The 288358-nt window shown below is 41.9% G+C and overlaps 2 protein-coding genes, 2 long non-coding RNA genes, 2 pseudogenes and 10 gene segments (V, D, J or C); 13 read left to right on the forward strand and 3 right to left on the reverse strand.

Moving 5' to 3' along the window:
• The first annotated feature begins 8608 nt into the window (after positions 1–8608).
• On the forward strand, positions 8609–24125 carry LOC127543505 (immunoglobulin lambda variable 4-69-like). The segment is given in 2 exon segments: positions 8609–8702; positions 23574–24125. Coding segments are annotated over 2 exon segments (579 nt in total).
• Positions 14642–15165, forward strand: LOC127544401 (immunoglobulin lambda variable 4-69-like). The segment is given in 2 exon segments: positions 14642–14722; positions 14843–15165. Coding segments are annotated over 2 exon segments (369 nt in total).
• A 96-nt stretch (positions 24126–24221) lies between the features above and the next one.
• Positions 24222–27495, forward strand: LOC127548900 (immunoglobulin lambda variable 4-69-like). The segment is given in 2 exon segments: positions 24222–24279; positions 27173–27495. Coding segments are annotated over 2 exon segments (381 nt in total).
• A 7106-nt stretch (positions 27496–34601) lies between these two features.
• LOC127544096 (immunoglobulin lambda variable 4-69-like) lies at positions 34602–35208 on the forward strand. The segment is given in 2 exon segments: positions 34602–34702; positions 34811–35208. Coding segments are annotated over 2 exon segments (429 nt in total).
• A 3172-nt stretch (positions 35209–38380) lies between these two features.
• On the forward strand, positions 38381–157303 carry LOC127548908 (uncharacterized). The gene is made up of 2 exons (XM_051976584.1): positions 38381–39113; positions 156921–157303. The coding sequence occupies exons 1-2, from the start codon at positions 38780–38782 to the stop codon at positions 157301–157303; spliced, it is 717 nt and encodes a 238-aa protein (XP_051832544.1). The 5' UTR covers positions 38381–38779.
• On the forward strand, positions 52092–131012 carry LOC127543939 (immunoglobulin lambda variable 4-69-like). The segment is given in 3 exon segments: positions 52092–52230; positions 64503–64796; positions 129648–131012. Coding segments are annotated over 3 exon segments (435 nt in total).
• On the reverse strand, positions 68409–74503 carry LOC127546056 (uncharacterized). The gene is made up of 2 exons (XR_007949968.1): positions 73583–74503; positions 68409–70625 (listed from the first exon to the last, which is right to left on the reverse strand). It is a non-coding gene; the product is annotated as an uncharacterized LOC127546056 (long non-coding RNA).
• On the reverse strand, positions 95336–98197 carry LOC127551479 (zinc finger protein 260-like; annotated as a pseudogene).
• LOC127559865 (zinc finger protein OZF-like) lies at positions 123907–202109 on the reverse strand. The gene is made up of 3 exons (XM_051994366.1): positions 202035–202109; positions 125114–127125; positions 123907–125029 (listed from the first exon to the last, which is right to left on the reverse strand). Exons 2-3 carry the CDS (start codon positions 125568–125570, stop codon positions 124284–124286), a joined length of 1203 nt encoding a protein of 400 aa, XP_051850326.1. The 5' UTR covers positions 125571–127125; positions 202035–202109; the 3' UTR covers positions 123907–124283.
• On the forward strand, positions 136674–137374 carry LOC127544176 (immunoglobulin lambda variable 4-60-like). The segment is given in 2 exon segments: positions 136674–136821; positions 136939–137374. Coding segments are annotated over 2 exon segments (429 nt in total).
• On the forward strand, positions 141204–142439 carry LOC127544254 (immunoglobulin lambda variable 4-69-like). The segment is given in 2 exon segments: positions 141204–141653; positions 141775–142439. Coding segments are annotated over 2 exon segments (429 nt in total).
• On the forward strand, positions 160748–161927 carry LOC127542503 (immunoglobulin lambda variable 4-69-like). The segment is given in 2 exon segments: positions 160748–161152; positions 161274–161927. Coding segments are annotated over 2 exon segments (621 nt in total).
• Positions 202110–202398: 289 nt separating the features above from the next.
• Positions 202399–204327, forward strand: LOC127546304 (uncharacterized). Its single transcript, XR_007950028.1, has 2 exons — positions 202399–202490; positions 203811–204327. It is a non-coding gene; the product is annotated as an uncharacterized LOC127546304 (long non-coding RNA).
• An 11306-nt stretch (positions 204328–215633) lies between these two features.
• On the forward strand, positions 215634–216266 carry LOC127543797 (immunoglobulin lambda variable 4-60-like). The segment is given in 2 exon segments: positions 215634–215832; positions 215954–216266. Coding segments are annotated over 2 exon segments (468 nt in total).
• A 7941-nt stretch (positions 216267–224207) lies between these two features.
• Positions 224208–224735, forward strand: LOC127548916 (immunoglobulin lambda variable 4-3-like). The segment is given in 2 exon segments: positions 224208–224296; positions 224417–224735. Coding segments are annotated over 2 exon segments (408 nt in total).
• Positions 224736–284007: 59272 nt separating this feature from the next.
• The window catches only part of LOC127539238 (zinc finger protein 135-like), a 5319-nt pseudogene continuing 968 nt past the window's right edge, over positions 284008–288358 (forward strand).

Below are 288358 nucleotides of genomic sequence, written 5' to 3' on the forward strand. Positions count from 1 at the left end.
CCTCCTCCTGCTCACCTGCTGCTCAGGTCAGGGCTTCCCTGCTTGTCCTGCTCCCTCCCCCCTGTCCCGGGGTCTCCTGTGAGGGTCTCCCAGCACCTCCCCCCTCCCTCCTGTGCTGGGACATTAATGTCTGTCTGTGTTTCCAGGTTCCTTCTCCCAGTCTGTGGTGACTCAGGCTCCCTCCATGTCTGTGTCCCTGGGAGCCACGGCCAGACTCTCCTGCACCCTGGACAGTCAGCACAGAGGGTACACTATTCATTGGCACCAACAGAGCCCGGGAAAGGCCCCTCGGTACCTCATGTATGTCACCAGCAGTGGAAATGCAGGCAAGGGCGAGGGGGTCCCCGACCGCTTCTCGGGCTCCAGCTCTGGGGCCGATCGCTACTTGTCCATCAGCAACATCCAGCCTGAGGACGAGGCCGATTACTACTGTCAGACAGATAGTAGTGGTGCTTACCACAGTGCTACATTCAGTGAGGAAGTGGGACAAAAACCTCTCCTGTCAGACCCGACATGGCCCAGACTGCTGACACAGCCCAAGCTGCCAGGAGACCAGAGGGTCTCTCTTTCTCTGTTTCTTCCTCTTTCATATTTTTTCTTTCTTCCTCTTTCTGCTTCTGCCTCTATGTCTATGCAGACATATTCTGCCTCTCTCTCTCTCTCTCTCTCTCTCTCTCTCTCTCTCTCTCTCTCTCTCTCTCTCTCTCTCTCTCTTTCTTTTTCTCTCTCTCTCTCTCTGCCAATGAATTGGGCTTGCAACTAAAAAAGCTAGAAAAAAGAACAAATTACAAAGCCCTAATTAAATATCAAATCTGAAATTCTGAAAAAAGTGGAGATTAAGAAAATTGAAAGTAAGAAAACTATTGAATTAAAAAAATAAAACTAAGAGTTGGTTTTATGAGAAAATCCCCAACAAAACAGATAAACCTTTAGTTAATTTGATTAGAAAAAGCAAAGAAGAAAATCAAATTGTTAGTCTCAAAAATGAAAAGGGAGAACTATCCAGCAACAAAGAGGAAATTCGAGCAATAATTAGGAGTTACTTTGCACAACTATATGTCAGTAAATATGATAACCTAAGTGAAATGGGGGAATACCTATAAAATATATCGCCAGGTTGCCCATATAGAGAAGAGGAAACAAATTACTTAAATAGTCCTATTTTAGAAAAAGAAATAGAACAAGCTATTAATCAACTCCCTAAGAAAAAATCCCCAAGCCCAGATGGAATAACACGTGAATTCTATTAAACATTTAAAGAACAATTAACTCCAATATTTTACAAATTGTTTGAAAAAATATGGAATGAAGGACCCCTATCCTATTCCTTTTATAACACATATAGTGCTGATACCTAAACCAGGTAGGATGAAAACAGAAAGAAAATTATACACCAATCTCCCTAATGAGCATTGATGCGAAAATCTTTTTTTTTTTTTTTTGTGAATGCAAAAATCTTAAATAAAATATTAGCAAAGACATTATAGAAAGTCATATCCAAGATAATACATGATAACTAAGGAGGATTTATACCAGGAATGCAGGGCTGGTTCAATATTGGGAAAACAATTAGCATAATTGACTATATCAATAACCAAATAACAAAAAACATATGATCATCTCAATAGATGCAGAAAAAGCATTTGATAAAATCCAACTTCTATTCCTATTAAAAACACTAGTGAGTATAGAAATAAATAATTTTCCTTAAAATAATCAGTATCATTTATTTAAAACCATCAGCAAACATCATATGTAATGGGCACAAACTATTACCATTCCCAATAAAATCAGTGGTGACACAATATTGCCCACTATCACCATTACTATTCAATATTGTGTTAGAAATGTTACCTTTAGTGATGAGAAGAAAAAGAGATGAAAGGAATTAGGCTATGAGGAAATCAAATGATCACTCTTTGCAGATGGTATGATGGTATACTTGGAGAACCCTAGAGAATCAACTAAAAAATCATTAGAAATAATCCATAACTTTAGCAAAGTGGCAGGATATAAAATGAATCCATATAAATCATCAGCATTTTTATATATTATCAACAAAGTCAATGGGTAATTGAAAAATTACCCTGTCAATAAAAATGATACAATAATAAAAAGAGAGATAAAGAGAGAGAGGAGACGGAGAGAGGGAGAGAAAGAGAGGGAAAGAGAAAGAGAGAGAGAGAGAGAGAGATAGAGAGAGAGAGAGAGAAATGCAGAGACAGAGAGAGAGAAATGCAGAGACAGAGACAGAGACAGAGAAAGAGAAACAGACAGACAGAGAGAAAGACAGAGACACAAACACAGAGAACAGAGACTGGGGCTATGACTCAATAAGTATAGGGAATTTCATAGTGAGGAAATCCCTACCAATATAGCTGGGTACTTTCTTTTGGCCTCTTAATTTTACAGGTTTGCCTGAAACACAGAGATTAAGTAACTTACTCAGATCAAACAGCCATTATATGTCACTTAAACTCAGGCCTTTCCAGCTCTGGAATCACAAAAAAAAGGTGGGGGGACCACAATCTACTTCAGTAGGGGCCAGAACTCTGAAACAAGGATTCTTACAAGGTGTTAAGTCAGTGGAATTTATATTTTCTTGTCAAAAAGCACTGGAATGCTTTGTCATTGCCTGCTCTGGACTCCTCATTTTACAGGTGAGGGAACTGGGTCAAATTGTGTTAAATGGCTTGCCCAGCATCACGGAGATAGTAAATGTGTGAAGCCAAATTTGAATTCACATCTTCCAGAATCTGGATCCAGAACTGTCAACTGTGCACCTTCCTGCCTGAAGAATCTGGTAATACCCTCAAGAAATCAATGGACAAAACAGCATTATTAAGTATTCCTTGTGGCAGCACCACACTAAGAACTGGGAATGTAAATGGAAAATGAACACAGCCCTTGATCTCAAGGAGCTCCAATTCTCCTAGATTTCGGGGGGGGGGGGGTCAAATGGAAAAGTCCTGTGGTCCTTGTGAAGTGTGTTGGGGTCCCTTTAAGAAACTGTATTTCTTATTGATCTGTGATTCCCTTCAGATTCCCAGCCCCTGCAGGCTGAGGCATATCCTCCCCAGACAAGTTGTCTTTCCGGGAGGCCAGAGCCTTTGATTCAGTTACAAATCCTGGTCAAAAAGCATCCCTTTGAATTCCAATAGGAGATCCAGGCTCTCCCAGCCCCCACTGGGTCTGAAGCAACTTGGGCTCTCCCAGCCCCCCACTGGGTCTGGTCTGCTCCGATTGTCCCAGTCCCCACCAAGACACTCAATATAATAAGCTTCCATCAACTAAAGTCTTTGCAAATGGACCCTGGCAGCTCCGTTTGCTGCCAGGACCTTCTGTCCATCGAGAACTGCATTCTCAATGCAAAACTCCATTTCCCCTAGATCTGCCACCATAGAAGTCAGTCTCTGCTTACACTGATTTCTATCTAACAATAAACTTTCATTTGTAACTAATATTTGGGAGTGAGTGAATTCTTTCGCTTCTAAAACTTGCGGCCGATTTAAAGGGGATTCTTAACACCTCTCTTATGGCCGCTAACCTCGAGACCACCAGGAATCTAGTCCACTCAAACAGCATCACTTAGGGTACAGCAGCAAAGCAGGTGATCCCGCCTCTTATTTAACCACCTTTATTCATATAAAATTACATCACTTTGTGGTGGGAAAAAATTTGGAGAGCTGAAGTCTATGGGTGAAAGAACCTTTTTTATTGGGTCTTCCAAAATTGTGACTACAGGACTGCAGGCGCCCTTGCCAATCTGTAACTCGGCAAACACCTTATCAGCCTCCCCTCCAGACTTTCTGAAGCCACACTGGCTCTTGGATAGATAACCATCTTTCACGTGAAAGATCAGCCTATTAAGGAGGTATCAGGCAAGAATCTTGACAGTAATTACTGAGAGAGATGCCTCTGTGATTGCCATAGGACAAGAGATTTCTTTTTCTTTGAAAGAGATGGCAAATGGAGGCTTCCCTGAACTCCTGGAGGAGAATCTCCTCTTGCTAGATAACCCAAAATGCTTCAGTCAGCTTTTGTATGAGTAGTGCACCCCATGCCACAACACTCAGCAGGAACAGAGTCAGCACCAGGTGCTGTGCCCCAAGAGGGCCCCAATGGCATTCAAAATGTCTTCTTGAATAGGAAGATAGTCTAGAGAGGGATAAATTTCAACATGTGTACAATGTCAAGCACTTCCGGAGCGCTTCATAATGGTGTAATGACAACCCTATGTTTGGTTCATTTCTTTAGGATCATGTTCTTATCACTAATCAATATTTTTTTTTGAGGCAGCTAGCTGGCAGAGTGGATACAGTGCCTGGTCACTACAAAAAGGGCTGCTTCAGATATTTTGCACAACTGGGTCCTTTCCCTTTTTTTAATGATCTTTTTGGTATATAAACCTGGGAGAAACACTGAGAAATCAAAGGGTGTGCACAGTTTGTATACCTTTGGGCATAGTTCCATCTTGTTCTCCAGAGTAGTTGGACAAATTCACCATTCCACCAACAATGTATTACTGTCCATATTTTCCCATATGCCTTTCAACATTCATCATTATCGTTTCTTGTCATCTTAGCCGATCTGAGAGTTGTGTGCTGGTACCTCAGTGTTGTCTGAATTTGCATTTCTCTGATCAATAGTGATTTGGAGCATTTTTTCCTAACTGGGAATGGTTTTAATTTCTTCATCTGAAATCCTATCTTTTGACCATTTATAGGATGGCTTCTATTCTTATAAATTTGAGTCAATTCTTTATATGACTGGAGCGCATGTGACTGGAGAGTAATGAAGAGAAGACCTGGGAGAAACCTTTGTCTGAAAATGACCCAAGCTTTTCAATGCTTTGCTGCTGTACCCTAAGTGATGCTGTTTGAGTGGTCTAGATTCCTGGTGGTCTCGAGGTTAGTGGCTATAAGAGAGTTGCTAAAAATCCCCTTTAAATCGGCCGCAAGTTTTAGAAGAGAAAGAATTCACTGACTCCCGAATATTAATTGCAAAATGAAAGTTTATTGTTAGATAGAAATCAGTTAAAGCAGCGACTGACTACTATGGTGGCAGATCTAGGGGAAATGGAGTTTTGCACTGAGAATGCAGTTCTCTATGGACAGAAAGTCCTGGCAGCAAACAGAGCTGCCAGGGTCCATTTACATTGTTATTCCTACACACCCCAAGGTTGTCCTCCCCTGTACCAATCCATCCCTCTGTCCTATGCATAGATACCCCCTTGTGGGACTAGTGAGCAGCAAGCAGGGATCTCTGGCTATTGGACCCCTGAGGTTTGATTGAAAAAGGGTGACCTGAGGTTCTACAGCCACTAGGAAGTGCTGTGGGACTGGCTCTAGACAGGCAAAGGAGGCAGGAGGAAACTGGAAGTCTGGAGGGGGAGAGAGGGCATGACCCAGCTGACTGTGGCTGCTCTGACCCCCTGGGATCACTCATGGGAGACATCTGAGCTCCGCTGAGGGCAAGATCTTCCAGTGCCCCATCCCTTCCCCCTGAAAGACATGCCTTCTCCATGGGCCAGGATTTAGGACCCTGGGTGTAGTTAAAGCAACCCAGATTTGCATCTAGCCCTCACCCACCTTCCCCAGCCCCATTACAGGCTCACAGGGAGAGGATAAGCGGGGCCTGGTAGAGCTCGGACCCAGCTGGTTCTCTCTGGGGAGCAGAGCTCTCGGGGTCCCCTGCACCATAGCCTGGCCTCTTGTCTGCCTCCTCCTGCTCACCTGCTGCTCAGGTCAGGGCTGACCCTGCTTGTCCTGCTCCTTCCTCCCTGTCCTGGTTTTTCCTGTGAGGGTCTCCAAGCACCTTCTCCTTCTCTCCTGTGCTGGGACATTAATGTCTGTCTCTGTTTCCAGGTTCCTTCCCCAAGCCGTGCTGCTCATTCTCCCTCCATATCTATGTCCCTGGGAGCCACGCCAGACCCACCTGTACCCTCAGCAGTCAGCACAGCAGCTACTTTATTCATTGGTTCCAGCAGAGCCCAGGAAAGGCCCCCAGATTTGTCATGAGGGTGAAGAGTGATGGAAGTGTAGACAAGGGCAAGGGGATCCCCGACCACTTCTGGGGCTCCAGCTCTGGAGCCGATCACTACTTGTCCATCAGCAGCCTCCAGCCTGAGGATGAAGCCCAATACCACTGTGGAGTTTAACATAGTGTTACATTCAGTGAGGAAATGGGACAAAAACCTCCCCTTCCATCCCAGACCTGGCTCAGGCTTCTGACTCAGCCCAAGCTGCCAGGGGACCAGTGGGTTGGTCTCGGTCTCTCTCTCTCTCTCTCTCTCTCTCTCTCTCTCTCTCTCTCTCTCTCTCTCTCTCTCTCTCCAGGAGAAAACTGATACACCAGGTTTCGTGCATTTCAATTAGCATCAGTTCATGTAAGTCTCTCCAAGCCTCTGTATTCATCCTGCTGGTCATTTCTTATAGAACAATAATATTCCATAACATTCATAAGCCACAATTTACTCAGCCATTCTCCAATTGATGGGCATCCATTCATTTTCCAATTTCTGGCCACTATAAACAGGGCTGCCACAAACATTTTGGCACATACAGGTCCCTTTCCCTTCTTTAAAATCTCTTTGGGATATAAGCCTAATAGTAACACTGCTGGATCAAAGGATATGCACAGTTTGATAACTTTTTGAGTGTAGCTCCAAATTGCTCTCCAGAATGGTTGGATCCATTCACAACTCTACCAACAATGCATCAGTGTCCCACAGACCAAAGCCTTATACCTTACCCAGAGTTCCCCCCTATCTGTGGCCCTCTATAATTTTCAGTAGCAAAGAAGGCAAGGGAGGGAGGGATAAGATGGAACATGGAACTAGCAAGTTCACCCACTAAGAGAACCTTGACCGCTCTCCCAGTAGATCATGAGAACAATGGCCCAGGATTTTGAATTCCAAACTTTGTGAATATCATCTTCCAGCTTAAGATCCTTTGTCCCTCGCCTGGGATACAACCTTGGGGAGATGGAGCCTGGAAACTGCTCCTGCAGATACTGACTCATGATTGTTCAAGACCCAAAAGAAGAAGGTTCTTGTGCCAAAAGTTTTCAGCTCCAGGAAATGGCTCCACCACAAAGTTAAAGCACTTTCCAGGATAAATGCAATTAAAGGAGAAGCATCATTATTTGCGGCTGCAAACTCAGGGCTGTGGGACCCCTCCACCTCACCAACAGTTAAGACCCTCCAAGGTAAGAACAGGGGAGATCCTTGAGAACAAGGGGCTGTCTTAATTTTTCAGTTGGATTCCCAGCCCTTAGCATGGACTAAAACAGTAGGCACTTAATTCATGCTCTGTGTCCATTCATTCTTTGGCCATTACCAGATTCCTTACAAAGAACTGGGAAAGGGAAAGACTTCCTAGTCAGAATCTCTCTAAACATATCCCATTGTTTGCACTTATTCCCAAGTCTCTCTGGGGGCCCCGTCAGAACTCATGGAAGAGCTACATGGAGACAGGAACTCTGTGCTTGTGCTGATGATGTCATATCTTTGGGAAAACTCTGGCAGGACATGAGGGAAGATGCTGAAAGGGCCGGATGGGCCAGAAGGAAATAGGGGATGATCCTGAAGCCGGGCAGAGACTCTAGTACAGATGTGGGGCTCACACGTCCCAGTGACGGAGGATACAGGTCAGGGGAAGGGGCAAAAGGGCCCGGACTCGGCCGCATCCAAAGCCCCTCTGAGGTCTCAGGTCTGTTCTCCAACCTGGGGGTCACTGCTTATAATCTGCTAAAAGTGCTGGTGCTTTACCAGACCGCTAGGTGTCCTCAGGGGAGCACGTGTGACCTGAGAGTAATGAAGCAGAACCAAACTTTTGTCTGAAAATGACACAAGCTTTACAATGACTGTTACAATCTCACACACACTCACACACTCACACATACTCTCACACACACTCACACACACATACACTCACAAACACACACACTCACACACACACACTCACACACACACACACTCACACACACACACTCACAAACACACACACTCACACACACATACACTCACAAACACATACACTCACAAACACACACACTCACACACACACAAACACAGACACACACACACACACACACTCACACACAAACACACACACTCACACACACATACACTCACACACTCGCACACACGGCTCTCCCCCTGCCCCTCTCCCTCTCTTGTCCTGTGCACAGATTCCCACCTGGGGCCCGGGGAGTACGAGCAGGGTCAGCTCCTGGCTGTGGGCCCTGAGGTTTGCTTACAAGACGGGGATTCATGGCGGGCCTGGAGCCACTAGATGGAGCTGTGGGACTGACTCTGGGCAGGCAAAGGGGTAGGAGGGGGCTGGGGGTCTCAGGGGGGATGAGCCCAGCTGGCTGAGGCTGCTCTGACCCCCGGGATCCCTCACGAGCGACATCTCAGCTGGGCAAGGGCTTTCACTGCTCCATCCCCTCCCCCTGGGAGACGTGCCTTCCCCATGGGACCTGGGACCCCACATTTAGGGCCAGGGCTGCTTCAGAAGCCCCAGATTTGCATCCAGCCCCGCCCCCTCCCAGCCCCATCCCAGACTCCCAGGGAGAGGATAAGAGGGGCCTGGCAGAACCCGGACCCAGCTGGTTCTCTCTGGGGAGCAGAGCTCTCGGGGTCCCCTGCACCATGGCCTGGCCTCTCGTCTGCCTCCTCCTGCTCACCTGCTGCTCAGGTCAGGGCTGACCCTGCTTGTCCTGCTCCCTCCTCCCTGTCCCGGGGTCCCCTGTGAGGGTCTCCAAGCACCTTCGCCCTCCCTCCTATGCTGGGACATTAATGTCTGTCTGTGTTTCCAGGTTCCTTCTCCCAGCCTGTGCTGACTCAGGCTCCCTCCATGTCTGTGTCCCTGGGAGCCACGGCCAGACTCTCCTGCACCCTCAGCAGTCAGCACAGCAGCTACTCAATTCATTGGTACCAGCAGAGCCCGGGAAAGGCCCCTCGGTACCTCATGTATGTCAACAGCGATGGAAGTACAGGCAAGGGCGAGGGGGTCCCCGACCGCTTCTCGGGCTCCGGCTCTGGGGTCGATCGCTACTTGTCCATCAGCAACATCCAGCCTGAGGACGAGGCCGATTACTACTGTGGGGCAGGTGATGGTAGTGGTGCTTACCACAGTGCTACATTCAGTGAGGAAGTGGGACAAAAACCTCCCTGCCAGCCCCCACCTGGCCCAGGCTTCTGACACAGCCCAAGCTGCCAGGGGACCAGAAGGTCCCTCCTTCTCTCTGCTTCTTCCTCTTTCACATTTTTTTTCTTTCTTCCTCTTTCTGCCTCTGTCTCTATATCTATGGCTGATATTCTGCCTGTCTCTCTCTCTCTCTCTCTCTCTCTGTCTGTCTCTGTCTCTCTCTGTCTCTGCCAATGAATTGGGCTTGCAACTCAAAAAGCTAGAAAAAGAACAAATTAAAAAGCCCTAATTAAATACCAAATCAGAAATTCTGAAAAAAGAAGAGATTAAGAAAATTGAAAGTAAGAAAACTATTGAATTAATAAATAAAACTAAGAGTTTCTTTTATGGGGGAAAAACAAATCAGATAAACCTTTAGTTAATATGATTAGAAAAGTCAAAGAAAAAATCAAATTGTTAGTCTCAAAAATGAAAAGGGAGAATTATCCCCAAATGACTAGGAAATTAAAGCAATAATTAGGAGTTATTTTGCCCAAATATGTCAATAAACACGGAATCTACGTGAAATGGGGGAATACCTATAAAATATAGATTGCCCATATTAAGAGAAGAGAAAATAAATTACTTAAATAGTCCCATTATAGAAAAAGAAATAGAACAAGGTATTAATCAACTCCCTAAGAAAAAATCTCCAGGCCCAGATGGATTTACATGTGAATTTTACCAAACATTTAAAGAACAATTAATTCCAATGCTATATAAACTATTAAAAAAAAAACAGGGAAAGAAGGACTCCCATCAAATTCCTTTTATAACACATATATCTTGCTTATACCTAAAGCCGGTAGGATGAAAACAGAGAAAGAAAATTATAGACCAATCTCCCTAATGAATATTGATGCAAAAATCTTAAATGAAATATTAGCAAAGAGATCACAGAAAGTCATATCCAAGATAATACATGATAACCAAGGAGGATTGATACCAGGAATGCAGGGCTGGTTCAATATTGGGAAAACTATTAGCGTAATTGACTATATCAATAACCAAATAACAAAAACCATATGATCATCTCAATAGATGCAGAAAAAGCGTTTGAAAAAATCCAACTTCCCTTCATATTAAAAACACTAGTGAGTATAGGAATAAATAGAGTTTTCCTTAAAATAATCTGTATCATTTATTTAAAACCATTAGCAAACATCATATGTAATGAGCACAAACTATTACCATTCCCAATAAGATCAGGGGTGACACAACATTGCCCACTATCACATTACTATTCAATAGTGTATTAGAAATGTTAGCTTTGGTGATAAGAGAAGAAAAAGAGATTAAAGGAATTAGAGTAGGCTATGAGGAAATCAAATGATCACTCTTTGCAGATGATATGATGGTGTTCTTGGAGAACTCTAGATAATCAATTAAAAAATCACTAGAAATAATCCACAACTTTAGCAAAGTGGCAGGATACAAAATGAATCCACATAAATCATCAGCATTTTTATATGTTACCAACAAAGTCAATGAGTAATTGAAAAATTACCCATGCATATGTTCTGTCAATAATAAAAAGAAAGAGAGAGACAAAGAGAGAATGATAAAGAGAGAAAGAGAGGGAGGAGAGGGAGAGGGAGGAAGAGAAATGGAGAGAAAAGGAGAAAGAAAGAGAGAGAGAGAGAGAGAGAGAGAGAGAGAGAGAGAGAAGAGAGAGAGAGAGAGAGAGAGACCCAGAGACAGAGAAACAGACAGAGAGAGAGAAAGACAGAGCCAGATAGACAGACAAATAGAGAGAAAGACCGAGACACACATAGAGAGAACAGAGACTGGGCCAATGACTTAATAAGTATAGGGAATTTCCTGGTGAGGAAATCCCTACCAATATAGCTGGGTACTTTCTTTGGCCTCTTAATTTTAAAAGTTTGCCTGGAACACAGATTGAGTAACTTACTCAAGATCAAACAGCCATTATATGTCACTTAAATTCTCAGTGCAAAACTCCATTTCCCCTCCATCTGTCACTATAGAAGTCAGTCTCTAGTTAAACTGATTTCTATTTCTATTCAACAATAAACTTTCATTTTGCAACTAATATTCGGGAGTGAGTGAATTCTTTCACTTCTAAAACTTGCAGTCGATTTAAAGGGGATTCTTAACAACTTTCTCATAGCCGCTAACCTCAAGACCACCAGGAATCTAGACCACTCAAACAGCATCACTTAGGGTACAGCAGCAAAGCCCCCAGAGAACAATGGCTGTGACAAGAGCTTACCTCATAATAACAAGAACAACATTTATAAACATTTATATTTTAAGGCATGGTAGGCACTTCATAAATAATAAATTTTGATTCTCACCATAGCCTTGAAAAGTAGGTTTATAATCTTCATGTTACAAATGGGGAAACTGAAGCAAAACTAATATCTGAAAAGTGATTTGAACTAATGTCTTCCTAACTCTAGGTCCACTCAGGTGCTTCTCTGCTCTGATTTCTGGGGAAGCTCCAGGATGTATTCCCATTCCACTTTGCCTGTATCCTGTAATTCCTGTTCTGTCCTTTTTTTTTTTTTTTTTTTTTTCATCTTACACCCTCTCTCTCTTTAAGTACCACAAATGAATATCTTTTCCTGCTCAATAGCCAAAAATAGGTCTTGTATCCCCTCTCCTGGAATGAGTGAGAACTGCAGGTGACTGATCCTCTCTACTTGCCTCCCCTTAAGCCCATCATCCTTCCTGAAGATTGCTATAGCTTTAAGGTTATCCCATTTCTTCCTTATTTCATCCAATCCACCATCCCTGCCTGCAGCACACTGAGGAATACAATCCCCCACATTAGCTGTACTCAAACCTTGTTCACATAAAAAATGGGAAGTCTTCAGCCAAATCCTTGATAAAACTTTTCATCAGAATAAGTTCAAGAAATAAAGCTCATTCCCCAATTTATATCTAAAATGTGGATCAGCTCAGCTATCTGTATCTATGACTACTGTGAACCCTGAGATCCCTCGTGTGGGACAGCTCAACTGGACTGGGCCAAGCCATCTCAAGACCTCTCCCTCTCCCCACAAAAACACCTCCCCAGAAGCAGCCAGCAATATACCACACACACACACACACACACACACACACACACACACACACACACACACAAGAAATGAGAGGACCCTACAGGTTTCTGAATAGAAATGGAGAGGCTCATGATATTAACTTAGGATCTGGTACCGAACAGCTGGCTTCATAAGATTGTTTTTCTTAAGGAGTTCAAACTTCGAACAAGATAGATCAGGCAACGAAATGGCAGAGAAAGCAAATAGTAGCTATGGGGAGGGAAGCGGTACAGCACATAGAGGGCCAGCTCTGGAGTCCCAAAAATGAATTCGCCTGAATTCAAATCTGGCCTCAGGCCATTACTAGCTGGGTGATCCTGGAAGAGGAATGCTCTTAACTTCTGACCAGGCACTCTATCCACTCTGCCAGCTCGCTGCCTCAAACATAGGAGGCACTTAATATATGCTTGCTGATTTTACTGATTTGTGAGGAGTCACGGCTTCCGAATTGGAAGGACCTCATATAAAAGAAGCCTATTCGTGTCTAGTGGTAGTTATCTCTAGGGTGGGGGAAGATGGGAAGAACAAAAAGAAATTGCATGATAACTTTATTACATATTTTTAAAACATATCATATAATACCTAATAGATTGGTACCTTTCTATGCTAGATTATAAAAATGATTGTTTTATTCCCTAAAGTAAAAAAAAAAATCAAAATCACTAAAGTGGATCCATATAGCCGGCCAATATTCAAAATGTCCTTAATTACTTATTGCTCAACAAAAAGTTTTATCTTTGGATTTTTAAATGGCAAAGACACCTAAGAGAGAGATAAGATGTAGCATGGGCCTGACAAGACAGACCACTAAGACCACCTTGACTAGCCCTTTCTCTCTGATCATAAAGAGAAAGGTCCAGGATTTGGAGTCCTACACTTTGTGAATAGCAAAGCTTGTAACTTAGAATCCATTGTCCCACTACCGGGATGTAGCCTTGGGAAGATGCAGCCTGGCAACTGCTCCTGTAAATGCTGTACTCATGACAGTGCAATACCCCCCCTAAAAAGAAGGTGTTTGCCCCTAAAGTTTTCAGCTCAATGAAATGGTCCCCACCACAAAGTTACAACATTTTATCAGTAAAAGTGCAATTAAAAGAGCATCATGATAATTTCCAGTTCCAATCTCGGGACAATGGAATCTTTCCATGAGCCCTACAGCTGAGACCCTCCAGGACAGAACAAGGCAAATCCTTGAGAACAGGGCCTGTCTTGATTTTTCCTTAGGATTGCTGGCCCTTAGCATGGAGTTACCACAGTAGGCACTTGATTAATGCTCCGTGTCCATTCATTCCTTGTTTGTTGCCAGATTCCTATGGAAGAGCTGGGAAAGGGAAAGACTTCTTCAGCAGAATCTCTCTAAGTGGATTCCCTTTCTTGCACTTGTATCCCAGGTTTCTTTGAGGGTCCTCATCACCTTCCAGGACTGAGAGAATTGGGGACATGAACTCTGTGCTTGTGCTGATGACATCAAATATTTGGGAAAAATTTTGAAGAACATGAGGAAAGATGCTGATAGTGCTGGATGAGCCAGAAAAAAAAAACAGCCGATGACTTTCAGGGACCGATCCCTAGAGCTGGGCAGAGACTCTAGTACAGATGTGGAGCTCACATGTCACAGTGAGGGGGGATACAGGCCCGCAGGAGGCAGAAGGGTCCTGACTTGGATGTATTCAAAGGCCCTTTGAAATCTCAGGTCTGTCCTCCAATCTGGGGGTCACTGATTATAATCTTTTGAAATTGCTGGTGCTTTTACCCAACCACTAGATGTTCTCACGGGAGCACATGTGACTGGAGAGTAATGAAGAGAAGAGCTGGAAGCAAAACTTTGCCTGAAAATGACCTAAGCTTTTCAATGACTTACATTGTTATCCCCACACACTCCAAGGCTGTCCTTTACTGTACCAATCCATCCCTTTGTCCCATGCATAGACACCCCCTTGTGGGACTGGTGAGCAGCAAGCAGGGATCTCCTTCTGGCTGTTGGACCCCTGAGGTTTGGTTGAAAGGCTGGGGTGACATGAGGTTCTACAGCCACTGGGAAGTGCTGGGGGACTGGCTCTGGACAGGCAATGGAGGCAGGAGGAACCTGGGGATCTGGGTGGGGGAGAGGGCATGACCCAGCTGACTGTCTGTGGTTGCTCTGCCCCGCTGGGATCACTCATGAGAGACATCTGAGCTGGGCTGAGGGCAAGGACTTCCAGTGCCCCTTCCCTTCCCCCTGAAAGACATGCCTTCTCTCCATGGGCCCAGATTTAGAACCCAGGGTGTGGTGAAAGCAACCCAGATTTGCATCCAGCCCCCACCCTCCTCCCCAGCCCATCCCAGGCTCCCAGGGAGAGGATAAGAGGGGCCTGGCAGAACCCGGACCCAGCTGGTTCTCTCTGGGGAGCAGAGCTCTCGGGGTCCCCTGCACCATGGCCTGGTCGCTTGTCTGCCTCCTCCTGCTCACCTGCTGCTCAGGTCAGGGCTGACCCTGCTTGTCCTGCTCCCTCCCTCCTGTCGGGGGTCTCCTGTGAGGGTCTCCAAGCACCTTCGCCCTCCCTCCTATGCTGGGACATTAATGTCTGTCTGTGTTTCCAGGTTCTTTCTCCCAGCCTGTGCTGACTCAGGCTCCCTCCATGTCTGTGTCCCTGGGAGCCACGGCCAGACTCACCTGCACCCTCAGCAGTCAGCACAGCACCTACCCAATTCATTGGTACCAGCAGAGCCCAGGAAAGGCCCCCCGATCTGTCATGTATGTAAAGAGTGATGGAAGTGTAGGCAAGGGCGAGGGGATTCCCGACCACTTTTCGGGCTCCAGCTCTGGGGCTGATCGCTACTTGTCCATCAGCAGCCTCCAGCCTGAGGATGAAGCCCATTACTACTGTGCAACAGGTTATGGTAGTGGTAGTAGCTACAGCTAACACAGTGCTACATTTACTGAGGAAGTGGGACAAAAACCTCCCCTGCCAGCCCAAACCTGGCCCAGGCTGCTGACTCAGCCAAAGCTGCCAGGAGACCAGTGGGTCAGTGTCTCTGTCTCTCTGTCTCTCTGTCTCTCTGTCTCTCTCTCTCTCTCTCTCTCTCTCACTCTCTCTCACTCTCTAATACAGAATTTGTCATTCTAACCATAAATGTGAACGGGGTAAACTCCCCCATAAAGAGGAAGCAGTTAGCAGAATGGATTAAAAGCCAGAATCCTACAATATGTTGTTTACAGGAAACACACCTGAAGCAGGGAGATACATGCAGGTTAAAGGTAAAAGGTTGGAGCAAAATCTACTATGCTTCAGGTGAAGTCAAAAAAGCAGGGGTAGCCATCCTGATCTCAGATCAAGTTAAAGCAAAAATTGATCTAATTAAAAGAGATAAGGAAGGACACTATATCTTGCTAAAGGGTAGCATGGATAATGAAGCACTATCTATATTAAACATATATGCACCAAGTGGTGTAGCATCTAAATTCTTAAAAGAAAAATTAAGGGAGCTGCAAGAAGAAATAGACAGTAAAACTATAATAATGGGAGATCTTAACCTTGCACTCTCAGAATTTGATAAATCAAACCACAAAATAAATAAGAAAGAAGCCAAAGAGGTAAATAGAATACTAGAAAAGTTAGAGATGATAGATCTCTGGAGAAAATGTAATGGAGACAGAAAGGAATACACTTTCTTTTCAGCAGTTCATGGAACCTATACAAAAACTGAACATAGATTAGGACATAAAAACCTCAAACTCAAATGCAGTAAGGCAGAAATAGTAAATGCATCCTTTTCAGACCACGATGCAATGAAAATTACATTCAACAAAAAGCCAGGGGGAAGTAGACCAAAAAATAATTGGAAACTAAATAATCTCATACTAAAGAATGATTGGGTGAAACAGCAAATCATAGACATAATTAATAACTTCACCCAAGAAAACGATAATAATGAGACATCATACCAAAATGTATGGGATGCAGCCAAAGCGGTAATAAGGGGAAATTTCATATCTCTAGAGGCCTATTTGTATAAAATCGAGAAAGAGAAGGTCAATGAATTGGGCTTGCAACTAAAAATGCTAGAAAAGGAACAAATTAAAAACCCCCAGTCAAACACTAAACTTGAAATTCTAAAAATAAAAGGAGAGATCAATAAAATTGAAAGTAAAAAAACTATTGAATTAATTAATAAAACTAAGAGTTGGTTCTATGAAAAAACCAACAAAATAAACAAACCCTTAGTAAATCTGATTAAAAAAAGGAAAGAGGAAAATCAAATTGTTAGTCTTAAAAATGAAAAGGGAGAACTCACCACTAACGAAGAGGAAATTAGAGCAATAATTAGGAGCTACATTGCCCAACTTTATGCCAATAAATTCGACAACTTAAATGAAATAGAAAAATACCTCCAAAAATATAGCTTGCCCAAACTAACAGAGGAAGAAGTAAATATCCTAAACAGTCCCATCTCAGAAAAAGAAATAGAACAAACTATCAATCAGCTCCCTAAGAAAAAATCCCCAGGACCAGATGGATTTACATGTGAATTCTACCAAACATTTAAAGAACAATTAACTCCAATGCTAACTAAACTATTTGAAAAAATAGGGATTGAAGGAGTCCTACCAAACTCCTTTTATGACACAGACATGGTACTGATACCTAAACCAGGTAGGCTGAAAACAGAGAAAGAAAATTATAGACCAATCTCCCTAATGAATATTGATGCTAAAATCTTAAATAAAATATTAGCAAAAAGATTACAGAAAATCATCCCCAGGATAATACACTATGACCAAGTAGGATTTATACCAGGAATGCAGGGCTGGTTCAATATTAGGAAAACTATTAGCATAATTGACTATATCAATAACCAAACAAACAAAAACCATATGATCATCTCAATAGATGCGGAAAAAGCATTTGATAAAATCCAACATCCATTCCTAATAAAAACACTTGAGAGCATAGGAATAAATGGACTTTTCCTTAAAATAGTCAGGAGCATATATTTAAAACCATCAGTAAGCATCATATGCAATGGGGAAAAACTGGAACCTTTCCCAATAAGATCTGGAGTGAAGCAAGGTTGCCCACTATCACCATTATTATTTAATATCGTATTAGAAACACTAGCCTCGGCAATAAGAGTCGAGAAAGATATTAAAGGAATTAGAGTAGGCAATGAGGAAACCAAACTATCACTCTTTGCAGATGATATGATGGTATACCTAGAGAACCCCAGAGATTCTACTAAAAAGCTATTAGAAATAATTCATAATTTTAGCAAAGTAGCTGGCTACAAAATAAATCCCCATAAATCCTCAGCATTTTTATACATCCCAACAAAATCCAACAGCAAGAGATACAAAGAGAAATTCCATTCAGAATAACTGTTGATACCATAGAATATTTGGCAATCTATCTACCAAAGGAAAGTCAGGAATTATAGGAGCAAAATTATAAAAAAGTCTCCACACAAATAAAGTCAGACTTAAATAATTGGAAAAATATTAAGTGCTCTTAGATTGGCCGAGCGAACATAATAAAGATGACAATACTCCCTAAACTACTCTATTTATTTAGTGCTATACCAATCAGACTTCCAAGAAAATGTTTTAATGATCTAGAAAAAATAACAACAAAATTCATATGGAACAATAAAAAGTTGAGAATCTCAAGGGAATTAATGAAAAAAAAAATCAAATGAAGGTGGCCTAGCTGTACCTGATCTAAAATTATATTATAAAGCAGCAGTCACCAAAACCATTTGGTATTGGCTAAGAAATAGATTAGTGGATCAGTGGAAAAGGTTAGGTTCACAAGACAGAATAGTCAACTATAGCAATCTAGTGTTTGACAAACCCAAAGACCCTAACTTCTGGATAAGAATTCATTATTTGATAAAAACTGCTGGGATAACTGGAAATTAGTATGGCAGAAATTAGGCATGGACCCACACTTAACACCATATACCAAGATAAGATCAAAATGGGTCCATGACCTAGGCATAAAGAACGAGATTATAAATAAATTAGAGGAACATAGGATAGTTTATCTCTCAGACTTGTAGAGGAGAAAGAAATTTGTGACCAAAGATGAACTAGAGACCATTACTGATCACAAAATAGAAAATTTTGATTACATCAAATTAAAAAGCCTTTGTACAAATAAAACTAATGCAAACAAGATTAGAAGGGAAGTAACAAACTGGCAAAACATCTTCACAGTTAAAGGTTCTGATAAAGGCCTCATTTCCAAAATATATAGAGAACTGACTCAAATTTATAAGAAATCAAGCTATTCTCCAATTGATAAATGGTCAAAGGATATGAACAGACAATTTTCAGAGGATGAAATTGAAACTATTACCACTCATATGAAAGCGTGTTCCAAATCATTATTGATCAGAGAAATGCAAATTAAGACAACTCTGAGATACCACTACACACCTGTCAGATTGGCTAAGATGACAGGAAAAAATAATGATGAATGTTGGAGGGGATGCGGGAAAACTGGACACTGATGCATTGTTGGTGGAGTTGTGAACGAATCCAACCATTCTGGAGAGCAATCTGGAATTATGCCCAAAAAATTATCAAACTGTGCATACCCTTTGATCCAGCAGTGTTTCTATTGAGCTTATATCCCAAAGAAATACTAAAGAAGGGAAAGGGACCTGTATGTGCCAAAATGTTTGTAGCAGCCCTGTTTGTAGTGGCCAGAAACTGGAAAATGAATGGATGCCCATCAATTGGAGAATGGCTGGGTAAATTGTGGTATATGAATGTTATGGAATATTATTGTTCTGTAAGAAATGACAAGCAGGATGAATACAGAGAGGACTGGCGAGACTTGCATGAACTGATGCTAAGTGAAATGAGCAGAACCAGGAGATCATTATACACTTTGACAACGATATTCTATGAGGACATATTTTGATGGAAGTGGATTTCTTTGACAAAGAGACCTGAGTTTCAATTGATAAATGACGGACAAAAGCAGCTACACCCAAAGAAAGAACACTGGGGAACGAATGTGAACTATCTGATTTTTGTTTTTCTTCCCGGGTTATTTATACCTTCTGAATCCAATTCTCCCTATGCAACAAGAGAACTGTTCGGTTCTGCAAACATATATTGTATCTAGGATATACTGCAACATATCCAACATATAAAGGACTGTTTGCCATCTGGGGGAGGGGGTGGAGGGAGGGAGGGAAAAAAAATCGGAACAGAAACGAGTGTCAATATAAAGTAAAAAAAAAAAAAAAAGGAAGATGTCTCCTCCTGCTCAGTATTCCTAACTCTATATCAGTCACAGGTCAAATATTTCCCACTGACTTGTATGACAGATATATGGATCTACTATGTTTCTCATAATTGAATCCCGAGCCTTCTGAGGGCAGGAGCTTTTTGGAGAAGTTATGGGAACATAATATTATCAGAGATTATCCTAATACGTTACTTCAGATTCAGATTCACAATACCATGCAGAAAAAATAGCAGTATCTCTTATCTCCTACTTGGAAAGTTTCCCCAAGTTTTCCCATGGAAAAAGCCACACAGATTAAATGCCTAATGTCAAGGAAAAGGAGGGGGCCACTGGCACTGAGGCACCATGTCATCAGTTCAGCACTTTTTCTCCATTTTCTCTAAGTAAGAAAATTTGGGAAAGAAGTGCAAATAATGAGTTGTTGGTCACACATATTCTAAGAAGAGAACTTTACAAAAGCTAGCCTTCCTAGAAGGCACAACAACATTGGAGAAATAAAATTGGCACCTAACTTATAGGGTTAAATGGAGAATAAAATGAGATAATATTAATAAAGTTCTTTGTATACCCTAAATCTTTATATATAATTTGTTATTCTAAATATTTTTGCTGTGACGATGATCCCATTTTCAATTTTACTCATAAATTATTTAGTTGTTTCTCTGTCTCTCTCTGTCTCTTACTCTCTCTCCTTCTGTCTCTGTCTCTGTCTTTCTCTTTATCTGTCTTTCTCTTTCTAACTTCCTCCCTCTTTCTGTCTCTTTTTGTCTCTCACACAAAGAAACACACACACTCACAAAAACAAACACACCCCAACACACACACTTGCCTCCCTATGGAAAAATCTGTGCAACTTTGTGTTTCACATCCATCTGGGGGCTGGGTACAGGCTCTCAATTTTACATAGTAGATTTGTGGAAATATCAGCTCCAGTGGATTAGATTATCATCACCTCTGCACAAATGATTCTTAGATCTCTGCCTTCTCACCTTGCCCTTTTGAATCAAAATCTAATTTAAGATTCTCTTCCTGCTTCCAGTCAACTTTTAGACAAATTCTTAGTCTCTCCTCTCCTGACTAAAGCAAAAAGAAAAAAAAAATCATAATCACTATAGTGGACCAATATACCAGGCTAATATTCAAAACGTCCTTAATTACTTATTGCTCAAAAACATTATCTTTGAATTTTTAAATAGCAAAGACACCTAAGGGAGAGATCAGATATATCATGGGCCTAAAAACTCAAACCACAAAGACCATCTTGACTACTTCCTCTCCAATCATAAAGAAAACAGTCCAGGATTTTGAGTCCTAAACTTTATGACTAGCAAGGCTAGTTATTGTCCCACAACTGGGATACAAGTTTGTGGAGATGCAGGCTGGCGACTGCTCCTGTAGCCTGTATACCCCTCCCTCTGCAAGACCCCAAAAAGGAAGGTTGTTGCCTCCAAAGTTTTGAGATCCATGAAATGGTCCCCAACACAAAGTAACAACATGTTATCAGTTAAAGTGCAGTTAAAATAAATGCATCATTATTTGTTGCTGCAAGCCTAGGACTGCAGGACCTCTCCATTTGACCTACACTTGAGACCTTCCAGGGTGGAACAGGGGAGCTCCTTGAGAACAGCAGCTGTCTTTGTTTTTCCTTAGGGTTGCCAGCCCTTAGCCTGGAGCTACCACAGTTGGCACTTGATTAATGCTCTGTGTCCATTCATTCCTTGTCCATGACCAGATTCCTATGGAAGAGCTAGGAAAGGGAAAGGCTTCTTCAGCAGAATCTCTCTATGCGAATTCCCTGCTTGCACTTGTGTCCCAAATCTCCCCATCACCTTCTAGGAATGATGGAATTGGGAAAATCAAATCTATGGTTATACTGAAGGTATCATATCTTTGGGGAAAACTCTGGAAGAACATGAGGGAAGATGCTGAAAGGGCCGGATTGGCAAAAAGAAAACAGCCGAAGACTTTCAGGGGATGATCCTAAAGCCGGGGAGACTCTAGTATAGATGTGGGGCTCACACATCCCAGTGAGGGGGATACAGGCCCGGGGGAGGCAGAAGGGCCCGGACTCGGCCACATCCAAAGCCCTTTTGAGGTCTCAGGTCTGTTCTCCAACCCGGGGGTCACTGCTTATAATCTGTTAAAAGTGCTGATGCTTTACCCGACCACTAGGTGTCCTCACAGGAGCCCGTGTGACTGGAGATAATGGAGCAGAAGTTCTAGAAGCAAACCTCTATCTGAAAATGACCCAAGCTTTACAATGATTGTTACAAGCTCACTGTGACGCCCCCAGGCTATCCTTCCCTGCCCCTTCCCTCTCTTGTCCTGTGCACAGATGCCTCCTTGTGGGATTGGGGAGCAACACAAAAAGTTATCAAACTGTGCATCCCCTTTGATCCAGCAGTGTTACTACTGGGCTTATACCCCAAAGAGATCTTTTTGTTGTTGTTGTTGTTGTTGTTGTTCTTGTTGTTGTTCTTGTTCTTGTTCTTAGTTTTATTTTTTTTATAATAACTTTATATTGACAGAATCCATGCCAGGGTAATTTTTTACAGCATTATTCCTTGCACTCGTTTCTGTTCCGATTTTCCCCCACCCTCCCTCCACCCCCTCCCCTAGATGGCAAGCAGTCCTATACATGTTAGATATGTTGCAATATATCCTGGATACAATATATGTTTGCAGAACCGAACAGTTCTCTTGTTGCACAGGGAGAATTGGATTCAGAAGATAAAAATAACCCGGGAAGAAAAACAAAAATGCAAATAGTTTACATTCGTTTCCCAGTGTTCTTTCTTTGGGTGCAGTTGCTTCTATCCATCACTGATCAATTGAAACGGAGTTAGGTCTCTTTGTCAAAGAAATCCACTTCCATCAAAATATGTCCTCATACAATATCGTTGTCGAAGTGTATAATGATCTCCTGGTTCTGCTCATTTCAATTAGCATCAGTTCATGTAAGTCTCTCCAGGCCTTTCTGAAATCATCCTGTTGGTCATTTCTTACAGAACAATAATATTCCATAACATTCATATACCACAATTTACCCAACCATTCTCCAATTGATGGGCATCCATTCAATTTCCAGCTTCCAAAGAGATCTTAAAGAAGGGAAAGGGACCTGTATGTGCAAGAATGTTTGTGGCAGCCCTGTTTGTAGTGGCCAGAAACTGGAAGCTGAGTGGACGCCCATCAGCTGGAGAATGAATAAATCATGGTCTATGGACGTTATGGCTAGAGAGAGAGAGAGAGAGAGAGAGAGAGAGAGAGAGAGAGAAAGAGAGAGAGAGAGAGAGAGAGAGAGAGAGAGAGAGAGAGAGAGAGAGGAGAGAGAGAGAGAGAGAAGAGAGAGAGAGAGACAGAGAGAGACAGAGAGAGAGAGAGAGAGAGAGAGAGAGAGAGAGAGAGAGAGAGAGAGAGAGAGAGAGAGAGAGAGAGAGAGAGAGAGAGAGGAGCAACAAATAGTGGTCGCCTTCTGGTTGTGGGGCCACTGAAGTTTGTTATAAATCTGGAGTAATCTAGGGACCTGCAGCCACTAGGAGGCGCTGTGTGACTGTCTCTGGGCAGGCAAATGGGACAGGAGGAGGCTGGGGATCTTAAGGGGGATGAGCCCAGCTGCCTGTGTCTGTGGCTGCTCTGAGCCCCCCGGATCCCTCATGAGGGACATCTCAGCTGGGCTGGGCAAGGGCTTCCATCCCCTCCCCCGAGAGACATGCCTTCTCCTTGAGACCTGTGACCCCAGATTTAGAAGCCAGGGTGTAGTTAAAGAAAACCCAGATTTGCATCCAGCCCCCGCCCCCTCCCAGCCCCATCCCAGGCTCCCAGGGAGAGGATAAGAGGGGCCTGGCAGAGCCCGGACCCAGCTGGTTCTCTCTGGGGAGCAGAGCTCTCGGGGTCCCCTGCACCATGGCCTGGCCTCTCGTCTGCCTCCTCCTGCTCACCTGCTGCTCAGGTCAGGGCTGACCCTGCTTGTCCTGCTCCCTCCTCCCTGTCCCGGGGTCCTCTGTGAGGGTCTCCCAGCACTTCCCCCCTCCCTCCTGTGCTGGGACATTAATGTCTGTCTGTGTTTCCAGGTTCCTTCTCCCAGCTTGTGCTGACTCAGGCTCCCTCCATGTCTGTGTCCCTGGGAGCCACGGCCAGACTCTCCTGCACCCTCAGCAGTCAGCACAGCAACTACTATATTTATTGGTACCAGCAGAGCCCAGCAAAGGCCCCTCGGTACCTCATGTATGTGGACAGTGATGGAAGTGTGAGCAAGGGCGAGGGGGTCCCCGACCGCTTCTCGGGCTCCGGCTCTGGGGCCAATCGCTACTTGTCCATCAGCAACATCCAGCCTGAGGATGAGGCCCATTACTACTGTGGGGCAGATTGCTGTAGTAATTTTGAGTATTCACAGTGCTACATTCAGCGAGGAAGTGGGACAAAAACCCCTCTGCCAGCCCAGCCCCCGCCCCACAGCTGGTCTGGACTTTTGGCCCAGCCCCAGCTGCTAAAGGGCCCCAAGGTTGTGCTTCCTGTTTCTGTGTCCCTGTCTCAGAGCTCCATGTCCACGACTTGCCAAGAACACACTGAGATAAGTCCCAGAAATGCACCCTGTCTCCCATGAGCACTTTCCTCCTTTCCCAACCTCCTTTCCAGGACATGGACACCAGGGAAGGGGTTTCTTTGAGCCTTTGGCCCTTGGGATTTGTCTGAGGGAGGGGGAGAGGGGCCCTGCCATGATGAGACCCCGCAGCTGCGCCCTCTCAGATCTCCCCAAGAGCAGCTGGTTTGGCGAAGGTGACCCCTGGACACTTGCCAGGGCTCAGAGGCTGTGACCTTCAAGGGGAAGCAGAGAAGCTAGAGAGGAAGTGGGGGAACCGGGAAGGGGGGCCAGCTGCTAACAGGCCCCAGCCAAGAGCTGCTCACTTCTGTTAGCCAGCACCCTCACCTCCAATGGGCCGTGACCAGCATCTCCTGAGGTCAGCCTGAGTCCTCCAGACTGGCAACTCTGCCCCAGATCTTGCTAATTAGGGCAGATGTCACCCAGCTCTGCCAGTCAGGCAGAGACTAGAACACACACCCCTCTCATTTATACTGCCCTGGCCTTCTAGGCTCTTGGCTCAATCCAGTCAGTGACCAATAGATCAGGTCATATCCTGCCCAGCAACAGATTCTAGAACAATAATGTTCTTTCAGAGTACCATGAAACACCTACATGGAGGGAGAGAGGGAGAGAGGGAGAGACAGACAGACAGACAGGGAGAGAGGGAGGAGAGATGCTTCTGGAGCTGGTATCAGGAAGAATTGACTCGAAATCTGTCTTCAGACAATTATTGAATCGTTTGCAACTTGACAGGTCAATTAACCTTTCTCAGTCTCAATTTCCCCATTTATTAAAGAGGCGCGATAGCCTCTGCTTCCTAATGTTGTCTTGAGGATGAAATGAGAGAGTATTTGTAAAGTTCCTTACAAACCATAAAGCTCTCTTTTAATCTTACTGTTGTTATTATCAATATTATTGTAAACATGATGAGTACCAAGGACAGCACCTACATCCCACCACTTGCACCCACAGTGGGTTCCCCTAGCATCCAACTGCAATGTGGTGCTCCTGTGTTTGTCCTCACACCACAAACAATACATCCCCAGGGCCATTTAACAATAAGACAAAGGGCTTAAGTAGCTCAAAACTGAGCACTTACCAAGTGGCACATCAGGGAGACAATAAGGAAGAAACCCTCAAGAAGGCTCTCCCACCAATGTGCTGAGTCTCCACCAGGGGAGGGGATCCCATGGAGGGCCCAGTGGCCAAGACAGCCCATTCCTGAGGCTCTGCGGGGTCCCAGGGCTTTTCTCCTCCCATGGGCACTGGGCACAGTCAGCCAGTCACTAAGCATTCATTAAGCACCTACTATGTGTCAAGTACTGTGCTGAGCTTTGGGGGTATAAATACAGGGAAACAACAATTCCTACATTCAGAGAGCTTACAATCCAGCATGGAAACAAAATGTGAAAACTGTGCATACAGATAAGATCGGACAAAGTGGAGGCGATCAGGGCAGAGACGGCACCCTCAGTGTTGGGAAGGCTTCTTGCAAAGGGAGATTGTACCAGGGAACTGAAGGAAGTCAAGGAGGCAGCCATGGGGAGGCTGAGCCTTCCAGTCCTGGAGGACTTGAGCAGGGAGATGGAGAGTCTGGTGGAAGGAACAACCTCTCTGTGGGCAATCACTCCCTTAAACTCTCTAAGGAATACTTCTCTTCAGTTGGCCTTTTCCCTAAGTGACCTCCCTGGGCCTTCAATTCCATCATCTCCTTGCACCCACTGAGACCAGGCTCTCTCGCAGCCTCCCTGGCCTCCCTTTCCAGCCCTGGCTGCACTGTTCCTCTTACTCCTCCTGTGCTGGGGGAGATGGGATCGTCCCTGGTCCCACTGGCCCTGCCAGGCTCTCCCCTGCCACCCCCACAATCAGGAACCTCTCCTTTGGGTTCTTCAATTTCCCTTCGATCCATGTTCTGGCCACTCTTGTCTTCTGACAGTCTCCTTGATGAAAATTTTGATTCTGCAACTTGTTCAGTCCAGGAGTCCAGAATCTTGGACTGGCGTCAGACTCCAGTTTTCTTTCCTGCAAATGCCGGGGTCGATCCTGGGGGCCTGTGGGCTTCCTTCCAGCTCAGAGCCTGGGTGATGATCTGATCAGGGTTTGTGTCCCCTCTGTCACTATTAGCAAAGCCATTAATGGCCTCACCAGAAAGCAAAGACTCATTTCCCTGTGTGGGGGTAGGGAACCTTGTCAGACCCATAACAGTTAAGGTGGCCCAGGAGGCTCTGGGCCATTATCAGGCTGTGACCAGGAAGGGAAGGCTGGACTCTGGGGAGATTCTGGGGTCCAGGACATGTGAGTGCCTGCCAATGAGAGGCAAAAACTTCAGCTTCGGGAGCCCCTTCATGCTCCCTCTCTGCTGGCTGAGTTGGGGCGGGGAGCTCCAGGCTAGAGGAGGGGATCGAGGAGCAGCAGAGTCTGGGAGCCTGAAGCTGCAGCTCAAGGGCTGGCTCTGCCTTTGAGAGGGGGCGACAGAGCAGCCATCAAGGGCCTCCTCAGTCTCTGTGGCTCCTGAGGTTTGCTTCCAAGAATGGGTTAGAATAGAGATGTTGGGGGCACTAGTCCTGGGCAGGGAGAGAGGGGACCATGAGGAGCCGGGGTATCTCAGCTGGGGATCAGCTTAGGTGGCTGTGGCTACTCAGGCTTCCTGTGATCACTCCAAGGCAGCATCTCAGCTGGCATTGGCCAAAGTATCCCAACACTCCATATCCTCAACCCCACCGTGAAAGATAAACCCTCCTTATGGCCCTGTGACTCTAGCAAGGACTCAGGGTGTACTTAAGAAAACCCAGATTTACATGAAGACACCCCCCTCCCCAGCCCCATCCCAGGCTCCCAGGAAGAGGATAAGAGGGGCCTGGCAGAGACCGGACCCAGCTGGTTCTCTCTGGGGAGCAGAGCTCTCAGGGTCCCCTGCACCATGGCCTGGCCTCTCGTCTGCCTCCTCCTGCTCACCTGGTGCTCAGGTCAGGGCTGACCCTGCTTGTCCTGCTCCCTCCCCCCTGTCCCAGGGTCTCCTGTGAGGATCTCCAAGCATTTTCTCCCTCCCTCCTGTGCTGGGACATTAATGTCTGTCTGTATTTCCAGGTTCCTTCTCCCAGCTTGTGCTGACTCAGACTCCCTCCATGTCTGTGTCCCTGGGAGCCACGGCCAGACTCACCTGCACCCTCAGCAGTCAGCACAGCAACTACTATATTTATTGGTACCAGCAGAGCCCAGGAAAGGCCCCTCGGTACCTCATGTATGTTGGTACTGGTGGAGCTGGAGGCAAGGGCGAGGGGGTCACCGACCGCTTCTTGGGCTCCAGCTCTGGGGTCGATCGCTACTTGTCCATCACCAGCCTCCAGCCTGAGGACGAGGCCCATTACTACTGCAAGGCACCTTATAGTAGTGGTAATAACTATGGTTAAACAAGTGCTACATTCAGTGAGGAAGTGGGACTAAAAACTCCCCACCAGCCCTGACATGGCCCAGAGTCTGACAACAGCCCAGGCTGCCGGGGAAAAGAAAGTCTCTGTTTTCTCTCTGTTTCTTCTTCTCCCACACTTTTTCTTTCTTCCTCTTTCTGTCTCTGCCTCTATATTTACACCTGACACTCTGCCTCCCTTTCCCTCTCTTTCCCTCTCCCTCTCTCCCCTCCTCCCTCTGTCTGTCTGTCTCCTCTCTTTCTCTCTGTGTTTCTCTCCCTGTCTCTCTCTCTCTCTCTCTCTCTCTCTCTCTCTCTCTCTCTCTCTCTCTCTCTCTGTCTGTCTCTGTCTGTCACTTTCTCTCTCTCTCTCTCTCTCTCTCCCTCCCACCCCCCCCTCTTTCTTTCTCCACGGAGTTCTGTGACTCACCTGAGATGAGACCTAGATTACATGACAGAAACAGGTCTTGCACCCAGTTCTTCTGACCCAGAACCTGGATTTTACCCATGTCCCATTTTGACCTCCAGGGTTCAGGCTTTGACAAGTGGAGAGGAGATGAGAGGGAGCTGTTCCCTACAACAGCCGGGCCTGGCTTCTTGTTGGAATGAGAAATGAGGTTTGGTGAAGGGACCCCTTGGACAACAACCAGTGATCATGAGGCCTCAGCCACAGATTCCTTGTAGAGCAGCAAAGACCCCAGTGTTGAAGTGGGAACAGAGAGGACTCCAACTGCTGATGATCCTGTGTACAGCCTCCCTTTTCTCCTCTGGTGAGAAGGTGTTGCAGATCTAATTACCTAACACTTGCTCTGTGGCCACAGGCAGCTGCTTGGCCCTTGCTTCAAGGATGTTCCCCTTAAAGTGCATCTTTCACTCTGTTGTCAAGTACATTCAAGCCTGGATCTGACTTATCACCACCTTGTCTCTTGCATTCAGTCATCTCCTCACCTCACTGTTACTTTCTGGATACAATTTAGAGTCTTCTCTTAGGCTTTCAAATCTTTTATGGCCAAGCCTTGTAGATAGTGGGGAACCCTGAGTGAGTTATTAGACCTTTAGTACAGTAAAAAGAACCCTGCTAATAGCATCTGGTTTGGGTCCCTAAAATCCCTAAGGCTGTTTCAGCTCTCCTAAGAAATCTGGGGTATGACAACCTGTGTTGTACCTGAAGCAGAGTTATGCTGATGTGGCAAGGAAACATTTGCGCACAATAGCAAGTTGCTCATGTGCAATATCCTATAGTTATGTAAGTGTATTACATAAGCAAAGGGTTTTTAAGACTGGGATTTTTTTTTTAATAAATGGAATCCTGTTTGACCATCCTAATCATTCCTCATCCATGATCAATACTCATACTGGTACTGAAATCCTCCTGTGAGCAGGTCCGGACAATTGGTATCCACCAGTTGGTGGAAAGTTGGGCCAGTCATAATCTTAAGAACAAACTTTGAGAAAAATACAAGAGTGAGACAAAATATAAATACCTATTAAAAAACAGTGATCAGAGCTAAATTTAAAGCTTACATCAAAAAAAAAATAGAGAAAGAGGAGATCAATGAATTTCATATACAAGTTAAAAAGTCTCAAAAAAGAAGAAATTAAAAAACCCTAATTCAACACTAAATAGGAAATTTTAAAAACTAAAGGTGAGAAAAGATAAAGTGCAAAAGATCTTGTGTGTTTGTATACTTGGGCAAGGACTGAAGATTACAGTGACATAGAATCCTGGAGACTCATTTGCCCTGGAGAGTGAGCAAGAGGAGGCAAATCTTGGTGAGAAAATCACGTTAAAAATAGATCACAGTGATGATGATGCTTCCCAGAACTCTCAGAGAAGAAAGCCATGGGAACTTACCTCAGTAACCATGATTATAATAATAACAAAATTTATAAGCTTTTACATAGCATTCCTAGATTTGGTGGGCACAAAATAAGTAATAACTTCTTTGATTCTCACCACAGCCTTGTAAAATAGGTTTATAAGCTCCATGTTACAGATAAGGAACCAAAGGCACAAACAATAACTTAAAGGTCATTTGAAGACAGGTATTCCTAACTCCAGGTCCACCCAGGTGCCTCTCTGCTCTGACTTCTGGGAAAGTTCCATGATGTGCTCCCATTCCACTTTGTCTGCATCCCATAATTCCTGTTCTTTCTTTTTTCCTTCATCTCTCTCTCTCTCTCTCTCTCTCTCTCTCGCTCTCGCTCTCGCTCTCGCTCTCGCTCTCGCTCTCGCTCTCACTCTCGTTACCACAGTTGAGCTTCTTAATAGCTCAATAGCCTTGTGTCCCCTCTCTTAGAATCAATGAGAACTTTTGATAACTGACCCACTCTACTTGCCTCCTTTTAAGCACATCATCCTTCCTGAATATTGCCATGGATTTCAGGCTAACTCCATTTCTTCTTATTTCATCAAATCCACCACCCCTGCCTGAAGCACAGAGAGGAGTATAATCCCACCACATTAGCTGTACTCAAACCTCATGCACATAAAATAAAATGGGAAGTCTTAAGGCAAATCCTTGATGAAACTTTTAATCAGAATAAGCTCAAGAAAGAGAAATCTTTCTCCAATTCCCAGCTGGCACTGATTTCTCAATCCCTATTTTTTTGGTCTGGTATTTTGGTCTGGTATACTATAGTGATTTTGATTTTTCTTTTTTAATTTAGGGAATAAAACAAACACTTTTGTAATCTAGTATAAAAATGTGATAGTCTATTATGTAGAATATGCTATGTTTTAAAAATATATGATAAAGTTATCATGTAAATTTCTTTAAAATTAGTCATTTAGCTTGCTTGTGTTATTCTAACTGCATATTCCATACTATAAATTGCTTTTGCAAAGCAATTTTTTGTCCCTTGTTTTTAAAGTCACCTTTATTTAAACTTTAAGATTCACAATAAGCTAATGTCTAAATTACTTTGGACCAAATTTCCTAAAACTTATACATATATCCAACAGAGCTGACAAAATTTTAAAGGATAGCTCATAATTTTTACAATTTACCCAATACATTTTAGAAAGCATCATATTTCATCTAAGTAGTGGACACAAACATATGACCTCTTAATTAAGTTACCAGAACTTTGTTTTAATAATCTATTTTTGACATAAAATCAAATCAAACATAGATTTAAACTTTTAGTAGCAATACTATAATATTAATGCACACATATTTTTAAAACCTTATTCTCAAATGCATCAAATGAAAATAATTTGATCATATGCCATTTGAATTTATACAGTGTTTTAAGTCACCTTTTTAGAAGAAAACTCCACTTTCTTTCAAAAGCTCCATTCTCCTAGACTGCCTGAAATCTCTAAAATGGCAATAAACTATTGAGGCCTGAGAGGGAGACACAGGCCCCTGGGGAGCAAAATGGCTATGGCTCCTATCTCCCCTCCTAAATTTTGTACTCTTTCCTATGAATTGCTGTATTGGGAAGGGGAAAAGATTTTAAAGTGTAAAATAGATTTCCCGAGATTTCCTCAACCACATGGAGATAAACCACCCTCTTTTACAGAATCCAACATCCCCTGAGAATTTTGGAATTCTAGGGGTTTGGGACCATAGTGACCCATCTAGAGAGAAACTGAGGCCGACTCCAAAGCATAGAGTTTTTGAGAAGCCTACTGTTCTTTGGAGAGGCTGGACTGGACATGAGTCTATACAGAGTGGCCCTGCTCATTCCCAGTCCCCTCTAGAGAGAGATGCTTTCAAGCTTTGGTCTCTGCACAGAGTTTCACTGGCTGCTACAGAAACCACTCCAGTTCCCTTGCTGTTTCCTGGATTCATCAGTGACCTCACTTTGTGGTTCTGGGTTCTTTGGACAAACTGTGAATGGGGAAATCCCAAGATGAGCCCCTAGGCCATTAAAGTCTCTTCATGCTTGGACAGAGCCACCCAGAATTCATAATGTCTGGATCCTGGACAGAGCCCAGTTTGTAAGAAACAAAATAGCTTAACCAAGAACTCACTGACTGGCTGATGAATGCAGGAAAGATTTATTTTACATTGTTGCAAGAATGGGAGCCTCAGAGAGTAGACCCCTCAGCCCATGTTTCAGTTCATGTTTGATGACCTCTCTGAAGGCCTTTGGATTTCCCTCCTACATTGTAGCCATTTAAGAGGCTCTCTCTGAACATGAACTTAATTTCACTGTTACCATGGTGTTTCCCAGGCCCCTCCTCCTTCTTCTCACCAGTTTTCATGGGATTTATGTTGAACTGATGCTGGGCTAAGTTTCTTTCTTGCTGCTACTCTGTTCCTAATTGATGTGCTCTGGATGATGGCCCAGACAGATACAATGACTGCTTTCTCGATGGGATAAGTGTATCTCATGTAAGTTCACCTTCTGTAGGCTCACAGAAAACAGACATGGGAAAACCTCCATAAAGCCTCTAGCAAGAACCTTTCTCTATGGGCAAGATGGACAGCTGGGCTGTGCTGGAAAGTAGCTCAATTTTATGAATTCAATACTCCATAAATGGCCAGACCCAAAAAATAGGGATTAAGAAATCAGTGCCAGCTGGGGATTGGTGAAAGATTTCTGTTTCTTGAGCTTATTCTGATCAAAAGTTTCATCAAGGATTTGCCTTAAGACTTCCTGTTTTATTTTATGTGCATGAGGTTTGAGTACAGCGAAAGTGGTGGGATTATATTCCTCTCTGTGCTGCAGACAGGGATGGTGGGTTGATGAAATGAAAAGAAAGCCTGAAACAGTCCTGAAACCAAAGTAATACATTTTCAAGCAATCCTGAAGCCAATGACTATGTCCACATATTGAAGTTGCTCCCTCTCTAGCTGACCTTCCTATTTAAGAAGACATTTTGAATGCCATTAGGGCCCTTTTATGTGGCATATAACCTGATGCTGACTCTATTCCAGCTGAAGTTATAAGGCAGGAGGGCACTACTCATACAACAGCTGATTGAAACTTGTTGGATTATATATCTAGAGGAGATTATTCTCCAGCAGCTCAAGGAAGCTTCCATTTTCCAACTATATCAAAGAAAAGGAAATCATTTATCCTATGGCAATCACTGAGGAATCTCTCTCCTAGGCTGTTCTTTCACCTGAAAGATGGTCATCTGTCCAAGAGTCAGTGTGGCTTCAGAAAGACTGGAGGAAAGGTTCATGTGGTGTTTGATGAGATACAGACTGACAACTGCTCCTGCAGGACCTGCAGTCACAAGTCTGGAAGATCCAGGAAAACATATTCTTTTTTAAAAAATTTTTTATTATAGCTTTTTATTTACAAGATCTATGCATGAGTAATTTTTCAGCACTGACAATTGCGAAACCTTTTGTTCCAACTTTTCCCCTCCTTCCCCCTTCCCTCTCCCCCAGATGCCAGGTTGACCAATACATGTTAAATATGTTTAAAATATATGTTAAATCAAATATATATATACATATTTATACAATTATCTGGCTGTACAAAAAAAAATCAGATCAAAAGGAAGAAAAAGAAAAACCGAGAAAGAAAACAAAATGCAAGCAAATAACAGAGAATGCTCTGTTGTGTTCCACACTCAGTTCTCACAGTTCTCTCTCTGGGTGTAGATGGCTCTCTTCATCACTGCACAAGGGGAACTGGTCCGAAGCATCTCATTGTTGAGGAGAGCCACGTCCATCAGTATTGATCCTCATATATTATTGTTGCTGTGTACAATTATCTCCTGGTTCAGCTCATTTCACTCAGCATCAGTTCCTGTAGGTGTCCCTAAGGCCTCTGTGAAATCAGAATGACTTGATTTTCAAAATCTTACACTCTAATTCTGGAACAGTCAGCTTTAACCTTTGAACGAGGGAGTGAATGACTGCACCAGGAAGAACTTGCAAGTCTAAGCAAAAAGTCCTCAACATCGCAATCACAAGCTTTACCAGACCGCTAGATGTCCTCATGGGAGCAAGTAAGGAAGAGAATACCTGGAAGCAAACCTTTGTCTGAAAATGACCCAGGATTTACAGTGACTGTTACAATCTCTCTCTCTCTCTCTCTCTCTCTCTCACATACTCACACACACTCTCACACACTCACACATATACACACTCACACACTCACACTCACACATACACACACTCACACACACACACTCACACACACTCAAACACACACTCACACACACTCACACAAACACAGTCACACACACTTACACACACACACAGTCACACACACACAGTCACACACACACACACTCACACCCATACTCATACACACACTCACACACACTCACACATACACACACACACTCACACACACTCACACACACACAGTCACACACACTTACACGCACAGTCACACACACTCACACTCACACACACTCACACATACACAGTCACACACACTTACACACACTCACACACACACACACCCATACTCATACACATACTCACACAACACACTCACACACACTCACACCCATACTCATACACACACTCACACACACACACACACTCACACATACACAGTCACACACACTTACACACACACTCACACACACACTCACACATACACAGTCACACACAGTCACACACACATACACACACTCACACACACACTCACACATGCACACACACTCATACACACACTCACACACACTCATACACACACACACACACACACACACACACTCACACACACGGCTCTCCCCCTGCCCCTCTCCCTCCCTTGTCCTGTGCACAGATTCCCACCTGGGGCCCGGGGAGTACGAGCAGGGTCAGCTTCTGGCTGTGGGGGCCTGACGTTTGCTTACAAGACTGGGATTCATCGCGGGCCTGCAGCCACTAGATGGAGCTGTGGGACTGACTCTGGGCAGGCAAAAGGGGCAGGAGGTGCCTAGGGGTCTCAGGGGGGATGAGCCCAGCTGGCTGAGGCTGCTCTGACCCCCGGGATCCCTCATGGGTGACAGCTCAGCTGGGCTGGGCAAGGGCTTTCACTGCTCCATCCCCTCCCCCTGGGAGATGTGCCTTCCCCATGGGACCTGGGACCCCACATTTAGGGCCCAGGGCTGCTTCAGAAGGCCCAGATTTGCATGCAGGCCCCGCCCCCTCCCAGCCCCATCCCAGGCTCCCAGGGAGAGGATAAGAGGGGCCTGGCAGAGCCCGGACCAAGCTGGTTCTCTCTGGGGAGCAGAGCTCTCGGGGTCCCCTGCACCATGGCCTGGCCTCTTGTCTGCCTCCTCCTGCTCACCTGCTGCTCAGGTCAGGGCTGACCCTGCTTGTCCTGCTCCCTCCCCCCTATCCCGGGGTCTCCAAGTACCTTCCCCCTCCCCCCTGTGCTGGGACATTAATGTCTGTCTGTGTTTCCAGGTTCCTTCTCCCAGCCTGTGCTGACTCAGTCTCCCTCCATGTCTGTGTCCCTGGGAGCCACGGCCAAACTCTCCTGCACCCTCAGCAGTCAGCACAGCACTTATAGAATTGGTTGGCACCAGCAGATCCCAGGAAAGGCCCCTCGGTACCTCATGTATGTCACCAGCAGTGGAAGTACAGGCAAGGGCGAGGGGGTCCCCGACCGCTTCTCGGGCTCCGGCTCTGGGGCCAATCGATACTTGTCCATCAGCAACATCCAGCCTGAGGACGAGGCCGATTACTACTGTCAGACCTATGGTAGTGGTACTTACCACAGTGCTACATTCAGTGAGGAAGTAGGACAAAAACCTCCCTGCCAGCCCCGACCCGGCCCAGGTTTCTGACACAGCTCAAGCTGCCAGGGGACCAGAAGGTCCCTCCTTCTCTCTGCTTCTTCCTCTTTCACATTTTTTTTTTCTTTCTGCCTCTTTCTGCCTCTGTCTCTATATCTATGGCTGATATTCTGCCTGTCTCTCTGTCTCTGTCTCTCTCTCTGTCTCTCTCTCTCTCTCTGTCTCTCTCTCTCTCTCTCTCTCTCTCTCTCTCTCTCTCTCTTTCTCTCTCTTTCTCTCTCTCTCTCTGTGCCAATGAATTGGGCTTGCAATTAAAAAAGCTAGAAAAAGAACAAATTAAAAAGCCCTAATTAAATACCAAATCTGAAATTCTGAAAATAGAGGAGGAAAACTTTTGAATTAATTAATAAATAAAACTAAGAGTTGGTGTTATGAACAAAACAACAAAATAGATAATAGTTAATATTATATTTAGTTTATATGATCAGAAAAAGCAAAGAAGAAAATCAAATGGTTAGTCTCAAAAATGAAAAAGGAGAACTTTCCGCCTATGAAGAGGAAATTAGAGCAATAATTGGGAGTTATTTTACCCAAATATGTCAATAAACACGATAATCTAAGTGAAATGGGGGAATATCTATAAAATATAGATTGCTCATATTAAGAGAAGAGGAAATAAATTACTTAAATAGTCCCATTATAGAAAAAGAACTAGAACAAGCCAACTTCCTAAGAAAAAATCTCCAGGACCAGATGGATTTACATGTGAATCTACCAAACATTTAAAGAACAAATAATTCCAATGCTATATAAACTATTAAAAAAAAACAGGGAAAGAAGGACTCCTATCAAATTCCTTTTATAACACATATATAGTGCTGATACATTGTCTAAGAGACAGAGGTGGGACACAGTCATGGTTAAGAAGGCACAAAATCAGACACAGATTTGTACCTAGACCCCTCATCTCTCAGACACTATCACAGGGTTTCAGCGAAAGGATAAGAGGGGCCTAGAAAAGCTCAGTTCTCACTGTGTGCTCTTTGGAGAGCAGATTCTTGGGACTCCCTGCCCCACAACCTGGTCTCTCGTCTGCCTCCTACTATTCACTGCTGCTCAGATCAGGACTAGTCAGAAGAACCCTTTCTTTGCTTCTATTTTCCTTCCTTCCTCTGAGGATCTCAAAGCAGTTTCCAAAAGTCTTTTATATCAGAGTCTTTAATGACTTTCCTTTCTCTAGGTTCTCTCTTCCAGACTGTACTGACTCAGTCTCCTCAGTCTCTTAATCTCTTGAAACCACAGATGGTGAGTACACATATTGCAGTGTTGGTTGATACTACCAGGATCCAGGAAAGGACCTTCATTATATAATGACTAAAGGGATGGAAATGAAGTCATACAAGGGTGATAGGATCCTCATGACTTTTCTGGCTCTAGATACTGGGACAATGGATATTTATCCCTCTGCAACATCCAGCCTGAAGATGAAAATGATTCCTGCCTTTTTCTTCTCTGTCACAGCCCCCACCATGGCACAGGTTCTCCTCACCTTCTGAGTTGTTGAAAAAGAAGATGTCCTTTGGGCTCAAACAATCTGCAGATGACTGCAGGCATGAATTTAAAAGGTGTTTGTTTCTTGGAAGGGAAATTATAGCAAATCTAGACAGTGTACTAAAAAGCGGGGTCTTCACCTTGCAAAGAAAGCGCCGTATCATCAAAGCTATGGTTTTTCCAACACTAATGTATAACTTTGAGTATAAATGTCTCCCCCACATCTCTTTCATGCTCATAATTTCTGTCTGGGATCGGCTCTCTTTTATTTCTTCATGTCCTGCTTGAACACAGCTGTTTGCATATTGCCCCACTGACCTTATGGTATAAAATCTTTTAGATGGGGTTGTTTGTGTCTTTCTCCATGAATCTGGAATATATTTCTGTTATTCTTAAGTCACTTCCCCAGTCATGTCTGACTCACAGTGAACCCATTTGAAATTTCTTGATAAAGATATTGGAAGAGTTTGCTATTTCCTTCTCCAGCTCATTTTACAATGAGGAACAGGGACAAATAGGAGTAAATGACTTACCCACAAATCCTGTGTCCCAGGTCAGACTTGAAGTGGGGAAGATGAGACTTCCTAACCCCTGTCCCAGCATCCTGTCCATTGTACCACCTAGCTGCCTCAAACATAGTAGGTACTTAATACATGCTCGTTGATATGAGTTTTCTGGGAAGTCAGAGACTCAGAACTCGAAGGGACCCCATATATAAGGAAATGTATTTGTCTCTGGTAGTCATCTCCAGGATGGGGCAGGAAGGGAAGAAATAAAAGAAATTTACCTGCTAACTTTATTATATACTTAAAAAGATAGCAAATTGTATATACCAGATTGCCATCTTTTTATATTAGTTTACAGAAATGCTCCTTTTATTTCCTAAATGAACATAAAATACATTAAAAAAACAAAATCACTATAGTGGAACAAGATATCATGCCAATATTCCAATGTTCTTATTTATTTATTGCTCAAGAAAAAAAATTATCTTTGGATTTTTAAATAGCAAAGACGCCAAGGAAGTGATCAGATGCAGGATGGGCTTAGAGTCAAACCATTACGACCATGCTCATTGTCATGAGGACAATGGTCCAGGATTTTGAGTCCTGAACTTTATGAATAGGAAGGCTCCTGCTTAGGGTCCATTGTCCCACAACTGAGAAGCGAACCTGTGGAGATGCAGTCCAGCAACTGCTCCTGTAGCCTCTATACTTATTGTTTTGTAAAACTCCAAAAAGGAGGTTCCCATCACAAATTCATAGAATTTTACGAATATAAGTGCAGTGAAAGGAGAATCATCATTATTTGCCGCTGCAACCTCAGGACCACGGGACCTCTCCATCTCACCGACAGTTGAGGCCTTCAGGGTAGAACAGGGGAGCCCCTTGAGAACAGGGGATGTCTTACTTTTCCCTTGGGGTTGCCAGCCCTTAGCCTGGAGCTACCACAGTTGGCACTTGATTAACGCTCTGTGTCCCTTCATTCCTTGTCCAGGACCAGATTCCTATGGAAGAGCTGGGAAAGGGAAAGGCTCTTCAGCAGAATCTCTCTAAGTGGATCCCGTTACTTGCACTTAGGTCCCAAGTCTCCCTGAGGCCCCGTCACCTTCCGGGACTGAGGGAATTGGGGACATGAATTCTGTGCTTGTGCTGATGACGTCACATCTTTGGGAAAACTCTGGAAGAACATGAGGGAAGATGCGGAAAGGGCCGGATCGGCCAGAAGAAAACAGCCGACGACGTTCAGGGGACGATCCTAGAGCCGGGCAGAGATTCTAGTACAGACGCGGGGCTCACACGTCCCAGTGAGGGGGACACAGGCCCGGGGGGAGGGGGCGCAGAAGGGCCCTGACTCGGCTTTGAGTCTCAGGCTCTCCTCCCCTGCACCTCTCCATCCCTTGTCCTGGGAACAGACGCCCCCTTGTGGGACTGGTGAGCAACAAGCACATGGCTACTTCTGGCTCTGGGGCACCTGAGGTTTGCTTACCAGGCTGGGGTGACCTGGGGGCTCGCAGCCACTAGGGGGCGCTGTGAGACTGGCTCTGGGCAGGCAAAGGGGGCAGGAGGAGCCTGGGGATCTCGGGATGAGCCCCGCTGGCCGTGTCTGTGGCTGCTCTGACCCCCTGGGATCCCTTATGAGTTACAGCTCAGCTGGGCTCCATCCCCTCCCCCGAGAGACTCGCCTTCCCCGTGGGACCCAGGACCCCAGATTTAGAACCCAGGGTGTAGTTAAGAAGCCCCAGATTTGCATCCAGCCCCCGCCCCCTCCCAGCCCCATCCCGGGCTCCCAGGGAGAGGATAAGAGGGGCCTGGCAGAGCCCGGACCCAGCTGGTTCTCTCTGGGGAGCAGAGCTCTCGGGGTCCCCTGCACCATGGCCTGGCCTCTCGTCTGCCTCCTCCTGCTCACCTGCTGCTCAGGTCAGGGCTGACCCTGCTTGTCCTGCTCCCTCCTCCCTGTCCCGGGGTCCCCTGTGAGGGTCTCCCAGCACCTCCCCCCTCCCTCCTGTGCTGGGACATTAATGTCTGTCTGTGTTTCCAGGTTCCTTCTCCCAGCCTGTGCTGACTCAGGCTCCCTCCATGTCTGTGTCCCTGGGAGCCGCGGCCAGACTCTCCTGCACCCTGGACAGTCAGCACAGAGGGTACACTATTCATTGGCACCAACAGAGCCCGGGAAAGGCCCCTCGGTACCTCATGTATGTCACCAGCAGTGGAAATGCAGGCAAGGGCGAGGGGGTCCCCGACCGCTTCTCGGGCTCCAGCTCTGGGGCCGATCGCTACTTGTCCATCAGCAACATCCAGCCTGAGGACGAGGCCGATTACTACTGTCAGACAGATAGTAGTGGTGCTTACCACAGTGCTACATTCAGTGAGGAAGTGGGACAAAAACCTCTCCTGTCAGACCCGACATGGCCCAGGCTGCTGACACAGCCCAAGCTGCCAGGGGACCAGAGGGTCTCTCTTTCTCTCGGTTTCTTCCTCTTTCATATTTTTTCTTTCTTCCTCTTTCTGCTTCTGCCTCTATGTCCATGCAGACATATTCTGCCTCTCTCTCTCTCTCTCTCTCTCTCTCTCTCTCTCTCTCTCTTCTCTCTCTCTCTCTCTCTCTCTTCTTTTTCTCTCTCTCTCTCTCTCTGCCAATGAATTGGGCTTGCAACTAAAAAAGCTAGAAAAAAGAACAAATTACAAAGCCCTAATTAAATATCAAATCTGAAATTCTGAAAAAAGTGGAGATTAAGAAAATTGAAAGTAAGAAAACTATTGAATTAAAAAAATAAAACTAAGAGTTGGTTTTATGAGAAAATCCCCAACAAAACAGATAAACCTTTAGTTAATTTGATTAGAAAAAGCAAAGAAGAAAATCAAATTGTTAGTCTCAAAAATGAAAAGGGAGAACTATCCAGCAACAAAGAGGAAATTCGAGCAATAATTAGGAGTTACTTTGCACAACTATATGTCAGTAAATATGATAACCTAAGTGAAATGGGGGAATACCTATAAAATATATCTCCAGGTTGCCCATATAAAGAGAAGAGGAAACAAATTACTTAAATAGTCCTATTTTAGAAAAAGAAATAGAACAAGCTATTAATCAACTCCCTAAGAAAAAATCCCCAAGCCCAGATGGAATAACACGTGAATTCTATTAAACATTTAAAGAACAATTAACTCCAATATTTTACAAATTGTTTGAAAAAATAGGGTATGAAGGACCCCTATCGTATTCCTTTTATAACATATATAGTGCTGATACCTAAACCAGGTAGGATGAAAACAGAAAGAAAATTATACACCAATCTCCCTAATGAGCATTGATGCGAAAATCTTTTTTTTTTGTGAATGCAAAAATCTTAAATAAAATATTAGCAAAGACATTATAGAAAGTCATATCCAAGATAATACATGATAACCAGGGAGGATTGATACCAGGAATGCAGGGCTGGTTCAATATTGGGAAAACAATTAGCATAATTGACTATATCAATAACCAAATAACAAAAAACATATGATCATCTCAATAGATGCAGAAAAAGCATTTGATAAAATCCAACTTCTATTCCTATTAAAAACACTAGTGAGTATAGAAATAAATAATTTTCCTTAAAATAATCAGTATCATTTATTTAAAACCATCAGCAAACATCATATGTAATGGGCACAAACTATTACCATTCCCAATAAAATCAGTGGTGACACAATATTGCCCACTATCACCATTACTATTCAATATTGTATTAGAAATGTTACCTTTAGTGATGAGAAGAAAAAGAGATGAAAGGAATTAGGCTATGAGGAAATCAAATGATCACTCTTTACAGATGGTATGATGGTATACTTGGAGAACCCTAGAGAATCAAGTAAAAAATCATTAGAAATAATCCATAACTTTAGCAAAGTGGCAGGATATAAAATGAATCCATATAAATCATCAGCATTTTTATATATTATCAACAAAGTCAATGGGTAATTGAAAAATTACCCTGTCAATAAAAAGGATACAATAATAAAAAGAAAGAGAGAAATAAAGAGAGAGAGGAGAGGGAGAGATGGAGAGAAAGAGAGGGAAAGAGAAAGAGAGAGAGAGAGAGAGGGAGAGAGAGAGAGAGAAATATAGAGACAGAGACAGAGACATGGAGATAGAGAGACCCAGAGACAGAGAAAGAGAAACAGACAGACAGAGAGAAAGACAGAGACACAAACACAGAGAACAGAGACTGGGGCTATGACTTAATAAGTATAGGGAATTTCCTGGTGAGGAAATCTCTACCAATATAGCTGGGTACTTTCTTTTGGCCTCTTAATTTTACAGGTTTGCCTGAAACACAGAGATTAAGTAACTTACTCAGATCAAACAGCCATTATATGTCACTTAAACTCAGGCCTTTCCAGCTCTGGAATCAAAAAAAAAGGTGGGGGGAACCACAGTCTACTTCAGTAGGGGCCAGAACTCTGAAACAAGGATTCTTACAAGGTGTTAAGTCAGTGGAATTTATATTTTTTTGTCAAAAAGCACTGGAATGCTTTGTCATTGCCTGCTCTGGACTCCTCATTTTACAGGTGAGGGAACTGGGTCAAATTGTAGTTAAATGACTTGCCCAGCTTCACGGAGATAGTAAATGTGTGAAGCCAAATTTGAATTCACATCTTCCAGAATCTGGATCCAGAACTGCCAACTGTGCACCTTCCTGCCTGAAGAATCTGGTAATACCCTCAAGAAATGAATGGACAAAACAGCATTATTAAGTATTCCTTGTGGCAGCACCACAAGGTGCTAAATGTAAATGGAAAATGAACACAGCCCTTGATCTCAAGGAGCTCCAATTCGCCTAGATTTCAGGGGGGGGGGGGGGAGGGTCAAATGGAAAAGTCCTGTGGTCCTTGTGAAGTGTGTTGGGGTCCCTTTAAGAAACTGTATTTCTTATTGATCTGTGATTCCCTTCAGATTCCCAGCCCCTCCTGGCTGAGGCATATCCTCCCCAGACAAGTTGTCTTTCCCGGAGGCCAGAGCCTTTGATTCAGTTACAAATCCTGGTCAAAAAGCATCCCTTTGAATTCCAATAGGAGATCCAGGCTCTCCCAGCCCCACTGGGTCTGATCTGCTCCGATTGTCCCAGTCCCCACCAAGACACTCAATATAATAAGCTTCCATCAACTAAAGTCTTTGCACATGGGCCCTGGCAGCTCCGTTTGCTGCCAGGACCTTCTGTCCATCGAGAACTGCATTCTCAGTGCAAAACTCCATTTCCCCTAGATCTGCCACCATAGAAGTCAGTCTCTGCTTAAACTGGTTTCTATCTAACAATAAACTTTCATTTGCAACTAATATTCGGGAGTGAGTGAATTCTTTCGCTTCTAAAACCTGAGGCCGATTTAAACGGGGATTCTTAACACCTCTCTTATGGCCGCTAACCTCGAGACGACCAGGCATCTAGTCCACTCAAACAGCATCATTTAGGGTACAGCAGCAAAGCAGGTGATCCCGCCTCTTATTTAACCACCTTTATTCATATAAAATTACATCACTTTGTGGTGGGAAAAAATTTGGAGAACTGAAGTCTATGGGTCAAAGGACCTTTTTGCTGCGTCTTCCAAAATTGTGACTACAGGACTGCAGGCACCATTGCCAATCTGTAACTCGGCAAACACCTTATCGGCCTCCCCTCCAGACTTTCTGAAGCCACACTGGCTCTTGGATAGATAACCATCTTTCACGTGAAAGATCAGCCTATTAAGGAGATATCAGGCAAGAATCTTGACAGTAATTACTGAGAGAGATGCCTCTGTGATTGCCATAGGACAAGAGATTTCTTTTTCTTTGAAAGAGATGGCAAATGGAGGCTTCCCTGAACTCCTGGAGGAGAATCTCCTCTTGCTAGATAACCCAAAATGCTTCTGTCAGCTTTTGTATGAGTAGTGCACCCCATGCCACAACACTCAGCAGGAACAGAGTCAGCACCAGGTGCTGTGCCCCAAGAGGGCCCCAATGGCATCCAAAATGTCTTCTTGAATAGGAAGGTAGTCTAGAGAGGGATAAATTTCAACATGTGTACAATGTCAAGCACTTCAGGAGCGCTTCATAATGGTGTAATGACAACCCTATGTTTGGTTCATTTCTTTAGGATCATGTTCTTATCACTAATCAATATTTTTTTTTGAGGCAGCTGGCTGGCAGAGTGGATAGAGTGCCTGGTCACTACAAAAAGGGCTGCTTCAGATATTTTGCACAACTGGGTCCTTTCCCTTTTTTTAATGATCTTTTTGGTATATAAACCTGGGAGAAACACTGAGAAATCAAAGGGTGTGCACAGTTTGTATACCTTTGAGCATAGCTCCATCTTGTTCTCCAGAGTAGTTGGACAAATTCACCATTCCACCAACAATGTATTACATTCCATATTTTCCCATATGCCTTTCAACATTCATCATTATCGTTTCTTGTCATCTTAGCCGATCTGAGAGTTGTGTGCTGGTACCTCAGTGTTGTCTGAATTTGCATTTCTCTGATCAATAGTGATTTGGAGCATTTTTTCCTAACTGGGAATGGTTTTAATTTCTTCATCTGAAATCCTATCTTTTGACCATTTATAGGATGGCTTCTATTCTTATAAATTTGAGTCAATTCTTTATATGACTGGAGCGCATGTGACTGGAGAGTAATGAAGAGAAGACCTGGGAGAAACCTTTGTCTGAAAATGACCCAAGCTTTTCAATGCTTTGCTGCTGTACCCTAAGTGATGCTGTTTGAGTGGTCTAGATTCCTGGTGGTCTCGAGGTTAGTGGCTATAAGAGAGTTGCTAAAAATCCCCTTTAAATCGGCCGCAAGTTTTAGAAGTGAAAGAATTCACTCACTCCTGAATATTAATTGCAAAATGAAAGTTTATTGTTAGATAGAAATCAGTTAAAGCAGCGACTGACTTCTATGGTGGCAGATCTAGGGGAAATGGAGTTTTGCACTGAGAATGCAGTTCTCTATGGACAGAAGGTCCTGGCAGCAAACAGAGCTGCCAGGGTCCATTTACATTGTTATTCCTACACACCCCAAGGTTGTCCTCCCCTGTACCAATCCATCCCTCTGTCCTATGCATAGATACCCCCTTGTGGGACTAGTGAGCAGCAAGCAGGGATCTCTGGCTACTGGACCCCTGAGGTTTGATTGAAAGAGGGTGACCTGAGGTTCTACAGTCACTAGGAAGTGCTGTGGGACTGGCTCTAGGCAGGCAATAGAGACAGGAGGAAACTGGGGGTCTGGAGGGGGAGAAGGGGCATGACCCAGCTGACTGTCTGTGGCTGCTCTGACCCCCTGGGATCACTCATGGGAGACATCTGAGCTCTGCTGAGGGCAAGGTCTTCCAGTGCCCCATCCCTTCCCCCTGAAAGACATGCCTTCTCCATGGGCCAGGATTTAGGACCCTGGGTATAGTTAAAGCAACCCAGATTTGCATCTAGCCCTCACGCACCTTCCCCAGCCCCATTACAGGCTCACAGGGAGAGGATAAGCGGGCCCTGGTAGAGCTCGGACCCGGCTGATTATCTCTGGGGAGCAGAGCTCTCGGGGTCCCCTGCACCATGGCCTGGCCTCTTGTCTGCCTCCTCCTGCTCACCTGCTGCTCAGGTCAGAGCTGACCCTGCTTGTCCTGCTCCTTCCTCCCTGTCTTGGTTTTTCCTGTGAGGGTCTCCAAGCACCTTCTCCTTCTCTCCTATGCTGGGACATTAATGTCTGTCTCTGTTTCCAGGTTCCTTCCCCTAGCCGTGCTGCTCATTCTCCCTCCATATCTATGTCCCTGGGAGCCACGCCAGACCCACCTGCACCCTCAGCAGTCAGCACAGCAGCTACTTTATTCATTGGTTCCAGCAGAGCCCAGGAAAGGCACCCAGATTTGTCATGAGGGTGAAGAGTGATGGAAGTGTAGACAAGGGCAAGGGGATCCCTGACCACTTATGGGGCTCCAGCTCTGGGGCCGATCACTACTTGTCCATCAGCAGCCTCCAGCCTGAGGATGAAGCCCAATACCACTATGGAGTTTAACATAGTGTTACATTCAGTGAGGAAATGGGACAAAAACCTCCCCTTCCATCCCAGACCTGGCTCAGGCTTCTGACTCAGCCCAAGCTGCCAGGGGACCAGTGGGTTGGTCTCTCTCTCTCTCTCTCTTCTCTCTCTCTCTCTCTCTCTCTCTCTCTCTCTCTCTCTCTCTCTTCTCTCTCTCTCTCTCTCTCTCTCTCTCTCTCTCTCTCTCTCTCTCTCTCTCTCTCTCTCTCTCTCTCTCTCTTTCTCTCTCCAGGAGAAAACTGATACACCAGGTTTCGTGCATTTCAATTAGCATCAGTTCATGTAAGTCTCTCCAAGCCTCTCTGTATTCATCCTGCTGGTCATTTCTTACAGAACAATAATATTCCATAACATTCATAAGCCACAATTTACTCAGCCATTCTCCAATTGATGGGCATCCATTCATTTTCCAATTTCTGGCCACTACAAAGAGGGCTGCCACAAACATTTTGGCACATACAGGTCCCTTTCCCTTCTTTAAAATCTCTTTGGGATATAAGCCTAATAGTAACACTGCTGGATCAAAGGATATGCACAGTTTGATAACTTTTTGAGTGTAGTTCCAAATTGCTCTCCAGAATGGTTGGATCCATTCACAACTCTACCAACAATGCATCAGTGTCCCACAGACCAAAGCCTTACACCTTACCCAGAGTTCCCCCCCTATCTGTGGCCCTCTACAATTTTCAGTAGCAAAGAAGGGAAGGGAGGGAGGGATAAGATGGAACATGGGACTAGCAAGGTCACCCACTAAGAGAATTCTGACCACTCTCTCTCAGTAGATCATGAGAACAATGGCCCAGGATTTTGAATTCCAAACTTTGTGAATATCATCTTCCAACTTAAGATCCTTTGTCCCTTGCCTGGGATACAACCTTGGGGAGATGGAGCCTGGAAACTGCTCCTGCAGATACTGACTCATGATTGTTCAAGACCCAAAAGAAGAAGGTTCTTGTGCCAAAAGTTTTCAGCTCCAGGAAATGGCCCCGCCACAAAGTTCAAGCATTTTCCAGGTAAATGCAGTTAAAGGAGAAGCATCATTATTTGCAGCTGCAAACTCAGGGCTGTGGGACCCCTCCACCTCACCAACAGTTAAGACCCTCCAAGGTAAGAACAGGGGAGATCCTTGAGAACAAGGGGCTGTCTTAATTTTTCAGTTGGATTCCCAGCCCTTAGCATGGAATAAAACAATAGGCACTTAATTCATGCTCTGTGTCTATTCATTCCTTGGCCATTACCAGATTCCTTACAAAGAACTGGGAAAGGGAAAGACTTCCTAGTCAGAATCTCTCTAAACATATCTCATTGTTTGCACTTATGCCCAAGTCTCTCTGGGGGCCCCGTCAGAACTCATGGAAGAGCTACATGGAGACAGGAACTCTGTGCTTGTGCTGATGATGTCATATCTTTGGGAAAACTCTGGCAGGACATGAGGGAAGATGCTGAAAGGGCCGGATGGGCCAGAAGAAAATAGGGGACGGTTTTCAGGGGACGATCCTAGAGCCGGGCAGAGATTCTAGTACAGATGTGGGGCTCATACATCCCAGTAAGGGGGATACAGGCCGGGGGGGGGGGGCAAAAGGGCCCGGACTCGGCCGCATCCAAAGCCCCTCTGAGGTCTCAGGTCTGTTCTCCAACCTGGGGGTCACTGCTCATAATCTGCTAAAAGTGCTGGTGCTTTCCCAGACCGCTAGATGTCCTCAGGGGAGCACGTGTGACCTGAGAGTAATGAAGCAGAACCAAACTTTTGTCTGAAAATGACACAAGCTTTACAATGACTGTTATGATCTCACACATACACACATACACACTCACACACACATTCACACACTCACACACACACGCACACACACACATACACACACACGCACACACGGCTCTCCCCCTGCCCCTCTCCCTCCCCTGTCCTGTGCACAGATTCCCACCTGGGGCCCGGGGAGTACGAGCAGGGTCAGCTTCTGGCTGTGGGGCCCTGAGGTTTGCTTACAAAACGGGGATTCATTGTGGGCCTGCAGCCACTAGGTGACACTGTGGGACTGACTTAGGGCAGACAAAGGGGGCAGGAGGGGGCTGGGGATCTCAGGGGGGATGAGCCCAGCTGGCTGAGGCTGCTCTGACCCCCGGGATCACTCACGAGCGACATCTCAGCTGGGCTAGTGCAAGGGCTTCAAAAGCTGCATCCCCTCCCCCTGAAATACAGGCCTTCCCCACGGGACAAAAGATTTAGGGCCAGGGCTGCTTCAGAAGACCCAGATTTGCGTCCAGCCCCGCCCCCTCCCAGGCCCATCCCAGGCTCCCAGGGAGAAGATAAGAGGGGCCTGGCAGAGCCCAGACCCATCTGGTTCTCTCTGGGGAGCAGAGCTCTCGGGGACCCCTGCACCATGGCCTGGCCTCTCGTCTGCCTCCTCCTGCTCACCTGCTGCTCAGGTCAGGGCTGACCCTGCTTGTCCTGCTCCCTCCCCCCTGTCCCGGGATCCCCTGTGAGGGTCTCCCAGCACCTCCCCCCTCCCTCCTGTGCTGGGACGTTAATGTCTGTCTGTGTTTCCAGGTTCCTTCTCCCAGCCTGTGCTGACTCAGGCTCCCTCCATGTCTGTGTCCCTGGGAGCCACGGCCAGACTCTCCTGCACCCTGGACAGTCAGCACAGCTATTACAGAATTGGTTGGCACCAGCAGAGCCCGGGAAAGGCCCCTCGGTACCTCATGCTTGTCTACAGCGATGGAAGTGCAGGCAAGGGCGAGGGAGTCCCCGACCGCTTCTCGGGCTCCGGCTCTGGGGCCAATCGCTACTTGTCCATCAGCAACATCCAGCCTGAGGATGAGGCCGATTACTACTGTGAGACATATAGTAGTGGTGCTTACCACAGTGCTACATTCAGTGAGGAAGTGGGACAAAAACCTCCCTGCCAGCCCCGACCTGGCCCAGGATGCTGACTCAGCCCAAGCTGCCAGGGGACCAGAACGTCCCTCCTTCTCTCTGCCTTATTTTTTTCTTTCTTTCTCTTTCTGCCTCTGTCTCTATATCTATGGCTGATATTCTGCCGGTCTCTGTGTGTCTGTCTCTCTCTGTCTCTGTCTTTCTCTCTCTCTCTCTCTCTCTCTCTCTCTCTCTCTCTCTCTCTCTCTCTCTCTCTCTCTCTCTCTCTCTGCCAATGAATTGGGCTTGCAACTCAAAAAGCTAGAAAAAGAACAAATTAAAAGCCCTAATGAAATACCAAATCTGAAATTCTGAAAAAAGAGGAGGAAAACAATTGAATTAATTAATTAATAAAACTAAGAGTTTGTTTTATGAAAAAAAAAAAAACAAAACCTGTAGTTAATATGATCAGAAAAAGTAAAGAAGAAAATCAAATTGTTAGTCTCAAAAATGAAAAGGGAGACCTTTCCACCTATGAAGAGGAAATTAGAGCAATAATTAGGAGTTTTTTTACCCAAATATAATCAATAAACACGATTATCTAAGTGAAATGGGGGAATATCTATAAAATATAGATTGCCCATAGTAAGAGAAGAGGAAATAAATTACTTAAATAGTCCCATTATAGAAAAAGAACTAGAACAAGCCAACTTCCTAAGAAAAAATCTCCAGGACCAGATAGATTTACATGTGAATTCTACCAAACATTTAAAGAACAATTAATTCCAATGCTATATAAACTATTTTTTTAAAAAACAGGGAAAGAAGGACTCCTATCAAATTCCTTTTATAACACATATATAGTGCTGAGACACTGTCTAAGAGACATAGAGGTGGGACGCAGACATAGTTAAGAAAGCATAGATTTGCACCTAGACCCCTCACCTCCCAGACACTATCACAGGGTTTCAGGGAAAGGATAAGAGGGGCCTAGAAAAGCTCAGTCCTCACTGTGTGCTCTTTGGAGAACAGAGTTCTTGGGACTCCCTGCCCCACAACCTGGTCTCTCGTCTGCCTCCTACTACTCACTGCTGCTCAGGTCAGGACTAGTCAGAAGAACCCTGTCTTTGCTTCCATTTTCCTTCCTTTCTCTGAGGATCTCAAAGCAGCTTCCAAAAGTCTTTTATATCAGAGTCCTTAATGACTTTCCTTTCTCTAGGTTCTCTCTTCCAGACTGTACTGACTCAGTCTCCTCAGTCTCTTGATCTCTTGAAACCACAGCCGGTGAGTACACATATTGCAGTGTTGGTTGATACCAGCAGGATCCAGGAAAGGACCCTCATTATATAATGACAAAAGGGATGGAAATAAAGTCAGACAAGGGTGATAGGATCTTCATGACTTCTCTGGCTCTAGATACTGGGACAATGGATATTTATCCATCTGCAACATCCAGCCTGAAGATGAAGATGATTCCTGCCCTTTTTCTCCTCTGTCACAGCCCCGACCATGGCACAGGTTCTCCTCACCTTCTAAGTTGTTGAAAAAGAAGATGTCCTTTGGGCTCAAACAATCTGCAGGCGACTGCAACCATGAATTTAAAAGGTGTTTGTTTCTTGAAAGGGAAATTATAGCAAATCTAGACAGTGTACTAAAAAGCGGGGTCTTCACCTTGCAAAGAAAGCGCCATATCATCAAAGCTCTGCTTTTTCCAACACTAATGTATAACTTTGAGTGTAAATGTCTCCCCCAGATCTCTTTCATGCTCATGGTTTCTGTCTGGGATCGGCTCTATTTTATTTCTTTATGTCTTGCTTGAACACAGCTATTTGCATATTGCCCCACTGACCTTATGGTATGGAATCTTTTAGATGGGGCTGTTTGTGCTTTTCTCCATGAACCTGAAATATATTTTTGTTCTTCTTAAGTCACTTCCCCAGTCATGTCTGACTCACAGTGAACCCATTTGAAATTTCTTGATAAAGATATTGGAAGAGTTTATATTTCCTTCTTCAGCTCATTTTACAATGAGGAACAGGGACAAATAGGGGTAAATGACTTACCCACAAATCTTGTGTCCCAGATTTGAAGTCGGGAAGATGAGACTTCCTAACCCCTGTCCCAGCATCCTGTCCATTGTACCACCTAGCTGACTCAAACATAGTAGGTACTTAATACATGCTCTTTGGTATGAGTTTTTTGGGGAGTCAGAGACTCAGAACTTGAAGGAGCCCCATATATAAGGAAATGTATTTGTCTCTGGTAGTCATCTCCAGGACGGGGCAGGAAGGGAAGAAATAAAAGAAATTTACCTGCTAACTTTATTATATACTCAAAAGGTAGCAAATTGTATATAACAGATTGCCATCTTTTTATATTAGTTTACAGAAATGCTTCTTTTATTTCTGAAATGAAAATAAAATACATTAAAAAACCAAAATCACTATAGTAGACCAAGACATTATGCCAATATCCCAATGTTCTTATTTATTTATTACTTAAGAAAAAGTTTTATCTTTGGATTTTTAAATAGCAAAGACACCAAGGAAAAGATCAGATGCAGGATGGGCTTAGAGTCAAATCACTACATCCATGCTCATTGTCATGAGGACAATGGTCCAGGATTTTGAGTCTTGAACTTTATGAATAGGAAGGATCCTCCTTAGGGTCCATTGTCCCACAACTGAGAAGCAAACCTGTGGAGATGCAGTCCAGCAACTGCTCCTCTAGATGCCACATTTATTATTTTGTAAAACTCAAAAAAGGAGGTTCCCATCACAAATTCGTAGAATTTTACAAATATAAGTGCAGTGAAAGGAGAATCATCATTATTTGCAGCTGCAACCTCAGGACCACGGGACCTCTCCATCTCGCCTACAGTTGAAGCCTTCAAGGGACCTCCTTGAGAACAGCAGCTGTCTTTGTTTTTCCTTAGGGTTGCCAGCCCTTAGCCTGGAGCTACTACAGTTGGCACTTGATTAACGCTCTGTGTCCCTTCATTCCTTGTCCAGGACCAGATTCCTATGGGAGAGCTGGGAAAGGGAAAGGCTCTTCAGCAGAATCTCTCTAAGTGGATCCCGTTGCTTGCACTTAGGTCCCAAGTCTCCCTGAGGGCCCGTCACCTTCCGGGACTGAGGGAATTGGGGACATGAATTCTGTGCTTGTGCTGATGACGTCATATCTTTGGGAAAACTCTGGAAGAACATGAGGGAAGATGCGGAAAGGGCCGGATCGGCCAGAAGAAAACAGCCGACGACGTTCAGGGGACGATCCTAGAGCCGGGCAGAGACTCTAGTACAGATGCGGGGCTCACACGTCCCAGTGAGGGGGACACAGGCCCGGGGGGAGGCCCTGACTCGGCTGCATCCAAAGCCCCTTTGAGGTCCCTGGTCTGTTCTCCAACCTGGAGGTAACTGCTTATAATCTGCTAAAAGTGCTGGTGCTTTTACCCAACCACTAGATGTCCTCATGGGAGCACGTGTGAGTGGAGAGTAATGAAGCAGAAGAACTAGAAGCAAATGTTTGTCTGAAAATGACCCAACCTTTGCACTGACTGTTACAAGGTCTCACACACACACACCCCGAGGCTCTCCTCCCCTGCACCTCTCCATCCCTTGTCCTGGGAACAGACGCCCCCTTGTGGGACTGGTGAGCAACAAGCACATGGCTACTTCTGGCTCTGGGGCACCTGAGGTTTGCTTACCAGGCTGGGGTGACCTGGGGGCTCGCAGCCACTAGGGGGCGCTGTGAGACTGGCTCTGGACAGGCAATGGGGGCAGGAGGAGGCTGGGGATCTCAGGATGAGCCCCGCTGGCTGTGTCTGTGGCTGCTCTGACCCCCTGGGATCCCTTATGAGTTACAGCTCAGCTGGGCTCCATCCCCTCCCCCGAGAGACACGCCTTCCCCGTGGGATTCATGACCCCAGATTTAGAACCCAGAGTGTAGTTAAAGAAACCCAGATTTGCATCTAGCCCCGCCCCCTCCCAGCCCCATCCCAGGCTCCCAGGGAGAGGATAAGAGGGGCCTGGCAGAGCCCGGACCCAGCTGGTTCTCTCTGGGGAGCAGAGCTCTCGGGGTCCCCTGCACCATGGCCTGGCCTCTCGTCTGCCTCCTCCTGCTCACCTGCTGCTCAGGTCAGGGCTGACCCTGCTTGTCCTGCTCCCTCCTCCCTGTCCCGGGGTCCCCTGTGAGGGTCTCCCAGCACCTCCCCCCTCCCTCCTGTGCTGGGACATTAATGTCTGTCTGTGCTTCCAGATTCCTTCTCCCAGCCTGTGCTGACTCAGGCTCCCTCCATGTCTGTGTCCCTGGGAGCCGCGGCCAGACTCTCCTGCACCCTCAGCAGTCAGCACAGAGGGTACGCTATTGATTGGCACCAACAGAGCCCGGGAAAGGCCCCTCGGTACCTCATGTATGTCAGCAGCGATGGAGGTGTGAGCAAGAGCGAGGGGGTCCCCGACCACTTCTCGGGCTCCAGCTCTGGGGCCAATCGCTACTTGTCCATCAGCAACATACAGCCTGAGGATGAAGCTGATTACTACTGTGGGGCAGATTATGGGAGTGATGGTAACTATGGTTACCACAGTGCTACATTCAGTGAGGAAGTGGGACAAAAACCTCCTCTGCTAGTCCAGACCTGGCCAAGCTGTTGGCACAGCCCATGGTTCTCTCTTTTTTCTCTGCTTCTACCTCTCTCACACTTTTACTTTCTTTCTCTTTCTGACTTTATCTCTAAGTGCAAGCCTGATATTCTGCCTCTGCCACCTCTCCCTCAACTTCTCTCCCTTTCTTCCTTTCTGTCTCTTTCTGGCTCTCTATCTCTCTGTCTCTGTCTCTCTCTTTATCTGTCTCTGTCTCTCTCTGTCTCTCTCTGTGTGTCTGTCTGTCTGTCTGTCTGTCTGTCTCTCTCTCTCTCTCTCTCTCTCTTTCTCTCCCCCCCCCCAGGATGTTCTATGACTCAACTGAGAACATTACTAGAGTATGTGACAGAAACCAGGTTTGTACCCAGGACTTCTGACCCCAGAACCTGGATTTTACCCACATCCCATTATGACCCAGGGGAGAGATTTAGCTGAGCCTTCAGGTTTCAGGCTTTGACATGGAGAGAAATAGGAGGGAACCTCTGCCATGGTTTCCCCACAAAGCTTCTTCTTGGAAAGAGAAATGAGGTTTGGTGAAGGGGCCCCTGGGACAACAGCCAGTGGTCATGAGGCCTCGGCCACAGATACCTTGTAGAGCAGCAAAGACCCCAGCACAGAAGTGGGAACAGAGAGGACTCCAAGAGCTGCTGGTCCTGGGTCCAACCTCCCTTTTCTTGTCTGACAGCAATCAGGTGGAGCAGTTCTTGTCACCCAACACTTGGCTGTGGCCACAAGCAGCTGCCTGGCCCCTGCTTCAAGGCTGTTCCCATTAAAGCCCAGCCTCCACTCTGCTGTCAAATACATTCAGACCTGGATCTGACCTTATCACCACTCGGTTTCCTTTGTTCCCTCATATCCTCAGCCTCCCTGTTATTTCCTGATAAATGAGCTTTCTTGGGCTTTCAACACCTCTTTTGGCCAAATCCCTTCCCACATTCCTGAGGTTCTAGCTATTTAACCCTCCAATCACTACCTATTCCACGTTCCATCGACAATGAGTTCATGTTTCCCAGGCCACAGTCTGTCAACTCTGCCCATTGGCTTTGGCTGTGTTCCTTGCCTATCTATCTAACTCTGCTTATCCTCAGCTTCTTTCTTCTCTCCACTCTCAGGTCAGATCCCAACTTCCTCTGCAAAAAGTCTCTCCCAGCCCTCCTTAATCTTAGGGCTTTCCCTCTTTCCTCCAATTTGTCTCTTTTATGTGCTGTTTGGCTGTGGCTGTTTATATGTTGTCCCAACTCCACCTTAGCCTGTCTCGTATATCTGTAGAACTTGCAACACAGGTGATTAATAAATATTTGTTGACATTAATTAATTTTTGCAGGTTATGGAATCATATTGTGGAAGTTGACAGGACCTCAGACACAAGGAATCCCCATCCAGTGATCTTATGGATGAAGGAACTGAATCCCAGAGAGCCTGAATGAATTTCTGATTTGCACATCCTGAGAACATTTTCTTCCCTTAAAAAGGAGTTTAATTTTAAGAAGCTTCATAGACTGAGTCAGTCTTGTAAAAAGTGGTGTTTATTTGCTTATTTTATTCCATCCTTCCAAATCTGGTGCTAACCTGAGGCAGGAAAGTTAGACCTGTCATAACCATAAAAGCAAACTTTAAGAAAAGGACAAGAGTTACACAATCTAGCAATGCCTACAGGATCACCGCATTTTTCAGAGGAAAATGCAAATTTCCCAAAGTTTACATCAAAAAATAGAGAAAGAGCAAACCAATGAATTGAACTGCATTTTAAAAAGTCTAGAAAAAGAGGTGATTGAAATGCTCAATTCAACACTAAATAGGAAATCTTAAAAATTAAAGGTGAGAAAGGGGAAAGAATCAAAGGATATTTGTGTGCTTGGGCAAGGAATGAGGGCCACAGAGACACTGGATCCTAGAGGCCCATTTGTCCTGGACACTGAACCAGGCAAATCTAGGTGAGAAAACAATAGGAGGAATAGAAGGCAACAATGATGTGGCTTCCCAAAGAAGCCAGAGAAGAATGAAATGGACTGCTATGTACAGCAGGAACTTACCTCAGCATAATAACAAGAACAATATTCATCAGCATTGACCTTTTAAGGTTGGGTACTTTATAAATTAATTATATGTAATTAATAATGTTCTATATAATTACAATTATAATTAAGTAGAAATTATTACAAATTAAAGGCACTTTAGAAATAATAATTTCTTTTGATTCGCACCATCATCTTGTGAAGTCAGTGCTGCAATCTCCATGGTAGAGAGGAGTAGAGTGACACAAAACTATTATCTGAAGGTCCCATGAGTTGGACAGGAGTAAAAAAAAAACTACTAAGAAACAAAAGAAGCTCAGCTGCTGTCTGTATAAAGTTACCTACATCAGGATTCTGAGAAAGACAAAGTCTGTTCACTAGAATTTCCTGCCAGAATCCCAATGTGGGCTCCCCACCACCACCCGCCCCACCCACCTTCGCCTCCTCCCCCCTCTCCTGTACATGATACATTTGTATCTTCATACCTTGAGAAAGCAACAAAGAAACCAGGGAGATGGAAGCAACATTGTAGCAGACCCAATGTGGTGATTTTCTTCTTTAAAATAATAGGTTCAATTCTCCCTTTGCAGAGGGAGAACTGTTCGGTTCTGCAAATATGTATTGTATCTAGGATATACTGCAACATATTTAACATATATAGGACTGCTTGCCATCTTGGGGGGGGGGTGGAGGGAGGGAGGGGAAAAAACGAAACATAAGCGATTGCAAGGGATAATGTTGTATAAAAATTATCCTGGCATGGATTCTGTCAATACAAAGTTATTATTAAATAAAATAAAATTTAAAAATAAAATAAAATAATAGGTTCTCTCTGGGAGAAAGCAGGTTTCTCGGGGAGGTTTTCTGGAGGCAGCCTTAGTTGCAGTTGAAAGGAATAATCACTCCAAAATGCAGCCAGCTGATAAAATGCAAATGTTTATTTTCTCCTTCCAAAATAGCCTGGTTACTTTTTCTTAGTGGCCTATCTTTCTGCTTGGTTCTAAGAGCTCCCTCCGAATGTCTCCAAATCCAAAGGTTTGTCCTTCAGCCTCCAGCCAGCCAGGTGGAAGTTGTAATGAATCTTTCTTGCCTCCAAGAGAGGGCTTCTGGCTGAACTCACTTGACAGCTCCCCTCTCAATCTAAATTCAGCTGAACTCTCCTCACTGGGCTTCTGCTTTCTTCTTATATATCAGAGAGTGGGATTATGGGTTTTCTCCCATAGTGCTCTCTGGCCCTAAGAGCTTCAAGGGAGGTGTGAATTCGGATATCTCATACTAAACCCTGAAATCTCCCAAACGGGTGAACTCCACAAGCATTGTACCAATTAGTTCTACTTAGTACCTTGTTTCAGGTTCTGACCCAAAACATCTCCTTGTAAGATTAGATCAAGGATACTGAACCATGCTAAATTAGATAATTATTGTCTTTATGAACTCTAATGACTTAACAGTTTGTAAATATTCCAACACCCCAACACTGAGCAATCTCGGTTTAAAAACATTTTGAAGTAATAAAGCTTTATATGTGTCTCCATGTTTGTAGATCTTTCTGAACATCTGTTGTTCCCCCATAAATCTTGTCATTTGCCCTTTGACAATTATGACCCCAAAGACCCGAAAGCCCTCCCTCAAGTCTGAAACATCAGGCCAGAAGTCAACTAACGCCCAACAAGCGGGCAGAGGCCACAGACAACCCCAGCCTCTGCTTCCAACTCCTCTGCCACTAGTCACATGGCCATGTTTGTTCAGAGTCCTTTCCAAAGGGCTAGGTCTCCATTTGTGTCAAAAGAAATTCTGGCAATGAAGAGTCAAGTCCTTTCATGGAAGAGAACCTCACTCCTGGAAGCTTTGTGCAATCACTGGACCAGAAGTCAAGAAAGCCTGATCTCAAAACCAGCCCCGGGCAATTTCAAGCTGTATGACTCAGGCTAAGTAAAATAACCTTCCTTAGTATCCTCTCCCTAATCAATAAAGCAGGATTTTAGGGGGTCCATCCCTAATGTTCACAAGGACACAAATAGTCTGACTAGTGGTTTAATAGTACTTTTTTTGTCCATTCCTTCCTAGAGGCTATTATTGGTTCCTTCTGGCAGGAAGTTGCACAGTTGACAGTTCTGGGCCAAGATTTTGGAAGATGGAATTCAAATCAGGCTTCAGACATTGACTATTTGTGTGATGCTGGCAAAATCAATCAACTACTATTTGACTCAGTTTCCTCATGTGTTAAATGAGGACCCCGGAGAGGGAAATGACAAATCATGCCAATAAATTTGAGAAGAAAACCCCATAAAAACAGGATCCCAAAGTTGGACATAACTAGTACAACTTACACTAATATAGCTTAAGGAATGGTACAGCAAAAGAGAAAAGATCAATGGTAAAAATGGCAAAGGTAACGACTTCTTTCTCAGAATCTGTCCAACTGGATTCTTCTTATTTGCACACATGACCCCAGGACACTTATCTACCACATTCTAAAGAGCAATGGAGCAGTTCCTGGGAGATATGAACTCTGCAAATGTTGATGGAATCCTATTATTTGGGAAAACTGGGAAGAGCATGAGGAAAGCTGCTGAAAGCGGCAGATCAGCCAGGAGAAAATGATCTAGATTTTCAATGAGAAGTTTCTAGAGCTGAATAAGTCTAGCTCACATTCTTCTCTGATCCCCCTACTAGAACAGCTCAGTGAACCAATTCACACAATTATTTTTGATAAAGTGATAGTAACAGAGGTGATACCTTACATACAAAATTGAAATTATTTCATTATTTAGAGCATTTCCCCTCTATAACTGTATACAAAGGGGAGAATGATCTCCAACAGAAAATACTTTAAGCATTGTGTCCATGGAACTAATTTTGATTCTAAATGATGCACAGTTTATTAGAGTAGGGTGCGTGTAGTTCTGTAGCCAGCAGATGACACTGTGAGACTATATCTGTGCAGGAGTGGGTGCATGAGGAGCCTGGTAAGCTCAGAGGAGGATCAGCCCAGCTGGCTGTGTCTATGGCTGCTCTGACCCCTAAATCACTCTTGTGTGACATTTCAATTGGACCAGTTCAAGATATCTCAAGACCTCTCCCTACCACCAGACAGAAACAGCCCACAAGAAGCCTAGAGGTGGGACCCAAAAGGTGGTTAAGAAAGCACAGGATCAGACACAGATTTGCACCCAGACCTCTCACCTTCTCCCAGACACCATCACAGGGTTTCAGAGAAAGAATAGGAGGGACCTAAAAAAGCTCAGGCCTTGTTTTGTGCTCTTTGGAGAGCAGAGTTCTTGGGACTCCCTGCACCATAGCCTGGTCTCTTGTCTGCCTATTATTGTTCACAGTCTGCTCAGGTCAGAACTAGTCACGAGAGCCCTATTCTTTGCTGCTATCTTTCTCATGCTTCCTAGGTGGATCTCAGAGCGGTTTCCAGAAGTCTTTTATGTTTAGTGTCTTGAATAAGTTTCATTTTTCCAGCTTCCCCTTTCCAGATTGTGCTGACTCAGTTTCCCTTAGTCTCTGTATCTCTTGAATCCACGGTCAGATTCACCTGCACCATGAGCAGTGGGTACACATATTACACTCTCAGTTGGAATCAGAAGAGGACCCTCAGTATATCATGTCAAAAGTCATGGAAATCACGTCATGACTCCACTGGCTTTAAATAATAGAATTATTTGTCCATCTGACAAACCCAGCCCAAAGACATAGATGATTACTATCCCTTTTCTCCTCTGACACAGCTCCCAACATGGTACAGGTTCTTAGCACTGAACATTTAGACTATTGCAAGAGTCTTAAGTCACCTTCTGAGTTGTTGAAAAAGGTTGCTTTCTTTCGAATCAAACAATATGGAAATAATTGCAACCGTGAAATTAAAAGATGTTTGTTCCTTGGAAGGAGAGTTATGGCAAATCTGGACAATGTACTGCAAAGTAAGGACTTCATTTTGCCCACAAACAAGTTCTGTATCAACAAACCCCATCACCTTCCAGGCCTGAGGGAATTGGAGACAAGAACTCTGGGCTTGTGCTGATGACATCATAGCTTTAGGAAAACCCTGGAAGACCATGAGGAAAGATGCTGAAAGTGTTGGATCAGCCAGAAGAAAATAGGGGACGATCCCCAGAGCCGGGCAGAGACTCTACTACAGATGTGGGGCTCACATGTCATAGTGAGGGGGGATACAGGCCCGGAGGAGGCAGGAGGGCCCTGACTTGGCCACATCCAAAGCCCCTTTGAGGTCTCAGGTCTGTTTTCCAACCTGGGAGTTACTATTTATAATCTGTTAAAAAGTGCTGGTGCTTTTACCCAACCACTAGATGTCCTCATGGAAGCACATGTAACTAGAGAGTAATGGAGCAGAAGACCTAGAAGCAAGTCTTTGTCTGAAAATGACCCAACCTTTGCAATGACTATTACAAGGCCACCCCATATACCCCAAGGCTGTCCTTGCCTGCACCAATACATCCCTTTGGATTTTGCACAGATGCCTCCTTGTGGGACTGATGAGCAACAAGCAGGGTATCCTTCTGACTGTGGGGCTCCGAACTTTGCTCAGGTTGTGGTGACCTTGGGCCAGTAAGCACTGTGGGCGCTGTGGGACTGGCTCTGGGCAGGCAATGGGGACAGGAGGAACCTGGTGATCTCAAGGGGGGGGGGAGTGAGCCCCACTGGGTAACATCTCAGCTGGGCTGAGGCAAAGTCTTCCAAGGCCCCACCCCCTTCCCCTGAGAGACATGCCTTCCCCATGAGATCTGGGACCCCCAATTTAGGATTCAAGGCTTGGTTTAAAAAACTCAGATTTGCATCCAGCCCCAACCCAGCCAGCCCAGTCCCATCACAGACTCACAGGGAGAGGATAAGAGGGACCTGACATTCAAGACTCTGCTGGTTCTCTCTGGGGAGCAGAGCTTTTGGGGTCCCCCAGCAACATGGTCTGGCCTCTTGTCTGCCTCCTCTTGATCACCTTCAGCTCAGGTCAGGGCTGACCCTGCTTATCTGCTCCTTCCTCCTTGTCCTGGCTTCTCTACTGAGGATCTCCAAGCACCTTCTCCCTCTCTCCTATACTGGGACATTAATGTCTGTCTCTGTTTCTCCTTCTCCCAGCCTGTGCTGCTCATTCTCCCTCCATATCTATGTCCTTGGGAGCCATGGCCAGACCCACCTGCACCCTCAGCAGTCAGCACAGCAGCTACTTTATTCATTGGTTCCAGCAGAGCCCAGGAAAGGCCCCCAGATTTGTCATGAGGGTGAAGAGTGATGGAAGTGTAGACAAGGGCAAGGGGATCCCTGACCACTTCTCAGGCTCCAGCTCTGGGGCCGATCACTACTTGTCCAACAGCATCTCCAGCCTGAGGATGAAGCCCAATACCACTATGGAGTTTACCACAGTGTTACATTCAGTGAGGAAGTAGGACAAAAAACCTCCTCTTCCATCCCAGACCTGGCTCAGGCTTCTGACTCAGCCCAAGCTGCCAAGGGACCAGTGGGTTGCTCTCTCTCTCTCTCTCTCTCTCTCTCTCTCTCTCTCTCTCTCTTTCTCTGTTTCTTTCTGTGTGTCTCTCTGTCTCTGTCTGTCTGTGTCTGTCTGTCTGTCTCTCTTTGTCTCTGTCTCTCTCTCTTTCTCTCTCCAGGAGAAAACTGATACAGCAGTGTCGATAGAACAGTGACCCTTAGCAAGTGATAGAATTCAGGCCTTATCAGATATAGTACAGAGCAACTTGACCAAGGATACTTACAACCTTCTCTAAGTCCTTGGAATTCCCCAGTATTTGTTGTAAGAAAGAAATCTGGAAAATGGAGGATGTTGACTGATTTAAGAAAGGTAAATGAACAGATGGAAACTATGGGAACTCTTCAGCCTGGGCTTCCATCTCCGACGCAGTTGCCTAGAGAAAGGCCTCTTTGGGTTATAGACATAAAGGATTGTTTTTATTCTATCTGTCTGGATAAGGAGATATGAAAAGGTTTGCCTTTTCAGTGCCCAGCGTTATCTTAGCTGAGCCTTATAAAAGATATGAATGGACAGTTTTGCCACAGGGGATGAAAAACAGCCCTACTATGTGTCAAATGTATGTTGCTGCTGCTCTTACTCCAGTAAGAAAAGCATTTCCAAAAGTAATGTTATTACATTACATGGATGATATATTGGGATGTGCACCTGAGGAACAAATGTTAGAAGCATTTCTACAAAAGACCACAGAAACACTAAGGAACTACCAATTGCACATAGCTCCAGAAAAATTCAAAGACATACTCCTTTTCAATATTTAGGATATGAAGTATATCCTAAGGGTCTCACAGTACAAAAGCTTTCCTTAAGAACAGAGAAATTAAACACCTTAAATGACTTTCAGAAATTGATAGGAGCTATCCAGTGGATGCGTCCAGTGTTAGGCTTGACTACCTATCAATTGCAACCATTATGTGACATTTTAAGGGAAGACAGTGCTTTAAACTCACCACACCAGCTTATAAAAGAAGCTCAAAAGGCTTTGAGAGAAGTTGAAATGGCTTTATGCGGTGTGGTTGAAAGAGTCACTCAAAAACCCTTAGAAATAACAGTTTTTGCTACAAAGAAGGCACCGACAGCAGTCCTTCATCAAGCAGACAGTGTGATAGAGCGGGTGAACCTTCCAGTACAACTAGAACAAAGCCTTTTTTCTTTCATCTCTTACATTCTTTCATATATATATATATATATATATATATATATATATATATTATATATTATATATATATAGTTATTTTATTGACAAAACTGATGCATGGGTAATTTTTCAACATTGACCCTTGCAATCACTTCTGTTCCAAATTTCTCCCTCCTCCCCAGCTCCTCCCCTAGAAGGCAGATAGTCCTGTACATGTTAGACATGTTAAAATATATGTTAAATACAATATTTGTGTGTGTGTGTGTATATATATATATATACATATACATATATATATATACATATATATATATTAATACAGTTATCTTGTTGTACCAGAAAAATCAGATTTAGAAAGAAGGTAAAAATAACCTGAGGAAAAAACAAAAATGCAGTCCACACTCGTTTCCCAGTGTTCTTATGCTGACTGTAGCTGGTTCTGTTCATCACTGATCAATTAGAACTGATCTGGACCTCTCATTGCTGGAGATGGCCCCGTCTATCAGAATTGATCCTCATATAGTATTGTTGTTGAAGTGTATAAAGATCTCCTGGTTTTGTGTATTTCACTTAGCATCAGTTCACATAAGTCTCTCCAGGCCTGTCGTATTCATCCTGCTGGTCATTTCTTACCAAACAATAATATTCCATAACATCCATAAGCCACAATTTATTCAGTCATTCTCCAATTGATGGGCAACCACTCAGTTTCCAGTTTCTGGCCACTACAAAGCGGGCCGCCACAAACATTTTGGCACATACAGGTCCCTTTCCCTTCTTTAAAATCTCTTTGGAATATAAAGCCCAAAAGTAACACTGCTGGATCAAAGGGTATGCACAGTTTGATAACTTTTTGAATATAGTTCCAAATTGCTCTCCAGAATGGCTGGATCCATTCACAACTCTACTAACAATGCATCAGTGTCCCATAGACCAAAGCCTTACACCTTACCCAGAGTTCCCCCCCCTATCTGTGGCCCTCTATAATTTTCTAGCAAAGAAGGCAAGGGAGGGAGGAATAAGATGGAACATGGAACTAGCAAGTTCACCCACTAAGAAAACTTTGACCGCTGTCTCCCAGTAGATCATGAGAACAATGGCCCAGGATTTTGAATTCCAAACTTTGTGAATATCATCTTCCAACTTAAGATCCTTTGTCCCTCGCCTGGGATACAACCTTGGGGAGATGGAGCCTGGAAACTGCTCCTGCAGATACTGAACTCGTGATTGTTCAAGACCCAAAAGAAGAAGGTTCTTGCGCCAAAAGTTTTCAGCTCCAGGAAATGGCCCCACCACAAAGTTCAAGCATTTTCCAGGATAAATGCAATTAAAGGAGAAGCATCATTATTTGCAGCTGCAAACTCAGGGCTGTGGGACCCCTCCACCTCACCAACAGTTAAGACCCTCCAAGGTAAGAACAGGGGAGATCCTTGAGAACAAGGGGCTGTCTTAATTTTTCAGTTGGATTCCCAGCCCTTAGCATGGAATAAAACAGTAGGCACTTAATTCATGCTCTGTGTCCATTCATTCCTTGGCCATTACCCAATTCCTTACAAAGAACTGGGAAAGGGAAAGACTTCCTAGTCAGAATCTCTCTAAACATATCCCATTGTTTGCACTTATGCCCAAGTCTCTCTGGGGGCCCCGTCAGAACTCATGGAAGAGCTACAAGGAGACAGGAACTCTGTGCTTGTGCTGATGATGTCATATCTTTGGGAAAACTCTGGCAGGACATGAGGGAAGATGCTGAAAGGGCCGGATGGGCCAGAAGAAAATAGGGGACGGTTTTCAGGGGACGATCCTAGAGCCGGGCAGAGATTCTAGTACAGATGTGGGGCTCATACATCCCAATGAGGGGGATCCAGGCCCGGGGGGGGGGGAGGCAAAAGGGCCCGGACTTGGCCGCATCCAAAGCCCCTCTGAGGTCTCAGGTCTGTTCTCCAACCTGGGGGTCACTGCTTATAATCTGCTAAAAGTGCTGGTGCTTTACCAGACCGCTAGGTGTCCTCAGGGGAGCACGTGTGACCTGAGAGTAATGAAGCAGAAGTTCTAGAAGCAAACCTCTGTCTGAAAATGACCCAAGCTTTACAATGACTGTTACAATCTCTCTCACACTCACACACACACACACACTCACACACACTCACACACACTCACACACACTCACGTACATACTCACACTCATACACACACTCACATACATACTCACACTTACACATACACACACTCACACACACTCACATTCACACACACACACTCACATACATACTCACACACACACTCACACACACACTCACATACATACTCACACACACACACTCACACACACAGTGTCACACACACTCTCACTCACACACACACACACACTCACACACACTCACATACACACACACACTCACACACACACACACACACACACACACACACACACGGCTCTCCCCCTGCCCCTCTCCCTCCCTTGTCCTGTGCACAGATTCCCACCTGGGGCCCGGGGAGTACGAGCAGGGTCAGCTTCTGGCTGTGGGGCCCTGACGTTTGCTTACAAGACTGGGATTCATTGCGGGCCTGCAGCCACTAGATGGCGCTGTGGGACTGACTCTGGGCAGGCAAAGGGGGCAGGAGGAGCCTGGGGGTCTCAGGGGGGATGAGCCCAGCTGCCTGTGGCTGAGGCTGCTCTGACCCCCGGGATCCCTCATGGGTGACATGTCAGCTGGGCTGGGCAAGGGCTTCAAAAGCTGCATCCCCTCCCCCTGAAATACAGGCCTTCCCCACGGGACAAAAGATTTAGGGCCTAGGCTGCTTAAGAAGGCCCAGATTTGCATCCAGCCCCGCCCCCTCCCAGCCCCATCCCAGGCTCCCAGGGAGAGGATAAGAGGGGCCTGGCAGAGCCCGGACCCAGCTGGTTCTCTCTGGGGAGCAGAGCTCTTGGGGTCCCCTGCACCATGGCCTGGCCTCTCGTCTGCCTCCTCCTGCTCACCTGCTGCTCAGGTCAGGGCTGACCCTGCTTGTCCTGCTCCCTCCCCCCTGTCCCGGGGTCCCCTGTGAGGGTCTCTCAGCACCTCCCCCCTCCCCCCTGTGCTGGGACATTAATGTCTGTCTGTGTTTCCAGGTTCCTTCTCCCAGCCTGTGCTGACTCAGGCTCCCTCCATGTCTGTGTCCCTGGGAGCCACGGCCAGACTCTCCTGCACCCTCAGCAGTCAGCACAGCAACTACTATATTGCTTGGTACCAGCAGAGCCAGGGAAAGGCCCCTCGGTACCTCATGTATGTGGACAGTGATGGAAGTGCAGGCAAGGGCGAGGGGGTCCCCGACCGCTTCTCGGGCTCCAGCTCTGGGGCCAATCGCTACTTGTCCATCAGCAACATCCAGCCTGAGGATGAAGCCGATTACTACTGTGGGGCAGGTTCACACAGTGATACATTCAGTGAGGAAGTGGGACAAAAACCTCCCTGCCAGCCCCGACCTGGCCCAGGCTGCTGACACAGCGCAAGCTGCCAGGGTACCAGAAGGTCCCTCCTTCTCTCTGCCTTTTTTTTTTTTTCTTTCTTTCACAGTTTTTTCTTTCTTCCTCTTTCTGCTTCTGTCTCTATATATATGGCTGATATTCTGCCGGTCTCTCTTTCTCTGTCTCTGTCTCTGTCTCTGTCTCTGTCTCTCTCTGCCAAAAAATTGGGCTTGCAACTAAAAAAGCTAGAAAAAGAACAAATTAAGTACCAAATCTGAAATTCTGAAAAAAGAGGAGAAAAACTTTTGAATTAATTAATAAATAAAACTAAGAGTTGGTGTTATGAAAAAAAAAAACAAAATAGATAATAGTTAATATTATATTTAGTTTATATGATCAGAAAAAGCAAAGCAGAAAATCAAATTGTTAGTCTCAAAAATGAAAAGGGAGAACTTTTCACCTATGGAGAGGAAATTAGAGCAATAATTGGGAGTTATTTTACCTAAATATGTCAATAGACACGATAATCTAAGTGAAATGGGGGGATACCTATAAAATATAGATTGCTTATATTAAGAGAAGAGGAAATAAATTACTTAAATAATCCCATTATAGAAAAAGAAATAGAACAAAGTATTAATCAACTCTCTAAGAAAAAATCTCCAAGCCCAGAGGGATTTACATGTGAATTCTATCAAACATTTAAAGAACAATTAATTCCAATGCTATATAAATGATTAAAAAAAAAAAAAACAGGGAAAGAAGGACTTCTATCAAATTCCTTTTATAACACATATATAGTGCTGATACATTGTCTAAGAGACATAGAGGTGGGACGCAGGCATGGTTAAGAAAGCACAAAATCAAACAGATTTGCACCTAGACCCCTCACCTCCCTATCACACTATCACAGGGTTTCAGGGAAAGGATAAGAGGGGCCTAGAAAAGCTCAGTCCTCGTGGCATGCTCTTTGGAGAGCAGAGTTCTTAGGACTCCCTGCCCCATAACCTGGTCTCTTGTCTGTCTCCTACTGCTCACTGCTGTTCAGTTCAGGACTAGTCAGAAGAACCCTTTCTTTGCTTCCATTTTCCTTCCTTCCTCTGAGGATCTCAAAGCAGCTTCCAAAAGTCTTTTATATCAGGCTCTTTAATGACTTTCCTTTCTCTAGGTTCTCTCTTCCAGACTGTACTGACTCAGTCTCCTCAGTCTCTTAATCTCTTGAAACCACAGCCAGTGGGTACACATATTGCAGTGTTGGTTCCAGGAAAGGACCCTCATTATATAATGACAAAAGGGATGGAAATGAAGTCAGACAAGAGTGATAGGATCCTGGCCTGGCCTGCAGGACAAAGAGTGTGTAGGCCCTGAAAAAGAAGAGAAGGGGCAGGACAGGAGACGCGTAGAACAGAGACAAGACAGGCTTTCTGATCAAGTCTCGTTTTGTGGGCAAAAGTACAAGTATTTATGGTGGGGTGTAAGGGAGTGAGGGTCATGCAAACTCACTACAGAGGGGACCCTAGACAAAGGAATTGTTTCTTGCTGAAAGGCAAAGTGATCAGGGGCCTTTGATGACGTAGGAAGCTCCAGGAGGCATCTAGATGTCTGTTTATTCAAGGTTAGAGTAGTTTTAGGAATGTTGCTTTATCACCTGTAGATTAGTGCCGGTTCCCCACAGGATCCTCATGACTTCTCTGGCTCTAGATATTGGGACAATGGATATATATCCCTCTGCAACATCCAGCCTGAAGATGAAGATGATTCCTGCCCCTTTCTCCTCTGTCACAGCCCCGACCATGGCACAGGTTCTTATCACCTTCTGAGTTGTTGAAAAAGAAGATGTCCCTTGGTCTCAAACAATCTGCAGGCGACTGCAGCCAAGAATTTAAAAGGTGCTTGTTTCTTGGAAGGGAAATTATAGCAAATCTAGACAGTGTACTAAAAAGTGGGGTCTTCACCTTGCAAAGAAAGCGCCGTATCATCAAAGCTATGCTTTTTCCAACACTAATGTACAACTTTGAGTGTAAATGTCTCCCCCAGATCTCTTTCATGCTCATGGTTTCTGTCTGGGATCGGCTCTATTTTATTTCTTTATGTTCCGCTTGAACACAGCTATTTGCATATTGCCCCACTGACCTTAGGGTATGAAATCTTTTAGATGGGGCTGTTTGTGCTTTTCTCCATGAACCTGGAATATATTTTTGTTCTTCTTAAGTCACTTCCCCAGTCATGTCTGACTCACAGTGAACCCATTTGAAATTTCTTGATAAAGATATTGGAAGAGTTTGTATTTCCTTCTTCAGCTCATTTTACAATGAGGAACTGGGACAAATAGGGGTAAATGACTTACCCACAAATCTTGTGTCCCAGATTTGAAGTCGGGAAGATGAGACTTCCTAACCCCTGTCCCAGCATCCTGTCCATTGTACCACCTAGCTGCTTCAAACATAGTAGGTACTTAATACATGCTTGTTGATCTGAGTTTTCTGGTGAATCAGAGATTCAAAACTCAAAGGGACCCCATATATAAGGAAAGATATTGTCTCTGGTAGTCATCTCCAGGATGGGGCAAGAAAGGAAGAAATAAAAGAAATTTACCTGCTAACTTTATTATATACTTAAAGATAGTAAATTGTATATAATAGATTGGCATCTTTTTATATTAGTTTACAAAAATGCTTCTTTTATTTCTGAAATGAAAATAAAATACATTAAAAAACCAAAATCACTATAGTGGACCAAGATATCATGCCAATATTCCAATGTTCTTATTTATTTATTACTTAAGAAAAAGTTTTATCTTTGGATTTTTTTAAATAGCAAAGACACCAAGGAAAAGATCAGATGCAGGATGCGCTTAGAGTCAAATCACTACGAAGGTGCTCATTGTCATGAAGACAATGGTCTTGAGTCCTAAACTTAATGAATAGGAAGACTCCCAGCTTAGGGTCCATCACCCCACAACTGAGAAGCAAACCTGTGGGGATACAGTCCAGCAACTGCTCCTGTAGACGCCATAATTATTGTTTTGTAAAACTCCAAAAAGGAGGTTTGGATCACAAATTCATAGAATTTTATAAATATAAGTGCAGTTAAAGGAGAATCATCATTATTTGCAGCTGCAACCTCAGGACCACGGGACCTCTCCATCTCACCTCCAGTTGAGGCCTTCAAGGTAGAACAGGGGACCTCCTTGAGAACAGGGGATGTCTTTGTTTTACATTAGGGTTGCCAGCCCTTAGCCTGGAGCTACCACAGTTGGCACTTGATTAACGCTCTGTGTCCCTTCATTCCTTGTCCATGACCAGATTCCTATGGAAGACCTGGGAAAGGGAAAGGCTTCTTCAGCAGAATCTCTCTAAGTGGATCCCGTTACTTGCACTTAGGTCCCAAGTCTCCCTGAGGCCCCGTCACCTTCTGGGACTGAGGGAACTGGGGACATGAATTCTGTGCTTGTGCTGATGACGTCATATCTTTGGGAAAACTCTGGAAGAACATGAGGGAAGATGCTGAAAGGGCCTGTGAGGGATGTAGAAGACCCTTACCCAAAATGACTACTCAGAGATCCCTCAGTAGAAGGCAGAAAAGTTGTTTATTGAAAAACCTCCGGAGGATGAGCCGTCCCATCGCAAGATAAACTCGCGGTAGGAGGGCTAAAGAAGTAGTAAAGATACATAGCTTTTATACAAGAAATTACATCACAAGTAAGAGAGCATTGAAAGGGGAGGGGGAGGCATCTAATTGGTTGTTGCTACTTGGGGAGATTGGAATGGAAGGTTTCTGTTTCCCTGAAATCTCCTGATTTCTGGGAAACAAAGTCAGGCCTTCAGGCTTAATCAAGCAGACAGTGGTCCAGCTAATAGACTAAATATTGATAAATGTCATCAGTTCAGGTTAAGTAAATATGTTTCTAGCTGGCCAAGGCTCAAGTAGATATGAACCTGCACATATACAGGTCATAGGGGAGACACAGAAATAATAAAATACAGAAAAAGAATTCATACATCCCTGTAAGTTCTTCACCTTATCTATTCCCCACAGCTCCCCCCTTCTAACATGTAAATGATTTTTATCATATTTCTATGAAGAACTTACACACTTTTCAAAATCAGTTAATATATCTATACATTGTTTATCAAGTTCACAATCAAGATCATCCCTCTTTAATACATTCCAGTCTTTTCTCTGAAGAATTATCATTTTAATAGCATCTTCTGTATACAATATTTTGATAGGGACCACTGAACTATTCTGGTTACTAATGTAATTATACAGGATAGACATAGCAGCAACAGGATAATACCATTGATTGCAATAAGTTCATACCATAAAAATTGCTTCCATCAACTATCTTAGAAACAGTTATCACAGAACAGATTGGCATTTGGCAAACATAAAAATACAAAGATAAATAAAGATGACAATCTAGGGAAACTGAGGTACAACATTACACACTCTTCTTCTGAATATTTGAATTATTGAATTACCTTCCCTAGAAACCTGGGAGGTCTCAGCACCATAATTTTGACCAATCCAATGTGAGGCAAATAAGTCAAAATGAAACTCAAGGACAAGTCTCTTCCTGACAACCCCAGAGTTATCAGCAGTACAAAAGCCCTCATCTCAGCCAGAGAATCCAGTTTGAGATGGACAGTTCACTGTGTTAGGTGGTCTGCAGTTATTTGTGCACTTAACTCAGCTTCTGCTTATAAAGGGAGTAGCAGGGCTCGAGACAGTCATGCTGCCCATTCAGTGGGGCAACCCACTCCAGGGGAGAAGGGTGAGGCTTAGTGTAGCTCCACCTGTCCCCACCCAGGGGGACAGACAGGGCTGCTACTAGAATACAGATTTCTGAGCAGAGCTATCAGAGCATGCACAGTTAGAACATGAAGGCAGGCAAACTCCAAACTTTAGAACTTGATCTCAAAAGGGCAATGTTATAAAAATGCTGAGATACCAGTTAAGAAACTGGGGTTACAGGGCTGGAGACTGCCAGTCCCAAGATAAGTGTCTTTATCTTGGAGATTTCTTAAAAATAGAATAGTTCCCAAAACTGAGTCTGCCAGGGCAATTCCACAGAATGAGGGGTTTCAAAGCTAAAACATAGTAAAAACAAAAAGAATTGCTTAAGGACTTCCAATTTAATCTGAATGTATAGGGGATGGGGCAGAAGTACGTAAGGCAAAAGTGAAAGAAAACTAAGGGTTCCCACTCTTTTAGGTATTTTGAGAAAAATCCACCAGTTTCCCTAGTTCCCTATCTCTTCCTCTCCTTTTTTTTCCTCATGGAAAGGAATCATCCAAAAAAAAAAAAAAAAAAGTAAACAGTCAAATAACCATCAACATATAAATCCCAAGAGTGAATTAAAGTTCCTATACATAATAGTCTAGTACAGGAGGAGTTTCCTAAAATCAATCAAATCAAATCAAATACCTTAAACAATTACATATTCTGAAGTGAACATAGATATTATAAACATTTTATAGCTTCCTTAACAGCAATAGTTACCATTTTTAATAATTTCCATCCCAAATCTTAAACACACAGTAATGTTTGCATTTTTTTTCTAACTCTAGTAATAGAGTTGTAATTTTAACAATAATTCATCAACTACTTTCCCACTTCCCCCATATCAGTCCAAATTACATCAGGAGCACTGGCGATGGTCTCGATCTTAGCTGCTTCAGGCTGAGAAATGGGCGAAGGTGCTCAATCCATGCAGGGGTGTGGGTGTGGTGTCAATCTAAGCTTCAGATGGGCCGATCCATGTCTCAGAAGAGATTCAATAATCTGTAGTTTGACCAAAATCTAGAACAACAAAAAACTAAATCTAACAAAGTTAGAACAGTCTGGACCTGCAATAACATGTGGGGAGGCCAGTATAGATTGGCCAGCAATTCCTGTGTGAAGGAATAAGCGTGCTTCACAGGATAGGCAGACAACTATAGTTCCAATAAATAGCAGTTAGGTTTCACAGACCATTGTAAATTGTCCTCTTATTATTTAAAAAAAAAAACATTTTAAAAATAAAACACAAATATCCAGTAACAGACAGATGACCAGGCTAAATACTTATTTGCCTAAGTATTTAGGATATAATGATTACATATAACCAGATTGGAAACAGCAAGGTATGACATATTTGAATTACATTAACAGTTCTTATTAACTATTGTTCTGATCATAGAAATCAGTCACAGGAGGAAAAAATGCAAGAACGTAACTATAACATAATATAAGCAGTTAAAACTCAATCTTCAGCACACTGAAGATTGGAGCTTTAAAACTTCCAAATAGCATTAATTACAAGCCCAAAGAATTTCGTCTCCAAAGTTTCAAATAAATCTCAGTTATTTACCATGACCTTATATCAATAACAGTAAGAAATTTATCCCAGAAAATTCACACAATTCTTATATACCCAAGTAGATGTTGCATCTTGAATAAATTTAATATGCCAATCATTTTGCTTTTAAAATACCCAATATATAGAAAAATCCCAAATCACATATGGTTCACAACAAAAACATTTTCAAAAGGAAGAAAGCAAAAACTATTATCCTTGAAGTCCCATTTCAGATAATTGGCATCAATACAGTTAATTAAAACTTCCTATTTTCACATAAAAAGAATCTGAAAAGTTCTTGAAAACATCAATTAAACTTTTTGAAATAACCCTTTCAAACTATATACCACATTTCTGATCATATTCTTTAATATTCATAACCATTATGTATCTAAAGAAACAAATATTCAATCAATTGACATCTTGTAAGAGCAATTTGTCTCTTTAAATAACCTTTTGTTTTCTTCAGCCAAGGGAACCAAGCGGCTGCAGCTTTCTGCTGCTGCTCACTCGCTCTCCTCCCACAAAAACACATCCCTTCTCATAGCCATCTCTCTGTGACTACCCTTTCCAACCAGTTCCTTCTTTTTCCCACTGACGACTTCTTGAAATCATTTGTTTCTACTAATCAATCCTTCTTAAATTACCTTCATTCTCCTATCCCATCTCTCTGTCTCTCTCTCTTCCCAATGCTTACTTGCTCAAAATTTATTACATACTTTAAACACTCCTAAATCAAAAATCCTTCTGACTAGATGCTCTATTTAAACTATTAATTGCTTTTGTAAATCAATCTCTTTTCCCTTGTCTTTAAATCATCTTTTTTTTTAAACTTTAAACTTCAAGATTCACAATTAATTTTGAATCAAATTTCGTAAAACTTATAATATAGTTTACAAATTACTCAATACTTTTAAAAAGCAACATACCATTTAAGTAGGGAGATACAAACACAAGCCCCCCCTAAGGTAAGCTACTGGCATTTTGTTTAATAACCTATATTTCAATTTGAAGTCCAACCAAATAATAAAAAAAAAGAAAGGTTTTTCTCTTCAGTTGTAAAGGCCACAATATTCGAAAAATTCTTAAGATTTTATACTCAGAATAAATCTAACATGTATAAGGCAACAGTAAATTATTTCCCCCAATTTTAATTTTATTTCAATTTCAAAATTATAGTACCTCTTTAAAATATAGTAAATTCCCAAAACTCTTAATCAAATATTGCAAACAATTACCCAGTTTAGTCTTCTTAAACTTTCTTTTCTCTAATTCCATGAAGGCAAATTTACTAATAATGATTTCTCTTTCTTTTCCTGCAAATTTTTTTTCTTTAGAAGTATGCCTAGTTTTCCCACAGGTCCAACAGGTCAGAATGCCCCTGTGTTCAACTATTTACCTCTCTTACTCTATTTTTATTCCTCCCTTCCAATATCTGCAGTTTCTTATTTCCAATCTTAAATTTTCCAATCTTAACACACACACCAATTTAAAGTTATTTTACTTCAGTTTGTGAAATTTCCTAAAATTTACCTAGATACTTTATTCCCATGTCTTTTCTTTAGTAACCAGAAAAGAGTTAAGCACCAATCCTTGCTTTACCTTGAGAATTCTTTTCTCTGGCTGAGTCCTGATAACAGGCTCCTTGTTTACAGGAGCAATAGCCACTGTTCTTCTATTTTCTCAAAACTTTCCAAACTTTCAATCTATGTTTTTATTTTCCCCTTCTCTCCCCCTTCCTGCAAAGCCACTGCCAGAGACAGAGGGAGAGAGAGAAAAATGATTTTCTTTTCTTGAGAAGCCCAAAACTAGTTCCCAAATTCTAAGACCAATACATTCTGAGCCACTCTGAAAGAATTACTACTCTGAATGAATTCCAGTTCCCACAATTCAGCCTGATATTTTTCTAAGCCTGTAACACAGAGCTGAATTCTTATCTTTTATGAGCTTTCTAACTTTTAACACAGAACAAAGGCAATGCAAAGCAGACATACACACAGACATTCACAAAACTCTTTTCACCTTTTACATACAGATTTAAGTCTGATATACCCAAATAATCCTGGGATATACATCCTCCCAGTTTTCTTCCCTTGTATATCTGGAAGTTCATTCCAGTCTTGAATTTCCTAGCTAACGTCCTGATACAAATTTTCGGACTGCTTCTATACCACCCTGGACTTGATCCAGGTATTGGTGGAGGCCCTATGTTACCCTCACGCCCAGGTGGAGGCCCTATGTTACCCTCACGCCCCCACAGCCACCCGAGAGCTTCCTTAGGAAAAGTCCTTTATCGTTGGGGTTAACAGCAGTCCACACCAAAAATAAATTTAAGAGGGCTAATCCCTCAGGGTCTCCCTCGACCCAGCCAATAAACCCCCAGACTTCCCAAGAGCTTTACCTCGAGAACATATGTTTCTTTTCAGGCTGCAAATGCTGGCCATCAGGACTCTACTTCTTTCAATCTTCAATTCTGCATTCCACTGAGTATTCCTGCTTCGGGTTGTTGTCTAAAAGGGGAGGGAGGCTGCTCACCCAGAGCCAGAGACGATGGAGAAAACTACTCCATGGGCGCCTGTCCCTGTTCGGGGTGTACATAGCTGTCTCCCCCAAAGACCCCATCCCGGACGAGCCCCCATCTGTGAGGGATGTAGAAGACCCTTACCCAAAATGACTACTCAGAGATCCCTCAGTAGAAGGCAGAAAAGTTGTTTATTGAAAAACCTCCGGAGGATGAGCCGTCCCATCACAAGATAAGCTCACGGTAGGAGGGCTAAAGAAGTAGTAAAGATATATAGCTTTTATACAAGAAATTACATCACAAGTAAGAGAGCATTGAAAGGGGAGGGGGAGGCATCTAATTGGTTGTTGCTACTTGGGGAGATTGGAATGGAAGGTTTCTGTTTCCCTGAAATCTCCTGATTTCTGGGAAACAAAGTCAGGCCTTCAGGCTTAATCAAGCAGACAGTGGTCCAGCTAATAGACTAAATATTGATAAATGTCAAATACCAATAAATGTCATCAGTTCAGGTTAAGTAAATATGTTTCTAGTTGGCCAAGGTTCAAGTAGATATGAGCCTGCACATATACAGGTCATAGGGGAGACACAGAAATAATAAAATACAGAAAAAGAATTCATACATTCCTGTAAGTTCTTCACCTTATCTATTCCCCACAGGCCGGATCGGCCAGAAGAAAACAGCCGACGACATTCAGGGGACGATCCTAGAGCCAGGCAGAGACTAGTATAGATGCAGGGCTCACACGTCCCAGTGAGGGGGACACAGGCCCGGGGGGAGGGGAGGGGAGTTCTGACTTGGCTGCATCCCTCTGAGGTCTCAGGTTGTCCTCCCCTGCACCTCTCCATCCCTTGTCCTGGGAACAGACGCCCCCTTGTGGGACTGGTGAGCAACAAACACATGGCTACTTCTGGCTCTGGGACCTGAGGTTTACTTACCAGGCTGGGGTGACCTGGGGGCTCGCAGCCACTAGGGGGTGCTGTGTGACTGGCTCTGGGCAGTCAATGGGGGCAGGAGGAGGCTGGGGATCTCAGGATGAGCCCCGCTGACTGTGTCTGTGGCTGCTCTGACCCCCTGGGATTCCTTATGAGTTACAGCTCAGCTGGGCTCCATCCCCTCCCCCCGAGAGACTCGCCTTCCTCATGGGACCCAGGACCCCAGATTTAGAACCCAGAGTGTAGTTAAAGCAACCCAGATTTGCATCCACCCCCGCCCCCTCCCAGCCCTATCCCAGGCTCACAGGGAGAGGATAAGAGGGGCCTGGCAGAGCCCGGACCCAGCTGGTTCTCTCTGGGGAGCAGAGCTCTCGGGGTCCCCTGCACCATGGCCTGGCCTCTCGTCTGCCTCCTCCTGCTCACCTGCTGCTCAGGTCAGGGCTGACCCTGCTTGTCCTGCTCCCTCCCCCCTGTCCCAGGGTCCCATGTGAGGGTCTTCCAGCACCTTCCCCCTCCCTCCTGTGCTGGGACATTAATGTCTGTCTGTGTTTCCAAGTTCCTTCTCCCAGCCTGTGCTGACTCAGGCTCCCTCCATGTCTGTGTCCCTGGGAGCCACGGCCAGACTCTCCTGCACCCCCAGCAGTCAGCACAGCAATGATGGAATTGAATGGTACCAGCAGAGCCCAGGAGAGACCCCTCAGCACATCTTATATGTCGGCAACAGTAGAGCTGGAGGCAGGGGCGCCAGGTTCCCCAACCGCTTCTCTGGCTCCATCTGTGGGGCTGATTGTTACTTGTCCATCAGCAGCTCACATTTCAGTTGATGACTGACTCTCTCAGCTTGCCTGAGCCCATCATCCTTCCTGAATATTGCCATGGATTTGAGGCTATGCCCATTTCTTCTTATTTCATCCATTCTACCTTCCCTGCCTGCAGCACAGGGAGGAATACTATCTCATCACCTTAGCTGAAATCAAACCTCATGCACATAAAATGAAATGGGAAGTCTTCAGGCAAATCCTTGGTAACACTTTGATCAGAATAACCTGAAGAAATAAAGCAATTTTATCAATTCCCAGCTGACACTGATGTCTTAACCCTATTTTTGTGGTCTGATCATTTACCAAGTTTTGAGTTTATAAAACTGCTACTTTCCAGCACAGCCCAGCTGTTCATCTTGCCCATCAGGACAGGTTCTTGCTAGAGACTTAATGGTGGTTTCCCATGTCTGTTTTCTGTGAGGCTACAGAAAGTGAGCTTACATGTGACACACTTATCCCATCGAGAAAGCAGTTGTTGTGTCTATCTGGGCCATCATCCAGAGCACATCAATTAGGAACAGAGCAGCAGCAGGAAAGAAACTTAGCCCAGCATCAGTTCAACATAAACACCATGAAAACTGATGAGAAAGAGGAGGAGGAGGAGCCTAGGAAAAAACTATGGTAACAATGAAATTAAGTTCATGTTCAGAGAGAACCTCTTAAATGGCTACAATGTAGGAGGGAAATCCAAAGGCCCTCAAAAAGGACAAACATGAACTGAAACATGGGCAGAGGGGTCTATTCTCTGAGGCTCCCATTCTTGAAACAATGTGAAATAAATCTTTCCTGCATTCGTCAGCCAGTCAGTGAGTTCTTGGTTAGGATATTTTGTTTCTCACAAAGGGGGGTCCATCCAGGATCCAGACATCATGACTTTGGGGTGGCCCCGTCCAAGTAGGAGGAGACTTCAACAGCCTAGGGGCCAGGCTTAGGCTTTCCCCCCTCGTAGACAGTCCAAAGATCCCAGGACCACAAAGTGAGGTCACTGATGAATTCAGGAAACAGCAAGGGAAGTGGACTTGATCCTGCAGCAGCCATGGAAACTGTGCAGAGACCACAGCTTTCAAGGTTCTCTCCCTAGAGGGGACTGGGAATGAGCAGGGACGCTCTGTGTAGACTCATGTCCAGTACAGCCTCGCCAAAGACCAGTAGGCTTCTCAAAAATTCTATGCTTTGGAGTCAGCCTCAGTTTCTCTCTAGACGGGTCGCTATGGTCCTAAACCCCCAGAGTCCCAGAATTCTCAGGGGATGCTGGATTCTGTTAAAGGGTGTGATTTATCTCCATGTAGCTTGGAGAAATCCAGGAAAATTTGGTTTACACCTTAAAATCTTATCCCCTGGACCCACACTTAACACCATATACCAAGATAAGATCAAAATGGGTCCATGACCTAGGCATAAAGAACGAGATTATAAATAAATTAGAGGAACATAGGATAGTTTATCTCTCAGACTTGTGGAGGAGAAAGAAATTTGTGACCAAAGATGAACTAGAGACCATTACCGATCACAAAATAGAAAATTTTGATTATATCAAATTAAAAAGCCTTTGTACAAACAAAACTAATGCAAACAAGATTAGAAGGGAAGCAACAAACTGGGAAAACATCTTCACAGTTAAAGGTTCTGATAAAGGCCTCATTTCCAAAATATATAGAGAACTGACTCAAATTTATAAAAAATCAAGCCATTCTCCAATTGATAAATGGTCAAAGAATATGAACAGACAATTTTCAGAGGATGAAATTGAAACTATTACCACCCATATGAAAGTGTTCCAAATCATTATTGATCAGAAAAATGCAAATTAAGACAACTCTGAGATACCACTACACACCTGTCAGATTGGCTAAGATGACAGGAAAAAATAATGATGAATGTTGGAGGGGATGCGGGAAAACTGGGACACTGATGCATTATTGGTGGAGTTGTGAACGAATCCACCATTCTGGAGAGCAATCTGGAATTATGCCCAAAAAGTTACCAAATTGTGCATACCCTTTGATCTAGCAGTGTTTCTATTAGGCTTATAGCCCAAAGAAATACTAAAGAAGGGAAAGGGACCTGTATGTGCCAAAATGTTTGTGGCAGCCCTCTTTGTAGTGGCTAGAAACTGGAAAATGAATGGATGCCTATCAATTGGAGAATAGCTGGGTAAATTGTGGTATATGAATGTTATGGAATATTATTGTTCTGTAAGAAATGACCAGCAGGATGAATACAGAGAGGACTGGCGAGACTTACATGAACTGATGCTAAGTGAAATGAGCAGAACCAGGAGATCATTATACATTTCGACAACGATATTGTATGAGGATGTATTCTGATGGAAGTGGATTTCTTTGACAAAGACTCAGTTTCAATTGATAAATGATGGACAGAAGCAGCTACACCCAAAGAAAGAACACTGGGAAACAAATGTGAACTATTTGCATTTTTGTTTTTCTTTCTGAGTTGTTTTTACCTTCTGCATCCAATTCTCTCTGTGCAACAAGAGAACTGCTCAGTTCTGCAAACATATATTGTATCTAGGATATACTGCAACAAATCTAACATATATAGGACTGCTTGCCATCTAGGGGAGGGGGTGGAGGGAGGGAGGGGAAAAATTGGAACAGAAATGAGTGCAAGGGATAATGTTGTAAAAAAATTACCCTGGCATGGATTCTGTCAATATAAAGTTATTATAAAATAAAATAAAATATTAAAAAAAATTAAAATCTTATCCCCTTCCAAATACAGCAGTTTATAGGAAAGTGTACAAAATTTAGGAGGGAGATAGGAGACAGAACCGTTTTGCTCCCCAGGGGCCTGTGGCTCCATCTCAGGCCTCAATTGTTTATTGCCATTCCAGAGATTTCAACCAGGTTAAGAGAATGGAGTTTTTGAATGAGAAGAGGAATGTTTTTCCCAAAAATGGGATCAAAATACTGTGTTTAAATTTAAATGGCATACGATCAAATTACTTTCAATTGTATTTGAGAATAAGGTTTTAAATATATGTGTGCATTAATATTATAATATTGCTACTAGACGTTTACATCTCTGTTTGATTTGACTGGAAGTTAAAAAATAGGTTATCACAACAAAGTACTGGTAATTGACCTCAAGAGATCACATGTTCTTATCCACTAATGAAATGAAATATGTTTTTTTCTAAAATATACATTGGGCAATTTCTAAAAATTATGAGCTATGCTTTAAAGTTTTGTCAGCTCTGCTGGAAATAAATTTTATGAGATTTGGTCCAAAGTCATTTAGATATTATCTATATTGTGAATCTTTTTTCCCCCTGAGGCATTTGGGTTTAAATGACTTGCCCAGGGTCACACAACTAGGGAGTGTTAAGCATGTGAGATCAGATTTGAATTCGGGTTCTCCTGACTTCAGGGATGGTTCTCTATCCACTACCTGCCCCTATATTGTGAATATTAAAGTTTTTAAAACGTGACTTTACAAACAAGGGACAAAAAAGATTGATTTGCAAAAACAATTGGTAGTTTGAATGGGACATCTAGTTAGAATATCACAAGCTAAAGAAATGATTTTTTAAATTTGTTATTGGTGTATATGTTAAAATTGGAAACTTGGCTTTAAATTTCATAAGAATCCTATCCATTTTTGTGATAGGCTATCTTATGTTTATTTGGCCATCACTCATCACAACTGTGAAATTGCTAATTAACTTATTTGGGGTTATTTTCATAATATTGAAACCTAAAATTGTTAGGGATAATTGATGTGATAGGTTGAGAGAGAGAGAGAGACAGTGAGAGAGAGAGAGAGAGAGACAGACAGACAGACAGACACAGACACAGAGACAGAGAGAGACACAGAGACAGAGACAGAGAGAGAGACACAGAGACAGACAGAGAGAGACAAAGAGGGGGGAGAGAGAAAGAGAGAGAGAGAGAGAGAGAGAGAAGGCCAGAGACAGAGAGAGAGAGAGAGAGAGAGAGAGAGAGAGAGAGAGAAACAGAGAGAGAGACAGAGAGACAGAGAGAGAGACAGAGAGAGACAGAGAGAGAGCGCGAGAGCAAGCGCAACAGAGATTGAAGAAATGTTTTTAAGGGCATAGAGAGGAGCAGGCTGGTTTAGCTCGTACCAAAAGATGTGGTTGCAGAACCCCAAAATGAAGGGATTAGAATACACCCCAGGAATGGTAAGCAGGAAATAGAGTGGGAGAGCATAGAAAGTTGTTTTTTTTTTTTTTTTTAATTACTGATGGGAAGGGCAAGGTCTTGAGCAGAATTTGCCATTTGTCTAAAAAAAGAGAAATACCTCATGACATTGGTGCAAGCTTAGCTGGCAGGGACAACTTGAAAGGGACTTAGCACCCTAAAAGAGTTAGCCACAAGGACAAGTGGGGTTGGAAAACATAGTGGAGTTAGGAGAGATACCCCGTTGTGTTATGGAATGGAGACAGGGAAAGAACACAAGATGGAGTTCCCTGGCAGGCTGATGAGGGTGGGGAGGGAAGGGTGGGTATGGTAGACATGGGGTGGCCCACAAGAAGCTTTTATGGGGAAGATTTAACCCCAGGGACATGATAGGAATTTATGGCAGGGCATGGCTGGATGAGACTGCTTCTCTGCACAAGAGCAGGAGTTTGATCTCACTTTCAGGTCTCAGGATTTTGACCCAACTTGGATTTCTGACTGGAGCACCTCCCCAAAGGGTGGGACCATGGAGCTGAAATGATCTCTGTGCCTTCTCCCTGCTTGCCTCAGGGACTCTAAGGTGGGGTTGGATAGACAAGGGAAACAGCTCCTGCTTGGGTCCATCCCCTTGCTTTCTGGTCTTGCTGGGTTGCAAAAACCTTGGCTCTGGGTTAGAGTTCCAGTCTCTTCACATTGAAAACTGTATACTAGTTATTTGCATGATCTGTGGAAAGTGAAAGCTGAATCCACCTTTCCCTCACTGGCTGTGGCTGTTCCTTAGAAGTGAAAAAAACAAACCCATTCACTGGAGTCCCCTCCACTTCTGCCTTACCTCCCTTTTCAAAGAAATTACTTTAACATGAATTGCTTTTATAGAAGGGGTCCTCAAACTATGGCCCGTGGACCAGATTCGGCAGCTGAGGACGTTTATCCCCCTCACCCAGGGCTATGAAGTTTCTTTATTTAAAGGCCCACAATACTATAGTATACTATAATCAGGCCCTCCAACAGTTTGAGGGACAGTGAACTGGCCCCCTATTTTTAAAGTTTGAGGACCCCTGAATGGCTTAACCTACATGGTGTTAAGAAATTAATATCTATTTTTATAATGTAAGCCCCATCTGGGCAGGACTCTTCATATTCTTCTTGTCTCCAGCTCCAGCTGATGGAAATGAACTGAATGGAGAGGGGGCCTGGGGTCAGAAGTCCTGGAATCAGACTCTGCCTCTGCCAGAGGTCACTGTGAGCCCGGAGGGGAAGACTTTGATGTTTGGAAGAGGAGATGGGGAACAGAAAGCTGGGAGAGGAGGCTGGACTGCAGCCTCCTCTGATTGGGTCACAGACCTAACCCCACCCCCACCCTCTGGACAATGGGCCCAGGAGCTGGGAAACTATTCCGAAGTCAGAGGTGGGTTGTGAAGTGTTGGAATCCTTACAAAGTGTTAAGTCATTAGAGTTGAGAGAGACAATAATTATCTAATTTAGCACGGTTCAGTGTGATTGATCTGATCCTACGAGGAGATGTTATGGGCCAGAACTTGAAACAAGGGCCTAAGTAGAATTGATCCCATCCCCCCCTTTGCTGGCTGCTCCAGGACATACAACTTCCTGCTTCATCTCACACATACTTACCCCTCCATATGTTCCCCCTCCCACTACATCTATCACAGGATCATGAAGATGAGCCTAAGCTCCTCCTGGGGAGGAGAAATTAATATTCATAAAGAAATTAAGCATGTGACCCACAGCTAAGCTACAAACTTTCCCCTACTTTTCTGTCTTCACAACCCCCAGCCACTTTAGTTAGGATTTAATTCTAAATTTGAGTTCTAAGATTTACAAAAGGATGCTCTCTTCACAGGATATTTCTCTCCTTTGTATATTTCTGTGGAAACACAAGGTCTCACACCTCAGGCTGTACAGTGACAACCAGAAGCAACTAGGGCAGCAGAGGGATGGCAAAGAGAGTTCAAACCCAGCCCCCGACCTATCAGGGTGACCTGGAGGAAGTCCCTTTACCCATTTACCTCAGTTTCCTCAGTTGTAAAATGGGACTAATGATAGCATCTACCTCCCAGGATAGTTGTGAAGATCAAATGAGATAATAATTGTAAAGTGCTTTGCACACATTAATCACTATTTGTAGTTATTATTGTTATTGGACAGTAGGTGGAACAGCAGATAGAGTATTCTGGATAGAGGGAAAACAGTACTGAGCATTAGGTTTGGAACAGAGAAGACTCATGTTCATCAGTCCAAATCTGATCTCAGACACTCACTAGCTGGGTTACTTTGGATAATTCACTTAATCCCATTTCCTCTTCTGTGAAATGAGCCAGAGAAGGAAACAGCCAATTGTTCTGGTATCTTTGCCAAGAAAACTCCAACTGGGTCACAATTTCACTAAAACATTTGAACAACTTTCTGATTGTTAGAGTGGAACAAATACTGGCTTTGGGACCCGAAGACCTGAGTCAGTATCCTAACTCTGCTGCCTATTACCTGAGTGATCTTGCATTAATAAAGTTAACCTTCTTGGGTCTACGTTTTCTCATCTATAAAGTGAGGAGGAGGATAGAATAGATGATCTCAAAGGAAGTCGTCTCCTAACTTCTTTTGATCACACTCACCTCTATCACTAAAACGTTTTTGAACCTCTACTGTGTGTGCTTATTTATAAATTATATGTGTGTGTGTGTGTGTGTGTGTGTGTGTGTGCATGTATCCCTGATAAGAATGGTACCTATTATGAAGCTTAGTCCAAATTTGAAATCCTGAAGGAAGGAGATCAACATGGAAATTCTAATATTGGATGTTGGTCAGGGAGGAACCACGAGGATTTCCTGAACCAGGCACTGACATGGGCAGCTTGGAACTTTGGGCATCTCATTGCAGCTTCAGGGCATAGACAATGGAATGGAGGGAAGAGCTTAGCAGCAGGAAGACCAAGAACCCACTCCTGCAACGTTCCAGAAGGAGGGCTGGGGGCAGGAGAACCGCTACTTGAGCATCAAGCTGACAGACAAGAGAGATGTGAGGGAGAAGAACCAAGAATTGCTGCCGATTGGAAATGTCAGCTGGGAGAGGATGAGGAGTGGACGATGACACAGATGTTGGGCTGAAGTTGACAGTGTGAGAGCAGGAAGGATGGCCACACAAAGGAAAAGTGAAAAGAACAGGTTGGAGGAGACACAATGTGATCTCCTGACAAAGATCCACGTGGGAAAGGACAAAGACACATGTGGAAATCCAGCCATTCCTGCTTATCAGCGGGGATATTAGACTCTGTAGTACTCAAGAGAAAGTGGGAGGGTGGAGCAGGAAGAGGCACTCCCACAAGCTGGTTATTTCTCAGGAATCCATTTCTCTCTCTTCTGGGGGAACAGGCAGAGGGTGCCTGCAGCAGCCATGGGAATCGGAAGGGTGGGGGAAGACCTGAAGGGGAAGGAGGGCCATTTTCTCAAGGGTACCAGGGGAGCTGCTATTGGGAGCTCCTGAATATAATCCTTATCATCATGAATTAACGATTACATAAGCCCTACCTACTATAGTGACAGTGAGAAGAAGGGAGGAGAAAGTGCCAAGATGGCAACTGAGAAATGTCATTTTTCATTTCATTAATTAATCTTTTTTCAAGTGGCAGCATAGGGCTTTTCCATACAGGAGAAAAACTTTATAAATGTAACTAATGTGGAAAGACTTTTACAAAAAAAGGACTCACACTGGACCTCCAAGAATCCACACAGGAGAGAAACATGAATATGATGGATGTGGAAACCTTTAAAAAAAATAATCTTGCTTGACATGACACAAGATCTACACTGAAGAAAAGCCTTATAAATAGAAGCTATGTGGAAAGATTTTTAGGCAAAGAGGAGCACTTACAGGATATAGGAGAATTAATATTGTAGAAAAACCTTAGGAATGTAACTGATTTCATAAAATTTTTAGACATAAGGGAACTCTTATTGTACATCAGTAAATTCACTCAGGAGAAAAGCCTTATGAATATAACCAATGTGCAAAGGCTTTCTCAAAAATTAATCTCTAACTTCACATCAGAGAATCCACACTGGAGAGAAACTATATAAATATACCCCATGTAGAAAGATTTTTAGACATAAGGGAACTCATGGAATCCACACTAGAGGAAAACCTTATGAATGTAACCAGTGTGGAAAGATTTTTAGAAAAAAGAAGTCTCTTTCTTACTGGACAGCAGAGGCTCCACACTGGAGAGAAAGGTTCTAATTCACAGCTGGGAGGTGACTGAGAGGCCATCTAAACCTCTCCCCCCAAAACACAATCTTATGCCCTTCCTGACTCCCAAACCCAGCTCTCTCTCCACCAGGCCACACGGCACTCGTGTTATTCCCACCTCAAATCTCAGGAAGCCCCCGAGAAATCACCAGAAGCACACTTATAAACAAATCAACAACTATTATTTGAAACAAATCCTAGAACTTAAGAAAAATAGGTTAGCAACTGTGGATGAGAGGATGAGAGAAGTGCTTTCAAAATGAATACCCCACCCCAATTCAAGCAGCTTTACAATGCTTAATACATTCAAGTGAAACAGGAACCCATTTTATCAGCATTCCCAAGGGGGTAGAGAGATGTTCAACTCAAAAAGCTCCCGAGGAGACAGAGCAGAGCCCAGCTGACCTGCAGCCAGGGAGTGTCTCCCAAGAACACTCACAACCTGACCCATCCCCCCACACACACACTTCTCCTGAAAGCCAGTAGCTAGAGCAGACCAAGGTAACCTATTGGCATTTTATTTAATAACCTATATTTCTAATTTGAAGTCCAACCAAATAATAAAAAAAAGAAAAGTTTTTCTCTTCAGTTGTAAAGGCCACAATATTCAAACAATTCTTAAGATTTTATCTTCTTAATAAATCTAACATGTGTAAGGCAACAGTAAAATTATTTCCCCCAATTTCATAATTTCAAAATTATAGTACCTCTTTAAAATATAGTAAGCTCCCAAAACTCTTAACCAAATGTTGCAGACAAACAATTATCCAGTTTAGCTTTCTTAAACTTTCTATTCTCTAATTCCATGAAAGCAAACTTATTAATAATGATTTTTCTTTCTTCTCCTGGCACATTTTCAGAAACATACCTAATTGACCAACAGGTTAGAGAGCCCCTGTATTCAGCTATTTAGCTCTCTTACTCTATTTTTATTCTTCCCTTCCAATATCTGCAGTTTCTTGTTTCCAGTCTTAACACACATACCAATTTGAAGTTATTTTAAAATTAACCAGTACTTAGGTTTGTGAAATTTCCTAAAATCTACTTAGATATTCCATTCAAACTTATTGTCTTTAGTAAGCCAGGAAAGAGTTAAGCACCAATCCTTGCTTTACCTTGAACAATTTTTTTTTCTGGCTGAATTGTGATAATGGGCTCCTTTTTTCAGGAGTGATAGCCACTGTAGATCTATTTTCTCAAAACTTTCCAAACTTTCAATCTCTGTTTTTTTTTTTTTCCTTCTCTCCCCCTTCCTGCAAAGAAGCTGCCAGAGGCAGAGGGAGAGAAAGAGAAAAAAGATTTTCTTTTCTTGAGAAGCCCAAAACTAGTTCCCAAATTACATTCTGAAGTACTCTGAAAGAATTACTACTCTCATGAATGAACTCCAATTCCCACAATTCAGCCTGATATTTTTTTAACACAGAGGCTGAATTCTTATTGCTAACTTTTACACAGAACAAAAGCAATACAAAGCAGCCATATACACACAGACAAATGCAGAACTCTATTTTCACCTTTTACACACAGAATGAAGTCTGATATACCCAAATAGTCCTGGGATATACATCCTCCCAGTTTTCTTCCCTTTTATATCGGGGAAGTTCATCCCAGTGTTGAATTCCCTAGCTAATGTTCTGATACATATTCTTGGACTGCTTCTCTACCACCCTGGACCCAATCCAGGTGTCAGCAGAGACTCTACATTACCCTCACACCCAGGTGGAGGTCCTTCATTACCCTCACACCCACACAGTCACCCAAGAGCCTCCTTAGGAAAAGGCCTTTATTATTAGGGTCAACAGAAGTCCACACCAAAAATAAATTTAGAAGGGCTAATTCCTCATGGTCTCCCTTGACCCAGCCAATAGAGCCCCAGACTTCCCAAGAGCGTTATTTTGGGAACATGTGTGTCTTTTCAGACTGCCGCTGGCTATCAGGACTCTACTTCCTTCAATCTTCAATTCTGCTTTCGACTGAGTATCCCTGCCTCGGATTGTTGTCTAAGAGGGGAGGGAGGCTGCTCATCCAGAGTCAGAGACCATGGAGAAACCTAATTCATGGGCTCCTGTCACTATTTGGGGTGCACATAGCCATCTCCCCCAAAGACCCCATCCCGGACGAGTCCCCAACTGTGAGAGATGTAGAAGACCCTTACCCAAAATGACTGCTCAGATATCACTCAGTAGAAAACAGAAAAGTTATTTATTAATAAATTCTCATGAGAATGAGCAATTCTACTGTGAGGGAAAGAGAAAGCTCACAGTAGAAGGGCTTAAGATTTAGGAAAGATTTACAGTTTTTATAGATTGGTTACAAAGGATTACAACATAGGTTGGGGAGCATTGAGAAATAGGTGCCTTCTCCCCGAATTGAATATTAAACAGTGGTACCAAAGGCAGATTAGAATGGAATGCTTTGTGTCCTTGATTCTGAGAGGAATCATCAGTCAGACTTTCAAACTTCAGATTACTGAGCTGACAGCATTTAATAATCTAAATATTGATAACATTGAACAAGAATAAATGTGATCATTTCTGATTAAATATATCTAAAGTTTTAAGTAAATATTGGCTTGCACACACTGTACTTATGCAGGTCCCAGAGACATAGAAATAATAAAAAATACAGAAAAAGAATTTAAACATTCCTGTAAGTTCTTCACTTTATCTCTCCATTCCTAAATAACAAAGAGGCCTCTAAGTGATCTTAAAGACTGGGAGACAATGGACAAAGCACTGGAGAATTTGGATTCCAGTCCCAGATTTGTCCCTTCCTAACTGCTGGATTTTGAGCAAGTCACTTTCTCTGAGTCTGGTTCCTTTTTTAGAAGATATTTAGATGGCTCCTGAGGTCTCTTTTAGCTCCAAATTAGTGATCATATGATCTCATCTCTGTGACCATAGAAAGTATCCATGAATGTTTCAGTTTCCCCAATTATAAAATGAAGGAATCAGACATGACTTCTGGAATGCCTCTCAGGCCCAGGACTTGGTACTGGGAGGCAGCATGGAATAGTGAATAAGAATAGGAGCTGCCATTGATGGAACCTGAAGAATTGGAAAAGCAATTAACACACAGCCTCACAACAACCCTGTCACATCAATCCAAGAAGGATTATTGTCTTACAAATGAAGCATGAATGGGTCCAATGACTCACTTCTGCTTCCCCAAGTGAATGTCCCAGGAACACAGGTGTTCCTGACTCCAAGGAAGGAGGGTAGGAAAACAGAGGGAGGGCAGGATGGAAGGATGAAAAAAATGAGAGAAGAAAAGCACCCCAAAGAAGCCCCTTCGCTGCGGTGGTCTCTAAGGACATTTGATCTCCCCATCTCTTGAGAACGCCTCAGCAGCTGAAGCTCCCTCTGCTCTCGGGCCCTTCGAAGCCCCTCCCACTTCCAGGCATCATTGGTCTTCGTAGAAGAGCAAAGGAGACGACTGGAGAGGAATCTAGGACTCAGGCTCATAATGACGTCCTCGAAGCGACCCCCAGAGCACCCGAACACGTGCTGAGAAAGCCCCCGCCGCCCCCGCCCCCTCTCCCCTCACCCAGGCGAGGCTAGCAGAGCCAGAAAACAGCAGTCTTCGCCTCCCCACGTGGCCAGCCCCCACGGCCTTAGTTCGTGACGAGCCGCCCACATCCCGGGGCCCCCTCGGGACTTTGGGAGACGTGTCATCTCCGCAGAGTCTGTAACACCTGCAAAGGCGGCCCTGGACACAAAGATGCCACGCTCCAACTCGGGGAACGTGCCTTCAAGTTCCACAGCTGAGAAGGGAAAGCAGCCCCGCTCGGGCGGCCTGAGACGCATCCGCCGCGGCTCTGTACAAAGCCGGAGCAAAGCGGCCTCTGGCCTCCGCCTTGTCAGCAGCAGTCAGGCCCCAGGGTCCGCTGGTCTTCAGCGTGTAAAGGGACGCGCTCGTTCGAATGGTGAGCCCATAACTGCAAGAGCATGATGGGAAATGTGTCCGGGGCTTTTTCTGCCCAAAGGGGACTCGGGCTTCTCTTCTCCCTTGAGCCCGCTGCTTCCCCAACGGTCTTGCCCAGCTTCACGGTGTTAACCTCTCGGGAGCCTCGGAGCAAACAGCCAAATCTCTAGTGGCCTCCGTATGTAGAGAGCCCAGCCCGGGAGCACCGCGCTAGGATTGTCAGAATTCCCTTCCTCTTTATCCACATTGGCTCCCTGATTACACCCCCTCACACACACACACATTCACCTGGTCTCTCCAGAACAATTTCTGTGGAACCAGATGTGTGATGAAAAAGAGATGTTTGAAATCCAGGACCAATGATTAGATTATGGAATTAGAGCTGGAACGATATTTTCTGGGCCATTTTGTCCTTCTCTGTCTCTGAAACACACCTATTATTATAGAGGGAGAAATTGAGAAGCTGAGATCTAGATGAGTTAAATGTCCTCCTCGGGGCACAGAAGCATCCAAGAAGATATTTGAACCCAACTACCCTGATTTGTAATTGGTGGCGTGGTTGTTTTTTCCCCCTCTTCCAAAAGTATTCTTTAAAAAAAAAAAATCACAAATGCAGTTCAATAAATACTTCTTAAGCCCTGGCAGTCTCTCAATGCCCTCAGGCAATTCTTGGAGCTCCAGATGAAGAAAGGATATTCCATAACAGAAATTTTTACACTAAGTTCTGACTGCTGGTGAAATCACTGTCTGGAACCCTACACTGCCACTCCCATCCCTAGCATAAATAACTTAATGAATGAATAAATAATTTAGGAAAAAGGGGGACCCAATGCATTATTTTGGGCAGGAGCATTATAGAAATGAAGCAAAACAGATTTTACTTTCAAAAAGGGCAAAGTGTGCAAATAATAAAAAATGTTCTATTACGGTAAATACATAGGAGAGGTCTAGAGTAGTATGCCATATAGTGGTAGGGTGGGGCTTCATGGAGAAAGTTGTACCCAAGTTAGAACTTGAAAGAGGGAGAGGAGTTCAATGCAGAACTATGGGATGTTTGTCTGGCCACTGTGGAGAGTGTGCTGAAAGGGGAAAATGATCTTCTCTCCTCTGAGAGTGCCCCACTTGACTTCAGGTATTCATTACCTCATATTTAGACTGTGACAACAGCCTGCTGGTAGATTTCACATCAGGACAGTCTATCCAACGTCCAGCTGCCAGTGTCAGAAACAAGCCTGACCATGCCCTTAGTTAACCAACTTCAGGAGCTTCCCATCACCTAAAAGCTCCAATATAAAAATTCATTTGTCTTTTAAAGGCTACTCTAACATTGTCTCCTCTTCCTTTCCTTTCTTTTTATAACTTACACTCCACATACATCCAGTAATACTGACCTCCTTGCAGTTCCCTATACAGGAACTCCATCTTCCAAATCCATTGGCTATTTCCATTGGTTGTCTGTTATGCCTGAAAATCTCTTCTACCTCATCTCCACATCTCTGTCTTCTTTCAAGTCTCAGCCAGAGTCCCACGTTCTGCTAGAATCCTTTCCCATTCAAGCTAAAGCCTTCACTCTGGGGATAATCTCCAAAGTATGCTGTCTATAGCTTGTGTGTGTGTGTGTGTGTGTGTGTGTGTGTGTGTGTGTGTGTGTAGTTTGTTTAATTTCTCCCTCATATTGCATATTGTCTATGAGCAATATGAAAGTACAGATTGTCTTTTGCCTTTCTCTTCATCCCCCATCACTTAGCCCAATATATAGTCCTTAAAAATGACCTTTAGTTGATTGACTAATAAGAGGTAGTGGCTATCCCAGCTTCTCTGGAGAATTCATGAAAAGAAACAGATTAAGCTGCCAAGGAGGTTGGAAGTAGACAGTACTGTACTTCAGAAGCCATGGGACAGCAGGTAGAAGAAAGTCAATATTACAAGAAAATGTTTTGGAGATTTGGGAGAAGTGACACACAGTCCAACTGAATCAACATGTATTAAGTGGCTCTGTTAGGCAAATATATTTGAGAATGAGACTTTTGGGTTTTAGATCTGCCATTGCCAATGTAGGTCCCAGTCATTCACTTCTGTACTACTCAGTTTTCTGCCTGAGTATTAAAGTTGAAAAAAAAAAAAAGAAAAGAAAAGAAATAAAGAAAACTAACTCAAGTGACCTGATTTCTGAGCCACAAGTAACTTTAATCAACAAGACATTTATTGACTCTGAGCCTCAGTTTTGTCATCTATAAAATGGAAAATAATAATCCACACCAACCCCTAACTTAAAGGTGTTTGTGAATCTCAAATGAGATTCAAATGTGCATTTCAAACCATCTTTGGTTTCATTGAAATTGATAGAAGGAGAGCAAGTGAGTGTGGGTGTGTTGTTTTTCTTCTTTAAAATATAATGGTTCATGACAGGGAAAGATAATGTGGAATGTTGGAGGGGGTGTGGGAAAACAGGGACACTGATACATTGTTGGTGGAATTGTGAACACATCCAGCCATTTTGGAGAGCAATTTGGAACTATGCTCAAAGAGTTATCAAACTGTGCATACCCTTTGATCCAGCAGTGTCTCTACTGGGCTTATACCCCAAAGAGATACTAAAGAAGGGAAAGGGACCTGTATGTGCCAAAATGTTTGTGGCAGCCCTGTTTATAGTGGCTGGAAGCTGGAAAATGAATGGATGCCCATCAATTGGAGAATGGTTGAGTAAATTGTGGTATATGAATGTTATGGAATATTATTGTTCTGTAAGGAATGACCAGCAGGATGATTATAGAGAGGACTGGAGAGACTTACATAAACTGATGCTAAGTGAAATGAGAAGAACCAGGAGATCATTATATACCTCAACAATGATACTGTTTGAGGATGTATTCTGATGGAAGTGGATCTCTTCGATAAAGAGAGCTAATTCAGTTTCAATTGATCAAAGATGGGCAGAAGCAGCTACACGCAAAGAAAGAACACTGGGAAATGAATATAAACTGCTTGCATTTTTGTTTTTCTTCCCGGATTATTTATATCTTCTGAATTCAATTCTCCCTGTGCAACAAGAAAACTGTTCGGTTCTGCACACATATATTGTATCCAGGACATACTGTAACCTGTTCAACATGTAAAGGATTGCTTGCCATCTGGGGGAGGGGGTGGAAGGAGGGAGGGGAAAAATCGGAACAGAAGTGAATGCAAGGGATAATGCTGTAAAAAATTACCCTGGCATGAGTTCTATCAATAAAAAGTTGTTAAATATATATATGTGTGTGTGTGTGTGTGTGTGTGTGTGTGTGTGTATATAGATATATATACATATATATTGGTTTTCTGGGAGCAGGTTTCTCAGGGAGGTTTTCTGGAGGCAGCCTTAGTTTCAGTTGAAATTAATAATCACCCCAAACGCAGCCAAGTGATAAAAGTTCAAACATTTATTTTCTCCTTCCAAAATAGGCCGGTTGGTTTTTCTTAGAGGCCTCTCTTTCTGCTTGGTTCCAAGAGCTCTTGCAGTTGTCCTTTGCCTCTGCTTTCTTCAGTCTTCAGCCAGGACCAAGGTGAAAGTTGGAATGAATCTCTCTTGCCTCCGAGAGAGGGCTTGTGGGTTTCCTCCTAGAGTGCTCCTCTCTGACCCCTGGGAATGCTCCGAAGTAACGGAAGCTCTATTTATGCTCCTTCTCTGAGAGTGGGATTGTGGGATATGAGAATTGGATTATGGGTTTCCTCCCAGAATGCTCTCTGGCCCTAAGAGCTTCAAGGGAGGTGTGAATTCACAATGTTACAAAGTTAACTTTGTGAATCTCCCATGCTTGTGAACTCTAATGAGCACTTAAATATGTCTTGCTTATATGAGCTCTCTAAAGGTGTGAACACAAGCATTGTATCAATTCCACTGAGTTAACACTAGGAGTCTAACATCTCCCTTGAGTTATCACCTTGTTTCAAGTTGAGTTAACATTAGAATTCCAACTTGTGGGAAGAATTAGGGAGTCAGTGTAGATAGAGAGGGAATTTTGATATCTGTGAGTGGAACTATTGGCTGGTCTCTGCAACTTTAAATAATATAGTTAAAACATCTGCTAACCTATTCAAAAGTGGTCTGATTTGCCTCTATTTTTATGTAGTACATAGAGAGCAACAGAAAGAGAAGGAATATTTTAACACCAGGTCAGATTTTTGTGATTCTTTATACCTCACATAACTTTGCTCTACAGATAAGTTAAGAAAACAATACCTTCAAGGAGGAGCTTCATAAGAACCAAATAGGTCTGAGTTGCTACTAGAAACTAAAAATAGAAAAATCTTTTTAGAGGACCCAATCTACATGGTGTCTGAAGGCACATTTGAACATATGAATATATGTTCATATATTTATCCTTTTCTCTATTCCATGTATAATCTCTCTCTCTCTCTCTTTCTCTCTCTCTCTCTCTCTCTCTCTCTCTCTCTCTCTCTCTCTCTTTCTCTCTCTTTGTCTTCCCCCCTCTCATTGTGTTCATCATTTGACTTTCTAAGTCAAAAAGTGGCAACTACCTCATGCATTCTAAATTTGCTGATCATTTATTGGAAAGAATGGACAACACATTGGAAGACACAGCCAGAAGCCTAAAGATCTTTACAAGTTAGAAAATGTTACAACATGAATTGTAATAGGAATAAAAGGACTTGAAAATATTAACTGTGTAATTATTAGATGGAAGAGAACTGTCTTAAACTTGAGAACTGTCATAAAAATCTATTTTAGTCGATCACAAAATCAATATGAATCAACAGTATAAGAAAGCAGCTGCCAATAGCTAATATGATCTTAGGGTCCATTAATAGGAGCACAAAATCCAGAATTAGGACCATGATGATCTTGTATACTGGGTGCTATATTTTGGAGTTTTTTTAATTAATTACTTTTCCATAAAAAATAGGATTTCTTTCCATTAAGAAAGAAAAATGATCCTTTTTGTAAAGATGGAGAGTCAAGCAAAATAAATTCAAGTATTACCTATGGACAAAAAAAACAGTATCAATTAGCACTCTGAATCTGTCAGTTCTTTGTTTACAAAGGTCAGAAGTATGTTTCATCATTAGTCTTCTGTAATGATGGTTGGTCATTGAATTGATCACAATTCCCAAATCTTCCTTTCTTTTAAATTAAAAAAAAATATTTTTTTTATTATTGGGGTAAAACAAGCATTTCTGTAACATAGTATATAACATATGATGGCAAAGATTGTCTTTATAATAAAGCGGTCCTCCTGTCTTCCCCACAGAAATCAAGACACATTCAAGAGGATCTCAAGAAGCTGGCAGAGGCAGAGAAGATAAAGGAATGACCACAAGAGCTCAAGCTCTTGGAACCAAGGAAAGAGATAGGCCTCTAAGAAAGCTAATTGGGCCCCAATGAATTATGTCAGGAAGCAATGCCGTGTGGCACTTGAATTAATTGGAACAATGTCACAATTTGTTTGATTGACTCACACAATAAAATCAACAACTTCTTCCATCATTCAAGAGCTTTTAATAGGCAACACTTGCCTGCAATCACTTGATTTACATGATTTGGCATTGAATTTACAAGATTTGATACATTTACCTTAATTCATCATCAAGAAGAAAGAATATATTCAATAACATATATACTTTTGATGGGTACTTCAATTTTTCTCAAGGTAGCATGGGTTATTCCTTTAATTTAGGTGAGGCCCCAGGTTAGTGATGCATATTTATCTCTACCTTTTAGATAAATTCATTAAGCTTGTGTTAAAATGTATGATGCAATGTCATGCAATGTTGCATTGTGATATTTAATTCTGAAATGTACAAAAGACTGGCCCCCTCATCCCTGGGTCAAGGGGCCTCAGGCTATGAGGCAGACATTGCTCAAACTAAATTAAGGGAAGTGTTATATTCAGACTGGGACCCATTCCCCCAGTTCATGAGAACCTAGATTTTCCGAGAAATAGTTGATGTCCCAGACTTTTTGGGAAGTGTGTGCCCAACAGAGTCAAGACAATATTGCAAAACATGTCAACAGATTTCTTTATGTGCTCACTCCCATTCAGACATTTCCCTATTGTAAATGAGAAACTTTGTCAGTGATTCCAGAAATCTAACCACAAGGCTGTACCCAGATATGATAAATGCACTTAAAAATGTACCTCGCTAAAGGTTCGGGGCTGTTCTCTTCCAGCCTGTCTAGTGGAGGTCAGTCCTGGCCAGCCAGCTATTAAAGGATGCTTTAAATTAAACAATCTGGTCTGAGCTGTCTATCTCGTGCCTGTCCATTTCAATTCCAATTTAGGAATTTCAGTAGTTTTGAAACATTTTTATTTCTTGCTATAGAAATATATTTAATCAGGGTTCAGCATTCCCATTGATGGGGCAAGACTTTCACGCCCATTGGAAGTCAACAATCCCTCCCAAAACATTTTTTGGGGATGTTTTATAATCTGAAGAAGCTTAGATCTTACAGCTTTTTATGGCTTTCTTTTGACAATGATGCTAATATGATCTTGGATGAAATCGGGCAATATCATCACTAAAAATTTCCTTTGTTCAATCTTCAGCACCCTAGTTTTTGTGTTCTTTTGTTTGTCACAAGGCAATGATTAGCAGTTGTTTTTTTTTTTTTTTTAACAGTCAAAAAGAGATATGTCTACCCTCCTACAAGAGATTCCTAGTTTCTTTTCTCCTAAGCTCTTAATTCCGTATCAGTTGCCACTGCATATCTCCAACTGGATGCCCCACTGAGACCTCAAAGTGAACATGTCGAGAATGTAGCACATTATTTCCTCTCTCCCTCAGATTCATTCATTCTCCAAACTTAAGTTTTCTCCAAACTTTTTTTATAGGCACAACTATTCTTATAGTCTGCTGAGTTCAAAACTATTGAATCATTTTCAAATCTTCTCAGCCCTTCATAAATTTGTTCAGTTAATTGGTAAATTACATATAAAAATATGACCATGCTATGTCTTGCATCCAATTCCCTCTCTCCATTCAGACTGCCACTCATTCAGCCCCTAATTATGTCTTCCTTGTAATATACTGTAAAAAGCTTCTTATTGAACTCATGGCTTCCTGTTTTCCCCAACTTTCATCCCATTCCCCTAATCCATTTTTCACACTCTTATTTAAAAACATTTAGATAGCTGCCTATTTCTCAATCTCTGATGAAACATCCTGAACAATCTGGGTGCCAGAAAATTGATGAAGAAATAGACTTACCTTAACATTTTAAGCCTATCAGTTTGCTTCCTGTTTACCCTTCCAGGTTTATTGCATATTATTTGTTTCTTCCCTAATTAGATTGGAAGCTCCTTGAGGACAGACATTGTCTTTTTCCTTTTTTTGACTCCACTCTACTTGTATCCCCCGTCCTTAGCACACTACCTGACATGCTTTTCTTGTTTGTTCAGTCATGTAACACTCTTGATGAGTGCATGGATTGTAGCACACCAGGTCCTTCTAGCTTTGACCACCTTTTGAAGACTATGCAAACTCATATCTGTTGCTTCTGTGACACTAAATGTCCATCTTGTCTTCTGCCATTCCTAGTCTCCTTATCCCTTTAATCTCTCCCAGTGAATATGAGATTCAATTTCACGTTTTGCCCTTCCAATGAGTAGTCTGAAGTATTTATTCAAGAATTGACTGATTTGATTTCCTTGCTGTCCAAGGAATTTTCTTTTTTTAAAAAAGAAAATTAAATATATATGTATATGATAAATGCTAATCCCTTCCTTCACAGATGATAATATAAGTTAAATAATAATCAATTCAGACAGCACCGCAAAAGTTAGTTTTAGATGGAAACTGAAATAGTGAAATGTTAAATATGTCAGTCAAGGGACAGATTGCAGAAACAGGAACAGCTTCAAAGACAATGGTAAAAGTGAGTCAATATTCCAAAATTGCTGGCATACACTAAAGCAGGCACCAAAAGGATAAATTATTGCTCAAAAGCCATATACTAATAAAATACAAAGAATGAAGAGAATATCATTTATTAAATACAATAATCAATATATCAGATACATCAATTGCATTTTTGAAATATGCTAATAAATTAGAAATCAGACTAAAGAACTTATAAAAACCAAATCAAATTCTGAGGCAAGACGATGTTACTTCATCCCCTCTTCTTTACAAGTATGGTGGACTCAATGTGAAACAATACATACAATGTCAGTTTTTTCATGTGTTGGATTAGGAGGGAATGAAAAAGGCCCAGGTCGAGAAGTGCAGGTGGCATGTTAACCAAAAAGAGCCACAATAAATTATTTTAGGAAGAATAGATTTTTTTCCTACTGAGTTGCCAGAATCATATGAATTCTCTGGTGACAGTGAAGGGGTGGTTCCTGTCTGAAATTTCTCTATTTCAACAAATTCTGTTTCTCTTTAGTATGAATTTTCTGATGAGTAATAAGACTAGAGTTCCTACTAAAGCCTTTCCCACACTCATTACATACAAAAGGTTTCTATCTGGGGTGAGTTCTCTGATGTACAATAAGGCCTCCTTGATGGTTGAAGGCTTTTCCACACTCATTACATACAAAGGGTTTCTCTCCAGTGTGAGTTCTCTGATGTACAGTAAGGTTTCCTCGACGGTTGAAGGCTTTTCCACATTCATGACATAGAAAGGGTTTTTCTCCAGTATGAACTCTCTGATGAACAGTGAGATCAATCTTCCGAATAAAACCTTTCCCACATTCCTTACACACAAATGGTTTCTCCCCAGTGTGAGTTCTCTGATGTACAGTAAGATATCCTCGATCACTGAAGGCTTTTCCACATTCATTACATTCAAAGGGTTTCTCTCCAGTGTGAGTTCTCTGATGTACAATAAGGTTTCCTTGAAAGCTGAAAGCTTTTCCACATTCATTACATAGAAAGGGTTTTTCTCCAGTATGAACTCTCTGATGAACAGTGAGATCAATCCTCCGAATAAAGCCTTTCCCACATTCCTTACACACAAATGGTTTCTCCCCAGTGTGAGTTCTCTGATGTATAGTAAGATATCCTCGATCACTGAAGGCTTTTCCACACTCAATACATAGAAAGGGTTTTTCTCCAGTATGAACTCTCTCATGAACAGTGAGATCAATCCTCCGAATAAAACCTTTCCCACATTCCTTACACACAAATGGTTTCTCCCCAGTGTGAGTTTTCTGATGTACAGTAAGATATCCTCGATCACTGAAGGCTTTTCCACATTCCTTACATTCTAAGGGTTTTTCTCCAGTATGAATTTTTTGATGACGAATGAGGTGTGGTCTCTGGCTGAAGGCTTTTCCACATTCCTTACATTCAAAGGGTTTCTCTCCAGTATGAATTTTTTGATGACGAATGAGGTGTGGTCTCTGGCTGAAGGCTTTTCCACATTCCTTACATTCAAAGGGTTTCTCTCCAGTGTGAGTTCTCTGATGTACAGTAAGGGATCCTCGATCACTGAAGGCTTTTCCACATTCATTACATACAAATGGTTTCTCTCCAGTGTGAGTTCTCTGATGTACAGTAAGGGATCCTCGATCACTGAAGGCTTTTCCACATTCCTTACATTCTAAGAGTTTTTCTCCAGTATGAATTTTTTGATGACGAATGAGGTTTTGTCTCTGGCTGAAGGCTTTTCCACATTCCTTACATTCAAAGGGTTTCTCTCCAGTATGAATTTTTTGATGACGAATGAGGTGTTGTCTCTGGCTGAAGGCTTTTCCACATTCCTTACATTCAAAGGGTTTCTCTCCAGTATGAATTTTTTGATGACGAATGAGTTGTGGTCTCTGGCTGAAGGCTTTTCCACATTCCTTACACACAAATGGTCTCTGTCCAATGTGAGTTTTCTGATGTACAGTAAGGTATCCTCGATCACTGAAGGCTTTTCCACATTCTTTGCATTCAAAGGGTTTCTCTCCAGTGTGACTTCTCTGATGTACAGTAAGGGATCCTCGATCACTGAAGGCTTTTCCACATCCCTTACATTCTAAGGGTTTTGCTCCAGTATGAATTTTTTGATGACGAATGAGTTGTTGTCTCTGGCTGAAGGCTTTCCCACATTCCTTACACACAAATGGTTTATCTCCAGGCTGAGTTCTCTGATGATCAGTAAGTACATCTTGATGAGATCCACTGGAGTCTCTGCTCTTGGGACTCAAGGCTGCTTCTTGCTTCTCCAACACAGAGATCAGATCCAGGCTAGAAACAGGAATCCCCACAGAGACCAGGTTCTGGTAGTTCTCCAGCATCACGTTCCTGTGCAGGGCCCTCTGGGCAGGCTCCAGGATCATCCACTCCTCACAGGTGAAGTCCACGGCCACGTCCTGGAAGGTCACTGGTTCCTGAATGGGGGCCATGGGAAAGCCAGAAGTCACACCCTCCATGGGCTCCATCTGCTGCCTGGGGATCATCAGAGTCTTCATAGGTCTTGGGGACTTCTCCACTGAGCTAAACAATCCTGTCAGTTGAGCTGCTGAGAATAAGGCTTAACGTCCAGAGCCTCACTTCTAGGGCCTCACTTGGGCACCAAACACAGTGTGCTTCCTTGAGCCCCAAATTGGGGAGACAAAATATTCTACGCTTTCCAGAGGCCCACGTCGGGTGCCAAAAGGTGGTGTCCGGACTAGCTCTCTGGAGGATCTCGGGACCAGCCTTGGTCTTCCTGGAGGAGAGAAGGAGGCAGGAGAGCCACCAGGATGGTCCAAGATGAAGTGACTCTTTCCAGTCTTCCCAGCCCTTAAATACCTCAGCATGATTACATCCGCCAGCACACTGGGCAAGTGCTAACTATGGAGCATCCCACAGCCCCCTGAGTTAGCACCTGGGGGAAGTATAAGCCCCTGCTGTTGATGTGCAAATAGAACACAGGTGGTCCCGCCCTCCTTGCCTTCTCAGGAAAGGTGACAACACCAGAGGGAGGTGGGGAGCCAAAGCAGACCTTGTCAGCAGCTTCCCTCTGGCTTCCCCAGAGTCCCCCGCTCCCTGAGGCCCCCTACCAATGGCCACAGACACAAGTAGGAGAAATGTCTGGTGGCCTCCAGCTTCGGGCTGGCTCCCGCACTTGGAACATCCACCTGGGCTAAGTCAAGTTGGAAGACCCCAAGTGTTCTGAGGGAACAGATCCTTCTCTTTCCCAATGATCACTAACAACCAGCTCCCAGGGGGCCGGCAAGTCAAACCCCTGCCTGAGCCGGGCCACAAGTCATCCCCCCAGTGTCCCTTGGGGAGGGGGGTCTCAAAGCACGGCCAGGGCTGCAGCAACTGCCAACCACCTGACCTCCCACCGGGGCCTCGGAGCCCAGGAGGAGCCGCATCCCCAGGGCCCCGGGCTCCTTGCAGCCCAAACCTCCCCAGGGCGGGGCAGGGAGCGGCCTGGGGGGAGGGGGCAGCCGCAGGACAGCGGGGAGTCCCACAGCGTGGCTCAGCTCCTTCCCCTAAGGGGCTGACGTCACCCTGGCCTCCGGCCCTTCCTTCTGCCGGGACCCCGAGGCGCGCGGTCTCCCCCTTTTCACCAAGCCCAGCAATGACCCTAGAAGAGGCTTCTTGGAGGGAGGAAAGACGGGCTGGGCGCGGCCAGGAGAGGGCTTCCGGGCTGTACAGAGGAGGCAGAAGTGACCAGGGAAGGATTGGGGGCGGGGACCCCGGGGCAGGAGAGGAAAGCCGCAGCAACAACAGGACGCCCCGTGGGGGAGGGGAGAGAGGGCAGGGAGAGGAGGCAGCGTGGGTCCCGCCGCAATGGGGGAGGGGCTGCTGAAAGGGGCGCTGGCCAGACCCGAGGGGGGAGGGGAGGCTGCGGGACATGGGGGGGGGGGGCAACACACACGCACGGGCACCTAACAAACGCTTGTTACTGGCACAGACTCAGGAGCTTATCCACATGCACTGTGCGCACACGCGCGGGAGAGAAACCGTGGCCACACACAGGGTCAAGGGCCAGGGCTCAGCAGTGCCCACGCGCGTGCGCACTGTCAGCTCTGAGACTTACCTGCCCTCACTCTGCTACCTCTGCTACAGCCGGAGCCGGAGTTGCGCCTGCGCACTGTCACGACTGAAGCCGGGGGCCCCTCCTTCTGAGCGAGGCTGACAGCGGGAGCCGAGGCCACGCGTGCGCAGTGACACAAACCGCAAGGGTGGCTCAGTCCCGGGAATTTTGAAGGTTTTCTTCAGCCCCACATCCAGCCCTCAGCTCTCCGCCATTGTCCTCCAACGTCCGCGCTCGCTCTCACTACTGGGGAACCTTCGCTTCGACCATACGTTTGTGGGAAAGATCCCGTCTCTGCTTTCTAGGACGCTGCCCCGATTCCCCCGGCTTTCCTCCCAGGAGCAAACAGCCTTAAATGTCGCGGCCGCCATCTCTGCCCGCAGTGATCCGGTTTCTTTAATGGTGAGCTTGAAGCCACCTCGCGTATTCTCTTTCACCTTCACCTGCTCTCGTGCCAAAGTTCCCTTTTAATGTCGTGACCCAGTTTCTCCAATTGTCCGATGTGGTTTTTCTGCCTCAGGTTATAACCTTCCCCTCTTAATGTTTGAGATAAAGGTTTTATAGACATTCCTTCTTAATGGTTGACAAGATAAAGGTTTATCCATTCTAGATGTCATTAGAACATCAGTAACCTCCCCCACCATTAGGTTATCCCCATCTAGGTGCCTCCCCAACCATGTCATTGTTCTTGTTATCCTATAAAAAGCTTGCTGTCCCAATACTCGGGGCTAGACTCTTTGAGATGATAGTCTGGTCTAGCCCTGGGATCAACCATGAATCCATTGGTCCCAGTATTTCTCTCCATTTAATAAACTATTGAATTGGTCTCTAATCCCTTGTCTTGCTCAGTTTCTTCAGCATTACACTGGTACATAATAGGTGTTTTAATAAAGGTTCATTGACTTGATTGCCTGGAGTTTGGGAGCGTCTCAGGTCTGACAGAGCTCGCCTCTGGCTCCCTGTTGCTCACCTCTGCCTGCAGCTCTTTGGAGATAATGGGAGGCCCCGGAAGGTGCTCATTACAGCTTGTGCTGCTCTTTAAATCCGGCCAGGATTGGGAATACATTAAGACCTCACTGCCTTGCGGTCTCGGAACAGGACAAGCCCTGAGTCTCCGACTATTAGACTGCAGCTCCTTGAGGACCAGAACTGTCTTGCTTCTTTCTGTTTCCTTGCACTGAGCACAGTCTCTGGGACATCGTAGGCACTTAATCAGTGTTTATTAGCCTATGTGCTGCCCCAAAGGGGAAGCCTTTCCTTATGTCCATGGTCCCTAGCATTAAGTGGTCCCTGTTCCAGTTACCATGTGTATACCTGTAAGGGGCGGGATGATTGATTTAAACAAGGTGTTAACTCGGCGGAATTGATGAGACAGTGGCTGTCTGGTTTAGCCTGTGGGTTCTCTAGTTCAGTACATGTGCTTAGTTCTACAAGATTGACAGCTATTCTACAGGTTTCCTACCTACGATGATGTAATGATAATAGAGTATATAATAGCCAACAAGGGCTGGGAGAGAGGCGTTCCATCTTTGCTCAGAATCCTGGTGTTTCTCCTCCTTCCTACACTTTGAGAGAGACTGGTTTAGACTCGGAGAAGACAGAGGACGGGAGAAGCCCCAGTTTGGGGGAGACATTCACCCCATCTCCCTTCCCTGTGGTGGTTGGCCTGTCAGCCTGCATTTCTCTACAGTCACTTTTGCAGAACCTCGTGTTCCGATTTTTCCAGACGTTGTGAAGTGAATAGTGCGGATTTTCCGGCATCGGCGGCAGCTGCAGAGACTGGAGCGGGGAGCCGAGGATGCGGGAGCGCGGGCAGCAGACAGCGTGTAGTGGTGGCGGTGGCGTAGTGATGAGAACAACGAACAATCCCCCAAAAGGAAGAGGACCTTGTTATCGCCTGAAATCCAAAATCGGGTAGAATCTCTAACATTCAGAGTAGGAGAAAAGGGTACTTTCTCCTTGCAGAGCAACTGGAGGGCTCAGCTGGTGCTTTGGAAGCTGATCTTCCCGACCCCGAGAGCGAGATTCTAAGAATCCTTTGTACCATTGCTCGTCTGCTTCCTTTGAAATTGACGCTGTATACAACCTCGCACTGCTTAATGCCTGAAATCGCAACTTCGGCGGGGAAGCTGTGGGAGCCATGGAAGCCGTGTTCCGGCAGCTTCAGACCTAATCAGTTGGAAAAATATCATGTGTTCCTGGGTAGGCCAAGCGAATAGAATAAAAATGACAATACTACCTAAATTAATCTCCTTATTTAGTGCCATGCCTATCAAACTCCCAAGAAATTATTTTACTGACCTAGAAAAAATAACAAAATTTACCTGGAAAAACAAAAGGTCAAGAATTTCAAGGAATTAATGAAAGATAATGCTAATGAAGGTGGCCTATCTATGCCAGATTTAAAACTATATTATGAAGCAACCATAATCAAAACATTTGGTACTGGCTAAGAAATAGAGGAGTCGATCAGTGGAATAGGTTAGGATCACAGGACAAAATAGACAATAACTATTGCAATCTAATGTCTGACAAATGCAAAGACCCCAGCTTTTGGCATAAGAACTCACTTTTTGGCAAAAACTGCTGGGAAATTTGGAAACTAGTATGGAAGAAATTAGGGCTTAACCCACACCTTACACAGCATACCAAGATAAGATCTAAATGGGTTCATGATTTAGACATAAGGAGTGATATTATAAGCAAATTAGAGAAAGATAGGATAGTTTACCTCTCAGATCTGTGAAGAAGGAAGGAATTTGTGTCCAAAGAAGCATGGGAACTCACAATTGAATGCCAGATAGAAAATTTTGATTATATTAAATTTAAAAGTTTTTGTAAAAAAAAAAAATAACCTAATGCAGAAGAGATCAGAAGAGAAGCAATAAATTGGGAAATCATTTTTAGATTTAAGGGTTCTGATAAAGGCCTTATTTCTAAAATATATAGGGAATTGACTCAAATTTATAAGAATTCAAGCCATTCTCAAGTCATAAATGGTCAAAAGAATGACCAATTTTCAGATGAGGAAATTAAAACTATTTCTAATCATAAGAGAAAATGCTCTAAATCACTATTGATCAGAGAAATGCAAATTAAGACAACTCTGAGAGATGACTACATACCTCTCAGATTGGCTAAGATGACAGACAAAGACAAGGACAAATGTTAGAAGGGATGTGGGAAAACTGGTGGATTTCTAATACATTGTTGGTGGAGTTATGAACTGATACAGCCATTTTGGAGAGCAATTTGGAACTATGCTCAAAAAGTTATCAATTTTTATTATCCCTATATCCCAAAATGGTCTTAAAGGAAGGAAAGTGACTCATATGTCCAAAAATGTTTGTGGCAGCCCTTATCATAGTGGCAAGAACCTGGAAAGTGAATAGATGCCTGTGGTATTTTTCTTCTTTAAAATAATATAATGGTTCTCTGTGAGAGCAGGTTTCTTGGGAAGGTTTTCTGGAGGCAGCCTTAGTTTCAGTTAAAAGTAATAATCAGCCAAAATGCAGCCAGCTGATAAAATGCAAATGTTTATTCTCTCCTTTCTTGGGCCCGGGTAGCTTTAATAGAGGCCTCAGTTTTCCTTGGTTCTGAGAGCTCTTGCAGCTTGTCCTTTGCCTCTGCTCCCTTCAGCCTCCAGCCAGTACAAAGATCGAATGAATCTGTCTTGCCTCCAAAAGAGGGCTTCTGCCTCTCAATCTCCCAGAGTGCTCTGTGTCTGTCCCAGCGTGCTCCTCTCCAACCCCTGGGAATGTTCTGAAGTAAAAAAATCTCTGACTGGGCCTCTGCTTCTTATATGTGATCCCTTCTGAGAGAGAGGGATTATGGGTTCCCTCCCAGAGTGCTCTCTGGCCCTAAGAACTTCAAGGGAGATGTGAATTCACAAAGTTACAAAGTTTACTTTGGGAATCTCCCATACTTGTGAACTCCAATGAGTACTTAAAATACTTCTTGCTTATATGAGCTCTCTAAAGGTGTGAACACAAGCATTGTATCAAATCCATTGAGTTGACACTAGGATGCTAACATCTCCCTTGAGTTATCATCTTGTTTCAAGTTGAGTTAACACTAGGATTCCAACAGATGCCCATCAGTTGCAGAATGGCTGAATAAATTATGGTATATGAATCTTATGGAATATTATTTTTCTGTAAGAAGTGATCAGCAAGATGATTTCAGAGAGACCTGGAGAGACTTACATGAATGATGCTAAGTGAAATGGGCAGAACTAGGAGATCATTGTACACTGTAATGTAATGGGCCAGAACTCTGAAACAAGGATTCTTACAAGGTGTTAACTCAATGGAATCAATAAGACAGTGGTTATTTAGTTTAGCATAGTGATTCATAGTTCTCTAGTTCAATATGATTGAATTAATCTTACAACAAAAAATGGTTCCCACTGATGTAATGATTGACTTATACTCAGTATGATGAATGTATTTAAATGTAAAAGAGTATTTAAGAGGCCAGAATCAGACCTAGAGGCCGACTGGAACAGACTCAGAGAAGACAGAGGACTGGAGGCTGGAGCCCAAGGTCTCAAAGCCAAGGAGAGACATTCATTCCATCTCACACCACCACGATAGCTCTCTTCCTTTGCTTCTCCACTGAAACCAAGATTCTGGGGGACTGGCACAGACTTGGGGAAGATAGAGGACTTCCAGGACTCAGGAGAATTTCAAAACAGAGACCTTTGTGGTGGTCCTCCTACCTCCCCACAGAAACCAAGACACATTCTGGAGAACCTCCAGAAATCTAGCCCGGGCCCCAGGGAAGGAGACAAGACTTTGAAAGAGATAATAAAGAAATTGTTCTTTATCTCTGGCTATTGTCATGATGATTACTCTGCTGAAATGAAGGCTGGTCCAGAGACCTCCGAAAAACTAACCAGAACATTACAGCACAAAGCAAAATCAAAATTATACAATGATCAATTCTGATGAAAGAAACTCTTTCTAACAATGATGATTGATGCTAGTTCCAATGATCTTGTGATGACGAGAGCCACCTACAGCCAGAGAGAGAACAGTGGGAACTGAGCATGGACCACAACATAACATTCTCACTTTTTCTATTGTTCGCTTCCTTTTTGTTTTCTTATTCATTTACTTTCTTTTTTGATCTGATTTTACTTGTGCAGCAAGAGAATTGTATAAATATGTTGGAACTAACATATATTTTAACATGTTTAAAATATATTGGATTGCTTGCCATCTAGAGGATGGGGTGGGAGGAAGGAGGAGAAAATCTGAAACACAAGGTTATGCAAGGGTCTATGTTGTCAAATAATCTCTGCATATGTTTTGAAAATAAAAAACTTTATTTAAAAAAAAGGAAAAATAAGGAAAAGCATTTATTAAAACCTACCATGTGGCACTGTAATAAGTATTTGAACAAAAAATGAGACTAAAAAAAAAAAAAAGATGCTGAAATTGTTGGATCAGCCAGAAGAAAATAGCCAATGACTTTCACAGGATGATCACTAGAGCTGTGCAGAGACTAGTACAGATGTGGGGCTCACATATGACAGTGAGGGGGGACACAGGCCCAGAGGAGACAGAAGGGCCCTGACTTGGCCACACCCAAAGCCCCTTTGAGATCTGTTCTCCAATTTTGGGGTTACTCTTTGTCAAAAGTGATGGTGCTTCCTCCAAACCACTAGGTATCCTCACGGGAGCACATGCACCTGGAGAGTAATGAAGCAGAAGTCCTAGAAGCAAAGCTCTGTCTGAACGGGACCTCAGCTTTATGATGACTGTTACAATGGATTTGAGGTTATCCCCATTTCTTCTTATTTCATCCATTCTACCTTCCCTGCCTGCAGCACAGGGAGGAATACTCTCATCACCTTAGCTGAAATCAAACCTCATGCACGTAAAATTAAATGGGAAGTCTTCAGGCAAATGCTTGATAACACTTTGATCAGAATAACCTGAAGAAATAAAGATCTTTTACCAATTCCCAGCTGACACTGATGTCTTAACCCTATTTTTGTGGTCTGATCATTTACCAAGTTTTGAGTTTATAAAACTGCTACTTTCCAGCACAGCCCAGCTGTTCATCTTGCCCATCAGGACAGGTTCTTGCTAGAGGCTTAATGGAGGTTTTCCAATGGATTTCTGGCCGCGCAGTGTTAGTAGGAACTGACTGCTCAGTGCATGAGGAGCAACAAATTCGGGACCTTCCGGGATCCACAGAGAACCTCTAGCAACCGGGCAGGCCTGAAACTAGATATGCACCTTGAAGAAATCACATTGGAAAATGGGACCCTCAGCAGTTTTCCTCCTGACTAGGATAGAGTGACTGCCCAAGGCACCTTTGGGACACTGCAGGGTCTTGGGTTCCATTCCTTTTCACCCACATCCTCCTCCTTTTGTGTGTATCCCAGTAAAAAAAAAAAAAAAAATACATTGCAACTTTCCAATAAGCCAGTAATGGTGTATAGGGAAGTAAGGGAAAGTACTTCTCACCTAGGAAGGACAAGTTCTGGAAGAAAGCCACACTTTGGGTTTTAGCCAAACCATTTGGACTTTTGTTTAAAGAAGAATAATGATTTGGGAGAGGTGGATCATGGGAAGCAAGCCGTGAAATGCAGCTGCTGAATGTGTATGTATATCATTGGATCCAATGTTTTATGACTTCCAAAGATTCTAAATAAAGATTTAGTTGAATAAGGGGAAAAAAAATGGAGGTTTTCCCATGTCTGTTTTCTGTGAGCCTACAGAAAGTGAGCTTACATGAGATACACTTATCCCATCGAGAAAGCAGTCGTTGTGTCTGTCTGGGCCATCATCCAGAGCACATCAATCAGGAATAGAGCAGCAGCAGGAAAGAAACTTAGCCCAGCATCAGTTCTACATAAATCCCATAAAAATTGGTTAGAAGGAGGAGGAGGAGGAGCCTGGGAAACACTATGGTAACAATGAAATTAAGTTCATGTTCAGATAGAGCCTCTTAAATGGCTACAATGTAGGAGTGAAATCCAAAGGCCCTCAGAGAGGTCATCAAACATGAATTGAAACATGGGCTGAGAGGTCTACTCTCTGAGGCTCCCATTCTTGCAACAATGTAAAATAAATCTTTCCTGCATTCATCAGCCAGTCAGTGAGTTCTTGGATAAGATATTTTGTTTCTCACAAAGGGGGCTCCATCCAGGATCCAGACATTATGACTTTGGGGTGGGCCTGTCTAAGCAGGAGGAGACTTCAACAGCCTAGGGGCTGGGCTTGGGCTTTACCCCCTCAGAGACTGTCCAAAGATTCCAGGACCACAAAGTGAGGTCACTGATGAATCCAGGAAATAGCAAGGGAACTGGTTTCGGTTCTGCAGCAGCCAGGGAAACTGTGCAGAGACCACAGCTTTCAAGCTTCTCTCCCTAGAGGGGACTGGGAATGAGCAGGGCCACTGTGGGTAGACTCATGTTCAGTACAGCCTCTCCAAAGACCAGTAGGCTTCTCAAAACTCTATGCTTTGGAGTCGGCCTCAGTTTCTCTCTAGATGGGTCACTATGGTCCCAAACCCCCAGAGTCCCAAAATTCTCAGGGGATGTTGGATTCTGTTAAAGGGTGTGGTTTATCTCCACATAGCTTGGAGAAATTCAAGAAATTTTGTTTTACATTTTAAAATCTTACCCCCTTCCCAATACAGCAGTTTATAGGAAAGCGAACAAAATTTAGGAGGGGAGATAGGAGCCATAGCCATTTTGCTCCCCAGGGGCCTGTGTCTCTATCTCTGGCCTCAACTGTTTATTGCCATTTCAGAGATTTCAGTGGGGCTAAATGAATGGAGCTTTTGAAGGAGAAGAGTATTTTTCCCAAAAATGGGATCAAAATACTGTGTTTAAATTTAAATGGCATATGATCAAATTACTCTCAATTGTGAGAATAAAATTTTAAATATATGTGTGCATTAATATTATAATATTGCTACTAGAAGTTTAAATCTCTATTTGATTTGTCTGGAAATTTAAAAAATAGGTTATCAAAACAAAGTACTGGTAAACTGACCTTAAGAGATCACATGTTCTTATCCACTAATGAAATGAAATATGTTGTTTTCTAAAATATATATTGGGCAATTTGTAAAAATTATGAGCTATGCTTTAAAGTTTTGTCAGCTGTGCTGGAAATAAATTTTATGAGATTTGCTCCAAAGTCATTTAGATATTATCTATATTGTGAATCTTTTTTTCTCTCTGAGGCAATTGGGTTGAAGTGACTTGCCCAAGGTCACACAGCTAGGGAATGTTAAGCCTGTGAGACCAGATTTGAACTCAGGTCCTCCTGACTTCAGGGATGGTTCTCTATCCACTAGCTGCCCCTATATTGTGAATATTAAAGATTTTTCAAAGGTGACTTTACAGACAAGGGACAAAAAAGATTGATTTGCAAAAGCAATTGGTAAAAAAAATTACCCTGGCATGGGTTCTGTCAATAAAAAGTTATTATAATAAAAATAAATAAAAAAAGAAAAAAAAAGCAATTGGTAAAAAAAATTACCCTGGCATGGGTTCTGTCAATAAAAAGTTATTATAATAAAAATAAATAAAAAAAGAAAAAAAAAAAAATACATTGCAACTTTCCAATAAGCCAGTAATGGTGTATAGGGAAGTAAGGGAAAGTACTTCTCACCTAGGAAGGACAAGTTCTGGAAGAAAGCCACACTTTGGGTTTTAGCCAAACCATTTGGACTTTTGTTTAAAGAAGAATAATGATTTGGGAGAGGTGGATCATGGGAAGCAAGCCGTGAAATGCAGCTGCTGAATGTGTATGTATATCATTGGATCCAATGTTTTATGACTTCCAAAGATTCTAAATAAAGATTTAGTTGAATAAGGGGAAAAAAAATGGAGGTTTTCCCATGTCTGTTTTCTGTGAGCGTAGAGAAGGTGAGCTTACATGAGATACACTTATCCCATCGAGAAAGCAGTCGTTGTGTCTGTCTGGGCCATCATCCAGAGCACATCAATTAGGAATAGAGCAGCAGCAGGAAAGAAACTTAGCCCAGCATCAGTTCTACATAAATCCCATGAAAATTGGTTAGAAGGAGGAGGAGGAGGAGCCTGGGAAACACTATGGTAACAATGAAATTAAGTTCATGTTCAGATAGAGCCTCTTAAATGGCTACAATGTAGGAGTGAAATCCAAAGGCCCTCAGAGAGGTCATCAAACATGAATTGAAACATGGGCTGAGAGGTCTACTCTCTGAGGCTCCCATTCTTGCAACAATGTAAAATAAATCTTTCCTGCATTCATCAGCCAGTCAGTGAGTTCTTGGATAAGATATTTTGTTTCTCACAAAGGGGGCTCCATCCAGGATCCAGACATTATGACTTTGGGGTGGGCCTGTCTAAGCAGGAGGAGACTTCAACAGCCTAGGGGCTGGGCTTGGGCTTTACCCCCTCAGAGACTGTCCAAAGATTCCAGGACCACAAAGTGAGGTCACTGATGAATCCAGGAAATAGCAAGGGAACTGGTTTCGGTTCTGCAGCAGCCAGGGAAACTGTGCAGAGACCACAGCTTTCAAGCTTCTCTCCCTAGAGGGGACTGGGAATGAGCAGGGCCACTGTGGGTAGACTCATGTTCAGTACAGCCTCTCCAAAGACCAGTAGGCTTCTCAAAACTCTATGCTTTGGAGTCGGCCTCAGTTTCTCTCTAGATGGGTCACTATGGTCCCAAACCCCCAGAGTCCCAAAATTCTCAGGGGATGTTGGATTCTGTTAAAGGGTGTGGTTTATCTCCACATAGCTTGGAGAAATTCAAGAAATTTTGTTTTACATTTTAAAATCTTACCCCCTTCCCAATACAGCAGTTTATAGGAAAGCGAACAAAATTTAGGAGGGGAGATAGGAGCCATAGCCATTTTGCTCCCCAGGGGCCTGTGTCTCTATCTCTGGCCTCAACTGTTTATTGCCATTTCAGAGATTTCAGTGGGGCTAAATGAATGGAGCTTTTGAAGGAGAAGAGTATTTTTCCCAAAAATGGGATCAAAATACTGTGTTTAAATTTAAATGGCATATGATCAAATTACTCTCAATTGTGAGAATAAAATTTTAAATATATGTGTGCATTAATATTATAATATTGCTACTAGAAGTTTAAATCTCTATTTGATTTGTCTGGAAATTTAAAAAATAGGTTATCAAAACAAAGTACTGGTAAACTGACCTTAAGAGATCACATGTTCTTATCCACTAATGAAATGAAATATGTTGTTTTCTAAAATATATATTGGGCAATTTGTAAAAATTATGAGCTATGCTTTAAAGTTTTGTCAGCTGTGCTGGAAATAAATTTTATGAGATTTGGTCCAAAGTCATTTAGATATTATCTATATTGTGAATCTTTTTTTCTCTCTGAGGCAATTGGGTTGAAGTGACTTGCCCAAGGTCACACAGCTAGGGAATGTTAAGCCTGTGAGACTAGATTTGAACTCAGGTCCTCCTGACTTCAGGGATGGTTCTCTATCCACTAGCTGCCCCTATATTGTGAATATTAAAGATTTTTCAAAGGTGACTTTACAGACAAGGGACAAAAAAGATTGATTTGCAAAAGCAATTGGTAAAAAAAAATTACCCTGGCATGGGTTCTGTCAATAAAAAGTTATTATAATAAAAATAAATAAAAAAAGAAAAAAAAAGCAATTGGTAGTTTGAATAGGACATCTAGTTAGAATATTACAAGCTAAAGAAATGATTTTTTAAAATTTTGTTATTGGTGTGTATGTTAAAATTGGAAACTTGGCTTTAAATTCCATAAGAATGCTATCCATTTTTTTGTGATAGGCTATCTTATGTTTATTTGGCCATCACTCATCACAACTGTGAAATTGCTAATTAACTTATTTGGGGTTATTTTCATAATACTGAAACCTAAAATTGTTAAGGACAATTGATGTGATAGATTTGAGAGAGAGAGAGAGAGAGAGAGAGAGAGAGAGAGAGAGAGAGAGAGAGCAACAGAGATTCAAGAAATGTTAGAGGGCACGGAGAGGAGCAGGATGGTTTAGCTGGTACCAAAAGATATGGTTCCAGAACCCCAAAATGACAGATAAAATAGACCCCAGGAATGGTAAGCAGGAAATAGAGTGGGAGAGCATAGAAAGGTTTTTTTTTTTTTTTTTTTTTTTTTTAATTCTTGATGGAAAGGGCAAGTTCTTGAGCAGAATTTGCCATTTGTCTAAAAAAAAGAGAAACACCCCATGAGGTTGGTGCAAGCTTAGCAGGCAGGGACAACTTGAAAGGGACTTAGCACCCTAAAAGAGTTAGCCACAAGGACAAGTGGGGTTGGAAAACATAGTGGAGTTAGGAGAGATACCCCGTGGTGTGGGGGAAGGGAACAGGGAAAGAACACAAGATGGAATTTCCTGGCAGGTTGATGTGGGTGGGGAGGAGAGGGTGGGTATGGAGGCCATGGGGTGGTCCACAAGAAGATTTTATGGGGAAGATTTAACCCGCGGGACATGACAGGAATTTATGGCAGGGCATGGCTGGGTGAGACTGCTCCTCTGCACAGGAGCAGGAGTCTGATCTTACTCTCAGGTCTCAGAATTTTGACCCAACTTGGATTTCTGACTGGAGCACCTCCCTAAAGGGTGGGACTATGGAGCTGAACTGATCTCTGTCTGTGCCTTCTCCCTGCCTGCCTCAGGGACTCTAAGGTGGGGTTGGATAGACAAGGGAAGCAGCTCCTGCTTGGGTCCATCCCCTTGCTTTCTGGTCTTGCTGGGTTGAAAAAACCTTGACTCTGGGTTAGAGTTGCAGTCTCTTCACATTGAAAATGGTATACTTGTTATTTGCATGATCTGTGAAAGGTGAAAGCTGAATCCACCTTTCCCTCATTGGCTGTGGCTGCTCCTTCGAAGTGAAAAAAACAAATCCACTCACTGGAGTCCCCTTCACTTCTGCCCTACCCCCCTTTTCAATGAAATTACTTTAACATGAATTGCTGTTATAGAAGGGGTCCTCAAACTATGGCCCTCGGGCCAGATTCAGCTGCTGAGGACATTTATCCCCCTCACCCAGGGCTATGAAGTTTCTTTATTTAAAGGCCCACAAAACAAAGTTTTTGTTTTTACTATAGTCCGGCCCTCCAACAATCTGAGAGACAGTGAACTGGCCCCCTATTTAAAAAGTTTGAGGACCCCTGCAAAGGAATGGCTTACACCTACATGGTGTTAAGAACTGAACATCTATTTTTATTTTTCAAGGCTGTGGTTGATTTAAAATAAAGTAATTTGGGATGCTATATCAAAGGGTCTACTGCTTAAGCAATACAAGGAACTTCTCTTTTTTTTAAGCTTTGAATTTTCAAACCATATGCATGGATAATATTTCAAAATTGAACCCTTGCAAATCCTTATGTTCCAAATTTTCCCCTCCTTTCCTCCACCTCCTGTCCTAGATGGCAAGTAATCCAATATATATTAAACATGGAAAAATATATATTAAATACAATAATTGTATTCCCCCTTCTAGAATAGAGGCTCCTTTGGGGGCAGGGACTGCTTATGTAATGAGGGATGGAGAGTCATGTCTTGTACCTTCTGTAGCATCTAATTAATGAGGAATCAAGCGAAGGACTTGTGCTTCAAGATAGTGGAGAAAATGTGGCCCCTGGAGTTTCAAAGTGGTGTCTGCTCACCTACTCCCTAGGCACCCATTCTTGCCAGAATGTAAAATAAAACTTTCCAGCATTCAAAAAAAATGGATGAAAAAGTCCTGTAGATTTCCGAATAGAAATGGAGAAGATTTAGATACTAACATAGCGTCTGGTACCTGCCAGCTGGGTTTCTAAGAACTTTATTCTTAAGGAGTGCAGACTTACAAAGTTGATTAGGCAATGAAATGGCAGATGATGCAGCTTGTAGCTATGGGAGCTAGGTGGTGCAGCAGGTAGAGGACCAGATCTGGGGTCAAAAAGACTTAATTTGCCTGACTTCCAATCTGGCTGCAGACATTTACTACCTGTATGGCTCTATGCAAGTTATCTTTGTGCCTCAGTTTCCCCATCTATAAAATAAGGTGAAGAAGGAAACAGCAAATCTCTCTACTACCTTGGTTGTGAAGAGTTGGACAGGACTGAAAAACTATTGAGCAACAAAAGCAATTTAGCTACACTCTCTATACTGTACTGAGAAAGTTGGATTCTGGCCACTAGAATTGTCCACCAGAACCTTTTCAGCTCATGGCTTCTCTCTAGATTAGCTGTATTTTAGGTCTTTATGTCCTGCTTGAACACAGTTACTTGCATATTACCGCTCTGACCTTATGGTATGAGATCTTTCCCATGGGGCTGTTTGCATTTTTCTCCATGAACATGGGACATGTTGTTTTATTCTTAAGTCACTTCCCCAGTCATGTCTGACTTACAGTGATATTGGAGGAATTTGCTATTTCCTTCTCCAGTTAATTTAACAAATGAGGAATTGAGGCAAACAGGGCTAAATGACTTACCCACAGCTCCTAAGTGTCCCAGGTCATACTTAAAGTCAGGCCTCAAGCACAGTAGGCACTTAATAAATGCTTATTGACTTGCCTGTTTTGTGGGGGAATCAGAGACTCAGAAATGGAAGGGACCCCATATACAAAGTAATATATTTGTCTCTAATGATAATCATCTTCAGGTTGTGGCAAGAAGGGAAGAAACAAAATAAATTTACCTGGTAACTTTCTTACATATTTTAAAAGATAGCAAATCATATGTAACAAATTGGCATCTTTTTATGTTAGTTTAGAGAAATACTTCTTTTATTTCATAAATGAATGTAAAATAAATTAAAAGAGAAAAGTCAAAATCACCATAGTGGACCAAGATATCATGCCGATATTCAAATGTTCTTATTTATTTATTGCTCAAGAAAAAGTTTTATCTTTGGATTTTTAAATAGCAAAGACACCCGAGGAAGAGATCAGATGGGTGGCCTATCAAGCCAAACTTTCTGATCATATTCTTTAATATTCATAACCATTATGTAGCTAAAGAAACAAATATTAACATCTTGCAAGAGCAGCATGTCCCTTTAAATCACCATTTGTTTTCTTCAGCCAAAAGCAGCTGCAGCTTTCCACTGCTGCTCTGCTACTCTCCTCCCTCCAAAAAAACACATCCTGTCTCACAGCCTACTAATCAATCCTTCTTAAATCACCTTCATTCTCTTGTTCCTTCTCTTTGTTTCTCTTCTCCCAATGCCTGCTTGCTCAAACTGTCTCTGAAATACTCTGACTAGATGCTCTATTTAAATTATTAATTGTGTTTGTAAATTAATATCTTTTCCCTTGTCTTTAAATCACCTTTTTTTTCTCAACTTTAAACTTCAAGATTCACCATTAGTTTTGAACCAAATTTCATAACAATACTTTTAAAAAGCAACATACCCATTTAAGTAAGGAGATACAAGCACGACACCCACCCCTCCCAAGGTAAGCTACTGGCATTTTATTTAATAACCTATATTTCTAATTTGAAGTCCAACCAAATAAGAAAAAAAAAGTTTTTCTCTTCAGTTGTAAAAGCCACAATATTCAAACAATTCTTAAGATTTTATCCTTTTGATGTATTCTGATGGAAGTGGATCTCTTCGATAAAGAAAGCTTTAATTGATCAAATATGGACAGAAGAAGATACACCCAAAGAAAGAACACTGGGAAATAAATATAAACTGCTTGCATTTTTGTTTTTCTTCCCGGGTTATTTATTCCTTCTGAATTCAATTCTCCCTGTGCAACAAGAAAACTGTTCGGTTCTGTACACATATATTGTATCTAGGATATACTGTAACCTATTCAACATGTAAAGGACTGCTTGCTATCTTGAGGAGGGTGTGGAGGGAGGGAGGGGAAAAATAGGAACAGAAGTGAATGCAAGGGATAATGCTGTAAAAAATTACCCTGGTATGGGTTCTATCAATAAAAAGTTATTTTAAAAAAAAAAAAGATTTTATCCTCTTAATAAATCTAACATGTGCAAGGCAACAGTAAAATTATTTCCCCCAATTTCAATTTTATTTCAATTTCAAAATTATAGTACCTCTTTAAAATATAGTAAGTTCCCAAAAGTCTTAATCAAATGTTGTAGACAATTACCCAGGTTAGCCTTCTTAAACTTTCTGTTATCTAATTCCATGAAAGCAAACTTACTAATAATCATTTTTCTTTCTTCTCCTGGCACATTTTCAGAAACATGCCTAGTTTGACCAACAGGTCAGAAAGCCCCGGCATTCAGCTATTTACCTCTCTTACTCTATTTTTATTCCTCCCTTCCAATATCTGCAGTTTCTTGTTTCTAATCTTAACACACATACCAATTTAAAGTTATTTTAAAATTAACCAGCACTTTAGTTTGTGAAATTTCCTAAAATCTACCTAGATATTCCATTCAAACTTATTTTCTTTAGTAATCCAGGAAAGAGTTAAGCACCAATCCTTGCTTTACCTTGAACATTTTTTTTTTCCTGGCTGATTTGTGATAATGGGCTCCTTGTTCCCAGGAGTGATAGCCACTGTTCTCCTATTTTCTCAAAACTTTCCAAATTTTCAATCTATGTTTTTATTTTTTTCCTTCTCTTCTCCTTCCTGCAAAGCCGCTGCCAGAGGCAGAGGGAGAGAAAGAGAAAAAAGATTTTCTTTTCTTGAGAAGCCCAAAACTAGTTCCCAAATTACATTCTGAAGCACTCTGAAAGAATTACCACTCTGAATGAACTCCAATTCCCACAATTCAGCCTGATATTTTTAACACAGAAGCTGAATTCTTTTACACAGAACAAAAGCAATGCAAAGCAGTCATACACACACAGACAAATGCAGAACTTTATTTTCACCTTTTACACACAGATTTAAGTCTGATATACCCAAATAGTCCTAGGATATACATCCTCCCAGTTTTCTTCCCTTTTATATGTGGGAAGTTCATCCCAGTGTTGAATTCCCTAGTTAACGTCTTGATACATATTCTTGGACTGCTTCTATACCACTCTGGACCCGATCCAGGTGTCAGAGGAGGCCCTATGTTACCCTCACACCCAGCCAGAGGTCCTTCATTACCCTCACACCTGCACAGCCACCCAAAAGCCTCCTTAGGAAAAGCCCTTTATTGTTAGGGTCAACAGCAGTCCACACCAAAAATAAATTTAGGAGGGCTAATCCCTCAGGGTCTCCCTTGACCAGGCCAATAGCATCCCAGACTTCCCAAGAGCATTACCTCAAGAACACGTGTGTCTTTTCAGACTGCTGCAGGCCATCAGGACTCTACTTCCTTCAATCTTCAATTCTGCTTTCGACTGAGTATCCCTGCCTTGGGTTGTTGTCTAAGAGGGGAGGGAGGCTGCTCATCCACAGCCAGAGACCATGGAGAAACCCAATTCATGGGCTCCTGTCACTGTTTGGGGTGCACACAGCCATCTCCCCCAAAGACCCCATCCCGGATGAGCCCCCAACTGTGAGGGATGTAGAAGACCTTTACCCAAAATGACTGCTCAAATATCACTCAGTAGAAAGCAGAAAAGTTATTTATTAATAAATTTTCATGGGAATGAGCAATTCTACTGTGAGGAGGGAAAGAGAGAAAGCTCACAGTACAAGGGCTAAAGATTTAGGAAAGATTTACAGTTTTTATAGGTTTGGTTACAAAGGATTACATCATAGGTTGGGGAGCATTGAGAAATAGATGCCTTCTCCCCAAACTGAATGTTAAACGTTGGTGCCAAAGGCAGATTAGAATGGAATGCTTTGTTTCCCTGATTCTGAGAGGAATCATCAGTCAGACCTTCAAACTTCAGATTACTGAGCTGATGGCATTCAATAATCTAAATATTGATAACACTGAACAAGAGTAAATGTCATCATTTCTGGTTAAGTAAATATATCTAAAGTTTTAAGTAAATATTGCCTTACATACACTATACTTATGCAGATCACAGAGACATAGAAATAATAAAAAATACAGAAAAAGAATTTAAACATTCCTGTAAGATCTTCACTTTATCTCTCCATTCCATACACTTTGCTTAAACCTTTAACCCCAGCATAGTATCCTAAATATCAAAGAGGTCTCTAAGTGATCTTAAAGATGGGGAGACAATGGAAAAAGCACTTGAGAATTTGGATTCCAGTCCCAGATTTGTCCCTTCCTAACTGCTGGATTTTGAGCAAGTCACTTTCTCTGAGCCTGGTTCCTTTTTTAGAAGATATTTAGATGGCTCCTGAGGTCTCTTTTAGCTCCAAATCAGCGATCATATGATCTTACCTCCGTGACCATAGGAAGTATCCATGAATGTCTCAGTTTCCCCGATTGTAAAATGAAGGAATCAGACATGGCTTCTGGGATGCCTCTCTGGTCCAAAACTTGGTACTGGGAGGCAGCATGGACTAGCGGATAAGAATAGGAGTTGTCATTGATAGAACCTGAAGAATTTGGGAAAACAGTTCACAGCCTCACAACAACCCTGTGACATCAGTCCAAGAAGGATTGTTTTTACAAATGAAGCATGAATGGGTCCAGTGACTCACTTCTGCTTCCCCAAGTGAATGTCCCAGGTGATCTTTGAACACAGCTCTTCCTGACCCCAAGGAAGGAAGGAAAGAAACAGAGGGAGGGAAGGATGAAAAAAATGAGAGAAGAAAAGCAACCCTTAGAAGCCCCTTCGTTGTGTTGGTCCCTAAGGACATTTGATCTCCCCATCTCTTCAGAACACTTCAGCAGCTGAAGCTCCCTCTGCTCTCCGGCCCTTCGGATCCCCTCCCACCTCCAGGCATCATTGGCCTCGGTAGAAGAGCAAAAGAGACGGCGGGAGGGGAATCTAGGGCTCCTGCTCATAATGACCTCCTTGAAGCAACCCCCAGAGCACCCGAACACGGGCCGAGAAAGCCCCAAACCCCCTGTAGCCCCTGCTCCCAATACCTCGTGAGGCTCGCAGAGCTGGAGAACAGAAGTCTTCGCCTCCCCACGTGGCCGGCCCCCACGGTCTCAGTTAGTGACGAGCCGCCCACATCCCGGGGCCCTCTTAGAAGGGACTTTAGGAGATGTGTCATCTCCGCAGAGTCTCTAACGCCTGCAAACGAGCCCCTGGACACAGAGATGCGGCCTCGCTCCGACTCGGGGAACGTGCCCTCGTGTTCCACAGCTGAGAAGGGAAAGCGGCCCCGCTCGGGCGGCCCGAGACATATTCGCCGCGGCTCGGGACAAAGCCGGAGCGAAGCAGCCTCTGGTCTCCGCCTTGTCAGCGGCAGCCAGGCCCCAGGGGCCGCTGGTCTTTGGCGTGCAAAGGGACGCGCTCGTTCGAATGCTGAGCCCATAGCTGCAAAAGCGTGATGGGAAATGTGCCCGGGGCCTTCTCTGCCCAAAGGGGACTCGGGCTTGTCTTCTCCCGTGAGGCCACTGCTTCCCAAATGGCCTTACCCGGCTTCACGGTGTCAATCTCTCGGCAGCCTCAGCCCGGTCTCCAGGAGCAAACAGCCAAATCTCTTGTGGCCTCTGTACGTGGAGAGCCCAGCCCGGGAGCACAGTGCTCAGATTGTCAGAATTCCCTTCCTCTTTATCCACGTTGGCTTCCTGATAACTCTCTCCCAACCCCCTATCCCTTCCATTCCCTCCCCCCCACACACACACACACCCACACCTGGTCTCTCCAGAACAATTTCTGTGGAGCCAGATCTGTGATGGAAAAGAGCTATTTGAAATCCAGGACCAATGATTAGATTATGGAATTAGACCTGGAACTTTACTATGGAATTAGACCTGGAACTTTACTTTCTGGGCCGTTTTTTCCTCTATCTCTGAAACACACCCATTTTAATAGAGGAAGAAATTGAAAAGCTGAGATCTAGATGAGCTAAATGTCCTCCTCGGGGCACAGAAGCATCCAAGAAGATATTTGAACTCAGCTACCCCGATTTGTAATTAGCGGCGTGGTTGTTTTCCCCCTCTGCCAAAAGTATTCTTTAAAAAAAAAAAAATCACAAATGCAGTTCAACAAATAATTCTTAAGCCCTGGCAGTCTCTCAATGCTCTCAGGCAATTCTCGGAGCTCCAGATGAAGAAATGATCTTCCATAACAGAAATTTTTACCCTAAGTTCTCCCTGCTGGTGAATTCACTGTCTGGACCCCTACACTGTCACTCCCCTCCCTAGCATAAATAACGTAATGAATGAATAAATAATTTAGAAAAGAAAGGGACCCGATGCATTATTTTGGGTGGGAGCGTTATAGAAATGAAGCAAAACAGATTTTACTTTCAAGAAGGTTGACCTATAATGGGAAAAGTGTGCAAATAATAAAAAATGTTCTATTATGGTAAATACATAGGAGAGGTCTAGAGTAGTATGCAATATAGTGGCAGGGTGGGGCTTCATGGAGAAAGTTGTACCCAAGTTAGAACTTGAAGGAGGGAGAGGAGTTCAATGTGCAGAACTATGGGATGTTTGTCTGGCCACTGTGGAGAGTGTGCTGAAAGGGGAAAATGATTTTCTCTCCTCTGACAGTGTCCCACTTGAGTTCAGGCCTTGTATTTAGGCTGGGACAGCAGCCTGCTGGTAGATTTCACATTGGGACAGTCCATCCAACACTCAGCTGCCAGTGTCAGAAACAAGTCTGACCATGCCCTTAGTCAACCAACTCCAGGACCTTCCCATCACCTAAAAGCTCCAATATAAAAATTCATTTGTCTTTTAAAGGCTACTCTAACATTGTCTCCTCTTCCTTTTTTTTCTTTTTATAACTTACACTCCACATACATCCAGCAATACTGACCCCCTTGTAGTTCCCAGTAATCCATTGGCTGTTTCCATTGGTTGTCTGTTATGCCTGAAAATCTCTTCCACCTCATCTCCCCCTCCTTGGCTTCTTTCAAGTCTCATTCAGAGTCCCACCTTCTGCTAGAATCCATTCCCATTCAAGCTAAAGCCTTCCCTCTGGCGATAATCTCCAAAGTATGCTGTCTATATGTGTGTGTATAATTTATTTAATTTCTCCCTCATATTGCATATTATCTATGAGCAATATTAAAGTACAGATTGTCTTTTGCCTTTCTCTGCATCCCCCATCACTTAGTCCAACACATAGCCCTTAACAAATGGCCTTTAGTTGATTGACTAATAAGAAGTAGTAGCTATCCCAGCTTCTCTGGAGAATTCAGGAAAAGAAACAGATTAGGCTGCCAAGGAGGTTGGAGGTAGACAGTACTGTACCTAGGAAGCCATGGGACAGGCAGGTAGAAGAAAGTCAATATTACAGAAAAATGTTTTGGAGATTTGGGAGAAGTGACAAACAATCCAACTGAATCAACATGTATTAAGTGGTTCTTTTAGGCAAATGTATTTGAGAATGAAACTTTTGTGTTTTAGATCTGCCATTGCCAATCTAGGTCCCAGTCATTCACTTCTGTACTACTCAGTTTTCTGCCTGAGTATTAAAGTTGAAAAAAAAAAAAGAAAGAAAGAAAGAAAGAAAGAAAACAACTCAAGTGACCTGATTTCTGAGCCACAAGTAACTTTATTCAACAAATCATTTCTTTACTCTGAGCCTCAGTTTTGCCAAGTATAAAATGGAAGATAATAATCCACCCCAACCCCTAACTTAAAGGTGTTTGCGAATCTCAAATGAGATTCAAATGTGCATTTCAAACCATCTTTGGTTTCACTGAAATTGAAAGAAGGAGAGCAAGTGAGTGTGGGAAGAATTAGAGAGTCAGTGTAGATAGAGAGGGAATTTTGTTATCTCTGAGTGGAGCTATTAACTAGTCTCTGCAACTTTAAATAATATAGTTAAAACATCTGCTAACCTATTCAAAAGTGGTCTGATGTGCCTCTATTTTTATGTAGTACATAGAGAGCAACAGAAAGAGAAGGAATATTTTAACACCAGGTCAGATTTTTGTGATTCTTTATACCTCACATAACTTTGCTCTACAGATAAGTTAAGAAAACAATACCTTCAAGGAGAAGCTTCATAAGAACCAAATAGGTCTGACTTGCTACTAGAAATTAATAATAGCAAAACCTTTTTAGAGGATCCAAACTACATGGTGTCTGAAGGCACATTTGAACATATGAATACATGTCCATATATTTATCCTTTCCTCACATTCCATGTATAATCTCTCTCTCTCTCTCTCTCTCTCTCTCTCTCTCTCTCTCTCTCTCTCTTTCTGTCTGTCTTCCCCCTCTCATTTTGTCCATCATTTAACTTTCTAAGTCAAAAAGTAGCAACTACCTCATGCACTACAAATTTGCTGATAATTTATTTGAAAGAATGGACAACCCATTGGAAGACACAGCCAGAAGCCTAAAGATCTTTACAAGTTAGAACAATGGGCAAAATGTTACAACATGAAATGTAATAGGAATAAAATGACTTCAAAATACTAACTGTATAATTATTAGATGGGAGAGTTTTGGCTTGAGAATTGTCAAAAAGCATCTATTTAAATCGATCACAAACTCAATGTGAATCAATAGTATAAGAAAGCAGTTGCCAATGGCTAATATGATCTTAGGGTCCATTAATAGAAATAAAAAATCCAGAATTAAGACAATGATGATCTTGTATATTGGATGCTATATTACTTTTCCATAAAAAATATCATTTCATTTCCATTAAGAAAGAAAAAAAATCCCTTTTGTAAAGATGAAGAGTCAAGCAAAATAAATTTAAGTATTACCCATGGACAAAGAAAAAATGTTTCAATTAGCACTCTGACTCTGTCAGGTCTTTATTTACAAAGGTCAGAAGTATGTTTCATCATTAGTCTTCGTAATGATAGTTGGTCATTGAATTGATCACAACTCTCAAATCTTCCTTTCTCTTAAATTTTTGAAAAAAAAATTTATTTTTCATTATTGGGGTAAAACAAGCATTTCTGTAACATAGTATATAATATATGATGGCAAAGATTGTCTTTATAATAAAGCGGTCTTACTGCCTCCCCCACAGAAATCAAGACACATTCAAGAGGACCTCAAGAAGCTGGCAGAGGCAGAGAAGACAAAGGAATGGCCAGAAGAGCTCAAGCTCTTGGAACCAAGGAAAGAGATAGGCCTCTAAGAAAGCTATTCAGACCCCAATGAATTATGTCAGGAAACAATGCCATGGCACTTGAATTAATTGGAACAATGTCACAATTTGTTTGATTGACTCACACAATAAAATCAACAACTTCATCCATCATTCAAGAGCTTTTAATAGGCAACACTTGCCTGCAATCACTTGATTTATATGATTTGGCATTGAATTTACAAGATTTGATACATTTACTTTAATTCATCACCAAGAAGAAAGAATACATTTGATAACAAATATACTTTTGATGGGTACTTCATTTTTTCTCAAGGTAGCATGGGTTATTCCTTATAGGTTTTCAATGACATTAATTTAGGTGAGGCCCCAAGTTAGTGATTCATGTTTATCTCTACCTCTTAGATAAATTCATTAAGCTTGTGTTAAATGGTATGATGCAATGTTGCATTATGATATTTTAATCCCATTTAGGAATTTCTGTAGTTTTGAAACATTTTTATTTCTTGCTATAGAAATATATTTAATCAGGGTTCAGCATTCCCATTGATGGGTGGCAAGACTTTCAAGCCCATTGGAAGTCAACAATCCTTCCCAAAAACATTTTTGGGGGATGTTTTATAGTCTGAAGAAGCTGAGATCTCACAGCTTTATCTGGCTTTCTTTTGACAATGATATTAACATGGTCTTGGATGAAATCGGGCAATATCATCACTAAAAATTTCCTTTGTTCAATCTTCAGCACCCTAGTCTTTGTGTTCTTTTGTTTCTCACAAGGCAATGACTAGCAGTTGTTTTTTTAACAGTCAAAAAGAGATATTTCTACTCTCCTAGAAGAGATTCCTAGTGTCTTTTCTCTTAAGCTCTTAATTCCATATCAGTTGCCACTGCATATCTCCAACTGGATGCCCCATAGACACCTCAAAGTGAACATGACCAAAATGGAGCACATTATCTCCTCACTCCCTCAGATTCATTCATTCTCCAAACTTAAGTTTTCTCCAAACGTTTTTATAGGCACAACTATTCTTATAGTCTGCTGAGTTCAAAACTATTGAATCATTTTCAAATCTTCTCAGCCCTTCATAAATTTGTTCAGTTAATTGGTAAATTAAATATAAAAATATGATCATGCTATGTCTTGCATCCAATTCCCTCTCTCCATTCAGACTGCCACTCATTTAGCCCCTAATTATGTCTTCTGTGTAATATACTGTAGAAATCTTCTTATTGAACTCATGGTTTCCTGTTTTCCCCAACTTGGATCCCATTCCCCTAATACATTTTTCACACTCTTATTTAAAAACATTTAGATAGCTGCCTATTTCTCAACCTCTGATGAAACATCCTTTACAATCTGGGTCCCAGAAAATTGATGAAGAAATAGATTTACCTTAACATTTTAAGCCTATCAGTTTACTTCCTGTTTACCCTTCCAGGTTTATTGCATATTATTTGTTTCTTCCCTAATTAGTTTGGAAGCTCCTTGAGGGCAGATATTGTCTTTTTTCCTTTTTTTTGACTCCACTCCAGTTGACTCCCCAGTCCTTAGCACAGTACCTGACGTGCTTTTCTTGTTTGTTCAGTCATGTAACACCTTTTGAAGACTATGCAAACTCAAATTTGTTGCTTCTGTGACAGTAAATGTCCATCTTGTCTTCTGCCATTCCTTTCTCCTTTTCCCTTCAATCTCTCCCAGTATCAGTTCTTTTCCAATGAGTCCTTTCTTCTCATTGGCCAAAACATATGAGATTCAATTTCACTTTTTGCCCTTCCAATGAGTAGTCTGAAGTATTTATTCAAGAACTGACCGATTTGATTTCCTTGCTGTCCAAGGAATTGCCTTTTTTTAAAAGAAAATTAAATATATATGTATATGATAAATGCTAATCCCTTCCTTCACAGATGATAATATAAGTTAAATAATAATCAATTCAGACAGCACCGCAAAAGTTAGTTTTAAATGGAAACTGAAATAGTGATATGTCAGTCAAGGGACAGATTGCAGAAACAGGAACAGCTTCAAAGACAATGGTAAAAGTGAGTCAATATTCCAAAATTGGTGGCATACACTAAAGCAGGCACCAAAAGGTTAAATTATTGCTCAAAAGACATATACTAATAAAATACAAAGAATGAAGAGAATATCATTTATTAAATACATCAATACATTAGATACATCAATTGCATTTTTGAAATATACTAATACATTAGAAATCAGACTAAACAAGTTATAAAAACCAAATCAAATTCTGAGGGAAAATGATGTTACTTCATCCCCTCTTCTTTACAAATATGGTGGACTCAGTGTGAAACAATACATACAATGTCAGTTTTTTCATGTGTTGGATTAGGAGGGGATGAAAAAGGCCCAGGTTGAGAAGTACAGGTGGCATGTTAACCAAAAAGAGGCACAATGAATTATTTTAGGAAGAACAGATTTTTCTACTACCGAGTTGCCAAAATCATATGAATTTTCTGGTGACAGTGGGTGGTTCCTGTCTGAAATCTCTCTATTTGAACAAATTCTGCTTCTCTTTAGTATGAATTTTCTGATGAGTAATAAGGCTAGAGTTCCTACTAAAGTCTTTCCCACACTCATTACATACAAAAGGTTTCTCTCCAGTGTGAGTTCTCTGATGTACAGTAAGGTTTCCTCGAAAGTTGAAGGCTTTTCCACATTCATGACATAGAAAGGGTTTTTCTTCAGTATGAACTCTCTGATGAATAGTGAGATCAATCCTCCGAATAAAACCTTTCCCACATTCCTTACACACAAATGGTTTCTCCCCAGTGTGAGTTCTCTGATGTCCAGTAAGGTATCCTCGATCACTGAAGGCTTTTCCACATTCCTTACATTCAAATGGTTTCTCCCCAGTGTGAGTTCTCTGATGTCCAGTAAGGGATCCTCGATCATTGAAGGCTTTTCCACACTCATTACATTCAAAGGGTTTCTCTCCAGTGTGAGTTCTCTGATGTATAATAAGGTATCCTCGATCACTGAAGGCTTTTCCACATTCCTTACATTCAAAGGGTTTTTCTCCAGTATGAATTTTTTGATGACGAATGAGGTGTGGTCTCTGGCTGAAGGCTTTTCCACATTCCCTACATTCAAAGGATTTCTCTCCAGTATGAATTTTTTGATGACGAATCAGGTTTTGTCTGTGGCTGAAGGCTTTTCCACACTCATTACATTCAAAGGGTTTCTCTCCAGTGTGAGTCCTCTGATGTACAGTAAGGTATCCATGTTCCTTGAAGGCTTTTCCACATTCTTTACATTCAAAGGGTCTCTCTCCGGTATGAATTCTCCAATGAATAGTGAGATTGTTCCTCTGCCTAAAACCTTTCCCACATTCCTCACATTCAAAGGGTCTCTCTCCGGTATGAATTCTCTGATGAATAGTGAGAGTGTTCCTGTGCCTAAAACCTTTCCCACATTCCTTACACACAAAGGGTTTCTCTCCAGGGTGAGTTCTCTGATGATCAGTAAGTACATCTTGATGAGACCCACTGGTGTTTCTGCTCTTGGGACTCGAGGCTGCTTCTTGCTTCTCCAACACAGAGATCAGATCCAGTCTGGAAACGGGAATCCCCACAGAGACCAGGTTCTGGTAGTTCTCCAGCATCACGTTCCTGTGCAGGGCCCTCTGGGCAGGCTCCAGGATCATCCACTCCTCCCAGCTGAAGTCCACGGCCACGTCCTGGAAGGTCACTTGTTCCTGAATGGGGGCCATGGGAAAGCCAGAAGTCACACCCTCCATGGGCTCCATCTGCTGCCTGGGGATCATCAGAGTCTTCATAGGTCTTGGGAACTTCTCCACTGAGCTAAACAATCCTGTCAGTTGAGCTGCTGAGAATAGGGCTTAACGTCCAGAGCCTCACTTCTAGGGCCTCACTTGGGCACCAAACACAGTGTGCTTCCTTGAGCCCCAAATTGGGGAGACAAAATATTCTACACTTTCCAGAGGCCCACGTCGGGTGCCAAAAGGTGGTGTCCGGACTAGCTCTCTGGAGGATCTCGGGACCAGCCTTGGTTTTAGTGGAGGAGAGAAGGAGGCAGGAGAGCCACCAGGATGGTCCAAGATGAAGTGACTCTTTCCAGTCTTCCCAGCCCTTAAATACCTCAGCATGATTACATCCCCCAGCACACTGGGCAAGTGCTAACTATGGTGCATCCCACAGCCCCCTGAGTTAGCACCTGGGGGAAGTATAAGCCCCTGCTGTTGATGTGCAAATAGAACACAGGTGGTCCCACCCTCCTTGCCTTCTCAGGAAAGGTGACAACACCAGAGGGAGGTGGGGAGCCAAAGCAGACCTTGTCAGCAGCTTCCCTCTGGCTTCCCCAGAGTCCCCCGCTCCCTGAGGCCCCCTACCAATGGCCACAGACACAAGTAGGAGAAATGTCTGGTGCCTCCAGCTTCGGGCTGGCTCCCGCACTTGGAACATCCACCTGGGCTAAGTCAAGTTGGAAGACCCCAAGTGTTCTGAGGGAACAGATCCTTCTCTTTCCCAATGATCACTAACAACCAGCTCCCAGGGGGCCGGCAAGTCAAACCCCTGCCTGAGCCGGGCCACAAGTCATCCCCCCAGTGTCCCTTGGGGAGGGGGGTCTCAAAGCACGGCCAGGGCTGCAGCAACTGCCAACCACCTGACCTCCCACCGGGGCCTCGGAGCCCAGGAGGAGCCGCATCCCCAGGGCCCCGGGCTCCTTGCAGCCCAAACCTCCCCAGGGCGGGGCAGGGAGCGGCCTGGGGGGAGGGGGCAGCCGCAGGACAGCGGGGAGTCCCAGCGTGGCTCAGCTCCTTCCCCTAAGGGGTTGACGTCACCCTGGCCTCCGGCCCTTCCTTCTGCCGGGACCCCGAGGCGCGCGGTCTCCGCCTTTTCACCAAGCCCAGCAATGACCCTAGAAGAGGCTTCTTGGAGGGAGGAAAGACGGGCTGGGCGCGGCCAGGAGAGGGCTTCCGGGCTGTACAGAGGAGGCAGAAGTGACCAGGGAAGGATTGGGGGCGGGGACCCCGGGCAGGAGAGGAAAGCCGCAGCAACAACAGGACGCCCCGTGGGGGAGGGGAGAGAGGGCAGGGAGAGGAGGCAGCGTGGGTCCCGCCGCAATGGGGGAGGGGCTGCTGAAAGGGGCGCTGGCCAGACCCGAGGGGGGAGGGGAGGCTGCGGGACATGGGGGGGGGCAACACACACGCACGGGCACCTAACAAACGCTTGTTACTGGCACAGACTCAGGAGCTTATCCACATGCACTGTGCGCACACGCGCGGGAGAGAAACCGTGGCCACACACAGGGTCAAGGGCCGGGGCTCAGCAGTGCCCACGCGCGTGCGCACTGTCAGCACTGAGACTTACCTGCCCTCACTCTGCTACCTCTGCTACAGCTGGAGCCGGAGTTGCGCCTGCGCACTGTTACGACTGAAGCCAGGGGCCCCTCCTTCTGACCGAGGCTGACAGCGGGAGCCGAGGCCACGCGTGCGCAGTGACACAAACCGCAAGGGTGGCTCAGTCCCGGGGATTTTGAAGGTTTTCTTCAGCCTCACATCCAGCGCTCAGCTCTCCGCCATTGTCCTCCAACGTCCGCGCTCGCTCTCCCTACTGGGGAACCTTCGCTTCGATCATACGCTTGTGGGAAAGACCCCGTCTCTGCTTTCTAGGACGCTGCCCCGATCCCCCCGGCTTTCCTCCTTAAATGTCGCGGCCGCCGTCTCTGCCCGCAGTGATCCGGGAACCGAGGAAATAAAAGCCGACGCGGCTTCCGTTTCTCCTCCCTCCGCTTGCCAAGGTCCCGGCTGTTGCGTTTCTTTAATGGTGAGCTTGAAGCCACCTCGCGTATTCTCTTTCACCTCCACCTGGTACATTACAGGTGATTAATAAAGGTTCACTGACTTGATTGCCTGGAGCTTGGGAGCGTCTCAGGTCTGACAGAGCTCGCCTCTGGCTCCCTGTTGCTCACCTCTGCCTGCAGCTCTTTGGAGATAATGGGAGGCCCCGGAAGGTGCTCATTACAGCTTGTGCTGCTCTTTAAATCCGGCCAGGATTGGGAATACGTTAAGACCTGACTGCCTCGCGGTCTCGGAACAGGACAAACCCTGAGTCTCCGACTATTAGACTGGAGCTCCTTGAGGACCAGAACTGTCTTGCTTCTTTCTGTTTCCTTGCACTGAACACAGTCTCTGGGACATCGTAGGCACTTAATCAGTGTTTATTAGCCTATGTGCTGCCCCAAAGGGGAAGTCTTTCCTTGTGTCCGTGGTCCTTAGCATTAAGTGGTCCCTGTTCCAGTTACCATGTGTATACCTGTAAGGGGCGGGATGATTGATTTAAACAAGGTGTTAACTCAGCGGAATTGATGAGACAATGGCTGTCTGGTTTAGCCTGTGGGTTCTCTAGTTCAGTACATGTGCTTAGTTCTACAAGATTGACAGCTATTCTACAGGTTTCCTACCTACGATGATGTAATGATAATAGAGTATATAATAGCCAACAAGGGCTGGGAGAGAGGCGTTCCATCTTTGCTCAGGCTCCTGGTGCCTCTCCTCCTTCCTACACTTTGGGAGAGACTGGTTTAGACTCGGAGAAGACAGAGGACGGGAGAAGCCCCAGTTTGGGGGAGACATTCACCCCATCTCCCTTCCCTGTGGTGGTTGGCCTATCAGCCTGCATTTCTCTACAGTCACTTTTGCAGAACCTCGTGTTCCGATTTTTCCAGATTCATGTTAAAGTAATTTCATTGAAAAGGGGGGTAGGGCAGAAGTGAAGGGGACTCCAGTGAGTGGATTTGTTTTTTTCACTTCGAAGGAGCAGCCACAGCCAGTGAGGGAAAGGTGGATTCAGCTTTCACCTTTCACAGATCATGCAAATAACAAGTATACCATTTTCAATGTGAAGAGACTGCAACTCTAACCCCAGAGTCAAGGTTTTTTCAACCCAGCAAGACCAGAAAGCAAGGGGATGGACACAAGCAGGAGCTGCTTCCCTTGTCTATCCAACCCCACCTTAGAGTCCCTGAGGCAGGCAGGGAGAAGGCACAGACAGAGATCAGTTCAGCTCCATAGTCCCACCCTTTAGGGAGGTGCTCCAGTCAGAAATCCAAGTTGGATCAAAATTCTGAGACCTGAGAGTAAGATCAGACTCCTGCTCCTGTGCAGAGGAGCAGTCTCACCCAGCCATGCCCTGCCATAAATTCCTGTCATGTCCCGCGGGTTAAATCTTCCCCATAAAATCTTCTTGTGGACCACCCCATGGCCACCATACCCACCCTCCCCTCCCCACCCACATCAACCTGCCAGGAAATTCCATCTTGTGTTCTTTCCCTGTTCCCTTCCCCCACACCACGGGGTATCTCTCCTAACTCCACTATGTTTTCCAACCCCACTTATCTTATAAGAGGGAGCTCTCGGGGTCCCCTGCACCATGGCCTGGCCTCTTGTCTGCCTCCTCCTGCTCACCTGCTGCTCAGGTCAGGGCTGACCCCACTTGTCCTGCTCCCTCCTCCCTATTCCGGGAGCCTCCTGTGAGGATCTCCAAGCACCTTCCACCTCCCTCCTGTGCTGGGACATTAATGTTTGTCTGTGTTTCCAGGTTCCTTCACCCAGCCTGTGCTGACTCAGGCTCCCTCCATGTCTGTAGTCCTGGGAGCCATGGCCAGACTCACCTGCACCCTCTGCAGTCAGCTCAGAGGGTACAGTATTCGTTGGTACCAGCAGAGCCCGGGAACGGCCCCTCGGTACCTCATGTATGTCCGCAGCAATGGAGATGTAAGCCAGGGCCAGGGGATCCCCGACGACTTCTCGGGTTCTAGCTCTGGGGCCGATCGCTACTTGTCCATCAGCCGCTCCCAGCCAGGGATGAGGCCCATTATTACTGTCAGACAGGTGATAGTGATGGTTTATACAGTGCTACATTCTGTGAGGAAGTGGGACAAAAATATCCCCTGCCAGTCCTGACCTGGCCCAGACTGCTGACATAGCCCAAGCTGGTAGGGCATGAATAGGTCCCTTCTTCTCTCTGCTTCTTCCTCTCTCACACTTTTACTTTCTTTCACTTTCTGGCTCACCTCCACATCCAAGCCTGATACTAAACTGTCTCACTCTGTCTCAGTCTTTCTCCCTCCCTCTTTCTGTCTCTGTCTCTATGTTTCTGTCTCCATCTCTGTATCTGTCTCCCTCTCTTTCTCTCTCCCTCCATGATGTTCTATGACCTGCCTGAGAAAAAACCAAGAGTACATGATAGAAACAGGTCTTGTTCCCACATCTTCTTTATCCAGAACCTGGATTTTACTCATGTTCCATTGTGAGCCCAGGGAAAAAGATTTACCTGAGTCTTCAGACTTTGACAAGTAGAGAGAAGATGAGAGGGAGCCTCTGCCATGGTCCCTACAACAGCCAACCCGGCTTCTTCTTGGAAAGAGAAATGAGACAGCCAGTGGTCATGAGACCTCGGCCACAGATACCTTGTAGAGCAGCAAAGGCCCCAGCACTGAAGTGGGAACAGAGAGGACTCCAAGTGCTGGTGGTCTTGTGTCCAGCCTCCCTTTTCTTCTCTGACACAGCAATCAGGTGGAGCAGGTCTTATCACCCAACATTTGGCTGTGGGCACAAGCAGCTGCCTGGTCCCTGCTTCAAGGCTGTTCCCATTAAAGCCTAGTCTCCACTCTGCTGTCAAATATATTCAGGCCTGGATCTGACCTTATCACCACTCAGTTTTCTTTGTTCCCTCATCTCCTCAGCCTCCCTGTTATTTCCTGATAAATGAGCTTTCTTGGGCTTTCAACACCTCTTTTGGCCAAATCCCTTCCCACATTCCTGAGGTTCTGGCTATTTAACTCTCCAATCACTACCTATTCCACCTTCCAAGGACAATGAGTTCATGTTCCCCAAGCCACAGTCTGTCAACTCTGCCCATTGGCTTTGGCTGTGTTCCTTGCCTATCTATCTAACTCTGCTTATCCTCAGCTTCTTTCTTCTCTCCACTCTCAGGTCAGATCCCAACTTCCTCTGCAAAAAGTCTTTCCCAGCCCTCCTTAATCTTAGTGCTTTCCCTCTTTCCTCCAATTTGTCTCTTTTATGTGCTGTTTGGCTGTGGCTGTTTACATGTTGTCCCCACCTTCACCTTAGCCTATGAGTTCCTCAAGAGTGGAGGTTATTTTTTTTTTTTGAGTGGAGGTTATTTTTGCCTATCTTGTATATCTGTAGAACTTGCAACACAGTAGGTGATTAATAAATATTTGTTGACATTAATTAATTTTTGCGGTTTATGGAATTGTATCATGGAGTTGAAAGGACCTCAGATACAAGGAATCCCAATGCAGTGATGTTATAGATGAAGAAACTGAATCCCAGAGAGCCTGAATGAATTTCTGATTTGCACATCCTGAGAACATTTTCTTCCCTTAAAAAGGAGTTTAATTTTAAGAAGCTTCATAGACTGAGTCAGTCTTGTAAAAAGTGGTGTTTGTTTGCTTGTTTTATTCTAGCCTTCCAAATCTGGTGCTAACCTGAGGCAGGAAAGTTAGACCTGTCATAACCATAAAAGCAAACTTTAAGAAAAGGACAAGGGTTACACAATTTATCAATGCCTACAGGATCACCGCAAAAACATTTTCAGAGGAAAATGCATATTTCTAAAAGTTTACATCAAAAAATAGAGAAAGAGCAAACCAATGAATTGAACTGCATTTTAAAAAATCTAGAAAAAGAGGTGATTGAAATTCTCAATTCAACACTAAATAGGAAATCTTAAAAATTCAAGGTGAGAAAGGGGAAAGCTCAAAGGATGTTTGTGTGCTTGGGCAGTGAATGAGTGTCCCAGTGACACTGGATCTTAGAGGCCCATTTGTCCTGGACACTGAACCAGGCAAATCTAGGTGAGAAAACAATAGGAGGAACAGAAGGCAACAATGATGTGGCTTCCCAAAGAAGCCAGAGAAGAATAAAATGGACTGCTATGTACAGCAGGAACTTACCTCAGCATAATAACAAGAACAACATTCATCAGCATTGACCTTTTAAGGTTGGGTACTTTATAAATTAATTATATATAATTAATAATATTCCATATAATTATAATTAAGTATAAATTATTACAAATTAAAGGCACTTTAGAAATAATAACTTCTTTGATTCGCACCATCATCTTGTGAAGTCAGTGCTGCAATCTCCATGGTACAGAGGAGGAGACTGAAGCAAAACTAATATCTGAAGGTCCCATGAGTTGGACAGGAGTAAAAAAAAAAACTACTAAGAAACAAAAGAAGCTCAGCTGCTGTCTGTATAAAGTTACCTACATCAGGATTCTGAGAAAGACAAAATCTGGTCACTAGAATTTCCTGCCAGAATCCCAATGTGGGCTCCCCACCACCACCCGCCCCCCCCACCTTTGCCTCCTCCCCCCTCTCCTCTACATGATACATTTGTATCTTCATACCTTGAGAAAGCAACAAAGAAACCAGGGAGATGGAAGCAACATTGTAGCAGCCCAGATGTGGTGATTTTCTTCTTTCAAATAATAGGTTCTCTCTGGGAGAAAGCAGGTTTCTCGGGGAGGTTTTCTGGAGGCAGCCTTAGTTGCAGTTGAAAGGAATAATCACTCCAAAATGCAGCCAGCTGATAAAATGCAAATGTTTATTTTCTCCTTCCAAAATAGCCTGGTTACTTTTTCTTAGTGGCCTATCTTTCTGCTTGGTTCTAAGAGCTCCCTCCGAATGTCTCCAAATCCAAAGGTTTGTCCTTCAGCCTCCAGCCAGCCAGGTGGAAGTTGTAATGAATCTTTCTTGCCTCCAAGAGAGGGCTTCTGGCTGAATTCACTTGACAGCTCCCCTCTCAATCTAAATTCAGCTGAACTCTCCTCACTGGGCCTCTGCTTTCTTCTTATATATCAGAGAGTGGGATTATGGGTTTTCTCCCATAGTGCTCTCTGGCCCTAAGAGCTTCAAGGGGGGGGGGGTGTGAATTCGGATATCTCATACTAAACCCTGAAATCTCCCAATCGGGTTAACTCCACAAGCATTGTATCAATTAGTTCTACTTAATACCTTGTTTCAGGTTCTGGCCCAAAACATCTCCTTGTAAGATTAGATCAAGGATACTGAACCATGCTAAATTAGATAATTAATTGTCTCTGTCAACTCTAATGACTTAACAGTTTGTAAATATTCCAACACCCCGACACTGAGCAATCCCAGTTTAAAAACATTTTGAAGTAATAAAACTTCATATGTATCTCCATGTTTGTAGATCTTTCTGAACATCTGTTGTTCCCCCATAAATCTTGTCATTTGCCCTTTGACAATTATGATCCCAAAAGACCCGAAAACCCTCCCTCAAGTCTGAAACATCAGGCCAGATGTCAACTAAAGCCCAACAAGCGGGCAGAGGCCACAGACAACCCCAGCCCCTGCTTCCAACTCTTCTGCCACTAGTCACATGGCCATGTTTGTTCAGAGTCCTTTCCAAAGGGCTAGGTCTCCATTTGTGTCAAAAGAAATTCTGGCAATGAAGAGTCAAGTCCTTTCATGGAAGAGAACCTCGCTCCTGGAAGCTTTGTGCAATCACTGGACCAGGAGTCAAGAAAGCCTGATCTCAAAACCAGCCCCGGGCAATTTCAAGCTGTATGACTCAGGCTAAGTAAAATAACCTTCCTTAGTATCCTCTCCCTAATCAATAAAGCAGGATTTTAGGGGATCCATCCCTAATGTTCACAAGGATACAAATAGTCTGACCAGTGGTTTAATAGTACTTTTTTTGTCTATTCCTTCCTTGAGGCTATTATTGGTTCCTTCTGTCAGGAAGTTTGCACAGTTGACAGTTCTGGGCCAAGATTTTGAAAGATGGAATTCAAATCAGGCTCCAGATATTGACTATTTGTGTGATGCTGGCAAAGTCAATCAACTACTATTTGACTCAGTTTCCTCATGTGTTAAATGAGGACCCTGGAGAGGGAAATGACAAATCATGCCAATAAATTTGAGAAGAAAACCCCATAAAAACAGGATCCCAAAGTTGGACATAACTAGTATAACTTTCACTAATATAGCTTAAGGAATGGTACAGTAAAAGAGAAAAGATCAGTGGTAAAAATGGCAAAGGTAACGACTTCTTTCTCAGAATCTGTCCAACTGGATTCTTCTTATTTGCACACATGACCCCAGGACACTTATCTATCACATTCGAAAGAGAGATGGAGCAGTTGCTGGGAGATATGAACTCTGCAAATGTTGATGGAATCCTATTATTTGGGAAAACTGAGAAGAGCATGAGGAAAGCTGCTGAAAGCGGCAGATCAGCCAGGAGAAAATGATCTAGATTTTCAATGAGAAGTTTCTAGAGCTCAATAAGTCTAGTTCACATTCTTCTTTGATCTCCCTACTAGAACAGCTCAGTAAACCAATTCACACAATTATTTTTGATAAAGTGATATTAACAGAGGTGATATCACACTTACAAAATTGAAATTATTTCCTTATTTAGAGCATTTCCCCTATAATTGTATACAAAGGGGAGAATGGTCTCCAACAGAAAATACTTTAAGCATTGTGTCCATGGAACCAATTTTGATTCTAAATGATGCACAGTTTATAAGAGTAGGGTGCGTGTAGTTCTGTAGCCAGCAGATGACACTGTGAGACTATATCTGTGCAGGAGTGGGTGCATGAGGAGCCTGGTAAGCTCAGAGAAGGATCAGCCCAGCTGGCTGTGTCTATGTCTGCTCTGATCCCTAAATCACTCTTGTGTGACATTTCAACTAGACCAGTTCAAGATATCTCAAGACCTCTCCCTACCACCAGACAGAAACAGCCCACAAGAAGCCTAGAGGTGGGACCCAAGAGGTGGGTAAGAAAGCACAGGATCAGGCACAGATTTGCACCTAGACCTTCTCCCAGACACCATCACAGGGTTTCAGAGAAAGAATAGGAGGGACCTAAAAAAGCTCAGGCCTTGTTTTGTACTCTTTGGAGAGCAGAGTTCTTGGGACTCCCTGCCCCATAGCGTGGTCTCTTGTCTGCCTATTATTGTTCACAGTCTGCTCAGGTCAGAACTAGTCACGAGAGCCCTATTCTTTGCTGCTACCTTTCTCTTGCTTCCTATGTGGATCTCAGAGAGGTGTCCAGAAGTCTTTTATGTTTAGTGTCTTGAATAAGTTTCATTTTTCCAGCTTCCTCCTTCCAGATTGTGCTGACTCAGCTTCCCTTAGTCTCTGTATTTCTTGAAACCACGGTCAGATTCACCTGCACCATGAGCACTGGTACATATATTACACTCTCAGTTGGAACCAGAAGAGGAAACCCAGTATATCATGTCAAAAGTCATGGAAATCACGTCATGACTCCACTGGCTTTAAATAATAGAATTATTTGTCCATCTGACAAACCCAGTCCAAAGACATAGATGATTACTATCCCTTTTCTCCTCTGACACAGCCCCCAACATGGTACAGGTTCTTAGCACTGAACACTTAGACTATTGCAAGAGTCGTAAGTCACCTTCTGAATTGTTGAAAAAGGTTGCTTTCTTTAGAATCAAACAATATGGAAATAATTGCAACCGTGAAATTAAAAGATGTTTGTTCCTTGGAAGGAGAGTTATGGCAAATCTGGACAATGTACTGCAAAGTAAGGACTTCATTTTGCCCACAAACAAATTCTGTATCAACAAACCCCGTCACCTTCCAGGCCTGAGGGAATTGGAGACAAGAACTCTGGGCTTGTGCTGATGACATCATAGCTTTAGGAAAACCCTGGAAGACCATGAGGAAAGATGCTGAAAGTGTTGGATCAGCCAGAAGAAAATAGGGGACGATCCCCAGAGCCGGGCAGAGACTCTACTACAGATGTGGGGCTCACATGTCACAGTGAGGGGGGATACAGGCCTGGAGGAGGCAGGAGGGCCCTCACTTGGCCACATCCAAAGCCCCTTTGAGGTCTCAGGTCTGTTCTCCAACCTGGGGGTTGGTTACTCGTTATAATCTGTTAAAAAGTGCTGGTGCTTTTACCCAACCACTAGGTGTCCTCATAGAAGGACGTGTGACTGGAGAGTAATGAAGCAGAAGTTCTAGAAGCAAACCTCTGTCTGAAAATGACCCAACCTTTGCAATGACTATTACAATCTCTCTCACACACACACACACTCACACACACTCACACAGACACACGCACACATACACAAACACACACACTCACACTCACACACACACTCATTCACTCACACACACACACTCACACACACACACTCACACTCACACAGACTCACACACACTCACACACTCACACTCACACACTCACATGCACACTCACACACACTCACACAGACACATGCACACATACACAAACACTCACACACAGACACATGTACACACACAAACACACACACTCACACTCACACACACACTCATTCACTCACACACACACACACTCACACACACACACACACACACACTCACACACACTCACATACACACACACACACACACACACACACACACACACACACACACACACACAGCTCTCCCCCTGCCCCTCTCCCTCTCTTGTCCTGTGCACAGATTCCGGCCTGGGGCCCGGGGAGTACGAGCAGGGTCAGCTCCTGGCTGTGGGGCCCTGAGGTTTGCTTACAAGACGGGGATTCATGGCAGGCCTGCAGCCACTAGATGGAGCTGTGGGACTGACTCTGGGCAGGCAAAGGGGCAGGAGGGGGCTGGGGGTCTCAGGGGGGATGAGCCCAGCTGGCTGAGGCTGCTCTGAACCCTGGGATCCCTCATGGGTGACATGTCAGCTGGGCTAGTGCAAGGGCTTCAAAAGCTGCATCCCCTCCCCCTGAAATACAGGCCTTCCCCACAGGACAAAAGATTTAGGGCCAGGGCTGCTTCAGAAGGCCCAGATTTACATCCAGCCCCCGCCCCCTCCCAGCCCCATCCCAGGCTCCCAGGGAGAGGATAAGAGGGGCCTGGCAGAGCCCGGACCCAGCTGGTTCTCTCTAGGGAGCAGAGCTCTCGGGGTCCCCTGCACCATGGCCTGGCCTCTCGTCTGCCTCCTCCTGCTCACCTGCTGCTCAGGTCAGGGCTTCCCTGCTTGTCCTGCTCCCTCCCTGTCCCGGGATCCCCTGTGAGGGTCTCCAAGCACCTTCCCCCTCCCTCCTGTGCTGGGACATTAATGTCTGTCTGTGTTTCCAGGTTCCTTCTCCCAGCCTGTGCTGACTCAGTCTCCCTCAATGTCTGTGTCCCTGGGAGCCACGGCCAGACTCACCTGCACCCTGGGCAGTCAGCACAGTTATTATACAATTGCATGGCACCAACAGAGCCCGGGAAAGGCCCCTCGGTACCTCATGTATGTGAAGGGCAATGGAAGTGCAGGCAAGAGCGAGGGGGTCCCCGACCACTTCTCAGGCTCCAGCTCTGGGGCCAATCACTACTTGTCCATCAGCAACATCCAGCCTGAGGACGAGGCCGATTACTACTGTGAGACATATAGTAGTGGTGCTTACCACAGTGCTACATTCAGTGAGGAAGTGGAAAAAAAACCTCCCTGCCAGCCCCGACCTGGCCCAGGCTGCTGACACAGCCCAAGCTGCCAAGGGACAGGAAGGTCCCTCCTTCTCTCTGCTTCTTCCTCTTTCACTTTTTTTTTCTTTCTTTCTCTTTCTGCCTCTGTCTTCTATATCTATGCCTGATATTTTGCCTGTCTCTCTCTCTCTGTCTCTGTCTTTATCTCTGTCTCTGTCTCTCACTCTCTCACTTTCTGTCAATGAATTGGGCTTGCAACTAAAAAAGCTAGAAAAAGAACAAATTAAAAAGCCTTAATTAAATACCAAATCTGAAATTCTGAAAAAAGAGGAGGAAAACAATTGAATTAATTAATAAATAAAACTAAGAGTTGGTGTTATGAAAAAAATAGATAATAGTTAATATTATATTTAGTTTATATGATCAGAAAAAGCAAAGAAGAAAATCAAATTATTAGTCTCAAAAATAAAAAGGGAGAACTTTCCACCTATGAAAAGGAAATTAGAGCAATAATTGGGAGTTATTTTACCCAAATATGTCAATAAACACGATAATCTAAGTGAAATGGGGGAATACCTATAAAATATAGATTGCCCATATTAAGAGAAGAGGAAATAAATTACTTAAATAGTCCCATTATAGAAAAAGAACTTGAACAAGCCAACTCCCTAAGAAAAAATCTCCAGGACCAGATGGATTTATATGTTAATTCTACCAGACATTTAAAGAACAATTAATTCCAATGCTATATAAACTATTTTTTAAAAAACAGGGAAAGAAGGACTCCTATCAAATTCCTTTTATAACACATATATAGTGCTGATACATTGTCTAAGAGACATAGAGGTGGGATGCAGACATTGTTGAGAAAGCATAGATTTGCACCTAGACCCCTCATCTCTCAGACACTATCAGAGCGTTTCAGGGAAAGGATAAGAGGGGCCTAGAAAAGCTCAGTCCTCAAGGTGTGCTCTTTGGAGAACAGAGTTCTTGGGATTCCCTGCCCCACCACCTGGTCTCTTTTCTGCCTCCTACTACTCACTGCTGCTCAGGTCAGGACTAGTCAGAAGAACCCTTTCTTTGCTTCCATTTTCCTTCCTTCCTCTGAGGATCTCAAAGCAGCTTCCAAAAGTCTTTTATATCAGGCTCTTTAATGACTTTCCTTTCTCTAGGTTCTCTCTTCCAGACTGTACTGACTCAGTCTCCTCAGTCTCTTAATCTCTTGAAACCACAGCCGGTGGGTACACATTTTGCAGTGTTGGTTGGTACCAGCAGGATCCAGGAAAGAACCCTCATTATATAATGACAAAAGGGATGGAAATGAAGTTAGACAAGGGTGATAGGATCTTCATGATTTCTCTGGCTCTAGATACTGGGACAATGGATATTTATCCATCTGCAACATCCAGCCTGAAGATGAAGATGATTCCTGCCCCTTTTCTCTTCTGTCACAGCCCCCACCATGGCGCAGGTTCTCATCACCTTCTGAGTTGTTGAAAAAGAAGATGTCCTTTGGGCTCAAACACTCTGCAGATGACTGCAGCCATGAATTTAAAAGGTGTTTGTTTCTTGGAAGGGAAATTACAGCAAATCTAGACAGTGTACTAAAAAGCGGGGTCTTCACCTTGTAAAGAAAGGTCCGTATCATCAAAGCTATGCTTTTTCCAACACTAATGTATAACTTTGAGTGTAAATGTCTCCCCCAGATCTCTTTCATGCTCATGGTTTCTGTCTGGGATCAGCTCTATTTTATTTCTTCATGTCCTGCTTGAACACAGCTATTTGCATATTGCCCCACTGACCTTATGGTATGAAATCTTTTAGATGGGGCTGTTTTTGTCTTTCTCCATGAACCTGGAATATATTTTTGCTCTTCTTAAGTCACTTCCCCAGGCATGTCTGACTTACAGTGAACCCATTTGAAATTTCTTGATAAAGATATTGGAAGAGTTTGCTATTTCTTTCTCCAGCTCATTTTACAATGAGGAACGGGGACAAATAGGAGTAAATGACTTACCCACAAATCCTGTGTCTCAGACCAGATTTGAAGATGGGAAGATGAGACTTCCTAACCCCTGTCCCAGCACCCTGTCCATTGTACCACCTAGCTTCCTCAAACATAGTGGGTACTTAATACATGCTCGTTGATATGAGTTTTCTGGGAAGTCAGAGACTCAGAACTCGAAGGGACCCCCATATATAAGGAAACATATTTGTCTCTGTAGTCATCTCCAGGATGGGGCAGGAAGGGAAGAAATAAAAGAAATTTACCTGCTAACTTTATTACATACTTAAAAAGTAGCAAATTGTATATAATAGATTGGCATTTTTTAATATTAGTTTACAGAAATGCTTCTTTTATTTCCTAAATACATTAAAAAACCAAAATCACTATAGTGGACCAAGATATCATGCCAATATTCAAATGTTCTTATTTATTTATTACTCAAGAAAAAGTTTTATCTTTGGATTTTTTTAATAACTTTTTTATTGATAGAATGCATGCCAGGGTAATTTTTTACAGCATTATCCCTTGCATTCACTTCTGTTCGAATTTTTCCCCTCCCTCCCTCCACCCCCTCCCCCAGATGGCAAGCAGTCCTTTACATGTTGAATGGGTTGCAGTATATCCTAGATACAATATATGTGTGCAGAACCAAACAGTTTTCTTGTTGCACAGGGAGAATTGAATTCAGAAGGTAGAAATAACCCGGGAAGAAAAACAAAAATGCAAGCAGTTTATATTCATTTCATCTTTGGATTTTTAAATAACAAAGACACCAAGGAAAAGATCAGATGCAGGATGGGCCTAGAGAGTCAAATCACTACATCCGTGCTTCTTGGCGTGAGAACAATGGTCCAGGATTTTGAGTCCTGAACTTTATGAATAGGAAGGCTCCCGCTTAGGGTCCATCGTCCCACAACTGAGAAGCGAATCTGTGGAGATGCAGTCCAGCAACTGCTCCTCTAGACGCCACACTTATTGTTTTGTAGAACTCCAAAAAGGAGGTTCCCATCACAAATTCATAGAATTTTACAAATAGAAGTGCAGTTAAAGGAGAATCATCATTATTTGCAGCTACAACCTCAGGACCACAGGATGTCTCCATCTCACCTACAGTTGAGGCCTTCAGGGTAGAACAGGAGAGCCCCTTGAGAACAGGGGATGTCTTACTTTTTCCTTGGGGTTGCCAGCCCTTAGCCTGGAGCTACCACAGTTGGCACTTGATTAAAGTTCTGTGTCCCTTCATTCCTTGTCCAGGACCAGATTCCTATGGAAGAGCTGGGAAAGGGAAAGGCTTTTTCAGCAGAATCTCTCTAAGTGGATCCCGTTACTTGCACTTAGGTCCCAAGTCTCCCTGAGGCCCCGTCACCTTCCGGGACTGAGGGAATTGGGGACATGAATTCTGTGCTTGTGCTGATGACGTCATATCTTTGGGAAAACTCTGGAAGAACATGAGGGAAGATGCGGAAAGGGACAGATCGGCCAGAAGAAAACAGCCGACGACGTTCAGGGGACGATCCTAGAGCCGGGCAGAGACTCTAGTACAGATGCGGGGCTCACACGTCCCAGTGAGGGGGACACAGGCCCGGGGGGGGGCCCTGACTTGGCTGCATCCAAAGCCCCTTTGAGGTCTCTGGTCTGTTCTCCAACCTGGAGGTAACTGCTTATAATCTGCTAAATGTGATGGTGCTTTTACCCAACCACTAGATGTCCTCATGGGAGCACGTGTGAGTGAAGAGTAATGAAGCAGAAGCACTAGAAGCAAATGTTTGTCTGAAAATGACCCAAGCTTTGCAATGACTGTTACAAGGTCTCACACACACACACCCCGAGGCTCTCCTCCCCTGCACCTCTCCATCCCTTGTCCTGGGAACAGACGCCCCCTTGTGGGACTGGTGAGCAACAAGCACATGGCTGCTTCTGGCTCTGGGGCACCTGAGGTTTGCTTACCAGGCTGGGGTGACCTGGGGGCTCGCAGCCACTAGGGGGCGCTGTGGGACTGGCTCTGGGCAGGCAGTGGGGGCAGGAGGAGGCTGGGGATCTCGGGATGAGCCCCGCTGGCCGTGTCTGTGGCTGCTCTGACCCCCTGGGATCCCTTATGAGTTACAGCTCAGCTGGGCTCCATCCCCTCCCCCGAGAGACACGCCTTCCTCATGGGACCCAGGACCCCAGATTTAGAACCCAGGGTGTTGTTAAGAAAACCCAGATTTGCATCCAGCCCCGCCCCCTCCCAGCCCCATCCCAGGCTCCCAGGGAGAGGATAAGAGGGGCCTGGCAGAGCCCGGACCCAGCTGGTTCTCTCTGGGGAGCAGAGCTCTCGGGGTCCCCTGTACCATGGCCTGGCCTCTCGTCTGCCTCCTCCTGCTCACCTGCTGCTCAGGTCAGGGCTGACCCTGCTTGTCCTGCTCCCCCCTCCCTGTCTTGGGGTCTCCTGTGAGGATCTCCAAGCACCTTCCCCCTCTTTCCTGTTCCAGGACATTAATGTCTGTCTCTGTTTCCAGGTTCCTTTTCCCAGCTTGTGCTGACTCAGTCTCCCTCCATGTCTGCGTCCCTGGGAGCTACGGCCAGACTCTCCTGCACCCTCAGCAGTCAGCACAGCAACTACTATATTCATTGGTACCAGCAGAGCCCAGGAAAGGCCCCTCGGTATGTCATGTATATCAGCGGAAGTGGAGGTATAGACAAGGGCGAGGGGATCCCCGACCGCTTCTCAGGCTCCAGCTCTGGGGCCCATCGCTACTTGTCCATCAGCAACATCCAGCCTGAGGATGAGGCCGATTACTACTGTGGGAGAGGTTATAATAATGGTTACCACAGTGCTACATTCACTGAGGAAGTGGGACAAAAACCTCCTCTGCTACTTCAGACCTGGCCAAGCTATTGACACAGCCCAGGATGCCAGGGGACCAGTGGGTCTCTCTTTGTCTCTGCTTCTTCCTCTCTCACACTTTTACTTTCTTTCTCTTTCTGACTTTGTCTCTACGTCCAAGCCTGATATTCTGCCTCTGCGGCCTCTCCCTCCACCTCTTTCCCTTTCTTCCTCTCTGGCTCTCTCTGGCTCTCTATCTCTCTGTCTCTGTCTCTCTCTGTATCTGTCTCTGTCTCTCTCTCCAGGGCATTCCATGACTCAACTGAGAAGATTCCTAGAGTATGTGACAGAAACAGGTCTTGCACCCAGGTCTTCTGACCCCAGAACCTGGATTTTACCCACATATCATTATGACACAGGGGAGAGATTTAGCTGAGCCTTCAAGTTTCAGGCTTTAACATGGAGAGGAACAGGAGGGAGCCTCTGCCATGGTTTCCCAACAACAGCTTCTTCTTGGAAAGAGAAATGAGGTTTAGTGAAGGGCCCCTAGGACAACAGCCAGTGGTCATGAGACCTCGGCCACAGATTCCTTGTAGAGCCGCAAAGACCCCAGCACTGAAGTGGGAACAGAGAGGACTCCAAGTGCTGCTGGTCCTGTGTCCAGCCTCCCTTTTCTTCTCTGACACAGCAATCAGGTGGAGCAGGTCTTGTCACCCAACACTTGGCTGTGGCCACAAGCAGCTGCCTGGCCCCTGCTTCAAGGCTGTTCCCACTAAAGCCCAGCCTCCATTCTTCTGTCAAATACATTCAGACCTGGATCTGACCTAATCACCCCCTGGTTTCCTTTATTCCATCATCTTCTCGGCTTCCCAGTTATGTCCTGGTAAATGGGCTTTCTTGGGCTTTCTCTTGAGCTTTCAAAACCATTTATGGTCAAGCCCCTTCCCATCTCTCCGGCCTTCTGGCTTCTTAAATCCTTGGGCACCTGTTACCCCACCTTCCAGGGACAATGATCTCCTCACTATTACCCAGGACACTGTCTGCCAACTCTGCCCACTGGCTCTGGCTGTGTTCCCTGCCTATCTTTCTAACCCTGCTCATCTCCAGCTTCTTTCTTCCCTCCAGTCTCAGGTAAAATCCTACCTTCTTTTGCAAAAAGTCTCTCCCAGCCCTCCTCAATCTTTGTGCTTTCTCTCTTATCTCTACTTTGTCTCTTTTATGTGCTGTTTGGCTGTGACTCTTTACATGTTGTCCCCACTTCCATATTAGCCTGCGAGTTCCTCAGGAGTGGAGGCTGCTCTTTGTAGTGGCCAGAAACTGGAACTTGAGTGGATGCCCAACAATTGGAGAATGTTGAGTAAATTGTGGTATATGAATATTATGGAATATTATATGGAATATATGACCAGCAGGAGGATTTCAGAAAGACCTGGAGAGACTGACATCAACTCATGCTGAGTGAAATGAGCAGGACCAGGAGATCATTATATACTTCAACAACAGTACTATATGATGATCAATTCTGATGGATGTGGCCATTCTCAGCAATGAGAATCAAATCAGTTCCAATGGAGCAGGAATGAATCGAACCAGCTACACCCAACGAAAGAACTCTGGGAGGTGACTATGAACCACTACATAGAATTCCCAATCCCTCCATTTTTGTCCACCTGCAATTTTGATTTCCTTCACAGATTAATAGTATACTATTTCAGAGTCCGATTCTTTTTGCACAGCAAAATAACTGTTTGGACATGTAGACATATATTGTATTTAACTTATACTTTAACATATTTAACATATTTTGGTCAACCTACCATCTGGGGGAGAGATGGGGAGAAGGAGAGGAAAAGTTGGAACAGAAGGTTTTGCAAGGGTCAGTGCTGAAAAATTACCCATGCATAGATCTTGTAAATAAAAAGCTATAATAAATAATAATAATAATAATAAAGAGTGGAGGCTGTTTTTGCCTCTTTTGTATATCTATAGAACTTGCAACACAATGAGTGATTAAGAAATGTTTGTTGCATTAATTAATTTGTGGGGTTTATGGAATCATACATGTGGAGTTGGTGCCCTCTCTCAGGTCACATGATACATTTTCATACCTTGAGAATGCAACAAAGAAACCAGGGAGACAGAAGCAACATTGTAGCTGCCCCGACACTGAGCAATCCCAGTTTAAAAACATTTTGAAGTAATAAAGCTTTATATGCATCTCCATGTTTGTAGATCTTTCTGAACATCTGTTGTTCCTCCATAAATTTTGGTCATTTGCCCTTTGACAATTATGATCCCAAAAGACCCGAAAGCCCTCCCTCAAATCTGAAACATCAGGCCAGAAGTCAACTAAAGCCCAACAAGCGGGCAGAGGCCACAGCCAACCTCAGCCCCTGCTTCTAACTCCTCTGGCTTTCTAGTCACGTGGCCATGTTTGTTCAGAGTCCTTTCCAAAGGGCTAGGTCTCCATTTGTGTCAAAAGAAATTCTGGCAATGAAGAGTCAAGTCCTTTCATGGAAGAGAACCTTGCTCCTAGAAGCTTTATGCAGTCATGGTTAGAGCACTGGACTAGGAGTCAAGAAAGCTTGATCTCAAAACCAGACTCAGGCAGTTAATAGTATAACTCTGGCTAAGTAAAATAACCTTCCTCAGTATTCTCTTCATAGTCAATAAAGCAGGATTTTCGGGGACCCATCCCTAATGTTCACATGGACTCTTGGTGTCTGGCTGGGGCTCTTGTTCTGCTCAGTCACAGTCAGATACATTACAAGTGTGCTCTCACATAGGCAGGCAATTAAATCTTTGCCAAGAATGAAGGCCAACAAGCAATCCAACTAGAACAGGAACAAAACTGACCTTTACCTCCTAGGGTTATTTTGCCAATAAAATGAGATAATACTAAGAGCTTTGCACACCCCAAATCTTTGTATCTATATCTATTTATACACACATACATACATATATAATTTATTATCCTAAGTAATTTTTGCTATGATGGTGATCCTACTTTCAAGTTTATCCCCAATTGATTCTCTCTGTTCTCTCTCTCCCTCCTTTCCTCCTTCTCTCCTACTCTCTCTCTCTCTCTTCTCTCTCTCTCTCTCTCTCTCTCTTTCTCTCCCCCCACCTTCCCCCTTTTTCCATCTCTCTGTGTCTTCCTCTCTCTCTCACACATACACACACATATACACATCAATACACACATTCCCTCCCTGTGAAAAAAATGTGTGCTACTCTTTTTTTTTTTTACACCATTAGTGGGCTTGGTGTAGACTCTCTATTTTACATAGTAAATTGTGGAAATATCTCATCAGCTCCAAGGGACTAGATGATCATCACCTCTGTACAAATGATGCTTAGATCTCTCCCTCCTCACCTTGCCCTTTTGAGTCAAAATCTAACTTTAGATCCTCTTCCTGCTGCTTCCAGCCAACTTTTAGACACCATAAGTTCTTAGTCTCTCCTTTCTTGACAAAAACAAGACTGGTGTGTGTGTGAATATAAGGCAAAGTCTATGGGTTATTCTCTGAGACTGGGATACTTCCTGACAATAACCTGGATCACTTTACCCTACCGGGGCTTGAAACCATAGCTTCTGATCGAGCCACTGTGTTCAGAAGTATTTTGGCTTGCATCTCTAAAGGGAACACAGACACTGGGGAGCCGGCAGAGACTTTTGGCAAAGGAGGATTTGGTTTGGAGGTGTGTGTGTGTGTGTCCACGTGTTCTTATAGTAATGATACAAATTGAGTTTTAACCATTGTAATTGAGTTTAACAGGAGAGTAGACAGAGCAGGAAGACTTTGGGAGGAACAGAGTTAGGAACTGCAAGTGCAATGGTCACTTGTGACTGGATATCTGTGTATTTCATGATCTTCTCCTCACCAACATTGTCTTCATTTTATCTTAAGATAAGAAGACATAATGGATGTGCCTCATAAGAAACATTCACATTTAAGAGACTTTGAGATTGTAAGGAGAAGAGACAGACAGGTTATGAGACTGATAAAGGCCATGTGTAGCAAAGGTTGCTGGACTGATCACAGACTTAAGATTTCCAAACTGAACATTTGCCATCAGCAAAACAATAACCTGGAGGCAAGACAACCAGAGCAAGACTTAATGTCAACTTATTAGAGCACTTCTGCAAGCATGAACAGTTCATTGCTAACTTGGAGACAAAGCTGAGCCCACACAGTACAGTGGAGCAGAAAAGCAGTGGGCAGCTCTCAGAGACTGTGCAACACTGCATTTCATCCCCAGGATCAAAACACTCACAAACATCCAGATTGGTTTGGCAACAAACAATGGAGAAATATAGAAGCTGGTAAGGAAGAAATGAAAAATCTATGGCGTTTACCAGCTGGATAATTCATCTGTCACTAAGAAGTCATTATTTAACTCCTTTAAGAGTAAAGTACAAGTGAAGTTTGTAGACATGCAGAACTCTCGAATCAGTAAGAAGACAAGTCCAACTCAATTTTATATTGATAGTAACAATCCAAAGTGTTTTTATGGTGCCTTGAAAACTTATGGGACAAAGCCCGTTGGTGCCTCTGAAGAATTTAATGCCACTGGAGCCATCTAGATTAGTTTTAAGGACATAAAAAGAAAGAGATAGACTGAACATAAGGTTTCAAGAGATCACTATCAATCAATTCTCAAGACATTGAATATGTACAAATTCTGAATAAATTCCTCTCTACCTGATTTTCCTTTTAAAGAACACATTCCGAATGCCACTAGGGTCCTCTCATGTGGCATGGCACCTGGCGCTGACTTCCAGCTGAGATTTACAAGGCAGGGAGTACACTACTCATACAAAAGTTGACTGAAACTTTTTGGGTTATTTAGTAAGAGGAGATTCTCCTCCAGGAGTTCAAGGAAACCTTCATTTGCTGTCTCTATCAAAGAAAAAGAAATCTTTTGTCCTATGGCAATCACAGAGGACTCTCTCTCTGTAATTACTGCCAAAATTCTTGTCAGAATCCTCTTTCATGGGCTGATCCTTCACCTGAAAGATGCTCATCTAAGAGCCAGTGTAGTTTCAGAAAGGCTGGAGGGGAGGTTTGTGAAGTGTTTGCTGAAATACAGATTGGATCTGTTCCTGCAGGTCCTGTAGTCACAATTTTGGAAGACTCAGAAAAAACGTTCTTTCACCCATAAACTTCAGCTCTCTAAAATAGATCCCACCACAAAGTGATGTAATTTTATCAGTATAAGTGTCATTAAGAGGCAGGACCATCTGTATTGCTGCTGTACCCTAAGGATCATAGGATCTTTTCATTTGACCTGTAGCTGAAATGTTCCAGGACAACTGGAACTCTTTAAGAACAGGAACGAACTTTCTTCATTTTCCATTTGCAGTTCCAGTCCTTACCATGGTGTTGCCACAATGAACACATAATAGTGCAGCTGCGCCCTCGCAGCTCTCCCCAAGAGCAGCTGCTTTGTCGAAGGTGACCCCTGGACACTTGCCAGGACTCACGAAGCCGTGACCACGGACACATTCTAGGGGAAGCAGAAAAGCTAGAGAGGAAGTAGGGAACCCGTAAGAGAGGTCAGCTGCTGACAGGCTCCAGCCAAGAGCCGCTCACTTTTGTTAGCCAGCCCTCACATCTCCAATGGGTCATGACCAGCTTCGCCTGAGGTCATCCTGAATCCTCCAGACTGGCAATTCTGCCCCAAATCTTGCTAATTAGGGCAGATCTCACCCAGCTCTGCCAGTCAGGCAGAGACTACAACACACACCCCTCTAATTTATACTGCCCTGGCGTTCTAGGCTCTTGGCTCAATCTACTCAGTGGCCAATGGGATCAGGTCAGCTCCAGCCCCACAATAAATTATTACAATAATGTCCACTCAGGGTAAAGTGCCCTGAGACAACTAAGGGCCCCATAGAGACATAGAGGGTATTGGAGCCGGTGTCAGAAAGAATTGGCTCCAAATTTGTTCTCAGATAATTATGAATTCTTTGAAATTAGGTAGGTCAATTAATCTTTCTCTGTCTCAGTTTCTCCATTTGTTAAAAAGGCATAATGAGAGATCCTGCTTTCAAATGATAAATGTTAAGGATAAAATGAAACAGTATTTGTGAAGTTCCTTCCAAACCATCAAGCTCTCTTTTAATGTCATTATTATTACTTTTATTATTAATTATTTTTATCAGTTATTATTATTATAAATATGAAGATTATGAAGTACAGCCCCTACATCCCACCACTTTCAGCCACAGTTAGTTCCCCTAGCACACAACTGCAACATGGTGGCATTGTCTGGGTCCTCACACCAAAAACAATACATCTCTAAACTTCTTTAACCATAAACTAATGGGCACAAGTAGCTCAAAAATGGGCACTTATTCAAGTGGCAAATCAGTGCAACATTAAAGAAGCAACATTCAAAAAGACTCTCCCACAAATGTGCTAAATAGAATACTAGAAAAGTTAGGTATGACAGATCTTTGGAGAAAACTGAATGGACACAGAAAGAAGTATACTTTCTTCTTGGCAGTTCATGGAACCTATACAAAAACTGACCATATATTAGGACATAAAGACCTCAAAATAAAATACAAGAGGGCAGAAATAATAAATGCATTTTTCCAGACCATGATGCAATAAAAATTACATTGAATAAAAAGCCAGGAGAAAATAGACCAAAAGTCAATAGAAACTAAATAATCTCATCCTAAAGAATGCATGGGTGAAACAGCAATTCATAGACACAATTAATAATTTCATCCAAGAGAATGACAATAATGAGACAACAAATCAATATTTGTGGGATGCAGCCAAAACAGTTATTAGGGGAAATTTTATATGTCTAGATGCTTACTTGCATAAAAGAGAGAAAGAGATCAATGAATTGGGCTTGCAACTAAAAAAGCTAGAAAAAGAACAAATTAAAAACCCCCAATCAAATTCCAAACTTGAAATTCTAAAAATAAAATTAGAGATTAATAAAACTGAAAGCTAAAAATCTATTAAATTAATAAATAAAACTAAGAGTTGACTTTATGGGGAAAAACCCAACAAAATAGATAAACCTTTAGTTAATTTGATTAGAAAGAGGAAAGATAAAAAGCAAATTGTTAGTCTCAAAAATGAAAAGGGAGAACTTTCTACCTATGAAGAGGACATTGGAGCAAAAATTAGAAGTTATTTTCCCAACTTTATGCCAATAAATTTGATAACCTAAGTGAAATGGAGAAATACATACAAAAAATGTAGATTGCAATCGTCAATGCTGAAAAATTACCCATGCATATATCTTGTAAATAAAAAACTATAATAAAAAAAGAAAAAAAAAACATTGCCCTGCATGTAGCAGAACATGCGAAAATTCAAAATAAATTGATTATTTTTACTTACTTAAGTAATAATTATTTAAGTAGTAAATTACTTCAATAGTCCCACTTTAGAAAAAGAAATAAAACAAGCTATTAATCAACTCCATAAGAAAAAATCTCCAGGGCCAGATGGATTTACATGTGAATTCTACCAAACATTTAAAGAACAATTAACTCCAATACTATATAAACTATTTGAAAAGCTAGGGAAAGAAAAAACTCCTATCAAAATTCTTTTATGACATAGATATGGTACTGATACTTAAGCAAGGTAGGATGAAAACAGAGAAAGAAAATTATAAACCAATTTCCATAATGAATATTGATGCAAAATTCTGAAATAAAATATTAGCCATGAGATTACAGAACATTATCCCCAGGATAATAATAAAATCCCCAGGAATCAACTAGAAAACTATTAGAAATAATCTACTACTTTAGCAAAGTTGCAGGATACAAAATAAATCCCCATAAATCATCAGCATTTTTATACATCACTAAAAAAATCCAACACCAAGAGATACAAAGAGAAATTTCATTTAAAATAACTGTTAATAGTAAAAATTATTTGGGAATATATCTTCCAAGGGAAAGTGAGGAATTATATTAGCAAAATTACAAAACACTTTCCACACAAATAAAGTCACATCGAAACAACTAGAAAATATCAAATGCTCTTGGATAGGTCAAGCAAATATAATAAAGATGACAAAACTACCTAAATTAATCTATTTATTTAATTCTATACCAATCAAAAATCCCAAGAAACTATTTTACTGACCAAGAAAAAAATAATAACAAAATTCATCTGGAAGAACAAAAGGTCAAGAATTTCAAGGGAATTAATGAAAAAAAAAAAAAAAAAAAGGCAAGGCAAATGAAGATGGCCTAGCTGTACCTGATCTAAAACTATATTGTTAAGCAGCAGTCACCAAAACCATTTGGTATTGGCTAAGAAATAGATTGGTTGATCAGTGGAATAGGTTAGGACCACAGAACAAAATAGGCAATGACTACAGCAATCTAGTGTTTGACAAATCCAAAGACCTCAACTTTGGAGATAAGAACTCAGTATTTGACAAAAACTGCTGGGAAAACTGGAAACTAATATGGCAGAAACTAGGCTTTGATCCACACCTAACACTGTATATCAAGATAAAATCGAAATGGGTTCATGATCTAAACATAAAGAATGATATTATAAGCAAATTAGAAGAACATAGACTAGTTTACCTTTCAGATCTGTGGAGGAGGAAGGAATTTTTTTTTCTTAAAATGAAAATTTATTATACTATATTTTGAATGTTCTTATGTTCTGCTACATATAGGGCAATGTTTTTTTTTTCTTTTTATTATAGCTTTTTATTTACAAGATATATGCATGGGTAATTTTTCAGCATTGACAATTGCAAGACCCTTTGTTCTAATTTTTCCCTTCCTTCCCCCCACTTTCTCCCCCAGATGTCAGGTTGACCAATACATGTTAAACATGTTAAAGCATAAATTAAATATAATATATGTACACATGTCCATATAGTTATTTTGCTGGACCAAAAGAATCAGACTTTAAAATAGTGTACAATTAACCTGAGAAGGAAATAAAAAATGCAGGCAGACAAAAATAGAGGGATTGGGAATTCTATGTAGTGGTTCATAATGATCTCCCAGAGTTCTTTCTCTGGGTGTAATTAGTTCAATTCATTACTGCTCTATTGGAACTGATTTGGTTCATCTCATCTCTGAGGAGAGCCACGTCCATCAGAATTGATCATATTAGTATTGTTGTTGAAGTATACAATGATCCCCTGGTCCTGCTCATTTCACTCAGCATCAATTCATGTAAGTCTCTCCAGGCCTTTGTGAAATTATCCTGCTGGTCATTTCTTACAGAACAATAATAATCCATAACATTCATATATCACAATTTATTCAGCCATTCTCCAATTGATGGGCATCCACTCTGTTTCCAGTTCTGGCCACTACAAAGAGGGCTGCCACAAACATTCTTGCACATACAGGTCCTTTCCCTTCTTTAAAACCTCTTTGGGATATAAGCCCAGTATAATACTGCTGGATCAAAAATGCACAGTTTGATGACTAGTTGAGCATAGTTCCAAATCGTTCTCCAGAATGGATGGATGTAGTTACAATTCCACCAACTATGCATCATTGTCCCAGTTATCCCACATCCCCTCCAACATTCCGCATTAACTTTCCCTGTCATTCTAGCCCATCTGACAGATCTGTAGTGGTATCTCAGAGTTGTCTTAATTTGCATTTCTCTGAATAATAATGACTTGGAACATCTTTTCATATGGCTAGGAATAGTTTCAATTTCTTCATCTGAGAATTGTCTGTTCATATCCTTTGATCATTTATCAATTGGAAAATGACTTGATTTCTTATAAATTAGAGTCAATTCTCTATATATTTTGGAAATGAGCCCTTTATCAGAACCTTTGACTGTAAAAATGTTTTCCCAGTTTATTGCTTCCCTTCTAATCTTGTCTGCATTAGTTTTGTTTGTACAAAAACTTTTCAATTTGATAATCAAATTTTTCTATTTTATGACTAGATTTTTTTTGTCATAAATTTGGAGGAAGGAATTTGTGATAAAAGAAGAAGTAGAGATTTTTATTGATCATAAAATAGATAATTTTTTATTACATTAAGTTAAAACAGTTTGCATAAACAAAACTAATGCAGACCAGATTAGAAGGGAACCAATAAACTGGAAAAAACATTTTCATATTCAAAGATTCTGATAAAGGCCTCATTTCTATAATATGTAGATAATTGACTCAGATATATAAGAATTCAAACCATTTTCCAATTGATAAATGGTCAAAGTGTGTGTGTGTGTGTGTGTGTGTGTGTGTAGTTGAACAACTTCCAGCAGCTGTATGTAGTAAAGATAAGGTGAAGAACTTCCAAAGACGTTTAAATTCCTCTTCTATGTTTGAGTTTCTCTAGATCTCTGTGACCTAAGTATGTTGAGTAATAGCCAATATGTACTTAGATTTTAGATATATGTATTTAACCTAGAAGGATGACATTTATCTCTGTTCAAGTTATGAATGTTTAGTCAACTAGTTGCCTGATGTATGGTTCCTCCCGGAACTGGGAATCTGCTGTTTTTGGCACAAATAACATCCAACTAAAGGGTGGGGGGAGGCACCTATCTCTTAATGTTCTCCAACTCATGATGTAATCCTTTGTAACTAAAACCTATAAAAACTGTATACCTTATCCCCTTCTTTAGCCCTTCTACCATGAGCTCTCTCTCTCTTTCCCTCCTTGCGGAGGAATTGCTCATTCTCATGAGAAATTAAATAAACAACTTTTCTGCTTTTTACTTTGAAAGGTCTCTCAGTCATCATTTCTAGATAGGCTTTTCTATCCCTCACAAAAGGATATAAACAGACAGTTTTCAGATGAAGAAACTGTAACTATTTCTAGTCAGATGAAAAGGTGCTCTAAATCACTATTGATCAGAGAAATGCAAATTAAGACAACTCTCAGATATCACTTCACTCCTCTCATATTGGCTCCAATGACAGGAAAAGATAATGAAGAATGTTGAAGGGGATGTGGGAAAACTGGAACACTAATACATTGTTGGTGGAACTTGAATGGATCCAGCTATTCTGGAGAGCAATTTGGAACTATGCTCAAAAAGTTATCAGACTCTGCATATCCTTTGACCCAGCAGTGTTTCTACTGGGCTTGTATCCCAAAGGGATCTTAAAAGAAAGAAAGGGACCCACATGTGCAAAAGTGCTTGTGGCAGCCCTTTTTGTAGTGGCAAGAAACTGGAAACTCAATGGATGCCCCTCTTTTGAAGAATGGCTAAATAAATTATGGTATATTAATGTTATGGAATATTTTGTACTGTAAGAAATGACCAGCAGGATGATTCCAGAAAGGCCTGGAGAGACTTATAAGAACTAATGATAAGTGAAAGGAATTGAACCAGGAGATCACTATACATGGCAAAAACAAGATTATATGATGATCAATTTTGATGGATGTGGCTCTCTTCAACAATGAGATGATTCAAACCAGTTCCACCAGTTCAGTGATGAAGTGAAGAAGAGAGCCATCTACACCCCGAGAGAGGATTGTGGGAACTGAATGGCATTCACAACATATTATTTTCACTCTTTTTGATGTTGTTTGATTGCATTTTATTTTGCTTCTCTTTTTTTACTGGTTTGATTTGATTTTTCTTGTGCAGCACAATTGTAATGATCGCGTATTTAAAATCAGCCGGAGTCAGGAACTCAGGTTAAGGGAAAAACCTTCAGTCTTTATTGAAGTGAAGAGGTGAAAAAAGATTGCGATAGCAATATGGGCAAGAAGGATTGCCATAGCAATATGGGCAGCTGCGACAGGAAGCTAGCTAGCAGAACAAGTGAGGGCTGAGCTCTCCTCCCCTTCCTTTTTCACTCCCCTGCCTCCACCCACCAGAATCATCATTTCCTATACAACACATCTGGATTTGCACAAAGAGTAGGCAGGGGCCATTCTTTCTCCAAGCTTATATCTTAATAGAGTATGGTCCAATTACTATTTAGCCTCATGTGCTTGGGACCTCAGTGCATCAACTCAAGCCTCAGCCCATTACACACAATAATTGTATAAATATGTATGCATATATTGGATTTAATATATATTTCTATCATGTTTAACATATATTGGACTACTAAGATGTAGGGGACGGTGTGAGGGAAGAGGGAGGAAATTGGAACACAAGGTTTTGCAAGGGCTAATGTTGAAGAATTGTCCAGGCATATGTTTTGAAAAATAAAATGCTTTAATGAAAAATACAAAAAATAAAATAAAACATTAAATAATCTTCAAAAAAATTGATTCTAATGGAGCCAAATTAATTAGTGATAAGGACATGATACTGAACATACTGTTGTCATTACACATTTTCAAGCAATCCTGAAGCCACTGACAATGTATACATGTTGAAATTAATCTCTATCTGACTTTGCTGTTTGAAAAGACATTTTGAATGCCATTAAGGTCCTCTTGCCTGACATAGCACATGGTGCTGACTCTATTCCAGATGATGTTTACAAGGGGTACACTACAAATACAAAATCAGAATGAAACTTTTGGGTTATATAGCAAGAGAAGATTAACCTCCAGGAGTTCAACGAAGCCTCCATTTTCATCTCTATCAAAGAAAAAGAAATCGTTTGCCCTGTGGCAATCACAAAGGAGTGTCTTAGTCAATACTGCCAAGGTTCTTGCCAGAACTTCCTTAATAGGCTGAACCTTCAGCTGGGCAATTTATTCAAGAGCCAGTGTGGCTTCAGAAAGTCTGGAGGAAGGTCGATAAGGTGCTTGCTGAAATATGGACTGGCACCAGCTCTTGCAGGTCCTGCAATCACAGTTTTGGAAGACGCAGCAAAAAAAGGTTCTTTCATCCACAGACTTCAGGTCTCTCAAGTGGTTGCCATTACAAAGTGATGTAATTTTATCAGTATAAGTGCAGTGAAAGAAGCTGGACCATCTGCTTTGCTGCTGCACCCTAAGGACCACAGGACCTTCACATTTGACTTAAATCTGAAATCTTGCAATCCTAGGATCTGGGGATCTCTCCCTCAGATCGACAGCTGAGATCCTATAGGATAGAACAGGGCAGCTCCTTGAGAATGGGGGCTGTCTTGATTTTTCATTAGGATTGCTGGCCCTTAGCATGGAGGTACCACAGTAAGCACTGAAGTAATGTAATTGGACACAGGAACCCTGTTTGTGCTGATGACATCCTATCTTTGGGAAAAGTCTGAAAGAACATGAGGAAGGATACTGGAAGTGTTGGATCGGCCTGAAGAAAACAGCCAAAGGCTTTCAGGGGCCGATCTTAGAGCTGGGCAGAGACTCTAGTACAGATGTGGGGCTCACACATCCCAGTGAGCGGGGATACAGACTCGGAGGAGGCAGAAGGGCCCGGACTCGGCCACATTCAAAGCCCCTTCAAGGCCTCAGGTCTGTTCTCCAACCTGCGGGTCACTACTTATAATGTGTTAAAAGTGATGATGCTTTACCAGACCGCTAGGTGTCCTCACGGGAGCACGTGTGACTGGAGAGTAATGAAGAAAAGACCAGGAAGCACAACTTTGTCTGAAAATGACCCAGGATTTACAGTGACTGTTACAATCTCACACACACACACTCACACACACACACACTCACACATATACTCAAACACTCACACACACACTCACACACACACACTCATACACACACTCATACAAACACTCCCACTCCCACACACACTCACACACACACACACTCACACATATACTCAAACACTCACACACACACTCTCACACACACACTCACACACACACACTCATACACACACTCATACAAACACTCCCACTCCCACACACACTCATACACACACACTCATACACACACTCACACTCACTCACACACACACTCCCCCCACACACACATACACACACTCACACACACTCCCACTCCCACACACACTCATACACACACACTCACACACACACACTCACACACACACACTCACACACTCCCACACACACATACACACACTCACACACACTCCCACTCCCACACACACACTCATACACACATACACTCAAACACTCACACACACACACTCACACACACACTCACACTCACACACACTCTCACAGACACACGCACACACACAAACACTCACACACAGAGACACACACACACACTCACACACACTCACACACACACACACACACTCACACACACACACGTACACACACACACGTACACACTCGCACACACGGCTCTCCCCCTGCCCCTCTCCCTCCCTTGTCCTGTGCACAGATTCCGGCCTGGGGCCCGGGGAGTACGAGCAGGGTCAGCTTCTGGCTGTGGGGCCCTGAGGTTTGCTTACAAGACGGGGATTAATTGCGGGCCTGCAGCCACTAGATGGTGCTGTGGGACTGACTTAGGGCAGACAAAGGGAGCAGGAGGGGGCTGGGGGTCTCAGGGGGGATGAGCCCAGCTGGCTGAGGCTGCTCTGAACCCTGGGATCCCTCATGGGTGACGTCTCAGCTGGGCTGGTGCAAGGGCTTCAAAAGCTGCATCCCCTCCCCCTGAAATACAGGACTTCCCCACGGGACAAAAGATTTAGGGCCAGGGCTGCTTCAGAAGGCCCAGATTTGCATCCAGCCCCCGCCCCCTCCCAGCCCCATCCCGGGCTCCCAGGGAGAGGATAAGAGGGGCTTGGCAGAGCCCGGACCCAGCTGGTTCTCTCTGGGGAGCAGAGCTCTCGGGGTCCCCTGCACCATGGCCTGGCCTCTCGTCTGCCTCCTGCTGCTCACCTGCTGCTCAGGTCAGGGCTGACCCTGCTTGTCCTGCTCCCTCCCCCCTGTCCCGGGGTCCCCTGTGAGGGTCTCCCAGCACCTCCCCCCTCCCTCCTGTGCTGGGACATTAATGTCTGTCTGTGTTTCCAGGTTCCTTCTCCCAGCCTGTGCTGACTCAGGCTCCCTCCATGTCTGTGTCCCTGGGAGCCACGGCCAGACTCTCCTGCACCCTGGACAGTCAGCACAGCTATTATGAAATTGAATGGTACCAACAGAGCCCGGGAAAGGCCCCTCGGTACCTCATGTATGTCGACAGCGATGGAAGTGCAGGCAAGGGCGAGGGAGTCCCCGACCGCTTCTCAGGCTCCAGCTCTGGGGCCAATCGCTACTTGTCCATCAGCAACATCCAGCCTGAGGACGAGGCCGATTACTACTGTGGGGCAGCTGATAGTGATGGTTCACACAGTGCTACATTCAGTGAGGAAGTGGGACAAAAACCTCCCTGCCAGCCCCAACCTGGCCCAGGATGCTGACTCAGCCCAAGCTGCCAGGGGACCAGAACGTCCCTCCTTCTCTCTGCCTTATTTTTTTCTTTCTTCCTCTTTCTGCCTCTGTCTCTATATCTATGGCTGATATTCTGCCTGTCTCTCTGTCTCTGTCTCTGTCTCTGTCTCTGTCTCTGTCTCTGTCTCTGTCTCTGTCTCTCTCTCTCTCTGCCAATGAATTGTGCTTGCAAGTAAAAAGCTAGAAAAAGAACAAATGAAAAGCCCTAATTAAATACCAAATCAGAAATTCTGAAAAAAGAAGAGGAAAACAATTGAATTAATTAATAAATAAAACAGAGTTTGTTTTGTGAACAAAAAAAAAACCTATAGTTAATATGATCAGAAAAAGCAAAGAAGAAAATCAAATTGTTAGTCTCAAAAATGAAAAGGGAGAACTTTCCACCTATGAAGAGGAAATTAGAGCAATAATTAGGAGTTATTTTACCTAAATATGTCAATAAACACGATAATCTAAGTGAAATGGGAGAATATCTATAAAATATAGACTGCCCATAGTAAGAGAAGAGGAAATAAATTACTTAAATAGCCCCATTATAGAAAAATAACAAGAACAAGCCAACTTCCCAAAAAAAATCTCCAGTCCCAGATGGATTTACATGTGATTCTCCCAAACATTTAAAGAACAATTAATTCCAATGCTATATAAACTATTTTTTTAAAAAACAGGGAAAGAAGGACTCCTATCAAATTCCTTTTATAACACATATATAGTGCTGATACATTGTCTAAGAGACAGAGGTGGGACACAGACAAAGTTAAGAAAGCACAAAATCGGACATAGATTTGCACCTAGACCCCTCACCTCCCAGACACTATCACAGGGTTTCAGCGAAAGGATAAGAGGGGCCTAGAAAAGCTCAGTCCTCACTGTGTGCTCTTTGGAGAGCAGAGTTCTTAGGACTCCCTGCCCCACAACCTGGTCTCTTGTCTGCCTCCTACTACTCACTGCTGCTCAGATCAGGACTAGTCAGAAGAACCCTTTCTTTGCTTCCATTTTCCTTCCTTCCTCTGAGGATCTCAAAGCAGCTTCCAAAAGTCTTTTATATCAGAGTCTTTAATGACTTTCCTTTCTCTAGGTTCTCTCTTCCAGACTGTACTGACTCAGTCTCCTCAGTCTCTTAATCTCTTGAAACCACAGCAGGTGAGTACACATATTGCAGTGTTGGTTGATACCAGCAGGATCCAGGAAAGGATCCTCATTATATAATGACAAAAGGGATGGAAATGAAGTCAGACAAGGGTGATAGGATCTCATGACTTCTCTAGCTCTAGATACTGGCTTAATGGATATTTATTCCTCTGCAACATCCAGCCTGAAGATGAAGATGATTCCTGACCCTTTTCTCCTCTGTCACAGCCCCCACCATGGCGCAGGTTCTTTTCACCTTCTAAGTTGTTGAAAAAGAAGATGTCCTTTGGGCTCAAACAATCTGCAGACGACTGCAGGCATGAATTTAAAAGGTGTTTGTTTCTTGGAAGGGAAATTATAGCAAATCTAGACAGTGTACTAAAAAGCGGGGTCTTCACTTTGCAAAGAAAGCGCCGTATCACCAAAGCTATGGTTTTTCCAACACTAATGTATAACTTTGAGTATAAATGTCTCCCCCACATCTCTTTCATGCTCATGGTTTCTGTCTGGGATCGGCTCTATTTTATTTCTTTATGTTCCGCTTGAACACAGCTGTTTGCATATTGCCCCACTGACCTTATGGTATGAAATCTTTTAGATGGGGCTGTTTGTGTCTTTCTCCATGAACCTGGAACATATTTCTGTTATTCTTAAGTCACTTCGCCAGTCATGTCTGACTCACAGTGAACCCATTTGAAATTTCTTGATAAAGATATTGGAAGAGTTTGCTATTTCCTTCTCCAGCTCATTTTACAATGAGGAACTGGGACAAATAGGAGTAAATGACTTACCCACAAATCCTGTGTCCCAGGTCAGACTTGAAGTGAGGAAGATGAGACTTCCTAAACCCTGTCCCAGCATCCTGTCCATTGTACCACCTAGCTGCCTCAAACATAGTAGGTACTTAATACATGCTCGTTGATAAGAGTTTTTTAGGGAGTCAGAGACTCAGAACTCGAAGAGACCCCATATATAAGGAAATGTATTTGTCTCTGGTAGTCATCTCCAGGATGGGGCAGGAAGGGAAGAAATAAAAGAAATTTACCTGCTAACTTTATTATATAGTTAAAAGGTAGCAAATTGTATATAATAGATTGGCATCTTTTTATATTAGTTTACAGAAATGCTTCTTTTATTTCCTAAATGAAAATAAAATACATTAAAAAACCTAAATCACTATAGTGGACCAAGATATCATGCCAATGTTCAAATGTTCTTATTTATTTATTACTCAAGAAAAAGTTTTATCTTTGGATTTTTAAATAGCAAAGACACCAAGGAAAAGATCAGATGCAGGATGGGCTTAGAGTCAAATCACTACATCCATGCTCATTGTCATGAGGACAATGGTCCAGCATTTTGAGTCCTGAACTTCATGAATAGGAAAGCTCCCAGCTTAGGGTCCATCGTCCCACAACTGAGAAGTGAACCTGTGGAGATGCAGTCCAGCAACTGCTCCTGTAGCCTCTATACTTATTGTTTTGTAAAACTCCAAAAAGGAGGTTCCCATCACAAATTCATAGAATTTTACGAATATAAGTGCAGTGAAAGGAGAAGCATCGTTATTTGCAGCTGCAACCTCAGGACCACGGGACCTCTCTATCTCACCTACAGTTGAGGCCTTCAGGGTAGAACAGGAGAGCCCCTTGAGAACAGGGGATGTCTTACTTTTTCCTTGGGGTTGCCAGCCCTTAGCCTGGAGCTACCACAGTTGGCACTTGATTAAAGTTCTGTGTCCCTTCATTCCTTGTCCAGGACCAGATTCCTATGGAAGACCTGGGAAAGGGAAAGGCTCTTCAGCAGAATCTCTCTAAGTGGATCCCGTTACTTGCACTTAGGTCCCAAGTCTCCCTGAGGCCCCGTCACCTTCCGGGACTGAGGGAACTGGGGACATGAACTCTGTGCTTGTGCTGTTGACGTCATATCTTTGGGAAAACTCTGGAAGAACATGAGGGAAGATGCGGAAAGGGCCGGATCGGCCAGAAGAAAACAGCCGACGACGTTCAGGGGACGATCCTAGAGCCGGGCAGAGACTCTAGTGCAGACGCGGGGCTCACACGTCCCAGTGAGGGGGACACAGGCCCGGGGGGAGGGGGAGAGGGGCCCTGACTTGGCTGCATCCAAAGCCTCTCTGAGGTCTCAGGTTGTCCTCCCCTGCATCTCTCCATCCCTTGTCCTGGGAACAGACGCCCCCTTGTGGGACTGGTGAGCAACAAGCACATGGCTACTTCTGGCTCTGGGGCACCTGAGGTTTACTTACCAGGCTGGGGACCTGGGGGCTCGCAGCCACTAGTGGGCGCTGTGAGACTGGCTCTGGACAGGCAATGGGGGCAGGAGGAGGCTGGGGATCTCAGGAGGAGCCCCGCTGGCTGTGTCTGTGGCTGCTCTGACCCCCTGGGATCCCTTATGAGTTACAGCTCAGCTGGGCTCCATCCCCTCCCCCGAGAGACACGCCTTCCTCATGGGACCCAGGACCCCAGATTTAAAACTGAGTCTAGTTAAGAAAACCCAGATTTGCATCCAGCCCCCGCCCCCTCCCAGCCCCATCCCAGGCTCCCAGGGAGAGGATAAGAGGGGCCTGGCAGAGCCCGGACCCAGCTGGTTCTCTCTGGGGAGCAGAGCTCTTGGGGTCCCCTGCACCATGGCCTGGCCTCTCGTCTGCCTCCTGCTGCTCACCTGCTGCTCAGGTCAGGGCTGACCCTGCTTGTCCTGCTCCCTCCTCCCTGTCCCGGGGTCCCCTGTGAGGGTCTCCCAGCACCTCCCCCCTCCCCCCTGTGCTGGGACATTAATGTCTGTCTGTGCTTCCAGGTTCCTTCTCCCAGTCTGTGCTGACTCAGGCTCCCTCCATGTCTGTGTCCCTGGGAGCCACGGCCAGACTCTCCTGCACCCTCAGCAGTCAGCACAGTGACTACTATATTGGTTGGCACCAGCAGAGCCCGGGAAAGGCCCCTCAGTACCTCATGTATGTGGACAGTGATGGAAGTGTGAGCAAGGGTGAGGGGATCCCCGACCGCTTCTCGGGCTCCGGCTCTGGGACCGATCGCTACTTGTCCATCAGCAGCCTCCAACCTGAAGATGAAGGCGATTATTACTGTGGGACACTTTATGGTAGTGGTGGTAGCTATGGTTACCACAGTGCTACATTCAGTGAGGAATGCGACAAAAAACCCCCCTGCCAGCCCGGACCTGGCCCATGCTGCTGACTCAGCCCAGGCTGCCAGGGGACCAGAAGGTCTCTTTCTCTCTGCTTCTTCCTCTTTCACTTTTTCTTTCTTCCTTTTTCTGACTCTGCCTCTTTGTGCCTGATATTCTTCCTGTCTGTCTGTCTCCTCTCTCTGCCTCCCTTGTTCTCCAGCTGGGTGAGATCAGAGTACATGAGAGGAATAGGTCTTGCACCCAGATCTTCTGACCCCACAAGCTGGATTTTACCCATGTCTCATCGGGACTCAGGGCAGAGATTTAGCTGCGCCTTCAGGCTTCAGGCTTCAGGCTTTGACATGGAGAGAAATAGGAGGGAGCCTCTGCCATGGTTTCCCCACAACAGCTTCTTCTTGGAAAGAGAAATAAGGTTTCGTGAAGGGGCTCCTGGGACAACAGCCAGTGGTCATGAGGCCTCAGTCAGAAATACCTTATAGAGCAGCAAGGACCCCAGCACTGAAGCAGGAACAGAGATGGTTAAACTGCTGCTGATCCTGTATGCAGCCTCCCTTTTCTGCTGACAGCCATCATGGTGGGGCAGATGTAGTCACCTAACACTTGGCTGGGCAACAAGCAGCTGCTTGGCCCCTGCTTCAAGGCTGTTCCCATTAAAGCCCAGCCTCCACTCTGCTGCTAAATATGTTCAAGCCTGGATATGACCTTATCACCACCCTGTTTCCTTAGTTCCACCATCTCCCTTTTCTCCCTATTATCTCCTGGATAAAATCTACTTGGGCTTTCAAAGCTTTTTAGGCCAGACCCCTTCCCATCATTCTAGGCTTTTGGCCCCTTAAGCCCCAAGGCACCAGCTACTCTTCTGGACAGGGACAATGCACCCCTCTTTTTTACCCAGGACACTGTCTGCCAACTCTGCCCATTGGTCCTGGCTGTGTTCCCTGCCTATCTGTCTAACCCTGCTCATCTCCAGCTCCTTTCTTCCTCCAGTCCCACATAAAATCCTAATTTCCTTTGTAAAACATTTCTCCCAGCCTTCCTCAGCCTTAGTGCTTTCTCTCTTTTCTCCAATTTGTCTCTTTTATGTGCTGTTTGGCTGTAGCTGTTTACATGTTTTCCTATGGCCACCTTCGGTTGTGAGTTCCTCAAAGATTGGAGGCTGTTTTTGCCTTTTTAGTATCTGTGGGAGTTGGAACACAGCAGGAGATTAATAAATGTTTGTTGACATTACTTCATCTGTGGGGTTGTGGAATCATACCGGTGAAGTTGTAAGGGACCTTAGATACAAGGAATCTCAACCCACTCAGCTAACAGATAAAGGAACCGAGTCCCAGACATTTTAATGAATTTCTGATTTGCACATCCTGAGAGCATTTTCTTTCTTTTAAAGGCAGTTTAATTTTATGAAGCTTCATGCTTTGAAGCAATCTGTAAAGAACTGGTGTTTGTTCAATAATTGTGTAACAATGTATGCTTAACATACATTTCTACCATGTTGAAAACATATTGGACTACTTGCCATCTAGGGGAGGGTGTGGGGGAATGGAGGGCAAATTGGAACATGAGGTTTTGCAAGGGCTGATGTTAAAGAATTCTCCACACATATGTTTTGAAAAATAAAAAGCTTTCATAATAAAAATAAAAGAACTGGGGTTTGTTTGCTTGTTTTATCCCAGCCTTCTAAATCTGTCCTCTGAGGTGGGAAAGTTGGACCTGTCATAACCTTAGGAGTTAACTTTTTAAAAAGGAGGAGAGTGATACAATATATCAATAACTATGGGATACAGTAAAAACAGTGATTAGAGAAAAATGTATACATCAAAACCTAGAGAAAGAGCAGAACAATGGATTGGATCTGCAAATTAAAAAGTCCCCCCTCCAAAAAAAAAAGAACAAAAAATCCCCAATTCAGCATTAATTAGGAAATTTTAGAAATTAAGGTGAGAAAAGGGAAAGTGCTGAGGATGTTTGTCTGTTTGTATATTTATGTGCTTAGGCAGTGAATGATGGCCACAGGGACCCTGAATCCTAGAGGCCGACCTGGAGATCGAACCAGAGGAGGAAAATCTAGGTGAGAAAATCAATGATGATGATGGCTCCCAAAGCTCCCAGAGGAATGCTGACTCTGACCGATGCTCTCCTCATAATAAAAAGAACAACATTTATAAACATTTACATTTTAAGGCTAGGTAGCACTTTATAAATAATAACTTTTTGATTGGCACCATGGCATTATAATTTTATAATTTCCATGTGACAGATAAGGAACCTGAGGCAAAACTAATATCTGAAAGGTGATTTGACTTCCAGTCTTCCTAACTCCAAGGCCACCCAGATGCTTCTCTGCTCTGACTTCTGGGGAAGTTTCAGGATATGCTCCCAGTCCATTTTGTTTGCATCCCATAGTTCCTGTTCTGTCCTCTTCCCTTCATCTTACTCTCTCTCCCTCTCTTGTTACCATAGCTGAGCATTTATTCCTACTCAATAGTCAAAGAAAGGCTTTGGACGTCCTCCCCTGAAATGATTTAGAATTGCAAGTGACTGATCCTCTCTGGTTGCCTCCCCTTAAGCCCATCATCCTTCCTGAATATTGCTATAGATTTGAGGCTATTCCCATTTCTTCTTATTTCATCCAGTCCACCCCCGCTGCCTGCAGCAGAATGAGGAATACAATCCCATCCCATTAGCAGTACTCAGACCTTGGTCACATAAAAAGTAAATGGGATGTCTTCAGCCTAATCATTGCTAAAACTTTCGATCAGAATAAGGTCAAGAAACAGAGTTTTTTTCCACCATTCCCCAGCTGACATTGATGTCTTACTCCCTATTTTTTGGTCTTGTCATTCAAGTTTGAATTAATAATATTGTGTCAGTTTCCAGCAAAGCACAACTATGTGTCTTGCCCATCAAGACTGGTCCTTGCTAGCTGCCTTATGGAGGCTTTCTTTGAGCCTACAGAAGGTGAGCTTGCATGTGATACACTTATCCAGTTAAGAAAGCAGTCATTTAAATGGTCAAAGGATATGAACAGACAATTTTCAGAGGATGAAATTGAAACTATTATCACTCATATGAAAGAGTGTTCCAAATCATTATTGATCAGAGAAATGCAAATTAAGACAACTCTGAGATACCACTACACACCTGTCAGATTGGCTAAGATGACAGGAAAAAATAATGATGAATGTTGGAGGGGATGCGGGAAAACTGGGACACTAATGCATTGTTGGTGGAGTTGTGAACGAATCCAACCATTCTGGAGAGCAATCTGGAATTATGCCCAAAAAATTATCAAATTGTGCATACCCTTTGATCCAGCAGTGTTTCTATTGGGCTTATATCCCAAAGAAATACTAAAGAAGGGAAAGGGACCTGTATGTGCCAAAATGTTTGTGGCAGCCCTGTTTGTAGTGGCTAGAAACTGGAAAATGAATGGATGCCCATCAATTGGAGAATGGCTGGGTAAATTGTGGTATATGAATGTTATGGAATATTATTGTTCTGTAAGAAATGACCAGCAGGATGAATACAGAGAGGACTGGTGAGACTTACATGAACTGATGCTAAGTGAAATGAGCAGAACCAGGAGATCATTATACACTTCGACAACGATATTGCATGAGGACATATTTTGATGGAAGTGGATTTCTTTGACAAAGAGACCTAACTAAGTTTCAATTGATAAATGACGGACATAAGCAGCTACACCCAAAGAACGAACACTGGGAAACGAATGTGAACTATCTGCATTTTAGTTTTTCTTCCCGGGTTATTTATACCTTCTGAATCCAATTCTCCCTATGCAACAAGAGAACTGTTCGGTTCTGCAAACATATATTGTATCTAGGATATACTGCAACATATCCAACATATAAAGGACTGCTTGCCATCTAGGGGAGGAGGTGGAGGGAGGGAGGGGGAAAAAATCGGAAAAGAAACGAGTGCAAGGAATAATGTTGTCAATATAAAGTAATCATTAAATAAAAAATAAAAATTTATAAAAATAAAAAATAAAAAAAAAGAAAGCAGTCATTTTATTTACCATCACATTATCCCTAAGACATGAATTATTTACAGAATAATAGAAATTTATTAACAGGGGCTGTCTTGTTGAGTTCCCTCTACTCACCAAGAGGGTCTCAACTGTTGAACTCCCCTCCTCACCAAGGGGAATTATAACTGGGTTCCTTACCATCCTCCAGGTACTTGGACATCTCCGAAGCAGCTCCCTCTAGCTGCTCTCTTTCCCCACAGAGCACCCGACACACCAGATGTTACTAAGTTACAGCAAGCATTTATTGAGCACCCTACATCTTCTCTAATGGCGTCCACAGCTTCTCACAGTTACATCCCTTCATATATACCATCTCATTACATCATCTCATACCCAGCTTTCTTTGTCTTTACCCCATCACGGTACAGGCTATTCAATAACAAAATCATTAATCTTGGGGTAAACAACCTTTCACTGCTGCCTTCCTGTTTTCCTCCTCTGTACAACTTGCTCCCCCTCCTCAGGTTATTTCCTGCTATACAGCTCTTTTTGCCACGTACCTAAAATCATATAACAACTCCCTTTTCTTGTTATGCGGGGACCGCTCAGGTAAGAGGCGAGGGAAACCCCATTCACGGTACAGCAGCTGATAAGATGTGGTTAAAACCAGGACTCCCAAGCATCCTCAGCCCTAAGCCCTGTCCATTGTCTGTGAATCCCAATGCCTAGATGTGTCATGGTCCCATTAATTCAACAGCTTGTATAGCAATCTGAGGCCAAGGGTGGTACTGTGCAAAAACATTTATCACTACTTTTCTCATAATTGTCACTAAGCATGGAAGACATAAAAGCAGTAGGAAATTATAGTTACTCCAATTATAACACTATAAAACCAAGAGGGCAAGGTGGATAATTTAGATTAGATCCAATTTACAAAATCTTGTGATGCATCATCAGGTAATTGAAATTGTGCAGCCATATCATTGATGTCTTGGACTATTTTAGCCAATTCTTCAATGTGGTTAGAAACATTTGCTGCCAACAAGGCTCCTCTTAAATGATCTCGCACCTTAATCCAAGTGTTATTGAGTGCTGTATCATTCCATGGCAAAGGGGTAACACATACAGGGTGATATGCATAATGACAAGATATAGATTGTAACAAAGTGTGGAGGACCAATTCCTCTCCCAACCACTCTCCAATCATCTCTAAAGCATTTATCTCATACAGTCCTACACTCAAAGCTAAAAGATGATAACCCAATTCTACTTCTCTGTGAGGGTCCATACTCAAGGATTTCATTACCCATGGAATACATCTCTTGGGAGACCCAATCATCCCTGTGGAAAAACAAATGGGAGCAGAATAAGTAATAAAAATGACATTATTTAGATAACTGTCCATCATCCTTACCTGGGGTGTATCAGTACTATAACGTCCCATTAACTGTGACACATTGCTGTATACATGAAAATCAGATTTGTTGTCCGGGCCCTATCATATGCACCATTGGTGGTCCGGGTATAACCCCCCAAGTCCATTGTCCCTTTTGATCAGCCAGGCGTTGTGCTGGTGCCACAGAGATACTCCACTCTCTTTGTGCTATGGCTTCTGTGTTGATGCTCATGAGAGATAACAGTCCCAGCAGAGATTGCAGTTCTCCTTTCCATCTCCACCTCTGTTCCTGGGAGCTTCTTCTGCAGCTCTTTCTGCCTTCTCCTCTTTTTCCATTCGACCTCCTTGATAACCCAGATCCTTCTGGTCAGCACCCACTGTTCACATCTGTTTTCATCTGCAACAATAAGAGCATACTTGGGATCCCGCACCCAAATGTCCCTGGACCTACCCAATTTCCTTCCTCTGTTTTCCATAACACTCTATTAATTTTTCTTCTTGAAGTTGTTGATGTTGTACTTTAGTGTTAGACTCTGTCCTTTCAAATGTATGCCAAAAACGAATGGTTAGCGTTAATTCATTGGCAGAAAATTGTACATAATTATATGTAAATACTGCTTTGTCTAACATACTTTGTGTTAAATGACCTTTTGGCCTACCCCATGACACTCCCTTTTCTTGTTTGACCAGGAGTGTCTTAAGGGTTCTATTAGCTCTTTCAACTATAGCCTGACCTGTGGGGTAATAAGGAATACCTGTCACATGAATGATGCCAAATTCAGAACAGAAGGACTGAAAACCTTTTGAGGTATAAGGTCCATTATTCGTCTTTATCTGTTGAGGCACACCAATAGAAGCAAAATAATGATATAAGTGAGAAATAACATGCTTTAATGCCTGCCTCTCCAGGTTAAAGAGTAGCTACTATAAAATTAGAATGAGTATCTACAATTACATGAACACACTGTGTTCTCCAGTAAATAACATCCATTTGCCAGATATCATTAGGCTTATTTCCTTTTGGATTATGAGTAGGATTCACATTTATGAGGAGCAAAAGGAATATATTTTAAACACCTCTGTACTATCTCTGTAAATTCTTAACCTCTAAATAAGCATACTGACTCTGTAATAATATTAAAAGATGGAGAGATATGTTGTAATATATATAAAATAGCATATAATCATTTTTCTGAATAGAATCATAAGGAGTAAATAATACACACAAAGCATTCATGGAAGGTATATAAAAAGTAGCCCTATGGTCTTTTGTAGCATCAGTAAAAATATTAGGGCTGTGTGGGTTAGAAACCATTAATAAAACAACTGGATAGATCTCGAGAAGCAAAGCAAAGTTTATTATACATTCTCACGAGAATCAGGTGTCCCACCCATCAAGCAGTTGATGGAAGGGAGGAAGCACCATAGGGGGCAGGTCGACACTTTTAATCACTAACACAAATTCCCCTCCCACCACTGACCCTCATCCTTATTGGCTGAGGATCTTACATTCTAAATCCTTGAACTACCCAAGAAATTGAACTTGACCAAGAAGTACATAGTTGCCCATATTTGGCTGAAATAGGGAGGATAACAAGAAGGGGACTTAAGTATGCCCTTAGGGGGATAACAGGGAGGGGAAAGCAGGGAGGAGTCTTTAAGTATGTCCTTAAGATAGCAGGGAGGAGACTTTAAGTATGCCCTTAGGGGGATAACAGGGAGGAGACACTTTAAGTATGCCCTTGACTTAATGCTTAAAGTCCTTCAGGCCCACTCAAACTTTGAAATAGATGAAGCCTTACTCGATTTTCACAACTGTCTTGAAAGATCTCACCTATCTCGTTCAGTCCCCCATCTTATTTATACACTGAGAGCTCTTCAACATCTTTATACAACAAAATATACAAATTTAGTTTCACACAAACTTCCCCTTCCTCAGCCAACAAATAATCCAGCACAAGGCTGTTGTAAAACAACCTCTCTTGTCTGAGTAGCTTGGTCAGCCAAAAGATCTAGTGCCTCAGCAGTCTGATTGGTGATAATCTCTACAATTGCTTGAAGCTTAATTATCCTGTTCAACATATACATTGGGGTTCTATATCCCCAACTTCCATCTTGAGCCCAAGTGGCTGGCTCATTCTCTTTAACTATTCTTTCTGGAGGCCAGGTGTCACCCCAATCATTTGCATCTCCAGTCTGAGTAATGGAGGTATGTAAACCCCATTTCTCTCTTCCCAAATCATCATATAACTGAATCCCTAAATGTTGGTTTGCCTATTCAGGAAGAAAGAAAAATATTGGCCTTATTAGTCCAATATAGCAAAACCCTGTCCAATTAAGAGGTAGGTGAGTATCAGCAGTTAAGCCACAATAATGACCCATTAGAACAGGTTGTTCCTCGAAAATATGTCTGAACTATTCCTTGTAAAAGGACAATATTGCTGGTCTCTCGTCCCTAGGGGACCTTCCCCTACAAAGGTGACATACTGACATTTCCATAAACCTTGATCCTTCCTCCTACAATTGGCAACTGGCCATTGACTTATTAGGTTAGAGGTATTCCAAAATGTGGGAAACAGAGTCCCATGTTTCCCAGGTGTCCCTGGGGTGACATGGTACCAACCCCATTGATGTCTAGATAGGTAAAAACTTAGTTTTCCAAATCCTTGCAGCCTCCTTGTGTTTCCTAGAGACAGAGCAGACAAAAGAAAGCCTTTTGTCAATCTGCAGCAATTTCTAAGGAATTGTGCGAGAGCTCCCAAGAGCTCCAAACGACGACTGCAGTGTCCACTGCAAGATAAGGAAAGTCTTTTACCTTGTCCAGAGTTAAGTCCACTCACATACACTATTTCCCAGCTTCAAACTTTGCCCTGTTTAACAAATCCTATCTTCTGTCAATGGCCACTGATATTTCTCTTTTAAGTTCCAGAAATCAGTCCCATTATGAATTTGGGATCAGTTACTAAGGATCCAGGCTGGGCTTAAGGGTATAGGTTCCCATGGCCATTAGCTCAGTCGTTGGGATCCACCACAGATCCAACAATTGATAAGTTAAAAGTTCTCCCTATATTCTGCATGAGCAGGAGGAGCTGGTTCTCATCTCTGGAAGATAAAGGTCTGGTTTCTATGGCTATCATGAGAAGATAGGCAGACCCAAAGCTCAGGGAAAGCCACATGAGAGTTTCCCAAAGTAATTCCCAAAGTAATTAATGTAAGAAAAGTCATACAGTTACAATGCACTGGATTCAGAATTTGGTTCCCATTCAGTGGAGGTCCCCTCCTCAAATGTAATTTGAGGTCTCCCCATCTTCAACTGTCCACTCGGATAAAGGTGGTGCCACAGGTCTTTTTGTTCTGGTGTGGTGCGTCCAGCCTCGTTCCTGGGTGTGAATTGCAGTGTCCGAGAGGTCAGGATTATCTGATAGGGTCCATCCCAGCACAAGTCAGCTTCTCATCCTTCCAGGAACGGATCAACACCCAATCTCCACCTGAATTCTATGAACAGGGAAACCCAGAGGAGTCTGAGCTATTAACCCTTTTCTTGAAGTCCTTGTAAATGTTTTAGCAATGATTTAACATCTCTTAAGAAATAAATCCTTTGTCTCTAAGATAGGGTCCCAGTTTCCCATAGGACAAGCCTAGAGAGGATGACCGTACAATAATTCATAAGGTGAAAGTCCAATTTCTCTATGTGGCTTGGTTCTGATTCTGAACACAGCAAGAGGAAGACATTTTTTAGTCCAAGGTAGTTGGGTCTCTAAACATAAGTTAGTCAGTTGCCATTTTATTTCCTGATTCATCCTTTCTACTTTCCCAGAAGAGGGAGGATGCCAAGGGGTATAGAGATCCCACATACTTTCTAAGGCCCCAATCACATTCTGCAACACCTGGGCAGAAAAATGTGTTCCCTGATCCGAGTCTATCCTCCCCACTATTCCATATCTGGGAATAATCTGTTCTAATAAGACTTTACTGTCGAGGCAGTTGCTCGGGCTGAGGGGAATGCCTCCACCCATGAGGTCAGATGGTCCACTATGACCAGCAAGTATTTGAGGCGACCCACTGGTGGCAGCTCAGTGAAGTCCACGGATGCTTTGGAATGGTCCGATTCCCGGAGCTCGTCCCCCTTTTGGGATCTGGCGTTGAGCGGCCTTGTTAGTCCTTTGACAAACAAGACAGCTGCCGGGCCATTGTATATAGGCCAGGGGTAACATACCTTGTCAGCACAGCATCACACAGGTTTTGGACACCCCAGAGACTGCCCTGGTGCAGTTGCTGAAGGACCTGCCTCATACTTGCTTTGGTCAGTACCTCTCTGCCATCAGGTAAAAGCCATCGTCCTTCCGAGTCCCCAACTGCTCCGAGAGTCAAGGCCTTCTCTTTTTCCTTCTGGTAAAACTGGGAGAGGGTAGACTCGGGGGAAATATCGGTATCAGAGCCATCATATGAAAAATCTCCTGGTCTCCAGCTCCCTTGGCCTCCTCATCTGCTAATCTATTTCCCCTTGCCTCCAAAGAGCTTCCCATCTGATGTCCCTTTATATGTATTCCTGCCACATTCCTAGGGGCCAGAATGTTTTCCAGTACCTCTCTAACTAGTGTATAATGGACCAGTTCTTCACCTTTACTATTTACAAATCCTCTTTCCTCCCAAATCCTTCCAAATCCATGCACCACACCCCAAGCATATTTCGAATCAGTATATATATTCCCATCTTAGTCCCTCAATAACTCTAAGGCAAATAATTCACAAGTTTGAGCCAACCAATGGGCAGGTAGGCTGCCCCTGGTAACAGTGGAAGTCCACAATAGCAAACCCACTTTTCCTTTTCCCATCTACCACTCTAAAGGATCCATCTATAGAGCAATTTACTCCCCCAGGTATTGGCGATTCTTGTAAATCCTCTTACTTTCATTTGAAAATCATTTAACTCTAAACAACAATATTCCTCTGCAGGGGTGGTTCTGTTCCAGGGGACAAGAGGCAGGATTAAGATTATCAACATTCTGGAATCTGTGAGTTATTTCCCAGCCCTCTGATTTAATAGAGTTCTTACTTGGTGTGGGACACTTACTATAACACTGCCTCTGAAGGTGGGCTTCCTACTCTCTTCTACCAAGAGAGCGGTAGCAGCTACTGCTTGTACACAGGTCAGCCATCCTTTGGCTACCGGATCTAATACTTTAGAAAGGAAAGCCACTGATCAGGAGCAAAGGATCAGCAATGCAACATGGGCAGCTGATCCTATAAGCCTCCTTCCCTTCACCTAGAATGAATTCCCCTTCATTTCATTTTCTCTGCATATATAATGGGGAGTTGTGTGGGTGTCAAATGTTCTCTTCCCATATAGCCCCGCCCATGATCATGCAAAACATGAAAAACACATAGATCATTCATAAGTCAGGGGCCTAGGATTGGGGTTTCAGAGATAGCCCCGCCCTCCATCAACATACAATGTAAAAGGCTCTAGGCCTAAACCTTAGCCTAATCAGGGGGATGAGATTCCCAGCTTTCTCAAAAGGCAAGGTGGGAGTGGCCCCAAATACTGGGGCAAAGTAAACCTTTAGATGAAGAAACTCTAGCCCCAGGAAGTAAAAAGGTTAAAAGATTAATAGCAGCAACCAAACTCTGGCCGCAAATTAAAATTATCTATTTAAGGCAGTTTTACTTCAGGTAACTGTCCTTAAGTTTTAATCATTCCACCTTACAACCTATGTAGTCACACCTTAATTCAAAACTCCCAGCAAATATTAGCTTCAGTCCCAAAGAATTTTTTTTATCTTTTACAGCAATTGTCATTAATCAAGGGCTTCAGATGAATCTAGTTCTCAAGAATCACAGTAAAGGGTTTACAGCATATACAGCTATCTTTCTTATCTGAGTAGATAGTTCTAAATTTAACATTACACAGATCAATTGCCTTTAAAATACTCAAATACAAAGAAAAAAATTCTAAATCGCATGTTGTGAATCCTGTTTCCACATAAAAGAAACTTTTAAATCTTTCAGATTTAACATTGATACTCTCTTCTAAAAATTTTTTTTTGGAAATAACCCAATCAAATTATCAGATGAAATTAAAATCATGCTCTAGATTTTTTTATCATCTTCCTTAAACAAGGAGACTACCATGCACGTAAATAAGCATTAAATAATTAGCTTTAGACAGATGGAATCTTAGTAGAAATAAATCACTTTCAGATAACTTACAGTTCCAACAAACTTCTTAGAGCAGACTTGAAAAATAAAAATAAAACATTCAGTTATTAACGCCATATAAATGTAGGCTGTTCCTTTAAACAGTAGAAGCAATTGATAGCCGAACCAGCAAGGTGTTGCAGCCACCATACTTAATGGGGAAGGAGGATTAGATCACCTGACAAGGTCCCTCTCCATGTGGCCACCCTTCCCCCACTGCACCATGCTTCCCAACACTAACTTATCACAGTTAACTTTTTTAGGGTGCCATTTCCCCAGGATCCAATCTGCCAGCTCAAGATAGACCCCAACCTCATGGGACATATCTCCTTTTCCCATGGCAAATGGCAGATTCACTAGGGAATTTGCCTTTTTCTTCCCCATTTCTGGAGAGCTATTTTCCTCTCTTTTTCTCTCCTGTGACCACCTCTTCCTGTCCCATCTTTCTCCTTCCAAAGCTTATTTGTTTAAACCTTCTCCAACATGTTAAACATTCCCAAACCAATACTAGATGCTCCATTTAAAGTACTGATTGCTTTTGCAAATCAATCTTTCTTGTCCCTTGTCTTTAAGTCAAAGAAAAAGAAATTTTTTTTTAAACTTCAAGATTCTCAAATAACTGAACCAAATTTCATAAAACTTATAATTGCCCAACAGAGATGACAACTTTTAAGGCATAACTCAGTTACAAATTACCCAATACCTCTAGAAAACACACCATCTAAGTAGGGAGATACAACCCCAACCTCCCCTAAGGTAAACTACCAGCATTTTGTTTTAATAACCTATGTTTTAACTTAAAATCCCAAACACGGCTTTAAATTCCCAATAATATAAAACCACTTTCGCCATATATTTAAAATAATGAATTTCACCAAATAGCAGTTTCTTTTCCTTGGTCCCATGTGGTCCTGCTGCAGTCAGGACACATGGGAGGGAAAGGAAAGAAGCCACCATCTTCACTCTCTCCATCCCACATACTTCCCCCATGTATAGGGTGATTGTGATCCCAATTGGGATCTGCTAACCGTATTTCTGGTCAGCTGAAACTATTCCTGCAGCTGGTGGGTTTCTCCTATCCCACTCCTTCATAGCTGCACCTCTAATTAGTCCCCTCTCCTCTTGTGAGAAGAGAGAATTCAAAATAGACAGAAGTTCTCCTGGCCCAACAGCCCTTGGAGGGGTTAAAGGAATTAAATCCTTTCCTTCTCTTTCAGGTACAAATTCAGTCTTTGGCATCCCAGTCTTCAATAGTGCCTCTACCAATATTGTTGTCACCCCAGACAAAACAACAATACCTTATCTCTTTTTCTTGCTTTTTCCTTTATATTTGGGCCTTTTGTTCCAATTATTTAATTTATCTCCCAAGGGACTATCTACTGGTAATTTCTGATCATTTTTCTCATTTCTCTCCTCGAGGGCTGGCTGGGACTGGGCCACACCCATTGAATTTGGACGGAATCTAAATTCCAAAACACCCAAACATGCCAATTGTCACCAATTGACTTCAGTCACCCTAGAAAGCCTAGCCAAGCCTATTCTGTCCAGAGACCCAAAGTTGGAGACTCCAGGCCTCACAGGGTCCTGTCCAGAGATCCCTCCAGAGTTTAAGACTCCAGGCCTCACAGGCTCCTGTCCAGAGACCCCTCCAGAGTTTATGACTCAAGGGTCTCACAGAGGGCTTGCCTCTGGGTTGCTGTGCAGCAAATTGCTTGACTGATATCTGTCCTCCACCAAACCAATCAGGATTTTTACCGCGGAGTTTCTCCCTTTGTTTTGCTGAGTTTCTCCATTTCAGGCCCACTTTACCTTGGAGAGTAAGGAGAAGCCCTGGACGCTGGCGGGCTGCCTAAATCAGGGCAGGGCACCACCCCGCCAGCACCCCAAGGGTTCACCTACTCACCACAAGCAGTGTAATCCCAGAACGAGCCCCCAAGACTGTGTGGGTCAGAAACCATTAATAAAACAACTGGATAGATCTCTAGAAGCAAAGCAAAGTTTATTATACGTCCTCGAGAACGGGCATCCCACCCATCAAGCAGACAATTGAAGGGAGGAGGCACCGTAGGGGGCAGGGTCGGCCTTTTTATCCCTAATGCAAATTCCCCCTCCCACCACTGACCCTCATCCTTATTGGCTGAGGATCTTACATTCTAAATGCACGAAATACCCAAGAAATTGAACTTGAGCAATAAGTAAGTACATAGTTGTCCATATTTGGCTGAAATAGGGAGGATAACAAGAAGGGGACTTAAGTATGCCCTTAAGGGGATAACAGGGAGGGGATAGCAGGGAGGAGACTTTAAGTATGTCCTTAAGATAACAGGGAGGAGACACTTTAAGTGTGCCCTTGACTTAATACTTAAAGTCCTTCAGGCCTACTCAAACTTTGAAATAGATGAAGCCTTACTCGATTTTCACAACTGTCTTGAAAGATCTCACCTTATCTCGTTCATTTTAAAAACTGGTTTAACTACTTCCATTGTTTTACTAGCTAGGCCACATTCCATAACAACTTCTTAGTTTCTCCCACTTCTGGGGGTGTGTTCTGCTGGGTCTTTGTTTGCACTCACTAGATGGGGATGGTAATTTGTCTGCCCCTGCTCTTTCCACTGCCGCGGATTTTTAAGTTTTAAAATGGCCCAAAGATAGATTTAAAGGGCGATAGGTAAGCATTCCATGCCCAGGGACTTGAGATTCCATGGAGAAAGGTGGAGGGGGGGAGGGGAGCGGTGGTTTCCCTGTACTTTCACTTTTTTGGCTGTTATTCTTGTTAGAGCATAAAGCCTCCCTGGAGGACTGTTCTGATTAAATTGTAAAGGACGTAAGAAGCCATTTGCGAGCCCACCATTCTCCCTGATTTTAGATCTAGTCCTGTGTGTTCTAACCAAGGGGAAAATTTCCAAAGTTTCTCTCCAAAATACTCTAAGTACTCGAGTACAAAACTTTATATATACTTTAGTTCTTCTGCCTTAGGTTATAACCTTTCGCTCTCAATGTTTGAGATAAAGTTTTTATATCTTTAGGTTATAGACATTCCTTCTTAATGGTTGACAAGATAAAGGTTTATCCATTTTAGATGTCATTAGACTATCAGTAACCTCCCCCACCATTAGGTTATCCCCATCTAGGTGCCTCCCCCACCATGTCATTGTTCTTGTTATCCTATAAAAAGCTTGCTGTCCTGATACTCGGGGCTAGGCTCCTTGAGATGATAGTCTCCTCTAGCCCTGGGATCAACCATGGATCCATTGGTCCCAGTATTTCTCTCCATTTAATAAACTATTGAATTGGTCTCTAATCTCTTGTCTTGCTCACTTTCTTGGGCATTACACTGGTACATAATAGGTATTTTAATAAAGGTTCATTGACTTGATTGCCTGGAGCTTGGGAGCGTCTCAGGTCTGACAGAGCTCACCTCTGGCTCCCTGTTGCTCACCTCTGCCTGCAGTTCTTTGGAGATAATGGGAGGCCCGGGAAGGTGCTCATTACAGCTTGTGCTGCTATTTGAATACGGCCAGGACTGGGGAATACATTAAGACCTGACTGCCTTGCGGTCTCGGAACAGGACAAACCCTGAGTCTCCGACTATTAGACTGAAGCTCCTTGAGGACCAGAACTGTCTTGCTTCTTTCTGTTTCCTTGCACTGAGCACAGTCTGTGGGACATATTAGGCACTTAATCAATGTTTATTAGCTTATGTGCTGCCCCAAAGGGGAAGCCTTTCCTTGTGTCCGAGGTCCTTAGCATTAAGTGGTCCCTTTTCCAGTTGCAGAATACAAAATAAATCCAAATAAAGCATTCAGCATTTTTATATGTTACCGACAAAGTCCCACAACAAAAGATACAAAAAGAAATTCCATTCAAAATAACTGTTGATAATAAAACAATATATTTTAGAATCTATCTGCCAAAGGAAAAGTCAGGAATTGTACAAACATAGCTACAAACCAAATTCCACACACATAAAGTCAGATCTAATCAGTTGGAAAAATATCATGTGTTCATGGGGAGGCCAAGCGAATAGAATAAAAATGACAATACTACCTAAATTAATCTACTTATTTAATGCCATGCTAATCAAACTCCCAAGAAATTATTTTACTTATACAGTTATATACAATAACAACAAAATTCATCTGGAAGAAAAAAAGGTCAAGAATTTCAAGGGAATTAATGAAAAATAATGCTAATGAAGGTGGCCTATCTGTGCCAGATTTAAAACTATATTGTGAAGCAACCATAATCAAAACATTTGGTACTGGCTAAGAAATAGAGGAGTCGATCAGTGGAATAAGTTAGGATCACAGGACAAAATAGTCAATAACTATTGCAATCTAGTGTCTGACAAATGCAAAGACCCCAGCTTTTGGGATAAGAACTCACTTTTTGACAAAACCTGCTGGGAAATTTGGAATCTAATATGGAAGAAATTAGGGCTTAACCCACACCTTACACAGCATACCAAGATAAGATCTAAATGGGTTTATGATTTAGACATAAGGAGTGATGTTATAAGCAAATTAGAGAAACAAAGCATAGTTTACCTCTCAGATCTGTGAAGAAGGGAGGAATTTGTGTCCAAAGAAGAATAGGAACTCACAATGGAACACCAGATAGATAATTTTGATTATATTAAGTTAAAAAGTTTTTGTACAAAAAAAAAAACAAAACAAAACAAAACAAAACAAAAAAAAACCTAATGCAGAAGAGATCAGAAGAGAAGCAATAAATTAGGAAATCATTTTTAGATTTAATGATTCTGACAAAGGCTTTATTTCTAAAATATACAGGGAACTGACTCAAATTTATAAGAATTCAAGCCATTCTCCAATTATTAAATGGTCAAAAGATATGACCAAATTTCAGATGAGGAAATTCAAACTATTTCTCATCATATGAGAAAATGCTCTAAATCACTATTGATCAAAGAAATGCAAATTGAGACAACTCTGAGAGATGACTACATACCTCTCAGATTGGCTAAGATGACAGGCAAAGACAAGAACAAATGTTACAAGGGATGTGGGAAAACTGGTGGATTTCTAATACATTGTTGGTGGAGTTATGAACTGATACAGCCATTTTGGAGAGCAATTTGGAACTATGCTCAAGAAGTTATCAGTTTCTATTATCCCTATATCCCAAAGCGATCTTAAAGGAAGGAAAGTGACTCACATGTCCAAAAATGTTTGTGGCAGCTGGGCTAGTGTAAGGGCTTCAAAAGCTGCATCCCTCCCCCTGAAATACAGGCCTTCCCCGAAGGACAAAAGATTTAGGGCCAGGGCTGCTTAAGAAGGCCCAGATTTGCATCCAGCCCCTCTCCCCCTCCCCAGCCCATCCCAGGCTCCCAGGGAGAGAATAAGAGGGGCCTGGCAGAGCCTGGACCCAGCTGGTTCTCTCTGGGGAGCAGAGCTCTCGGGGTCCCCTACACCATGGCCTGAGCCTCTCATCCGCCTCCTCCTGCTCACCTGCTGCTCAGGTCAGGGCTGACCCTGCTTGTCCTGCTCCCTCCTCCCTGTCCCGGGGTCTCCTATGAGGGTCTCCAAGCACCTTCCCCCTCCCTCCTATGCTGGGACATTAATGTCTGTCTGTGTTTTCAGGTTCCTTCTCCCAGCCTGTGCTGACTCAGTCTCCCTCAATGTCTGTGTCCCTGGGAGCCACAGCCAAACCCTCCTGCACCCTCAGCAGTCAGCACAGCTATTACAGAATTGACTGGTACCAGCAGAGCCCAGGAGAGACCCCTCGGCACATCTTGTATGTTGGCAGCAGTAGAGCTGGAGGCAGGGGCGCCAGGATCCCCAACCGCTTCTCTGGCTCCATCTCTGGGACTGATTGTTACTTGTCCATCAGCAGCACTGATATTGGTGACTGACCCTCTTTTGTTGCCTCCCCTTAAGGCCAACATCCTTCCTGAATATTGCCATGGATTTGAGGCTATAGCCATTTCTTCTTATTTCATCCATTCCACCTTCCCTGCCTGCAGCAAACTGAGGACTACAATCCCATCACTTTAGCTGTAATCAAACCTCATGCACATAAAATGAAATGGGAAGTTGTGGTGTTCTTTTTCTTCTTTAAAATATATAAGATGATGGTTCTCTCTGGGAGAAGGTAGGTTTCTCAGGGGAGGTTTTTTTGGAGGCAGCCTTAGTTTCAGTTAAGAGTAAATAATCACCCAAAACGCAGCAGGTGATAAAAGTTCAGATCTTTTATTGCCTCCAATATAGCCCGGTTAGCTTAGAGACCTATCTCTCTGCTTGGTTCCAAGAGCTCTTGCAGCTTTGCCCTTTGCTTCTGCCTCTGCTTTCTTCAGCCTCCAGAGTCAGCACCAAGTTGAATCTGTCTTGCCTCTGAGAGAGTCTTCTCAATATTCAGCTGAATTCTCCACTTGTAGCTTCTTCCTCTGAAAACTCTCCTGACTAGCCCCTTTGAATCTCTATTTATTCGAGAAAGAGAAATTGTGGGATGAGAGAGAGAGAGAGGAGAGAGAGAGAGAGAGAGAGAGAGAGAGAGAGAGAGAGAGAGAGAGAGAGAGAGAGAGAAAGATTGAGAGATTGTGGGATTTCTCCCATAGTGCTCTCTGGCCCTAAGAGCTTCAAGGGAGGTGTGAATTCACAAAGTTACAAAGTTTACTTTATGAATCTCCCATACTTGTGAATTCCAATGAGTAAAGGTGTAAATACCTTTTCCAATGAAATTAATTAAATTAATACAATGCTTGTATTAATTAGTTCTACTTAGTACCTTGTTTCAGGTTCTGGCCCAAAACATCTTCTCCTAAGATCAGATCAATAATCTATTAACTCTAATGAGTTAGCAGTTTGTAAAGATTCCAACAGGAAGTCTTCAGGCAAATCTTTGATAACATTTTGATCAGAATAACCTGAAGAAATAAAGAACTTTTACCAATTCCCAGCTGACACTGGTGTCTTAACCCCTATTGGGGGGGGAGGGGGTGTGGCATTCACCGAGTTTTGAATTCATAAAACTGTTACTTTCCAGCACAGCCCAGCTGTCCATCTTGCCCATCAGAACAGGTTCTTACTAGAGGCTTTATGGAGGTTTTCTCATGTCTGTCTTCTGTGAGCCTACAGAAGGTGAGCTTACATGAGACACACTTATCCCATCGAGAAAGCAGTCATTATATCCATCTTGGCCACCATCCAGAGCACATCAATTAGGAATAGAGCAGCAGCAGGAAAGAAACTTAGCCCAGCATTAGTTCAACATAAATTCCATGAAAATTGGTTAGCAGGAGGAGGAGGAGCCTGGGAAACACCATGGTAACAATGAAATTAAGTTCATGTTCAGACAGAGCCTCTTAAATGGCTACAATGTAGGAGTGAAATTCAAAGGCCCTCAGAGAGGTCATCAAACATCAACTGAAACATGGGCTACTCTCTGAGGCTCCCATTCTTGCAACAATGTAAAATAAATCTTTCCTGCATTCATCAGCCAGTCAGTGAGTTCTTGGTTAAGATATTTTGTTTCTCACAAAGGGGGCTCTGTCCAGGATCCAGACCCTATGACTTTGGGGTGGGCCTGAGGAGGAGACTTCAACAGCCTAGGGGCTGGGCTTGGGCTTTCCCCCCTCAGAGACTGTCCAAAGATCCCAGGACCACAAAGTGAGGTCACTGATGAATCCAGGAAACAGCAAGGGAAGTGGACTCGGTCCTGCAGCAGCCAGGGAAACTGTGCAGAGACCACAGCTTTCAAGCTTCTCTCCCTAGAAAATTGTATTAATTCTTTAGGAATGAGCAGGGCCACTGTGGGTAGACTCATGTCCAGTCCAGCCTCTCCAAAGACCAGTAGGCTTCTCAAAAACTCTATGCTTTGGAGTCAGTCTTAGTTTCTCTCTAGACGGGTCACTAGAGTCCCAAACCCCCAGAGTCCCAAAATTCTCAGGGGATGTTGGATTCTGTTAAAGGGTGTGGTTTATCTCCATGTAGCTTGGAGAAATCCAGGAAAATTTGTTTTACACTTTAAAATCTTACCCCCTTCCCAATACAGTAGTTTATAGGAAAGCGTACAAAATTTGGGAGGGAAATAGAAGCCAGAGCTATTTTGCTCCCCAGGGGCCTGTGTCTCCATCTCAGGCCTCAATTGTTTATTGCCATTTCGGAGATTTCAGGCAGGCTAGGAGAATGGAGCTTTTGAAGGAGAAGAGGAGTGTTTTTCCCAAAAATGGGATCAAAATACTGCATTTAAACTTAAATGGCATATGATCAAATTACTTTCAATTTATTTGAGAATAAGATTTTAAATATATGTGTGCATTAATATAATAATATTGCTACTAAAAGTTTAAATCTATATTTGATTTGGCTGGAAGTTAAAAAAATAAGTTATCAAAACAAAGTACTGGTAATTGACTTTAAGAGAGCACATGTTCTATATAGGACTGCTTGCCATCTTGGGGGGTGGAGGCCAGGAGGGGAAAAATCGAAACATAAGTGAGTGCAAGGGATAATGTTGTAAAAAATTACCCTGGCATGGATTCTGTCAATACAAAGTTATTATTAAATAAAATAAAATTAAAATTTCATAAAAAAAAAAGAGTACATGTTCTTATCCACTAATGAAATGAAATATGTTGTTTTCTAAAATATTTATTGGACAATTTGTAAAAATTATGAGCTATGCTTTAAAGTATTGGCAGCTCTGCTGGAAATAAATTTTTTGAGATTTGGTCCAAAGTCATTGAGATATTATCTATATTGTGAATCTTTTTTCCCCCTGAGGCATTTGGATTGAAGTGAGTTGCTCAGGGTCACACAGCTAGGCAGTGTTAAGTATGTGAGATTAGATTTGAACTCAGGTCCTCCTGACTTCAGGGATGGTTCTCTATCCACTAGCTGCCCCTATATTGTGAATATTACAGATTTTTAAAAGGTGACTTTATAAATAAGGGACAAAAAAGATTGATTTGCAAAAGCAATTGGTAGTTTGAATAGGACATCTAGTTAGAATATCACAAGCTAAAGAAATGAGTTTTTAAATTTGTTATTGGTGTGTATGTTAAAATTGGAAACTTGGCTTTAAATTACAAAAGAATCCTATTCATTTTTGTGATAGGCTATCTTTATGTTTATTTGGCCATCACTCATCACAATTGCGAAATTGCTAATTAACTTATTTGGGGTTTTTTCATAATATTGAAACCTAAAATTGTTAGGGATAATTGATGTGATAGGTTTGAGAGAGACAGAGAGAGATAGAGAGAGAGAGAGAGAGAGAAAGACACACACACAGGGAGAGAGAAATAAAGAAGGGGAAGCCGAGGGAGAGGGGGAGGGAAAGAGGGAGAGGGAGACAGTGAACAGACTCCCTATTTAAAAAGTTTGAGGACCTCTGAATGGCTTACACCTACATGGTGTTAAGAAATGAATATCTATTTTTATAATGTAAACCCCATCTGGGCAGGACTCTTTATATTTTTCTTGTCCCCAGCTCCAGCTGATGGAAATGAACTGAATGGAGAGGGGGCCTGGGGTCAGAAGCTCTGGGATCAGACCCTGCCTCTGCCAGGGGTCACTGTGAGCCCCAGAAGGGAAGACCTTGATGTCTGGAAGAGGAGGTGGAAAACAGAAATCTGGGCGAGGAGGCTGGACTGCAGCCTCCTCTGATTGGATCACAGACCTAGCCCGGCCCCCACCCTCTGGACAATGGGCACAGGAGCTGGGAAACTATTCAGAAGTCTGGACAATGGGCACAGGAGCTGGGAAACTATTCAGAAGTCAGAGGTGGGTTGTGGAGTGTTGGAATCCTTACAAAGTGTTAAGTCGTTAGAGTTGATAGAGACAATAATTATCTAATTTAGCACGGTTCAGTGTGATTGATCTGATCCTACGAGGAGATGTTATGGGCCAGAACTTGAAACAAGGTACTAAGTAGAACTGATAGAAACAATGCTTGTGTTCACATCTTTAGAGAGCTCATAGAAGCAAGAAGCTCTTAGGGCCAGAGAGCACTCTGGGAGGAAACCCATAATCCCACTCTCGGATCACACAATCCCAGGAATTTAAATGAACTTAAATGCATTTAAAATGAAATTCTAACTAGAAAGCAGGTAATTATGAGAATTAATACATATCCATACATGTTATATAAAGAGTATTTATGTTAATGTGACAAAGAATAGTTATAGTTTGGAGTGACAGAACAGAGATGAAGGAACATAAAATGTTACCTTGAAAGACTTCAAGGAAGTAATGGTACTTTAAAGATGTCTATTAACAGTGCATGTGTGTTTGACTTCTTTATATTACTGACATTAAGAGCAAAGATTATAATTATCTTATTTCATTACAGTGAATTAAGATAGAAAATTTTAAAGCATCCTTTATATTTTTGTTGTTTCCATGTTTATTTTTATTTCTAATTTGAATACAATCTCATAGTTCTCTTGTCAGATAAATTTATGCTTTTGTTTTGTAATGCCAGAGAAACTGAGGCAGGAGAGAGATTAGAGAGTTTTTAATATTTTATTAATGGGAGAGTAAGATTGACTGGACAGGACTCTTGTCTCAAGTTATCCAGTCAGACAGAGATAAAGATATACTGGGACCAAGGAATTCATGTTGGTCCCAGGTCTGGAGGAGACTATCATCTCAAAGAATCCAGCGTCCAGCATCCACAGCCAGCCACCATTCTCCAGCAATGAATGGAGGAATCTCTAACCTTTATATACCTTTTGTGAGACAAAGAAGAGGGAAAGAGTAGGAAAGAGCGGGAAGCCCAGCTGGCAATCAAAAAGGAACCCAGAGACAGGATGTCTGAATACCCAGAGATAAAGATGTTAGTGAACTATCTTGGAATATTTTAGAGGGATGTTGTAAATTTCTCAAGGACAGAAGATAATCAGGAAGTCTACTCTCTTGTTTATCTTACTTGGGCTAACAATTTATAATCTTAGACTAATTGGTCCTCAGCCTTCATGGACCAGAGGGAGATTTACAGCTTAGGGGAGTAATTAGGGAGACTGAGACAAGGGAAACTTGTACAAGGAAACTGAGTCAGGACAGTTAAAGAAAACTGTGGCATAACAGTTTTTGTATTAAAATACATTTTTTTTCACACTGTTCCACATAGTCTTCAAAGGGAATTTTTTCCCAATTGATCTGAATTCCTTTTTAAAACTTGGCAACGTTCACTGTTACTACTACTAAGACATGCATTATAATTATCACAAACTCTAAATATCATTTTGTAGGTTTTCAGTGTTTTATTCTAAAATAATGTTTCATGTGTGTCATAACCCATATATGCTAATATTTTAATGATTTCACATGCATTTCAATTATATAAAGGCATTTTATCTTCTTCTAAAAATAGAGACAACTCTTTTTTTTTTTTAAGTTAAAAAATATTGTCATAGTACTCGCTTCTCCTGTCAGTTCTTTTTTGTATCCTCTATAACTTTTCTCTCATGGAAATAACTATTGGACCATTGAGACCTGATTTTGTATTCCATTACTGACACTAGCTAGGTGAGCATGGGAAAGTTACAACCTCTATAAACAATATGTTCTAATGGTTAAAGAGTTCATTTTGAAGTTAGGCACACATTTCTAACACTGTGTGACTCTGGACAAATCATGGAACTTCTCAATGCCTGAAGCAATTTCTGCGGCTACAAGTCAAAGAGAAGCACTGATGTGTTGGGAAAGGGAGTCTACTATAACAATGAAATCAAAGATCCATTATCTATAATGATAATAATGATATGTTATTAACATATTGTTCTCATTTTTTCCCATAGGGTTCATATAAGCTTCCAAAAAAGAGTTTAAATGATTTGTCCATTCAGCATCTGAGGCTGAAATGACTGAACAACAGTAATGAATTTTGTGCCAAGCACTTGGCTCAGTTAGAAACCAAGTGGTGCAATAAATAGAGCACTGGGCCGGAAGTAAAGACCTAAGTTCAAATCCATAGTCCAAAAGCATACTTTTTTATTTTATTTTTCTTTCATTTTTTAAACCTGCATGTAATTATGTTTTGCATGACTACAAATTTATAATCTAAATCAAATTGCTTGCCTTGTCAAAGGGTGGAAAGGATAGGGAGGGAAGGAAATAGGGAATTTGTACTTCAAAAATCTTAAAAGATGAAGATCAAAAAATGGTTTTACATATATCGGGGGAAATAAAACATTTAAAAATAATATCTACCTTCTAGATTTGTTTGTGTGGATCAAATTAATTAACATCTGTAAAGTACTTTGCAAAACTTAAAAAGCTTTAGAAAGACTAGCTATTAGTACAGAACCAGAATAGGGAGGCATCATTAAGCTAATAAAAGGTAATGGGTTATAGGCATTACAAGAAGAAAGAGATAGCAAAATAGTCGAAGGAAAGGAACCAGAAGGTGGTAGAAAGCAAAACACTAATTTAGATGCTTACATTACTCTACTATGCACCAAACTAGTGAAATTGTTCTCATTTCAAAGAATCATCTATGGCAACAATAGAAAACTAAACGCTATAATCTTACAGTTTTGAGAAGAAGCGCCCACAAGACCTGTCAGATACTTGCCAGCCTTTACAAGTTATCACTGAATTATTAGCAGGGGAAGGCCCTTTGTAAATGGTAAAGAAACAGAGTTTGCCTTTGGAGGTGAGAAGCACTTCCTCCAGAGCCCTTATTTTCTGTTCCTTTTTAGCAGAATAGTTCTCAGACAGTTGTTATGATAGGTAGAGAAATTAGAAAGAATTCATCAATTCATCTTCAGAAAAAATGTTAGTTTAGAGGCTCCTGATATATTTTCACTTTCTAGACTTCCTCAGCTGACTCCTACTGTGACCTGAGGACTTTTTATTGCTAGAACCTGAGCAATCTTGAAGCCCTCCGAAGCTGCCTTCAATTCTCCTCCTCAAGCTCCAGCATCAGATTTTTTAATCTATCCTTCCCCCCCCCCCAATTGTCATAAATTACAGAAGAGCCTTCAAATATCAGTGGAATCATGGACTATCAATGGAATCATGAAAAATTCCATTCCATTCAAGAAGTACTTCCCTAACTTTTCCTATTCAATCAATAGTTCTTTAAACACACACACACACACACACACACACACACACACACACACACCTCAGTCTGGACATGTTTATATGATTTTCTTCCTGTTGAAGTTTTACCCAAAGTTAAAGAGTTACTTATAATTGAACTGAGCTATGGATTATGCTGATAGATCAGAAGTTTCACCATGAGCATCCATCAGCTTAGTGTCTCCAAACTGTGTTCCTATACATTCATTTACCTAGTTTTTAATAAATGAAAGATCGTTCCCTGCCTATTCAAAATATGAAACTATTCCCAAACAAGTGAGGTATCATCTTCCATCATTCACAAAAAGATCTGAAACTTTTTTAGTCATATACCACAAGGTTTTTTTAATCCAATTTTTATTTGTTTGAAAGTTGTTTACATACATACATACATACACATTAGTGGTATATTTTAAAATAGGTTCCTTTTGTTCCTCTTTAGCTATCAATCATCACTTTTAACAGTCACAATATCTTACAGCATTTAATAACTAACCAGTCTTTTTTTTTTTTTTACGCAGAAATGATTCCTGCTCTTTTCATCCCCAGATTGCAGTGTATCTTCCACTATGAATGAGTTTCTAAATATCACATGAAAGCCCCTGAGTCAGACCTCTAGTCTGTATCCACAGAAGGAGAACCTGAAGAGTGGAATAACTAGGCATTATCCCCCACACTGTGCCCACTCAAGACTCCCTATTGTTCATGCTTTAGGATAAAGAAGTTACAGCTTTAAGAACTCATGTTTTAATGAATTCTTCATGGAAACCACTAAGCTCCTGGAAAGGTCGGCTCAAGAACCACCCCTATCAAGACCTCTCTAGATTTTCCCTGAGTGTCGGTGGCCCTCTCTCCTTGTCATCACAGACTCCAGAAAGTTTTCAACATGAATAGCTCGGTACAAGAAAACATGGGAACCACAGCTAGAAAATAAAGTAAGCAGCCAGCTTTCCTGAGTCTTCCTCTGGCTTTCTAGAAAGTCACATCACAAAGAACCCTGACTGATTCTTCCCTCTTTCTCTGCGCGCTCACCTGGAGAGAAGAAGCCCCTGAGAAGGCTGTAAGCTCGCCATCCTTCTGGACCCTTCAGTTCCTAAACTACCATGACGGCGCCCACAAGCATGGAAGACTTAGACAGCGAGGTCTGGGCGGGTTGGAGCAGCCCATGTTCCGCGAGTGACTCCTCCCCTCTCAACAGTCTCTTAGCGGCAACACCTGGGGCTTCCTTGCAAGTTACAGAATCACTACTCTTCCCCGCATTTAGGGTTAGAGTCGGATATTTTGGATTAGGGTGAATGTTAGGGTTAGAGTCGGGAGTCGGGAGACATTTAGGATTAGGGTTCCCCCATCCCCCATAAGTCACTGTACGGGCCACTTAGGGAACTTGAGGAGACTGGCCTCCACTCCCCCACCTCCGCCACTGCAGCAGCGGCGCACTCGCCCCAGCCCTGCCCACACAGAGCCAGGTTCGAGACTAAAAACAATCCCCTTACTTCTTTCTCTTTACATTTTGATTTTTTGCATTAACAATTCTTATTAACTATTACTCTGAACATAGAAATCAGTCACAGGTGGAAAAAAATGCAGGGATATGACTATAACATAATATAAACAGTTAAAACTCCACCTTCAGCACATCAGAGAGTGGAACTTTAAAACTCCCAAATGGCATTAATTATAAGTCCAAAGAATTTTATCTCCAAAGTTTCAGATAAATCCCCAACAGTTATTTACCATGACCTCATATCAGCCACAGTAAGAAATTTATCCCAGAAAATTCACACAATTCTTATATACCCAAGTAGATGCTGAATCTTGAATAAGTTGAATATTATACCAATCATTTTGCTTTTAAAATACCCAATACACAGAAAAATCCCAAACTACATATTGTTCACAATAAAAACATCTTGAAAAGGACAGAGGCAAAAACTATATTCTTGGAGTCCCTTTCAGATAATTATTTTCATATAAAAGAATCTGAAAAGTTCTTGAAAACATCAATTAAATTTTTTGGAAATAACCCTTTCAAACTATAGGTCACATTTCTGATCATATTCTTTAATATTCATAACCATTATGTAGCTAAAGAAACAAATATTCAATCAATTAACATCTTGCAAGAGCAGCATGTCCCTTTAAATCACTCTTTGTTTTCTTCAGCCAAAAGCAGCTGCAGCTTTCCATTGCTGCTCTGCTACTCTCCCCCCCCCCAAAAAAAAAAAAACACATCCCATCTCACAGCCATCTCTCTGTGACTACCCTTTCCAACCAGTTCCTTCTTTTTCCCACTGATTTCTTCTTCAAATCATTTGCTCCTAATCAATCCTTCTTAAATCACCTTCATTCTCCTGTCCCATCTCTCTGTCTCTCTTCTGCCCATGCCTACTTGCTCAAACCGTCTCTGAAATACTTCTGACTAGATGCTCTATTTAAACTATTAATTGCTTTTGTAAATTAATCTTCTTTCCCTTGTCTTTAAATCACCTTTTTTTTTAAACTTTAAACTTCAAGATTCACCATTAATTTTGAACCAAATTTCATAAAACTCATAATATAGTTTTAAAATTACCCAATACTTTTAAAAAGCAACATACCATTTAATTAGGGAGATACAAACACGATCCCCCTCCCCCAAGGTAAGCTACTGGCATTTTATTTAATAACCTATATTTCTAATTTGAAGTCCAACCAAATAATAAAAAAAAGAAAAGTCTTTTTCTTCAGTTGTAAAGGCCACATTATTCAAACAATTCTTAAGATTTTATTCATTTAATAAATCTAACATGTGCAAGGCAACAATAAAATTATTTCCCGCAATTTCAATTTTATTTCAATTTCAAAATTATAGTACCTCTTTAAAATATAGTAAGCTCCCAAAACTCTTAATCAAATGTTGCAGACAAACAACTACCCAGTTTAGCCTTCTTAAACTTTCTGTTCTCTAATTCCATGAAAGCAAACTTACTAATAATGATTTTTCTTTCTTCTCCTGGCACATTTTTAGAAACATACCTAATTTGACCAAGAGGGCAGAGAACCCCCATATTCAGCTATTTAGCTCTCTTACTCTATTTTTATTCCTCCCTTCCAATCTCTGCAGTTTCTTGTTTCCAATCTTAACACACATACCAATTTAAAGTTATTTTTAAATTAACCAGTACTTTAGTTTGTGAAATTTCCTAAAATCTACCTAGATATTTCATTCAAACTTATTTTCTTTAGTAAGCCAGGAAAGAGTTAAGCACCAATCCTTGCTTTACCTTGAACATTTTTTTCCTGGCTGAGTTGTGATAACGGGCTCCTTGTTTCCAGGAGTGATAGCCACTGTTCTATTTTCTCAAAACTTTCCAAACTTTCAATCTATGTTTTTATTTTTTTCCTTCTCTCCCCCTTCTTGCAAAGCCACTACCAGAGGCAGAGGGAGAGAAAGAGAAAAAAAGATTTTCTTTTCTTGAGAAACTAGTTCCCAAATTACATTCTGAAGCACTCTGAAAGAATTACTAGTCTGAATGAACTCCAATTCCCACAATTCAGCCTGATATTTTTAACACAGAGGCTGAATTCTTATCTCTTATGAGCTTGCTAACTTTTACACAGAACAAAAGCAATGCAAAGTAGTCATACATACCCAGACAAATGCAGAACTCTATTTTCACTTTTTACACACAGATTTAAGTCTGATATACCCAAATAGTCTTGGGATATACATCCTCCTAGTTTTCTTCCCTTTTATATCTGGGAAGTTCATCCCAGTGTTGAATTCCTTAGCTAACATCCTGATACATATTCTTGGACTGCTTCTATACCACTCTGGACCTGATCCAGGTGTCAGAGGAGGCCCTACGTTACCCTCACACCCTGGCGGAGGTCCTTCATTACCCTCACACCTGCACAGCCACCCAAGAGCCTCCTTAGGAAAAGTCCTTTATTATTAGGGTCAACAGCAGTCCACACCAAAAATAAATTTGGGAGGGCTAATCCTCAGAGTCTCCCTTGACCCAACCAACAGAGCCCTAGACTTTCCAAGAGTGTTACCTCGAGAACACGTGTTTCTTTTCAGACTGCCATCGGCCATCAGGACTCTACTTCCTTCAATCTTCAAATCTGCTTTCCACTGAGTATCCCTGCCTCGGGTCATTGTCTAAGAGGGGAGGAAGGTGGCTCATCCAGAGCCAGAGACCATAGAGAAAACTAATTCATGGGTGCCTGTCCCTGTTGGGGTGCCCATAGCTGTCTCCCACATAGACCCCGTCCTGGACGACCTCCAACTGTGAGGGATGTAGAAGACTCTTACGCAAAATAATACTCAGATATCACTCAGTAGAAAGCAGAAAAGTTATTTATTAATAAATTCTCATGAGAATGAGCAATTCTACTGTGAGGAGGGAAAGAGAGAAAGCTCTCAGTAGAAGGGCTAAAGATTTAGGAAAGATTTACAGTTTTTATAGGTTTGGTTACAAAGGATTACACAAAGGATACAGCATTGAGAAATAGGTGCCTTCTCCCTGAATTGAATGTTAAACGTTGGTGCCAAAGGCAGATTAGAATGGAATGCTTTGTTTCCCTGATTCTGAGAGGAATCATCAGTCAGACCTTCAAACTTCAGATTATTGAGCTGATGGCATTCAATAATCTAAATATTGATAACATTGAACAAGAGTAAATGTCATCATTTCTCATTAAATGTATCTAAAGTTTTAAGTAAATATTGGCTTGCACACACCATACTTATGCAGGTCACAGAGACATAGAAATAATAAAAAAATAGAAAAAGAATTTAAATGTTCCTGTAAGGTCTTCACTTTATCTTTCCACTTTGCTTAAATCTTTAACCCCAGCATGGTATCCTAAATAACAAAGAGGCCTCTAAGTGATCTTAAAGACCGGGAGACAACTGACAAAGCATTTGGGAATTTGGATTCCAGTCCCAGATTTGTCCCTTACTAACTACTGGATTTTGAGCAAGTCACTTGCCTGGTTCCTTTTTTAGAAGATACTTAGTTGGCTCCTGAGGTCTCTTTTAGCTCCAAATCAGTGATCACATGATCTTACCTCTGTGATCATAGGAAGTATCCATGAATGTCTCAGTTTCCCCAATTGTAAAATGAAGGAATCAGACATGGCTTCTGGGATGCCTCTCCGGTCCAGGACTTGGTACTGGGAGGCAGCATGGAAGAGTGGATAAGAATAGGAGCTGCCATTGATGGAACCTGAAGAATTGGGAAAACAATTCACAACCTCACAACAGCCTTGTGAGGTCCGTCCAAGAAGGATTATTGTTTTACAAAGGAAGCATGAATAGGTCCAGTGACTCACTTCTGCTTCCCCAAGTGAATGTCCCGGGTGGTCTTTGAACACAGCTGTTCCTGACTCCAAGGAAGGAGCGAAGGAAAACAGAGGGAGGGAAGGATGGAAGGATGAAAAAAAATGAGAAAAGAAAAGCACCCCAAAGAAGCCCCTTCGTTGTGTTGGTCCCTAAGGACATTTGATCTCCCCCCCTCCCCCGCGAGGCTAGCAGAGCCCGAGATGAGAAGTCTTCGCCTCCGCACGTGGCCGGCCCCCACGGTCTCAGTTTGTGACGAGCCGCCCACATCCTGGGGCCCCCTCAGGACTTTGGGAGACGTGTCATCTGCGCAGAGTCTCTAACGCCTGCAAACACGGCCCTGGACACAGAGACGCAGCCTCGCTCCAACTCGGGGAACGCGCCCTCGCGTTCCACAGCTGAGAAGGGAAAGCTGCCCGCTCGGGCGGCCCGAGACACATCCACCGCTTCTCCGGACAAAGCTGGAGCAAAGCGACCTCCGGCCTCTGCCTTGTCAGCGGTACCCAGGCCCCAGGGTCCGCTGGTCTCCGGCATGCAAAGGGACGCGCTCGTTCGAATGCTGAGCCCATAGCTGCATGAGCATGATGGGAAATGAGCCCGGGGCCTTCTCTGCCCAAAGGGGACTCGGGCTTGTCTTCCCCTGGGAGCCCGCTGCTTCCCGAATGGCCTTACCCGGCTTCACGGTGTCAACCTCCCAGGAGCCTCAGCCCGGTCTCCAGGAGCAAACAGCCAAATCTCTAGTGGCCTCCGCACGTGGAGAGCCCAGCCCGGGAGCACCGCGCTCAGATTGTCAGAATTCCCTTCCTCTTTATCCACATTGGCTCCCTGATTACACACACACACACAGACACAGACACAGACACAGACACACACACACACACACACACACACACACACACACACACACACACACACCTGGTCTCTCCAGAACAATTTCTGTGGAACCAGATGTGATGAAATAGAGATGTTTGAAATCCAGGACCAATTATTAGATTATGGATTTAGGCCTGGAACGTTACTTTCTGGGCCGTTTTTTCCTCTATCTCTGAAACACACCCATTTTAATAGAGGAAGAAATTGAGAAGCTGAGATCTAGATGAATTAAATGTCCTCCTCCGGGCACAGAAGCATCCAAGAAGATATTTGAACTCAGCTACCCTGCTTTGTAATTGGCGGCGTGGTTGTTTTTTCCCCCTCTGCCAAAAGTATTCTTTAAAAAAAAAAAAATCACAAATGCAGTTCAACAAATAATTGTTAAGCCCTCACAGTCTCTCAATGCTCTCAGGCAATTTTCGGAGCTCCAGATGAAGAAATGATCTTCCATAACAGAAATTTTTACACTAAGTTCTCCCTAGCTGGTGAATTCACTGTCTGGACCCCTACACTGTCACTCCCATCCCTAGCATAAATAACGTAATGAATGAATAAATAATTTAGAAAAAAGGGGACCCGATGCATTATTTTGGGTGGGAGCGTTATAGAAATGAAGCAAAACAGAGTTTACTTTCAAAAAGGTTGACCTATAATGGGAGAAGTGTGCGAATAATAAAAAATGTTCTATTACGGTAAATACACAGGAGAGGTCTAGAGTAGAATGCAATATAGTATGCAATATAGTGGCAGGGAGGGGCTTCATGGAGAAAGTTGTACCCAAGTTAGAACTTGAAGGAGGGAGAGGAATTCAGTGTGCAGAACTATGGGGAATGAGCTGAAAGGGGAAAATGATCTTCTCTCCTCTGACAGCGTCCCACTTGAGTTCAGGCCTCGTATTTAGACTGGGACAGCAGCCTGTGGGTAGATTTCACATCGGGACAGTCTATCCAACGCTCAGCTGCCAGTGTCAGAAACAAGTCTGACCATGCCCTTAGTCAACCAACTCCAGGAGCTTCCCATCACCTAAAAGCTCCAATATAAAAATTCATTTGTCTTTTAAAGGCTACTCTAACATTGTCTCCTCTTCCTTTTCTTTCTTTTCATAACTTACACTCCACATACATCCAGTAATACTGACCTCCTTGCAGTTCCCTATACAGGAACTCCATCTTCCAAATCCATTGGCTATTTCCATTGGTTGTCTGTTATGCCTGAAAATCTCTTCCACCTCATCTCCCCCTCCCTGGCTTCTTTCAAATCTCAGATAGAGGACCACCTTCTGCTAGAATCCTTTCCCATGAAAGCTAAAGCCTTCCCTCTGGGGATAATCTCCAAAATATGCTGTCTATAGCTGCAATATTATCTATGAGCAATATGAAAGTACAGATTGTCTTTTGCCTTTCTCTGCAACTCCCATCACTTAGCCTAATACATAGCCCTTAACAAATGGCCTTTAGTTGATTGACTAAAAAGAGGCAGTGCCTATCCCAGCTTCTCTGGAGAATTCATGAAAAGAAACAGATTAGGCTGCCAAGGAGGTTGGAGTAGACAGTACTGTACTTCGGAAGCCATGGGACAGGCAGGTAGAAGAAAGTCAATATTACAGGAAAATGTTTTGGAGATTTGGGAGAAATGACAAACAATCCAACTGAATCAATCTGTATTAAGTGGCTCTGTTAGGCAATTATATTTGAGAATGAGACTTTTGTGTTTTAGATCTGCCATTACCAATCTAGGTCCCAATCATTCACTTCTGTACCACTCAGTTTTCTGCCTGAGTATTAAAGTTACAAATTTAAAAAAAGAAAAGAAAAGAAAAGAAAACTAACTCAAGTGACTTGATTTCTGAGCCACAAGTAACTTTATTCAACAAGTCATTTCTTTACTCTGAGCCTCAGTTTTGCCATCTATAAAATGGAAGATAATAATCCACCCTAACCCCTCACTTAAAGGTGTTTGCTAATTCAAATGAGATTCAAATGTGCATTTCAAACCATCTTTGGTTTCACTGAAATTGAAAGAAGGGGAGCAAGTGAGGGTAGGGAGAATTAGGGAATCAGTGTAGATAGAGAGGGAATTTTGATATCTATGAATGGAGCCATTGGCTGGTCTCTGCAACTTTAAATAATATAGTTAAAACATCTGCTAACCTATTCAACAGTGGTCTGATGTGTCTCTGTTGTTCTGTAGTACATAGAGAGCAATGGAAATAGAAGGAATATTTTAACACCAGGTCAGACTTTTTATTCTTTATACCTCACATAACTTTGCTCTACAGATAAGTTAAGAAAACAATACTTTCAAGGAGGAGGTTCATAAGAACCAAAAAGGTCTGAGTTGCTACTAGAAATTAAAAATAGCAAAACCTACATGGTGTCTGAAGGCACATTTGAACATATGAATATATGTCCATATGTTTATCCTTTCCTCCCATTCCATGTATAATCTCTCTCTTTCTTTTTCTCCATCTCTCTCTCTCTCTCTCTCTCTCTCTCTCTGTCTCTCTCTCTCTCTCTCTCTCTCTCTCTCTGTCTTCCCCCCTCTCATTTTGTCCATCATTTGACTATAAGTTAAAAAGTGGCAACTACCTCATGCATTCCAAATTTGCTGATAATTTATTGGAAAGAATGGGCAACACATTGGAAGACACAGACAGAAGCTTAAAGATCTTTACAAGTTAGAACAATGGGCAAAATGCTACAACATGAAATGTAATAGGAATAAAATGACTTCAAAATACTGTGTAATTATTAGATGGGAGAATTATGGCTTGAGAATTGTCAAAAAAAAAAATCTATTTTAGTCGATCACAAACTCAAAATGAATCAATAGTATAAGAAAGCAGCTGCCAATAGCTAATATGATCTTAGGGTCCATTAATAGGAGCACAAAATCCAGAATTAGGACTATGATGATCTTGTATACTGGGTACTATTTGGGGGGGGGGTTAATTAATTATTTTTCCATAAAAAATATAATTTCATTTCCATGAAGAAAGAAAAATGATCCCTTTTGTAAAGATGGAGAGTCAAGCAAAATAAATTCAAGTATTACCCATGGGAAAAAAAAAAATGTTTCAATTAGCACTCTGAATCTGTCAGTTCTTTGTTTACAAAGGTCAGAAGTATGTTTCATCATTAGTCTTCTGTAATGATGGTTGATCATTGAATTGATCACAGCTCCCAAATCTTCCTTTCTTTTAAATTTTTGAAAAAAAAATTATTTTATGTTTTATTATTGGGGTAAAATAAGCATTTCTGTAACATAGTATATATAACATATGATGGCAAAGATTGGCTTTATAATAAAAGGGTCCTCCTGCCTCCCCCACAGAAATCAAGGCACATTCAAGAGGACCTCAAGAAGCTGGCAGAGGCAGAGAAGACAAAGGAATGGCCACAAGAGCTCAAGCTCTTGGAACCAAGGAAAGAGATAGGCCTCTAAGAAAGCTAATCGGACCCCAATGAATTATGTCAGGAAGCAATGCCGTGGCACTTGAATGAACTGAAACAATGTCACGATTTGTTTGATTGACTCACACAATAAAAGTGACAACTTCTTTCATCATTAAAGAGCTTTTAGTAGGCAACATGCCCCATTTTCTGCAATCACTTGATTTACATGATTTGGCATTGAATTTACAAGATTTGATACATTTACTTTAATTCATCATCAAGAAAAAAAATATATTCGATAACAAATACACTTTTGATGGGTACTTCATTTTTCTCAAGGTAGCATGGGTTATTCCTTATAGGTTTTCAATGACATTAATTTAGGTGAGGCCCCAGGTTAGTGATGCATGTTTATCTCTACCTCTTAGATAAATTCATGAAGCTTGTGTTAAATGGTATGCATTGTGTTGTGATATTTCATTCCTATTTCTGTGGTTTTGAAACATTTTTATTTCTTGCTATAGAAATATATTTAATCAGGGTTCAGCATTCTCATTGATGGGTGGCAAGACTTTCAAGGCCATTGGAAGTCAACAATCCCTCCCAAAACATTTTTAGTGGATGTTTTATAGTCTGAAGAAGCTGAGATCTTACAGCTTTATCTGGCTTTCTTTTGAAAATGATGTTAATATGATCTTGGATGAAAAGGGGCAATATCATCACTAAAAATTTCCTTTGTTCAATCTTCAGCACCCTAGTGTTTGTTCTTTTGTTTGTCACAAGGCAATGATTAGCCGTTGTTTTTTAAACAATCAAAAAGAGATATTTCTACTCTCCTAGAAGAGATTCCTAGTGTCTTTTCTCCTAAGCTCTTAATTCCATATCAGTTGCCACTGCATATCTCCAACTGGATGCCCCATAGACACCTCAAAGTGAACATGACCAAAATGGAGCATATTATCTCCTCACTCCCTCAGATTCATTCATTCTCCAAACTTAAGTTTTCTCCAAACTGTTTTATAGACACAACTATTCTTATAGTCTGCTGGGTTCAAAACTATTGAATCATTTTCAAATCTACTCAGCCCTTCATAAATTTATTCAGTTAAATAGTAAATTAAATATAAAAATATGTTCATGCTATGTCTTGCATCCAATTCCCTCTCTCCATTCAGATTCACAATCATTCAGCCCCTAATTATGTCTTCCTTGTAATATACTGTAAAAATCTCCTTATTGAACTCATGGCTTCCTGTTTTCCCCCAACTTTCATCCCATTCCCCTAATCCATTTTTCACACTTTTATTTAAAAACATTCAGATAGCTGCCCATTTCTCAATCTCTGATGAAACATCCTGAACAATCTGGGTCCCAAAAAATTGATGAAGAAATAGACTTACCTTAACATTTTAAGCCTATCAGTTTGCTTCCTGTTTACCCTTCCAGGTTTATTGCATATTATTTGTTTCTTCCCTAATTAGATTGGAAGCTCCTTGAGGGCAGATATTGTCTTGTTCCTTTTTTTTTGACTCCATTCCACTTGTATCTGCCCCATCCTTAGCACAGTACCTGCCTGACATGCTTTTCTTGTTTGTTCAGTCATGTAACACTCTTGAGGAGTGCATGGATTGTAGCACACCAGGTCCTTCTAGCTTTGACCACCTTTTGCAGACTATGCAAACTCATATTTGTTGTTAGTGTGACACTAAATGTTCATCTTGTCTTCTGCCATTCCAATTCTCCTTTTCCCTTCACTCTCCCCCAGTATCAGTTCTTTTCCAATGAGTCCTTTCTTTTCATTGGGCAAAATATATGAGATTCAATTTCACTTTTTGCCCTTCCAATGAGTAGTCTGAAGTATTTATTCAAGAATTGTCTGCTTTGATTTCCTTACTGTCCAAGGAATTGCCTTTTTTTTAAAAAGAAAATTAAATATATATGTATATGATAAATGCTAATCCCTTCCTTCACAGATGATAATATAAGTTAAATAATAATCAAGTCAGACAGCACCACAAAAGTTAGTTTTAAATGGAAACTGAAATAGTGAAATGTTAAATATGTCAGTCAAGGGACAGATTGCAGAAACAGGAACAGCTTCAAAGACAATGGTAAAAGTGAGTCAATATTCCAAAATTGTTGGCATACAGCTAAAGCAGGCACCAAAAGGATAAATTATTGCTCAAAAGACATATACTAATAAAATACAAAGAATGAAGAAAATATCATTTATTAAATATATCAATACATTAGATACATCTACTGCATTTTTGAAATATACTAATACATTAGAAATCAGACTAAAGAACTTATAAAAACCAAATCAAATTCTGAGGGAAGACAATGTTATTTCATCCTCTCTTCTTTACAAGTATGGTGGACTCAGTGTGAAACAATACATACAATGTCAGTTTTTTCATGTGTTGGATTAGGAGGGGATGAAAAGGGCCCAGGTTGAGAAGTACAGGAGGCATGTTAACCAAAAAGAGCCACAATGAATTATTTTAGGAAGAATAGATTTTTTTCTTACTGAGTTACCAGAATCATATGAATTCTCTGGTGACAGTGAAGGGGTGGTTCCTCTCTGAAATCTCTCTATTTCGACAAATTCTGTTTCTCTTTAGTATGAATTTTCTGATGAGTAATAAGGCTAGAGTTCCTACTAAAGTCTTTCCCACACTCATTACATACAAAAGGTTTCTATCCGAGGTTAGTTCGCTAATGTACAATAAGGCCTCCTCTATGGTGGAAGGCTTTTGTACACTCATTACATACAAAGATTTTCTCTTCAGTGTGAGTTCTCTGATGTACAGTAAGGTATCCTAGATCACTGAAGGCTTTTCCACATTCATTACATGGAAAGGGTTTTTCTCCAGGATGAACTCTCTGATGAACAGTGAGATCAATCCTCCGAATAAAACCTTTCCCACATTCCTTACACACAAATGGTTTCTCACCAGTGTGAGTTCTCTGATGTACAGTAAGGTATCCTTGACAGCTGAAGGCTTTTCCACACTCATTACATTTAAAGGGTTTCTCTCCAGTGTGAGTTCTCTGATGTATAGTAAGGTATCCTCGATCACTGAAGGTTTTTCCACATTCCTTACATTCAAAGGGTTTCTCTCCAGTATGAATTTTTTGATGACGAATGAGATGTTGTCTCTGGATGAAGGCTTTTCCACATTCCTTACATTTAAAGGGTTTCTCTCCAGTATGAATTTTTTGATGACGAATGAGTTGTGGTCTCTGGCTGAAGGCTTTTCTACATTCCTTACATTCAAAGGGTTTCTGTCCAGTGTGAGTCCTCTGATGTACAGTAAGGTATCCTAGATCACTGAAGGCTTTTCCACACTCATTACATTCAAAGGGTTTCTCTCCAGTGTGAGTTCTCTGATGTATAGTAAGGTATCCTCGCTCACTGAAGGCTTTTCCACATTCCTTACATTCAAAGGGTTTTTCTCCCGTATGAATTTTTTGATGACGAATGAGGTGTTGTCTTTGGCTGAAGGCTTTTCCACATTCCTTACATTCAAAGGGTTTTTCTCCATTATGAATTTTTTGATGACGAATAAGGTGTTGTCTCTGGCTGAAGGCTTTTCCACATTCCTTACATTCAAAGGATTTTTCTCCAGTATGAATTTTTTGATGACGAATCAGGTTTTCTCTGTAGCTGAAGACTTTTCCGCATTCATTACATTCAAATGGTTTCTCCCCAGTGTGAGTCCTCTGATGTACAGTAAAGCATCCTTGTTCCCTGAAGGCTTTTCCACCTTCCTTACATTCAAAGGGTTTCTGTCCAGTGTGAGTCCTCTGATGTACAGTAAGGTATCGTATATCATTGAAGGCTTTTCCACACTCGTTACATTCAAAGGGTTTCTCTCCAGTGTGAGTTCTCTGATGTATAGTAAGGTATCCTCGCTCACTGAAGGCTTTTCCACATTCCTTACATTCAAAGGGTTTTTCTCCCGTATGAATTCTTTGATGACGAATGAGGTGTTGTCTCTGGCTGAAGGCTTTTTCACATTCATTACATACAAAGGGTTTTTCTCCATTATGAATTTTTTGATGACGAATGAGGTGTTGTCTCTGGCTGAAGGCTTTTTCACATTCATTACATACAAAGGGTTTTTCTCCATTATGAATTTTTTGATGACGAATCAGGTTTTCTCTGTAGCTGAAGGCTTTTCCGCATTCATTACATTCAAAGGGTCTCTCTCCAGTGTGAATTCTCTGATGACTAGTGAGATTGTTCCTCTGCATAAAACCTTTCCCACATTCCTTACACATAAATGGCTCCTCTCCAGGGTGAGTTCTCTGATGATCAGTAAGTACATCTTGATGAGACCCACTGGAGTCTCTGCTCTTAGGACTCGAGGTTCCTTTGTGCTTCTCCAACACAGACATCAGATCCAGTCTGGAAACAGGAATCCCCACAGAGACCAGGTTCTGGTAGTTCTCCAGCATCACGCTCCTGTGCAGGGCCCTCTGGGCAGGCTCCAGGACCATCCACTCCTCCCAGGTGAAGTCCACGGCCACGTCCTGGAAGGTCACTGGTTCCTGAATGGGGGCCATGGGAAAGCCAGACGTCACACCCTCCATGGGCTCCATCTGCTGCCTGGGGATGATCAGAGTCTTCACAGGTCTTGGGGACTTCTCCACTGAAATTGACACTCCTGTCAGTTGAGCTGCTGAGAATAGGGCTTAATGTCCAGAACCCCACGTCTAAGGCCTCACTTGGGGGCTAAATAGAGTGTGCTTTCTAGAGCCCCAAATTGGGGAGACAAAATATTCTACGCTTTCCAGAGGCCCACGTCGGGTGCCAAAAGGTGGTGTCCGGACTAGCTCTCTGGAGGATCTCGGGACCAGCCTCGGTCTTAGTGGAGGAGAGAAGGAGGCAGGAGAGCCACCAGGATGGTCCAAGATGAAGTCTTCCCAGCCCTTAAATACCTCAGCATGATTACATCCCCCAGCACACTGGACAAGTGCTAACTATGGTGCATCCCACAGCCCCCTGAGTTAGTCCCTAGGGGAAGTATAAGCCCCTGCATTGATGTGCAAATAGAACACAGGTGGTCACTCCCTCCTTGCCTTCTCAGGAAAGGTGACAACACCAGAGGGAGGTGGGGAGCCAAAGCAGACCTTGTCAGCAGCTTCCCTCTGGCTTCCCCAGAGTCCCCCGCTCCCTGAGGCCCCCTACCAATGGCCACAGACACAAGTAGGAGAAATGTCTGGTGCCTCCAGCTTCGGGCTGGCTCCCGCGCTTGGAACATCCACCTGGGCTAAGTCAAGTTGGAAAACCCCAAGTGTTCTGAGGGAACAGATCCTTCTCTTTCCCAATGATCACTAACAACCAGCTCCCAGGGGGCCGGCAAGTCAAACCCCTGCCTGAGCCGGGCCACAAGTCATCCCCCCAGTGTCCCTTGGGGAGGGAGGTCTCAAAGCACGGCCAGGGCTGCCAGCAACTGCCAACCACCTGACCTCCCACCGGGGCCTCAGAGCCCAGGAGGAGCCGCATCCCCAGGGCCCCGGGCTCCTTGCAGCCCAAACCTCCCCAGGGAGGGGCAGGGAGCGGCCTGGGGGGAGGGGGCAGCCGCAGGACAGCGGGGAGTCCCAGCGTGGCTCAGCTCCTTCCCCTAAGGGGCTGACGTCACCCTGGCCTCCGGCCCTTCCTTCTGCCGGGACCCCGAGGCGCGCGGTCTCCCCCTTTTCACCAAGCCCAGCAATGACCCTAGAAGAGGCTTCTTGGAGGGAGGAGAGACGGGCTGGGCGCGGCCAGGAGAGGGCTTCCGGGCTGTACAGAGGGGGCAGAAGTGACCAGGGAAGGATTGGGGGCGGGGACCCCGGGGCAGGAGACGAAAGCCGGAGCAACAACAGGACGCCCCGCGGGGGAGGGGAGAGAGGGCAGGGAGAGGAGGCAGCGTGGGTCCCGCCGCAATGGGGGAGGGGCTGCTGAAAGGGGCGCTGGCCAGAGCCGAGGGGGGAGGGGAGGCTGCGGGACATGGGGGGGGGGCAACACACACGCACGGGCACCTAACAAACGCTTGTTACTGGCACAGACTCAGGAGCTTATCCACATGCACTGTGCGCACACGCGCGGGAGAGAAACCGTGGCCACACACAGGGTCAAGGGCCCGGGCTCAGCAGTGCCCACGCGCGTGCGCACTGTCAGCTCTGAGACTTACCTGCCCTCACTCTGCTACCGCTGCTACAGCCGGAGCCGGAGTTGCGCCTGCGCACGGTCACGACTGAAGCCAGGGGCCCCTCCTTCTGACCGAGGCTGACAGCGGGAGCCGAGGCCACGCGTGCGCAGTGACGCAAACCGCAAGGGTGGCTCAGTCCCGGGGATTTGGGAAGTTTTCTTCAGCCCCACATCCAGCCCTCAGCTCTCCGCCATTGTCCTCCAACGTCCGCGCTCGCTCTCACTACTGGGGAACCTTCTCTTCGATCATACGCTGGTGGGAAAGACCCCGTCTCTGCTTTCTAGGACGCTGCCCCGATCCCCCCGGCTTTCCTCCTTAAATGTCGCGGCCGCCGTCTCTGCCCGCAGTGATCCGGGAACCGAGGAAATAAAAGCCGACGCGGCTTCCGTTTCTCCTCCCTCCGCTTGCCAAGGTCCCGGCTGTTGGGTTTCTTTAATGGTGAGCTTGAAGCCACCTCGCGTATTCTCTTTCACCTTCACCTGCTCTTGTGCCAAAGTTCCCTTTTAATGTCGTGACCCAGTTTCTCCAATTGTCCGATGTGGTTTTTCTGCCTCAGGTTATAACCTTCCCCTCTTAATGTTTGAGATAAAGGTTTTATAGACATTCCTTCTTAATGGTTGACAAGATAAAGGTTTATCCATTCTAGATGTCATTAGAACATCAGTAACCTCCCCCCCCCCATTAGGTTATCCCCATCTAGGTGCCTCCCCAACCATGTCATTGTTCTTGTTATCCTATAAAAAGCTTGCTGTCCCAATACTCGGGGCTGGACTCTTTGAGATGATAGTCTGGTCTAGCCCTGGGATCAACCATGGATCCATTGGTCCCAGTATTTCTCTGCATTTAATAAACTATTGAATTGGTCTCTAATCCCTTGTCTTGCTCAGTTTCTTCAGCATTACGCTGGTACATTACAGGTGATTAATAAAGGTTCATTGACTTGATTGCCTGGAGTTTGGGAGCGTCTCAGGTCTGACAGAGCTCGCCTCTGGCTCCCTGTTGCTCACCTCTGCCTGCAGCTCTTTGGAGATAATGGGAGGCCCCGGAAGGTGCTCATTACAGCTTGTGCTGCTCTTTAAATCCGGCCAGGATTGGGAATACATTAAAAACCTCACTGCCTTGCGGTCTCGGAACAGGACAAACCCTGAGTCTCCGACTATTAGACTGCAGCTCCTTGAGGACCAGAACTGTCTTGCTTCTTTCTGTTTCCTTGCACTGAGCACAGTCTCTGGGACATCGTAGGCATTTAATCAGTGTTTATTAGCCTATGTGCTGCCCCAAAGGGGAAGTCTTTCCTTGTGTCCGTGGTCCTTAGCATTAAGTGGTTCCAGTTACCATGTGTATACCTGTAAGGGGCAGGATGATTGATTTAAACAAGGTGTTAACTCGGCGGAATTGATGAGACAGTGGCTGTCTGGTTTAGCATGTGGGTTCTCTAGGTCAGTACATGTGCTTAGTTCTACAAGATTGACAGCTATTCTACAGGTTTCCTACCTACGATGATGTAATGATAATAGAGCATATAATAGCCAACAAGGGCTGGGAGAGAGGCGTTCCATCTTTGATCAGGCTCCTGCTGTTTCTCCTCCTTCCTACACTTTGGGAGAGACTGGTTTAGACTTGGAGAAGACAGAGGACGAGAGAAGCCCTAGTTTGGGGGAGACATTCACCCCATCTCCCTTCCCTGTGGTGGTTGGCCTGTCAGCCTGCATTTCTCTACAGTCACTTTTGCAGAACCTCGTGTTCTGATTTTTCCAGACGTTGTGAAGTGAATAGTGCGGATTTTCCGGCATCGGCGGCAGCTGCAGAGACTGGGGCCGGGAGCCGAGGATGTGGGGGCGCGGCAGCAGACAGCGTGTAGTGGTGGCGGTGGCGTAGTGATGAGAACAACGAACAATTCCCCAAAAGGAAGAGGACCTTGTTATCGCCTGAAATCCAAAATCGGGTAGAATCTCTAACATTCAGAGTAGGAGAAAAGGGTACTTTCTCCTTGCAGAGCAACTGGAGGGCTTAGCTGGTGCTTTGGAAGCTGATCTTCCCGACCCCGAGAGCGAGATTCTAAGAATCCTTTGTACCGTGGCTCCTCTGCTTCCTTTGAAATTGACGCTGTATACAACCTCGCACTGCTTAATGCCTGAAATCGCAACTTCGGCGGGGAAGCTGTGGGAGCCATGGAAGCCGTGTTCCGGCAGCTTCAGACCTAATCAGTTGGAAAAATATCATGTGTTCCTGGGTAGGCCAAGCGAATAGAATAAAAATGACAATACTACCTAAATTAATCTCCTTATTTAGTGCCATGCCTATCAAACTCCCAAGAAATTATTTTACTGACCTAGAAAAGAGAACAAAATTTACCTGGAAAAACAAAAGGTCAAGAATTTCAAGATGTGTGGGTCAGAGACCATTAATAAAAAGACTGGATAGATCTCTAGAAGCAAAGCAAAGTTTATTATATGTTCTTGGGAGAATTGGCTGTGCCACCCATTGAGCAGTGGATGGAAGGGAGAAAGCAGCATAGGGGGCAGGGTGGACGCTTTTAATCCCTAACGCACATTCCCCCTCCCACCACTGACCCTCATCCTTATTGGCTGAGAATCTTACATTCTAAACCCTCGAACTACCCAAGAAATTGAACTTGACCAATAAGTACATAGTTGTCCATATTTGGCTGAAATAGGGAGAATTACAAGAAGGGGACTTAAGTATACCCTTAGGGGGATAACAGGGAGGGGAAAGCAGGGAGGAGACTTTAAGTATGTCCTTAAGATAGCAGGGAGACTTTAAGTGTGCCCTTGACTTAATACTTAAAGTCCTTCAAGCCTACTCAAACTTTGAAATAGATGAAGCCTTACTCGATTTTCACAACTTTCCTGAAAGATCTCACCTTATCTCATTCAGTCCCTCCTCTTATTTATACACTGAGATCTTTTCAACATCTTTATACAACAAAATAAACAAATTTAGTTTCACACAAACTTCCGCTTCCTCAGCTAACAAATAATTCAGCACAAGGCTGTTGTAAAACAACCTCTCTTGTTTGAGTAGCTTGGTCAGCCAAAAGATCTAGTGCCTCAGCAGTCTGATTGGTGATAATCTCTACAATTGCTTGAAGCTTAATTATCCTGTTCAACATATACATTGGGGTTCTATATCCCCAACTTCCATCTTGAGCCCAAGTGGCTGGCTCATACTCTTTAACTATTCTTTCTGGAGGCCAGGTGTCACCCCAATCATTTGCATCTCCAGTCTGAGTAATGGAGGTATGTAAATCCCATTTCTCTCTTCCCAAATCATTGTACAACTGAATCCCTAAATGTTGGTTTGCCTATTCAGGAAGAAAGAAAAATATTGGCCTTATTAGTCCAATATAGCAAAACCCTGTCCAATTAAGAGGTAGGTGAGTATCAGCAGTTAAGCCACAATAATGACCCATTAGAACAGGTTGTTCCTTCGAAAATATGTCTGAACTATTCCTTGTAAAAGGACAATATTGCTGGTCTCTTGTCTCTAGGGGACCTTCCCCTACAAAGGTGACATACTGACATTTCCATAAACACTGATCCTTCCTCTTACAATTGGCAACTGGCCATTGACCTATTAGGTTAGAGGTATTCCAAAATGTGGGAAACAGAGTCCGATGTTTCCCAGGTGTCCCTGGGGTGACATGGTACCAACCCCATTGATGTCTAGACAGGTAAAAATTTAAGTTTTCCAAATTTTTGCAGCCTCCCTCATGTCTCTTAGAGACAGAGCAGGCAAAGGAAGTCCTCTGTCAATCCGCAGCAATTCCTCAGGAATTGTGCCAGAGCCTCCCAAGAGCTCCAAACGACTGCAGTGTCAACAACTGCAGTGTCCACTACAAGATAAGAAAAGAAAAAGTCTTTTACCTTGTCCAGAGTTAAGTCCACTCACATTCACTATTTCTCAGCTTCAAACTTTGCCCTATTTAACAAATCCTATCTTCTGTCAATGGCCACTGATATTTCTCTTTTAAGTTCCAGAAATCAGTCCCATTATGAATCTGGGATCAGTTACTAAGGATCCAGGCTGGGCTTAAGGGTATAGGTTCCCATGGTCATTAGCTCAGTCGTTGGGATCCACCACAGATCCAACAATTGATAAGTTAAAAGTTCTCCCTATATTCTGCATGAGCAGGAGGAGCTGGTTCTCATCTCTGGAAGATAAAGGTCTGGTTTCTATGGCTATCATGAGGAAATAGGCAGACCCAAAACTCAGGAAAAGCCCCATGAGAGTTTCCCAAATTAATTCCCAAAGTAATTAATGTAAGAAAAGTCATACAGTTACAATGCACTGGATTCAGAATTTGGTTCCCATTCAGTGGAGGTCCCCTCCTCAAATGTAATTTGAGGTCTCCCCATCTTCAACTGTCCACTCGGATAAAGTGGCACCACAGGTGCTTTTGTTCTGGTGTGGTGTGTCCAGCCTTGTTCCTGGGTGCGAATTGCAGTGTCTGAGAGGTCAGTATTATCTGGTAGGGTCCGTCAGAGTCCGTCCCAGCACAGAGTCAGCTACTCCTCCTTCCAGGAAGAGATCAACACCCAATCTCCACCTGAATTCTGTGAACAGGGAAACCTAGAGGAGTCTGAGCTATTAACCCTTTTGTTGAAGTCCTTGTAAATGTCTTAGCAATGATTTAACATCTCTTAAGAAATAAATCCTTTGTCTCTAAGATAGGGTCCCAGTTTCCCATAGGACAAGCCTAGAGAGGATGACCATACAATAATTCATAAGGTGAAAGTCCAATATCTCTACGTGGCTTGGTTCTGATTCTGACCACAGACATTTAGTCCAAGATAGTTGGGTCTCTAAACATAAGTTAGTCAGTTGCCATTTTATTTCCTGATTCATCCTTTCTACTTTCCCAGAAGAGGGAGGATGCCAAGGGGTGTGGAGATCCCACGTGATTTCTAAGGCCCCAATCACATTCTGCAACACCTGGGCAGAAACATGTGTTCCCTGATCCGAGTCTATCCTCCCCACTATTCCATATCTGGGAATAATCTGTTCTAATAAGACTTTACTGTCGAGGCAGTTGCTCGGGCTGAGGGGAATGCCTCCACCCATGAGGTCAGATAGTCCACTATGACCAGCAAGTAATTGAGGCAACCCACTGGTGGCAGCTCAGTGAAGTCCACGGATGCTTTAGAATGGTCTGATTCCCAGAGCTCGTCCCCCTTTTGGGATCTGGCGTTGAGCGGCCTTGTTAGTCCTTTGACAAATGAGACAGCTGTCGGTCCATTATATATAGGCCAGAGGAAACAACCCTTGTCAGCACAGCATCACCCAGGTTTTGGACATCCCAGAGACTGCCCTGGTGCAGTTGCTGAAGGACCTGCCTCATACTTGCTTTGGTCAGTACCTCTCTGCCATCAGGTAAGAGCCATTGTCCTTCCGAGTCCCCAACTGCTCCGAGAGTCAAGGCCTTCTCTTTTTCCTTCTGGTAAAACTGGGAAAGGGTAGACTCGGGGGAAGTACCGGTATCAGAGCCATCATATGAGAAATCTCCTGGTCTCCAGCTCCCTTGGCCTCCTCATCTGCTAATCTATTTCCCCTTGCCTCCAAAGAGCTTCCCATCTGATGTCCCTTTATATGTATTCCTGCCACATTCCTAGGGGCCAGAATGTTTTCCAGTACCTCTCTAACTAGTGTATAATGGACCAGTTCTTCACCTTTACTATTTACAAATCCTCTTTCCTCCCAAATCCTTCCAAATCCATGCACCACACCCCAAGCATATTTCGAATCAGTATATATATTCCCATCTTAGTCCCTCAATAACTCTAAGGCAAACAATTCACAAATTTGAGCCAACCAATGGGCGGGTAGGCTGCCCCTGGTAACAGTGGAAGTCCACAATAGCAAACCCACTTTTCCTTTTCCCATCTACCACTCTAAAGGATCCATCTATAGACCAATTTACTCCCCCAGGTATTGGTGATTCTTGTAAATCCTCTTACTTTCATTAGAAAATCAATTAACTCTAAACAACAATATTCCTCTGCAGGGGTGGTTCTGTTCCAGGGGACAGGAGGCAAGATTAAGATTATCAACATTCTGAAATCTGTGAGCTATTTCCCAGCCCTCTGATTTAATAGAGTTCTTACTTGGTGTGGGACACTTACTATAACACTGCCTCCAAAGGTGAGCTTCCTACTCTCTTCTACCAAGAGAATGGTAGCAACTACTGCTTGTACACAGGTCATCCATCCTTTGGCTACCGGATCTAATACTTTAGAAAGGAAAGCCACTGGTCAGGAGCAAAGGGTCAGCAATGCAACATGGGCAGCTGATCCTATAAGCCTCCTTCCCTTCACCTAGAATGAATTCCCCTTCATTTCATTTTCTCCTCATATGTAATGGGGAGTTGTGTGGGTGTCAAATGTTCTCTTCCCATATAGCCCCGCCCATGATCATGCAAAACATGAAAAATGCATCTGATGACAATATAGATCTTTGATAAGTAAGTCAGGGGCCTAGGATTGGGGTTTCAGAGATAGCCCTGCCCTCCATCAACATACAATGTAAAAGGCTCTAGGCCTAAACCTTAGCCTAATCAGGGTGATGAGATTCCCAGCTTTCTCAAAAGGCAAGGTGGGAGTGGCCCCAAGTACTTGGGCAAAGTAAACCTTTAGAAAAAGAAACTCTAGCCCCAGGAAGTAAAAAGGTTAAAAGATTAATAGCAGCAACCAAACTCTGGCCGCAAATTAAAATTATCTATTCAAGGCAGTTTTACTTCAGGTAACTGTCCTTAAGTTTTAATCATTCCACTTACAACCTATGTAGTCACACCTTAATTCAAAACTCCCAGCAAATATTAGCTGCAGTCCCAAAGAATTTTTTTTTATCTTTTACAGCAATTGTCATTAATCAAGGGCTTCAGATGAATCTAGTTCTCAAGAATCACAGTAAAGGGTTTACAGCATATACAGCTATCTTTCTTTTCTAAGTAGATAGTTCTAAATTTAACATTACACAGATCATTTGCCTTTAAAATACTCAAATACAAAGAAAAAAATTCTAAACCGCATGTTGTGAATCCTGCTTCCACATAAAAGAAACTTTTAAATCTTTCAGGTTTAACATTGATACTCTCTTCTAAAAAATTTTTTTTTGGAAATAACCCAATCAAATTATCAGATGAAATTAAAATCATGCTCTAGATTTTTTTATCATCTTCCTTAAACAAGGAGACTACCATGCACGTAAATAAGCATTAAATAATTTGCTTTAGACAAATGGAATCTTAGTAGAAATAAATCACTTTCAGATAACTTACAGTTCTAACAAACTTCTTAGAGCAGACTTGAAAAATAAAAATAAAACATTCAGTTATTAACACCATATAAATGTAAGCTGTTCCTTTAAACAGTAGAACCAGCAGGGTATTGTAGCCGCCATACTTAATGGGAAAGGGGGATTAGATCACCTGACAAGGTCCCTCTCCATGTGGCCACCCTTCCCCCACTGCACCATGCTTCCCAACACTAACTTATCACAATTAACTTTTTTTAGGGTGCCATTTCCCCAGAACCAATCTGCCAGCTGAAGATAGACCCCAACCTCATGGGATATATCTCCTTTTCCCATGGCAAATGGCAGATTCACTAGGGAATTTGCCTTTTTCTTCCCCATTTCTGGAGAGCTATTTTCCTCTCTTTTTCTCTCCTGTGACCACCTCTTCCTGTCCCATCTCTCTCCTTCCAAAGCTTATTTGCTTAAACCTTCTCCGACATATGTTAAACACTCCTAAACCAATACTAGATGCTCCATTTAAAGTATTGATTGCTTTTGCAAATCAATCTTTCTTGTCTCTTGTCTTTAAGTCAAAGAAAAAAAAATTTTTTAAACTTCAAGATTCTCAAATAACTGAACCAAATTTCATAAAACTTATAATTGCCCAATAGAGATGACAACTTTTAAGGCATAACTCAGTTACAAATTACCCAATACCTCTAGAAAACACACCATCTAAGTAGGGAGATACAACCCCAACCTCCCCTAAGGTAAATTACCAGCATTTTGTTTTAATAACCTATATTTTAACTTAAAATCCCAAACATGGCTTTAAATTCCCAATAATGAAAAACCACTTTCGCCATCATATTTAAAATAATGAATTTCACCAGATAGCAGTTTCTTTCCCTTGGTCCCACATGGCCCTACTGCAGGTCAGGACATGTGGGAGGGAAAGGAAAGAAGCCACCATCTCGATCCCATATACTTCCCCGATGTATAGGGTGATTGTGATCCCAATTGGGATCTGCTATTGGTATTTCTGGTCAGCTGAAACTACTCCTGCAGCTGGAGGGTTTCTCCTGTCCCACTCCGTCATAGCTGCACTTCTAATCAGTCCCCTCTCCTCTTGTGAGAAGAGAGAATTCAAAATAGACCTAAGTTCTCCTCCTGGCTCCACGGCCCTTGGAGGGGCTAAAGGAATTAAATCCCTTCCTTCTCTTTCAGGTACAAATTCAGGCTTTGGCACCCCAGTCTTCAATAGTGCCTTCCCCAATATCTTTGTCACCCCAGACAAAACAACAATTCCTTTTCATCTTTTTCTTTTTCCTTGCTTTTTCCTTATATATTTTGACAGTTTGTTCCAATTACTTAATTTATCTCCCAAGGGACTATCTACAGGTATTTTCTGATCATTTTTCTCATTTCTCTCCTCGAGGGCTGGCTGGGACTGGGCCACACCCATTGAATTTAGACAGAATCTAAATTCCAAAATACCCAAACATGCCAATTGTCACCAATTGACTCCAGTAATCCTAGAAGGCCTAGCCAAGGCTATCCTGTCCAGAGACGCAAAGTTTAAAACTCCAGGCCTCACAGACTCCTGTCCAGAGACCCCTCCAGAGTTTATGACTCCAGGGCCTCACAGGGGGCTTATCTGATCCTGTCCAGAGACCCAGAGTTTAAGACTCCAGGCCTCACAGAGGGCTTACCTCTCTTTCTTTGCTCTCTTGCTTGCTGCGCAGCAAATTGCTTGACAATTTGTCAATCCACCAATTGTTCTCCACCGACCGATCGGGATTTCTACCTTTTACCGCGGAGTTTCTCCCTTTGCTTTGCTCTGAGTTTCTCCACTTCGGGCCCACTTTACCTTGGAGAGTAAGGAGAAGTCCTGGACGTTGGCGGGCTGCCTAAATCAGGGCAGGGTGCCACCCCGCCAGACCCCAGGGGCTCACCTACTCACCACAAGTAGTGTGATCCTGGACGAGCCCCCAAGACTGTGTGGGTTAGAAACCATTAAGAAAAAGACTGGATAGATCTGTAGAAGCAAAGCAAAGTTTATTATACGTTCTCATGAGAATTGGGCCTCCCACCCATCAAGCAGACCATCGAAGGGAGGAAGCACTGTAGGGGGCAGGGTCGACACTTTTAATCCCTAACACAAATTCCCCCTCCCACTACTGACCTTCATCCTTATTGGCTGAGGATCTTACATTCTAAACGCTTGAACTACCCAAGAAATTGAACTTGACCAATAAGTACATAATTGCCCATATTTGGCTGAAATAGGGAGGATAACAAGAAGGGGGCTTAAGTATGCCCTTAGGGGGAATAACAGGGAGGAGACTTTATTGTCCTTAAGAAGATAGAAGGGAGGAGACTTTAAGTATGCCCTTAGGAGAATAGCAGGGAGGAAACACTTTAAGTATGCCCTTGACTTAATGCTTAAATTCCTTCAGGCCTACTCAAACTTTGAAATAGATGAAGCCTTACTTGATTTTCACAACTGTCTTGAAAGATCTCACCTTATCTTGTTCAAAGGGAATTAATGAATAATAATGCTAATGAAGGTGGCCTATCTGTGCCAGATTTAAAACTATATTATGAAGCAACCATAATCAAAACATTTGGTACTGGCTAAGAAATAGAGTAGTCAATCATTGGAATAGGTTAGGATCATAGGACAAAATAGACAATAACGATTGCAATCTAGTGTCTAACAAATGAAAATACCCCAGCTTTTGGATAAGAACTCACTTTTTGACAAAACCTGCTGGGAAATTTGGAATGTAGTATGGAAGAAATTAGGGCTTAACCCACACTTTACACAGCATACCAAGATAAGATCTAACTGGGTTCATGATTTAGACATAAGGAGTGATATTATAAACAAATTAGAGAAACATAGGATAGTTTACCTCTCAGATCTGTGAAGAAGGAAGAATGGGAACTCACAACTGAACACCAGATAGATAATTTTGATTATATTAAGTTGAAAAGTTTTTGTACCAAAAAACAAAAACAAAAACAAAAACAAAAACACCTAATGCAGAAAAGATCAGAAGAGAAGCAATAAATTGGGAAATCCTTTTTAGATTTAAGGGTTCTGAAAAGGCCTTATTTCTAAAATATATAGGGAATTGACTCAAATTTATAAGAATTCAAGCCATTCTCCAATTAATAAATGGTCAAAACATTTGACCAAATTTCAGATGAGGAAATTCAAACTATTTCTCATCATATGAGAAAATGCTCTAAATCACTATTGATCAGAGAAATACAAATTAAGACACTCTGAGACATGACTATACACCTCTCAGATTGGCTAAGATGACAGGCAAAGACAAGGACAAATGTTAGAAGGGATGTGATACAACTGGTGGATTTCTAATACTTTGTTGGTGGGGTTGTGAACTAATGCAGCCATTTTGGAGGGCAATTTGGAACTATGGTCAAAAAGTTATTGATTTCTATTATCTCTATATCCCAAAGAGATCTTAAAGGAAGGAAAGTGACTCATATGTCCAAAAATGTTTGTGGCAGCCCTTATCATAGTGGCAAGAACCTGGAAAGTGAATAGATGCCTGTGATATTTTTCTTCTTTAAAATAATATAATGGTTCTCTTTGAGAGCAGGTTTCTTGGGGAGGTTTTATGGAGGCAGCCTTAGTTTCAGTTAAAAGTAATAATCAGCCAAAATGCAGCCAGCTGATAAAATGCAAATGTTTATTCTCTCCTTCCTTGGGCCCTGGTAGGTTTAATAGAGGCCTCAGCTTTCCTTGGCTCTGAGAGGTCTTGCAGCTTTTCCTTTGCCTCTGCTCCCTTCAGCTTCCAGCCAGTACAAAGATCGAATGAATCTGTCTTGCCTTCAAGAGAGGGCTTCTGGCTCGCAGTCTCCCAGAATGCTCTGTGCCTGTCCCAGAGTGCTCCTCTCCAACCCCTGGGAACGTTCTGAAGTAAAAAAAACCTGACTGGCCCTCTGTCTGCTTCTTATATATGATCCCTTCTGAGAGAGTAGGATTATGGGTTTCTTCCCAGAGTGTTCTCTGGCCCTGAGAGCTTTAAGGGAGATGTGAATTCACAAAGTTACAAAGTTTACTTTGTGAATCTCCCATACTTGTGAACTCCAATGAGTATTTAAATACTTCTTGCTTATACGAGCTCTCTAAAGGTATGAACACAAGCATTGTATCAATTCCATTGAGTTAACAGTAGGAGTCTAACATCTTGCTTGAGTTTCAAGTTGAGTTAACACTAGGATTCCAACAGATGCCCATCAGTTGCAGAATGGCTGAATAAATTATGGTATATGAATCTTATGGAATATTATTTTTCTCTAAGAAATGATCAGCAAGATGATTTCAGAGAGGCCTGGAGAGACTTACATGAACTGATGTTAAGTGAAATGGGCAGAACCAGGAGATCATTGTACACTGTAATGTAATGGGCCAGAACTCTGAAACAAGGATTCTTACAAGGTGTTAACTCAATGGAATCAGTAAGACAATGGTTATGTAGTTTAGCATGGTGATTCATAGTTCTCTAGTTCAATATGATTGAATTAATCTTACAACAAAAAGTAGTTCCCACTGATGTAATGATTGACTTATACTCAGTATGATGAATGGATTTAATTGTAAAAGAGTATTTAAGAGGCCAGAATCAGACCTAGAGGCCGACTGGAACAGACTCAGAGAAGACAGAGGACTGGAGGCTGGAGCCCAAGGTCTCAAAGCCAAGGAGAGACATTCATTCCATCTCACACCACCATGATGGCTCTCCTCCTTTGCTTCTCCACTGAAACCAAGATTCTGGGGGACTGGCACAGACTTGGGGAAGATAGAGGACTTCCAGGACTCAGGAGAATTTCAAAACAGAGGCCTTTGTTGTCATCCTCCTGCCTCCCCCACAGAAACCAAGACACATTCAGGAGGACCTCCAGAAATCTAGCCCGGGCCCCAGGGAAGGAGACAAGACTTTGAAAGAGATAATAAAGAAATTGTTCTTTATCTCTGACTATTGTCATGGTGATTACTCTGCTGAAATGAAGGCTGGTCCAGAGATCTCCAGAAAACTAACCAGAACATTACAGTACAAAGCAAAATCAAAATTATACAAAAATCAATTCTGATGAAAGAAACTCTTTCTAACAATACGATGATTGATGCCAGTTCCAATGATCTTGTGATGACGAGAGCCATCTACAGCCAGAGAGAGAACGGTGGGAACTGAGCATGGACCACAACATGACATTTTCATTTTTTTTGTGGTTTGCTTCCTTTTTGTTTTCTTATTCATTTACTTTCTTTTTTGATCTCATTTTTCTTGTGCAGAAGAGAATTGTATAAATATGTTTATACATATTGGAATTAACATATATTTTAATATGTTTAAAATATATTGGATTGCTTGCCATCTAGAGGAGGGGGTGGGAGGAAGGAGGAGAAAATCTGAAACACAAGGTTATGCAAGGGTCTATGTTGTCAAATAATCTCTGCATATGTTTTGAAAATAAAAAGCTTTATTTAAAAAAAAAGAAGGAAAAATAAGTAAAAGCATTTATTAAAACCTACCATGTGGCACTGTAATAAACATTTGAACAAAAAATGAGACTAAAAAAAAAAGATGCTGAAATTGTTGGATCAGCCAGAAGAAAATAGCCAATGACTTTCACAGGATGATCACTAGAGCTGTGCAGAGACTAGTACAGATGTAGGGCTCACATATGACAGTGAGGGGGGACACAGGCCCTGACTCGGCCACATCCAAAGCCCCTTTGAGGTCTCAGGTCTGTTCTCCAACCTGGGGGTCACTGCTTATAAGCTGTTAAAAGTGCTGGTGCTTTACCCAACCACTAGATGTCCTCACGGGAGCCCGTGTGACTGGAGAAGCAAACCTCTGTCTGAAAATGAGCCAGGATTTACAATGACTATTACAAGCTCACTGTGACGCCCCCAGGCGGCCCTCCCCTGCCCCTCCCTCCCTTGTCCTGTGCACAGACTCCCCCTTGTGGGACTGGGGAGCAACAAGAAAGGGTCTCCTGGCTGTGGAGTCTCTGAGGTTTGCTTTCCAGGCTGGAATGACTTGGGGGGGTGGGGGGGGGGGAGGGGAAGGAAGGGGGGAAGAGAGCCTGCAGCCACTAGGGGGCAATGTAGGACTGGCTATGGAAAGCAAAGGGGACAGGAGGAGCCTGGGCATCTCAGTGATAAGCCCCGCTGGCTGTGGCTGCTCTGACCCCCTGGGAGCCTTCATGTGACATCTCAGCTGGGCTCCATCCTTTTCCCTGAAAAACACTTTCCCGTGGGACCTATGACCCCAGATTTAGGGCCCGGGGCTGCTTAAGATGCCCCAGATTTGCATCCAGCCCCCGCCGCCTCCCAGCCCCATCCCAGGCTCCCAGGGAGAGGATAAGAGGGGCCTGGCAGAGCCCGGACCCAGCTGGTTCTCTCTGGGGGGCAGAGCTCTCGGGGTCCCCTGCACCATGGCCTGGCCTCTCGTCTGCCTCCTCCTGCTCACCTGCTGCTCAGGTCAGGGCTGACCCTGCTTGTCCTGCTCCCTCCCCCCTGTCCCGGGGCCTCCTGTGAGGGTCTCCCAGCACCTCCCCCCTCCCTCCTGTGCTGGGACGTTAATGTCTGTCTGTGTTTCCAGGTTCCTTCTCCCAGCCTGTGCTGACTCAGGCTCCCTCCATGTCTGCGTCCCTGGGAGCCCCAGCCAGACTCTCCTGCACCCTCAGCAGTCAGTACAGCAACTACTATATTCATTGGTACCAGCAGAGCCCGGGAAAGGCCCCTCGGTACCTCATGTATGTGAAGGGCGATGGAAGTGCAGGCAAGGGCGAGGGGGTCCCCGACCGCTTCTCGGGCTCCAGCTCTGGGGCCAATCGCTACTTGTCCATCAGCAACATCCAGCCTGAGGACGAGGCCGATTACTAATGTCAGACAGGTGGCTACCACTGTGCTATATTCAGTGAGGAATTGGGACAAAAACCTCCCCCCTCCAGCTCAGCCCCAGCTTCATCCTCTGCTCAGGCTTCTGGCACAGCCCAAGCTGCCAGGATCCCCTGCCAGTAGGTTCTCTCTGCTTCTTCCTGTTGCACACTTTTTTCTTTCTTCCTGTTTCTGCCTCTACATCTATGCCTGTTATTCTCCATCGCTGTCTGTCTCTGTCTCTGTCTCGGTCTCTCTGTCTTTATCTCTCTCTCTGTCTCTGTCTCTCTCTCTGTCTCTGTCTCTCTCTCTCTCATTGTCTCTCTTTCTATCTGTCTCTATCTGTATTTCTCTGTTTCTGTCTCTCTGTCTCATCTCTATCTTTGTCTCTTGTTCTATGGCTCTCCTGGGAGGAGATCTAGATTACATGATAGAAATAGGTCTTGCACCCTGATCTTCTGACCCCAGAACCTGGATTTTACCCACTTCCGATTGTGACCCAGGGGAGAGATTTAGCTGAGCCTTCAGGCTTCAGGCTTTGACAGGTGGAGAGCAGATGAGAGGGAGCCCCTGCCATGGTTTCCCTAGAACAGCGGCCCGGCTTCTTCTTAGAAAGAGAAATGAGGCTTGGTGAAGGGCCCCCTGGGACAATAGCCACTGGTCATGAGGCCTCAGCCACAGTTACCTTGTAAAGCATCAAGGACCCCAGCACTGAAGTGGGAACAGAGAGGACTCCAACTGCTGAGGGTCCTTTGTCTGGCCTCCCTTTTCTCCCAACACAGACACCACAGTGAGGCAGGTCTAGTCACCCAACACTTGGCTGTGGCCACAAGCAGCTGCCTGGCCCCTGCTTTAAGGCTGTTCCCATTAAAGTCCATCTTCCACTCTGCTGTCAAATACATTCAAACCTGGATCTGACTTTATCACCTCCTTGTCTTCTTCATCAGTCATTTCCTCTGCCTATTGCCTCCTGGAAATAAATAACTTATCTCTTGGGCTTTAAAGACTTTTTAGACCAATCCCCTTCCCACTTCTCTGGCCTGATGGCTCCTTAAATCCTCAGAACTTGCTCCTTTACCTTCCAGGGACAATGAGCTCCTCACTGTTCCCCAGGACATTGTCTGCCACCTCTGCCCATTGGCTCTGGCTGTGTTCCCTGCTTAGCTGTCTAACCCTGCTCATCTCCAGCTTCTTTCTTCCCTCCATTCTCAGGTAAAATCCTACCTTCCTTTGCAGAAAGTCTCTCCCAGACCTCCTGAAACTTAGTGCTTTCCCTCTTTCCTCTACTTTGTCGCTTTTATGTGCTGTTTGGCTTTTGCTGTTTATATATTGTCCCCACTGCCATCTTAAGCTGGGAGTTCCTGAAGAGTGGAGGCTATTTTGTCTATTTTGTATCCCTCTTATTTGGAACACAGTAGGCGATTAATAAATGTTTATTGACAATGATTTGTGGGGTTTATGGGATCATACATGTGGAGTTGGAAGGGACCATGGATACAAGGAATCCCAGACCACTCATCTTACAGATGAAGAGTCCCAGAGAGCCTGAATAAATTTCTGACTTGCACATCCTGTGAGCATTTTCTTTCCTTAAAAGCAGTTTACTTTTAAGGGGCTTCATGGACTGAATCAGTCTTGTACAGAACTGCTGTTTATTTCTTTTGATCCAGCCTTCCAGATCTGGCGCCATCCCCAAATGGGACAGTTGCACCTGTCATAATTTTAAGCACTAACTTTAAGAGGAAAAAAAAACGACACAAAATATCACAACCTTCAGGACACAGCAAAAACAGTGATCAGCAAAAAGGAATAATTCTAAAAGCTTATGTAAAAAAATGAAGAGACCAATGGATTGGATATGCAAATTTTAAAGCCTAGGGGAAAAAAACACACTAAAAATCCCCATTTCCACACTAACTAGAAAATCTGGAAAATTACAGATGAGAAAGGGGAAAGTGAAAAGGATGTTTATGTGTTTGTGTGCTTGGACAGTAAATGAGGGCCAGAGCAACACTGAATCCTGGAGGCCCCTTTGTCTTGGAGAGTGAACCAGGAGGCAAATCTTGGTGAGAAAATGATAGGAGGAATAGAAGGCAAGGATGATGATGGCTCCCAAAGCTCCCAGAGGAATGCTGGTTGGGACAGGAGTTTACCTCATAATAATAATATGAACAACATTTATAGACATTCACATTTTAAGGTGTGGAGGCACTTTATAAATAACTTCTTTGATTCTCACCATAGCCATGAGAAGTTCATTTGTAATCTCCGTATTACAAATAAGGAACCTGAGGCAAAACTAATATGTGAAAGGTGATTTGCACTCATGTCTTCCTAACTCCAAGTCCACCCAAGGGCCTCTCTGCTTGGTCTTCTGGGGAAGCTTCAGGATGTGCTCCCACAACACTTTGTCTGTATCCCATAATATCTGTTCTGTCCCTTTCCCTTCATCTTTCTCTCCCCCTCTTTACCACAGCTGATCATCTTTTCCTGTTCGATGGCTAAAAATAGACCTCAAGACTACTGGTGACTGACCCTCTCAGCTTGCCTCCCCTTAAGCCCATCATCCTTCCTGAATATTGCCATGGATTTGAGGCTATCCCCATTTCTTCTTATTTCATCCATTCCACCTTTCCTGCCTGCAGCACACTGAGGAATACTATCTCATCACCTTAGCTGAAATCAAACCTCATGCACATAAAATAAAAAGGGAAGTCTTCAGGCAAATCCTTGATAACATTTTGATCAGAATAACCTGAAGAAATAAAGATCGTTTATCAATTCCCAGCTGACACTGATGTCTTAACCCCTATTTTGGAGGTCTGATCATTCACTGAGTTTTGAATTTATAAAACTGCTACTTTCCAGCACAGCCCAGCTGTCCATCTTGCCCATCATGACAGGTTCTTGCTAGAGGCTTTATTTCCCATGTCCTTTTCTGTAAGTCTACACAAGGTGACCTTACATGTGATATACTTATCCCATCGAGAAAGCAGTCATTATATCTATCTCGGCCATCATCCAGAGCACATCAATTAGGAACAGAGCAGCAGCAGGAAAGAAACTTAGCCCAGCATCAGTTCCACGTAAATCCCATGAAAACTGGTGAGAAGAAGAAGGAGGAGCCTGGGAAACACCATGGTAACAATGAAATTAAGTTCATGTTCAGACAGAGCCTCTTAAATGGCTACAATCTACGAGTGAAATCTAAAGGCCCTCAGAGAGGTCATCAAACATCAACTGAAACATGGGCTACTCACTGAGGTTCCCATTCTTGTAACAATGTAAAATAAATCTTTCCTGCATTCATCAGCCAGTCAGTGAGTTCTTGGTTAAGATATTTTGTTTCTTACAAAGGGGACTCTGTCCAGGATCCAGATGTTATGACTTTGGGGTGGCCCTGAGCAAGCAGGAGCAGACTTTAACAGCCTAGGGGCCGGGTTTGGACTTTTCCCCCTCATGGATTGTCCAAAGATTCCAGGATCACAAAGTGAGGTCATTGATGAATCCAGGAAACAGCAAGGGAACTGGAGTGGATTCTGCAGCAGCCAGGCAAACTCTGGGCAGAGACCACAGCTTTCAAGCTTCTCTCCCTAGAGGGGACTGGGAATGAGCAGGGCCGCTGTGTGAAGACTCATGTCCAGTCCAGCCTCTCCAAAGAACTGTAGGTCCCCCAGAACCCCATGCTCTGGAGTCAGCCTCTATTTCTCTCTAGGTGGTTCACTGTGGTTCCAAACCCCCATAGTCCCAGAATTCTCAGGGATTGCTGGATTCTGGCAAAGGATGTGGTTTATCTCTACATAACTTAGAGAAATCTAGGGAAATCTATTTTATACTTTAAAATCTCCCCCCCCCCCTTCCCAATACAGCAATTTATAGGAAAGAGTACAAAATTTAGGAGGGGGATAGGAGCCAGAGCTATTTTTCTCCTAGGGGCTTGTATCTCCATCTTAGTCATCAATAGTTTATTGCCATTTCAGAGATTTCAGGCAGGCTAAGAGAATGGAGTTTTTGAAGGAGAAGAGGAGTTTTCTCCAAAAAATGTAACTAAAATACTACATTTAAATTTTATTGGTATATGATTAAATTTCTTTCAATTTTTGAATTCGGGAATAAAGTTTTAAATATATGTGTGCATTAACATTATAGTATTGCTACCAGAAGTTCTCCCTGTCGATTACTTGTGGGGAGGGAGACACTTTTTCTCGAGAGATTATAATAAAATTCCTCAGCTTCTACTTTGAGAAATCTCCTTGATTTATTTAAGCCACTGCTTTTTGTCCCAGGCAGAACTGACATGGAATATTTTATTACATCAATAAGAAAGTTACTTTCATTTAACTTTGTTACTAATATGGGAACATTTGTTTATTTAGTGAATATAGTGTTTTCTTTTAAATAATTTATATTGAAAAATTATTGGTCAATTTATATTGGTCTTTCCCAGTCTGTCCTACTATATGCAAAATGGGATGGGAGCAGGGAGATGTTAAAAAATAATGGCAGAAGCTTGTCTCATGGCTCATGGAGAAGTCTGGTTTACTCTATATTATTATGCTGCTTTTGATGAGATCTGTTAATGAAGGATTTTGTAAATACCTCTGTTACTCTGATGCGACTCCTCCTTTTTGCTTTTGGAGTATAATGTAATGTCCAAAAAAGGGATGATACATAACTATTTGGAGAATCTGCAGGGAAGGAAAAAACACACCTCCCAAGAATGACGGTTCTGCTCTTTGTACTTGCTCTCTCTCTAGTCTCTTAGGTTTGTTTTCCTTTACATTTTGAAGAATTCCCCTCCAACTGATGAGCACTAGATAGCTGTATTGACCCACTTTAGGGGTCTGACCACCCACTGGATCTTCAATCAGCTCAAGCCCTTCAAATGGGATCTTGCAGGATGACCCAGCTCAACACCCATTCTCAGCAGGAAGGAGTTTCAGAAGATGAGATCATCACCCCTACTGCAAAAGCCTTTGGGTCGCATTTGTTTGGGAAGAAACTGGAACTGGTTGGTGAATGGACACTAACTATCCAGTGTTTGGGGTGTTCCCTCTAAAGAGTCTATCAATCCTGTGAAGGAAGGAGGTTATGTAGGAATAATGCTATTTCCCTGTTGCAACAGTATTTGGGATTTAGGATTGGAATATTGGGTTAACCTTTTGGTTAATATTATTGGGAAAGATACCTCACAAACAATTCAGTTTAATGTTTGTCAAATTATAGAATGATAGAGGCTTGACTAGCTGTAGATAAGTATTTGTGTCATTATAGAGAAAAAGAGAATTTATGCAATTGTTCAATTCATGATAATGTTTGGTTTGGTATAAGAGCTGGATATTTGGAAAATGCAGATCTAAGAAAAATTTGGCAATAGCTATAGATCTCTTAGGAAAATTTGGAATCAAGCTGAGGACTTAAGGCGAGTGATAGACACCAGTGCTTGGGTAGAACTGGTAAACTACATCTGAATGTAATACATCTGAAGAAAAAGCAATTTCTATGTGCTACAGGTTGTCCCATGCCCGGATAAGACCAGTCCCTTTGGGCATGGAAGAACATGACTTCTTCCTATTCCCAAAATAACATTCCTGGGGAGAATTATTGTCCCTTTCTGTGATGACCACATATTTTAAAATTAGCTGGAGTCAGGAATTCAGGTTAAGGAAAAATCTTCGATCTTTGTTCTTTGTGGAGGTGAAGGGGGATAGCGATAGGAATGTGAGCAGCAGTGACAGGAACCCAGCCAGCAGTCTCTCTCTCCTCTTTCCTACCCCTCCAAAGTCTTCCCTACGTCATTTCCTGTACAATACATCAGAACTTGCACAAAGAGTGGGCGAGGGCCATTTTTTCTCCAAGCATATATTAATAGAGTATGGTCCAATTACTATTTAGCCTCACGTGCTTAGGACCTCAGTGTATCAATTTGAGCTTTAGCCCATTATACCTTTCCTCTGGAGATCAATCAGCTTGCTTCTTATGGCAGAGTAAATGATTCCAAAATCTTGGCACTGTAGTGGCTCGTACCCCAGTCTAGAACATAACTGAGGGGAGCTCTGGCAGTTTCCTCAGATGATTATACCCCAAGCAAACCATGGGTGGTGTAAAGACAGCACTTAGCAACCTGCTTTGCCTGAGATTTGAGTGGGTACCTGTACAGTGACCCACTTGACTAATCTTTTACCCTGGCATTCAATGAAGAAGGTGAGACTGAATCAGGAAGAATTAAGACAATGACAGTAATTGATCAATTCAAGGCTAGAAACCTAGCTCTGGATCTGGGTCCCTATTCTGGTAAATAAATATTATTGGATGAATTACAGCAGAAAAGCAGTAAAGGGAATAACAGAACAGCTAGATGCCCCAAGCAAAATGGCATAGAAAATAGAATGACTCTAGAAAGGTTATTGGCAGGAACAAGAGGAGCATTTGTTACAATTGGAAGTAGTTTTATTCCTAATATAGCCCTGTCAGAAGAATTAGCAGAGACTTCAGGGATCAATTATCCATTCTGCATAAGGAGATCTGTGCAAGGGCTTAATAGGCTTTTATTATGAGATGGGATATAAAAATTAGACAAATCTGAAGAGATTGATAAGGACGTGGAAAACACATTATTAAAAAGAAAGAAGAGGGAGAAATTGTGAGAAATGGATAGACAGTTTGTTTGCCATAGTTATGAGAACTGAATGGGAGAAATGAAACTTAAAATAGGAAAGTGAAATCCACAAAGATATTAGGGAATAGTCAAGAGTGGAGGTTATCTTACTCCAAAAGAATATAAGCTCCCTGGGGGCAGGGACTGACTTTTGTAATGAAGTGGGAAGGCTTGAGATATGAAAAGAATCTCTTGTTCTCTGCTCTTAAATATTGTCTTCCCCCTTCCAGAATGGAAGCTCCTTTGGTAGCAGGGACTGGCTGTGTATGACCGAATCCTGTCCTATACTGTTTGACATAAACCAGAGACTTAAGGTATACATCCCCACTTGTCCCATTCTCTAGAACAAAGACATTCCTGAGTAATTAACACACGTGCAGTGCATAATCGGTCTAAGTAACCCAATGGGATAAGCTTGCTATTGATAAATAAAGTGGACTTGGATTCCTACCTTCATCTTTCCTCCTGAGTCTTCCCTCAATCCTTGCCTATGACAGAATTCCAGCCAGTTGGGGAGTTCCCCCGGGACCAGAGAGAAACCTGACAGAATGTGGGGAAAGATGCCGAAAGGGCTGGATCGGCCAGAAGAAAACGGCCAATGTCTTTCAGGGACTATAGGCCCAGAGGGAGCAGAAGGGCCCTGACTTGGCCACATCCAAAGAACCTATTTAATGTGTTTGTTATAAGGGGCATCCATGATGTTTTGCTTTTTTAAGATTAAAGGAAGACAGTGTTGGTGAGGAGCAGGTCTGTCCTCCAATCTGCAGGTTACTCTTTACAATCTAAAAAGTGATGGAGCTTTTACCCAACCCCTAGATGTCCTCATGGGAGCACATGTGACTGGAGAGCAATGGAACAGAAATCCTAGAAGCAAATCTTTGTCTGAAAATGACCCAAGTTTACATCGACTATTACAATCAATCTCTCTCTCTCTCTCTCTCTCTCTCTCTCTCTCTCTCTCTCTCTCTCTCTCTCTCACACACACACACACACACACACACACACACACACACACACACACCCAAGGCTGTCCTCTCTTGCACTAATCCTATCCCTTGTCCTATGCACAGATGCCCCTTTGTAGGACTGGTGAGCAACAAGCAGGAGTCTCCCGGTCTCCAGCTGGGCTGGAACAAGGGCTTCAAAAGCTGCATCCCCTCCCCCTGAAATACAGGACTTCCCCGAAGGACAAAAGATTTAGGGCCAGGGCTGCTTAAGAAGCCCAGATTTGCATCCAGCTTCTACCCCCCCCCCCCCCCCAGCCCATCACAGGCTCCCAGGGAGAGGATAAGAGGGGCCTGGCAGAGCCCGGACCCAGATGGTTCTCTCTGGGGAGCAGAGCTCTTGGGGTCCCCTGCACCATGGCCTGGCCTCTCGCCTGCCTCCTCCTGCTCACCTGCTGCTCAGGTCAGGGCTGACCCTGCTTGTCCTGCTCCCTCCCTCTGTCCTGGGTTCTCTGCTGAGGATCTCCAAGCACCTCCCCCCTCTCTCCTAAGCTAGGCCATTAATGTCTGTCTGTGTTTCCAGGTTCCTTCTCCCAGCCTGTGCTGATTCATTCTCCATGTCTGTGTCCCTGGGAGCCACGGCCAGACTCTCCTGCACCCTCAGCAGTCAGTACAACACCTACACAATTCATTGGTACCAGCAGAGCCCAGGAAAAGCCACTCAGTATCTCATGTATGTCAACAGTGGTGGAAGTGTAGGCAAGGGCGAGGGGATCTCCGACCACTTCTCGGGCTCCGGCTCTGGGGCCAATCGCTACTTGTCCATCAGCAGCCTCCAGCCTGAGGATGAAGCCCATTACTACTGTGGGACAGGTTATTATATTGGTAATAGCTTTGGTTAACACAGTGCTACATTCAGTGAGGAAGTGGGACAAAAACCTCCCCCTGCCAGCCCAGCCCCAGCTTCATACTTGATCCAAGCTTCTGGCACAGCACAAGCTGCCAAGGCACTAGTAGCTCTCTCTTTCTCTCTGCTTCTTCCTCTCTCCCAGTTTTTCTTCTTTTTCTTTCTGCCTCTACCTCTACATCTATGCCTGATAGTCTGCCCCTCTCTCCAATTTCCCCTGCTTCTCTCTCCTTCTTTCTCTCTCTCTCCCTGCCTCTGTCACTCTCTTTCTCTTTCTGTCTCTCTCTCACAGACTTACACACTAACAACACACTTGCCTCTCTGTGAAAAAAAATGTGTGCAGCTATTTTTTGCACCATTGGGGGCTTGGTGCAGGCTCCCGATTTTATCTAGGAGAGTTGTAGAAAGATTTCCTCAGCTTCAATGGATTCGGGGTCCTCAAACTTTTTAAACAGGGGGTCAGTTCACTGTCCCTCAGACTGTTGGAGGACCAGACTATAGTAAAAACAAAAACTTTGTTTTGTGGGCCTTTAAATAAAGAAACTTCATAGCTCTGGGTGAGGGGGATAAATGTTCTCAGCTGCCGAATCTGGCCTGCGGGTTGTAGTTTGAGGACCCCTGGATTAGATTATCATCACCTCTGTATAAATGACTTTGATCTTTCCTTTCCTGACCAAAATAAGGTGGGTGTGTATGACTATAAGGCAAAGCCCATGGGATTTCCCCTGGGACTTGGATACTTCCTGACAATAACCTAGAGTACTCTATCCTGCCAAACCATAGCTTGTGATAGAGCCATGGTGCTCAGAAGGGTTTTGGCTTGCATCTCTAAAAGGAACACAGACACCGGGGAGCTGGCAAAGACATTTGGCAAAGGAGGGTTTGGTTTAGACACTGGTTGATGTTTGGAACAACTGGGAAGCCATTTTCCAAATGATTGAATCCATTCTTACATTCACCCTAGCTCAGATCTACATTCTCCCTCCCTTACCTCCAAGCACAATTTATAGGCATTATTCCATTCTAGAGGCGGAGTTTTCTTATTCATTGCAGTGATGGTGAGTTCTAGCATTTGTACATCTGTGTGTGTGTGTGTGTGTGTGTGTGTGGTGTTTGGGTGGTATGCTATGAACTTGACATATTTTGTAATCAAAAGAACAAGCTTCTATTTTTCCCAAAAGGAGAGAATGGCTGGCTTGTGTAAATGTGATTGTAACTTGCAGGAAAATAATATTCCATGATCCTCCATAAGTATGTTCCCACCATAGAAACCAGAAAGAAAAGTTTGAAAGGGCAGGGGCCCTAATCATCAATCATCAAGATGTAGAAAGAGAACAGGATTGTAATTGAGTTTAACAGGGGAGTGGGCACAGATTGCTAGACATGGCAGGAAGACTTTGGGAGGAATGGAGTTAGAAACCACAACTGCAATGGTCACTTATTACTGGTTAGCGGGGAATCTCCTGACCTGCTGCTCACCAACACTCTCTTCCTTTTATCTTAAGACAGCGAAACATCATGGATGCCCCTCATAACAAACACTCACATTTAATAGACTTTGAGATTGTAAAGAGAAGAGACAGACAGGAAGTGAGACTGATAAAGACCAAGTGTGGCTCAGATGGCTGGACTGATCACAGACTTAGGATTTCCAAACTGAACATTTGCAGTCAGCAAAACAATGACCTGGGGCAAGACAACCAGAAAAACACTTGATGTGAACATATGAGAGAGATTCTACAAGCATGAACAATTCATTGCAAACTTGGAGACAAAGCTGAGCCGACACAGAGTTGGCCACAGAGGAGCAAAAAAGGAGCGGGCAGCTCTCGGAGACTGTGTATAGCACTGCATTTCCTCATCAGGACCAAAACACTCACAAACATCCAGATTGGTGTTAATGTAATATGATTTTGCAATCCCCTGATTTTTAAGGGACTTTCTGTTCTAACAATAAGTCATTGATCATAAATCTTCTGGTTTTAGAGTCTGCCTCAGGGAACTCCCATGCCTAATCTCTGAGTCTGAATAGATCAGTCCTCAACCCCATAGCTTCTGGCCTCAGGATAGTCCCACACATTAAACTCCTGAGACAATAGTGAAGAGCCCACTCCTCAGTTCTTTGCTCATTGTCAAGTAGATAACCTGTTGGTCAGTGATAACTAAATTCTGGGGAGACAACTCCTCAATTCATTGCTGATCGATAATCTGGTCAGTGATAATCTGGTCAATGAGAACCAAATTCTGGAGACTAATCTCCTGTCCTACCTATGGGCCATAGGATTAGTAGGTCCGTGATACAAAACTGGATAAATGGGTCTCTTTACTTTTGTTTCCTTGCTGATTACTTTTGGAATTCAGCCTGCTTGTAATGGCATTACATTTTTGTCCCTTGGCTAGGAAATGGACTCAAGCCTGCAAATTCTTTTGAGACACATCATAATGCTGGTCTGGAACCCCAAATTTTGGGGGCTACAGGATGACTTTGGCAAAATTTGATGGATTTTGGCAAGGAACAAGGAACAGGCTCAATTTTAAGCTGTTGTCATATTCGTGAACCATGAGAGTTTGTTCTTTAGGTGTCACGGCCAGAGTCAATAGGCTTGAAGTTGCCCTTGGAGAAAACTCCCAGACCTTTGCCCCATGTGCAATCAGTAAAGGCTTTGGAAGAGAGACTCCACACAGAAAGGGGTCAAGCCACGATTCCCCCATGCCCTGCTCTCTAGTCTCTTCAGGACCAGGAGTGACAGTGCCCAAGGCTTGGCCAAGCTCTGCCTTACTACATCACATTGGCTGAACCCAAGATTATTTTGGATGGGGCAGCTTTATGGGAGCCTCATTCTCTGTCTTTCTCTGGCACTCTGGTCTCACCCATCCCTCCTCCATAGGGTGATGAGGATTGAAGAGAAATTTAAGAATTATTGTGAGACCTCCCCTCTGTCCTGCCAGTCCGGTGGCCTGCTATTCAAACACTGCTTTCTTATTATTCCCTCCTGTTCTTCTCCTTTGCTGGGACATGATTAAATGATGAAGTTAAGGCCCAATTTTCCCTTCTCATAGCTCCAGTTGATCTTTTTGTACTTCTTCCAAAGCCTTCCCCTATTCCATCTGAAATTTGGGAAGAAGTAGATCCCTCTGTCTGGGACCATTGAACCAAGTCCTTCAACTATCCTCACTCAGATCCCAGGGACACAGAGGTTCTCTACTCTAGATCTTAAAGATGCTTTCTTCCGCATAGCATTGCATAAAGACTCACAATTTCTTTTTGCCCTTGAAGGGGCAAATCCAGAGGAATCTGAACCCCCATCAATGCACATGGTCAGTGGGGGCTAGATGACATCTTGATCTGAAGCCCCACCCAAGAGACTTCTCTTCAGCCATACAAACCCTGTTTAAAGGCCCACACAGTCAGGAATCCCTTGCTCAGGCGTCAGCACTACCTAGTGAAAGGTGGAGCCAAGCTCCGACTGCTTACTTCTCAAGGAAACATGGGTGGCTCGCTTTAGAGTTAGCTGCCAGAACCCCTCTGACCAAGGAGGCCTCTAAGCTGAACCTAGGCCAACCCTCGGACCGAAGAAGTCAAATCACTATGAGCACCTTGACCATTCCCTCCTCTCAGATCATGAGAACAATGGTCAAGGATTTTGAATTTCTTACTTTATGAATATCAAGGCTTCCAACTTAGGAACCATTGTCCAGAACTGGGATATAGCTTTGTAGACATGCAGCCTGGCAACTGCTCCTGTACTCAAGACTGTGCCAGACTGAAAAAAAGAAGGTTCAAGCCCTGAAAGTCTTCAGCTCCATGAAATGGTTCCTAGCACAAAGTTGCAACATTTTACCAGTAAAGGTGTATAGGTGTATTCTTTCTCCAAGCATATACTAATAGAGTATTGTCCCATTGATAATTAGCCTTAAGTGCTTGGAATTCAGTGCATCAACTGAGTTTCAACCCATTACACCTCTGTATTTCCTCTTATAACTAATTTCTATAATCAGAGTAAGTGGTTAACAGAAACCATAAGCATACTTCAATATGCAATATTTTCCTGTTTTTCATCTGAAAATATATAGATGTTATATTTTATAATGAGGTAAATTACAATTTGGTTTAGTCATCTATCTGTTGATAGTTGTGTGTGTCTGTATGAAATAAGGTCCTTTAAGAAACTTAGGTTAATCTTAAAGAAAATCAATTGATACAACTGTCTGTGGGACCTGTTATATAACTGATTATTGAAACTGAAGCTGAAAGATCTTTTGTATGGTTTAGAGAGGGGGATTTTAGTGTACTCAAGTTTTCTTAGAGGGATGTGAATGAAGTGAATTGTGAAAGTTACCCCATAAGATGGATACAGTGTTCTAAAAAATGGAATGAAAGTTGCCTATACCCCAGGCCCTAGTTTTTTCCCTCCTGAAATCATGTGGTTTAACAAGAATGGGATCATACAGCTCTTTTCCCTGTGACACTAAGTTAGGGCCACCTTGGCATTGAAACTCCCATGTAAGGTAATTCAATAATCCTAAAGATGTGATTGGGTTACAGGTTTTTCCTCATTTGTGACTTAGAATGTGAGGTCATTTGTACTGACTAATCAGGACAGAGGTCCAGCCTATGAAAAGTATTACACAAGATTTGTACATAATCTTTGTCTGCTTTCTGTACCTTGCTTCTCCCTGTCTGCTTATTGGGAGGGAGATGTCTCTTCTGAAGAGATCATAATAAAATTCCTTCTGTTTTACTTTGAGAAATCTCCTTGATTTATTTGAGCCATTCGTCCTTGTCCCACACAGAGTTGGCATGAAATATTTTATTACCTTAATGAGAAAGTCACTTTTATTTGTTTGTTACTAATGTGCGGACAATATTTGTTTATATAGTAAGTACAGTTTTTTTTTCTTTTGAATAATTCATATTGAAAAGCTACTGGCCAATCTATATTGGTCTTTTCCAGTCTATCCTACAATTGGCTAAAGGGGGAGGGAATATTCTTTTTAAAAAATAGTGGCAGAGGGTTTACATATGTCTTATGCAGAAGTCTGGGTTACTCTATCACTATCCTGCTTTTGATTAGTTTTGATAGATCTGTTAATGAAGGATTTTCTGATTATCTCCTTTTCTGATGGGATGTCCCCTTTTTGCTTTTGGAATATAGTGTAGTTTCTAAAAAAAAAAGATGGTACATAACTATTTGCAGAATCTGCAGGGAAGGAAAAAACACACCTCGCAAGAGTGAGGGTTCTGCTTTTTGTAGTTGCTCTCACTCTAGTTCTATTAGGTTTGTTTTCCCCTAGGCTTTGTCTAGTGCTAGACAGCTGTATTGACCAGCTTCAGGGATCTGACTCAACGGACTTGATCTTCAATCACCTCAAGTTCTTCAAATGGGACCCTGTAGGATGATATTCAATGCCCATTCTCAGTAGGAAATAGTTTTAGAATTGAGATAGTCACCCCATATCCCAAAAGACTTGGGTCCCATTTGTTTGGGAAGGAAACAGAACTGCTTGGTGAATGGACCCGAAAATGCCCAGGATATGGATAGGTTCCCTGTAAGGATTCCATCAATGCTGTGAAGGAGGGAGTTTATGTAGGAATAATGCTATTCCTCTACTGCGTAGTTAGTATTTGGGGCTTAGGATAGGGACATCGGGTTAACATTAAGGTTAATATTATTGGGAAAGATACCCCACAAACAATTCAGTTTGATGCTTGTCAAATTATAGAATTATGGAGGCTTTACTAGCTATAGATAAGTAGGTATAATAAGTGTTTGTGTCACGATAAAAAAAGAGGATTTATGGAACTAAATGTCCAATTTGGAATAATGTTTGGTTTGTTACAAGGCCTGGATATTTAGAAAATGAAGATCAAAGAGAAATTTGATAATAGATATAGATCTCTTAGGAAAATTTGGAATCAAGCTGAATACTTAAGGTGAGTGATAGACACCAATATTTGAATAAAATTGGTAAAGTATCTGAACAAAAAGCAATTTCTATGTGCTACAGGTTGCCCCATGTCCAATTAGGACCAGTCCCTTTGGGCATGGAAGAACATGAGAGTGAATTCCTCCTGCTCCCAAAATAACATTCCTGGGGAGAATTGCAGTGCTGTATACTGTAACTGCTCCTGTAGACACTGTACCTTTTACTTTATAAAACTCCAAAAAGAAGGTTGTTGCCTCCAAAGTCTTCAGTCCCATTTAATGGTCCCCACCACAAACTTACAACATTTACCAGTAAAATTGCAGTTAAAGGAGAATCATCATTATTTGCAGCTGCAACTTCAGGACCCAGGGATGTCTCCATCTGACCTTCAGTTGAGTATCTTCACAGTAGAACAGGGGAGCTCCTTGAGAACAGGGGCTGTCTTAATTAGGCCCCTTTATTAGGAATGCCAGCCCTTAGCATGGAGCTACCACAGTAAGCACTTGATTCATGCTCTGTGTCCATTCGTTCCTTGTCTATGATCAGATTCCTTTGGAAGAGCTGGCAAAGGGAAAGACTTCTTTAGCAGAATCTCTCTAAGAGGGTTCCTGTTGCTTGCACTTAGGTCCCAAGTCTCCTTGAGGGCCCCATCACATTTCAGGACTGATGGAATAGGGGACATGAACTCTGTGCTTGAGCTGATGATGTCATATCTTTGGGGAGACTCTGGAAGAACATGAGGAAAGATGCTGAAAGGGCCGGATCAACCAGAAGAAAACAGGGGATGGTCCTAGAGCCGGGCAGAGACTCTAGTACAGATGTGGGGCTCACACATCCCAGTGAGGGGGATACAGGCCCAGAGGAGGCAGAAAGGCCCGGACTTGGCCACATCCAAAGCCCCTTTGAGGTCTCAGGTCTGTCCTCCAACCTGGGGGTCACTGCTTATAATCTGCTAAAAGTGCTGGTGCTTTTACCCGACCACTAGATGTCCTCATGGGAGCGTATGTGACTAGAGAGTAATGGAGCAGAAGTCCTAGAAGCAAACCTTTGTCTGGAAATGACCCAAGTTTTTCAATGACTATTATAACATCCCTGTGACTGCCCTTCCCTGCACCCATCCCTCCCTTGTCCTGTGCACAGATGCCCCTTTATGGTGAACAACAAGAAAAGGTCTCTTGGCTGTGGAGTCCCTGAGGTTGTTTACACAGGTCATCCTGGGGGCCTGCGGCCACTAGGGAAAAATGTAGGACTGGCTCTGGGCAGGCAAAGGGGACAGGAGGAGTCTGGGCATCTCAGGGGGATGAGCCCCGCTGGCTGTGGCTGTGGCTGCTCTGACCCCCTGGGAGCCTTCATGTGACATCTCAGCTGGGCTCCATCCTTTCCCCTGAAAAACACTTTCCCCGTGGGACCCATGACTCCAGATTTAGGACCCAAAGGTGCTTAAGAAGTGCTAGATTTGCATCCAGTCCCCACCCCCCCTCCCCAGCACATCCCAGGCTCCCAGAGAGAAGATAAGAGGGGCCTGGCAGAGCCCGGACCCAGCTGGTTCTCTCTGGGGAGCAAAGCTCTCGGGGTCCCCTGCACCATGGCCTGGCCTCTCGTCTGCCTCCTCCTGCTCACCTGCTGCTCAGGTCAGGGCTGACCCTGCTTGTTCTGCTCCCTCCCCCCTGTCCCGGGGCCTCCTATGAGGGTCTCCCAGCACCTTCCCCCTCCCTCCTGTGCTGGGACATTAATGTCTGTCTGTATTTCCAGGTTCCTTCTCCCAGCCTGTGCTGACTCAGGCTCCCTCCATGTCTGTGTCCCTGGGAGCCACGGCCAGACTCACCTGCACCCTCAGCAGTCAGTACAGTTATTATCCAATTGCATGGCACCAGCAGAGCCCGGGAAAGGCCCCTCGGTACCTCATGTATGTCACCAGCAGTGGAGGTGTGAGCAAGGGCGAGGGGGTCCCCGACCGCTTCTCCGGCTCCGGCTCTGGGGCCGATTGCTACTTGTCCATCAGCAACATCTAGCCCGAGGACGAGGCCCATTACTACTGTGGGGCAGATTGTTGTAGTAATTTTGAGTATTCACAGTGCTACATTTAGCGAGGAAGTGGGACAAAACCTCCCCTTCCAGCCCCCCCCCCCCCCAGCTGGCCCGGACTTCTGGCACAGCCCCAGCTGCTAAAGGGCCCCGAGGTTGTGCTTCCTGTTTCTCTGTCTCTCAGAGCTCCATGTCCATGACTTTCCCACAACCACACTGAGAGTAAGTCCTAGAAATGGACCCTGAATTTTAGCCCTGTCTCCCCATGAATCCTTTCCCCCTTTCCCAACCTCCTTTCTAGAACACCAACATCAGGGAAGGACTTTAGCTGAGACTTCGGCCCTTGGGATTTGGCTGGGGGGGGGGGGTTGCTGTGATGAGGCCTCTGCAGCTGCACCCTCTCAGCTCTCCCCAAGAGCAGCTGGTTTGGTGAAGGTGACTTCTGGACACTTGTCAGGGCTCACGAGGCTGTGACGACGGACAAGGTCGGGGGAAGCAAAGATACTAGAGAGGAAGCGGGGACCCAGAAGAGGGACCAGCTGCTGACAGGCCCCGGCCAAGAGCCGCCCACTTCTGTTAACCAGCGCCTGTACTTCCAATGGGCCGTGACCAACATCTCCTGAGGTCAGAGTTTCAAGATTGGAAACTCTGCCCTAAGTCTTGATAATTAGGGTAGATCTTATCCAGCTCTGCCAGCCAGGCAGAGGCCACAGGACACCAATGCTTTGAGTCTTACTGTCTTTGCATTCCAGGCACTTGGCTCAATTTACTCAGTGTGAGTAGCCATGGAGCAGCTCAGCTCCTGCCCCACAAGATAGTCTTGAAAAATAATGACCCCTGGCTCTCTTCAACATTGAGATGATTCAAACAGTTTGGATTGTTCAGTGATGAAGAGAGCTGTCTACACCCAGAGAGAGAATCGTGGGAACTGAGCATGGGCCGCAACAAAGCTTTCTCACACTTTCTGTTGTTGGCTTGCATTTTGTTTTCCTTCTGGGTATTTTTTTTCTAGATCCGATTTTTCTTGTGCAGCAAGATAGCTGTATAAATATGTATACATATGTTGGATTTAACATATTTTAACATATTTAATACCAATTGGACTACCTGCCGCCAGGGGAGGGGATGGGGGAAGGAGGGGAAAATTTGGAACATAAAGTTTTGCAAGGGTTAGTGTTGAAAAATTACCCATGCATATATTTTGTAAATAAAAAGTATTAATTAAAAAAAAAAAAAGAAAAATACTGTCCATTCAAGGTAAGGTACACTGAGACAGCTACATGGCACCAGAGAGAGAGAGAGAGAGACTGCTGGAGTTGGTGACAGGAAGAATTGGCTCCAAATTAGTCTTCAAAAAGTTATTTATTATATGCTCAAAGAGTTATTAAACAGTGCATACTCTTTGACCCAGCAGTGTTACTACTTGACTTATATCCCAAAGAAATACTGAAGAACGGAAAGGGACCTGATTGTGCCAAAATGTTTGTGTTCATAGTGGCTAGAAACTGGAAATTGAATGGATGCCCATCAATTGGAGAATGGCTGAATAAATTGTGGTACATGAATGTTATGGAATATTATTGTTCTGTAAGAAATGACCAGCAGGATGATTTCAGAGAGGTCTGCAGAGACTTATAGGAACTGATGCTGAGTGAGGTGAGCAGAACCAGGAGATAATTATACACGGCAACAACAATACTACATGGTGAACAATTCTAATTGATGTGGCCCTCTTCAACAATGAGATGAACCAAATCAGTTCCAATTGTTCAGTAATGAAGAGAACCAGCTACACTCAGTGAAAGAACATAGGGAAATGAGTGTGGATCACAACATAGCATTTTTACTCCTTCTGTTATTGTCCCCTTACGTTTTTGTTTTCCTTCTCTGGTTATTTTTATCTTATTTCTAAATCCAATTTTTCTTGTGCAGCAAGATAACTGTATAAATATGCATACCTATATTGCATTTAACGTATACTTTAATGGATTTAACATGTATTGGTCTACCTGCCATCTAGGGGGGAGGGTAGGGGAAGGAGGGGAAAAGTTGAAACAGAAGGTTTTGCAAGGATCAATGAAACAGGAATCAGAAGTGGGAACTCACCAGCCTAGGGGAGGGGTCAGATTCTGGAGAAAAATGACTTAGCTTAGTCTCTTTCCACTTGTACTGGAGTATTCAATGTGTCTGTCCCTCAGTCCCACCACTGCCATCAATTAACGTCAACCAGACTACTGGTCTAACCTTTAAATGGCTGGAACCCAACAGAGTAAGGCAATGGCAGGTGAGTAAGAAATCAAGCAGCAGCTTAATTAATTTGAGAATGAGAAAGGTCAGTCTGCAAATCAAAGTCTTCCTGGGAAGAGAAGGTTCCTAAGCTGGAACAAGACTAGGAGACATATACAGAAAAACAAACAAATAAAAATAAAGTAATTGAGTTAAAGCACAATACAATCATTCTTAGATCTTGAAATAATTCCCATGGCAGGCTAACTAGGGCAGGCATCTTTGGTACAATTCTCAGGTGTTGAGTTCTGTGGTGTTAGAAACAAGTATTCAGACTCGATTTTAAAGTCTGATCTTTTATTGAAAGAATGAGAGAGATTGAAGAACATAAACTTCTATTATGGGAAGCAGGCATACCTCCCTGAGAGGAAGCTTTTCTTGGGTTAGTTCCTACTTACCTTTCAATTGGCTAGAGGAAGAATTCCTAGTATGCCCTAGAAACACCCTAGGAAGTTGCACTTCTTCATTCCCATAGTGTTTAGATTTGTATGATTTTTCCCTTGTGCATGAGCTTTAGTAAGCAAGGGCAATAAAGAAAAGCCTTCTCTCAGTTTTGGACTCTGGCAGGTTTAAGCCAGTTTCTAGCCCAAACCACCTTATCAGTATTCTGTAGCCAAGTCAATATTCTGTGGAAACTTAACCTTATTTTGTCTCTCACAGTGGGAACAGCTTTTGATAGTTGCTTGAGGTTCATTGAACCTCATGTGATTATTCAGTAGGATACAGAACCAGATAATGTTGCCAAAGAACAGTCCTGGAACATCTGGTTCAGCTCACTTGTCAATGACAAGCTCGGGAATTTGGAGATTTTTGGCTTGTCAGGGGATTTTGATCAGTTTCTGCTGCAGCACATTGGCTGTAGTTTTACCTCTCAATCCCAAATGTCCTGGGAAAATAGAGGAATTCAACAAATCTAGAAAGTATAATCATTACACACACATGTCAATTAATGTGAAAATCCTAAATCCCATGACTTTATATGAACAAAGTTATCTGGCTATTTCAATCCATATCCCTGTCTTCATTTATTTCTTTTCAGTGAGCAAAACGATTCTTTCAGGTGGACAACCAAATGGTAGGCTTTCCCTTTTTTGGAGCAATTTTCTAAATGGTGCTTCAATGAAAGCCAGTGGCATTTTATCAATTTTCAGGAGAAAAAAGGAAACATGTTACCTGCATAGTGGCAGGAAGAAGTTCCACGTTCAGGATATGGGAGTGAGAGTGGGGTGTAGTTCTTGACAATTTCTTGTATATTGATGAGGCTCTTACTTTGTTGGGGCTGACACAGCAGGAGTTAAGTGGGTATTCGTGCCATCTGCCCTTCTTTACGTAGCAAGGTAGATCTGGGCGACCCTCCTAACCAGCGTAAAGTATTCCAATCAAAGAAACCTCACCTACATATGGCAAAGGTAGACTTCCCGCTCTCATCTGGAACACCTGGTTTGCGTCAGGCTTCAGCTGACTAACGCTCCCCACCAGGGCCAGCTGAAGACAATCTTTTGAAATTTCCCTGATTTTTCTTCATCAGAGTGAAGGCTGCTCCAGGATTTCCGGGATGTCAGTTTCCAATTGCTTAACTCCCAAGGTAGTTGCAGACTTTGGCGTGATACCAGGCAGTTCACTTTTCAGGGAGGCAAGAGTGAGTCAGGCCTTTGGGAAAGTCCCTTGTGTGCCCAGAGCAATGGCGCTGTGTCCCAATGAACTTTTCCCAGACGTACAGGATCTCGACCTGTTTTTGGAAGGATTTCTTCAGGGGCTCAATGAGCAGAGTTTCGAGGTAAAGACAAGGAGCAAAAAGGAGGACGCTGTAGGAACGACTGCGGAGACTTCTTCTGGAAGCCCGCCTGAGGAGCAAGGAGATGGCCCTCTAACTTCGGAAGGCTCGGTTTCAGCGCTCGAATTGCTGCTGAATAGCTTGGGAAAAGAGGAACCCGCACGGAACAGCGATGGTCCTGCTGGCCCACTGCCACGAGTCCCAGCCTTGGTCACGAGCGAAAGACAGCCCAGTGCAGAGGCAGTGCCCACCAGGGACACTGACGAGCCAGCTGCGTCACCTGATGGCCAGGGCGCCCACACCAACGAGGTTGAAGTGAGAAACCCCGCTACTGACCAAGCCAAGCCCAAGTCAAGACGGAGTTTCCGCTTTTCACCTTACCAACGCAATGCCTTGACGGACAGTTTCAAAGCCAATAGAAATCTTCCAGCTGGTGAAAGGAAAGCTCTAGCAGCTCAGCTGGAGCTCTCCCCTAGCCAAGTCCAAAACTGGTTCCGAAACGAGAGGAGGAAGTATAACATGTGGTTCGCTCACTTGCTCGATGAGGAGCATGGAACTGACCCAGACACACTGCTGGCCTTGACCACTGAAGCCATGTCTCTGAGAACTGGGGTCGGTTCCATGGCCCACCGACTGCGCAAGAAGTAGCAAGAAATACCTCGGCCCGAGAAGCACGCCCTTCGTGCTGGACAGCTCCTAGCATTCTCGGAAGCAAATGGGACCTACGCTGAAAGCCAGTCGAACTCTGCGAGCTTTAGTGAATTTTATTTGGATAACAAGTATTTTTAAAAGTAATTTCGCTTTTATAATTCTTGGGATTGTTTCAGCAGGTATACTCACAATATTTTATACTCTAGAATTATTTTAAATGGAGGATTTTTTTTAAATAAAATTTTTTTCAACTATTCCTTCTTTTAAGGTATTGTTTGCGATATATAGGAACTCCTTGTCCAACTCTTATTATTACTTCAAGTTTAGCTCTTTGTTATTATCACAACTAACTTTCTAATCGAATCTTTGGGATTTTTCCAGTACAATTCCACTCTGCAATTATATCATAAATCGTCTGCAAAAGAAAATGTTTTATTACCTTATTCCTATTCTGATTCCTTCTATTTCTTTTTTCTTCTCTTATTCTCTTCTATTATTGCTATCGATTGCTAGAATTTCAATATAATATTGAATAATATGGGTGACAGTGGGCATTTTTGTTTCACACCTGATCTTGCGGGAAGGCTTTTTAATACACTCCCCGTTATAAATAACACTTGCTAGTGATTTTAGATAAATGCTTCCCCTCCCCCCCAATTTAAGCAAAAATCCATTCATAGCAATACTATAATAGGAAATAGGAATGTGTTGAAACTTATCAAAAGCTTTATTTGAATGTATTGATATAATCAAATGATTTAAAAAGTGTTTACTGTTGATATTAACAATTGTGCTAATAGTTTTCCTTATGTTAAACTATGCCTGATGTAAATCCCAGTTGATCATAATGTATAATCTTTGAAATATATTATTCTAATTTTAGAATTAGACATTTCTAATTTAGAATTAGAAAAATTGTGCTTTAATCAGCATTTTTGCATCCAGATTCATTAATTCATCTATAATTTTTTCTTTGATTTTACTCTCTTGGTTTAAGCATTGGTACCACATTGACTTCATAATAAGAGTTTGGTAGCATCTCTTCCTTACCTATTATTCCAAATAACTTATTTCATATTGGAATTAGATGATTTTTAAATATTTGATAGAACCACACATAAATCCATCTGGTCCTGATGCTTTTTTGTTAGGAAGTTTTTATAGCTTGTTCAATTTCTTTTTCTCAAATAGGTCTGTTTAGATATTCTATTTCCTCTTGTGCTAACTTAGGCAAAGCATATTTTTGAAAATATTCCCCTATTTCATTTAAAGACATTGAATTTATCATAAAATTGGGTAAAATAGCTATAATTGTTTTAATTTCATCTTCATTTGTATAAGATGTTCCTTTTTGATACTTGTGATTTAAGACTTTTAAAAATTAAATTAATCCATTATTTTTCTGCTTTTATAATTTTTTTCATAAAACCAAATCCTAGTATTATTCATTAATTCAATATTTTACTCTCAAATTTATTAATTTGTTAGAATTATTGTTAGAATTAATTGTTAGAATATTCAGTGTTCAATTGGGGATTTTTAATTTGTTTATTTTCTAGTTTTTAAAATTACATTCTCTCATTTGCAACTTTGGTGTCACCCTGATTTACCCAGCTTTCACCTGTAACTGCAAGAAGCCATAGCCTTGTCTGTGGCCCCACCTCAGTAAACCATCTGGCAGACCAGCTTAAATCAGGGTGTTGGCAACTGAGAACTTTCAAACTCATTGGTAAATTAGGGCAACTGTTTGCCAAGTATATCTCCATTTTTCCTGAGGATCACAGTACACTTCTCTTCAAAAATCCAGAGAGGAACCTCAAGAACACAAAATTCTCTATGACTGATTATGTCTTGTAGATATTTCTCAGCATTTGTTTCTCAGCCCACCACCTTGTTAGAGGAAGGGAAGCAGGAACAGAATGTGAATACAAGCTGCAATCAAGGAGTAAGGCTTGAGCATTATAGCTACTCTGGTGTTTGTGATAGCAATGAGAAGAAAGAAAGTTAAAGAGACAATGAAGAAAATAACAGTAATACTAATAGAATATTTAAAATTCAAGCAGAAATAGAGAAGTTGGGAAGGAAGATTTTTGTGTGATCAGAGAGATGTTCACAAAAATACAGAATGAGCAGGTAGGATGGGTACAATTCTTTTTTATGGTGTCCTGAATAGTGTTAGATGTTTGAGTAGTGTGAAGAAGGGTAGCGTTATGTAGGGGTATTATCAAAAACCAGCAAGATCAGTTTTTGAGAGAAGGGGCCATACGTGTGCTGTGGGCCAGCTGTTAGGACTGGTACTGACTAAAGCTTGGTGAGGGCAGGAGAAATTGTGAATAAGTTTATGTTCAAACACAGATTCCAGAAGAGAACACAGCTTTTGGTAGTCACTTCTGGTCTTACTTGTGTGAGATGACTGAGGATTTTATTTATTTATTTATTTTTAGCTTCTTAAGATCTCTTCATTTATCTCATAGGAGACTGACTTATTCCTTACATGTAATGTTATAGTGGACATTCCTTTTTAGAATGAGTTGGAGTAGATGATTATCAAAATCTTATACTCTGTGATTCTGAATAGTAAATATTCAGTATATATTTGTTTGAATGAATGAGTGACTTGAGTTTGTGTGACAGGCAGAGCCATATTGGGAACTCAAAGCAAATAAATAGTCATCAATATTCCAGTGATAAGAGGGGAGAAATAAGGAACAAAGAAGGATGTTATAATACACTCAAAATGAACTAGAGTCCTTAGATTTGACCTCCATGTGGCTGGAGTATCTTACTTCCTTAAATGATTTTTTTTTTTTTTACTTTGCTTTGTAAAAGGTTTCTGACTCCTTTCCCTTTAGGTGGCTATACAAAAATTACCAAGAAGTCCTTGCTCTAATGTTTGCAAGGACAAAATCCTTGTCCCCTAATCTTCATCATATGAAAGGATCCTAGAGATGGTGCAGGTCTACTTCTCATTCCTAAAGGAAGTATCAGAGAATCAGGGGGATATAACAGCTCTTCTATACTCTCAGATGTAACTTGGACTAAAATTTATGTTTTCAATACTAATTAATCATTCAAACCACTACATCACATTCTGAATTTTGTGTGTTGCCTATTACATATGTCTTTTCTCTGATAATACTTCTTTCAATTAAAAAATACTGAATTTTGATATTAAAAGTGCTGATTTTGGGGAGCTGTGATGAAAGTATCTTTTATTTTCTGAAAAGGGAAAAGGAAGAATACCTTAATGAAATAACCCACTTACAAAAAAAAAAGTGAGTTTGCTAATAATACATATTTCTTCTTTCTCTCACATTATTAAATGGAAACATGACAATATCCATGGATGAGATCATAAAGATGATTATTCTTTTTACAGTTGACTTTGGCTTTAAATTCAAAGATCAGTCATTGTAGCATGATCTCTAGGCCACAATAAATAGAAGAAAGAACAAGATTCAACATTAACAGTTACAAGAAATATAAAGCTTTGCTCTGAATAGTCTCAAATGCTTTCTTGATTACAAAAAAAAAAAAATAAAACTACTTATGTATAGATAGGGAAGCACATGAAAGCAGTGGGTTTTTTTTTTATTATTTCTACACTTTTATAAAAAAATTTCTACTGCCTAATAGGATGAAATGAAATTTGAAAAGTTTAAAGCAAACTTAATGAAGGATAATGTAGGGAGATTTCAGAAGTATACAAATATGCTTATGAAATTATTGAGGTATGTACAGCTATGATTCTGTCTAATATGGATTACCCAAAGTTTATTATCATCCTTTGCAATCATAGTTATCAGATGCCAACTACTAGATGTCTTGTGGCTCTCAAAGTTATTTTTATCTATCATTTGGTATTGTCTCTTGGCTGTATTTGCTTCACTTACTATCAATTCAACAAATCTTTCCAGGTTTCTCTGAATCCAACACTTTTAAAATTTGTTATTGAGCAATGGTATTCTAAGACATTTATTTTTTTTTGCTTTTTTATTTTTTAAAACCTTTTTATTTATTATTTTTAACATTCTTTTTTTAATTTTGATTTAAATTTAATTTTTTAAAAATTTCATTATTATTTCTCTCCTCTTTATCTTTCTCCCACCCACAGAGAAGGCAAGCAATAAATATAAAGATGTTCAAAACACATTTCCATGTTAACCATGTTTCAAAAAAGCAAAAAAAAAAAGTATATCAGGAAGAACTCTTTCAATGAGGCAGAAAATGGGGGCAGGGATGGCAGGCAATGTTTATCCTTCAATCTCTTCAGAAGTGGTTCAAAGAGGTAATGAATATATACATATGCACACTCATTTAGATACAGAAAAAGAACTATATGTAAAAAAAATTACAGCAACTTTTTGTTGTGGCAAAGAATTAGAGATTAAGAGAATGTTCATCCACTGAGAATGACTAAACAAGTTGTAGCATATGACTGTGATGGAGTGCAAGGATGAGGGATGGTTTCAGAAAAAAAAAAAAAAGGCAAGATTTATATGAACTGGTGCAAATGGAAGATCATTGTGCACAGTAACAATGGTGTAAAGAAGTGAATTCCAAAGAATTTTCCAAAGAAAATTCCAAAGCATTTATGATGAAAAATGCTAGAGAGAGAACTGAAGAACACTGATTGTATGAAAATTCAGGTATAATTTTTTCACTTTATTTTTTGCTGAAAAATGTTCTGAACCATATTTGGTCTCCACAGTTCTGTCTCTGGATGTGGATGACATTTTTCAACCCAAATTTATTGAACTTGCCTTGAATCACCATATTGTCAAGAAGAGCCAAGTCCATCATAGTTGATCATCATATAATCTTGTTGTTACAGTGTTCCCTTGGTTCTGCTCACTTCACTCAGCATCAGTTCATGTAAGTCTTTCCAGGTTTTTCTGAAATCTTATTGTATAATAATATCCCATTACATTTATATACAACAATTTGTTCAGCCATTCTTCAATTGATGAACATCTACTAACTTTCCAATTCTTTGCCACCACAAAAAGAGCTGGTATAAATAATTTTTTACATGTTGGTACTTTTCATTTTTATCATCTCTTTGAGATACAGTCCTACTGGATCAAAGAGTATGTACAATTTTATAGTCCTTTGGGCATAGTTCCAAATTGCTCTCCAGATCAGTTTAGCATTTCCCCAACAATGCATTAATGTTCCAATTTCTCCATATTTTCTCCAAGATTTACTAATTTTTTTTTCTGTCACATTACCCAATCTAATGGATGGTACTTCAGAGTTGTTTTAATTCTCACTTCTCTAATAAACAATGATTTACAGTATTTTTATATGACTATAGATAGCTTTAATTTCTTCATTTGAAAACTCTTTCATATTATTTGACCATTTGCCAATTGGGGAATGATTTATTTTCTTATAAATTTGACTCAGTTCTCTATTTAGAAATAAGGCCTTTGTCAGAAACACTGGCAGTAAAAATCATTTCCCAGCTTTCTATTTTCCTTCTAATCTTGATTATATGTTGGCTTTTTGGCTGTGAAACTTTTTAAATTTAATTATTTAAATTATTATTATTAGTTTTGAATTTCATAATGTTCTCTATTTCTTCCCTTCTCCATGCATCTGACAGATAAGCTATTTCTTGTTTCCTAATTTGCTTATTTTTCATTCTTTATGTCTAAATCATATACCCATTTCAACTTTATCTTGGTATATTTGTAAACTATGCCTAGTTTCTGCTTTACTATTTTCTAATTTAACCTCAAAGTTTTGTCTTATCCCAGAAGCTAAAGTCTATGGGTTTATCAGACAACAGATTACAATAGTCATTGACTACTGCATCTTATGTACCTAAACTATTCCACTGATCCACCACTTTATTTCTTAGACAGCCCAAAGTGGTTTAGATGACTGCCACTTTATAATATAATTCTATCTCTAGTATACTTAAACCACATTTTTTCCCAATTTTTTTCATGAATTTACTTAATATTCATAACCTTTTGTTCTTCCAGATGAATTCTATTATTATTTTTTTTCTTGTGCTACAAAATAATTTTCAGTAGTTTGACTGGTATGGCATTGAATAAGTAAATTAATTTATGTACAATTGTCATATATAATCTATTAGTTCAGCCTACCCATGAGCAACTGATATTTTTCCATTTGTTTAGATCTGACTTTCTTTATATGAATCGTGTTTGTAATTGTTTTCACATGGTTCTTGTGTTTGTCTTGGCAGGTAGACTCCCAAACATTTTATGTTGTCTACAGTTATTTTAAATGAAATATTCCTTTCTAAATTGGAATATATCTGTTGTTGGGTTTTATTGATAATATATGGAAATATTGATGATTTATGTAGGTTTATTTTATACCCTGCAACTTTGCTAAAAATGTTAATTATTTCAAGTAGATTTTAATTGATTTTCTATGGTTCTCTAAGTGTGCCATCATACCAAAGGCAAATATCAATAGTTTTGTTCCCCCACTGATTAGCCTAATTTTTTTCTTCTCTTATTGCTAAAAGTAACATTTCTTGTACTGTATTGAATAATAGCAATGATAATGGGCATTCTCACTTCACCCTTGATCTTCACCCTTGGTTCTGTTAAAGAATCCCATTACATATAATGCTTCTGCTGGCTTTTGACAGGTAATACATATTATTTTAAGGAAAATTCCATTTATTCCTATGACCTCTAGTGTTTTTAGTAGGAATGGATGCTATATTTTATCAAAAGCTTTTTTTTTGCATCTGTTAAGATAATTAGATGATTTCTGTTAGTTGTGTTATTGATATGGTCAACTATGCCAATCACTTTCCTAGTAATGAATCAGACCTGAATTCCTGATATAATTTCCACTTAGTCAAACTGTATTATCTTGATGATAAATTGGTATAATCTCTTTTATTTTATTATTATTTATTTATTTACTTTTGCATCAATTAGGGAGATCTGTCTGTAATTTTCTTTCTCTGTTTTGGTTCTTCCTGGTTCAGGTATGAGTAACATTTGTGGCATGAAAAGAATTTGATAGGACTCCAACTGCTTTTTCAAATAGTTTATATAATTTTGGAATTAATTATTCTTTAAATGATTGGTAGAATTCACTTATAAATCCATCTAGCCTTGGAGATATTTTCATAGAGAGTTCATAGATGGCTTGCTCAATTTCTTTGTTTAAAATGAGGTTATTAAAATATTTTATTTCTTTTTTTATTAATCTGGGATTTTTGTTTTCATAAATGTTCATAAGTTTTATTTAGATTGACAGATCTATTAGTATATAATTGGCAAAACAGCTCCCAATTATTGTTTTAATTTCCTTTTCATTGGGGATCAATTTACCCTTTTCATTTTTGATACTTGCAATTTGTTTTTCTCCTTTTTTAAAAAATCAAATTAGCCAAAGGTTTATATATTTTATTGTGTTTTTTCAAATAAAATCAGCTTTTAGTTTTATGTATTAAACTAATAGTTTTCTTATATCCAATTTTATTAATTTATTATTTTTATTTTCATAATTTCTTATTTAATTAGGATGTTTTAAATTAGGGCTTTTTCTAGCTTTCTAAAAATTGCTTGCCAAATTTATTGATCTCCTCTTTTTCTATTTTATTCATGTAAGCATTTATCAATATAAAATTTTCCCTAAGAACTGCTTTGGCTGTATTCCATAAGTTTTGTCATGTTTTCTCACTATTATCATTCTCTTGAATGAAATTATCGTTTCTATGATTTGTTGCTTAACCCATTCATCATTTAAGATTAGATTATTTAGTTGCTAGTTCATGTTTCAGTTTCTTCTATCTTTTATAGCTGTTTATTACATGTAATTTTATTGCATCATGATCTAAAGAGAATGCATTTGAAATTTTTGCCTATTTGTATTTTATTATGAAGTTTTTATGCCCTAATATAAGGTCAGTTTTCATGTAGGTGTCATGCACTCTTTAGAAAAAGGTATATTCCTTTCTATGTCCATTCAATTTCCTCTAGAGATTTATTATATCTTAACTTTTTAAAAATTCTATTCACCTCTCTAATTCTTTCATTTTTATTTTATGTTTAGATATATCTAGTTCTGAGAGGGGAAGATTGAAACTTCCCCTCTAAGAATATGGATGTTATTACTCTTAGTACATATATGTTTAGTATTGATATTACTTCATTTTCTAAGATACCTTTTGGCAAGATAAAGTTTCCTTACTTATCTCTTTTAATTAGATCTATTTTTGCTTTTGCTTTGTCTGAGATTAGGCTTTCTAACCCTGTTCTTTATTTCTATGTCATATGAAGTATAATATGTTCTGCTCCAGCCTTTTACCTTTACTCTGTGTATCTCTGTTTCAAATGCGTTTCTTGTAAAAACAAAACAAAATCGTAGAATTATGATTTTTAAACCACTCTGCTATTTGGTCCTTTTTTAAAGGGAGAATTCATTCAATTCACATTCATAGTTATGCTCTATCTGTATATTTCTATACATCCTATTTACCTGCCCTATTTATACTTTTCTTTCTCCTTTTACTGTCTCTTCCCCTCTTTTATTTCTGATTATTTCCTTCCTCTCTCTACCCTATATTCTATTAGCCCCCTCCCTTTTCTTTCCTCTTTCCCATTCTACTTCTGTTCTCCCATCTACATCTACCTGCCTACCTCTTGTTTCATTCCCATTTCTTCACCTAATTCCCTATAGAGTGGGGTAAATTTCTATGCCCAACTGAATGTGTTTGTTATTACCTGTTTAAACAAAATCTGATGAGAATAAGGTTCAAACAATGCTCATTCCCCCTCTGCTTTTTCTCTATCGTAATTGATCCTTTGTGCCTCTTCATGTGATGTAATTTACCCTGTTTTATCAACCCATTTCCTTTTCTCCCAGTACAAGCCTTTCCTTCACTCCTTAATTTTTTCTATCATCACACCAAAATCCAATTTATACCCAAACCTCTATCCATGTATGCCAATTCTAACTGCCCAAATAAAGATACAGTTCTTAAGAATTATAAATATTGTCTTCCCATGTAAGGCTGTAAGCAGTTTAATCTCATTGAATAACATTTTTTCTTTGCCATTTACTTTTTTATTCTTCTATTGAGTCTTGTATTTGAAGATCAATTTTCTATTCACCTCCTGCCTTTGGAAATTAATTTTAAGGTCCATCTTTTCCCCTAAAAGATTATGCTCAAATTTTCTGGTAGTTTATTTTTGGTTGTAATCGCAGTTCAGAATATCCTAGTCTAAGCCCTTTTGTAGAAGCTAGTAAACCCTGTGTAATCCTAAACATGGCTCCTTGATATTTGGATTGTTTCTGACCATTTGCATTATTTCCTCTTTGACCAATTCTGTAATTTGACTACAATATTTCTTGGAGTTTTCATTTTAAGATCCCTTTCAGGAGATGATCATCGGATTATTTAAATGACTATTTTTATCTTTTGATTCTAGGATCTCAGGCAGTTTTCTTTGATTATTTCTTGAAAGATGCTGCCCAGACTATTTTTCAGCATGTATTTCAACTAGTCCAATACTTTTTTGCCATCCTTTCACATTTTAAATTAATTCATAAATTATTTTTTAACAAACATTGCTTTATGAATCACATTGGGAGAGAAAAATAAGAATAAAAGAGAAAAACCACGGAAGAGACAACCACAACCAAAAAAAACAAACAAGAAAAAGAAGCAAACATATCATGTGTTGATTTACATTCAGTCCCCTTAGTTCTTTTTCTGAATGCAGATAGTATTTTGTGCCCCAAATCTATTGAGATTGCTTTGAATCACTGAACCATTGAGCAGAATCAAGTCTTTCATAGTTGATCATTGCACAATCTTGCTATTACTGAGTATAATGTATTCCTGGTTCTGCTTGTTTCACTCAGTATCCATTCATGTAAATCTTTCCAGGCCTTTCTACAATCAACTTGCTCAACAAAATTTTAAATAAATAAATATATATATATATATATATGCAAGATATTTCTTTTTTTTCCTTTTCCTATAACTCAAGAGCCTTCTTGTCTTTGCTCTTCATTCCATCTGTCAAAATTCATAACTTTATGGTAGTATTCTAACAGCTGTCACATTCAATCTCTCTCCTTTGTTGGCTTCCAAATGATCTTGCTTCTAATATCTCTTTTCCAGAGCACATTCTATACAAAACAGACACTCCAAAATGCAAGTCTCTTCATTTCATTTCTCCAGTTCAAAAATCCTCAATGGCTACATATTCAGAATAAATTTTAAACTCTTCAATCTGGAATGTAGAGCCCTATATGATCTGACTTTAGCCTGCTTTTCCATATTCACTTACCATTTTTTCCCTTCATACACTCTCCAGTCATAGGCCTACCTCAAAACTTGGAATTTTGTTTTCCACTTTTGTACCTTTGTGTCAAAGCTTAGAATTCTTCTATAAGGATTCTAAATTTAGAATTTTTAACAAAGGTGTTATGTCCTTCCCAAGTCTTTCTCTCTCTTTTTTTTTTGCTCTAATCCGCTTTTTATTTAAAAAAATTTTTTATTATAGCTTTTTATTTACAAGAGATATACATAGGTAATTTTTCAGCATTGACCCTTGCAAAACCTTCTGTTCTAACTTTTCCCCTCCTTCTCCCCTCACCCTCCCATAGATGGCAGGTAGACCAATACATGTTAAATATGTTAAAATATACATTAAATACAATGTATATATAATATACATAGCCATAGTTATTTTGCTGCATAAGAAAAATCTGACTTAGAAATAAGAGAAAATAAACCTGAGAAGGAAATAAAAAATGCAAGCAGACAAAAACAGAGGGAGTAGAAATGCTGTGCTGTGGTTCACATTCATTTCCCAGAATTCTTTCGACAGTCTAATACTTCTTAAATTATCTCTCCTGGATCTATTTTCCAGGTCAGTTGCTTTTCTAATGAGACATTTTACATTTTGTTCTATTTTTTCATTCCTTTGATCTTGTTTGACTGGTTTTTGATGTCTCATAGAATCATTAGTTTCTACTTGTACAATTCTGTTTTTTAAGTAATTATTTTCTTCAGTTAGTTTTTGTATCTCTTTTTTAATTTGACCAATTGTACTTCTTAAGGAGTCAGAAAGAAGCAATTCAAATGTCAAGGAATCACAATCAGGATTACACAGAATTTAGCAACTGCAACATCAAAGGATTGAAGATCATGGATCATGATATTCTGGAAAGCAAAGAAACTACAATTACAACCAAGGATCACTTATCCAGCAAAATTAAGTATGATTTTGCTAAAGGAAAAATGATTTCTCAATGAAATAGAAAATTTTCAAGTTTTCATGAGGAGAATACTTAAATATAAGCCAAGAGAGGATTAAACACACTTTTCCTTCTATCACATCATCTTGGAAGAACTGAGAACTTACATGTCCGTAAAAATGTCTCTTAAAACAGCTACCAAAAACCCCTGAAGCTTGTGACAATGTACCTTCCAGAATAGAAGCCATAGCCTTACTTTAACAAAGAATTAAACGTCAAGTAATTGGCAAAGAATATGAACAAATAACAGAAAAAAAAATTCTGAAAGTTACTACAGTGACAAGGAAGATGAAAACATATACTCAGAAAAAGAAAACAAAGTCAAAACTTCTACATTTAAAGATTCCAAGAAAAATAAGAATTAGTTTCAAGCCATTTCTGATGAGAGTGAGGCTCATTTATACTCCTTCTCCTTCCCCTCTTCCCTGTTACTGTAAAGGCTTTTCCTTGCCTCTTTTGTGGCAGATAATTTACACTATACCATCTAATCTTTTCCTTTTCTCCCAGTACATTCCTTTCTTATCCTGTAATTTTATTTTTTTTATATCATCCCTTCACATTCAACTCACACCTGTGCCCTGTGTCTATATATGTACTCTTTCTAAGTGAAGGAATTTTGAAGTTTTTCCTGAGAAAGGCTTCATTCTCAAACAGGAAACTGATTCCAATTTATAAATATAAGAGCCATTCTTCAATTGATAAATGACCCAAAGATATGAACAGTTTTCAGATGAAGGAATCAAAGCTATTTATGACTACTAATTCACTATTGATTGGAAAAATGCAAATTAAGATAATTATGAAGTACTCCTGCATGCCTATTGGATTGACTAATAGTACAAAAAAGGAAAGTGACAAATGTTGGAGGAAATGTGGGGAAAATGAGACATTTATGCATTGTTGATGAATTGTGAAATGGTCTAACATTTCTATAGAGTGATTTGGAACTTTGCCCAAAGGTCTGCATGCTCTTTGACCTAACAATACCACCACTTGGTATATATCCCAAAAGAAAGTGTTTTTTTAAAAGGACTTAATTGTACAAAAATGTTTATAGCAGCTCTTTTTTCAGGGAAAAGAATTAGAAATTGAGGAGATGCTATCCATTGAGGAATGGCTGAACAAATTGTATTATATGATTATGATGGAATATTTTAAGAAAGTATTGATCCTTGATTGATGAAAGAAAGATGGTGCTTTAAGAAATTATGAGCAAGATGTTCTCAGAAAAAAAACCCAACAACAACCTGGAAAGACTTCCATGAGTTCATGCAAAGTAAAATATACAAAAGACAAAGTAATAGCAATATTGACAAATGATCAGCTATGAAAGACTGGTTTTTCTCAGCAACACAATAATCCAGGACAACTCTGAAGGATTTATGATGGAAAATATTAAAGGATGTCATAATATAGACTTTCCAGCTCTGGTCTCTTAGGTACAATTAGGCTTCTTCTTTCCCCTCAGTATTTCAGGGCTGTTGCTAATCTTACAACTTATGTGCTTCCATATAATGTCAGGATGTATAGAGGAAAGTCATCAGCCTATGGCCTAAACCAACACCATTTCCTTGACATCAGAAAAAAATCTTCAAGCTATCATCCTAAGTTTCAATTTGGGGGAAGAGAAAAGAAAAGACGAAGCATTAACTGAGCACCTACTATGTTTCAGACTCTGCTAAGTGATTATTTGATCAGCCATTGTGCATGGTAATAATCTCCCTTGAAGAGATACACCCGAGATTTCTGTAGTTAGTATAGCTTCAACTTCTCAGAAGTCATAGTTACTAAAGAAAGTTCTTGACATGGAAGTCCTTGGCACTGACAATGAATGGCTTATTGGAAAAGATGGGCATTTTTTTTAAACAAAGGAAATGACATTAAAGGAAATATAGTACCAACTGTACTCTTTAGGACTTCTACAATGTTCCATTTGCTCTCTCCAATTAGGATTAGGGTCAGAATTTAGTTTTAGGATTAGAGTAGGGTTAAGTGTTGTATAAGTGTTGTAGGCAGACAGGTGGTAGGGTGAAAATTGTGGAGGATTTGAAGTTAGGAAGACCAGATTTGAATTTTGCCTCATATATATATATATATTAGCTATGGAACCCTGGGTAAGTCAAGTTGTCTCTCTGTGACTCAATTTCCTCATCTGTAGAATGGGAATTATGGCAACTTTTCCCACAGGCTTGCTATATTAAATGAGATGGGATATAAAGTGATTTACAAGCCTTAAGGCACTATATAAATAGCTATTATTGTAAAATTAGCCATGATAACCATAATTATAGATGTCATAGCTATAATTATAGTTATTTATCTATATTACTAATAGTTATTGTCATAGTTATTCTTTCTTGCATTAGAATGTAAACACTTAGAGATCAAGTTCCATTTTAATTTTCACTTGGTATGCCCAATAGTTGGTTTATAGTAATTACTTAGTAATTGTTCTCTTATTCTGTCATTCATCCCTTCCCCAGTTTCTCATGTAGGAGTTTGAGCAAATAGACCAGAGTTGACTAGAACTGGCCTTCCATGTGAATCTGAGATGGCCCTCAAGAGGGTCCCTACCCCATCCCCAGCCCCCAATGAGGCTGTTCAAGAAGGATGCCCCTTGGAGTCTACCCCAGTTAAGGAGAAACTGTACTCTGGGAGTTTTAGCTCTTTATCTTCCTTCTTCTCTTCTCCTTCCCCAACCAAGCTTGGGCCCTGAGTTTTTCCCAAATCTATCAGTCCTAAGAAGCCAACCCTTGGAGAAAGGAGACCCCAAAGTCCCTTGAAGCCTTGGATGATCCCTTTAAGGACTGCTGTCCCCTTAGCTGCTTCCCTGATGAGCACCACCTCCTTCTGAGCAGGACCAGCAGAACAGCTGTCATGAGAATCCAGTGGGAGGCCAGTGGTTATAATGAGAATGGGAAAGAGATGCCCAGCCCTCCACCTGGCTGTTATTGTATCTCCACATCTACATAGTTCCTTTTGGGTGAATCTCATTGCATCCCAAATTCCTGGGACCTCAGAGAGCACTTTGCTATCTTCCTATTATTGCCACAGAGGATGGGAAACCCCATCTACTTCCCTCTCCTTTGAATTCTGGCAGAGATTTGGGGAGAGATCCCCTTTCTTTCCCTCACCCCTTTAATTTTTTCCCCTTTGTTGATCTCTGTGATGTTTTTCCTGATTCAGGTGTTTGTGAGGCTTTGGGTAAGAAGTCATGAATAGGGAATAGTACATTTTGCAGATTCCCCATCTTGAGTTCAAGACACTAGGAAGGAGTTCTCTTCTTAGCCCTGACAGACTCCTGAAATTACCAGAATTTGATAGTTTGGAACTCTAATGGAGAATACTATAAGCAAGCTGTGGATTTGGGACTGGGGTGGGGGAGTAGACTAGACTATATTGATTAGCTCCATATGTTGCCCCAGTCCCCGTTACTCATGAGCATTCTCCCAACTTTTCTTCATATTTTTTTAATTGAAGCTTTTTATTTTCAGAACATATGCAAGGATAATTTTTCAACATTGATTGATCCTTGCAAAACCTTGTATTCCAATTTTTCCCTCTTCTCCCTCTCCCCTCCCTTAGATGGCAAATAATCCAAAATATACTAAACATGGTAAAAAATATGTAACTTTAATATAGGTATACATATTTATATAATTATCTTGCTGCACAAGAAAAATCTGATCAAAAAGGAAGAAAAATGAGAAAGAAAATATAATTTAAGCAAACAACAACAAAAGAAGTAAAAATGCTATGTTGTGAACCATACTCAGTTCTCACACTCCTCTATCTGGGTATAGATGGCTCTCATCATCAAAGATCATTGGAACTGGCCTGAATCATCTCATTCTTGAGAAGAGCCACATCCATCAGAATTGATCTTTGTAAAATCTTGCTGTTGCCATGTACAATGATCTCCTAGTTCTATTCACTTCACTTAGCATCAGTTCATGTAAGTCTTTCTAGGCCTTTCTGAAATCATCCTGTTGATCATTTTTTATAGAACAATAACATTCATATACTATAACTTACCTTATTCATTCATTTTCCAACTGGATGGGCATCTACTCAGTTTCCAGATCCTTACCATTACAAAAAGGGCTGCCACAAACATTTTTGCACATCTGAGTCCCTTTCCCTCCTTTAAGATCTCTTTGGGATTTAAGCCCAGAAGAAAAATTACTGGATCAAAGGGCACAGTTTAATAACCTTTTGAGCATAGTTCCAAATTGCTCTCCAGAATGGTTGGATCAATTCACAACTACACCAACAATGCATTCATGTCCCAGTTTTCCCACATCCCCTCCAACATTTGTCATTATCTTTTACTGTCATCTTGGCCAGTCTGAGATGTATGTAGTGGTACCGCACAGAATTTTCGCATTACTCTGATCAATAGTGATTTAAAACACATTTTCATATGACAAGAGATAGTTTCAATTTATTCATCTGAAAATTATCTGTTCATATATTTTGACCATTTATCCATCGGTGAATGGCTTGAATTCTTATAAATTTAAGTCAGTTCTCTACATATTTTAAAAATGGAGTCTTTATCAGAACTCTTAAATGTAAAAACATTGTCCCAATTTATTGCTTCCCTTCTAATCTTGTCTGCATTAGTTTTATTTGTGCAATTTTTAAAAAACTTAATATAATTAAAATTATCTATTTTGTGTTCAATAATGAGCTCTAGTTCTTCTTTGGTCACAAATTCCTGCCTCCCTCATAGATCTGAGAGGTAAAGTAGCCTATGTTCTTTTAATTTGTTTATACTATCACTCTTTATATCTAAATCATGAACCCATTTCAACTTTATCTTGGTATACAGTGTTAGCTGTGGGTCAATGCCTAGCTTCTGCCATGCTTGTTTCCAATTTTCCCAAGATCTTTTGAAGATCTAACATCCTGTACTTCACTCTTCTGAACTCTAAAGAAATAAAAGTTCCTTTCCCAAGAGCAGACTTTCTGTTTTCAAATCAGATATGATCTGCCAATTGGAGAAAGGAGGATCACCATGATTTGGGCCAGGGAGTTTTCTTCAAATCTCCTCAGGTCTGTGGGCTATCCTGAAGCTTGCATGATTGTCAAATAGTGAGTTCTTATCCCACATTTCTTAAAGATATTTTTAAAAATCTGTATAGCCAGACCAACCTTTTTTGTAGAATATTTTAAAAATGAGAAATGTTTGGGAGATGTGATAAGAAAGCATGCTCTGAGGGTGGAAACTACCAACATCAGTGAGATGTTAACTAGTTACTGAGTAGAATACAGTGGCCACAACCTGCCCATGCTTTAGTGTCAAGAATCAGGATCCTTTTTCTAAATGAAAAACCATTGGTATGTGTAAAGCATGTACAAAGTAAGCCGAATTGTAATCTTTCCTGATTGTTCCCTCAGATCCAAAAGTCCCATTAATACATTACTTTATAGATTTGTTAAGATTTAAAACATTCCCATCCTCTCAAGAAAGAAAGGGTCAAATGAAATGTTTTTCTTTTGAAGATCTAACATCCTGTACTTCACTCTTCTGAACTCGAAAGAAATAAAAGTTCCTTTCCCAAGAGCAGACTTTCTGTTTTCAAATCAGATATGATCTGCCAATTGGAGAAAGGAGGATCACCATGATTTGGGCCAGGGAGTTTTCTTCAAATCTCCTCAGGTCTGTGGGCTATCCTGAAGCTTGCATGATAGGTGCAGTTTCTTTCTTTCTCTTTCTTTCTTTCTTTCTTTCTTTAATAACTTTTTATGGATGGAACCCATGCCAGGGTAATTTTTTTACAACATTATCCCTTGCACTCACTTCTGTTCCGATTTCTCCTCCCTCCCTTTACCCCCTTCCCCTAGATGGCAAGCAGTCCTATACATGTTAAATAGGTTACAGTATATCCTAGATACAATATATGTGTGCAGAACCGAACAGTTCTCTTGTTGCACAGGGAGAATTGGATTCAGAAGGTATAAATAACCCGGGAAGAAAAACAAAAATGCAAGCAGTTTACATTCATTTCCCAGTGTTTTTTCTTTGGGTGTAGCTGCTTCTGTCCATCCTTGATCCATTGAAACTGAGTTAGATCTTCTCTTTGTCAAAGAAATCCACTTCCATCAGAATACATCCTCATACAGTATCGTTGTTGAGGTATATAATGATCTCCTGGTTCTGCTCATTTTACTTAGCATCAGTTCATGTAAGTCTTGCCAATCCTCTCTGTATTCATCCTGCTGGTCATTCCTTACAGAACAATAATATTCCATAACGTTCATATACCACAATTTACTCAGCCATTCTCCAATTGATGGGCATCCATTCATTTTCCGGCTTCTAGCCACTGGGAGGTGCTGTTTCTTAGAGCCTTCTTCCACCCCCTCCCCCCTCCCACCCCCGCAATAACCCTTCCTCCCAACCATTTTAATTCAGTTAAATTCCCTCTGTTAATTATTTCCTATTTATCCTGTGGCTTAACTTACTTTGTAAATATATGTTTGGTTGTTGTGTCCCCTAGAATTCCTTAATTATTAATTCCTTGCAGGGACTGCCCTTTGCCCCCTTTTATATTTTCATCTCTTAGAATAGTGCCTGGCACCTTGTGGGTGCTTAATGTTTGTTGGTGGATGGATTGCACCAGTCTCATTTTTCTTTTTGCACCTCTTTCCATTCATATACAACTACTTCCTGATGCAAATGAAGAAATGTTTCCCTAATGAGGAGCTTTTGATTTCTCCCCATTTCTTATCATCCACTCACTAGGCACTTTTCCATTTCTCTAGATCATTATTCATTCTCTCTCTTATCAATGTATATATTAACTGAACAAAAGAATAAACTTTCAGCATATCTTCTTTTGGTCTCTGTTTCTCCTATTCTTAGAAAATCTTTCTCTCCTCCCCTCCCCCAAACAACCCTCAATTGTAGTCCACTATCTAGCTAGTGGATAGACTGCTGGGCTTGGAATTAGGAAGACATCTTCTTGAGTTCAATTCTGGCCTCAGATACTTAGTAGCTGTGTAAGTCACTGCGAAAATTATTTAATTTTACCTCAGTTTCCTTATCTGTAAAATGAGCTAGTGAAGAAAATGACAAACTACTCCAGTATTTTGGCCAAGAAAATCCCAAATGGAGTCACAAAGGATTGGACACCACTGAAAAATGACTGAAACATGCCAGAATCCCCACTCAAATTGGTGGGCCAGGTCCCCAAAAGGGCAGCTGATTGCCACTATCTTCAGGACTCTATCTACTACTTCTGGAATTGTAAGGGTTCTACTATTGTTATTCATGAGCCCCCACCAATATACTGACTTTTGGTTATCAGTCACACTAAGTTAGCTTTTAGAGACAGTAGTTACTAAGCAGGCAAGTCAAAGATAGTTATAGTTTACAACAGCAATCCCAAAATGATGACCATATAGCACTTTCAGGAAACCGAGATCCAGAACAAAATATGAAGGCAGTAGAGCAGAGGGAGATTTTTTCAAAGCCATTTATTTGTATTAATATGTAATATGTCATATATAAAATAAATGAGTGGCTATGAATAAGAGGTTTGGTGGATTCAATGTGGATTGGTCTCTGGGAGGAGTAAAATTTTTACCACACAAATCTAAAGAGATTCTCTAAATAAGCTTTCTCTATGTTCAAACCTAGAGCAATTGCCAGAATTAAATGTAAAGTTTATTATACACTATTGTTTACTCTCCTTAAGGCCCTACAACTATATCTGTTTTAAGAATCTTCCAAACAGTCAACTAATCTTTAAAAAAAAAAATGCTACTTAGTAGGTAAGTTTGTAAAAGTAGAAATCTAAGCATGGTAATTTTAAGTGTATGATGTAAGAGCTCCTGGCTAAGAGGAAAATGAAAAGGGACAGAAATTTAAGGGCTCATAAAATAAAAGTCAATGCAAAATATACATACAGTTCTTTATTAAATAGCTATAAACACTTCACTGTAAAAATCCATAAAACTTTATAAAAAATTTGTAGTCTACACAACAATAAAGGAATCGACACAATTATTTACATGCAATTCTGACAAATTTGGCACTTTTTGAAAAAAATATACAAAACTCTTTTAAAAAGTTCAAAATTATAAAAACTCAGAGCATTACTATCATGCATTTTGAAAATACCTCACAAGCACTTATGATACACCTAGCAGAGAGCTCTAGGCTTTCTGGGATCAGTTGTGATGGATGTGGCTCTTTTCAACAATGAGATGATGTAGGCCACTTCCAGGGGTCACATGATGAAAGGAGCCATGTGCACCCAGAGAGAGGACTGTGGGGATTAAGTGTGGATCACAACATAGTATTTTCATCTTTTTAATTGTTGTTTGCTTGCATTTTGTTTTCTTTCTCATTTTTTCCCTCTTTAATCTGATTTTTCTTGTTCAGCATGATATTTGTGGAAATATAGAATATAGTTATATATTTATACATAGAGAAGAATTGCTCATGTTTTATCTTATATTGAATTACTTACCATCTAAGGGAAGGGAGTGGGCAGAAGGGAGGGGAAAATTTGGAACACAAGGTTTTGCAAGAGTGAATGTTGAAGGAGAACTGTTTGGTTCTGCAAATATGTATTATATCTAGGATATACTGCAACATATTTAACATATATAGGACTGCTTGCCATCTTGGGGGGGGGGAGGGAGGGCAGGGAAAAAACGAAACATAAGTGAGTGCAAGGGATAATGTTGTAAAAAATTACCCTGGCATGGATTCTGTCAATACAAAGTTATTATTAAATAAAATAAAATTAAAAAAAAAAGAGTGAATGTTGAAAACTATGCGTGTGTTTTGAAAATTAAAAAAAAGTATTAAAAATGGAAGCATTTTGGCCCCTCTCCATTCCCAAGGCGCTCCTTCATTTCTAGGACTTTTCAAATATCTCTACCAGTGACTTAGGAAATCAGCTTTAAAGTCCTCCCCTGCCCCCCAGCATTTTTCAGTTCTCTTTCAGTACTATGACACCAGCTATGAGTTCCTCATAATTCCTCAAAATATGGAACGACCAAGGTTGGGAAGTAGTGGTTTCCCCCTCCCTTGGAACCTGCTGAATGACCAGGACTCAGAAACATAATAGAGGAGATTCTCCTTTATTATAGGCTACACTTCCGAAGTAATTTGAACATGACAACGGCAGAATCTTCGTTTTGTTTTTTGGTTTTTTTTTTTGGTTACATATATCGGATCTTACCTATTTACTCTCCCAGAGTCAGAAGCACGTTACCATTAGCAGAGAAAACGGGAGTTAATTAGTCAAACCAACAAGCAATTATAAAGTACCCACTGTGTGCTAGGCACTGTGCTGAGCGCTGAAGATACAGAGAGAGGCTTTAAAAGATAGTTTCTGCCCTAGAGTTCCAAGTCTGATGGGAGAAATCCCAAACGCAAAAGTACAAATGAGACACATAAAGGATCAATCGGAGATTTTCTTAGAGGGAAGGCACTAAGGTGAGAGGGACCAGGAAAGGCTTCTTGAAGAAGAAGGACTTTAGCTGGGAGATGAAGGACACCAGGGAAGGTGAGAGGTGAGACGGAGATGGAGACTTCCAGGGGCGGAGGACAAACGGTGAAAATGCACCTTCAGAAGACAAAGGAGCAACTTGCGGAAGGAACCGGGCAGAGAGGGCAGGAGCTGCGGGAAGGAGAGAGAGCCGCTTGGAGGATAGCCAGAGAAAATGCCTGGAAGGCAGAGGCTGAGACGGGCGTTCAGAACAGCGGGAAGTAAAGGCACGGGGGTCTCCGCTGGGGGCATTTTGGGGACAAGGAAGCAGAGTCCGCTCTTATCACGTCTGGCTGAAGGGGAGTAAAAGGAGAAATCAGTTTTGCCGCCTCCCCAGGAGCCTCCTACGGGGCCGTAGGCCCCTAGAAGAACGAGCGCCCCGGGGGCCGGATCGGAGGGTCAGAAGGTGCCGGGGGGAAAGTGAGGCGCGCTCAGGGGCACAGCTCCGAAACCCAAGGCAGGATTAGAACGCAGGGCTTTCCGCCCCCGAAGGCCGCCCACTGCGGCCCCCAGCCTGGGCTTCAGCTCCTTCGGGCTGGTCGGGGCCCTCCCTCCTCTCCAAGGGTGACACCTCCTTTCCCCCTCCGGGACTCAGTTTCCTTCTTTGTAAAATTGAGGGCTTTCCCGTTATAGGCTCAGGACCCCGGCCTTCCCCCCACCTCCGCCCCCGTCGCGCTCAGAGCCGGGTGCCCCCCCCCCCCCAGCGGGGTTCCGAGGGGAGGGGCTGCGCTCGCTCGGGATGGAGGATGGCCCCACCCCTCAGAGCGCGGCGCGGCCTGCAGCGCTAGGGGGCGTGTCCTCGCGGAGGCGCGCGCTCCCGGACTCGATCGCGCGCTCCCGTGCTCGATCCCGCTCTCGCGGTGCTTGGCTCGGGAGCTCCCTGGTAGCTGTGTCTGTCGAGGAGCTCGCTCTGTCCGGGCCCGAGTCGCCGCTGCTCGGCTGGTGAGTCCTGGGAACGGGGCCGGGCTGACGCGGTGGGTGGCGCCAGTGTTACCGCGACTGCGGGACCGGGGCCGGAGGGGAGCGGAGCGGGGCTGAGGCCCGGCCTGGGTCGGGCTCCGAGGGGCGGCCAGGCCCAGCTCCCTCCCCTCCCCCACCGGTCCGAGCCCAGGGCGCTTGCGCAGCGCGGCGCAGCAAAAAGGGGGCGGGGGAGGAGAGGGGGCTTCCCTTCCTTTGCCCCCCCCGTCCTCCCCTTTCTCTCCTCTCTCCTGACCCGGGCGAGCTCTGATCTTACTTTTCGTCATGAACTTTAACCTACACGAACATTTCTAGAGCCCCGCCCCCTGTTGGATTTTGTGCTTTTTCGGATGTTAAAGTGTCCACTTTGGGGGGCGGGGCCTGCGGCCTGACCCCCTCCTGTTTCGTTGTGTTTCATACATCGCCCCCCCCCCCCAATTATTTTCCGTGCTAATACCCGGCATGCAGTCCAATCACGGCCTGAAAATGCCCCGAGAATTTTCTGAATTATTAGGAACAAATACAGGTCCACACTCCCTCCCCCCGTTTCCAGAAGAGAGCCTAACCCTGGAACTACCTCGGGCCCCCTGCCTGGGTCTGTTTCCTCATCCGTAAAATGGGCATAATAGGACCCCTTCAACTGTGTAAACATCAATTACTGTGTAAAGTGAGGGTTTCCTTAAGTCAGTCCCGCACCAGTAATTCGCCGGTGGCTCAGATTTAGCACCCGGAGACGGGCTCTGACCATTGTGGAGCAATGCTCTGTATTTGGGAGGAAGACCCGAGTCCTCATGTGCTTTCAGACGCGTCTGCAAATCTTTGTCTCCGTTTCCTCTTCTCTCATAATAGCACCTGCCTCAGAAATTGCCCTGAGGGTCAGAAGTCCTGTTTCTGAACTAACTCCCAACAGACCAGCTCTAACTGGTGGAAAGGGGGTTCTCGGGACGGCTACAGGTCGGCTTTGGACTTCGGATCCCAGCTTTGTAGCTGCGAGAGACCTCAGAGAGGAGGGCACCCATTTCATTTCATGGCTCTGAAGAGCAAGTGCATGAGTATGGGCAAGAGCTCTTTCCTAACCTTAAATGGAAGCTTCAGTGGGGAGCTCTCTCAGTTTTACCTCATTTGCTGTGGACTCTGAGCCATTTCCCGCTGAGAATCTTTGACCTTGTGACCCTGTGCCCAATTCCTCGATTATCCATGAGGAGGTTGAGCCCCAGGAGGGGCAATGATTGATTTACTTGGTCTAAACTTCCCTTGGAAGAGAGTGAACATCCTGCCTCAGGACGGGAACCTATTTCCTTTTGATTCTTGATCTAGTAATTCCTCTTGATCTTGTAAAATGAGGGCCAAAGTGTCAAGTCACTGTACTAGCCACTTGCTGTGGGGATAACTAATTTAACATAAACATATTTATGTTTTTTAACATAATATAAACATTATGTCGGAACTGCTATATACCGGATTCGTTTGAGAGGAAGGTTCAGAATTTACATAAAGTGTTGGCCGGACTCTCTTATGATAATCATCTAATTTGGGGATAAAATGCATGTATCCAAAGTACACGCAGCATAAAAACAGTAGAGAATTAAAAATATAATTTTTGAAGTCAGAGGCAGAAATTCCCATCCAGAACAGTTTTCGGAGGAGATACTTTTTGAATTGGGTTTTAAAGGCTGGGTAGGAATTCCTTAGACCAAGAAAGCTGACATTCAGGACTAGGTGTCAAAACACCAAGGCAAAAAAAACAGTGTTTTGAGGATAGAGCAGTTTCAGTTTTGGCTGGAGCAGAGTGAAGAGTCATAAAATGGGATAATGCTGAACAAATATTAGGTGATTTGGGAGATTCTTTTCCTGAAGACCTGATGTTCTCTTTCAGGTTTGCAGAGTGCTCTCTGGGGGAAGTGTGAGGATTGAGGTAATGGGATATACTTGTTGACTGAGGAAGTGAAGTGTGAATGATGAAGTTGTCAAGGGAAGAATATAGAGGAAACAGAACTTTTAAGAGAACTTTGTGGGGAAGAGTGAAAAAGCTGGTGTAAAAGGGAGTAAAGAGGCAGGGCGGAACTAGGGAGAGAACTTGGAGACTTGTGAATCCAGAGAAAGTGGATATATAAAAAAGAGAAGATAGCCTCTATCCTTGTCAAACAGGGACTTTTCAAAAGACAGATTTGATGATGACCAGGTAATTTGGTGACCTTTGAAGAGGAAAGTTTCAGTAAAAGCGAGACACCAAAAGTGTATTTAAGTAACTTGTTAGGGATTGAGAAGAGAGAGGATGGTATTTGAAGTGGGGTGACAGATTTTTCAACATATGTGTCTTTTAAAAGAAATCAAAAGCTTTTTTTTTTTTAAAGGATTGAAATCCGAACATATTTGTAGTCAAATAACCAGAATCCAGTGGAAAGGGTGAGATTGAAGATTCATGAGAAGGAATGATTCTTGTACCAGAGCATTTAGGGCAAAGATAGAGGGATTAGTTTAAATAATGAATAGAGAGACTTTTCTAGGAGGAGGTAAAGAAGACTTTTTTTTCCTTCCTTTTTTTTTTTTTTTAAAGGTTATATATTTCCATGTGAGTCATGTTGGGAGAGAAAAATAAGACCAAAAGAGAAAAACCACAAGGAAAAAAAAAGGCAAAAATAGTGTGTTCAGTCTCCATAGTCTTATCTTTGGATGTGTATGGTATTTTCCATTCAAAATGTATTGGAATTGTCTTAGATCACTGAATTGCTGAGAAGAGACAAGTCTATCACAGTTGATCATCACACAATCTTGCTGTTGTTATATTTGGTGTCTTCCTAGTACATATAAACCTTTTGAGACCTTTCTAAAATTGCCTGTACATTTTTAAAAAATAGAATAATAATATTCCATAACTTTCATATATAACTTATTCAGCCATTCCCCAATTGATGAGCATCCACTACATTTCCAATTCTTTGTTACCATAAATAGAGCTACTACAAACATTTTTTGCATCTGTGGCTTCTTTTCCCTCTTTTTTTATTTCTTTGGGATACAAACAAAGGGTGTGCATGGCCCTTTGGCCATAGTTCCAAATTACTCTCCAGAACTCTCAGTTCACAAATCTACCAACAATGCATTAGTGAACCAGTTTTCCCAAATTCCCACCAACGTTTATCAATGTCTTTTCCTGTCATTTTAGAGAAATTGATAGGTGTGAGATGGTACTTCAGAATTGTTTTAATTTCTATTTCTCAAATCAACAATGATTTTGCATTTTTCATATGACTCTACATGGTTTTAATGTCTTTATCTAAAAATTGATTGTTCATATCCTTGGACCACTTATCACGTGAACTACTTGTAGTCTTATAAATTTGAGTCAATTCTCTATATTTTAGAAATGAAACCTTTATCAGACACACTTATGCTGTAAAAATTGTTTTCCAGATTTTTGCTTCCCTTCTAATCTTGGCTGCATTGATTTTGCATTTCATAATGTTCTCTATTTCTTGTTTGGACATAAATCTTCTCCAAAGATCTGATAGGTAAACTATCCTTTGCTCTCCTAACGTGCTTGTAGTATTATCCTGTATGCCTAAATCATGTACCAATTTTGACCTTATCTTCACATATAGGGTATGAGATGTTGGTCTGTGGTTAGATCCTGACATAACGTTTTCCAATGTTCTCAGCAAATTTTGTCAATTAGTGAGTTCTTATCCCAGAATCTGGAGTCTATGGGTTTATCAAACAATAAATTACTATAGTCATTGATTATTCTGTCTTGTGTACATAACCTATTTCATTGATCCACAATAGGTAAAAAATTAAAGTGATTTTTGCATAATAATTAAGCTAATTATTATGAAAGACTAGATTTGAAAACAGAATTTCTTGATTTCAGTCCAGAACTCTTATCTACTGGGACATCTAGTGGTATTGGAAATAATAAAGAGCTGTTAATTCTACTAAGTGACTTGTTTCATCCTGATGTTAGCAAAAATTTCCCAGTTATTAAACATCTGGAAAAGTGGAATAGGCCAGCTCCCCCCACATAATGCCTCTTCATTGGATGTTTTCAAAAGGAGGACTAGCTGAATATTTATTGAGAATATGGTAGAAGAAACTCCTATTCAAGTACCATTGGGTCTTGTTCCTGTGAGTTTTGGTTATGTGACCTGTTTGGGGTATGTGTGTGTGTGCGTGCGTGCGTGTGCGTGCGTGCGCGCGCGCGAGTTCGTTCACGCGGGGGTGGTGTTGTTGATGTTGTTTGAGTGGTTTTTTAAAATTAATGAGAGGGAAAGAGGTTACTGTTATAATCTTGAGAAGAAAAGTTTTACATCTTATCCTGACAGAGAATGAACTTTAAAATATGGAGATACATTTTTGTACATGGATAATATGAATAATATTCAAGTCACTCTTATGCTCTCTATCAATGTATTCCTTCAAACTGTTACAGAAGAGTTATAAGTATATTTCCCCATGTAGGAATGTAAACAATTTAACTTTATTGAATCTTATATGACTCTCCTATTTATGTTTCTATACTTCTCTTGACTTATGGATTTAAAAATCAGATCTTGTATTCATCAGGAATGCTTGAAAGTCTTCTTTTTTCTTGAATAAACATTCCCCTCCTTCCCATCCCTGCAATGATTATGCTCATTTTTGCTGGGTAGGTGATTTTTAGTTGCAGTCCTAGTTCTTTTGCCCTTGGGCATATCATATTCCAAGCCCTCTGATCTTTTAATATAGAAACTGCTAAATCTTATGTTATCTTGATTGTGACTCCTCTATATTTGAATTGTTTCTTTCTGGCTATTTGCAATATTTTCTCCTTGACTGGTGAACTCTGAAATTTTTCTCTACTATTTGTGGGGATTTTCATTTTAGAATCTCTTTCAGGAGGGGGTGAATGGATTCTTTTGATTTCTGTTTTACTGTTTGTAGAAGGTGAGAGGGATTTTCCTTCATTGTTTCTTGAAAGATGGTATCTAGGCTTTTTCTTTTTGATCATGGCTTTCAGATAGTTAAATTAGCTTTCTTGGATTCATTTTTCAGGTCACTTGTTTTTCCTAAAGAGATATTTCCCATTTTCTTCTAGCTTTTCATTGTTTTATTTTTGTTTTATTGTTTCTTGATGTTTCGGTCATTAGTCTTCACTTGCCCAGTTCTAGTTTTTAAGAATTATTTTCTTCAATGAGCTTTTGTACATTCCTTTAACATTTGTCCAGTTCTGTTTTTAAGGGGTTCTTCTATTCATTGAATTTTTGTACATCTTTTTCCATTTGGTCAGTTCTGTTTTTTAAGGGGTTCTTCTATTTATTGAATTTTTATATATCTTTTTTGGTCAGTTTTGCTTTTCAAGGCATTCTTTGCCTCATTGGATTTGTGTATTCTTTGCTCAGCTAGTTGACTCTCTTTTCATGATTTTCTCTCAATTTCTTTTCATTTTTTCATCACTCTCATTTCTTTACCCATTGTTCTTCTGCCTCTTTTAACTTAATATTTGAAATCCTTGGAGCTTTTTCATTCAAATGAGACCATTTTCCTATATTACTTTAAGGCTTTGAATGTAGCAGTTTTCATTTGAGTTCATGTTTTGCTCTTTCCTGCCACCATAGTAACTCTCATGATTTTTCCCTGCTGTTTGCTCATTTTTCAGATCTATTTTTTTGACTTTTAACTTCATGCTAAAATGAGACTCTGCTTTCAGAACAGAGCGGTCACTGTCCCAAGCTTCAGCTGTTTTCAGAGATAATTCTGAGGATTTGTAAGTTTTCATTTCTCCTAAGGTATTTATTATTCTCCTGGCCTGCTCTGTTCTGGGAGTCATCACACGAAGTCTTTTTCACTCTGGAATTGTAACCAGTGTTCCAGTTTCCCTTCAAATAGCAGGCTATGGTGTGACCTAGGTCTGAGACCCAGATCCAGGTATGGGCAATGAAATAGTCTTGTCCTTGTGCCAGCAGAGGGATCCCTGTAATTTTCTAATGATCAATTGTTTGATTCCCTTTATCATCTGTGGGCTGAGAGATATGGAAGCTATCACTGCCATCATTGGTTTAGTGATCCCCTCAGGCCTATTGCTGGTTTACTTGGATGTGATTTGCACGAGACTATGTTCTACTCTCACTTAGGTACAACAGATCTTTCCTATCAACCTTCTGCGTTGCCTGGGTCTGGAAAATTGTTTCACCCTGTCCTTTTGTGGGTTCTGTTGGTCTAGAATTTGTTTAGAGGCATTATTTAAGGGGATTTCAGTTGGTTTTGGAAGAGCTCAGGTTCCATCTTAGCGCTATTTGCTCCTTCCCTCATTGGAGTTTTTTATTTTTAATTTGCTGGGGAGCTTTGGTAGGATAAAAAGAGTCACTACTTAGTTTAAGAAATAATTTTGAAAGTTTGAAAAAAGAGGAAAAGTTTTAAAACTATTGCTGTGGAAAGGTTCTTGTAGGATGTCAGTAAGAGAAAAAGGATTATGGAGCTGAAAGGATGTTCGACTCCAGAATTATGCATTGTAAATTTGTAGAAGTTTGAGTCATGTTGCAGAATTAGAAAGAAGGAATGCTCACTATGACCTAGCCAACAGGTGGTTGTCCAGCCTCTGCTTGATGACTTCCAAGGAGGATCACCATCAGGATTTTGGGGGGCCTTTTTCCAGTGGTGCTCAGCCCTTGGGAAGGAGGAGAAATACATGCTTGGGTTTCTCAGGCTTAGTGATTACCTGATTTAGGGCTGTGGGAAGCCATTATTAACCAAGCACTATTTATTAGGCATTTAGTATGTGCCAGATATCCTACTAACTGTTGGAGATGCAAGAAATGTGAAAACAATCCTTTTCTTCAAGGAACTCACAATCAGCTTGCAAACTGTGATGACTGCATTAGCACCGTGGATACCTTAGAATCAGTCAGAGTCAGGATAAGCAAAAGTCCTTAGTCTTTATTCTTGGTCTTTAGGGGTAGAAGTGAAGGGGATGGAAGCAGGATCTCTGCAACCTCCTTCTTCCTCGTCTACCGCCAAAGTGACCCTGGCTAATCTTGTAACTGGCCTGAATAAATCCTTTGTGCAAAAGAGCCACATCCATCAGAATTGATCATCATATATATAACCTTGTTGTTGCTGTATACAATGATCTCCTGGTCCTGCTCATTTCACTCAGCATCAGTTCATGTAAGTCTCTCCAGGCCTCTGAAATCATCCTGCTGATCATTTCTTGTAGAATAATAATATTCAGTAGCATTCGCATATTATAACTTATTCAGCCATTCTCCAACTAATGAGTATCCACTCAGTTTCCAGTTCCTTGCCACTACAAACATTTTTGTACATGTGAGTCCTTTTCCCTCTTTTATGATCTCTTTGGGATACAGATCTAGTAGAGATACTGCTGGATCAAAGGGCATGCTCAATTTGATGTCTCTTTGGGCATAGTTCCAAATTGCTCTTCAGAATGTTTGAATCAGTTCACAACTCCTCCAACAATGCATTTTGCATTTCATAGTGTATTCTAGTTCTTCTTTGGCCATAAATTCCTTCCTTCTCCACAGATCTGATAAGTAGACTATCCTTTGTTCTTCTAATTTGCTTGTAGTATCATTCCTTAATCTATATCATGAACCCATTTCAACCTTATCTTCATATCTGATGTTAAGTGTGGATCAATACCCAGTTTCCGCCATCTTAGTTTCTACCATCCTGGTTTCCAATTTTCCCAGCAGTTTTTGTCAGATAGTGAATTCTTAAACCAGAAACTGGAATCTTTGGGTTTATCAAACATTAGATTGCTATAGTCATTGAGTTCTTGTGAACCTAACCTATTCCACTGATGGACTACTCTATTTCTTAGCCAGTACCAAATGCATTGAGGTCATCTTCATTTGCATTTTTCTCATGAATTCCATTGAAGTTATTGACCTTTTGTTCTTGCAAATGAACTTTGTTTTTATTTTTTCTGGCTCTGTAGTTTCTTGGCAGTGTGATTGCTGTGTCACTGAATAAGTAGATAATAATTTAGGTAGAATTGTCATTTTTATTATAGTATCCTGGTCCACCCATGAACACTTGATATTCTTCCAATTGATTAGATATGACTTTATGTGGAAAGTGTTTTGTAATTGTGTTCATATAGTTGCCGACTTTGCCTTGGCAGGTAGACTGTCCAAATATTGTATATTATCTATAGTTATTTTAAATTTCCCTTTGTATCTCTTGCTGCTGGACTTTGTTGGTAACATTTCGAAACACTGATGATTTATGTAGATTTATTTTGTATCTCTCAACTTTGCTACAGTTATTGTTGCTAGTAGTTTGTTGATTTGTCTATAATTTTTTTTCTCCATTTTGACCATATCTGGTTTAGATGTCAGCATCATATTTGTGTCTTAAAAGGAATTTGGTAGGACTCCTTCTTTCCCAATTTTCCTAAATGGTTGCATAGTATTGGAATTAATTGTTCTTTAGATGTTTGGTAGAATTTACTTGTAAATCCATCTTCACTCTGGAGATTTTTTCTAATTTCTTTTCTTTTTCTAAAATGGGACTATTTAAATATTTTATTTCCTGTGTTAATCTGGGAAATCTATATTTTGGCAAGTATTCATCTATTTCTTTTAAATTATCAGACTTATTGGCGTATAGTTAAACAAAATAGCTCTTAATTATTGCTCTTAATTTCCTGTTCATTGGTGGAAAGTTCACCCTTTTTATTTTTGATACTAGCAGTTTGATTTTCTTCCATTTTCTAATCAAATTTATTAAAGGCTTATCTAGCTTGTTGATTTTTTTTTCATAAAACCAACTAGTTTTGTTTATTATTTCAGTAGTTTTCTTTCAACTTTGTTAATCTTATTTATTTTCAGAATTTCAAATTTGGTATTTAATTGGGGGGGTTAATTTGTTTTCTAGCTTTTTTAGATGCATGCCTAATTCATTGATCTTCTCTTTCTTTATTTTATTTAAATAAGCATTTATAGATATAAAATTTTCCCTAAGAACTGCTTTGGCTATATATCCCATGAATTTTGATGTGTTGTCTCATTTTCATTCTCTTGCAAAAAATTATTGATAGTTTCTATGATTTGTTGTTTCACCTACTCATTCTTTAGGATTAGATTATTTAGTTTCCAATTTCTTTTTGGTCTATTTTTCCCTAGCTCTTTATTACATATAATTTTTATTGCATCATGACCTAAAAAAAATGCGTCTATTATTTCTGCCTTTTTGCATTTGATTTTGAGGCGTTTATCCCCCAATACATTGTCACTTTTTGTATAGGTTCCATGTATTGCTGAGAAAAATGTATCCCCATTCAGTTTTTTCTAAAGGTCTATAACAGGGGTCCTCAAACTACGGCCTGCAGGCCAGATGTGGCAGCTGAGAGCGTTTATCCCCCTCACCCTGGGCTATGAAGTTTCTTTATTTAAAGACCCACAAAACAAAGTTTTTGTTTTTACTATAGTCTGGCCCCCCAACAGTCTGAGGGACAGTGAACTGGCTCCCTATTTAAAAAGTTTGAGGACCCCTGGTATAATATCTAACTTTTCTAAAATTCTATTTACCTCTTCAACTTTTTTCTTGTTTATTTTGTGGCTTGTTTTATCTAGTTCAGATAGAGTGAGATTGAGATCACCCTATTAATATAGTTTTGCTGTCTGTTTCTTCTTGCAGATCCCTTAACTTCTTATTTAGGAAGCTGGATCCTATACCATTTGGTGCATATATATTTAGTATTTATATTACTTCATTATATATGGTACCCTTTAGGAAAATATAGTTTCCTTCCTTATCTCTATTAATTAGATCTACTTTTGCTTTTGTTTGATATGATATCAGAATTGCTACTCCCCCCCCCCTTTTTTTTTCTTTTTTTAACTTCAACTGAAGCTTAAATTGATTTAGATCCTGCTTCTTTACTGGATTTGCCAATTAATTCCTGGATGTTAGATCAGCTTAAGGTTTATTATTTAAGGTGTATTTCATTTAGAAAAATGTTTGGGTATCTGGAAATATCTAGATCCTTCCAGAATTTGTTCTAGAGAAGGGATAGGGAACATCTAGCTGGTGGGCTGCTGAAATCAGCGAAATCATTTGGTCCAACCCTGCCAAGGCAACCAGAGGTGATGATGAGTTGAAAGCTAGGTATACAACAACCTCCCACTGCTTGAATTTCTAAGCTGATAATCTTGCATGGTCTGCTAAAAATGCAAGATATTGTAAATATTCAAATGACCCTTAGCAGAAAAAAGGTTCCCCCTAGAGGTAGAAGCCCAAAGCTTCCTGCACACTGTGTTCCTCCTATATGACCTTCCCCACTCCAGGGATGTAATTTATTTTTGACTCCATGACTCCATCACCATCTGGCTTTCTCATATGTCTCCCCTTTGAGCCTCAGATCCCTATCGCTTTTCCTGGAGATTGATCATTCAGAATGAGCCCTCTGAGCTGTGTACTGGGATTTGCATTGTTTGGCAGTGGGGGTGATGCAATAGTATGTCAATTTTAGGGAGATTTTTATACTCTCTTCTTAGAAATGTGCTCCTCTATACCTCCTCTTCTCAGTGAATTTGCCTTTTCTATCCATTGCCCTAGATTTCAAGGTCTCTTTTTTTTAGAGTCCAAGAAACCAGACTGGCATAAGTCTCTTCCCAGACTAAGCTTTTGCTCTAGGTTGACTTTTTGTCTTTTTTTGTTCCAACTTTGGTTTCCCTGTTATTGGCACTGGGATATTCTACTGTCCCTCTTAGAGCAGCTGCTGTCTCTCGACCTTCTCTGCTTTCAGGCTTGCTTCCTTTAACTCACATGCCATCTTAGCCCTTGCCCTCAGCCACCATAAACAGAGATTTTACTAGAAATCAAGGCTAGAACAATTAGCACATCCCAAAATACCCTACCTAAGAGGAAGCAGCAGGTGATCAGTTTGGTAATATCATGAGAAAGTGCCCCAGAGAAAGTGACTGCATCTTGGAAGCTGTGGATGATTTCTAGCTGACTTTTTCCTTCAGAATCTCCTAGAACCGCCCTTTGCTACTAATTCCTCTTTCAGTAATTGAAATCTACTTTTTTTTTTCTTTTTTCTTTCTCTATCTTTCTCTTTTTCTTTCTTCCTTCCTTCCTTCCTTCATTTCTTCCTTCCTTCCTTCTTCCTTCCTTCCTTCCTTTCTCTCTCTCTCTCTCTCTCTCTCTCTCTCTCTCTCTTCTCTCTCTCTCTCTGTCTCTCTCTCTGTCTCTCTCTCTCTCTCTCTCTCTCTCTCTCTCTCTCTGTCTCTCTCTCTGTCTCTCTCTGTCTCTCTCTCTGTCTCTCTCTCTTTCTCTCTCTCTCTCTCTCTCTCTCTCTCTCTCTCTCTCTCTCTCTCTCTCTCTCTCTCTCTCTCTTTTTGGTGAACACCAGAACTTAAGAAAATGTGTGATGAAATTTTGGTTTTCTCTTTTTCTTAATTCAATTTGTAACTTCCCAAATGATGGGAGGCAGCTACAAAGTTAAAAATAGTGTAAAATAGGCCAGTGGAGTATAAAAACCATAGAGAGACTATTCAAGAGTGCACACCATAGAAGGTAAAAACAGCAGTCCTAGGCCTTCCAATCAGCTAGTTACTATTGTTGGACACTGAATTTACTTGTTAGTTTCTTGGCAATCCTTTGGGTCATGTAGCAGTCATTGGCCGATCTGACAAAAGAACCTGCAAAATCAACTGTAAAGACTTTTTTTCCCCCATGAACAAAATTCAAGATACACAAAGACTATTTGGATTACTCTAGTCTTTAGCTTCTTTGAGAATTGAGTGCAGAATATTAAAATGTTCCCAGTAAACAGGAAGTGGCAGAGATCTTCCCTTTGGGATCAAGGGTACTTTGGTTTGGAAATTAACTGGTGTTCCAGTTCCAGTGTACCCTCCTGCAGGGCTCTCTTGGGAACTTTGGTGACAGATCAAGGGCCTCTTTCAAGCTGTGCCTGCTCATACACAATGTGATCCTGCCTGTCACTGCTTTGGGGGCTTTCTCTTTCTTTCTTTTTTAACTCGAAGTAGTTGGACTGGATAATTTTGAAGATGTTATGATTCTAGAAAAAGTGGCTGAGACAAGACTCCTTTTATTTTGTCCCCTATTATCCTGGTTTAAGAGAGGCAGCTGAATGGTGCCATAAATAGAGGGCTGTACTTGGAATAACAAAACCTTGGATTTGAGTTTTACTTCAGATAATTTTTTACTCTGTGATCTTGGGCAAGAAACTTTTAACTTCTGTACCTCAGTTTCCTCTGGAAAAGGGGGATAATAATAGTAGTTGCTTTCTAGGGTTATAGTTAAGATCAAATGAAATAACATGTATGTTAAAGCATTTAACAAACATTAAAACTCTGTGTAAATGCAATTATTATAATTATGATGATATAGGTTTTAACTTGGAAACTCTAGAAGATGGAGTATCTAACATCTTTTAGACTTTTATTCCATAGTGCTAGATGTTTCAAGGCAACTTAAAAAAAATAGTGAAATTCTTGTGTTTCTTGAAAATGAGAACTGTGTGCCTTATATGCCAGTTTTAAAGGTAATTCTTTGATCAAGAACCATTTATTGAACAGTAGGTACTTTTTACTTGGCCTTGGAGGTACAGAGGCAAAAGTAAGTCCTTGCTTTCAAGAAGTTTAAAATAAATAGGCAGAGGTGTTTACATGTGTATGTGTTTAGAGTATTTACAAAGTAGATACAAGGTGGAAAAGCTTCCTGTAGAGTGGCACTTAGACCAAATCTTTTTTTTTTCCTTTTTTTTTCTAAACATATATATAGATGATTTTTAACATTCACCCTTGCAAAATCCTGAGTTATAAATTGTTTTCTCTCCTTTCCCTTCACTTCCTCCCCTAACTGGCAAGTAATCCACTGTAGGTTAGACATGTATAATTTTTCTATACAAATTTCCACATTTATCATTTTGCACAAGAAAAATCAGATCAAAAAGGAAAAAACTTGAGAAAAACAAAAAGAAGCAAATAATCACAAAAAATATATATACTATGCTATAATTCACATTCAGTCCCAACAGTTCTCTTTCTAGATGCAGATGACTCTCTCCATCCCAAGTCTATTGGAACTGGTCTGAATCACCTCATCATTGAAAAGAGCCAAGTCTCTTTTCATCACATAATCTGATTGTGCTGTGTACAATTTTCTCTTGGTTCTCCTCACTTCACTCAGCATCAGTTCATGTCAGTCTCTCCAGGCTTCTCTAAAATTATCCTGCTGGTCGTTTCTTGTAGAACAATAATATTCTATAAATTCATATACCATAACTTATTCAGCTATGCTCAAACTGATGGGCAGCCACTCAGTTTCTAATTTATTGCTACTACAAAAAAGACTACTACAGACATTTTTGCACATATAGGTCCCTTTCCTTCCTTTATGATCTCTTTGGGATACAGGTCCAGTATGGATAACTGCTGAATCAATGGGAATGCACAGCCCTTTAGGCATAGCTCCAAATGGTTGAATCAGTTCACAAATCCACCCAACAATGTATTAGTGTCTCACTTTTCCCACATCCCCTCTAACATTCATCATCTTTTCCTGTCATCTTAGCCAATCTGAGAGGTGTGTAGTGGTATCTCAGTGTTGTTTGGATTTTCATTTCTCTGATCAATAGTGATTTAGAGCACCTTTTCATATGACTAGAAATGGTTTCGATTTCTTCATCTGAAAGTTGACTTAAACCAAATCTTAAAAGGAACTAAGGATTCTAAGTAGAGAGCTGAGAAAGCAGGACCAGAATTCCAGGCCTTTGACTCAGCTGGTACAAAGGCATAGACATTGGGAATGGAGGGCCATATTAGAAGTCCAGTTTGACTGGACTATAGAATAATTGAAAGGGACTAATGTATCATAAGGCTGGAAGGCTAGGTTCAGAAGAAAGTTAGTGACTGGCTGTCTGGAATGCTGGATCTGAAGACAAAAAGAGCTGAGTTCAAATCCAGCCTCAGGCACTAGCTATGTGACCTTGGGTAAGTCACTTAAGTTCTCCTTGTCTCAGTTTTCTCAACGGTAAAATGGAGATATTAAGAGTACTTGCTTCACAAGGCTGTTGTGAGGATCTCATGAGAGAAAATTGTTCAAAGCACTTACCATAATTTCTGGCACATAATAGATGCTGTAAAAAAAATGCTTATTCTCTTCCCCTTTTCCTTCTGTCTTCCTTCCTTTAGCACAATTTATGAAAGGGCTTTATTTAGCAAAAGGAAATTTTTATTTTTTATCTAGCGCTAATCTTTGGCCACTGGAGTTAATTGAATAGGATAAGGGAGTAATCTAACCATTGTTTTAGAAAAGTCACTTTGATTCATGCTTAGGTGATGATTGTGGTGAGTCTTGGGGCAGAGAGACCTTTTAGGAAACTGGTAAGATAATTGTCTACCAGGAGAGGCAGTGAAATCCTGAACTAGGGTAGCAGCCATTGAAGAAGTTAAAATGACAAGATTTGGCAGCTGATTGGGATGTGTGAGGCTAGCAAAGTGTGGAGTTCAGATGTGTTGGACAGGAATTAAGTTGAGAAGGGCAAAGAGGTTTTGAGGAAGGTTGATGAAAAAGTGGTTATGAACACATGAAACCCATTTTTCTGAGAAAAGAAGAATGCTGCTTCTTAAACCCTTGTATGGTAAGTACTTCGTTATAATCTGCTAGGAACACAGACATTTCCCAGGATCTCTTTTTCCACAGAAGAACCTCAATATGGCTCCATGGAAATTCTGATTGAAAATAAAACTATATTCAAGGGCCAACCTTAGTGAAATTGCTCTAAAGGTAATCTATAAATAGAAGATAGAATTGACTTATTTGGTAAATTTATTTGGGCTTGAACATTTTCAGATTAGATAATGCTTTAGAGATGCCCCAGTTGACTTTTGTTGTAATTGTTGCTCAGCCTTGTTGTTCCTGTCAGAAGCGCATGCTGCTTAAAAATATGACGAATCAGGGGCAATAAAGTCATGTCATCCAGAAGGAGAAGGATGTTTGTCTTCCGGCATTCCAGTAGGACATGACTTAAGATGATAGAATCATATATCTGCCAATCAGCAAGCATTATGCTAATCACTTAACTATGTTCCAGATAAAAACTTTTTTTTCCCTTATTTTCAAGAATTTCATATCTTAATGGGGCAAACAACATGTCAACCTCATAATAAAAAAACATTAATTATTATAATTTCATAATATATGTGGCTTAATAGTGAGGGGTGAGAGGGGGAGCCTTTTATAAAAGGTAAGATTTCAGCAAGTCTCAAAGGGAAGTCGGAAGTGGAAGTGAAGAGGGAGAGCATTCCAGGCATGGAAGACAGTTAGTGAAAAAGTATGAGTTGGGAGGAGTACCTTGTGTGAAGAATAGGGAGAAGACTGGTTTCAATAAATAGTAGAGGATGTAGAAGGGAATGAAGTTTAAGACTGGAAAAGCAGAAAGGGCCCCAGTTGTGAAAAAACTTTCAAAGCCCAACAGAAGATTTCATATTTGATCTTGAAATAATAAAGAGTTTCCAGAATTTATTGATTAGGAGAGTGATAGGGTCTAACGTGTTTTGGGAAGGGACATCAAAGATCTGGTCTAATTACCTCATTGATAGTTGAATAACATGTGGTTCTGGTTCACATAACTAGTGTTCAAACCCAAGCTCAAGGCTCTGTTCTGACTATAAACTAGTTCTCCATGTATCTCATTCTCAAACAATCATCATGTTGATTTTTGCTAAAAGTTTTCAAATGAGAAAAAACTGTGTCCCACAAAGCAGTCTGTACTACTTGTTAGGGTATTCATTATGCCTATATTACACTTAATTTTGCCTCTGCAGCTCCTTGCCCCTCTAAATGTACCTGATGCTTTTCTCAGGGGCTAAATACAATTATAATTTTGTTGCTGCTTTGGTCTTTTTCTTCTCCTCCCAATGCTTAAACATAGTTTTTTCTTCTCTAGTTTTCTCTCTATTTCCAGTTCTTTCAGCTTTCATATGACATGAACCCATGGATTGTCATCATTTTGATCACATATTCTAGATAATTTGTTGTTGTTTAGTCGTTTCAGTCTTGTCTGACTCTCTTCAGCCCATTTAGGGTTTTCTTGGAAAAAATATACTGGAGTGGTTTGCCATTTCCTTTTCTAGCTCATTTTACAGACGAGGAGCTGAAGCACAACAGGGTTAAGTGACTTGCCTAGGGGTCACACAACTAGTGTCTCATTCTGGATTTGTACTAGAACCTTATCACACTTAAGGTCTCATCCTCTAGCCGCTATTATCTCCTGCCCTCAGGGAAGGAAATAGGGATAAACAGATCTGCTGTATATAGTGTATTGAATCTTGTCCTAAGTAAGTGTTCCCCTTCTACTTTAATTTTTTTTTTTTTAACATTTTTGAGTTGCAAATTCTCTCCATCCCTCTAGCCAACTCTCCCCATCCATTGAGAAACAAGCAGTATGATATCCATTATACTTCTGAAGCCATGCAAAACATTTCCATAGTAGCTGTGTTGCAAAAAAAAAAAAAAAAAAAAAAAAAGTTTCAATGTATTCAGAATCCATCAGTTCTTTTTCTGGAGGTGGAGAACATTTTTATCATAAGTCCTTTGGGATTATTATGGATCATTTTCTTTATTAAAGTACTGCTGTAAAATTTTGAACAAGTGTTAAAACCAGGAAGGTTTTTGAATTATAAATATCTTCCATTTTTTAAAAAAGTGAATAGAAGTTACATCACTGATCATCCCTTTGACAGAATACATTCTGGAATTTTCCCCAATAATTGTAGTCTATTCACTGATCTCTAATTTGAAGACTCCACTCTATTTCTTACTGACTTTTGTGACATTCACGGTTGTTGTGTGGGGAAGTTGTATAGTGGGGAAGTTATGTTTTGGCTTTTCTGGCTAGCTTTTTCAGATCAGGAGATGGTATAGCCAGTTAGTCCTGTTCCTTCCAGGGTTAGGCTTGGTAGATGAATGTTGTCAAGTTCTTACAGCTCTCTATAGCTCAGAAGTTTGAGTATTTGCTTAGTTTTCTCATTTGTAAAATCATTTATGATGTACAGATTTGAACATTTGGCCATTGGCAAACTGAACCAGAAATTGAATATTCTGTAGTAATATTTAGCCTTACAAATAAACTTTTGAAGGAAAGGGACTATTTTGATTTTTGCCTTCTTGCCTCTAATACAGAGCCTGGTAACTGACCTCTTGAAAGCACTTAAAACCTGTTGAATTGAACTTGAATTATGGAGTAGAAAGATAAATTTGAAAAATTTAGCTGTGTAGTTGAAGCATCAATTAGGAGCAATCAGTTAGTTTAACAGTTTTAACAGTTTCAAATATTTAAACTCAAAGCTGTCTTTTTTATCTTTGAATTGTGAAAATTACCAAATTTAAGGAAGTCATTTGGTAATAAATAAAGGAAGGTATCACCTTTAAATGCAATGGAGGAGTAACATCTTCATTGTTACTAAATAGTACAGAGTAATTATGTCTCTTAATACTTTACCTCAGTTCTTGTGTAAATCAGTCATGATGTGTACCCCATAACTCATGATGAAAAATCCTATTCATAGCCAAAGAAAGAACTGATTGCTTCTATCTGTATTCAGATTCTGTTTTCACTTTCTTAATTTTTTTATCTGTTTTTATTTTTCCTTCACAACATGAATTATGTTGTGAATAATTGCACATATATTGCACATCACATTGTTTACTGTCTTAGGGAGGGAGAAAAATCAGAATTCAATTTTTTAAAAATAAATTTCAAAATATGTCTTTATATGTAATTAAATAAAATAAAAACAGTAAAGAGCAGAAAGATGTTTAGAAAAGAACAGGAGAGAAATAGTGGTTTTGAATCTGTCATGTAAATATTTGACAGCTGGTACTTATTAAAGTACTTAGTGTGTTAATGTGACAGAAAATACTAAATTCTTTTTTTCTTTGCATATTGAAATGTCCATTTTTTGTGTTAAGCTCACAATGAAAAGAAGAATATTTGCATAGTCTTTTGGATATTCAAGCAGCTAAATTGTTTTATGTATACATGAAAAATGCCCAAATGGTCTTGATAATTATATTAGTAGGTTTTGTACTACTCTGTGACACAGTAGATAGAGCATCCAGGGGAACAATTAGACTATTAAAATAGTGAGTTGGATGTTAAAGTTGTGAAGATAAGGTCAACAGGACTTGACAGCTATTCAAATAGGAGGGAGTCAGGAGATAAGGGACTGGAGAGTATAAGTGTTGCTTGGGTAACTAGATGTTTGATGTTATACCATTGAGGTATTCATTGAGGTATATCCCAGTATTCAGATAAACCCTCTGTGTTCCAAAATTATTTATAATTCTTTTTTTTTTCCTTTCAATCTAGTGTTGATCAGTTTCACATCATCCTTAGGCACTCTTTTTTTTTTTTTTTTTTCATAATTGCCAAGGAGCTGGAGAAAGAGAGAAGATTCTTTCCACCTCAGGAATGCCTTTGATCAAAATCCGTGCAAATCTTAGGAGCGGTTTAGAGAAGGCTCAAAAGGACTGCTTGCCTTTCTCCTACAACTATGCCTGTTTTAAATTCCTCAGTTCCTCCTTTATCTCAACTAGGATAAGAGATTTAGATTTGTGAACAGATTGAGAGAATTCTCTAAAGCCTTTAGTGGTCTTGTTCTATAGGTCTGAAAAATGGAAATTCAGAGAGGAAGTCACTTGCCCTTGTTCACACAGGCAGTAATCTTTAGCGACAAGATAGATCTTGGCTAAGACAATGAATAACAGAACCTGTGTCTAAAGTATTTCGGTATGCTTAAAGGATAGATGAAGTTTAATAATGAAATTTAACAGGAACAATAAAGAACTTCCCATTTGGGAAGTTTCACAGATAGGAGAAGTAGCACTTTGTTAAGATGAGGTCACACATTTGTTTTGGGCATAGACAAAATGGTCATATTATCTCAGAATGTATTTAAAAAGTTACAGTGTTCATGGCAAATTAGGCAATTGTTACCTGATCTGGCTACATAGTCAGTTTTGGTCTAGATTCAATAGCTTGCACAAAAACAAATTGGGATGTGTCCAGAAGATAACCAGGAATATTCAGATACAAATAGGATCTTTTCAAGAAAATCAATGCTTATCCTCAAAAGAGAGGAAGTTTTTGGACTAAGGGGAAGGGAGAAAAGGGAAGTGGTACCTGGTAGTTCTCATAAAGATTTGTGTGGGTTATAATTGTTTTGTTCATGTCATGGTTTTAGAACAAGAATAACCTTCAGTGAGAAAGAATAAAATGAAAATGGCTAATGGAGAATTGAAACCCAAGATAAATAAGGCGATAGTAACTTCTCTGTCCTTGATGAATTTTAACTTAGCGCATTTGATCTAAATTCTATAAGTATTTAATGAATTAGCCAGTAATACTGCTGAACTCGTGTCAGTAATCCTTGAAAGATGTTAGAGAATGAAATGGTAGGGTAGGTCTGGAACAGGGTCAAAGACTCAAGAAAAAAATGTTTGGGAGAGATGCTGGAGGGATTATGGAGTTGCAAACCCTGTGCCAATGAACTTGTCTTCAGTTCTTGGGGAAACTTTCTAGAATGGATCATTAAAGATATGGTTAGTGAATTGCAGGAGGTGGGAGGAGAGAGAGAAATCTGTGAGTATAAAGAATCATCACAAAACCATCCCAAACTAGCAAAAATAAACAAAACAGTCTTATTGGTCACCAGCACCCCCTTTTAAACAGGATATTAAAATGGATAAAGGTATAGTGGAGTTTGAAACACGAGGGTTAATTCTTCTGCTTTGACACATACTGATTGTGTAGCTTTTGGTAAATCATTTAATGTTTCATTCATCATATATCTTAAGTAACAGTAACCTAAGGTAACTTTAAGACTAGAAATTGCAAACAGAATTTCCAGTCTTATTGGTAGAGGGAGTTTGCTTACTGTGAAGCTCCTTATTCTCTTAAAAAGAGTCTATCTGAATGCTTCCAAACCTTCTCTTCCATCCCCAACAAATACCCAAAACTAAATGGGTAGGTTTAAGTAATTGATAACCCCGCATATATAACCAGTGGGCATAATCTCCCTTGATTTTAGGGTAATTGACAAATATTTCATATCGTTCTTATGAAAAAGATGGAGAGATATGTATGTGAATAAAATGTGGACTAAATAATTGAAACATTTAATATATCCGGACTTTTGAATGGTTGCACTTAAAATAGTTGTTAGTGATTTAGTGTAAGTTGAGCAAGAGTTTTCCAAGAGAGTGTCCAGTGATAAATGTTTGGCCTGACTTCTTTTAACTTTTTTTTTCATTGACTTGAATAAAGGCATAATTGACAAGGTGATCAAAATTGCAGATGATACAAACTCAAAAATATATTAAGGTGGAATCCAAAAGGATTGTTGAGCTGAATCTTGGTTCAGTGAATAGAGCATTACACGTAGAGCTGAGTTCAAATCCTTTTTCACATGTCAGTTAGCCGTTTAACCATAGCACTTAACTGCTATCTACCTCCATTTCCCCATCTGTAAAATGGGGATTTACCTATCAGAGTTGTTATGAAGGTCATATAAGGCAGTATTGGTACAGTGCTTTGTAAATCTTTAAGTGCTATGTAAATGCTAGCTATTGTTGATTTTACAGATTATCTGACAGCTATTTGCTAAATGAATTAGAAGGTTAAGAAGTGGGAAGGGGGCAGGCAGATTTCTCATCAGCACTACCCTAGAATATTTTCTCTTTGAGGTGAGAAGAATTCCCTTTTCTTTAGCTGATTCCTCAGTAAACGTTGCCAACATTCCTCACTAGAGGATTAACCTGTGTTCAACCACTTCTCCCTAGATTGCCTAGTGTCAAAGCCACAGCCTTTTTTAGGCATTGTCTCTCATTTCCTTATTCTATTCAAATGGTAGCAGTTCATGGCACATATAATAAAGCCTTTTTCATCACTTCAGTGCATAGATTTACATTGTAGGTTTTAGACATAAATTATTCCTTAATTGGTATCACTATTAAATAGAATACATCACACATTTTGCCTTTACCTCCCTAACCTGAAGAGACACCTAACATGTTCATACCAGACACTGCTGGAGAGAGCATTTTGGAAACCTAATGTTCAAAAAAACCCTTTCTTGCATGCAGAAGAAATATAGAATTAGTTAGTTCTATTGTTCTTTTTTCAGTGTTTTCTTAACTCTTAGGGATGCATCCATGACCAATTCAGGGAAATCTGAAACCTGGAATCTTAGGTCAGAAAAGCGAATGCCAATGCAGCCTAACCTTGGAAACTTCTCTGTGTCATTCAGTCCCCCATATTCCATCCTCTCTTTCTTTCCTTCCCTTTCCCCTCAATTGAGGATGAAAGAAAAACAAATCTCTTGTTACAGTTATAATTTAGTTAAGTAAAATACATTTCTGTGTGGGCATAGCTAAAAGAAAAATACACATATTGATAAGTGGACGTACACCCTACTATATGTGTGTCATTCTGCAGCCCTTCTCTCTATCAGGAGCTGGTCAGCATGTTTCATCTGCTGCTCAGTTCCTAAGTCTCTCAGAGCCTCTTGTTTCTGTAACATTCTTGTCGTTTTGTTTATGTTATATCAGCTCATAGAAATATTCCAGATTCCTCTGAGCTCACTCACTTCTTGTTGTTGTTGTTGTTGTTGTTGTTGTTGTTTAGCACAGTAATATTCCATCACATCCAAATACTACAAATTACTCAGCCATTCTCTCCCAAGTTATTTTTCAAGTTTCAGATTGGGCTAGAAGCTGGAACTGAAACTCTTTTCTTTTCCATGTGGGGGTGGGGGATATAAGCCATACTGCTCCTTCTTACATGTGAACTTGCTTCTTGCCCAATCCATGGCATAAGATGGAAAACTACTTCTCACCCAACAGTGCAACTCCTGTGTACAGATACCTTCCTTATGTGACAGTGGCTGAGTAGTGGGAGACAAAGTTCTGGATGGCACCTATTCCCATACACTAAGGGACTCATTATGGGTCTTGAACCTTTTCTCTAGTCTTGAGCTAGAGGTTTTTGGCAGCCATACTCTTAGCTAGATTTAGTGTTCACAGACCTCTCTGTGTGTTTCCCCATGCTAAATGGGTTGGAAAAATGACTCACAGTAACTTTGTCTTGAATCTTCCCACAAGCATTTCATCTGGTGCATTTTCTAGGTATGCTTAGATAAGTTTAGGGAGATAGGAGGGAAGCTTACTATGCTAATTGCTATTCTACCATCTTGGTTCTTGCCATCTCTTGATCATTTGCTTTACATCCTTATTAAATGCTGGTTTTCCAGTTGTAGTGTGAATATTTCTGGCTGAGAATGGATTTATTCTCTTGTGTGCAGGTAGTACAACATGGTAAAAGTCCATTGGGATAAAAGACTGGTGAATTAATGTTATATGGTACAAAATCATGGATTTGGGAGTCAGTAGAAGTTGTTTTGAATCTCAAATTGGACACTCTTTATGAACAGTGTAACTTGAGGCAAATTGTCCACTTTGAACCTCCCTCATGTGCAAAGTAACTGAACTGCCATCTTCATGCAATCATAAGTTTCAGTGTAAAGTCTTTTATAAGCTGTAATGAATAACTATAATTTATGTCCTTAAAGCAATCCTGCAAATGTAAGATTTCATTAGTGTTAATACTGTTCTTTGAAGATAGATATTTTTGTTTTATTTTATTATTAATATAAAAAACATGAACTATGTATATGTGTATGGTACCGGAAATGGAGGATGCTTAGATTTTTTTATTTTAATAATAGTAGTTTTTTTTTTCTTTTCAAAATATATGCAAAGATAGTTTTCAGCTTTAACCTTGAAAAGCTTTTATGTTTCAATTTTTTCTTCCTCCCTTCCCGTCACCCTATTGCCTAGACAGCAAGTAATCCAGTGTATATTAAGCATGTGCAGTTCTTCTATACATATTTCCACATTTATCATGCTGCAAAAGAAAAATCAGATTAAAAAAATGAGAAGAAAAGCAAGCAAACAACAATAAAAAAGGTGAAAATACTGTGTTGTGATCTATACTCAGTCTCATAGTCCTCTTTCTGGATGCATATGGCTTTCTTCATCACAAGTCTGTTGTAATTGGTCTGAATCACCTCATTATTGAAAAGTGCCAAATCCATCACAGTTAATCATCACATAATCTTGATGTTGCTATGTATAATGCTCTCTTGGTTCTACTCACGTCACTTAGCATCAGTTCATGTAAGTCTTTCCAGGCCTTTCTGAAATCATCCTGCTAATCATTTCTTATGGAACAATAATATTCCATAACATTCATATACTATAACTTATTCAGATATTCCCCAACTGATGGACATCCACACAATTTCCTGCTCTTTCCCACTACAAAAAAGGCCAAAACATTTTTGCACAAGTGGGTCCCTTTCCCTCTTTTATGATCTCTTTGATATATAGACCCAGTAGAGACATTGTTGGATCAAAGGGTATAGTCTAGTACCATTAGACCACTTTTATTTGCAGTTTTTTTTTTCATTAATTCCCTTGAAATTCTTGGCTTTTTGTTCTTCCAGGTAAACTTTATTGTTATTTTTTCTATCGTAAAGTATTCTTAGCAGTTTGATTGGTATAACATTGAATAAATAGATTATTTAGGTAGAATTATCATTTTTATTATATTAACTTGGCCTACCCATAAGCACTTGCTATTCTTCCAATTGTTTAGATCTAACTTTATTTGTGTTTTATTTTTTTTCCTTTTATGTTTGATTAGAAGACTAGACCAGAAACTAAAGTTACTGTGGGATAGTGACAGTTTTTTCTTTCTTTCAGATTGGCAGATCAGATCTGTAAACAGGAAGTTTACTCTAAAGCTGGGCTCCTATGGAAGAATCATCCCAGGAAAAATTCACAAGTGATGGTCCTTGTGACTCTAAATTGAGTGAAACCTGGGAATATGAAGCCAGGTTAGAGGAGGACCAGAGTGATGAAGAGAAAACCCAGCATGTAAAAATCATCCAAAGGAAAGCCCCTAGTAAATTGAGAAGCCATGAATATAATAAATACAGCCGACTCTTTGGTGTAGGACCAATTCTATTCCCACAGCAGAGAGTACCCATAGGAAAGAATCTCCCCAAATATGATACACACAGAAAGAGCTTGAGACTCTATTCAGATGTGAGGAAATACAATAAAATTTCCTCCAAGAAGATATTTTCCAAGTATAATGAAAGTGGAAAATCCTTCAGTTTTCATTCAGATCTTATTGAATACCATAGGCTACATACTGGAAAAAAGCCCTATGAATGTGGGAAAACCACATTATGGAGAACACAGCTTATTCAACAACAGAGAAGTCATACTGTAGAGAAACCGTATGCATGTATTGAATGTGGGAAAGCCTTCTGCAAGAGGACACAACTTACTCAACATTTCAGAATACATACTGGAGAAAAACCTTATGAATGTACTGAATGTGGGAAGACGTTCCGACAGAGTGCACACCTTACTCGCCATCAAAGAATCCATACTGGAGAGAAACCCTATGCATGTAATCTTTGTGGGAAGGCCTTCAACCACAGCTCTTCCCTTGCTTCCCACCAGAGAATTCATACCGGAGAGAAACCTTATGGATGTGATCTGTGTGGAAAAGCTTTCAACCATAGTTCTTCTCTTGCTTCTCATCAGAGAATTCACACAGGAGAGAAGCCTTACGAGTGTAATGAATGTGGTAAAGCCTTCCGTCAGAGCACAGAACTTACTAGACATCAAAAAATTCATACTGGAGAAAAACATGAATGCACTGAATGTGGGAAGGCTTTCCACCAGAGTTCACACCTTACTCGACATTTGAGAATTCATACTGGAGAAAAGCCTTATAAATGTAATGAATGTGGGAAGACCTTTAATTATAGTTCATCCCTTGCTTCTCATCATAGAACTCATACTGGAGAAAAACCTTATGGATGTATTGAATGTGGGAAAGCCTTTGGGAAAAGGACACAGCTTATTCAACATTGGAGAATTCATACTGGAGAGAAACCTTATGACTGTAATGAATGTGGAAAGGCCTTCCGTCAGAGCTCACAGCTTACTCGACATCAGAAAATTCATACTGGAGAAAAACCTTTTGAATGTGATGAATGTGGGAGAGCCTTCCGCCAGAGATCACAGCTCACTTACCATCAGAGAATTCATACTGGAGAAAAACCTTATGAATGTAATGAATGTGGTAAGGCCTTCTGCCAGAGCACTGAACTTACTCAACATCATAGAATTCATACAAGTGAGAAGCCTTTTGAATGTCATGAATGTGGTATGGCCTTCCGCCTGAGTACTGGACTTACTCGCCATCAGAAAATCCATACTGGAGAGAAACCTTATGAATGCAGTGAATGCGGGAAGGCCTTCTGCCAGAGAGCAGAACTCACTGTACATCATAGAATTCATACAGGAGAGAAACCTTATGTGTGCAATGAATGTGGTATGGCCTTTCGGCAGAGCTCACAACTGACTCCGCATCTTAGAATTCATACTGGAGAGAAACCTTATAAATGTAATGAATGTGGAAAGGCTTTCAATCGCAATTCATCCCTTGTTTCCCATCACAGAATTCATACTGGAGAGAAACCTTATGAATGTAATAAATGTGGCAAGGCCTTCCGCCGGAGTACAGGACTTACTCGACACCAGAGACTTCATATTGCAGATAAATCTTATGAATGTAATGATTAAAGGAAAGTTTTCCTCCAAAACATATCTTCACATCAGTTCATTAGTGAAGTGAAAAGTCTTATAAATATTTTGATCTTGTAAAGAAAAATGTAATACTACATTTTGACATGTACTTTTGATAATGTAGTAGTAATGTTGACCATTGTGTTTGATTAGAGTTTTGTTGCTTCATAATGTTGACTTTATTAACATTGTTGTAGTCATTGTGTATTTTTTGTTTTGGCTCATTCATTACTTCACCTTTCCCCGTGGTTCTCTGAATTTTTTTAGTCTTGGTTACTTACAGCATAGTAATTACATTTCTATGCCACAATTTGTTCAGCTATTTGTTTGTTGAGCATGTACTTTGTTCCCAGATTTTTATTTTGCATCATTATGGTAAGAATATTCTTTGAACATCTCAGTCTTTTTGTTGTTCTTAATGCCCTATTTATAGTATAATGCCAGGAGTACAATCTCAGGGTCAGAAGGTACGAGCAGCTTAGTAACTTTTCTTTCATAATTCCAATTTTCTATTCCTGATTGATTAAATCATTTAACAGCTTGCTTAGGTGTGAAATAATCTGTCCACCTTTCCGACTATATGTTTTCCATAGTTTAAGATTCAGGTCATTCACCAAGGTTGTTTTAATTTAAATTTTCTTGATTATTAGTGCTGTTTACATCTTTCAGATGAATTTTATTAAGCTGTGTCTTAAAAAAAAATTCCTGTCCTTTGACCATTTGTCTGTTTCAGAGTAATTCAATCTCAGATTTGTATTCCTTTTTGGTTTTGGAATAATACTTTTATCAGAGATGTTTAAAGAGAATATTTTTTCCCAATATGTATCTTCTGATTCAAGATGCATTGAATTTATTTGTGCAAAGGTGTTTGTGTTTTGTTTTGTGATTTTATTTGATTGAAAACATCTATTTTGTGTTTTGCAAACTAACACATAACTGGTTTCAAATATTTTGCATTATCCTTAGTTATGAAAGAGAATCCTGTGTTCTCTTTTTTTTTATTGTTGTTATTTGTTTGTTTGGTTGTTCTTTTTTTTTAATTGTGTAATTTTATATTAGTTGAGCCATTTGGAATATAGTATGGCATATGCTGTAAGATGGTTATCTAACCCTATTTTTTCTAGACTTACTAGTTTTTCCAGCAGCTCTTATTAAATAAAGAGTTCCTACTGCTGTAGTTTGTGTTCTTGAGTTTATCAAGTACTAGATTGCTTCTGTGTAATTATTTTTTCTAGGCTTTGCTTGTCAGGTTTGTTCTGTTGATATACTTCTACATTTTTTACATAGTACCAGATAATTTTGATAACTATTGTTAATAGATTATGGGATCTGATATCAAGTTACCCTTCTAATTACCCCCCCCCCCCATTATTTCCTTTAATATGTCACCTATACACAAAGGTTTTTCTCTCCATTATGAACTGATGTTGATTATGAGGGTTTACTTAGAGAACTGTAAAGAAGCAATAAAAAAGTTGAAACAGATAGCTTCAGTAAAGTAGCAGGATATGAAATAAATGCACAAAATAATACTTTTCTGTATAATACTAAATGATAAGTTCTATTTGAAATAACAAAATGCATTAACTGTAAAATAAATGCACAAAAAGTACTTTTCTGTATAATACTAAAAAAAATCACGGGAGAAAAATTGCATTTAAAATAACAAAATGCATTAATGATGTGGAAATAAATCAACCAAATACACTTAAAGAACTTTCATAAATGAAACTCTTACAAAAACAAGTCCTAAATAATTGGAAAATGTTAATGGTTAGGCTATGTCTATAGGCAAAATTATATTTAGTTGTATATCAACATAAATACCAAAGGAATATTTTATAGATTTAGACAATGTAAAATAAATTTTAAGGCATAAAACATCAAGAACATTTAGAGAAATTTTTAAAAACATCTTTACATTTATGAGGTTACATGAAACATTAAGGAAAATTTAATGACAATACACTAAAATTGAACTGTGGCCATTGATTTTTTCATATTGTTATTCTTAAGTAACTGACTGCACTGTGGACTGAAATGTGAATTATTCTGAACTTTGTGATCTATTTTCTAAAATCTGGATGCACATTGAATTATGCATGGACCTTTTTGGAACCTGTATCACATGGTCTCATGGTAATGAACAGTTAGAGGATCCCTCTTTTAAATTAATAATTTTGATTTATTTTGAACTGGTAAGCTACCTATTCTATATTGTTGCACCATATTACATTGTTTTACTCTTGTAATTTTTATCATTGATATTTGATTTGGGATACATTTTCATTGTGTGGTATGTTATAGTAATATGATGGAAAGAGTTCTTGATTTGGGGAAAAAGAACCTGGCTTTGAATTCCAGTTCTGGCCACTGACAACCTATGATGTTGGACAAGTTATTACCTCTTCAATTCTCAGGTTCCTCTGTAAAATGAGGACACTGTACCAAGGTGTCCTCCATGGGCCCTTCTAGTTCTGAGTCTGTGATCCAATAAAGGAGAAATGAGACTGGAAGCTTAGGAAGAACAGAAAAAAATTAGAAGCTTTGGAGATGTAATAAAAGTTTGATGGATTGAAGGAAATCACCAACCACTAAGTACTGGATACTCTACTATAGCTATAAACCAAGTACACAGAGCTAAAAGTGATGTAAAGATAGAGTAGTTTGTCTGCATGATGTTCATAGGTAGTTTGACATGTCTTCAATGCATGTGGATTGTAGCACAGCTGCCATTTATAGTACTTTGGAAAGCATGCTACATACATCATCGGTATCATTTGCTTCTCATAATCCTGATTAATAGAATTATTTCCATCTTATGGATGTGAAAACTAAGGTTCAGATAGGTTAAGTAACTCATCTAGGATCATGTGATAATAGTGTCTGAGGCAGAATTTGAACCTAGGTCTTCTTGCCTGCAAGTACAACACTACTACACTGCTACCTCATAACTCATTGGGACAGGAATTACGTCTTTTTACTTACAGTAGTTTTGATCTTTGGGATTACACATTGGTGCTAAAAAACATTATTGATATTATAAATAGATAGCTCACCAACAAATGAAAGCTGTTAGCAAATTGCTTTACTAAAGAGTTTATAAAAGACATTTGAAAGTTATTGCTAATAATCCTGAGTATTGTGTCTAAATGTTGACTCTGTCCTGGCTGAGTGGATGAGAGCAGTAGGAAAGGTTGGAGAAATTAATCTTAAACTAGATTTTTCTGGAGATTAGGCAATTTCCAACCTGGTTGACCACAGACTTTATTTTTATATTCCTTGGACACTATGAAAATCTATCAATGGATTGCCTGGCACAAAATGTGATTGAGAGAAATCAGGCCCATAAAAACAATTTCAGTCTAATTCCCAGGCTGTCAATACAAAAATGCCTTTTCTCCTTCCATAGGACATTCTGATTCTTAGAAAACCACGTAGCTGATCTCTAATAATCTTTTATGATAAGGTGCAAAATTAAAAATTTACAAAGCCAGACAGATGTTG

Source organism: Antechinus flavipes, chromosome 1 (assembly GCF_016432865.1).
Source record: "Antechinus flavipes isolate AdamAnt ecotype Samford, QLD, Australia chromosome 1, AdamAnt_v2, whole genome shotgun sequence".
In the NCBI taxonomy this organism is placed as follows: domain Eukaryota; kingdom Metazoa; phylum Chordata; class Mammalia; order Dasyuromorphia; family Dasyuridae; genus Antechinus; species Antechinus flavipes.

Bases quoted from the DNA above. Each gene is read 5' to 3' on its own strand.
- LOC127548908 (XM_051976584.1), top strand. From the start codon at position 38,780: ATGAGCCCCGCTGGCCGTGTCTGTGGCTGCTCTGACCCCCTGGGATCC. The intron at 39,114-156,920 runs GTCAGGGCTGAC...CTGTGTTTCCAG, and splicing joins CCTGCTCACCTGCTGCTCAG to GTTCCTTCTCCCAGCCTGTG.
- LOC127559865 (XM_051994366.1), bottom strand. From the start codon at position 125,570: ATGAAGACTCTGATGATCCCCAGGCAGCAGATGGAGCCCATGGAGGGT. The intron at 125,030-125,113 runs GTTTTAGGCAGA...AATGTGGAAAAG, and splicing joins ATGTGAGGAATGTGGGAAAG to CCTTCAAGGAACATGGATAC.